Source organism: Mobula birostris, chromosome 6, assembly GCF_030028105.1.
Source record: "Mobula birostris isolate sMobBir1 chromosome 6, sMobBir1.hap1, whole genome shotgun sequence".
Lineage (NCBI taxonomy): Eukaryota > Metazoa > Chordata > Chondrichthyes > Myliobatiformes > Myliobatidae > Mobula > Mobula birostris.
Window position 1 is genome coordinate 175,470,080 of NC_092375.1, and position 288,358 is coordinate 175,758,437.

Sequence of the window (288,358 nt, forward strand, 5' to 3'; positions counted from 1 at the left end):
GTATGGTGGATACTTTGCTCCAATTAAAAGGTATGTGTACAAATTATTGCTGCTGAGGGAATGAATTGGGTCCTAAACGTTGTTTTCCATTGCAATTTAGTATATGATTTGGCATTTTTTTTCAGATTAGAGTACGCAAGTAATGTTTAAACAGAACCAAGTCAAATATATGCATAATCACAATACAGCCAACTTTAATTGAAGCATCTACAAAATTTCTGAGGGAAAAGAAGAGCAGAAAAATAGATCACCCTTAATTAAACCATTCCAATACAGTTCATGGAAAAGAAAGACAACTAATTACAAACTAGAATCCAGCCAGTTAGCAAGCCAACAAAAAAATATCCAGAGTGTTATTTTTAAAATGTCCCAATATAGTAGTTTATAGTCAGGAAAATAGATTAGCTACCTTTTCCAAGAATATTATGTTAAAGGATCAGTCAATTAAAACCCAGTTGCACATAATGCTGAGATACATCCTAGAATGCGCTAAGTCATATCAACAGTGATGCAACCTGTGGTCATTGGGTGTTTTGTGTCTTTCAACATCAAACAATCTCACCAAGACCAACCCCCGCTGCTTGCCCAGGGTTGCTCAGGCCCTGGCTTGTGTCCCAGCAGTTTTGGTCCATGGGTCATACCTCGAGATCCATAGCCATCTGGAGGCTCGTTCAGCAGCCACCGTGATGGTCCTGATGGCTCTTTTCTTAGCAGCTCCCATAATGCCAAAGAGAGAGTAGGTTCTACACAGTCAGCCGCCAGTGAAACCTCTACACCCCACCTCTATAGGCTCATATCGTGCCCTGCACCCCATCTCTGGCACTGGTCTACCAGCTCCTTGTATTTGGCTTTCTTACATTCAAATAACTCTTCCATCCGGTCTTCCCAATGAGCTGTCAGTTCTACCATCACAACCTGCTTCGAGGTTTCTGACAGAAGGACCATATTAGGCCTCAGGGAACTTTAACTGCTGGCCAAGATCGACTTTCAGTTTCCAGTCAGGTACCGTGGCGAGTGAGCCTACTGGTGACCTGGGCTGAGGCTGTGGTTGGCCTCCAGCTTTGACAAAGGCTAGGGGCTTTCTAGGTTGACATACAGAGTGTAAAGGAACTTTTCAGAGAACACAGAGGAAGAGGAAGAGCAAATGGAAATAGTTGCCACTTGTAGTTAATCACAAAATGTAAAGATAGTATCCAAGTTAAAGATAATAACATGAACGCATGAAGATAGACAGTAGATCAAACGATCTGACAGAATACAAAAGCAAATGACAAAAGGATTAATGAAAATTTAGGATAAAAGTTTAATCCAGCCAGAGATATGAAAACAGTTAGCATGAGGTTCTAAAGTAATTAAACTAGAAAAGAATTGACCCAATGACCCTGTGATCTCTGTCTTGGAGGCTGATGTCAGGCTACCTTTCAGCAGTGTGAACCCTTGCAAGGTGGCAGGCCCTGCTGGAGTACCTATAAAGGTCCGGAAAACTTGTGCCAATCAACTGGCGAAGAGTATTCAATGAGATTCTCAACCTCTCACTGCTACGGTTGGAAGTTCTGACCTGTTTCAAAAGGGCAACAATTATATCAGTGCCCAAGAAGAGTAACGTGAGCTGCCTTAATGACTATCATCCAGCAGCACTCATATCCACGGTGATGAAATGCTTTGAGAGGTTGGGCATGGCTAGAATCAACTCTTGCCTCAGCAAGGACCTGGTCCCACTGTATTTTGTCTACCCCCACAGTAGGTATTTGGCAGACGCAGTCTCACTGGCTCTTCACACGGTCTTAGATCACCTGGATAATACAAACACCTATGTCACAATGCTGTTAGCTCAGCGTTTAACACCATCATTCCTACAGTCCTGATTGATAAGCTGTAGAACCTGGGCCTTTGTACCTCCCTCTGCCATTGGATCCTCGACTTCCTAACAGGAAGACCACAATCTGTGTGGTAATACTAGCTCCTCCTCGCTGAAGATCAACACTGGCGCACTGCAGGGATTTGTGCTTAACCCGCAGTTCTGCTCTGTCTATACCCATGTTGTGTGGCTAGATATAGCTCAAATGCCATCTATAAATTTGCTGATACACAACCATTGTTGTCAGAATCTCAGATGGAGATGAGAGGGTGTGCAGGAGCAAGGTATGCCAGCAAGTTGAGTGGTATCACAGCAACAACCTTACACTCAGTGTCAGTACGACCAATGAACTGATTTTGGACTTCAGAAAGGGTAGGACAAGGGAACATGAACCAATCCTCATAGAGGGATCAAAAGTGGAGAGAATGAGCAATTTCAAGTTCCTGAGTGTCAAGGTCTCTGAGATCTAACTTGGTTCCAACATATCGATGCAGCTGTAAAGACAAGACAGTGGCTATATTTCGTTAAGAGTTGGAGGAGATTTGGTTTGTCCCTCTAAAGCTTCTACAGCTATGTTGTGGAGAGCATTTGACAGGCTGCAACACTGTCTGGTATGGGGGTGGGGGTACTACTGCAAAGGACTGAAAGCTACAGAAAGTTGTAAAATTAATCATCTCCATCTTGGGTACTAGTCTTCATGATATCCAAGACATCTCAAAGGAACAGTGCCTCAGAAAGGTGGCGTCTATTTTTAAGGGTCCCCAACACCCAGGTAATGCCCTATTCTCATTGCTACCATCAGGAAAGAAAACCTTGAAGGCACACATCAGCGATTCAGGAACAGTTTCTCTCCATCTGCTATCTGATTCTTAAATGGACATTGAACCCATGAACACTACCTCAGTTTTTAAATTATTTCTGTTTTTGCAGTATTTTTAATTTAACTAATATACATATACACTTACTGTAATTGATTGATTTATTTTTTATATTATCATGTGTTGCATTGTACTGCTGCTGTCAAGTTAACAAATTTCATGACATAAGCTGGTGATAATAAACCTGATTCTGAATTGAAGTGAGCATTGCTCCAGCTCCAAAAGAAAGCAATTCTGGAGAATTAATGATGGAAAATAAGGTACTGGCAAGTAAATTAAACTGATATTTTACAACAGTCTTCACTTTGGAGAACATAAGTAACATCCCAAAACTGGATGCAAATCAGAAACTGGAATGAAGTGAGGAATTCAGAAAAAAATTACAAACACCAGGGAAGTGGTATTGAGCAAATTGCTGTGAAAGTCTCTAGGTCTTTATGCTTGTTATTCTACAGTCTTAAAAAATGTGGCCACTGAAATGACTTGTATGCTAGTTTTAATTAACCAAACTTCACTGCATTTCCCTAGAGTGGAAAATAAGCAAATGTAACAACTCTGTTCAAAGCAGGAAAACTATGTCCCAATTAGCACTTGTCACTGAGAAAATTTTAGAAGCTAACTTAAAAGATGTCATATAATGATAACAACAGGAATTCTGCAGATGCTGGAAATTCAAGCAACACACATCAAAGTTGCTGGTGAACGCAGCAGGCCAGGCAGCATCTCTAGGAAGAGGCACAGTCGACGTTTAAGGCCGAGACCCTTCGTCAGGACTAACTGAAGGCAGAGTTAGTAAGAGATTTGAAAGTGGGAGGGGGAAGGGGAGATGGCCTTCTATATATTGGCGAGACCCAACACAGACTGGGAGACCGCTTTGCTGAACACCTACGCTCTGTCCGCCAGAGAAAGCAGGATCTCCCAGTGGCCACACATTTTAATTCCACATCCCATTCCCATTCTGACATGTCTATCCATGGCCTCCTCTACTGTAAAGATGAAGCCACACTCAGGTTGGAGGAACAACACCTTATATTCCGTCTGGGTAGCCTCCAACCTAATGGCATGAACATCGACTTCTCTAACTTCTGCTAATGCCCCACCTCCCCCTCGTACCTCATCTGTTATTTATTTTTATACACACATTTTTCTCACTCTCCTTTTTCTCCCTCTGTCCCTCTGACTATACACCTTGCCCATCCTCTAGGTTCCCCCCCCCCGCTGTTTTTCTCCCCGGACCTCCTGTCCCATGATCCTCTCATATCCCCTTTGCCTATCACCTGTCCAGCTATTGGCTCTATCCCTCCCCCTCCTGTCTTCTCCTATCATTTTCGATCTCCCCCTTCCCCTCCCACTTACAAATCTTTTACTAGCTCTTCCTTCAGTTAGTCCTGACGAAGGGTCTCGGCCTGAAACGTCGACTGTACCTCTTCCTAGAGATGCTGCCTGGCCTGCTGCATTCACCAGCAACTTTGATGTGTGTTGCTCATATAATGATATTGCAGGACACTAAGAAAATTAAAAGAGACAAAGTCAATATGGCTTCTGTGTAAAGAAAAACATGTTTGACCAAATATTTGGAGATTGACGTGTGTGATGTTTAAAGTACACTGTTGGATATAAATATTCAGAGGGATTTAATAAAGTGCCACTTCAAAGATTATTACAAAACAATAAAAGCATATTAATTAAATAGTGAGAGATATGGCACTGTGAAGCAGAGGGATCAGTACTCCATTGCACAATTGACAAAAATATTCACGTATCAGCATATTATAATTAAAAAAAACTAACAGAGTGTTGTCATTTTCACAAATTGACTTGACTATAACACATAAAACCCCAAAAGGTTTTGACATGGTGGATGTGGAGAGGAAATTTCCCCATGGAAATTGTGTGCCACTGCTTGAAAATAAAGACAAATTATGACAGAGTTGAGATGATTTTTTGTTCTTTCAGTGAGTCAAAAGTCTCAAAACACTGGAGTCAAAGCCTTTCAATATGTTTAAGGCAGTTAGATAGGAAAGGCAGTGAAGGATTACCAGTAGATGGGCAGGAATGAACGAAGTAATATATCAGATCACCCATAATCTTAGTGAATGGCAAAACAAGGCAGAGAGGCTTATTTCTGCTCTTTATCTGGACCTTGTGTCCAAATAAGCAACAAATTGGGGTGATTTTAGGCCCTGCCCCTCAAATGAAACAATATCTTACCTGATCAATTGAAAGAATGGAATTATGAGTGAATTCTAATAAGGAGTGGAATTTCCATTGGAATTAGCAGCCATTCATCCTTAGAATACTGTAGCTACCTAAAATCGGTCTTGACATTCATTCAGGTTTATTAAATAATACACACACTGCAGGCTGCAGAGTGTACCCTGAATGACAAATACAATCTTGCAGTTTTCGACACCTTTAGTCTGAAACCATCTATCATTACGCTTAACAACTTAAGACAAGCATCTGCCATTAATGAGGTCCCACACTGTGGGCAACGCTCACAAAGTACTCTTAAAACAGTTTTGTAATTGGTCAATGATATAACTATGAAAGGTAGTTTTCAGATGTACTCTCAACATTTATCTTTATAAGACTCGGATCGAGTTGTAGTACTACAAAAATAAATGAAGGCTAATTCTACCAATTTGTGCAATGTATTTTGGGAAACAACGCCTCGCTTTTCGAATTGACGAGGTACAGTGGGTTTTTATTCTACTCCTGTGTGGCAACTCCGTTCTCCCTCGGCTTTAAGTGCCGCCCTTCGCCGCTTAAAGCTACCAGGTTCAAACTCCAAGAGTACAGGAGGAGGAAGGGGTTACACACTACCTTACTGCGATGCTTACGAAACTCTTCCCCGGCTTCCGCACTCTGGAGTTCGGCGCACACAAGAGCACCCGTTTCCCCTGACTCACGGCGTTGCGCTGTAGGTAGGGTGACCATCAATGCAACTTCTCTTACAGCTTCGAGGTTAGAGAACCCCCTCCCCTCCCCTCGGTTGGCGCGCGTGCGCGACGCGGGCTGTGGGCGCGCGCTGCCCGGGGCACCCCGGCGCATTCTCTCGTTTCGCCGCGCTCTTACCTGCAGCACGAGGAAGCGGTCAGCTCGGAGCCCGCAGCGGCGTCCTCTCCGCTCTCCTCCCTCCCCCTCGCACAGTCCAGCCGCAACCGAGCACCTGAAGTGCGTTTAACAACCCCGGGGGGGGTGGGTGGGGGGAAGAGGGAGGTGTTGGTGCACTGCTCGCCTTCTGCGGCGGAAAAAAAAAGCACCATTAAATAAATATTCATCTAGAACAAGAACAGGACCAAAACCGGAGGGAGGGAGGAGGGAAGCAAAAATTAAAGAGAGAGTGCGGAGCCTGCAGCCTCTATTAGAGATAGCGAATGCCTGCTTTCAGTCGCTTCAGCGTTGGGCACTTGAAATCTGGGTTCAAGCAGGAAAACAAAAACTGAGAAGTAAGATAGTACGGAAGTGAAAATGCTGGATGTGGGTGAACTTTTCGAGAGACCGGAGGCTGTGTCAGTTTAGCAGACCCCCCGCCTCCTTCCCCTCCAAGGCTGGGACGCCGAAATCCCACGAGGACCTGCAGGTTCGGTTCAGAAGGCGAAACCGCAGAGGAGGGAAATCGAGGACGGTTGCCTGTGGACTGGTTTTGGCTGCGGAGATCGAGAGCTGGAAGCAATGTTCTTTTGCGCATTTTCGAAAGAGCAACAAATTGGGATTTCATTGTTTGGCTCAGAAGGCTAATTCTCTGCTTTCTCCCGTCTCTTGGTCAGGTAGCAGTTGGGAACCGAACCGTTAAAGTACGACGCGAGGAGAGAGAAAGCAAGTTAAAATTGTCAGAATATTAATCTGGCCAGTTACCCATATTATGTCCGCACTTCGAAGAAAATTTGGTGACGATTACCAGGTAGTAACCACCTTGTCCAGTAGTTCTGGGTTCAACCAGCCACCCAAGAAAAAGAGGCAAAGATTTGTGGACAAGAACGGGCGTTGCAACGTACAGCATGGGAACCTTAGTGGCGAGACCAGCCGTTATCTTTCCGATCTATTCACTACTTTAGTTGATTTGAAATGGCGCTGGAATCTGTTTATTTTTATTCTCACATACACTGTGGCTTGGCTTTTTATGGCATCGATGTGGTGGCTAATTGCTTATATCCGCGGCGATCTCAATAAAGCCCACGATGACAATTACACTCCTTGTGTTGCCAACGTCTACAACTTTCCCTCTGCCTTCTTATTCTTTATTGAGACGGAGGCCACCATCGGGTACGGATATAGGTACATCACTGACAAGTGTCCAGAAGGCATCATCCTCTTTCTCCTACAATCCATTCTGGGTTCCATTGTGGATGCATTCTTAATCGGGTGTATGTTTATCAAAATGTCTCAGCCCAAGAAGCGAGCGGAGACGCTAATGTTCAGTGAACACGCCGTTATTTCCATGAGAGATGGCAAACTGACTCTGATGTTCAGAGTGGGAAATCTCCGCAATAGCCACATGGTGTCCGCGCAGATACGCTGCAAATTGCTCAAAGTAAGTGATACTGCAACACAGCAAAGCTGTCCATATATTCATAAGAATGCCATCTTAATGCATTATATGTGCTATGTTCTGCAATTGGGAAATAGGATGAATTATTAGATTGTGCATGCGTGTCTCTGTGTGTTTTAGGTTATTTTGAAATCCTAACACTTAATCTTGTCAGAGCTGTTTTAATCTGGGCGAGACTTTGGTAAAATTTTTCTTAAAATAGAGTGATTGGGTTATGATTAGGGCAGAGACTGACGGTCCAGAAAAGAAATTATAGGACTGTGGAGTGATACCATCTCAAATTTAGATTACCCGCAAGTCATACATCTTTATTTGCCAAAGCTTTTCACTTCCTCCTCACTTCCCCCCCCCCCCCACCATTACTGCTACTTGATTTTTGGGTTATAACGTCCTTCTTCAAAACATTAGTCACTTGCCTGGCGATCCGTTCCTCTCCTTGTGGAGGAATCAAAAATTACGTTTGCCTGCAAAACATCCAGTTAAAATTCCATCCCGTCTTCCATTCCCCCCAACCACACTCAATGAAGCTTGGAATTGCTGGATGATTTGGAACGTGGCTGGCGAATCGGCAACTATAATCCCCAAGATACACCCTGTATCCCATGATTGATATATATATATATATATATATATATATATATATATATATATATATATATATATACACACACACGCACGTGTTCCATGTGATTTGTACACGCACATCAAAATCCACTGACTAGATAACTATACTGACGTACGAACTAGATCCTGATATTCATGTAAAGCAATGAAAATCATGACATTGAAAACCAGTTTACTTGAATAACAACCGGGATTCTACTTGAACGAATATATTTCTGACTTTAGATATTATAGCCACTCTAAATTGTCATTTTGTATTTAATTTGTCGTGAAGCTAATACAGTCGTGACTATTTGGAATCCAGCTTGTTGGGTGTAAAGAGGGGAACCCAAATTTCTAAAACAAAACCTAAACTGAAGCAAGATTCCATTGTTTAAACTGTAAAGTAAGTTAAATTTCGACTGTTAAATTTCACAAATCGTAAAATATAAGAGTATATTTATTAATGCCCCCTTTTTAAATGGAGTGGATTCGCCATCATGCACCACCAGACTTTACTGGTGAAAATATGGAAATTTTGCACCTTAGAGAATGTAATTTACGAAGCTCATAAACTTCTCAGCAACACTACTGAAATGATGCTAAATAGTGTGACCGACTGTTTTCCTCGAGGCAGCAATTTAACAGGGTGGATTTAAGCAATGATTTGGCAAAACGATTAATTGCCCCAACCCATTTCTTCTAATGCACTAAAGTGTTCACAGTTTTAAATGTAAATAACTAGAGAGTGTAACTCAGAGCTCATTTCTTCCCGTTTTGATATACTGTTATCATTTGTTGTTATGTCTGAAAACTTTTACTGAGTGGCCGGGTAAAGTGATGCAGATAACATACAAACATACATTCTACCTTCTGATCCAACCGCACTGATTGATTTAACTGAGAAGTTAGCCAAGAAATACTAGCTTTGTTTGAAATCCGGTAGCATTTCGGAAACAAAAACAATGGATGAATTAAATGATTCCGATAGTAAAGTTTAAGAAATTAATTTTAATAGCTCAGTAAATATGCTACACACTCTAATATGTTATCGTTATTTTTCCCCATGGGAATGTATAAGTGTGATGAACGGTACAAAGGAACTAACTGCGAGTTAACACTGTTAAAATATATTGTAGAACTTGACTGCTATTCAGAACTCTGTGAATCAGACGTGAATGCTATGATTTGCAGTAGAATTCGTTCGTGTTATACACAAGCCCTCTCTTTAATCAGCATCATTGAACTTGAATAAAAAGTATTTTCGCTCAAGTTATTAATTGTGCAGCCGGTTGGCAGTGATGTAAAGCGCTTTCTAGATATCTTGTCGAGTAGCTAGTAGCCGAATGTTGATGTCTTCTCTCCACTTGTCTAGTCTCGGCAGACGCCCGAGGGTGAATTCTTGCCCCTCGATCAACTAGAACTGGACGTGGGATTTAGCACAGGGGCAGATCAGCTTTTCCTCGTCTCCCCACTCACTATCTGCCATGTGATTGATTCCAAGAGCCCTTTCTACGACCTCTCTCAGCGATCAATGCAAACAGAGCAATTCGAGATAGTTGTTATCCTTGAGGGAATCGTCGAAACAACTGGTGAGTGAAACGACCTGCACTTTCGGCAAAGCGTAAGTGCTACCTATTCCCTTTGGGAATAGCACTGTGATCAAGTATCTGTCGAAGGCGGAAATATGTTGTGGTAGAAGCATATTCACCTTAGTTGGCTGTTGTCTAAATATATGAAACTACACACTTGATCATTTGTTTAAAAAGTAACAACTAAACTTTCATCATTGTGAGTAATGGAAAATGTTTGGGGCCGCGTCATAAAATTGAACATTCTGAAAACAACTAATGAATTTTGTTTCTAACCAAAAATCAACTACTATACAACCCCAATGGAGCATAATCTTTCTGCAGTTTCACTAGCAATTATTATACTTTAATATTGCTAAAATATGAAACTAGCGCAACTTCACTCCTGCACATGTCAATTCATTACTTTTACAGAAAATTAGTTTTTGTTTTGTTTCAAGAAGAAATCCTTAGAAATGAACGTAAGTTGTATAAAAATGCTGACAATGGGAGATCAATCTTTTCAAACTTGTGCCATCTAGCTCTGAGTGAACTTTTGAGTTTCACTCATCGATCTAACTTCTTTGAACAAAGGCTCAGCAAAGTTCTATATGGGGTATCGTTTCATTCAGAGAACAGCTGAATTAACCGGATAATATGTAAATTAACCCGCATTAAATATTATTACAAAAACATTTTGTAATTGTATCAGTTTAATTGCTTGCTAGTTAATAAAAAGTGCAAGTTAGCACTACTGCATCTTTTGTAGATATTTTTAAATAAGATACAGTTTTGCAAATGAAGAGCAGAATGATACATTTAAAGAATACAATGAAATATGTACACAACTTCAAGTTTGCTGTAATTCAGCAATTTTATTAACTCTTAACAACTGTAGTGATTAACACAATTATTTCTCAATAGATATCACTCTCCATAATTCAAGTGAAAGATAAATTTCAGACATTCTTGTAAAAAAAATGCACTCATTCATAATATAATCACAAGCTTTTTTTCAGCAATGTTTCATACATGTCATATTATAGTGTAATGTGTTCAAGGACAAGCAATGTAAGACCTAATACAATATTGTGGTCTAAATTATGTCTGATAGAGACATAGCACCTTTAAAGTGATACTGTTATAAAGTATTTCGTGAAATACGTTAACATTTAAACAGAATGTATGATGATGCAACATGATCGATGACACGTTCTGCCATTACCATGTTGCTATTAAACTTTACTTAAATATCTTTACAAAATAGCGCATGCTGCATTCCAAACTTTAGAGCAGGTTGATGTACCTTTAAACTCTAAAAGTGCAGAGGCAATGCTGCTATTATGAATTGTTAAGTTTCAGTTGGTTACCTTTGGAATTAAAAGGGTTGTTAACCTCACATAAATATTAGACTTCTGGAGTCTGTAGTATAGGGTGACCGTTATTGCCTACGGTGTGTCTCCTGTTATGTCTCTTTAATCTTGGATGCTAAGCAACATCCTCCTGTTCAAAGTTCCATTGAGACTGTTTATTTCTGCATATCTGGCATTCATTTCTTCATGTGAAATATTAACTTATGCATTTGATCTTGCAGCTGAAAAAATAATTTTGTAATGCTGCCACATAATTTTTAAGATAAATTTGCATAGTACACATGTGCATACTATTTTTTTGAATTTAAGTACCTTGATACAACTTGTTGAATAATGTGTTCTTTCATGTTAGATGCACTTTTTCCAATAATCCTCCCAATAAGCCCATAAATTTAGTTTGTAAATGAATTCTGAACTGAAAAACAATGTACAGTTTACATATATTTTCATTTTATTTTTTACAATTGAATTCTGGAAAGGGGTGAGAGGTTATATTGGAATATAAATGAAATGTATCAAGAAACTGCAGAACAAGGGATTGTGCTTATCTTCAGTAGATTCAAATGAGTAAGCAAGTTCCTTGTTGATATTGAGCAGATGTATGGATTATCGTACTTTTTTAATGTTGCCCAATAATGATACTTTATTAAATTTAATTAGATGGCAAGTGAGACTGTTCAGTGCCCTGATATTCTAAGGTAATCAAAGTGTACAATTTTCAATATAGAAATTAAATTAATATTAGATATAATGACTATGGCTATTGGCCAAGTGTTAGTTCTGGGTCATGGAATTTATACAAGGGATGAATATTGGAAGAGATCATTTCCAGAAAATAAGAAATAAAATGTATTTTTGGAAACAGTGGTGTCTAGGAATGATTTAACATAGAACCATGCATAAGTATGACAAATAATATACAGGCTAGAGGTGTGTCTATTTCATAAAGATAAATTGTATGTTAGCTTGAAACTCAGTACCCACTCATTGCTAATCAAAAAATAAGAATGCATGATTGTTTGCTTAACTCTTCACCAAATCCATGCATGGATAGTATTGACAGAATGATCATCCTCCTGTGTATATGTGAATCCTGTCAATTTATTTGGATTTAAAGAGATGACAAATGTTTGGTTAGTGTATAAGTGAATCTGCTACATATTGATTGTGATTTTCAAATGTCAGAAGTTATGCCCGTCTCGGTCAGAGATACTCAGTTGGTGTTAAATTGATATTTGCCTTGTCCATACTTTGGCTTGGTTGCACAGCAAAGACTTCTCCGAGAAAATAACATTTGTTTTATTCTTTAAACAGTTATTACAATTATTATCCCTCATCAACCGTTATTATCCCTTACCCTGAACCTTCAAGCTTTTGAACAAGTGGGAATTACTTCATTCAAGGTTATTTACTCCATCACTGAGCTGTTCCCACAACCCATGAACTCAGTTTCAAGGACTCTGCATCTTATGTTGTTGATAGTTATTGCATATGTATGTACGTATCTATTTATTTATTTATCTTATATATTTGCATAGTTTGTTGTCTTTTGCCCATCAGTCATTTGTGCGCCCTGTTGCATACGGTCTCATTGATTCTACTGTGGTTCTTTGAATTACTAAGTATGGCCGCAATAAAATGAATCTGGTAGTTCTATATAGTGACATATATGTACATTGAGAATCAATGTACTTTAAGTTTCTTTTTCACCCATAGTACTTTATTTCTCTCTATATGAATGTATTTTATTTGCAAACCTTCCTGCTGTTGCTTGGCTATAGTTAAGGACGTGGCAATATTGGTATTAAATTTATGTCAATAAGTTCTGTATGCCATGCAGATTGATTCGTTACAAGGAATCAATACATGTTAGCAATTCATCACAATATTGTAAACACCAGTACAAAGCAAGCAATATTACTGTATTAATTACCAATAGCAATAAATTGTTATTTAATAACACAAGTCAGATAACTGCTGGAACCTGCAAGAGTTTTCAGGTGTATGCACCATTGGAACTAGTATCTATAGATGATATTTAAATCATATGATATGGTCAGAGCAGGAGTTGAGGTTGTGTAAAAGGTTTTGGAGCTGTAGTTTTGCTTGTGATTCAAGCCAATAGGAAATTACAATACGTAGTAATGTCAAAATGAGTAGCATTATGTTTGCTGCTTTTCTTTTTATAAGTTTGTGTTTGTAGGAATCCATATTAATTTGAAGGTAATTCAGCTATTCTAGGTGTTTGGTTTAATCAAAATCTCTATGGTAATTTGCAGCGGTGATACATACATACATGTTGTATGAAATAGTAATTTGGGGTATTGCGACCATTACACTCTGCTCGATTAATATGCCTAGCAGCCTCCACTGGTACCACATTTACAGCTATAGGAAACAATCTTGTACAATACCTTCTATTGAATTAGTCAGCAATGGAAAATTATTTCCACCATCGGCTGTGCTTTGAAGGGTGCTTAAATTTGTTCAAGCCAATTGGCACAGTAGAATATCTTTTGCATCATAGGGCGGATCGGCATGACATTATTCTCCAGATCAATTCCTTCATGATTCCCCGTGTCATGTGGGGAATGCTGAGTGAAGCTGAAATGCCTCCTTAATCAGGGAAAAGAATGAATCACTATAAACCACACTTGCACATCTCACAGCAGTTGAATTGAATGTAACATCAAAGCAGCAGCCTAGAAACATTTCCATTCTATTTGAGAATTACATAAAATTTTATGAAGCAGAGGGAGATTAAGAAACAGTTTATAAACTGAATTGGCAAAATAAATATAACACAAAATATTGATAATATAATTGAAACTATCTACATCTGTATTTAATTATTAGTTAATGACCACATCAAATACCTTCAAACAATTAATTTACCTTAGTGGTGTATTAATGACAAAGGAATATCGAATTGATCTAAAAATGCCACTTCCTTGCAATGAAATTATTAATATTGAATGTTTTCTTATTTCTGAAGACGGTTATTACAGTTTCCTCGGAATCATAAAATGAAGTGATCCTTTGCGAATTGGCCATCAATCGGTACTGTTGTAGACATCGTCATATAGACTATACATAGTATAAACTATTGAGGTTTATCTATTCTCTTGCACTATTTGGTCTACTTATTGAGCCCATGTTGGTAAACTGAGCATGTGAATTTTAGTAGAAATAAACATGCATCATTTTAAGGTTTACCATTGGCTAAGAAGATTTTATAATTTTATGGAGAGTTCTTGATTCGAATTTCTTTTTGGTGAACATGGAAAACACAACGTAGGAAATTCTGCAGATGCTGGAAATCAAAAACAACACACACAAAATGCTGGAGGAACTCACAGTTCAGGTAGGATCCATGGAAATGAATAAACAGTCGATATTTCAGGTGTCGGCCTGAAACATCAAATATTTGTTCATTTCCATGGATGCTGCCTGACCTGCTGAGTTCCTCCAGCATTTTGCATATGTTGCATTGAATATTAATGGAAATAGCCTGGAAATCTTCCACAGCTGCATGTTGGAGCCATTGACTTTACAGTGATAATTGTAGTAATGTATTTTTCATTATTTCAAATCTTACAATTGAACGTTCTGTCGACATTGTATATATTTCCCATTCAAAAAGGTTTTATTCTTGTGTATTAAACATGTGATCCGGTTTGCGTATCAAATCAAGTCTAGATTCTTGAGATTATCCTGGGGGACAAAGGCAGTCTCTAGTCGTGATGGAATGATTTCTGTTAACACCACTACATTGTACCTCTTTCGATATTTAATATAAGCAGCATACAAGTTTACCACAAACTGTTTGGTCAGCTTTCTACCTGGACTCCTGATTTGTCTGTCTTTACAAGGATTAAACTTATTATTTTTCCCATCTACTCATTAATACTCATTTTCCCTATACTATCTGTGACTCTTCTCTCAATGTCTCTCCAACTCAGCTTCTCACCAATGTTCCTCAAGCTCACAGGTTTTCCTTTTAAAATGGGTATTATTACGACCATCACCCCTTCAAAGAAAAAACAGCTTCCTGTCAACTTATGTGTGGTCTTGTGTTGGAATTCATTTTTCACTTTCCCATCCTTTTTTTTTAGGCTATCAGTATGTCACTTTGAGAGTTATGATGGGAGTGAATTTTCATAATAGAACCATACACAATTTGCTTTTTGTGAACCACCTGTTGTGTGACAAGCTGCATTTGTCTCTTTTCACTTGACATCGAAATCATGTTTAATATCACTGGCATATGTCATGAAATCCTCCTTCCCCTCCCCTCCCCACCTGCACATTCTAGCATCTTCCCCCTTCCTTTCCAGTCCTGAAGAAGGGCCTCGGCCTGAAATGTCCATTGTCTACTCATTGTTTATTGAGCCTGACCTGCTGAATTCCTCTCGCATCTTGTGTGTGTTGCTCTGGATTTCCAGCATCTGCAGAATTTCTCATGTTTATGTCATGAAATTTGTTGTTTTGTGACAACAGCACATTGTAATCATAAAAACCTATAAATTGCATTAATAAGCATTGCATAAATAAATAAACAAACAGTACAAAAAGAGAGGAGAAAATGTGAGGTGGTGTTCATGAGTTCATTCTTCATTCAGAAATGCGATGGCAGAGGGGAAGAAGCTGTTCCTGATAAGTTGAGTGTGTCTTTTTAAGCTGTGCCTACTCCTTGATAGTAGCAATGAGAAGAGGGCATGTCCTGGGTGATGGGGGCGCTTAATGATGAATGCCTTTTGAAGGTGTCCTCAATGCTGGGTATGGTAGAGCCCATGATGGAGCTTGCTGGGTCTACAACAACCTGCAGGTTTTTCCGATCCTTTGCAGTGGTCCCTCCATACCAGACTGTGATGCAACCAGTTGGAATGCCCACTTTTGGTTAGAATACCAATCCTCCTCAAAGTCCAAATGAAATATAGCCACTGTTTTGTCTCCTTTGTAATTTGTTGGGCCCAAGATAGATCTTCAGAGACATTGTTCCCCTGGAATTTAAAATGGCTCACCCTTACCACTACTGATACCTGGATGAGGACTGGTGTGTGTTTGTTTGACTTCCCCTTCCAGAAGTGCACAATCAATTCCATGGTCTTACTGAGACCATGCTTGTTGCTGCGATACCACCCAGCCAGCTGATCTGTCTCGCTCCTGCTTGCTTCCTTAGCACCATCTGAAATTCTGCCAATAGTTGTGTCATCGTCAAGTGTATTGATGGGTTTGAGCTGTGCTTAGCCACGCAGTTGTGGGTGTAGTGAGAGTAGAGCAGTGGGCTAAGCACGCATTCTTGAGAGTTGATAATCAGCGAGGAGGAGATGTTATTTCCATTCCACACAGATCATGGTGTCCTGGTGAGGAAGTCAAGGATCCAGTTGCAGAGGGAGGTACAGAGGTCCAGGTTTTGCAGCTCATTGATTAGAATTGAGATTAGGATTGTGTTGAACTTTGAGCTCAAATCAACCAACAGCAGCCTGACATGGGTATTGGTATTTTCTAAGAGATCCAAGTCTGAGTGGAGAGACAGTGAGATTGCATCTGCTGTAGACCTATTATGGTGATAGGCAAATTGCAGCAGGTTCCAGCCTTGAGCTCCAGGCCGGGTCTTCACGTGCTGCTATTGTGACTCCCAGCTCCCCTTCCCCCACCACCACTCTGCAACCCCGTCTCCCTCACGTTCCATCATGTACTCCTGGGCCCTCAGAGGCTCCTTCTTCCTCTCACCCCAACCCTCCCCTCTCCACTGACACCCCCAGCCTCCCTCCCCCTCCCCCCCCCGATCACAATTCTCATCCGTGCCAGGTCTTTACCATCCCCTCCGACCTTCAACTGTCAGAGGCAGAGCACTCTGTCCTCAGTAAGGGCCTCACCTTTGTCCCCCTTCGCCCACACCTCAGCGAGTTCCGCGTTCGCCATGATGCTGAGCTCTTCTTCCGCCGGCTCCGTCTCCGAGCCTACTTCTTCAGCAAGGACTCTTCCACCCCCACCGATGACCCCTTCTCCCGTCTTCAACCCTCCTCCTCTTCATGGACACCCCGCTCTGGTCTTCTGCCTGTTCTGGATCTCTTTATTGCTAACTGCCAACGGAACATCAACCGTCTCATCTTCACCACACCTTGTTCCCATTTCAACCTCACTCCTTCCGAATGCTTTGCTCTCCACTCCCTCCGAATGCTTTGCTCTCCACTCCCTCCGCACTAATCCTAAACTTACTATAAAACCCGCCGATAAGGTGGGTGCTCTTGTAGTCTGGCATACTGACCTCTACCTTGCCAAGGCACAGTGACAACTCGTGGATACCTCCTCTTATTTACCCCTCGATCATGACCCCACTAAGGAGCACCAGGCGATTGTCTCCCACACCATTACCAACTTTATCCACTCAGGGGATCTCCAATCCACTACTACCAACCTTATATTTCACACACCCTGCACTTCCCGTTTCTACCTCCTTCCCAAGATCCACAAACCTGCCTGTCCAGGTAGACCCATTGTCTCAGATTGCTTCTGCCCCACCAAACTCATTTCTCCATACCTCGATGCTGTTTTATCCCCCCTTGTTCAATCCCTCCCTACCTATGTTCGTGACACTTCTCACACTCTGAATTTTTTCGATGATTTTAAGTTCCCTGGCCCCCACCGCTTTATTTTCACCATGGATGTCCAGTCCCTATATACTTCCATCCCTCACCAGGAAGGTCTCAAAGCTCTCTGCTTCTTTTTGGATTCCAGACCTAACCAGTTCCCCTCTACCACCACTCTGCTCCATCTAGCGGAATTAGTCCTTACTCTTAATAATTTCTCCTTTAGCTCCTCCCACTTTCTCCAAACTAAAGGTGTAGCCATGGGCACCCATATGAATCCCAGCTATGCCTGCCTTTTTTGTTGGCTTTGTGGAGCAATCCATGTTCCAAGCCTATACTGGTCTCTGTCCCCACTTTTCCTTCGCTACATCGACGACTGCATTGGCGCTGCTTCCTGCACGCATGCTGAGCTCGCTGACTTCATTAACTTTGCCTCCAACTTTCACCCTGCCCTCAAGTTTACCTGGTCCATTTCTGACACCTCCCTCCCCTTTCTAGATCTTTCTGTCTCTATCTCTGGAGACAGCTTATCTACTGATGTCTACTATAAGCCTACGGACTCTCACAGCTACCTAGACTATTCCTCTTCTCACCCTGTCTCTTGCAAAAATGCCATCCCTTTCTCACAATTCCTTCGTCTCTGCCGCATCTGCTCTCAGGATGAGGCTTTTCATTCCAGGATGAAGGCGATGTCCTCCTTTTTTTCAAGAAAGGGGCTTCCCTTCCTCCACCGTCAACTCTGCTCTCAAACGCATCTCTCCCATTTCACGCACATCTGCTCTCACCCCATCCTCCCGCCACCCCACTAGGAATAGGGTTCCCCTTGTCCTCACCTACCACCCCACCAGCCTCTGGGTCCAACATATTATTTTCCGTAACTTCTGCCACCTCCAACAGGATCCCACCACTAAGCACATCTTTCCCTAAGCCCCCGCCTGCTTTCCGCAGGGATCACTCCCTATCCCTTCCCACCAATCTCCCTCCCGGCACTTATCCTTGTAAGTGGAACAAGTGCTACACATGCCCTTACACTTCCTCCCTCACCACCATTCAGGGCCCCAGACAGTCCTTCCAGGTGAGGCGACACTTCACCTGTGAGTCGGCTGGGGTGATATACTGCGTCTGGTGCTCCCAATGCGGCCTTTTATATATTGGCGAGACCTGACGCAGGCTGGGAGACCATTTCGCTGAACACCTACGCTCTGTCCACCAGAGAAAGCAGGATCTCCCAGTGGCCACACATTTTAATTCCACGTCCCATTCCCATTCTGATATGTCTATCCACGGCCTCATCTACTGTCAAGATGAAGCCACACTCAGATTGGAGAAACAACACCTTATATTCCGTCTGGTTAGCCTCCAACCTGATGGCATGAACATGGACCTCTCTAACTTCTGTTAATGCCCCACCTCCCCTTCATACCCCATCCGTTATTTATTTATTTATCTATCTATCTATTTATTAATTATTAATTTTTTTCTCTCTCCTTTTTCTCCCTCTGTCCCTCTCTCTATACTCCTTGCCCATCCTGTGGGTTCCCCCCACCTTTCTTTCTCCTCAGACCTCCTGTCCCATTATCCTCTCATATCCCTTTTGCCAATCACCTGTCCAGCTCTTGGCTCCATCCCTCCCCCTCCTGTCTTCTCCTATCATTTTGGATCTCCCCCTCCCCCTCCCACTTTCAAATCTCTTATTAGCTCTTCCTTCAGTTAGTCCTGACGAAAGGTCTCGGCCCGAAACATCGACTATACCTCTTCCTATAGATGCTGCCTGGCCAGCTGCGTTCACCAGCAATTTTTATGTGTGTTGCTTGCAGTATGTCCAGGTCGTTGCTTGGCAGGGGTTGATTCCATGGTCAACTCCTTGCTTTGGCAGGAATTGATTCTGGCCATGATCAACCTCTCGAAGCACCTCATCGCAGTCAATGTAAGGGCAACTGGGTGATAGTTTTTGAGGTAGCTCACCCTTCTTGGGCACTAATGTGATTGTCACTCTTTTGAAGAAGGTGAAAACCTCCGACTGCAGCAGTGAGAGATTGAAGATGTCCTTGAGGACTTTCACCGGTTGGTTGACGTAGGTTTTCAGTGCACAGCCAGGTACACTACCAGGGCCTAGTGACGATTCACCATCTTGAAAGATGTTCCATCGTCGGTCTCCAAGACAGAGATCACAGGGCCATCAGGTGCTGCAGGGACTCGCAAAGGTGTAGTTTTATACTCCAAAACGATCTTTAAATTTATTCAATATGCTTGTCAAGATATCAAATAGCAGCAATTGTGTCATGAGAATGCATTAATAGCTCCTGTATTTCATATCTGAGTGCTCCTTACAGTGGCATTATGTTGGAATGAATGCTGATGAAACTGCCCTCCCCACCCCACCCCTATACCTTTGATTTCACCATTATTGATATACACAAGTGAGCCAGAAGTTTTAGTTCAGCACTTGTACCCTGTTAAAAATTTCAAACATTGTGTCTGTCACCCTTCTTCCTCATTCAGTGTGAATTCATAAGCACACCCTTTAGGTGGTGTGATATTCAAATTGAGATTATTTCCAGTTCCAGGATGTTGCTAGTTTACAACCCTATGTTCACATTTTGGCTCAACAGTTCATGGACAGAATGCTCCTTCAACATTTGTTATATTGCATTCATTCAGTACTCTTTAGGTCTTACCTTACTTCTACCAAGTCCTAATTATTTATGCCCTCTCCAACTTACAGTAGCTTTTTCTTTACCTTTAACAATTTTTATTAAGATTTTTAATGTTAAGGTCTTCTGCTAAAAATTTTTACATTGTTATATCTCCCCCCGCCTCCAAAATCTTTTTCTTTTAGGCATCTAAAATATTTTGAACCTATGTGAACCACTACATAGTCATTTGGATGGTGGGATGGAGGTGCATCTCTACCAAAGGAAGTGCAAGGTGTTCCTTCCCTCTGCCAGTGTGCAGGTTACCCTTGGGCAAGGTGTAGCACCTGCTTAGTTCCTTGATCAGGGTCACATGAAGCCATGGGAGCTGGTGGTGGATGGTTGTATGGTCAGTTGGTGCACATCACGAGTCCTGGTTATGCAACCACTGATGCTAGGCAGACAATCTCTGAAGAATATTGATAATGGCTGGGGTCACCTGTCTTGTAAAGACACTGTCCAGAAGGCAATGGCAAATCACTTCTGTAGAAAAGTTTGGTAAGAACAATCTTGGTCAAGACCATGATCGTCTACATCATATGACTTGGCACATAATGATGATGACATAGTTATTGGTATCGAACTCATTCACCTGCAAATACCAAAGGGCATGTTATTATTCAGAATGCACTATTTATATACTATTGAGCATGTTTTTGACAGATAATATTTCAAGATATTATAATAATTGTTATTAAAAACACTGTACTTCCACGCATTCACCAGTTGGGGTCACTAGTTCTGAAGAAGATGAAAGATTACCTTGACATATGTTATTCTTTCCAAGGTCTTTAATCTTGCTTGAAGCACCAGATTTCATACTTTAACCTGGCTCTTTATACCATTTTCTAATTTTCATTCCTAATATGAGGAACATCCAGGTATTTTTTATGGAGAAGTTATCCGAATTACAGTAATGCAATTTCTTCACAAGATAGTCATTTTAATTTGTCACGTTTTCTGTTCAATAGATCTTTCATAGATTAACAATAAGCAAATTGCACTTGTCACCATGTAGAACAGGAGTGCATTTAAATAAAAATTTTCAGGTTGCAGTAATCAAAGGGATCTCTTCCTCATGCATTTGATTGGTTTTAAAAACAAAATAGTTACTTATGTAACACACATCAAAGTTGCTGGTGAACGCACCAGCATCTTTGTGTGTTGCTTGAATTTCCAGCATCTGCAGAATTCCTCGTGTTTGCATAGTTACTTATGTATAAGCTTATTCACAAACTTTCCTAAAGCATTTGTTCAAATTTATATACTTGGTTTGTTGTAATTTGTACCGGTCAATAGTATTATTGAATGATAAGATTACATATGAAATATTGTAAGCAATGGTTCAGGATCATGTAAAAAAAATTGACAGCTAGTGTAGTCCTGAAAATATGTCCTCCTAATCTTGCACATGGAATTATTGTGTTAAACTTTCAAATCAACTCTTGTGTCGCCCTCTCACTGAAAGAGCAGATGCATTCTAACAATGACAAGTTTCATAATGATCTAAAAAATGTTAGCGTTCTACTTAGTCATGGAGGCACTCCACACAAGTTTCTTTTTATTCCAATACTTGTCCTTTCCAGCATTGTTTGTGATTAGCTACCAATATATCTCAGTGGTGCATATGCTCAGTTTTCCATTAGTTACTCTTTCAGGACATTTAAGCTAATAAGTATTCTTGGTGGTAAATATTGGAGACATAAAAAAATAAGCTTATCAAATATTTACAGATTTTATATATATTTCGCCTGTTTATATATGAGAGCAGAAAATGCTCAGCAGGTCAGACAAAATTGGAGAAGAGGGAAGTAGTTTTAAGGTTTTTGGCTGATAACCCTTCATTAAATCCTTTTCAGGCTAAGCCTATTAATTTTTTCCTACATCTGTTTATCGAGCTTTATTTTTTGTATGCGCCTGAACTACTCTATTATGTTCACTTAAAACATTTTTATTAATTAGGATAAAGATCTTTCCATTCAACTCCTTGTTGGTGACAACTTGTATTTTAGGACAGAAAATTAAAACAAACAGGAACAGCCTGAAATACTAACAGTTTCTCTCTCCACAGATACTGGCTGATTTTAGTCTTTCCCAGCAATTTCTGTTTTATTTCAGGTTTGCGGGAAAATCAATATTCTGGGGTATTTCAGATAAGCCTAGATATTCTTTAATGGTAGCGATATTCTAAATAAACTCGCAACTTGATGAACAATTAGGAAATCAGAGTAACACACACAAAATGCTGGAGGAAATCAGCAGGTTAGGCAATGTTGTGCTGAATCAATTAAATTAGTAATCAAATGGCTAACTAAACTAATTTCTTCTGCCTACACAATGTCCAGATCCTTCCATTGCCATCACATTCATGTGCCTATCTAAACGTCTCTTGAAAGTCCCTAATTTATTTACCTCTACCACCACACCAGGCAACAAATAATAGGCACCCACCAGATACACCAACCAAGAATAGAGCAATATAGCAAATAAATAGCGTAAATATAACAATCAAACAACAAAATGCAAAACTATGCCAGGATGGAAAATAAAAACCACTATCTGAGTTTAATAAAAAACAAAGTGACCTTCATACCTCCTTTGAAATGACCTCCTCTCACCTTAGATGCATACCCTCTGATATTAGATATTTGCACCTTGGGAAAAAGATATTGTTTGTCTACTCTATCTATGCCACTAATAATCTAATACACCTTTATCGTATCTCCCCTCAGCCTCCCTTTTGAATAATGGAACAACATTAGCTGCTCGTCAGTCCTCCGGGATCTCACCTGTGGCTGGAGGGACCCAAACCTTTCAGTCAAGGCCGCAACAATGTTTTCTCTTACCTCTCTCAGTGATCTGGGATATATTCTATCAGGGCCTGGGGATTTACCCACTTTAATACCCAACCTCAATATGCCCAAGCATATCAATACACTCAGCACTGATCTCCCTAACCTCCATGACCTTCTCTTTGGACAATACAGATGTAAAGTAAGGACCTCACCCACATCCTCTGCATGCAAGCAAATATTCCCCTCTTTAAACTTGAGTGATCCTACCCTCTCCCTAGTTATCCTCTTTCTCTTGATGAATGTATGGAGTGCTTTGAGTTTCTCTTTTAATTCTACTTGTCTGCAACTTTTTATGGCCCCTCCTAGCTTTCCTAATTCCTTTTTTGAGTTCTTTTCTGGCTTCTGCATAACCTTCAAGATCCCTGTCTGATTCTAGCTTCCTAAGCTTTGCATACTTTTTTCTTCTTGACTAAATTCATCTCCCTCAATATCCATCACTCCCTTACCTTGCTATCCTTGTCCTTCCATCTTACTGGAACATACCTGTCCCCAACTCTGCGCAGTTGTTACTTTAACACCCTCCACATGTTAAATCTGGCATTGCTCAAAAACAGCTGTTTGCAATGAACTCTCCCTAGTTCCTGCCCAGTGTTCTCATAATTTACCCTACTCCCATTTACTATTCTCCCACAAGGCTCATACTTATCCTGTCTATATCTATCTTAAAACTTAAGGAGTTCTGGTCATTGTTCCTGAGCTGCTCACCCACTGAAAGCTCAATCAGCCGGCCAGGCTCATTATACCCACCTCCAAATTCAGTATAGCCCTTCTTCTTGTTGGATTATCTACTTAGTCTATCTAGGAAGAGTGTATAAATGAGATTAGGGCTAAATCCATGTTATTAAAGCTAAATAATTCTAATTGCTAAACTAGGTGCGAAATTCACTGTAGCCTTTCCTACATTGAGTGACCTTCAGATACAGTTCTTTCACTGACATTTTGAAAAGGTTGTATATGGTATACATACTTTGTGAATAAATTTACTTTGAGCTTTGAATCTGATAGATTGAAATGAGAACGGAAGGAGGAGGGGCACCAGAGAGAGGTGATGGGCAAGTGAGGAGAAGAGAAGAGGTAAGAGGGAAGCCTGAATGGGGAATGTAAAAAGAGAGGAGGGGCAGGGAGGAAGTTAGGGAAATCGGTGTTCATGCCTTCAGGTTAGAGGGTACCCAATGGAGTATGAGGTACTGATCTTTCAACGCGAGGATAGCCTCATTGTGACTAAAGAAAGCCATGGACCCACATATCAGAATGGATTTTAAATTGTAAGTTTAACTATGTCCACTTGTTTCATGGACTTCACGAACAAGGAAATGACTGCATAAAAGCATTGAAAAGAGCTAATGAATTGCCCGTCATATTTTTCAGAAGGTACTACAAGATTTCATCAGAAGGCTACTGCTTGTTAAAGTGTGCATATAGATGAGAGGGAAGTGCAGCTTGGAAAATGTGATATCTGCCATAGAGAATGTACAGATAAAGAATGACATTCCTTAACATTCCTGAATATCAATATTTCAGAAGACATGGTCATATTTCTCGTCATTGCAGGCATCAGTAGTTTGCCAGAAGAGGACCTGCTGTCTTGTGGATTTGCTAGGTATGCTTTCCCAGTGGCCAATCAAGTGAACATTGTTCTCAGTGTCTTTGCTGCTGTGATATTTCAGGTTCTGACAGATGCATTTGCAAGATCTTACACCTAGGGCACTCTACACAGGGACATTCTGACTGACTTGTTTGTTCTGAGGCATGGCATTTTATCAATTTAATAGAAATGAAACTAGACAATATGATTGGGCACTTGGAGTTTCAGATGATTTTTGTTTGCATGAATATAGCAATTAACATATTGAGAGATGTTCTCAGGGTTTCTACTATCTCAATGTCAGACTCACTCATTATTGAGGTTCTCTTAGACTCTTTCAGTCCACTCATCTGATATCTTAATTCCAAACTCTTTTTTTCATTCTCATCCACCTGCAAGCCACATCCCCACCTCAAAAATCTCTACTCTCCTCACTACAATGGATTGTTTTTAATTTATGTCCAGCATTTCAGACAAGTGAAAATTACACTTTATTAGGCATTAAGCAAAAAGAATGGAACAAAACAAATTTTGTGGAGCCACATTAAAACACTTTTAACGAAAAATATAAATGCACAAATTATTTTGTGACTGCAAGAATAGAATAGATAGAAAATCTTGGTTGCACCGATCCTGATTTTTGACATCTGAGCCACCCAGCTGATGTTCACTGGGTTGTGAAGCCAGACACTTTTCAATGTGTGCAAAGTGATATTTGGCCTTTGGGTAATCGGATAGTGTGGGTACTTGGTAGTGAGAAATCAGAGAGCTTTGACCTAAGCTGAGCTTCCATGTGTACTATCATCATTGCACCGACAATGGTCTACTCTCTCTTCCCAGTTTATAGCATCATTTACTTATTAAGGTGGTTTTTATAATGTGCGAGTGAAAGCTTGCAAATACCTGTACATGTTTGATCATTATATTTAATACTTCATTTGGATGACCACCCTTTATGAAATAATCACAGTAACATCTTCGCAAACACGAGGAGTTCTGCAGATGCTGGAAATTCAAGCAACGCACATCAAAGTTGTTGGTGAACGCAGCAGGCCAGGCAGCATCTCTAGGAAGAGGTACAGTCGACGTTTCGGGCCGAGACCCTTCGTCAGGACTAGTGAACCAGGGACTAGTCCTAACGAAGGGTCTCAGCCCGAAACGTCGACTGTACCTCTTCCTAGAAATGCTGCCTGGCCTGCTGCATTCACCAGCAACTTTGATGTGTGTTACAGTAACATCTTACTATGTTTGATTTGCAATCTGACCAGCAAGCATTATGTGCCTGTGACACACAGTGTCTCTGACATTCTTTGTTACACTTCCGTATGTGCCCTGTTGTGTAAAGTTCACAAGGCACAATATTTGTTGCAGTTCAGCAGAGTTTGGAACTTCCCATGTACTTTAATGTGATCATTTAATCGGTGACACCCACACCCCCATTCAAACATCGCCATCCACTCGTGCTAACCTGTGGCATGCAAATAACCAGGTGAAAACCAGTTTTAGGTCATCCTTATGGACATGATAGGTTAGGGTTTCCCATGTTGCTGACCTCCAGAACAAACCCATGTGATTTAGACAGCATGGATGACATTGAATTCTGTCATCAAATTATTTGGAGGTCCTCACTTTTGTAAGTTGTTGTGTACTCCAACATGACTGTTATTTCTTCTCTATGTGTTGTCTGACAGAAGTATTTCCTGATGAGTAGAGACCTCTGCATCTTCATCTTCCAGTGAATGAAGGAAAAGAAAAGATCAAGGTGCTATGGCATGCACTGGATAAATAGTTGGTGTGCTTTTATTGAGTAGAAGCAGGGTACATGGCATTGCAACTGGTAGTCATTGGTAGCTAGATAGATATATTTGGTCTGATGATGCAACTCAGCTGCAGTCAGCACTGAGTCCTGAAGGGTGGCACCATAGTCCTGCCTTTACTTCTATGGATACCTCTAGCCATGAGTTCTTGGTGCCATTGAAGGGCTGCTTCTCATAAACAATTGGGGTAATCACCGAATGTTCCCTTTACAGTTCTAGCATGATAATGTATGAAAGCAGCACTCTGCAAAATTCTTAGACACATATTTATAGCAAGTGTGCCTAAGACTTTTGTACTGCTGCCACAAAATTAAAAACAAATTTCATTCATGACCTATGTAAGTGATGATAAACCTGATTCTGTATAGGTCTCTATTGTAGACTGTGAGTGGGAAGGGGGCTGGGAGAGGAGAATCATGTTTGGGAAAAGGAAAAAGGTGAATGGAGGGAGATGGAAGCACCAGAGGGACATTCTGTAATGACCAGTAAACCAATTGTTTGGCATCAAATGACCTTGGTGTTTCAGGTCTGGGTGTATCTATACCCATGCCACCCCCACCCCTGGCACTCCTCTGCCACCCCTCCTATGGTGCTTGATCCTCGCCACTCCCAACATCCTTTGCTCCTGCCTGGTTTACAAACTCACTCTCCGCTCCATGTTGACAAATATAGAACTGTACAAGAAGCAAGCAACCTAGATATATGCAGTATATCCAAGACTTCAAGGTACTGTAAGTGGCAAGCTTTAATTGCCTTCATTGTCGGTCTACCCTTTCCAAAAATTGGCATATTTCCCTTTAAAATATACCGTTGAAATTGATTCATGTCCCCTGTCTTACCTGCTGCAATTTGATGAGTATAACTGAATGTAATAGTACTATGATTGGCTTAATAAGGCACTAAAGAGAAATGCTGCAGGATTTAACAGGTTTCCTGTGTATGTCCAGAACTTGCCCCCTCCCGCGCCCCCCTCCCATGCCAAAATCACTACCTGCTGCCAAAATAAATGTTTGCCGTACTTCCTCCCACACTTTCCTTCCTCACTTCTGTATTAATACTGACCTTAGGATGTAGGTAGCAATGTGATTTGAGACTGTTTATGTTTGTGATCGGATCTTAAATTTTTGTATCTCTTCTGGCATTAGGTAGAAGAAAATATGTACCTTTTTTTGGATGGGAGCTGAAATATTAGAAATTGAAATTGAAAGACATCTGTATTCTTAAAAAGTTAGGTCTGTTAACTTGCTTTATGCATCGCAGAGGGTAAGTCATTATTAAAATATTCTTTCTGAATAAGATGCTTCAGCATTTGCAGTATTAAAGTAAGATTTTTGAACACTGCTGCTATTAGCCCAGTGGGTCAGAAATACAAGTCAGAGTCTGAAAGTGTGTAGCTTGGGACGCACTCTTATTTTGAGGACCTAGTGTGAGAAATGAGAAGTGGCGAAGAAAGATGGTAAGTCGTATGATTGCCATTGTTAAAACATCTCCATTTAAGTGGCTGGGATCTGGAGTTCATGTTTCGACTTAAGTTTGGGAGGGAGGGAGAGAGAGAGTGAGAGAGATTAGAGATCAGAACAGGGATGTAGGAGAGGGAGGTTGTAGTGGTTGTTGAGATAAATAGTGATGATTACTTTTATTAATGTTACATTAGGAAGAGTACATTGAAATGGGAGAGTGATTAGATTTAATCTGTGGTGAGGGAAAATGGGAAATTAATAATTGACTACTTATAACATCCAGTTTGTGAGTCAAATGAAATCCAAGAATGCAGAGCGAAGATGCAAGAAAGACTACAGCTGCTCAAAATCGGGAGCAGTAGACAAAATGTTGAAGGAACTCAATGGGTCAGGCAGCATCTGTGGAGAAAAACAGTTCACATTTTGTGTTGAGACTGTTCATTATAGTATAGTCATAGTCATACTTTATTGATCCTGGGGGAAATTGGTTTTCGTTACAGTTGCACCATAAATAATAAATAGTAATAGAACCATAAATAGTTAAATAGTAATATGTAAATTGTGCCAGGAAATGAGTCCAGGACCAGCCTATTGGCTCAGGGTGTCTGACCCTCCAAGGGAGGCGTTGTAAAGTTTGATGGCCACAGGCAGGAATGACTTCCTATGACGCTCTGTGTTGCATCTCGGTGGAATGAGTCTCTGGGTGAATGTACTCCTGTGCCCACCCAGTACATTATGTAGTAGATGGGAGACATTGTCCAAGATGGCATGCAACTTGGACAGCATCCTCTTTTCAGACACCACAAAATCACTGGCCTTACGAATGAGTTTGTTGATTCTGTTGGTGTCTGCTACCCTCAGCCTGCTGCCCCAACACACAACAGCAAACATGATAGCACTGGCCACCACAGACTCGTAGAACATCCTCAGCATCGTCCGGCAGATGTTAAAGGACTTCAGTCTCCTCAGGAAATAGAGACGGCTCTGACCCTTCTTGTAGACAGCCTCAGTGTTCTTTGACCAGTCCAGTTTATTGTCAATTCGTATCCACAGGTATTTGTAATCCTCCACCATGTCCACACTGACCCCCTGGATGGAAACAGGGGTCACCAGTACCTTAGCTCTCCTCAGGTCTACCACCAGCTCCTTAGTCTTTTTCACATTAAGCTGCAGATAATTCTGCTCACACCATGTGACAAAGTTTCCTACCATAGCCCTGTACTCAGCCTCATCTCCCTTGCTGATGCATCCAACTATGGCAGAGTCATCCGAAGACTTCTGAAGATGACAAGACTCTTTGCAGTAGTTGAAGTCCAAGGTGTAAGTGATGAAGAGAAAGGGAGAAAAGACAGTCCCCTGTGGGGCCGCAGTGCTGCTGATGACTCTGTCGGACACACAGCGTTGCAAGCACACGTACTGTGGTCTGCCAGTCAGGTAATCAAAAATCCATGATACCAGGGAAGTATCCACTTGCATCGCTGTCAGCTTCTCCCCCAGCAGAGCAGGGCGGATGGTGTTGAACGCACTGGAGAAGTCAAAAAACATGACCCTCACAGTGCTCGCTGGCTTGTCCAGATGGGCGTAGACACGGTTCAGCAGGTAGATGATGGCATCTTCAAATCCTAGTCGGGGCTGGTAGGCGAACAATCAAGATTTAATTGTGGAGTTCTTCAATTTAATCAAGCTTGATGAGGAATAAAAGTTCTTCTACATAATGCCTGAAAAGATGCAAGCTAAAACAAGTTTAGATTAGTCTCAGGCCATATGATTATCTTGGTCCCAGGTCAGAATTAGCATGCAATAAAGGGTGGAATGGAAGGTATTAGTGGTTAGCACAATTCTTCACAGTACAGACGACCAGGTTTCAATTCCCACAGCTGCCTGTAAGGAGCTTGTATGTTCTCCCCATCAGTGTGTATATTTCCTCTGGGTGCTCTGGTTTCCTCCCACAGTCCAAAGATGTATCAGTTGGTAGGTTATTTAGTCACTGTAAATTATCCTGTGATTATGCTGGTTAAGTCGGGATTGCTGGGTGGCACAGCTCGGAAGGGCCTATGCTGCTCTGTATCTCAATAATTACATAAAAATAATGTTAAAAATGTATTAAATGCAAACAATAATTTTGGCAATAAGCTGGGCAAGCAGAATGGAACAGAAAATGAACAAAAGTCGGCAGAGATTTTCGGCATTGACTACTCTGAAGCCAGGGATGGCATGGTCTTGGCAATCTCTCATCTCACAGCAGCCAAGTCTGTCTCTTTACGGGTTAAAATGTGCAGATTTGCTTCTGCAGCTGCCTTTTGTTCATTCCAACAACGCAAAAGACAAAATTATATTAACGAATGCGAGACACTATATCTGAGTGATGTGGGTGTCGTGTTTAAACTGCATCAAGTGTGTGCAAGCTGTGATTTGTGGGTGTGAGAGTGAGGTGAAGCATACCAATTGAAATGCTGAGTACTGATTGATAAGAGGTTGTAGGTGGGTGGGTGATCTGGGGGTTTTGAATTGAGAAGATGATGAAGCTGTTACGATATGGCATTTGAAGATTACTGTTGCATTGACCACTCATGTCAAATCATTAAACTTCTTCCCACACTACATCCCTGTTCATGGAGCTATACTCCTGGCATTGACCTTTTCAACTATTTCCTCCCACTGCCTCTCCATCAAATTTCTTCTATCTTCTGCCCCCCCTTCCATCAGTACTGCATTGGAGAACCTGCTCCCAGGTTTAGCCATTCTTTGAACTATTAGACTGCAGATCTGCAAAGGACTGGGTCATTCCAGCAGAAATTGAGTATGTCCCATGGTAGAAGTCTTTACTTGGTGCTACTATTCATAATTTTTGGTCTCACTTAACCTGCATTGTTAACAATCAGAAGGAACTATAAAAGTGTTATAAAAAGATACTTTAAAGAGACTTGACTCATGGGTTTACCATGATCCCTTATGTTTGCTTTTGAGAATTACCCCAATTGACCACCAAAGGTCATACCTAGTATATTTTCAACCACTCTTGTTATGATTTATAAAATAACGATTTTTATTTCTATTGATATGTGGCTGATTTGATGCCCGTTCATTTGTTCGTTATGTGCCATGTCATATGATGTGGTGATCATGGTTTTCCCATGACCATGATTGTTTGTGGCAAATTTTTCTACTGAAATGGTTGCCATTGCCATCTTCTGGACAGAGTCTTTACAAGATGGGTGACCCCAGCCATTATCAATACTTGTCAGAGATTGACTGCCTGGTGTCAGTGGTCGTATAACCAGGACTTGCGACGTGTGCACCAGCTGTGCATACGAGCAACCTGCAACTCTTTCCATGGCTTCACGTGACCCTGATTAGAGAGTAGTGGGGGGGTCTAAGCAGGTGCTACACCTTGCCCAAGGGTGACCTGCAGGCTAGCAGGAGGGAGGGAGCACCTTACTCTCCCGTTGGTCGAGTTTCATCTTATTTATATCATGGACTTGCCTCTATTTTTGTGAAGCATCTAAGTTATATAACACTCTAATTTCCTGTGGAAGTTATTCCTACATTCTAAGGAAGCACCAGGCAATTCAAGTAAGTTACTCTGAATAAGTAGGAATATAGTTTGGTTGTGAGTGTGAATAACTTGCATTGCTATTATGTCAAGATGTAATAATTTAATACTCCAGTGATATTAGTCAAGCTGAAATACATGCTGTAATCTATTTGAGAGATTGAGTTTTGTGAACTGAATTTAGTTTTAACTCATCTAAAGGAATGAATGATCAGTAGGAAATGGATTGTAGCATTGACATTGCGATAAAACTATCCCTTGCTGAAAAGATAATGTGAGAAACAAGGTGCACGCACTATATTTATTTGATGGAAGGGAGTATTGCCCACTTAGTCATGTAGTTCAACATTATCTGCCGCTGCATTTGCTGTGTGTGACATTTGCAGGATATTTTAGAATTGTAATATAAAATTTGTGATGACTTTTACTTTTGAAATTATTCATGTACTTCATCTTTCTGGTTAGTAGAATATGTGTTTGTTACATAGGGAAACTATAGCATCCAAAATTTTATGAATTTTCCTGAATATTGTAGAAATTGTTACTAATTGTACAAGAATGTTTTGAAATATGGGGAAATTATATATATATAATTAGGTTGTGAAATAAGTTTTTTTTGGTGCATACTGTAAAATTCTGAACTCAGAACTTGAAGTTAACAAGGAACATTCTGCAACATAATTCATCATTGTGGTTCAATGGTGCAACAGCACAAATGACCAGAAATCAATAAGTATATAGCCATTCAGTTAGTGTAACGTGAGGTACGTGTAACTTATCCTATCCCAATCTATCTACTGTTTGCAATATACAAAGAAAAGAAATTGCATGCTCTGTTTATAATTATAACAATATTTATATAGAAAATCTGGAAACGTTATTTATGTAATGTGGTTTATTTTATAATCTGTTACTGTTACTTCTAGTTTCATAACAATTCTATTTGTTTTGATTTTTTATGCATTATTGAGTTAGTATACTGTAGGAGCTGTAGCTTTATTATGGAAGCATTGATAACTGGCATGATTTTGTTTTGCTGGCTCTGCTGGCATATGTCAGGCTTCCCCTGATTTCCTACATCTTCTTACTTTAACACAGCTACTCAATTCCTGGTGCAATTTACTACCATTTGTTATCAGAAGCATGTTTTATCAGACTGTTATGGGTGTGCAGAGTTGAAGGAAGACAGTGATAGTTTTACACAGTGAGGGCATTCAAATATATTTGATTGAAGAAAAATATTTATTGTAAATTCCTAAGCTGGTTTAAATTTCTCACATTAGGACTTATTCCATAGAGCAGCTTGGTAATAGTGCAAGATTTGAAGGATGGATAGCTATCCATAAAATATACAGCAAAATTGTATAATTTTGATCTACAGAACCATCATTATTACCAGATTCATATGTCCATTTTTCCCAATGGTACTCAAGTGCTTACTGTAATTTTCCATAGACACTGATAATTAAAATAAGTTTAAATTCAAAACAATAATGGTTGTTTACTTCTTATTACACCGTTGGCATTTAGGGCAGCAATGAAGGTCTTCCATCTCTATCTGGTCAGTAAAGCAATTATAAAATATCATAATATGTGGAAGGCATCTATAACTCATATTAAGTATCATTGTATTTTTTAATAAATACTGCTTTGATTATTAACAGAGCATATGAGAATATTTTACTTCTATGTTGCAAGCAGAGCACATATACTGATATATGATAGTGTATGCTCACCTACCATTGCACTAATTGGATGCCTAGAAATTTATCGATTATAGGTAAGTGGTGCTGTTTCACCATAGAATCAACATTTTAATTGCTACAGTTCTCCTAAACGCCCTCAGAAAGTAGCTGTTTTGCAGAAGAGAGCGGATGGCAAAATAAATAAAGTCATGGTTATTTTATACATTTTATTTTTTAAATAGTGCTTTCTCATGAAACTATTAATTTTGCTTAATTTTAATTGTGTATTATATTTTCAGGTACTTTAAAGAAAATATGATTTTTGATTATATATTCCTTAAATTTTTTTGCTCTTGGATAGTTTGAATTAGCTGGAAACAAATAAAGAACAACAAAACTAAAAGGTGCAGCAAACAGATGAAGTTCTGAGAAAGGAGTCTCTGTTTTAAAATGAAACTGTTGAAAGGGAAGAGATTTCATTGGATGCATATGATGTAGAGTTTATATTTAGCACGCCACGCTTTCTCAAGTGACTCATGTACAAATATTTTGACATGTTTGTGCATTTGAGAAAGTATGCACTCGCACCACTCACCCCACGTTACACTGGCGACAGAGCAGTGGAAATCGCAAGCAGTTTCAAACTCCTGGGAGTGCACATCACACACAACCTCTCATGGTCCTAGAACACATCCGATATATTCAAGAAACCTTACCAATACACCTACTTTCTGAGGGCATTGAAGTGAGCTGGTCTTTGTACATCCCTACTTGCGTCATTGTACAGATGGGTGGTAGAGAACATCCTAACGTGCTGCATCACTGCATGGTACAGAAACTGCATTGCGGGGGATACGAAGGCCCTAAAACAGGTAGCCAAAACTGCCCAATGCATCACCAACACCAGCCTGCCTGGCATCAAGGACATATATACAGGCAGGGACAATAGTAACACGAAGGATCCCATACATCCTGTTTATCTCACTCCCATCAGGGAGGAGGCTATGTAACATCCACCTCAGGACCACCGAACTCAGTACAGTTACTTTCCCCAAGCAGTAAGACAATAAGACCTATCAACTCCACCACTACTTTATTGTTTCCTGTCAGTCACTTTATGTACAGCTTGGCATCACATTATGGACATATAATCAATCCATGTATATAAGCTATCTTATATAGTTATATTTATTGTGTATTTTAGTATTATTATTTTGTTCTTTATCTCTTGTGTTTTCCTTGTGCTGCTTTGGATCCAGAATAACAAATATTTTGTTCTCCTTACACTTGAGTACAGGAAGTGACATTAAACAAAGTTAATTTTGTATTCCACATTGTTATCATAAGGGGAATTTTGTACTGTATTTGTACTGTATTGTCCCGTATTTCACCATTTTGGGAGTGTTACCTGGAAATTAAGAGTCTGTACTGAAATTCCTGGAAAGCAGTTTGCTACTTTGGATAAGTTTTAAAGGATAGAAGCCTTTACTTTAACCCATCTTGTTTTCTGATGGATTTCCTAATTTCCTCAGGGAAACCACCGGATGGAATAAGGCAAAGACCATCTCTGGTGGGTTGGGAAGAGCAAGAGTGCTTTCTCAGGCTCTCTTTGTCACCAGGGATTGACAATTTATCACCTTACACTCTGTGACAGGGATCAAGTACTAAGCACCCAATCCCAAGCCATTCCATCCTGAGGAATGGTCTTTATGGGACTGGGAATGGGAGGACATAACCACCCCCACCCCATACCAGAGCTGTTAGATTTTGTACCCTGCTTCCTGCCCAATCAGAAGTGAAATCTGACAATCTGGCCAACTTCTAGTTAGGGAATCTACCAATAACAAAACAAAACTCAGTCGGTTAAGATTACACAGTGAGTGCTGGAATGCCAGCTGCTCTGTTTTCTGCCAGGACACTGTCACTTCCCACACTGCTCAGAGTACACCTTCTCCTGGTGTAGATATTGGTTTCAAAACTTTGAGACAGCTAAATTAGAAAGAAAATTTTCTGGTCAGAATATTACATCATCATATAAGAAGTTGAATTTATATATGCAAAGAAAATAATTCCAGTGTGGAATTAACTAATGTAACAAACAATTTATCCCACTGACAATGTATATTAATATGAAGTGTCAGTTTAATCAAATATTATTGATCCTTTGACTGAGTTTTTGAATACAAAAGTAAGTAAGCTACATAAAACATTTGAAATCACTGGTTGGATTGCAGCTGAAGTTCCATGGCAAATTCTAGATACCAGATGTCAGGAAAGGTGTGAAATTCTTTGAGAAGATGTAAATTTTATTTACTAGGGATTAGAGAGTGTTTCATGGAAAGTTTGATGGCTTCTTTAGAGCAGGGTATTTGATGTGTTCAAAATCCCAAAGGACCTGATAAATATAAAGAAGTTGCTTTGTGCAGAAGAGTTTTACATAAAGAATAGAACCAGGTGTAGTTTGCCTCCTTGCATCTGTTACCATTCCATTAGAGCAAGGCTAATCTTTTCATGGTACCAATTTACCTGCATTAATTCCACTTCTTTCTCCCTAGTATCTGATAATCTTTCAATATCCGTCTTGAATATACATAGTGATGGAGCGTTCACAACCTTCTTTCAAGTTCAAGTTTAATAGTCATTCAAACATCCAAGGCTACCCATGAACACAGCCAAACAAAGCGGTGTTATTCTGGGGCCAAGGAGCAAAACACAGTAACAACAGTCATACACAGCACAAGCCATATATTGCATGTATAAGATATCAGTAAAATACAATCCAAGACCCTGACTCCGTAAATGTTGCAGCAGTCTGCAGTCAAACACAATGCAGCTTGTCTTCTGCTGAGCGAACACTGGGGGGACGGAGGGGTGGGCAGCACTGACTCCAGCTTGGGCACCGTACCATGCTGCACCTGCCACTCCAATGCCTCTCTCCCAGGAGTCAGCGAAGCTTGAGGTCTAGTCCTCACTACCACTGGGGCAAAGCAGCCCCCCTGCATTCTGCCAATAAATTTATTAAACCGATTTGCAGCATTCCATATTAACAATGTCCAAGAGGGTCTTGCGATCACAAGAAAAGTGACTTGCTGTTGGACTGCACACATCCTTCACACACCGACTCCTCCAACACCTATCTGATGCAACCAGCAGCAGGGTCTGCATCAAGTCCTGCTCCTCAAGTTTCTCTGCAAACAGGCAACTCACTGATGGGGTAGACCAGCAGTACTTGAAGTTCTTAATGTACAGCAGGGCTTTGCAATCGTAAAAAAAAAAATGTTTGCAAAAGACAATAACACTTTGGTTGGCCCCGTAGAAGCCACTATGACTGAGCACGCTGCCATCTTACCGGAATTGAATAGTGAATTCCAGAGATTTATTGCCCTCTGAAGGAAGAGATTTCTTTTCACTTCAGTCCTGAATGACTTGCCCTTTGCTTCGAGACTGTAACTGTCAAGCTGCATGAAGTTTCTTTTTGCATAGCAATGAAAATACCTCTCCTATTCTTGTGATAGCATTGGCCCCATCTGCTTAAGCACTCCTCAAAGCAAACTCTCCAACTCAGAATCAACCTGGTAAAATTTTGCTGCACTTCCTCTGTCGAAAAGATATACAGTCAATTCTAGTTCATTGGGCTCTGTATATTTTGGCACAGTTTAGTGGCTGTCCCAGTGAGTTGAAGTTTCATGGAAATAGATAAAAATAATAATAATAATAGTAACTTTATTTATATAACACCTTTCATACATTTAGATGCAGGTTCGAAGTGCTTTGCATAGATTGTAAAGATATATCAATATATTCATAAAATATGAGATAAAATTAAAATTCATATTTAAAGACAAACATAAAGAATAAAATGTACTCAGATATATCAAATTATATAAATGTAATAATTATCAACAGGCATTAAGTAATCCTAGTAGGTTTTTAGTAGTGTTAGAAGTGTTTTTAAATATTCCACAATATTAGCCTAGTGTATCTCAGTCGGTAGAGTATTCCAGATTTTTGGTGCATAAGAGTAGAAGGCCACATCACCAGTGCTGTAGGAATACTAAACAAACCAGTATTTGTGGATCTAAGATTGTGATTAGGCATGTAAGGGGATAAACCCTCCAAAATATACGGAGAAGCTAGATTACTCAGCTCCTTTTATACAATTAAGAGTATTTTAAAATTGATCCTAAAGGACACAGGCAGTGCAATGATACCAGAACGTGTGAAATGTGCTCAGATTTTCTTTTTTTTGGTAAAGGTTCTTGCTTCATCCGGCAGCTGATTTCTATCTTTCTCAGGCAGTCTTGAAAAGAGTGCATTACTGTAGACTAATCTACTAAAAACAAAAGTGTGTATAAATTTTTCTGCATCTTTTGATATTATAAACAATTGACTTCTTGCAATGTTCCTTAAATGCAAGAATGCAGTCTTAGTACCATGATTAATATGTGATTTGAAATTTAGCTTAGAATCAAAAATATCACCTAAATTCTTTACTTCTGTTGGTTTGGAAGGTCAAATTTTCAAACTTATTTCAAGGATTCACACTTTTTTTTTATTGCTACCAATAACCAAAAAATAAATATTTTCCTTATTTAGAAATTTACACTCATCCATGTAATGCTAATAAGATGCCGCACCAGAGGTTTTATACTTTATTGTCGCCAAACAATTGATACTAGAACATACAATCATCACAGCGATATTTGATTCTGCACTTCGCGCTCCCTGGAGTACAAACTGATAGTAAATATTAAAAATTAAAATTTTAAGTTATAGATCATAAATAGAAAATAGAAAAGGGAAAGTAAGGTAGTGCAAAAAAAACAAGAGGCAGGTCCGGATATTTGGAGGGTACGACCCATATCCGGGTCAGGATCCGTTCAGCAGTCTTATCACAGATGGAAAGAAGCTGTTCCCAAATCTGGCCGTACGAGTCTTCAAGCTCCTGAACCTTCTCCCAGAGGGAAGAGGGACGAAAAGTGTGTTGGCTGGGTGGGTTGTGTCCTTGATTATCCTGGCAGCACTGCTCCAACAGCGTGCGGTGTAAAGTGAGTCCAAAGACGGAAGATTGGTTTGTGTGATGTGCTGGGCTGTGTTCACAATCTTCTGCAGCTTCTTCTGGTCTTGGACAGGACAAGACTCAGGGTCTTTAGAGCCTCAGGGCCATCTGCCATGATAGACAAACCCAGTTATGTGTCATCTGCATAGATGTGGTAATTCGCCTTGTGTATTGAAATAATCTGACCTAATGGTAGCAAGTAGAGTGAGAATGACAACAAGCCAATAATTGATCCTTGCGGTACACCAAGCTCAATATCATGGATTTTGGATGCAGCTAACTAAGAACTTTCTTCCTGTTATATAAGATTGAAACCAGCTTAAGGCAGTACCAGGAAAACTGACTTATTGACTAAAGTGGCTTATGAGATTGCTGCAATTTACAGTATCAGATGCAGTACTCTAATCAAAGGGAGCAAGAACTGATATGTTATCTGCATCAGCATTAATTCATAGGTCATTAACTACTTTAAATAACGCAGTATAAAGGTATAATAAAAGATCATCAGAGAAACAACCTATGTATTTAAATGAAATACAGATTGAATTAGAACACTGCCTCTATTATTACAGTCCAGTAAAACTATGTATTTGTTCCTAACAATTATCTATGGAGGAATTCATCCAGTGTACGCAGGAACAAAATCAGCACAGATACCTAGTGTAGATAATGGACTGCCTTCATACAATACTTTTGCAATTGCATCCTCCAAATCTTCATTTTCATTGTAACATTCAAGAAGTTTGTTGATACCTTCAAATTTTGTTAAATGCTGAATTGTAGTCAATGAACAGCAGCCTGGCATAAATATCAATATTGTCCGTGTGACCCAAAGCTGCGTGAAGAGCCAATGAGGTCACATCTGCTGTAGACCTATTGTGAGAGGCAAATTGCAGTGGATCCAGGTCCTTGCTTAGGTAGCATTGATTCTAGTCATAACCAACCTCTCAAAGCATTTCTTCACCTTGGATGTGAGCGCTACTGGATGATAGACCTTAAAGCAGTTCACCCTGCTCTCTTGGGCACTGGTATGACTGTTGCCCATTTGAAGCAGGTGGGAACTTCGACTGTAGGAACAAGAGATTAAAAATAACTGATTGAACTGTAATATTGGTCATGTGTTGGGATTCCTGGTGCTGCAGATGATGTGATATGTTGATAATTGTGCAGAGATTTTATCTAGCAAGCCTGATTGAAGACCCTGGCAATGATTCGAAAGGTGTCAGGATAGGCTGTTTTTGTTTGTTAATCCTAGCACTCAATACATCGCGTGCTGCTTAACATCTGCTTTTGGAGGTATGTCAACAGTGGTCAGGATCATTTCGGTAAGTAATTCTTGGATGTTCCAGGTCTGGAGAGCAAGAGCGTGACAAGATGGCTATGTCCAAGAACCACGAAGAGTTTATCATGATACACAAACCCCACCTCCCCATCTGTTGCCCCCCCCTCAAATCTTCTGAAGATTGATCCATCCAGTAGCTCGAGAACCCCTCAGGTGGAACCAACATATCTGGTGTGTCTTGAGTGAGCCACGTCTCAGTGAAACAGCAAACTCAGCAATCCCTTATTTCTCTCTGATATAGCAATCTTGCCCTTACGTGATCTGTCTTGTTCTCTGTAACTGTATAATAGCTAACAAGATACTGGGTAGAGGAAGTTTTACACCTCAATGTTTTAGTCCGGCTTGAAGTCCTCCCAGCCAACCTCTCTTTCAGACAAACTTCATCCATTTAAAGGTGCCATATTTGCATTCCTGAGAGACAAGTTTACTGAATCCTTCAGGAGATAATAAAATTGCTAGATTGTTTAGATAGTTCAAAAGTGCATTTCTTAAAGGGAAACTTCAGGTTGAAGATTGCAGCAAAGGTTGTTCAGAAGAGGTATGTCTGGAAGTTTTGTCATCTGCCTGCAAAACTTCTACGGGTGCCGCGGTGGAGTAGCTGTTATCACGATGCTATTATAGCTCGGGGTGTTCTGGAGTTTGGTGTTCAATTTCAGCGACGTCTTTAAGGAGTTTGTGTGTTCTTCCCGTAAGCACATGGGTTTCCTCCAGGTGTGCTGGTTCCCTCCCATAGTCTAAATTGAATTGAATTGAATTGACTTTACTTCTTACATCCTTCACATACTGGGTAGTAGATTTATTGTTCATAGTATATTGCTCTGTAATCTGGCGTGTTAAATAGTTGGGTTGCTAGGCAGGCAGTTTGTTGGGCCAGAAGTGCCTGTTTCACACTCTATCTCTAAATAAATAAATACAACATTGCTGTGTATCGTCAGTGCCAACTTGAATTTTGGATGAGTCACTTCTATCAGCGCTGGTCAATTCTCATGTCAGGTTATCAATCTTAATATTCATTCATTTCTTGTCTCCTCATGATCACTGCTGATCCACAAAGTATTTCCAACATTGTGTTTTTGAATTCAGATTTCAGGACCAACCCTGATCTGAATTTTACAGCTTTAATATTCCTCTTTGTTTGTTCTCTCTCTCATGCTCTCTCTAACTACCCCATTAATCTCTCAATACCTGATTAATCTCTCTATAAAGATAGCTGTAAAAACGTTGGGATCACTTTGACAACTGGGCTGCCCTTCTCAGAGCAATTTCCTTTGTCCTATGTAACCCTCTCTCACCCTTTCCGCAACTTAAAACAAACTTGTTTTTTTCACTTTGCTTCTCATCTAGTTCTTGGACCTAAAATTCTGTTTTCCTTTTTGCTCATGCAGTTTACTGAGTGTTTATCGCAGTTTCTGTTTCTAATTCCCGGCAAGTTCCTTGACTTTTAGTTGTTGATAATGATGCAGTTTTGGTGGTCCAAATTACCTGAAAAGATTTTTTCTCCAGTAAACTGAGTGACCGTGCATAACCTAAATGTGAAACCTTTTGTTGGTCAGGCTCAATCATGTATTGTGTCCTAGCTGCCTACATGATACGCAAGTCAGGGCAGTATGAGATGGAGTGCAAGCTGTTGCACATGTAGGAGCTCCCCCACCCCCCGCACACAGTTGATTAATCCAAAGGAGCGGCAGAGACTGATGCTGTTTGGCACCAGAGGCATCGTAGGAGTTGACAGCTGCAGAACCGCCTTAAGCTCTGGATTTTTCCCTCAGTGTTTACTCCTAAGGCCTCCCTTATGAGTGGGTATAGCTTCAAGGTTTCAGATCAGAGCTTTCCTTCTAAATAAGCTGCCATCCATGGCTGTTGAGCCCCATCTGCCTGAAGTGACTGGTTTTAAGGCACCAGTAACCCAACTTTGCTCCCTCTCCTGTCAGTAGAAATGGTTCCGCTGGGCTTCGTAGCTAAGCCATGCAGGAAGGCCAGGAACTGGACTTGGGTGTCAGAGGCTCCTTGAGATTCACGCCGTTGGGAGCATTTAATAGTGGGAGCTTATCCCCATTACCTCCTCCGGCTTCAGACTATTACAAAAAAACGTCTGACTCAGGAAAGAGGTGTGCAATAAATAATCACGCGTGACTGTTGGTATGGGTAAAGATAACTAAGATCAGCTCTGTAATGGGTAGGGATCAGTTCTGCGATGGTGAGGTTTCAAATTCAGCAGAAAGTAAATTAGAAACCATATATACGAATATCCTTTTAGACAGGTGGGCCACTGGTAATATTGTGAACAGCTTTATATGACCTTCCATAATTAATTCCCTAGATGTAATTTTCCTAATATGTATTCTCAGTGAACAAAGCTTCCTATCAATATATTTCTATAGCTACAGTTAATAGAAATTATATTTGGAACTATAGGGACACCTGAAAATGTTACTGTTGATATTATATTTCTACTCCTGACCATTTTACTCAAATAATACTTTAATATAGAAGTGAGTAGAAAAATCATGATTTCCCATTTCTGGCATTTGCTGTACTTTGATTTTCATTTACAGTTGAAGAAAAAAAAAATGTTGCATCCAGATTCAGCATCCTGAATTGCTAGCATCTATTTTTAGTGTGGTGTGAAAGAATATGCTGTTATAATGGCCATGTCAGCATTTATATGTGTGATTGACACTAATAACTGGGGAGCAAGTGTACTTTTGAACCAGACTATCCTGACACAATGTGATATGCATGCCTGTGGGCTTCAGATCTCCAATTGTAATCATTAGGGTTGTATGTAGTCGGAGCATGCTCAACCTGAATACACTGCCCACTACTTTCTGTATACTAATCCCAGCCTCATCATCAAACCCACAGATAAAGTGGTGATGTTGTAGCCTGACAGATGACAACTCACTGACAGCTCCTCCTAGTTACCCTTGAACTAGCATCCCGCTGAGAAGCATCAAGCCACAATCTCGCACCATCACTGACCTAATCACCTCTGGAGATCTTCCATCTATAGCCTCCAACCTCATGTTTCCCCTACCCCCACTGCTTGTTTCTACTTCCTACCCGAGATCAACAAATCTAACTTCCCCAGTAGGCCCACTGTTTCTGCTTGCTCCACTGAACTTGTGATGGTATATCTTGACTCGATTTTGTTCCCCTTGGTTCAATCCCTTTCCACTTAAAATCGTGACACTTAGTATGCTTTCTACCACTTCAAGAAATTTCAGTTCCCCGTTACTGATCGACTCATTTTTGCCATGGAATTCCAGTACATGTCTATCCAATGTCAGGAAGGCCTCAAGGCTCTCCACTTTTTCTTTCTTGACAACAGATCCAACGAGTTCCCCTCTACCACCAACCTCCTCTATCTGGAAGAAATGATACACTTAGCAATTTTTCTTTCGGTTCCACCCAATTTCTCCAGAATAAAAATGTAGCTATGGGCCCCAGCTATGTCTGTCTTTTGTCCCAAGTATGTACTGGAAACACTCCCCATCTCCTCCTCGGCTACATTGACAATCACATTGGGACTGTTTCCTGTACCCTTGTGGAGCTTATCAATTTTATTAACTTTATCTCCAACTTGCACCCTACTCTCAGATTTACTTGGTCCATTTCTGACACCTTTCTTGATCTTTCTATATACATCTCTGGAGATAGATTATCTGCCAATATCTTCTCCAAACCCACTGACTCTCACAGTTACCTTTATTACACCTTTTACCAACCTGTCACTTCCAAGGATATCGCTTTATTCTCTCAATTCGTCCATCTCCACAGCATCTGTTCTCATGGTGAGTCTTTCTATTGTAGGTGCAGCCCTCAACTACATCACTTCGATTTCACACTCATCTGTCTTTATCCCATTTCCATGACATAACAAGGATTGTGTTTCCCTTGTCCTCCAGATCCCACTTCTCAGTGCCCTATCACTCACCGTGTAAGTCCTGCCCAAGTTTGTCCTACTTGTCTGCGTTAAATTCTGTCTGCCATATTTCAGCCCATTTTTCCAGCTGGGCCAGATCCCACAGCAAGCTTTGACAGTCTTCTTCATTGTCCACTGTACCCTCAATCTTGGTGTAAAGAGCAAATTTGTTGATCAAGTTTGAGTTTATCATCCAGATTATTGATATTGATGACAAAGAATGGACTCAGCAGCAAGTCCTACAGCACACCACTAGCCACAGGCCTCCAGTGAGAGAGGCAACCATTTACTACTCTCTGGTTTCTTCCACAAAGTCAATGTCTAATCCAATTTACTACGTCCTCTTGAATGCCAAGAGAATGAACCTTCTTGAGTAACCTCCCATGCGGTTCCTTGTCAAAGGCCTTACTAAAGTCCATGTTACATTCAACCAGAGACTCATTCCACCGAGATGCAACACAGAGCGTCATAGGAAGTCATTCCTGCCTGTGGCCATTAAACTTTACGACTCCTCCCTTGGAGGGTCAGACACCCTGAGCCAATAGGCTGGTCCTGGACTTATTTCCTGGCATAATTTACATATTACTATTTAATTATTTATGGTTTTATTACTACTTAATTATTTATGGTGCAACTGTAATGAAAACCAATTTCCCCCGGGATCGATAAAGTATGACTATGACTATACTATGACTATGTTGACAACATCCAATGCCTTGCCTTCATTCACCTTCCTGGAAACTTACTCAAAAAATTCTATAAGTTCGGTTAGACAAGACCTGTCATGTACAAAGCCGTGTTAACTATTCCTAGTAAGTATCTGTCTATCCAAATACTTCTATATCTAGTTCCTTGGAATAAATTTTAATAATTTACCCACTACTAGTGTCAGGCTTACCAGTCTATAATTTCCTGGCTTATTCTTACAGCCCTTTTTAAACAATGGAACAGCATTAGCTATAAACTTTTCTTGAGTTTCCAGCCAGGTACAAGTATCAATTATAACCGATGTCTCAATGACCAACTCTAACATCTTCGTCAGGGATGATGCCTTGTCATATCTAGTCTGTGCTATTTATACCCCTGTGGTTATAATCGATAGCTGTCTCCGGCTGGAACCCTGAGAAGAGTTTATTCATTATATACTGTACACTGGGAAAGCACTAGATCTTTTTTTAACATTAACTATCTTCTGGCACCTCACCCATGGCACAGGATGTTTTAAATTTCTCTGCAGAGACAAGCTTATCAGTCCCTGGGGATTTATTTGCTTGAATTTTCCTCTAGACAGCAAACATCTTCTCTTCTGTTAATTGTATGTGGTTCAAGACCACACTGCCACTTTGCCTTACTTCCACAGTCTCTATCTCCTGATTAAATGCAGATACAAAAAATCCATTTCTGATCTCCCCCATCTCTGTCAGCTCTACATGTAGATTACCTGATCTTCCAGAGGACTAATTTTGTCCCTTGCTACTGCTTTACTCTTAATATATCTGTAGAAGCCTTTAGGATTTTTTTTCACCTTGTCTGCTAGAGCAACCTCATGTCTTCTTTTAGCCCTCCAGATTTCCTTAAGTGTTCTTTGTAATTCATATACTCCTTCAGTAACTCACTTGCTCCTTCCTAACTACATCTGCTATGAACCTCCTTCTTTTCCTTAACTAGGGCCTCAATAACATTTAGAAACCAAAATTCCCTAAGCTTTGTTTTTTTACTCTAATATGAATATACAAACTCTGTGCTCTCAAAATTTCACTTTTGAAGGCCTCCAACATAGCAACTACACGTTTGCCAGAAAACAACTTACCCAATCCAAACTTGCCTGATTTTTTTTTCTGATTCCATCAAAAAATTTGGCGTTTCTGCAATTTAGAATCTCAACCCGAGGACCAGAGCTATCCTTCTCCATAATTATCTTAAAACTAATGGCATTGTTATCACTAGATGCAAAGTGTTCCCCTATACAAACTTCCATCACCTACCCTGATTCATTCCTGTATAGGAGATCTGGTATCACACTCTCTCTAGATGGGACTTCTATGTACTGATTAAGGAAGTTTTACTGAACACATTTGACAAGCTCTATCCCATGCAGAACTTTTACAGTACGGGAGCCCCAGTCAGTATGTGGAAAGTCACCAACTATCACAACCTTATGTTTTTTGTAACATACACAAAATGCTGGTGGAACATAGCAGGCCAGACAGCATCTATAGGAAGAAGTACAGTGGATGTTTCGGGTCCAGACCCTTCATCAGGACTAACAGAAAAAAGAGATAGTAAGAGATTTGAAAGGGGGAGGGGGAGACCTGAAATGATAGGAGAAGATAGGAGGGGGAGGGACGGAGCCAAGAGCTGGGAAGTTGATTGGCAAAAGGGATACAAGGCTGGAGAAGGGGGAGTATCATGGGACAGAAGGCCTTGGAAGAAAGAAAGGGGGAGGGGAGCACCAGAGGAAGATAGAGAACAGGCAAGGAGTTATTGTAAGAGGGAAAGAGAGAGAATGAATGAATGAATGAATAAATAGGGATGGGGTAAGAAGGGGAGGAGGGGCATTAACAAAAGTTAGAGAAATCGATGTTCATGCCATCAGGTTGGAGGCTGCCTAGACGTCTTTTTGTAATAGTCTGAGAGTTCTCTACAAATTTGCTCCTCTAAATCCTGCACGCTGTTGAGTGGTCTATATGATAATCCCATTAACATTGTCATCCCTTTCTTATTCCTCAGTTCCACCCATATAGCCTCAGTAGATGAGCTGTTGAGTCTGTCCTATCTGAGCATTGCCATAACACTTCCCCTGACTAGTAATGCCACCCCTCCCACTCTATCATGTCTAAAGTAACAGAACCCTGGATCTACCAGTCCTGCCCCTTCTGCAACCATCTCATTAATGGCTACAATGTCATTATTTCATGGGCTGATCCTCCTTTCTATAATACCTTGCACTGAAATACACACAACTCAGAACATTTGCCTCACTATGCTCCACCTTTCGATTCCTGGCTTTGTATGTGGGGTGAATAACAGCTTTCCCCACAACCACCCCACGATCTGCTTTGGTGTTCTGTTTCCCATGCTCCATATACAATCCTGAAATTCATTTTCTTGTGGGCATTCACAAAAAATACAAAGAAACTCAATGGAATCAATGAAAAATCACACCCAACAGGATGGACAAACAACCACCTGTGAAATACAGTAAACTGTGCAAATGCAAAAAAGAAAACAAATAATTATGAGCAAATAGCAATAAATATTTACAACATGAGATGAAGAGTCCTTGAAAATGAGTCCATAGGTTGTGGGAACAGTTCAGTGTTGGGGTGAGTGATGTTATCCCCTCTGGTTTAAGAGCCTGATGGTTGAGTGGCAATACTTGTTTCTGAACCTGGTTGTGTGGGTCCTGAAGCTCCTGTAGCTCCTTCGTGATCAGCAAACGATTTATGAGAGGAGAGCATGGTCTGAATGGTGAGGGTTCTTTATGATGGATGCTCCTTTCCTGTGACATCGCTGTGTGTAGATGTGCTTAATGGTGGGGAGGGCTTTACCTGTGATGGACTGGGCTGTACCTACTACTTTTTTGTAGGCTTTTCCATTCAAAGGCTCTGGTGATTCAACACTAGGCCATGATACAACTAGTATACACTCCACCGCACATCATGAAAGCATGGAAAAAGAACTCATATGTTTTCAAAGCTGGACAATACATTCGTGGCTATTAAATTATTTGCTTCAAAAATATTATTTTAAAATTTATTTTTTAGATAGCTTGGAGGAGGCCTTTGAAAGGAAGCTGTCCAAGTACGCAGGACTGGTCAGCAACTGTCAGCAGGCTGGATGGAGAGCGAGATGTCTCCCAGTGGAGGTTGGTTGTAGGGGATTCATAGCCCGTTCCTTAGTTAGAGGCTTCAGCATTTTGGGCACCGAGGGAGAGAGGAAGAGGAGAACCATCCGCAGTACCACCGATGCGGCAGAGAGGGCCTCAAGATGGCTGTGGCTCAAAAGAGGGGAGCCATGGAGTCATAAGTAGCTAGCCATCTGGACACAAGCTGGGGTCTGATCAGCCCCGGCTGGGTCACCTGGAGGAGGTTGTATGATGTTGAAAGACCCGAAACATCCGATGATTCCAGGAACATCACTGGAGATGTGTCCAGAAGCCTCAATAGATGTATGTACACAGCTTCTCTTTGAATAATTAATGATGATTTGCATTTATAAAGTGATGCTCATGTAGTGGTGTGCCTTGGAACAGGTGAGTATTAAATGAGATAGGTAGTTCAGAGGATGAAAAGTAAGTTGTTCTTAAGTGTTCCTGGGAGGCTTTGCAAGCTGAACAATCAATCGTGAGGCAAATCAGCCAATGATTTTATGTAAATTGATTTGGAGAATAGATTGGAGGAAGAAGGAATAAGTGATATTCTGGATTGCAGAACAGAGGTGGCACCTGTGAGCAACAAGGTCACTCTGGTAGGACTGAATCACAGAACAAGGAAAAATATCTCAAACTGATGAAAATACCCTTGAGAAACAGGTAGTAGAATAGATAATTAATTAGCTTCAATACCGACCCAAATAGAAGGGATAACTTGATTTGAAAATACAGACTGAGTACCCCTTATTTGAAATTCCAAAATCCTATACATCTGAAATCCGAAATTTATTTTTGAACCCTGATATGGCGTCATAAATGGAAAATTCCGCAAGTGTTTGGAAAGGATCCTAGGCAATGTGTAGGTCTCTACACACCACCGACAGTTCTGAGAAGTGACCTCACATACTATGTAATGAACAGATGTTAATGAAAAATAGAAAAACACTGCATAAAGTGAAAAAATAAAGGTCTGGATCATGTATTGAAGGAGTGGATTCATTAGCATTTGGGTGAACATATGCCACTTAACAATATGCTAATCGTGAAACGAAGAAAGATCTATCATGATGAATTGAAAATTGAAGGTAATTGTGAATATTCAGCAGGCTGGTTGCAGAAATTTAAGAAAAGGCACAGCATTCAATTTTTAATGATTTGTGGTGACAAATCGTTTGCTGATCATGAAGCAGCAGAGAAATTCATTGATGTGGTTGCCAAGATAATCACTGATGAAAATCTAACAAGTATAAGAAAATGACTGCTTATTGGTAGTAAATAAATTTCAGTCGGAAATGATGGTGATACCCAACTATCCCATTATATGTTACAAATATAAAAATCTGAAGCACTTTCAGCCCTAAGCATTTTGGATAAGCGGTATTCAACTTGGCAACACTCACAACACGCTGGAGGAATTCAGCAGGTTGGGCAGCATCCATGGAAATGATCAGTCAATGTTTCGGGCCGGAACCCTTCATCAGGATCAGTCCTGACAAAGGGATCTGGCCCGAAACGTTGGCAAATCGTTTCCATGGATGCTGCCCGACCTGCTGAATTCCTCCAGCGTGTTGTGAGTGTTGCTTTGAACCCAGCATCTGCAGAGTATTTTGTGTTTAGTATTCAACTTGGAATGGCTAAAAGCATTGTGCAGGTGTCTCTTTCTTTCTTTTTCAATCTTTTTATTAGTTTCATAAAATGTAAACATAACATAGCAATAATACAAAATTGTTGGGAATAGATTGTTATACTTAAGATGAGTAATTATAAAACCAAGTAGTATAAATTGACAAAACTCCCAATCATGTAGGATACCAATGAATAACACAGGACAAAAAGAAAATAACTAGAGAAAAATCATGAAAAAAGAAAAAAAAACAAACAACCCCCCCAAAAAAACTAATCTAAACAGAATTAATCAACTAAACTAAAAAGACTTGAGCACTTTTAACAACATAAAAATGGAAGAAAAGAAAACCTTAGTGTCAACGACTCCGTCCCTCTCAACCAACACTACAGAGAAGTAAAATAAGTTTGGAAGTGGTTAAACTGCATCATATGAAAATGCTGAATAAACGGTCTCCAAGTTTTTTCAAATTTAATGGAAGGGTCATAAACCACACTTCTAATTTTTTCCAAATTTAAACACAACATAGTTTGTGAAAACCAGTGAAATACAGTAGGAGGGTTAATCTCTTTCCAATTCAGCAAAATGGATCTTCTAGCCACTAAAGTAAGAAATGCAATCATCTGACAAGCTGAAGAGGTTCAATGATTTGAGTCTATCATTGGTAATCCAAAAATAGCAGTAATGGGGTGAGGTTGTAAGTCTGTATTCAAAACCGTTGAAATAATATCAAAAATATCTTCCCAATATTTTTCCAACAAAGGACATGACCAAAACATGTGAGTTAAACAGGCTATCTCGGAATGACATCTATCACATATAGGATTAATATAAGAATAATAATGAGATAGTTTATCTTTGGACATATGAGCCCTGTGCACTACTTTAAACTGTATCAACACATGTTTAGCACATATAGAGGATGAATTAACCAATTGAAGCATTTTTTCCCATTTTTCGATCGGTATAATAATCTTAAGTTCTCTTTCCCAATCAGTTTTAATTTTATTGGAAACATCAGGGCATAAATTCATAATTATGTTATAAATAATTGCTAGAACACTTTTCTGAGAGAGATTTAGATCTAAATTTTTTTCCAAAGTATCCATTGGATATGAGTGTGGAAAATTAGGAGAAGCAGTAATTAAAAAGTTTCTAATCTGTAGGTATCTAAAAAAGTGAGATCTGGGTAAATTATATTTATTAGGAAGTTGATCAAAGGACATGAAACAATTATCCAAAAATAAATCACGAAAACGTACTATACCTTTGATTTTCCAATCAAAGTAAGCTTGATCCATAGTGGAAGGTTGAAAAAGGAAATTAGATATAATAGGACTTGCTAAAATAAATTGATTGAACCCAAAAAATCTTCGGAATTGAAACCATATATGTAAAGTATGCTTAACTATTGGATTATTCATTTGTTTATACAATTTAGAAGAAATAAAAGGAAGCGAAGTTCCTAAAATTGAACCCAAAGAAGACCCTTGTAATGAATTACATTCAAGATTTACCCACTGTGGATTTAAAGATACATCCAAATCTCGTAACCAAAATTTTAAGTATCGAATATTAATTGCCCAATAAAAGAATCTAAAATTCGGGAGGGCAAGCTCCCCCACTTTTTTTAGATTTCTGTAAATACCTTTTATCTAGCCTAGGATTTTTGTTCTGCCATATATGTGAGGAAATTTTTGAACCAAAATTATCGAAAAAAGATTTTGGGATAAAAATTGGAACCAAGTGAAATACATATAGAAATTTAGGCAAAATAATCATCTTAATAGCATTAATCTGACCAATCAAAGACAAAGATATTGGTGACCATTTAGTAAACAAAAGTTTAATCTGATCAATTAAAAGTAAAAAATTAGCTTTAAATAAATCTTTATACTTTTTCGTAATTATAATCCCTAAATATATAAATGAGTCAGTAACCAATTTAAATGGTAAACATCCATAAATAGGTACCTGCTTATTTAGGGGAAATAATTCACTCTTATTAAGATTTAATTTGTAGCCAGAAAAATTACTAAATTGAGCCAACAAAGCTAAAATAGCAGGAATTGACTTTTCCGGATTAGAGATATATAATAACAAATCATCTGCATATAGTGATAATTTATGTATTTTGTTTCCGCGGGTAATACCAAAAATATTGGGTGAGTCATGGATAGCAATTGCTAAAGGTTCAAGGGCGATATTAAATAGTAAAGGACTAAAAGGGCATCCTTGCCTAGTACCACGAAATAGATGAAAAAAGGGAAATCTTTGATTATTAGTACAAACCGAAGCTACCGGGGAATAATATAACAATTTAATCCAAGATATAAATATCAAACTAAAATTAAATTTCTCAAGCACACTAAATAAATTAGGCCATTCAACTCTGTCAAAGGCTTTCTCAGCATCTAATGAGTTAATACATTCCGGGGTAATAAGTGAAGGGGTATAAACAATATTCATTAACCTCCTAATATTAAAGGATGAATAACGATTTTTGATAAATCCAGTTTGGTCCATAGATATAATTTGTGGTAATGCCTTCTCTAACATAGTTGCTAAAATTTTTGAAAAAATTTTTGAGTCTACATTCAAAAGAGATATCGGTGTGTATGATGCACAATCAGTAGGATCTTTATTCTTTTTAAGAATTAAGGAAATAGAGGCTTCATAAAATGATTGTGGTAATTTACCTAAACTGATTGCTTCTTTGAATATTCTAGACAACCACAGAGAGAGAATAGAGGAAAAGGATTAAAAAAATTCCACTGTAAACCCGTCTGGACTGGTGCTTTACCAGAATTCAATGATTGTAATAGAAGTTTCTAATGATAAGCAATCTTAAGGTGATAATTTCGGAAAATTCAGTTTACTTAAAAAATCATGCATGGTATTAAAATCATGAGGAAAATCAGAGTGATATAAAGAGGTATAAAATTCTTGAAAGGTTTTGTTTATCCCGTCATGATCAACTGTCAAAGTATCATCGTGTTTGCGAATCTTAGTAATTTGACGTTTAACTGAAGCAAATTTCAATTGATTAGCCAATAGTTTACCCGATTTATCACTATGAATATAAAAAACACTTTTAGTTCTCATTAATTGATTTTCAATTGAGGATGTTAATAGTAGCTATGTTCCAACTGAAGTTCAACTCCGTGTTTGTACAGCTCCTTAGTAGGAGCAATAGCGTATTTTTTATCAATTTCTTCAATTTTATCAACCAACAAGAGTATTTCATTCTTAGCACATTTTTTCAAACCAGCCGAATAGGAAATAATCTGACCACAGATATAAGCTTTAAAAGCGTCCCAAACTGTTCCATTGGAAACTCTTTCCGTAGTATTAATTGAAAAGAAGAAATCAATATGTCCCTTCATAAGCTTAACAAAGTCCAAGTCTTGAAGCAAAATAGGGTTAAATCACCATTGTCTATTAGTAGAAGAAGTATCCATTAACTTGATAGAAAGTTTCATTGGAGCATGATCTGAAATGGCGATAATGTCATAATTACAATCAATTACAGATGGGATTAATTGAGAGTCAATAAAAAAAAGTCAATTCAAAAATAAGAACGATGAACATGTGAAAAGAATGAGAATTCTTTGTCCTTTGGGTGTAGAAATCTCCAAATTTCTGAAATCCCAAAATCAATCATAAAAGAGTTAATAAGAGTAGCCGACTTATTCGATAAAGCCGGACTACCTATGGATCTGTCCAACATGGGATTCAAACATAAATTAAAGTCACTGCCCATTATCAACATATACTCATTTAAGTTAGGAAAGGAAGTGAATATGTGTTTAAAAAATTCAGTGCAGGTGTCTCAACTGGAACTATGATCGCTGAAGTGACACCAGGTTGATGGGTGATATCAACCTACTAGGTTGATAGGTTAAAACAAATGGAAAACTACAACACAATCCAGGAAGATGTTTGTAAATATAGTTTCAATATAGGCAGGAATTAGACAATTAGATAAGGAAGAAATGTATAACTTGGTGGGAAGTATCAGAAAGCCTTCCACCCATCAGAAAGTAAGTGACATAGTAAACTGAGCTATGGGGGTATGGATGCTACGTCACTAGAAGTAATGCAAATTGGTTTATTCTTGTCACAGTTGGGAGTAGTTGTTATTATTAGGTAGATTTGCATCTGACACTTGGCAATTATTTAAAGACCATTAGATCACAATTAAGGACCAACATGTCCCGATGGTGGAAAAAAAACCATAGTGTCAATGTTTGGAACCTTGGAAGATGAGAATACTGTCAATTTAGTCAAAAGGGAAAAAGAAGCTTATGTGAGGTTTAGCAAACTGAAGACAGACAGGATCCTTGAGGAATATAAAGGAAGCAGGAAAGAACTTAAATGGAAAAGGAGGGGTCAAGAAATGCCCTTTGCAAGTAGGATTAAGGGGAATCCCAAGATATTTTATACATACATTAAAAGAAGTGGTAACAAGGAAGAAAGTAGGATCATTCAAGGACAAAGGAAGGAATTTGTGCCTGACGCCAGAGGAAGTGGAAGAGGTACCGAATGTACACTTTGCATCAGTAATCAATAAGGAGAAGCAGTGGAGAATAGTGAGATCACAGAGGGCTGTGTTGACAGTCTAGGGAGCTTGATATCATGAAGGGACTGCGTTGTGTCTTTTCAAGAACATTAAGATAAGTCCCCAGAGTCAGACGAGATCGATCCCAGGTTATTGAGAGAATCAAAAGAGATTACTGGGGCCTTGGAAGAGATATTTGAATCCACTTTATCCACAAGAAAAATCTCAGAGGATTTGAGAATAGCCAGCGTTGTTCCTTTTCTTAAGAAGGAAAAATGGAAAACTACATTCCTTTTCTTAAGAAGGAAAAATGTGAAAACTGGAAGATGGTACATTTGTAGTAGGGAAATTATTGAAGAAAATCCTTAGGGATGGAATATATTCACATCTGGAAAAGCACAGACTCATTCAGCATGGCTTTGTATGGGTAGGAGGTAACGAACATGATTGATGAGGGAAAGGCAGTGGATGTTGTCTTTAATCAGTGAACTTTAGTAAAGCATCTGTATTTACTCAGGAGATGGACACACAGTCTATGAAAGTGAGGCAAAGTGGCATCAACTTCATGGACTCTTTACAGAGGAGGAGGTGCATGTTGCCCTGAGGCAAATCAGGGTAGATAAATCCCCAGGGCTTGACAAGGTGTTCCCTCGGACCCTATGGGAGGCAAGTGCAGAAATTGGTGGGGCCCTAGCAGAGATACTTAAATCATCCTTAGTGACAAGGGAGGTCCCAGGCGATTGGATGACAGCCAAAGTTATTCTGCTGTTTAAGAAAAGCTCTAAAAATAAGCCAAGAAATTATAGGCTGGTGAGTCTGACATCAGTAGTGGGAAAGTTATTGGAAAGTATTCTAAGGGACTGGATATATAAGTATTTGGATAAACATGGACTGATTAATGATAGTCAGCATGGCTTCATACATGATAGCTCATGTTTAACCAATCTTATGAATTTTTTTGAGGAAGTTACCAGGAAATTTAACGAGAGCGAGTCAGTGGATATTGTCTACATGGAATTTAGCAAGGCATTTGACAAGGTCCTGCATGGGAGGTTGGTCATGAAGTTTCAATACGGAGGCTTTGGAGAGGATGCAAAAGTGATTCACCAGGATACTCATATTTTTGCTCTTGTTAAGTGTCCAGAAGAGCAAAGGAATGTGAGAATACTGATTGTGAACTGTTTTTAGATCGGTGAAGCAAGCTTCGCTTGAGAACTGTAGTCGTGTGTGGTATTTGGTGTTATTGATGACTCTTCCACTTGTTGTTACCAGGGTCTCCTTATTACGGCTCTGTGGTTTAACAGGGGAACTGTTTGCTTCTTGTTACTAATTGCTTAATAAAACTTTTTTCAGACATGTTGATTGCATGATAATCCTGTTGTGATCAACCGGAATTTTACAACATAAATGCTCATTCATTTCTCCAGTGATTCACAGGTGATGCCTTGGTTGTATCCTTTTTGTTTTGGTGTAGGGAATAGCCTCATACCCACTCCCACCTGAAGCGAGGATGCACTTGAAAAACTGTCAAATATCTTTCATGACACAGAATAATATAAAATACTTTATCAACATTAAAAAAAATCAGGGCCAGTTTCATTTAATGCTCTAATATGCCCCTTTGGCTAATGCTTATGGTTAAACCATTGCAAGAGTCAATTGCAAGTGCTCGCTTTATCTTGGTGGAAAACTCCAGAACCAGGGGTGTGGATTCCAGATGTAATTGGCTATTTAGAAGTGAGATTAGGGGAAATTACTTCAGTGGCAAGTTTTGAATCTTTTAAATTTCCTAACTTAAAAGGCAGTCAGAACTCTATGTGGTCTGTACTATAATTTTTAGACTTTTGAATATTTAAGGGGATTAGTGATATGGGGATCAGAGAGAGAAGTGGATTTGTGGTGGAGAATCAGCATATGTTATTGAATGCAGAGCAGACTAAAATGGGATAGGATAATATTTCTTATGTTTCGTCACTTTTAATACTGCTTTTACATTTTGAAACACATGAACTAACAAATGGAAATAAGGAGATCGGCTTTAAGGACAAAGTGTGGAAGTTACTTTAAGTGGTGCTGGTGTTTAAATTTTACCCATTTTGTGATGATTGAAAGCTGAACGATGTGGGGCGCAGGACTTGCTGTGAGCTGGCATGTGTACAGATTATTCCTGTTTCTTTCAGATCAGCCTTCTGGATATCCTGCCGTTTAGCATCTCAAGACTGCATAACCAATTACTGTTTCTTGCCAGGGGTGTGTTGATGCTCTGGAACTGCATCAAGATTTTGTAAACTCTGAGACTACATGGTGCAGCCAAAGAAAACTTGTCACAATTATGTTTGTGACTACAACCATCCAAATGTGCCAACTGCTGAGGGAATTTATGACATCAAAATCATGTTTTGTATCTGGTTGTAATCAGCATCTGCACCTTTTAAATAGATCATTATGTGATTTTAGGCTTCATTGGGGATTAATTTTGGAATGTGCACATTAAACTCTGTTTGAAGGATGCTGCCACGATTATTTAGATTTTGCTGAAGGTTGAGGAGAAGTGGCCTTATTTTAACAAATACATGGATGATGTCCAAATGGACCTTAAAATGACAGAAGTAAAGGTCAAGGCTTTATTTTTGCCAGATAGAATTTAAGGAGGGTCAATAGGACAAAGGCTTCTACAAGTCTTTGGGAAGGTATGTAACTTCTGCCCCTTGGGACTTTCCAAGGGATTTGCTGCATGCTGCGGATAGAGCTCTTCCGATGAAGCCAGGGCTGTATTTGTCCTCTGATGGCAAAAGTGTCCCTGAACTGGAGTGTCCCTGGATTGGAGAGTGGCTCATGTTGTTCCGTTGTTTAAAAAAGGATCGAAAAGTAATCCGGGAAATTATAGGCCGGTGAGTTTAACGTCAGTAGTAGGTAAGTTATTGGAGGGAGTACTAAGAGACAGAATCTACAAGCATTTGGATAGACAGGGGCTTATTAGGGAGAGTCAACATGGCTTTGTGCGTGGTAGGTCATGTTTGACCAATCTGTTAGAGTTTTTCGAGGAGGTTACCAGGAAAGTGGATGAAGGGAAGGTAGTGGATATTGTCTACATGGACTTCAGTAAGGCCTTTGACAAGGTCTCACATGGGAGGTTAGTTAGGAAAATTCAGTCGCTAGGTATACATGGAGAGGTGGTAAATTGGAATAGACATTGGCTCGATGGAAGAAGCGAGAGAGTGGTGGTAGAGAATTGCTTCTCTGAGTGGAGGCCTGTGACTAGTGGTGTGCCACAGGGATCAGTGCTGGGTCCATTGTTATTTGTCATCTATATCAATGATCTGGATGATAATGTGGTAAATTGGATCAGCAAGTTTGCTGATGACACAAAGATCGGAGGTGTAGTAGACAGTGAGGAAGGTTTTCAGAGTCTGTAGAGGGACTTGGACCAGCTGGAAAAATGGGCTGAAAAATGGCAGATGGAGTTTAATACTCTGACAAGTGTGAGGTATTGCACGTTAGAAGGACAAACCAATGTAGAACCTACAGGGTAAATGGTAAGGCACTGAGGAGTGCAGTGGAACAGAGGGATCTGGGAATACAGATACAAAATTCCCTAAAAGTGTCATCATAGGTAGATAGGGTCGTAAAGAGAGCTTTTGGTACATTGGCCTTTATTAATCGAAGTATTGAGTATAAGAGCTGGAATGTTATGATGAGGTTGTATAAGGCATTGGTGAGGCCGAATCTGGAGTATTGTGTTCAGTTTTGGTCACCAAATTACAGGAAGGATATAAATAAGGTTGAAAGAGTGCAGAGAAGGTTTACAAGGATGTTGCCGGGACTTGAGAAACTCAGTTACAGAGAAAGGTTGAATAGGTTAGGACTTTATTCCCTGGAGCATAGAAGAATGAGGGGAGATTTGATAGAGGTATATAAAATTATGATGGGTATAGATAGAGTGAATGCAAGCAGGCTTTTTCCACTGAGGCAAGGGGAGAAAAAAACCAGAGGACATGGGTTAAGGGTGAGGGGGGAAAAGTTTAAAGGGAACATTAGCGGGGGCTTCTTCAGACAGAGAGTGGTGGGAGTATGGAATGAGCTGCCAGATGAGGTGGTAAATACGGGTTCTTTTGTAACATTTAAGAATAAATTGGACAGATACATGGATGGGAGGTGTATGGAGGGATATGGTCCATGTGCAGGTCAGTGGGACTAGGCAGAAAATGGTTCAGCACAGCCAAGAAGGGCCAAAAGGCCTGTTTCTGTGCTGTAGTTTCTATGGTTTCTATGGTTTCTAACTGCTCAGTCACTTGCAGATGCTTGCTGCAAAGCCTATTTTTTTGCATCAAGGACTTTACAATGTGTTTTAAGAGAGGAGTTCCTTTTCTTTTGCTGTAGACGATGAAATGGCAAGTTTCTTCAATGTTCATATTATGAATTGTTACATTGTGTGGTGTTTCTTGCTCCATATAGACTCCCTGTATTGATCATTAACATAAAGAGATATTTCCTGTTGAATGCTGTATTTGAATGTGGCATCATCAAAGGATAATAATCAATATTAATCACCTAGAAAAGTTGCATTACTCCTTCAATCAGAGGTAATCGTGTTTGCCCAACATTATTCAGATATGGTATTGGACCAATAGGTGGCTCTTTGAGGCTATACACTCTATTATTGGTTCTTGTTAGTCCTGGTGAGCATGCATGCAGTATGAGGTTTGAAGTTATAAACATGTAATGAAAATAACTATTGATCATGAGCTGCACTTTCAATGCCTGGGACAGTCTTGATATGCTCTTCAGTACATTGCAGAGAGAAAGGGCCTTCTCCTTTTTGTTTCCTATAATAGGACAACTGTGAAGGTATGGCCCTTACCTGTTGTTTGCCACAAGAGGATGTAGAAGAGGCAAAGTAAGGCAAAAATTAACAAAATCTTTATGTGGTTAATTGTTCTTCAGAAAGCTGAGACAACGGGGAAGCCTATGCTGTTGTATAAAAGACCAACAAAATTTCATAGTGAAATGGAATAGATGAGATGACAAGTTATTTGGGTCTCACAGCTGCTGGGTGATGATAATGTCTAGCAAGCATAGGTTAATGTCTTCTTCGCAATCAATACTTTATTAATAGTTGATTCGTCATCTTCAACATGGCAGAACACATTTTGAAAATGAGTGTGGCTGATATATTGAAAATTTTCGGTTCTACAAGTGATGGAAACTAGCCTTTCCATCACCAGAAAAGTCTGGGTTACGTAAGAATGTTCTCTGCTTGCCTGAATGCATCCAGCTCTAATCACATTAAGAATGCTTATTCCTAGCCTGAATGATTGAAGATGCAAACACATCAAAGAATGCATTAAACTCTCCTTGGGCTTCCAGCTGGTTACAAGTATTGATTCTAACCAATGTTTCAATGAAAAACTCTGCCATCTTCATAAGGGATGACGTCTGAGTATTCATGCCCCCGTCATCCGTTCCTCCTGATTGGTTAGTCCTCATCCAATCAGGTTTCCGCTGTCCCACCTTGTTTACAATCAAATTCCAGTTCTTACTTAAAGCGAGACCTCCATCTTTGTTAAAATTCTTTTTCTCTAGTTTTATTTCAATGGCTTTCTTCACCAGGCGGTCCCAAAAGACTTGGTGTGGCACAATAGTTTTGTGCCATCCTGCTACCGCTGATTTCTCCAGGTAACCCAAAGAGATACATTTCCTGTACTCCTTGTTGCAGGTTTCCATCATGCATCCCATCTGGCTATTATTAACTCATCTGGATGAGTGTAACCCAGTTATTGGGGAGGTTTGACTTCATTATAGAAAAAGACTGCTAATTTACTGCGCAAGTCTCCTTTGTTTTCTTGTTCTTAGCCTTAAATATACTCAACAACCAAGCGAATGAATTGCTTTGGAAGTGCAGTATTTTCTACCTGTAAAGCAATTCTTCCTCGTTTTGGAGACACAAGAGACTACAGATTCTGGAATCAAGAGCAGCAAACAGTTTGTTCGAGGAACACAGCAGCATCTGTGGAGGGGGAGGAATTGTTGCAGATTTGGAACGAGTGGTTTTCCCTATTTCCTCACCAATCACAATTACAAAGGCGGGAGGAGAAGATAGCGCGCGCAGCTCTCTGGTGAAAATAATATCATCTCTGTTAAATAGGGGCTGTGGACAATTCTGATTTGATGAAGACAGATGTGAAAGCACAGAGAAACATCTGGAGAAATTTCTGAAACGCCGGTTCACTGCTGTTGTTACTGCGCGATCGAGAATCTCCGGAGGGTAGGCCCCAAAATCCCTAGCTTTGCCTGCTGCTGGTGACCGAGAATGAGGTCGAATCGTTCGGGTAGAGATGGTGCTCGGTACTCAGTGTCGGAGGGCTGATCAGAGGCTCGAAGTTTTCGGACGACTCAGAGTTGGACTGTGGTCGAGCATGGCAGGGAGAGTTTTCTTCCTTCTCCCGTCTGCGTGAGATGTGGGACATTCGAGAGACTTTGAACTTTTTACTGTACCAGAGTCTGTTCTTCATCAAGTTATGGTACTGTTGTACAGTTGTAACTATTTGTTATAATTATGTGGTTTTGTTAGTTTTTTCAGTCTTGGTCTGTCCTGTGTTTTGTGATATCACACCGGAGGAATAATGTATCATTTCTTAATGCATGCATTACTAAATGACAATAAAAAGAGGACTGCATGTCTTCATAATCTAATCTAATCTAATCTAATCCTCCAGATCAGAGCCAGTTTGGACCTTACAATTCTCGAGTCATCCTTCATATTTGCCCTATTGATAGTCATCATATGCAAATAATACCTTTTATCTGTAAACCACAAATACTTGAGTTTGTGGCTGCAAGAGTCTAGCTGAGTGATGAAATATTGTGTTCTTCAATTTCTGTTCATTAGCCAAAGCCTGCTAATTGTAAGTTCTTGAACAATTCTTTATTATTATCATGGAAAAGGATAGAATCAAAGAGGACAGGAAAATTTTTAATTGGAGAAAGGCAAATTATGAGGCTATAAGGCTAGAACTTGCGGGTGTGAATTGGGATGATGTTTTTGCAGGGAAATGTACTATGGACATGTGGTCGATGTTTAGCGATCTCTTGCGGGATGTAAGGGATAAATTTGTCCCGGTGAGGAAGATAAAGAATGGTAGGGTGAAGGAACCATGGGTGACAAGTGAGGTGGAAAATCTAGTCTGGAGGAAGAAGGCAGCATACATGAGGTTTAGGAAGCAAGGATCAGATGGGTCTATTGAGGAATATAGGGAAGCAAGAAAGGAGCTTAAGAAGGGGCTGAGAAGAGCAAGAAGGGGGCATGAGAAGGCCTTGGCGAGTAGGGTAAAGGAAAACCCCAAAGGCATTCTTCAATTATGTGAAGAAAAAAAGGATGACAGGAATGAAGGTAGGACCGATTAGAGATAAAGGTGGGAAGATGTGCCTGGAGGCTGTGGAAGTGAGCGAGGTCTTCAGTGAATACTTTCCTTCGGTATTCACCAATGAGAGCGAACTTGATGATGGTGAGGACAATATGAGTGAGGTTGATGTTCTGGAGCATGCTGATATTAAGGGAGAGGAGGTGTTGGAGTTGTTAAAATACATTAGGACAGATAAGTCCCCGGGGCCTGACGGAATATTCCCCAGGCTGCTCCACGAAGCGAGAGAAGAGATTGCTGAGCCTCTGGCTAGGATCTTTATGTCCTCGTTGTCCACGGGAATGGTACCGGAGGATTGGAGGGAGGCGAATGTTGTTCCCTTGTTCAAAAAAGGTAGTAGGGATAGTCAGGGTAATTATAGACCAGTGAGCCTTACGTCTGTGGTGGGAAAGCTGTTGGAAAAAATTCTTAGAAATAGGATCTATGGGCATTTAGAGAATCATGGTCTGATCAGGGACAGTCAGCATGGCTTTGTGAAGGGCAGATCGTGTCTAACAAGCCTGATAGAGTTCTTTGAGGAGGTGACCAGGTATATAGATGAGGGTAGTGTAGTGGATGTGATCTATACAGATTTTAGTAAGGCATTTGACAAGGTTCCACACGGTAGGCTTATTCGGAAAGTTAGAAGGCATGGGATCCAGGGAAGTTTGGCCAGGTGGATTCAGAATTGGCTTGCCTGCAGAAGGCAGAGGGTGGTGGTGGAGGGAGTACATTCAGATTGGAGGATTGTGACTAGTGGTGTCCCACAAGGATCTGTTCTGGGACCTCTACTTTTTGTGATTTTTATTAACGACCTGGATGTGGGGGTAGAAGGGTGGGTTGGCAAGTTTGCAGATGACACAAAGGTTGGTGGTGTTGTAGATAGTGTAGAGGATTGTCAAAGATTGCAGAGAGACATTGATAGGATGCAGAAGTGGGCTGAGAAGTGGCAGATGGAGTTCAACCCGGAGAAGTGTGAGGTGGTACACTTTGGAAGGACAAACTCCAAGGCAGAGTACAAAGTAAATGGCAGGATACTTGGTAGTGTGGAGGAGCAGAGGGATCTCAGGGTACATGTCCACAGATCCCTGAAAGTTGCCTCACAGGTGGATAGGGTAGTTAAGAAAGCTTATGAGGTGTTACCTTTCATAAGTCGAGGGATAGAGTTTAAGAGTCGCGATGTAATGATGCAGCTCTATAAAACTCTGGTTAGGCCACACTTGGAGTATTGTGTCCAGTTCTGGTCACCTCACTATAGGAAGGATGTGGAAGCATTGGAAAGGGTACAGAGGAGATTTACCAGGATGCTGCCTGGTTTAGAAAGTATGCAATATTATCAGAGATTAAGGGAGCTAGGGCTTTACTCTTTGGAGAGAAGGAGGATGAAAGGAGACATGATAGAGGTGTACAAGATAATAAGAGGAATAGATAGAGTGGATAGCCAGCGCCTCTTCCCCAGGGCACCACTACTCAATACAAGAGCACATGGCTTTAAGGTAAGGGGTGGGAAGTTCAAGGGGGATATTAGAGGAAGATTTTTTACTCAGAGAGTGGTTGGTGCGTGGAATGCACTGCGTGAGTCAGTGGTGGAGGCAGATACACTAGTGAAGCTTAAGAGACTACTAGACAGGTATATAGAGGAATCTAAGGTGGGAGCTTATATGGGAGGCAGGGTTTGAGGGTCGGCACAATATTGTGGGCCGAAGGGCCTGTACTGTGCTGTACTATTCTATGTTCCTATAACTGAAGAGAAAATACAAATGTATTACCATGATGAAGAAGTGGCTTGACTGTGCTAGCCTAATAGTACCTGCATCCTGTAAATCAAAACAGATTTTGGGATTTGATTGGCGAGATATGAGAAGGGAGAATGTTCAATCCCTTCCTACCCATGTTCGTGACACTTCTCACGCTCTTAAACTTTTCAATGATTTTAAGTTCTCTGGCCCCCACTGCTTTATTTCCACCATGGATGTCCAGTCCCTATATACCTCCATCCTCCATCCCCCATCAGGAATGTCTCAAAGCTCTTTGCTTCTTTTTGGATTCCAGACCTAATCAGTTCCCCTCTACCACCACTCTGCTCCGTCTCGCGGAATTAGTCCTTACTCTTAATAATTTCTCCTTTGGCTCCTCCCACTTCCTCCAGACTAATGGTGTAGCTATGGGCACCCGTATGGGTCCTAGCTATGCCTGCCTTTTTGTTGGCTTTGTGGAACAATCTATGTTCCGTACCTATTCTGGTATCTGTCCCACACTTTTCCTTCGCTACATCGACGACTGCATTGGCGCTGCTTCCTGCACGCATGCTGAGCTCGTTGACTTTATTAACTTTGCCTCCAACTTTCACCCTGCCCTCAAGTTTACCTGGTCCATTTCTGACACCTCCCTCCCCTTTCTAGATCTTTCTGTCCCTATCTCTGGAGACAGCTTATCCACTGATGTCTACTATAAACCTACTGACTCTCACAGCTATCTGGACTTTTCCTCTTCTCACCCTGTCTCTTGCAAAAATGCCATCCCCTTCTCGCAATTCCTCTGTCTCTGCCGCATCTGCTCTCAGGGTGAGGCTTTTCATTCCAGGACGAGGGAGATGTCCTCCTTTTTTAAAGAAAGGGGCTTCCCTTCCTCCACCATCAAATCTGCTCTCAAACGCATCTCCCCCATTTCACGCACATCTGCTCTCACTCCATCCTCCCACCACCCCACTAGGAAGAGGGTTCCCCTGGTCCTTACCTACAACCCCACCAGCCTCCGGGTCCAACATATTATTCTCTGTAACTTCCGCCACCTCCAACGGGATCTCACCACTAAGCACATCTTTCCCTCCCCTCCCCCCCCCTGCGTTCCACAGGGATCGCTCCCTACGTGACTCCCTTGTTCAGTACCCCCCCCCCATCCCTCCCCACTGATCTCCCTCCTGGCACTTATCCTTGTAAGCAGAACAAGTGCTACACATGCCCTTACACTTCCTACCTTACCACCGTTCAGGGCCCCAGACAGTCCTTCCAGGTGAGGTGACACTTCACCTGTGAGTTGGCTGGGGTGATATACTGTGTCCAGTGCTCCCGATGTGGCCTTCTATATATTGGCGAGATCCGACGCAGACTGGGAGACCACTTTGCTGAACACCTACGCTCTGTCCGCCAGAAAAAGCAGGATCTCCCAGTGGCCACACATTTTAATTCCACATCCCATTCCCATTCTGACATGTCTATCCACGGCCTCCTCTACTGTAAAGATGAAGTCACACACACGTTGGAGGAACAACACCTTATATTCCGTCTGGGTAGCCTCCAACCTGATGACATGAACATTGACTTCTCTAACTTCCGCTAATGCCCCACCTCCCCCTCGTAACCCATCTGTTATTTATTTTTATACACACATTCTTTCTCTCATTCTCCTTTTTCTCCCTCTGGCCCTCTGACTAAACCCCTTGCCCATCCTCTGAGTTCCCTCCCCCCCTTGTCTTTCTGCCTGGGCCTCCTGTTCCATGATCCTCTCATATCCCCTTTGCCAATCACCTGTCCAGCTCTTGGCTCCATCCCTCCCCCTCCTGTCTTCTCCTATCATTTTGGATCTCCCCCTCCCCCTCCCACTTTCAAATCTCTTACTAACTCTTCCTTCAGTTAGTCCTGACGAAGCGTCTCAGCCTGAAACATCGACTGTACCTCTTCCTAGAGATGCTGCCTGGCCTGCTGCGTTCACCAGCAACTTTGATGTGTGTTGCTTGAATTTCCAGCATCTACAGAATTCCTGTTGTGTGGGTGTACCCTGATTTATTTTAATTAGCTTAGTATTTATGTTGGTCATAGATTCTGAAGCACTGCCCTAGTACTGCAAACTATTTATTCATCACTGAGCACTATCCCTGTTTGATTGGTGTTGTTAACTTTGGCTATGTTCCATCTTCTCCTCCGAGAGAGAATGGTATTAAGGGTATTGCAAGGTACACTAAACCCTCTGCACTGGATTTTTGATATACTTGCTAACTTTTTACTGCCCTATCTTTCTTTAAGTAGATCCTTGAATTTTTAATTTGAACTGAATTTTAGTTATTTCCTATAACACCAAATGCACATTTTAACTGTGGTAAATGTTATATGAATAACATAAAATGTTTTCACTGCTGTTGAACAGAATCTTTAGTTTAACTCATGGATGTGAAAGAGGCATTGATAAGCTAGTATTGGTTTGGGTAATTTTATAATTCAAATGAATACGTTCCTTGACCTATGGCCTTTTTGATAAGTAAGGAACTTTAGTGTAAATGGTATTAGTTTTTTGATATAAAATGTAAGACTGTATTTGTTAATGACATTTATATATGAGTACGTCTATATTTTTTGCTTTTGTATCTCTGCTTCTAAATGGTTAACTGTCGGATAGTTTAATAGTGTAATAGTTTTGCACTATATGAGCATAAATTTTTAATGTATAGCAAAGAATTTAACTGGTACAAACATACTGTCTATAAAATAACTTCTTGTGTCTATATTTTAAACTGCTAAGTAAAGGGCAGAAAGGAATTCCTATGTTGACATTGGTCCAGAATTTGCACGTAGCAGCAAACAAATTGAGCGGGTTGCTGGGATGGAATCTTGGAAAAAAAGATGTTATCTTGTGTGTTCCACCAGGCAAGAGCCTGCACGCTGTGTTCACACTCTTTGGTAACAGGACTTTCTGAGAGGTAACTAGCACTTGATTAAAAAAATACGCACACTGATCTTACAGAACTGCTTAAAAGTAAATGACAGCCAGTGTAGTGTTTCCTGGCTTAGCTACCTGTCAGGACAGTACGTGTTACCTCTATATTTGATTTACAGGGAGTCTTACGGTGACTTATCACCCAGAGGATGCTGATATACGGGCTAGTGGTTGTTAGTGCAGCTTACTGTAGATTATTATTGTTAGCTTCTCTGACAGAAGGTCTTCTCACTGACAGATTGACTCCAGAAGGGAGGCGAGAAGCATGGTTTGTATATGACAATTACCATACTAGTTAGCTACTACAGGAATAATTTGCACTGGCAGTTTTTTCACCAGTGCAATTAAGGGATGACCCAATATTAAGATCACCATTACACTCATACTAACACTCCTTGCTGGGTGATCATAATCTTAGTAGCTACTTTATTAGGTACCTCTTTTACCTAATAAAGTGGCCACTGAGTGTATTTTCTTGTCTTCTGCAATAGACTATCCAATTCAAGGTTCAATGTGTTGTGCATTCAGAAATGCTCTTCTGCACACCATTGTTGTAATGCTGTAATGCATGGTTATTTAAGTTACTGTTGCCTTCCTGTCAGCCTGAACCAATCTGGCCATTCTCTTCCGACCTCTCATTAACGAGGCATTTTTGTCCACAGAACTGCTACCCAATGGATTTTTTTTTTTGTTTTTTGCAGCATTTGCTGTAAAATCCAGAGCAGCGGGTCCCAACCTGGGCCCCACGGACCTCGTGCTTAATGGTATAAAAAAAGTTTGGAATCCCTGCTCCAGAGACTGCTGTATGTGTAAGTCCCAGGAGACTGGCAGTTTCTGAGAGACTCAAACCCCACCTTCTGGCACCTACAATCATTCCACAATCAAAGTCATTTAGGTCACATTTCTTCTCATACTCTGATGTTTGGTCCGAACAAAAATTGAGGCACTTGACCATGTCTGCATGATTTTATGCAATGAGTTGCTGCCACATGCTTGGCTGATTAGATATTTGATTAATAAGGAGGTTTACAGGTATACCTAATAAAGTGGACATTGAATGTATACATTTTCTCTGATTTTATTGATAAATCATCCTTTAATTAGGGATAAATGTTAGGGATAAATTTGTCCCAGTGAGGAAGATAAAGAATGGTAGGGTGAAGGAACCATGGGTGACGTGGAAAATCTAGTCAGGTGGAAGAAGGCAGCATACATGAGGTTTAGGAAGCAGGGATCAGATGGGTCTATTGAGGAATATAGGGAAGCAAGAAAGGAGCTTAAGAAGGGGCTGAGAAGAGCAAGAAGAAGGCATGAGAAGGCCTTGGTGAGTAGGGTAAAGGAAAACCCCAAGGCATTCTTCAATTATGTGAAGAAAAAAAGGATGACAGGAGTGAAGGTAGGACCGATTAGAGATAAAGGTGGGAAGATGTGCCTGGAGGCTGTGGAAGTGAGCGAGGTCCTCAATGAATACTTCTCTTCGGTATTCACCAATGAGAGGGAACTTGATGACGGTAAGGACAATATGAGTGAGGTTGATGTTCTGGAGCATGTTGACATTAAGGGAGAGGAGGTGTTGGAGTTGTTAAAATACATTAGGACGGATAAGTCCCCGGGGCCTGACAGAATATTCCCCAGGCTGCTCCACGAGGCGAAGGAAGAGATTGCTGAGCCTCTGGCTAGGATCCTTACGTCCTCATTGTCCACGGGAATAGTACCGGAGGATTGGAGGGAGGCAAATGTTGTCCCCTTGTTCAAAAAAGTTAGTAGGGATAGTCCGGGTAATTATAGACCAGTGAGCCTTACGCCTGTGGTGGGAAAGCTGTTGGAAAAGATTCTTAGAAATAGGATCTATGGGCATTTAGAGAATCATGGTCTGATCAGGGACAGTCAGCATGGCTTTGTGAAGGGCAGATCGTGTCTAACAAGCCTGATAGAGTTCTTTGAGGAGGTGACCAGGTATATAGATGAGGGTAGTGTAGTGGATGTGATCTATATGGATTTTAGTAAGGCATTTGACAAGGTTCCACACGGTAGGCTTATTCGGAAAGTTAGAAGGCATGGGATCCAGGGAAGTTTGGCCAGGTGGATTCAGAATTGGCTTGCCTGCAGAAGGCAGAGGGTAGTGGTGGAGGGAGTACATTCAGATTGGAGGATTGTGACTAGTGGTGTCCCACAAGGATCTGTTCTGGGACCTCTACTTCTTGTGATTTGTATTAACAACCTGGATGTTGGGGTAGAAGGGTGGGTTGGCAAGTTTGCAGATGACACAAAGGTTGGTGGTGTTGTAGATAGTGTAGAGGATTGTCAAAGATTGCAGAGAGACATTGATAGGATGCAGAAGTGGGCTGAGAAGTGGCAGATGGAGTTCAACCCGGAGAAGTGTGAGGTGGTACACTTTGGAAGGACAAACTCCAAGGCAGAGTACAAAGTAAATGGCAGGATACTTGGTAGTGTGGAGGAGCAGAGGGATCTCAGGGTACATGTCCACAGATCCCTGAAAGTTACCTCACAGGTGGTAGGGTAGTTAAGAAAGCTTATGGGGTGTTAGCTTTCATAAGTCGAGGGATAGAGTTTAAGAGTCGCGATGTAATGATGCAGCTCTGTAAAACTCTGGTTAGGCCACACTTGGAGTACTGTGTCCTGTTCTGGTCGCCTCACTATAGGAAGGATGTGGAAGCATTGGAAAGGGTACAGAGGAGATTTACCAGGATGCTGCCTGGTTTAGAGAGCATGCATTATGATTAGAGATTAAGGGAGCTAGGGCTTTACTCTCTGGAGAGAAGGAGGATGAGAGGAGACATGATAGAGGTGTACAAGATAATAAGAGGAATAGATAGAGTGGATAGCCAGCGCCTCTTCCCCAGGGCACCACTGCTGAATACAAGAGGACATGGCTTTAAAGTAAGGGGTGGGAAGTTCAAGGGGGATATTAGAGGAAGATTTTTTACTCAGAGAGTGGTTGGTGCGTGGAATGCACTGCCTGAGTCAGTGGTGGAGGCAGATACACTAGTGAAGTTTAAGAGACTACTAGACAGGTATATGGAGGAATTTAAGGTGGGGGCTTATATGGGAGGCAGGGTTTGAGGGTCGGCACAACATTGTGGGCCGAAGGGCCTGTACTGTGCTGTACTGTTCTATGTTCTCTGTTCTTAATTACCTCTTCAAAATGTCAAAATTGACAAAAAATCTAAAACTCCTTGCTTTCCACCAACCAGGGAACCAAACATTCCTTCCAGTGAAGCATATTTTGTACTACAAATTTAGTGTTCCTCTTTTGTTTCTTATGAATTTGTTTCCTATTGACTTGGGAAAGCACTTTGAAGGATGTCTGTAAATTTCTGGATGCCTATGCCTTTTCCATCCCATTTCCAGTTTGTCCTCTCTCGCCTTGATATCCCACCCTGTCCCAGTGAAGTTTATTGTAAGTAGTAGCTCATTTTCTGTTGACAAAAACAGGTTTTCGAGATCCTTGTAGAAATGTAGCAGTTTCAGTTGCTCAGCTAATATTCACTTGTACATTGGAGTGCTAGAGTGTGAGGGGAGAGCTGATAGAGGTTCACAAGATTATGAGAGGCATAGATAGAGTAGACAGAGAATATCTGTTTCTGTCTAATATCAGAGGGCATACATTTAAGGTGAGAGTGGGTGGGTTCAAAGAGGATGTGAGGGTAAGTTTTTTACTCAGAGAGTCGGGGATGCCCGGTATGGTGGTAGAGGCAAATATATTAAAGGCTTTTAAGAGACGTTTGGATAGGTACATGGATGTAAGGAAGATGGAGGGATATGGATGTGGCATTGATAGGAGGGATGAGTATTAAGGTGTTTTTGATTTGCTTTTTAGCTGGTTTGGCACAACAGTGTGAGCGGAAATGCCTGTTCCTGTGATGTACTGTTCTATATTCTATTTTTAGTATTCTGTTGTTTTCCCTCTTCTGTGCTGAAGTTTCAGATTTTAATTTGTTGCTTTCATTTTAAACCTGTTCTGGATATACAGGTATGCTTTCATTTATCAATACTCAATTTATTGAATTTTCAGAATAACACCACTGTTACTTCAGAGTATGTGTCTGATTTCATAGAGTCATAGAGCTACACATCGCAGAAACAGGCCCTTCCGACCAACTTGTCCGTAATGACCAGGTTGCCTAATTGATCAAGTCCCATTCATCTTTGTTTTGCCTTTTAAACTTTCCCGATGCATGTACTGTTTGTATGCTTTTTAAATGAAATTATACCTGCCTCTATCACTTCCTCTGGCAGTGTACTCCATATACTCTCTACACCCCACGTGGAGAAAGTTGCCCCTCAGGTCCTATTTAAGTCTTTGTCCTCTCACTTTAAAATTAAGCTCTCTGTTTATGAATGACTTTACGCTGGGGAAAGGACTTAGCTATGTTCCTCATGACTTTATGAACATCTGTAAGGTCAACCCTTAGCCTGTTATGTCCAGGCAAAAAACAAATTCTAATCTCTCCAGGCTCTTCTTATAAGCCAAAACCTACACAGTTGACAACATCCTTGTAAACTTTTTATGCATCTTTAGTAGTTTAATGACAGCCTTCCTATAGCGGGGTGACCAGTACTCCAAGCATGGCCATATCAATGTCTTGTACAGCTGTAACATGATATCCCAACTCCTGTACTCAATACTGTGATTGATGAAGTCGAGACTGCAAAATACTGCCTTCACTACCTTGTCCACCTGAGTTGCCCTTTCCAAGGAACTGTGTAGCTATTACTCTAGGTTTCTCTGTTCTACAACACTCCCCTCCCACCCCAGAGCTCTACCATTTTACTGTGCAGATCCTGCTCTGGTTTGTGTTACCAAAATACAACACCTTGCATTTGTGTGATTTGTGATTCTATCTCTTGCTATAACAAATAGCATGCCACTCATTGCTTATAGCAATTATTTCAAATGAAATACCCATTATACTCTTCACTTGGCCTTTTCAATTTGCAAAATTTTGCCTTACCAAACATTTTCCGGGAATGCATGCCTATAGTAATTTAGTTAACATTAAAGTCTGTCCCGAGCCTTGTGGCTCATCAGGCCGGTGAAGCGACTGAGAGTATGAGACTCCTCCCCCCTCCCGGATAGGACACCAGTCTATCGCGAGGTTAACCCCCAGCATTTGCCGCTACCCATTTTCAGTTGGGTGGACTGGAACAGTGTGTGGTTAAGTGGCTTGCTCGAAGACACAACACGCTGCCTTGGCCAAGACTCGAACCCACGACCTTCAAATTGTGAGCCCAACACCCTAACCACTTGGCCATCGCCACACCTATAGTAATTTAGGGTGGTAATATCTTTTGTTACTTACAAGCCTTTGCCGCTCTTATTCCACCATCATCACTTGTGTCATTCAGTTTCTCCTGGTCTCTATTCCAACACTATTCCCTCTGTCCAACATTCCAACAACCACCCCACCCTCTCCTCTGTACAACCTAAAACTCATTTCCAACTTTTCTGAGTTTTGATGAAAAGTTATTTATCTGAGACATTAATTCTGTTTCCTTTCCATTGATGCTGCCTGACTGGTAGAGCATTTCCAGTATTTTCTGTTTTTATTTCAGATTTTTAACATCTGTAGTATTTTATCCATGAAATACAATCTCTTTGATTAAAGTACTTAAAATTTGCCGTGAGTTTATAAGGGATGGGTGAATATTGAAATAATTTTTATATTTACCAACACATTAAACAGTCATTTTTAATAATATAGTAATGAAAAGCAAATAATGCTTAGAAAACATTAAGATAGCTGATTAATCTCAAACCATGTTAAATTTATGTCTCTATTTGCATAGTGACTTTGTTTCTAGTGGGAAAAACCTGTAAAATGGAATTCACCAGGATTGGTGAACGTGACTTGATTAAATAAGTTATTTCTATTGGGGTTGTTCTTAAGAGCATAGATCTGCGACAGCAAGCAGCTGGTTCATGCAGCTTTTGTTTGTGCCAGGACTGGAAGATGTAACCACAATGTGCTACAATGCTGTTACTTATTGGCTATAGGAACAAATTAATGCTCCATATCTTTAATCATTGCAACAAAAAATCTGCACCTTTAAATGTATTTTTTTTTAAAACCATAAATAATAATGACCATATAAATTGATAATGGTCAATGTCATAACTAATGCACAGCATATATAGAGGGCTGTTCGGTCCCTGACATGTATCATACTGGATAATGCAATTGTGATGCTAAGAGCTGGTGTGTGTGCTTTATTAAAGCTGTCCAAATAATGAAATTTGAGTGCTGAAAATGGGCCTGGAATTTGTGATGGTAACGTTGCAGAAATTACTCTATAATTCCAACATCATTTTCTGTTGGTTATCTATATCCTGTTAACCAGAGGAATTCAAAAGATCTTGTAATCATATACTGCTTCTATGTGGGCCATAGTTTCTATCAACCCAGAACTAATTTTATATCAACTTCATTTTTAATGCACTGTTGCTGCAAAAGCCTTATTTAATCATGTTACTGAACCATTTTTGAATGTTTTCTTGTAATATTCCTCAAATTAAGTGATCGCTGAGTGCATTGTTAAGCTCATTACTGAACTGGCAATCCTCAGACAAGTTCTTCAATTCAACCACATAAGCTGAAATGGACTCACCTGCCTTTTCATTCCACTTATGACACCTAAAACTTTCTGCAGTCAGTAGTGGTTTTGGTGCTAAGTGTACCTGAACTACATTCATGAAATCACAAAGCTCATTTCGGTTGGTTTGGTTGGAAAGGTTAAACTGCTAAGCTAACTGTATGCCTTTCCACCAATTGCACTCAGCAATATTGGCATTCATTACTTATTGGCTATTCCATTTGCTTTAAAATACTGCTCGATTTGTTCAGTATACAACAGCCAGTTATTTGTTGTGCAGTCAGGTGCTTCTATCTTTCCAATGTAGCCAGCCATTTCTGCTTTTTTATATTTATTATTACTTTGTCTACTACTCACTGTTTTTAATGCATGAATTTCATACATTTTCTGCCTATTTTTTAACTTGAACGTCTCTGCCCCTTCCCAAAGAAACACGAGTTGTGCTTTTTTAAAAAATTTGAACATTTCTCTCCCCTTGCAAAAAGAAAAAAAGGTGTTGCACTTCAAGAGGTAGGTAGATGTCTCAGGTTTGTTTTAAAGCTTCCTTGTCACCAGTGTTATGATTTGTAACTCCAGAAACTAATTCGGTGAGATGTACACATATAATGTGGTGGTGTGATGATGCATGCTATTCATGTACTTTTACATTTAACCTGGAATTAATTATGCAATCAAATAATGCATAATCATAAGACCGTAAGATATAGAGGAAGAGTTAGGCCTTTGGGCCATCGAGTCTGCTCCACCAATTCATTATGGCTGATCCAATTTTCATCTCAGCCCCAATCTCCTGCCTTCTCCCTGTATTCCTTCTTTCTCCGACCAGTCAAGAATGTATCAAGCTCTGCCTTAAATATACATAAATATTTGACCTCCACGGCTGTCTGTGGCAAAGAATTCCACAGATTCTCCACTCTCTGGCTAAAGAAATTCCTCCTCGTCTCTGTTCTAAAAGGACGCCCTTCTATTCTGAGGCTGTGGCCTCTAGTCTTAGACTCCCCCACCATAGAAAACATCCTCTCCACATCCACGCAAAGGTTTTTCACCATTTGATAGGTTTCACTGTGGTCACCCAACATTCTTCTGAATTCCAGTGAATACAGGCCCAGAGCCATCAGACGCTCCTCATATGACAAGCCATTCAATCCTGCAATCATTTCCCTGAACCTCCTTTGAACCCTCTTCAGTTTCAGCACATCCTTCCTAAGATAAAAAGCCTAAAACTGCTCACAATACTCCCAAGTGATGCTTCACCAGTGCTTTGTAAGGTGTCAACATTACATCCTAGCTTTTATATTCTAGTCCTCTTGAAATGTATGTTGATGTTGCATTTGCTTTCCTTACCACAGACTCAACCTGCAAATTAATCTTTAGGGAATCCTGCACAAGGGCTCCCAAGTCCTTTGCACCTAAATTTTTTGCAGTTTCTCTCCAGTTAGAAAATAGTCAACTCTTTCATTTCTTCTACCAAAATGCAACACCATATAATTCTTGACATATACTTAAAACACTTCATGCCCCTTACACCCGGAACTTCCATCATACTGCTAGTGTCTTCCACAGTGAAGACTAATGCAAAATATTTATTCAGTTCGTCCACTGTTTTGTTGTCCCTCATTAGTAGCTCTCCAGCATAGTTTTCCAGTGGACTGATATCCACTCTCGCCTTTCTTTTCGCTTTATGTAGGTGAAGAAACTTTTGGTATCCTCTTTGACAATATACTTATCAAACAATATATCTACAAAATTGTTCAAATATTGCTGAAATGTTAAGTGCTTAACAAACCACATCCCAAATAAAGATGAGTAAGGGGAAGGAAATAGAGAGCCTAGTGACATAGTGTCATGACAACAACCTTACCCTAAGTGTCAGCAAAACAAAAGATCTGGCCATTGACTTCAGGAAGTTGGGTGGGGGGGGTGGGAGTGCACATGCTCCTGTTTGCATCAATGGTGCTGAGGTTGAGAGGGTTAAGACAATGAGACATAAGGCCATAAGACATAGGAGCAGAATTAGGCCATTCAACCCATCAAGTCTGCTCTGCCATTCCATCATAGCTGTTCCCAGATCCCACGCAATCCCATACATCTGCCTTCTCACCATATCCTTTGATGCCCTGACTGATAGGGAAACGTTCAACTTCTGCCGTAAATATACCCATGGACTTGGCCACCATCACAGTCTATGTCAGAGCATTCCATAGATTTGCTACTTTCTGGTTAAAAAAATTGCTTCTTACCTCTGTGCTAAAGGGTCATCCCTCAATTTTGAGGCTGTGTCCTGTAGTTCTGGATACCCCAACCATAGGAAACATCCTCTCCACATTCACCCTATCTAGTCCTTTCAATATTTGGTAGGTTTCAATGAGATCCCCTTGCATTCTTCTAAACTCTATTGAATGCAGGCCCAAGATGCCAAACACTCCTCGTATGTTAATCCCTTCATTCCTGAAATCATCCTTGTGAACCTCCTTGGACTCTCACCAATGAAAACACATCACTTCTGAGACGGGCCCCATATGGGGTTAGGAGCTTCAAGTTCCTAGGTGTGAACATCTCCAGTTGCTTGCCCTGGTCCAACCACATCAAGCTCACCAATGCCTCCACTTCTCAGGAGGCTAAAGAAATTTGATACATCCCCTTTGATTGTCACTAATTTTTATCAGTGCTGCATGGAAAGCTTCCTATCTGAATGCACCGTGGCTTGGTAACTACTCTGCCTGTAACAGCAAGAAACTGCAGAGAGTTGTGGACGCAGTTCATCACATCATGAAAACCAGCTTCCTCCCCATGGACTCTGTCTACACTTCCCACTGCTTCAGAAAAGCAGTCAACATAATCGACAATCCCACCCACCCTAGACCTTTTCTTCCCCCTCCCTGGAGGCAGAAGATGCAAAAGCCCATACCACCTGGATCAAGGGAACTTTTAACCCATTGTTATAAAATTGTACCCTATAACATTGTTATAAGAACGATACTCTAGAACGATAAATTGGACTCTTGACCTCTCACTATACCTCATTGTGACCTTGCATCCTACTGTCCACCTGCAAAGCACTTTCACTTTCAGTGTAACACTTTATTCTGCACTCCTGTTATTGCTTTACCTCATATTACCTCAGTGATCTGTTGTAGTGAATGGATCTGTAAGGATGGTGTGCAGTCCACTGCGCCTTGGTACAAATGACAATGATAAACCAATTTACCAAGAAGCTGGAAATCCTCAACAGGTCAGGCAGCATCTGTGGAAGGAGGACAGCGTTAGTTTCAAATCAATAACCTTTTCTGGGGCTGCCCAGCAAAACCCTCGCTGAGTTGATATGATACAAATGATGCCTATCACTGTATGTTTTGATGTACATGTGACAGAAAAGGCTAATTCCAAAAATATTCTTCTCCCCAAGCTTCCACAACCCTCTCAGGTAGAATGCTGATAGCCCAAGGGGAGAAGAGTCAGAAGGCGGCAGAATGGAGTGTTGTCAGAAGTCTAAGTAGTCCACCCCTTATTTTGAGATGGATCTCCGGTTCAAGCCCAGGAAATATATATACTTCAATGTTACGAATACGAAATAACATAAAAAAAAAATCTGGAATAATATTGAATCTTCTTTTGAACACATCTTAACTAAGATAATGTCTGGCTGTTTCAGGCTTGAGACAAACCATCTTCAGGTTGTGCAAAGAGCACTTGGTGCTCTAATTTCCATTGTGATCATGGAGATGCTTCAGTAATTCCATCAATGGTTAAAGTTAAAAATAAGCTTATTATCAAAGGAAATATCTTCACTAAGTCTTCAGGAGGAACTTTGATTTTCAGTGTTACAGTTAAAAATACCCTGTTGGTTTTGATTCAAAGTCCTCTGAATTGGAAAATAGATAATATTTTATGAGGCAAACCTGTAACCAGTTGACTTTAGCTGAAAACCTGCAGTCTCCAGGGTGGGATATGACCTGAATTTTTCTATCCTGGGCAACTGCCACATTGATCATATGGTATCATTTAGTTACCATGAGGAATCTGATGCTGAAGCATTCTGTGTACCTTTTGCTCAACACACTGATGTGACTAATTTGTATCTTGGATTAAATTGATATATCATATACCTTTGGCTTCTGTACTTACTAATAATTAGAGATCCCCCTTTTTAAAGCTTTTTCGAGGTACTAGACAGGGCTGTCCCTTAAGCCCCTTACTATTTGATATTGCCTTGGAACCCTTGGCAATCGCTCTTCGTGATTCACTCAGTATATTTGGCGTTATTCGTGGGAATGAGATGTATAAGGTATCATTACTGTATATGCAGATGACCTATTACTATATATCTCTAATCCAGAGAAATCCATTCCTGCAGTAATACTACTACTTGGTCAGTTTAGTAGTTTTTCTGGTTATAAATTGAATCTTACTAAGAGTGAGCTTTTTCCATTAAATATGCAAGCTCCAATCTATAGACAGTCACTATTTAGACTGGTTACTGATCATTTTACGTATTTGGATGTTAAAATTACTAAGAAGCATAAGGATCTATTTAAAGTTAACTTTTTACCCTTAATTGATCATGTTAAACAACTGTTTACTAAATGGTCTCCATTGTCCCTGTCATTGATTGGTCGAATTAATGCTATTAAGATGATTATTTTACCTAAATTTTTGTATCTATTTCAGGCGGTACCAATCTTCATCTCCAAATCTTTTTTTGATATTATTGATTCTAAAATCTCTTCATATATATGGCAGAATAAAAATCCTAGATTAAGTAAGCAATTGGGAGAACATGCAAGCTTCATGTAGATATCACTAAAGTTCTTGGATCCCTGACACCAAAGGCAGCAGGTTTTTGAGTTTTGCTGTTATGCCTTTGCCAACCCGATGACTATATATAGCATTATTTTATTTTTATCTATTTATTATTATAGAACAAATAACGTTGGGCAGTATTATGTTGGTGAATATTCTGGGAAAATCACAATGCACCTAGAGAAAACAGGAAGATGGAAAATATTATGTGCTGCTCTGTTAGTCTGAGTTTTCCCTTGAAGTATAATTCATTTATAAACATTAATAAAAAGTAAAATAAAGATCGTTGCTTAATTTAGGTTTGAGATAATTCTTTGAATAGATTTCCCTTTGATGTGGTCACCTTGAAGGGTTTTTGGGTCTTGAAATTACTTAAAATGAGTTTTTCTTCTTTGATGGGAAGAAATAAAAATACAGTGTCACTTCAATGTAAATTTAGTAAATTGTTATTCAAATTATACTTCACGATTTAAAAAGTCAGTGAGAGGATCAAAGCCACTACATCAGAGGATTTGTGCCTCAAACTTTGTCAGATCTAAACTGTTTATATTTATTCATCTGAATTGTAGAGCAATGGTTATTTTAATAACAAGGTGCACAATTAGAATTTTTAAAATAGATTTTCCATTAAAGCATCAAGCTCTTTTGTTCTGTTAATCTGTAGATATTGTAAATTATTATACAGTGTTTACTCATTGCTAAAACATTTGGAGTCATACGGCCTGAACGAATCGAAAGCTGGAAGCAAAATTTAGATTCATAGAGCACATTGTTGTTATGAAAACAGTCTTGTTTGGTCATGGCAATGCACTATAAATGGACATCTGTAACGTGTGTCACGCTGAAAGCTTGATGAAAGCTAAGGAGATAAGTAGTTAATGCCCACTGGACATACACAGATGATATGACAAACTGTAGTATGCTGCCCCTTTTGGAGCTCAACTCTCAAGCTAATCCTTTCCCTTTACACAGCTGGGCATGCATTGAATAACTGGAGAAAAATACTGAAGATGTAGGTCCTAATTGTACAGTGGCAGTAACAGTGGAAATCCATTGTTTGATAATTTTTTTTTCTAGATTTCTGAGAAGTGTATAAAGTTAATAAGAGTAATGAACCAAAAGCTCGGGGTATTGCACCGACAAGGACTTCTGCACAAAGTAATTGCTTTCTGACATTGTTTTATTAGGAAAGAGCACATTTGTGAAAATGAGCAAAGGGATACTGAGCAGCACAGCCTACTGAAGGAGAAAGGCATCTCCCAGAAGGCCCTCCATATCTAGTTAGTATTAAAGAGCACCATCCTAGCTGAACTTGAAGAACAGCCTAAAAAAGAGACCCAGCAGGAGAGCATATCTTGGGACAACATCAAAGGCGCTTGCTTTGGAATAAGGAAATCCTCTCTGCAACCTATCTTTTGCTGCAGCTACAATGGTAACCTCAGGAAACTTACTGCTAGTAGCTATGGTCATGTGTTTTTTGAACTTGGGCTCCTGCTAGGCTCCAGTTTCACAAAGATTGCAATGTTTCTTATAGCTCAGGATGGCATTTATTATGTGATTTGGGACTCCTACTCGTTAGACACTCCACTGCTTCAACATCCAGCGGTATCTGTTCAGGGACCAAGAATCATGAAAGTCAACACCTGATCATTTCCATCTGCATCAGAGGTGCAGCTACAAAGCGAAGAGTGCCTTGTGGATCATGGGTATTATCAACTATGGCTTCAATGTGCGTGCAAGCATAAACAGGTAGTCTGAAAACAAGTCTGCCTATTTAAGTGTTATAGAGCAAGTGATACGAATATACTAAATACAAATAGGTACTAAATAAACCACTTTGCCCAGGAACTTTGCTTTGTCAACATGATCATGGCTATGCTGATAGTAATTATAATCCCTCATTTATAACTGTCCTCTAGTAATCTGTTAGATTGTAAAGAATAAAGAGCTAGAACAGCAAGTTGTTTTAATGTACTGGTCACGGTTTACCAAAACCACGCATGAAGGCCAGGAGCTGAACTTGGTTGTTGGAGGATATTTGAGGCATGGGCCATTGGGAGCACTTAATAGGTAGTGGGAGCTTGTCTCCATTACCACCCACAGCTATAATGACCTTAATGTGTGGCTTAGCTACTTAGCCCAGTGGAACTATTCCTGCTGATAGGAGATGGGGCAAAAGCGGGGGTCACTGGCACCTTAAAAACAGTCACTTCGGGCAAATGGATCTCGTCAGCCATGGTTGGCAGCTTATCTAGGAGGAAGAAAACTCTAATGTCAAGCCTCCACTCCCTTGCAACTATATGCACTCATGGGGAAGGCTTCAGGAGTAAACCCCAAAGGAAAAATCTGGAGCTGGAGTCCCTAAGACAGTCCCACGTTGAGTTCAACGCTGGCCAGCAATTCCTGCGATGCTGCTGGTACCAAATTGTATTGGTCCCTGCTGTTCCTTTGGATTTATCAGATGTGTAGAGATGGGGAGCTCACTATATGAGTAACAGCTTGCTCTCCACGTTGTGCTGCATTGGCTTGTGTATCTAAATGCAATATCCGTGGCCGACCCTGACTGACTCATCATCACTGTTTACGTGTGCTGTACACTACATTTTCAATAATATTTTATTAACTTATTTGTGGTAATAATTTATCTTATGTGCTGTGTGTGATATATGTTTTGTGGGTGCATCGTGGTCTGGAATAACATTTCATTTAATTGTAGATATGTACAGTCAAATGACAATAAACTTGAACTTAAAATAGTGACCCCTGATTCTAGATTCTTCCACCTATGTTTTAGTCAAATTGCTTTTCACTCTTCTAATCTCCAGTGGCCACAGGCCTTGTATGTCAAACCATCGAAGACAAACTGCCTATTCATGATACTAATCTTTTCTCAACTGCTTTCAATATATTTACATCCTTTCTTAATAAAGAGGTTGGAGTTGCATATATTACCTCAGTTGTGGTCTCACCAGTGCTCTTTATACCTCAGACATAATCTCTTGTATTCACATCTCTTATTCTGAGAGTTTTACTCCAGATACGTCTTTTGAAAATAATGTTCACTGCCACAATGGATATTTTCACATATTATTTGCTCTATCTTTGCTCATTGATAAGAGAAATAGATAGAGGAGGAGATGAGTGTTTCTTTTAATCTCTCTGCCACAGAGGTCAGTAAAGCTCTTCAAACGTTAGCAAGAAACATAATGAAGGGAGAGAATAGAATACAAAAAGAAAGGTAAAGCTGTGCATCTTAAAGGAAGAGACTTGATTGTCTTCAGGGGGAAAAAAGAATGTTTGTTCAAACTTTGCTGTTGTGTTGTTTGCCCATCAATAAAGTAAATGTGTTTTGAAGAAGTCAACAATATATACTGTATATAATAACCAAATCTTAGATTCACATGAGCAGGGGGATGTTTGTTCAACTCCTCAAGCCTACTCCACTGACCATTCCCAAACTTTCTTTAGGCCATGGACCCCCTACCGACCACCAAGGGCCTACAGACCACAGGTTATGAACCCCTGATTCACAAGCTGGTAAACAATGCCGAGTTACATCAGTCATCTAACTGTTAAGTCACGACTGATAGACGTATCTCAGTATTGTTTACTGGCTTGTGATCCATATTTCTTGATACTCCTAGCAAAACAATTTGGTTTAATTATTATTGCTGATGCTGTTAATGGGATTAGAAACATAATTAATTTGTTGCAGAAGTGATAATCAAGGAACATAGCAACTGTAATGAGAACAAAAATATGGTAATAAAACTCTAATAATACATATTTATTTGTGTTTAATTAAACCTATTGACAGATTAGTTTATCTAATGCTGTAGACTGGGAGCATCATGGAGCATTCTTTTAAAGGGTTTATCAGTGGATGGAAAATGATTATTATAACTAAAAATAGCAGTCTTAAAACACTGTTGTCAGTGATGCCCTGGTTGACTTTAGAATGTCACACTTGGGTTGATACAAGAATTATGCACTTACCATTTACGAGGAATTTTGATAAATGAAACTGGCAACAAGACTGACACAAGTTAGCTTTTGATCATTGAACAGAACTAAAGATAGCATTGTATGATTAAAATACTGTTTGAATATGGTTATCATTATATTGTAAAACAATCTCTACAGTTACAAAGTGGATTGTAAATTATCTTTAACATGTAGACGCTTTAAATACCCAAGGAAATCTTCCAACTGGGTTGTTTTAAATGCCCACAAAATTATTGGCTTTACAGAGATGGTAAATGGGCAATTGTTTTTTCTCGCTGATGATGGTGGATTTTGTCTGGGGTAACACATTAACATATTCTGCCAAAACACCACTCATAAATATTTTTAGTTTTAAAGTGTACTAAAAGAATTTTAGTACAGTACCCCGGCAATTAACGATTAAAGTCTGTCACGAGCCTTTAGCACCATTAGGTCAGTGCTTACGCCAGTTTCCGTGGCGTAAAGTGACTGAGAGTACGAGGCTCTTCCCCCCACCCCCCCGGATAGGGATAGGATGCCAGTTTATCACAAGGTTAACCCCCAGCATTTTTGCTGGTACCCATTCTCAGGAGCATTGTGTGGTTAAGTGCCTTGCTCAAGGACACACATGCTGAGGCTCGAACCCACGACCTTCAGATCGTTAGTCCAATGCCCTAACCACTTGGCCACATGCCATACACCCCTGGCAATCAAGTGCATCTAATAGGTTTAGGACAGAATGTTTCCACACTTTCTATATACTTTAGTGTACATCTCCCCAAGTGTTCACAAGAATGTTTATCTTTGTTTCCAAGGTACAGCTTACCAGAGCAGAGAGACAAGAGCATCTGAATTTTTTTTTTTCTCTCTGCCTTTTATTTCGTGTAAGATTTGTACTTCAAATCCAGTTATCTGAGTGCACTTAAACAAAAATTAGAAGATGCATCTGAGTATGCAGGACTGCCAAATATTGCACTGATGCATCGATCAAGGCTGCTTTAAGGATCTATTGGAGAGCTCCTCAATTGTAAACATCCCTATTAAGTATATCATTGCGTACTCCATTAATACTGGGAAAAGAATCCTGGTCACCACCAGTTATCTGTAGATTGCACATGAGCCATGTTCCCAGAACCTATGGACTAATTTTCAAAGACTCTTCATCTCATATTCTTAATAATTGTTGCTTATTTATTATTATTATTATTTGTTTTTTCTTCTTTCTTTCTATATTTGCACAGTTTGTTATCTTTTGCAAACTGGTTGGTGTGCTCTTTCATTTATTCTATTATGGTTATTGGATTTAGTGAGTACACCCACAAGAAAATGAATCTCAGGGTTGTATATCATGACACATATGTACTCTGATAATAAATTTACTTTCAAGTTTTGAACCTGATAGATGGAGAGTGAAACACCATTCTCATCCATGGGGTATTTATTTTCATCGCTTGCAATCGCTTGCCCATTTGATATGATTCCCCAGTCTTCATTCAATGATTTAATGACTTGATGAGCTGAAGCAGTCTGTTTCCCTGATGTATTTGTCTGTGGCTGTACTGCAGAGGTACCTAACTTGGGATCCACGGACCCTTTGCTTAATTGTATTGGTCTATGGCATAAAAAAGGTGGGGAACCCCTTCTGTACTGTGAACGCTTCAATGATGGGGCAAGTGAAGTTACTCTCTTTGGTTCAAGAGCCTGATAGCTGAGAGGTCATAACTGTGCCTGAACCTGCTGGTGAGAGTCCTGAGGCTCCTGTATCACCTTCCTGATGGGAGCAAAGAGAAAAGAGCCTAGCCTAGGTGGTAAGGGGGGGGGGTGTCAGAACAACCGTGAAATAATGTTACGAGCAGATATGCTTAATGGTGGGAAGGGCCTAGCCATGCTGGACTGGGCGATATCCACTACTTTTTGTAGGATTTTCTGTTAAAGGGCATTGGTGTGATGCAGCCAGTCAATATTCTCTCCACCACACATCTACAGAAGTTTGTCAAAGCTTTAGATATCATGCAGAATCTTTGCAAACTCCTAAGGCAGTAGAGGCGCAGCTGTGCTTTCTTCATAATTACACTTACATGCTGGGCCCAGGACAGATCCTCCAAAATAATCACACATATGAATCCTTTCCACCTCTAATCCTCCAAAAGGACTAGCTCATGGACCTCTGGTTTTCTCCTCCAGAAATCAATAATCAACTCCTTGGTCTTGCCGACATTGAGTAAGAAGTTGTTGATATCGCAGCACTCAGCTGGAGCTTCAGGCTCCCTGCCTTATGCTGATTCATCACCACCTTTTACTCAGCCTACGACAGTGGTGTTGATTGCAAACTTGAAGATAGCATTGGAGCTCTGCTTAGCCATACAGTCATAAGCGTAAAGCAAGTAATGCAGGGGGCTAAGCACACAGGCCTGTTGTGCACCTGTGCAGATGGAGATGATTGATGTTGTTGCCAATCCGAACTGACACGTATCCGGAGATGAGAAAATAAGGGATCCAAGTGCGCACTGAGATATTGAGGCCAAGGTCTTGAAATGTATCAATGAGTTTTGAGGGGATGATGATATTGAATGCCAAGTTGTGGTTCATAAAGAGCGTCCCGATGTCTGCACCTTTGCTGTCTAGAGGCTCCAGTTCTGACTGAAGAGCCAGTGAGGTGGCATCTGCTGTGCACCTGTTGTGACAGTAGGCAAATTGGAGCGGATCCAAGTCACTACTCAGGCAGGAGTTGATATGTTTCATCACCAACCTCTGAAAACACTTCATCCCTGTGGATATAAGTGTGACTGGGTAATAGTCATTGAGGCAGGTTACCACGTTCTTCTTTGACACCGGTATAATTGAAGCTCATTGAAATATCTGGGTACCTCAGACTGTCAAAGCGGATGCTCACGATCTCAGTGTACACTCCAGCCAGTTGATCAAGCATAGGTCTTTAGTACTTGGTCAGGTACCCCATCTGGGTCGGATCCTTCTCGTGGGTTCACCCTCCTGAAGACTGCATGCATGTCGGCCTCAGACACTGAAATCACAAGATCATCGGGGGCTTTGGGAGTTCTTGATGTTTGCTCTAGGTTTTGTGTGTCAAAAGCTACACAGAAGGCACTGAGCTCCTCTGGAAGCAAAGGCCTGTTGTTGCCTATGTCGCTTGATTTTACTTTATAAGTTAGAATTGAAGCCCTGTCACAATTGTTCAAAATTCTTCATTGTTTCAAGTTTAGTTCAGAATTGTCACTTCAACTGTGAGATGACTTTCCGGAGATCATACTTGGACATCTTGTAACTTTCTTGGTCAGCAAACCTGAATGCCTCTGATCTGGCCCTCAGCAGATTGCTGATCTCATGGTTCATTCAGAGCTTATGGTTGGGAAAGACACTGAATGATTTTGTGGGGACACACTCGTCTATAACTGTTTTTATAGGATCTGTTGCAACCATGGTGTATTCACTTAGATCCACAAATGAGTCATTGAACACGGTCCAGTTCACCAACTCGAAGCAATCCCATAGCTGCTTCTTTGCCTCTTGCGACCACCTCTTTGTTGTCCTAATCTCTGGAGTCTTGCCTTTTAACCTCTGCCTGTATGGACGTAGGTGAAGGACAGCCAATTAATCAGATGTCCTGAAATGCAGTTGGGGAATGCAATGGTAGACATTCCTCATCTTCATATAACAGTGGCCTAGTGTGTTGGAACCTCTGGTGCTACAGGTTATACACTGATGTTAATGATGTTTCTTAAATAAAAATTAGTTAGCAGCGATTCACTGTGAAGCTAGAAGAACTTGCTTTCACTTGCTTCAAATCTTTTAGTATATGTACAGATCTCTTGTACATGATAAAGAATAATCAGTACATCCCATTACCTTGGATAACTCTCTCAAAGTTGTATGGTAAACTTTGTCCATTACCTCTTCAGCCATTGAATGATCTGTAAAGACCCACCTCAATCTGGTGTTCTAATAAATATCTTTATGTATGATGTCCATAAACTTTGTACATCTGTGAGAACAAGAAAATTGACATTTCCTTTCAAATGGAATAATGAAGTTGGACAATTCCATAAGTGTGGTGACATTTTGAGTGGTGGTGTTCCTCATTCATAGTAGATTGTGCATCTGGATACTAATACTTCAATTCTTTATTGATGTTTTGCCAACATCCTAATTTCCTGGCAATGGCTTTCGTGCTGACAATGTACAGTTTACAGAGTGGAGCACCAACACAGAGGATGTGTACAAGAAGGGCCAGAGTCACGTTTACTTCTTGAGGAGACTGAAATCCTTTGGAGTATGCAGGCCTCTCCTTCACATGTTCTACCAGTCTGTTGTTGCCAGTGCAATCTTCTATGTGGTGGTGTGCTGGGGCAGTGGCATCAATTCAGATGATGCCATCCCATCTAGCTTAATAAACTGATTAGAAAGGCTGGCTCCCTGGTTATAGGAGTCAAACTAGACACTCTGGAGGCTATGCTAGAACAAAAGACCCCATGGAAAATCCTGGCAATTCTGGACAATGTTTCTCACCCTCTGCATGCCATCTTGGCTGAACATAGGAGCATGTTTAATGATAGATTAAGACAACTGCGCTGCTCCAAAAAGTGCTGTATGAGGTAATTCTTACCCTCGGCTATTAAGCTCTATAATGAGTCAACCTATAGCTGGGGAAGTGATGACCCCCCTCCTGTTTGAGGTAACTTTTTTTTACTTCTAATATTTGTATATCTGTGCACTTGTAATGCTACTGTGACACTGTCATTTCCTTTGGGATTGATAAAGTATCCATCTATCTACCTATCTATACTAGATCAGTCTTCCGAACACAGCTGAAAGAACAGCTCAATATCCCCATTTCAAGCAGATTTGACCTGCTGACAATCAAACTTTCTAATTCATAAGGATGCAAGTCTTTATTTGCAGACACCCACTCTGCTTCACCCGCTCAGACCGCATTCATGCACTTACTTCGGAACTACATTTGCTGAGTTGAGTAAGTAACCTCTGCTTGTGACTGGGAAATTTTGACTACATGTTGCAGTGTGAAAAGTTTGCACTACCTACTTCAGATTATACCTGCTATAATCTGGATAGAGTGTCAGCAGTTACATTTCTCTATCATATTATCATAATGAGATGGCAAAACAGCCCACCCCTGCATTCTGAAACCTGCTTCAGGATTGTCAGTAACAGTTTGTGATGTGTAATGAGTAGAGTAGGAACTGATGATATTTCTTCACACCAAAGATAATTACTCATGATTCCTTCTCAATTTGTGCAAATGTGAAGTAATTGCTGCCGGCTTTCCTTGGCCATCTTCCATAATGTGGCTGATAATGGTATCCACGCAGTAAAGGTTTTGCAGGTGAGCTTTAATGTTCTTTATGTGTCATTGTGAGCCGATAGAAATTCACAGCTTGAGCCACACTTACATTGATCAAATGTTTTCTGGTGCACATCTATTCTTTTCCTCTGACATTCAAAAAAAATTGGTGCAACTGTATCAGCAGCATCGTAGGTGAGCCAAGCCCTGAATAAATATAAAATAAATGCAGATATGGAGGATATGAAATAACATGAAAACATCTGGAATAATATTTAATTTTCTCTAGAACATATCTTAACAATGGTATTATCTGAGTGAATCAGGTCTGAGACAAACCATCTCGGGTTGTACAAAGGGGCATGTAGTGCTTCTATTCCAGCTGTGATCATAGATACACTAAAGCATTTCCATCAAAGTTCAAAGTAAATTTATTATCAAAGTACATGTATGTCACCTTATACAACCCTGAGATTAATTTTTTGTGGTGTACTCAATAAATCAATAACCATAACAGAATAAATGAAAGACCGTACCAACAGGCCAACAGGGTGGACAAACAGTGTGCAAAAGACAACAAGTTGTCCAAATACAAAAAGAAAGGAAAAAACTAATAATAATGATGACTAAATAAATAAGCAATAAATATTAAGAACATCAGACACAGATTCCCTGAAAGTGAGTCCATAGTTTGTGGGAACAGTTCAGTGATGGGTCAAGTGAAATTGAATGATGTTATCTTCTCCAGTTCAAGGACTTGATGGTTGAGGGGTAATAACTGTTTCTGAACCTGATAGTGAGAGTCCTGAGGCTCCTGCACCTTCTTCCTGATAGCAGCAGCGAGAAGAGAGCGTGACCTGGATGGTGGGAGTCCTCGTTGATTGATGCTGCTTTTCTGTGACAACGCTCCATGTAGATGTGCTTAGTGGTGGGGAAGGTTTTACCCGTGATGAACTGGGCCATATCTACTATATTTTGTAGGATTTTCTATTCAAGTGCGTTGATGTTTCCATACCAGGCTGTGATGCAACCAATCAATATACTCTCCATCACATATCTACAGACGTTTGTCAAAGTTTTAGATGCCATGCCTCATCTTTGTAAACTCCTAAGAAAATAAAGGCACTGCTATGCGTTCTTCATAACTGCACTTATGTGCTGAGCCCAAGACAGATACTCTGTTATGAAGAAATTCAAAGTTGCTAACTCTCTCCACCTCTGACCTTCTGATGAGGACTGGCTCATGGACTTCTGGTTTCCTCTTCCTGGTCAGTAATCAGCTTCTTAGTCTTGCTGACATTGAGTAAATGGTTATTGTTGTGGCACCACTCAGCTAGATTTTCTATTTCCCCACTATATGCTAATTCATCATTAACTTTAACAGTGATTTCAGCCACAAACTTGAATATGGCTTGGGAGATGTGCTTAGCCACACAGTCATAAATGTGTAGTGAACAGAGCAGGGACTAAGCACACAGCCTTGTGGTGCACCTGTGCTAACGGAGATTGTGGAAGAGATATTGTTGCCAATCTGAATTGACTGGGCTCTGCAATTGATGAAATCGAAAATCCAACTGTACACAGAGGTATTGAGGCCAAGGTCTTGAAGCTTATTATAATTAGTTTTAGAGGATGATAGTATTGTATGCTGAGCTGTAGCCCATAAAGAACATCCTGATATATGCATACTTGCTGTCCAATTTTTCCGGTGTTGAGTGAAGAGCCAATGAAATGGCATCTGCTGTGGATCTGTTGTACGGGTAGGCAATTTGGAGTCGATCCAAGTCGCTTCTCAGTCAGGAGTTGATCATTTTCATCACCAACCTCTCAAAACACTTCAGCACTGTGGATGTCATTGCTACTGAATGATAGTCAGTGGGACAGTTACCACGTTCTTTTGGGCACTGGTATAATTGAAGCCTGCTTGAAGACTACCTAAGTGAGAGATTAATGATCTCAGAGAACACTCCAGCCAGTTGATCAGCACAGGTCTTTAGTATTCAGCCAGATACCCCATCTGGGCTGGATGCTTTCCGTGAGTTCACCCTCCCATTCCCTTCCAACATGTCAGTCCATGATCTCCTCTACTGTCATGATGAGGCCACACTCAGGTTGGAGGAGCAATACCTTATATTCTGTCTGGATAGACTCCAACCTGATGGGATGATCATTGATTTCTCAAACTTCCGGTAATGCCCCCCACCCACACCCCCACTTCAAAATTCCCCATTCCCATTTCCCTCTCTCAGCTTATCTCCTTGCCTGCCCATTGTCTCCTTTGGTGCTCCTCCCCCTTTTCTTTCTTCCATGGCCTTCTGTCCACTCCTATTAGATTCCCCTTTCTCCAGCCCTGTATCTCTTTCACCAATCAACTTTCCAGCTTTTTACTTCACCCTCCCCTCTCAGTTTCACCGATCACCTTGTCATTCTTCCTCCCCCCACTTTCTAACTCTGACTCCTCATCTTTCTTTCTCCAGTCCTGATGAAGGGTCTCGGCCTGAAATGTCAACTGTACTCTTTTCCATAGATGCTGCCTGGCCTGCTGAGTTCCTCCAGCATTTGGTGTGTGTTGCTCGGATTTTCAGAATCTGCAGATTTTCTCTTGTTTCCCCTGAAGGCTGCTGCTTTATCAGCCTCGGAGAATGAAATCACAGGATCACTGGGGACTGTATGACTTTGTAATGGTTCCTCCATGTTTTGATGGTCAAAGTGAGCATAGAAGGCATTGAGCTTATCTGGCCCTATTGTCACTTGATTTCACTTTGTTAGAAATGACAGTAATCAAGCCCTGCTGCATCTGTCAAGCATCCTTCACTGATTCAAGTTTAGTCCAGAATTGCCACTTTGCCTGTGAGATGACTTATTGGAGATTGTACCTGGACCTCTTGTAACTGGGTCGCCAAACTTGAATGTCTCACTTGAACATCTCTGATCTGGCCCCATTAGGTTATCCATTGAACTGACCATATATTATGGTATGGTTGCATAGATTGTTAGTTAAGATGTTATCCAGGATTGACTGAGATTTTTGGTGAGACAACTTACTGGCAGGTATGCCTTTAATGGTAGTGTATTTTGAATTGCTGTCAGCTAAGTCCAACTGAGCATATACATGTGAAGAACACACATAAAATGCTGGAGGAACTCAGCAGGCCAGGGAATATCTATGGAAAAGAGCATAGTATTGCTCAGATTTCCAGCATCTGCAGATTTTCTCTTGTTTATGAAATACATGTGAAAAGTTTGCTCAAATTCTTAGCTCTTGGCAATTGTGTGTTCAGGTTTGAAATGTCACCAAATCAATTAATTGTCTCTTGTCTGATTTCAAAGCCATGTAACCAGACTGTCTTATTTGTCGCAAATTCAATTATTATCAGATACCCAGTCACTGAGTCATTTTGACCAAGGCTCGATTTCCTTCGGGATTTATGAGCTTTTCTTCGTCTCAACTTTTCAAGGAGTACTGTACCAGCCTTGATTTTCAATAAACCGATTTGATAGTCAATTTTACCATATCTATGTTTTGTGTTAGAAATAGGCGTCTTTGGAGGTGTCCTCATATTTGGAGAAACAGCATTTTAAAGTATAACCTTAGAGTGTGCAAATGAAAGTTGAATGCATCCTTCCAGATGAATTCCAATCACCCGAGCCAACACTTGCCCTAAACAGTAGAATGCAGAATATAGTCATTTGCAACTGCTGGTAAAGTATTGTGAAGACACAGGAGATAGCAGATGCTGGAATCCTGAGCAATCAAACGACACAATTTGCTGGAGGAAGTCGGAGGATCAGGCAACATATGTGGAGACAAAGGGGTAGTCGACGTTTTGGATTGAGATGCTACATTAGGACTGAGGGTTAAAGGGGAGATGGCCTGCATAAAGAGGTGAGGGGAGGGGTGGGGTGAGGTAAGAGCAGGTGATTAGGTGATTCGAAGCAATGAAGGGCTGATGGGCAAATGGAGCAAGGGATAATGGCTGGGATGTGACAAATGGTGACAAGGGCTACCAATTAATGGTCATTGTGGTAAGGCATGCATTTATCCTCATGAAGGGTCCTCATTGTATCAGTCCTGATGAAGGGACTTGCTCCGAAACATCTGATTATTCCCCTCCATAGATGCAGCCTGCCCTGCAGAGTTTCTCCAGCATTTTGAGTGTGATGAACTCTATTTGTTCCAAAACTTTCAAAACCTGTCCGGAATCAATTTTGAGAGTGACCAGGTTCCTTGCTAAAGGTTAGGTGAGCAAATTTCTTTTGGTGGGTGTCCTTGCCCATAATGGAACAATCTGCTGAGGTATCAAACTTCATTGTCAGTGGGTTGTTATTCACCTGGACTTGTAACCTTAAAATCCTATTGTCTCACACAACAGCTATTTACAGTATAGATTCTCTGCAGATTATGTTCTGCATCACTGGCAGCTGATGTAGTGTGAATTTTGTGTATTTTTGACAAAATTTAACAAAGGGCGTGTTAGAGTAATCACTTTGGCAATTTGACTGGTCTCCCTCTCACTCTTGCTTACTGCTCCCGGAGGAAGCTGCCTGCATTTGACCGGTCTCTCGCTCCCTCTTGCTCGATGCTGTTGGACAGTGGTCCCCAACCACCGGGCCACAAAGCATGTGCTACTGGGCCGCGAGGAAGCGATATGATTTGGCGATATGAAATGATATGCGTCAGCTGCACCTTTCCTCATTCCCTGTCACGCCCACTGTTGAACTTGAACGCACGCGAGGTCATCAGTGACCCAAGATGCAAATGACGCAAGACGTGCAAAGGAATGGGTCCGTGATCCATTCGTGAATGTCCCCAGTGAATCATCCATGTCAGCACAAGAAAAAGATCAACTCCTCAAGCTTGCAAATGACAGTGGGCTGAAAAGTATGTTTGACATAACGTCTCTGCTGGCGTTCTGGATCAAAGTCAAGGCTGAATATCCTGAGATAGCCACAAAAGCACTGAAAACGTTGCTTCCATTTCCAATATCATATCTCTGCAAAGCAGAGTTTTCTGCAATGAATGCAACGAAAACTAAATTGTGGAATAGACTGGACATAAGGAACCCCCTTCGAGTATCGCTGTCTCCCGTCACCCCTCGATAGGACCGTCTTGTTGCAGGGAAACAAGCCCAGGGCTCCCACTGATTCAGCGATATTGGTGTGTTGCAGTGATTTTGTATATTCATACAGGGAAAATAGGTGTTGTGTGTTTAATATCCAAATGTTACTTAAAATGTTATGATGCTATTGACTTATAAGTGACTTATAATTCAGTGGTCCCCAACCTCCGGGCCGCAGACCGATACATTGCCGCGAAGAATGCAGCGGTGCAGTGGTGGCCGGAACACACCCAGCACACCTTTAAGAAAAAAGCTGAAATAAACAAGCTATTTAATTAAGTGACGCCCGGCATGTAAATGTCGTCCCAGATCAGAGACAATGCAATCAGCAATCGCCTCTGATCTGGGCCGACATTTACGTGCCGGGCGTCACCTAATTAATTAGCTTGTTTATTTTGGCTTTTTTCTTAAAGATGTGCTGGGTGTGTTACGGCCACCACTGCATTCTTCGCGGCAATGTATCGGTCCGCAGCCCGGAGGTTGGGGACCACTATTATAATTCACTTATCACTATACTCATGAGAGGAAAATATGCACTGTGTGTTTAATATTAAATTCGTTAGATAAACCCTTTTAGAAATGAAATTGAGCGTATTAGCCACTTATAAGTGACTTATAGTTGACTTATCACCTATATTCCGGTCATCATTAACACCCCCACCCCCGGTCGGCCAGTCGGCAAGAATATTGTCAATTTTAAAGCGGTCCACGGTGCAAGAAAGGTTGGGAACCCCTGCTCCCCTGCTGTTGGAGGATGCTGCTGGAGTCTTGGGCAAGATTTAATTGATGTGGTTTGTGGATTGGATTCTGTCCCTGTGTTATGATCTGTTTCTGCTACCTTTTTTATTGCTATTTTGTGTGATTTTCATCAGGGCAGAGTGGCTCTGCAGTCTACGAATGACACAGTGCTAAATTAAATTGAACTGGACTAAACTGAACTTCAGTTATTGTCGCCTTCCTTTCAGTTTGAACCAGTCTGGCCATTCTTCTTTGAACATTCCAAGAACTTTTCAATAACTTTGTGGTTTGACATTTTATATTCTGTGTTTTTTTTGCCATTCGTGTGATTTTTTTTGCTTGTTGGCTGTTTGATATTTTCTTTAAACGGGTTCCATGGTGTTTCTTTACTTCATGGTTGTATGAGGGGAAGACTAATCTTAGGGTTGTCTATGAAGGTTCTCAGTCATCAGGTCATTGTGTATCAATCAATAGTAAATCAAGGCAACTAGACTTGCTGTGTTGTCTGGAAGACATTTTGCCACTCATCCAAGAGGCTTCTTCAGTTCTAATCCATGCCATCTTTGTCAAACCTGAAAACCTATCCCTGAACAGCAGGGGTGGGGTAGAACACCACCTATCAGGTAAATACAACGTAGTCCTAGCATCTTTATTCGGTACCTCCACAACCGTTTACATCTCGAATCATGCAAAGATAAGGCTAATGACCCTCTTATTACCTCTACGACTCTTAATAACCCTTATGTGATTGCTATACCTTTAAACTACTCAGAGTCTATAAACTGGTAAACTACATACCGTAGATTAGAACTGAGGAAGCCTGTTGGATGAGTGGTGAAACGTCTTCTAGACAACACAGCAAGTTCAGTTGACTTGATTTACTACTGCTTGATATACAACCTTGGGATCGTATACTGTGTACATACTTAATAAACGTACTTTCAATCATTGAATAATCATAGTCAACTCTTGGGTGACATGATGTTATGTTGACATCAAATTGTGTGTAAGGGCACATTGTTTTTATAAATCCTTATTAATATTTGGCCAGTATGTGCAAAGATGTGGACATATTATGCTGTAAATAACATTCCTATCTGTTGCCTTGAGCTTAGATTTGCTGTAATATATCCTTTTTTTCTGGCATTTTGAAGAACTTGGGCTCTTTGAATGAACAATTACATTGTGAATGACTGCCAGTACAGCACGAATACAGATTTCTGCCACAGTGCTACTGTACTGTTGCTGTCTCTGCACTGAAGCTCTAAGTGTCACTTTTTTACTGTGGGCTATTGTTCTGTTTACGGCTTGCAAAGAACAGAATTCCTAACTACCAAATCAAATGCTTGACTCTTTCTTCCCAATGGCTCAGACTGGATTATTTCATATCTCTTTGTTCTCTGAACAGCAGGGGTGGGGTAGAACACCACCTATCTTTTGCTTTTATGAAATCTTGATTGGTTTCTCAGCACAACAATATTATCACGCTGTTTTTTCTCTTCAGATTTTCATAGTGGCTTGTGCTGAATTCATAACCCTAGAGTATCTTAATCTGTGGTTGAAGGATTTTCTAGTTTTTGTAATATTTCATCAAATGGGGTACCTTTAGCTTTCAGTAGACCTAAAAATTGTGGGAATGTGTGATGTAATTTAGTGTTGATTTCTGAGCAATATTGCATCTTTCATTCCCTCGCTGTAGCATCATGATGTGGTTACCAATCTCTAGAATGTTATTTGCAATGAGAAGCATATCCGTCACTTCCATCTAAGGGGCAAAAGATCCACAAACTTTATTGTATGCTCCCACACTGCTTGCACTTGAACTGCTATCTTTTCATTTTTCTCACCAAAATGTGCCACTATGCCACAGTCTTCTCAGTTACTGTTACTTTTAATGGAAACCACTGGTTGCAGTTCAAAGAGAAGTTGCTGCGATATATAATTGCTTGATGATGATAACAGTTATCATCTCTTTGCCTTTTACTAAACTAACTTGCAAGTACTTGGGCAAATCCAATAACTAGAGCACAAGTGCTCCTGACTGGGAGCCATTTCTGCTGGTCTTGCCTCATATTCACAGGGTTTGCTCAGTCCTTCTGATAGCTTCAGAGGAAGGAGATCATTTGGCGGTGCAACATTTCCCGCTGGTGCCAACTCGCATTAGGAACTGGTAAACTCTGTTGTCAGTGGATACACATTTTGAGACTGGACAGCGAACAAAAAAGGAAGTGCTGACAAGTTCTCAAAACTTTTTCTTCTTAGGTAGTCTATAGTATTTAAGATGACTTGCTCTCCTTTTTTCCTTGGTCTCTGAGATGACAGATGAGGTCAATGTGGGAACTGCAGATTCTTCCACAGACAAGGCAGTGGGTACTTGGAGATGATACTTCCCTCCTGTTACATCCACTGTTCTTGATGCATGGAGTCTAGGTTATCACTACCAGTCAGAATGCTTCTTCCCCCATTTTAAGCAGTCATGCATTAGGGATTATTAAGAGCAAAAGGATTGTAAGGGATAAAATTGGTCCTCTTGAAGATCAGAGTGGTCGGCTGTGTGCAGAACCAAAGGAGATGGGGGAGATCTTAAATAGGTTTTTCGCGTCTGTATTTACTAAGGAAACTGGCATGAAGTCCTTGGAGTTAAGGGAAACAAGTAGTGAGATCATGAAAAATGTACAGATTGAAAAGGAGGAGGTGCTTGCTGTCTTGAGGAAAATTAAAGTGGATAAATCCCTGGCACCTGACACGGTGTTCCCTCGGACCTTGAAGGAGACTAGTGTTGAAATTGCGGGGGCCCTGGCAGAAATATTTAAAATGTTGCTGTCTACAGGTGAGGTGCCGGAGGATTGGAGAGTGGCTCATGTTGTTCCGTTGTTTAAAAAAGGATCGAAAAGTAACCCGGGAAATTATAGGCCGGTAAGTTTAACGTCGGTAGTAGGTAAGTTATTGGAGGGAGTACTAAGAGACAGAATCCACAAGCATTTGGATAGACAGGGACTTATTAGGGAGAGTCAACATGGCTTTGTGTGTGGTAGGTCATGTTTGACCAATCTATTGGAGTTTTTCGACGAGGTTACCAGGAAAGTGGATGAAGAGAAGGCAGTGGATATTATCTACATGGACTTCAGTAAAGCCTTTGACAAGGTCCCACATGGGAGGTTAGTTAGGAAAATTCATTCGCTAGGTATACATGGAGAGGTGGTAAATTGAATTAGACATTGGCTCAATGGTAGAAGCCAAAGAGTGGTAGTAGAGAATTGCTTCTCCGAGTGGAGGCCTGTGACTAGTGGTGTGTCACAGGGATCAGTGCTGGGTCCATTGTTATTTGTCATCTATATCAATGATCTGGATGATAATGTGATAAATTGGATCAGAAAATTTGCTGATGATACAAAGATTGGAGGTGTAGTAGACAGTGAGGAAGGTTGTCAGAGCCTGTAGAGAGACTTGGACCAGCTGGAAAAATGGGCTGAAAAATGGCAGATGGAGTTTAATACAGACAAGTGTGAGGTATTGCACGTTGGAAGGACAAACCAAGGTAGAACATACAGGGTAAATGGTAAGGCACTGAGGAGTGCAGTAGAACAGAGGGATCTGGGAATACAGATACAAAATTCCCTAAAAGTGGCGTCACAGGTAGATAGGGTCGTAAAGAGAGCTTTTGGTACATTGGCCTTTATTAGTCAAAGTATTGAGTATAAGAGCTGGAATGTTATGATGAGGTTGTATAAGGCATTGGTGAGGCCGAATCTGGAGTATTGTGTTCAGTTTTGGTCACCAAATTACAGGAAGGATATAAATAAGGTTGAAAGAGTACAGAGAAAGTTTACAAGGATGTTGCCGGGACTTGAGAAACTCAGTTACAGAGGAAGGTTGAATAGGTTAGGACTTAATTCCCTGGAGCGTAGAAGAATGAGGGGAGATTTGATAGAGGTATATAAAATTATGATGGGTATAGATAGAGTGAATGCAAGCAGGCTTCTTCCACTGAGGCAAGGAGAGAAAAAAACAGAGGACATGGGTTAAGGGTGAGGGGGGAAAAGTTTAAAGGGAACATTAGGGGGGGCTTCTTCACACAGAGAGTGGTGGGAGTATGGAATGAGCTGCCAGACGAGGTGGTAAATGCGGGTTCTTTTTTAACATTTAAGAATAAATTGGACAGATACATGGATGGGAGGTATATGGAGGGATATGGTCCGTGTGCAGGTCAGTGGGGCTAGGCAGAAAATGGTTCGGCACAGCCAAGAAGGGCCAAAAGGCCTGTTTCTGTGCTGTAGTTTTTCTATGGTTTCTATGGATTCCCAGAAATACTGGGGAAGTTGGATTTTTCCAAGGAGGTTTTTAGTGCAAAATTTTTATTTTTCATCTTCTATCCTGGTAATTACTTTTCCTGAAGAGCTCAGAACAGAATATCTATTTTGTAAATAAAATGTTAAGCATGTGAGGAATTTCATATACCAGTGAAACTAGCTGATTGTAAGTAAAGTGTCTGTGCTGGGATACTGACCTTGGCTTGCTTCTCCTGCCAGGGCATTTGGAGAATTTTATGGAAACAGCATTGATGATATCTGGAAGCACTTGCTGTAGATATCCCAACTTTCAAAGGTGCATCGGAGATCAGCATAACTGTTATCTGGTAGGTCATAGGTTACTGTATCCTGTGCTCCCAGTGTGGTCTCCTCTACATTAGTAAGGCCAGATGTAGATTGGCGATCACTATGTTGAGCACCTTAGCTCCATCCACAAAAAGCGGAGTTTCCTGGCAGCAAAGCATTTCAATTCCTATCCCCATTCCTGTTCCGACATGTCAGTCTATGGCCACCTCTTCTGCCGTAATGAGGCCACCCTCAGGTTGGAGGAGCAACACCTTATATTCCATCGAGGTAGCTTCCAACCTGGTGGCAAGAAACATCAATTTTCTCAATGTCTGGTAATTTTTTTCCCTTCCTGTGTCTTCCTTTTCATTTCCCCTCTCTGGTTTCTTACTTCTTCTCCTCACCTGCCTATCACCTCCCCACTGGTGCCCCTCTTCCTTTCCTTTCATCCCATGATCCACTCTTCTCTCCTATCAGATTGATTCTTCTCGAGCCCTTTACCTTTCCCACACACATGGTTACACCTACCACCTTCTAGCTTGTCCTCCTTCTCCTTCCCCTTCCCCTATCTTCTTATTCTGGCTTCTTCCCCCTTCCTTTTCAGTTTTGATGAATGGTCTTGTCCCGAAGCATCAACTGTTTATTAATTTTCATAGATGCTGCCTGACCTGCTGACTTCTGCCAGAATTTGCGTGTGTTGCTCTGGATTTCCAGCAACTGCAGGAGCTCTTGTGTTTAAGTCATGAGTTTGCTTGATTTGAATCTTGATCTTTCAACACCCTTTCTCAATTGACAAAGGATCTGTTCCTGAGTTGAACTCAATGGTGAATATCATCATCAATGCCTGTTTTCACTGAGAGTGAGTACCCAAAGATATGAGAATTGGAACACATCTTCCAAGATTTTGCTCTGCATTTCTGGAGGCTGAATTTAACCTTGATTGGACCTTAGAATGTTGAGTTTCAAAAGAAAAGTATGACATTTATTGTGGTATAACATCAATGGAGAGCAAGTGATGCATATTTCATACATACTCACATAATTTTGTTATGATTTATTCACATATTCTAAGTATATAAATCACGGTCTGTGCTCGTATCACCCACAAGTTGCATGCTGTTGGATAATACTACTGAGATCAGAGCTTCTTCATGCTTTTGTATATGAAGCAAATGTTGGACCCAGAAATTAGATCACAGGCTTCATGGGACTCAGATGTGACTTTCCTTAAGGAATAATTCCATTCCTTAAATCGTGTGTACATAAAAGCATTGTGTTGCAAATTTCAGTTTTTGTGCAACGGACATTCCTGTGAAGCCTCTCTGTTCAGTTATTTCAGGAACTTCAAACAGTGCATTGGATGAAACGAAAGGAAAGAAAACATAAGTTGTTGCATGGCACTTTCAAACTTATTAAACAAAAAAAATGTTTAAGTATCCACAATCATTTGTATTTACAAAATAGTACAGGATTAAAAAAACTCTGTACTCCACCTTTGTGTAGATATTTAACAACACAATAAAACAATCAAATACTTTTTTTAGATATATAAACAGTAAAAGAAAGGCAAGAGTGGATATTAGACTGCTGGAAAATAACTCTGGAGAGGTAATAGTGAGGGGCACCAGCAGTATGCCAGAAATTCAAGAACACTAGGAGCAGATGTGAGGGTAGTTGCTATACTAAGGAGAAAGTACTTGGCAAGCTGAAGGGTCTGAAGGTAGATAAGTCACCTGTATCAGATGGACTATACCCCCAGGTTCTGATAGATGTAGCTGAAGAGATCGTGGACATATGTAGTAATGATCTTTTAAAAATCACTGTGTCTTTTAAGTCCACTGAAATGGTTTCAGAGGACTGGAAAATTGCAAATGTGGGGAGGGAGGGAGGGAGAGAACGTCGATTCAGACCATGAAAGGCCTGCATCGGGCATTTTCATGCCTTACAAGGTGCAGATTGGAAGTGTGACTTCACTCTTTAAGCAGAGAGGGAGGCAGAAGAAAGGAAATTATGGCCAGTTAGCCTGACTCCAGCAGTTAAGAAGATGTTATGAGTCCATTAATAAGGATAAGGTTTTAGATATTTGAAAGCATGTGACAAAATAGCCCAAAGTGAGCATGGTTTGCTTAAAGGAGAATCTTGCCTGACAAATCTTTTGGGATTCTTCAAGGAAATAACAGACAAGGTGCACAAAGGAGAGTCAGTGGATATTGTGTACCTGGAATTTAAGAAGGCCTTTGACAAGGTACCACACGTAAGGCTGATAAGCAAGATAAGAGCCCATGGTATTACAGGAAAGATACTGGCATGGATAGAAGATTGGCTGGAGGCAAAGAGTGGGAATAAAGGGGACCTTTTCTGGTTGGCTGCCAGTGACTAGTAGTTGTCTGCAGAGGTAGATATCGGGACTGCTTCTTTTCACATATTATATCAATGATTTGGATGATGGAGTTGGTGGCTTTGTGTCCAAGTTTGCAGACAATATGAAGGTAGGTGAAGGGGCAGGTAGAGTTGAGTACACATCCTCATCAAGGTCTTGTAAGGCCTGAAATTTATCCTTTAGCTGAATTGTGAAGGCAGATCTCACACTGGTGTCCTTAAGCTCTCAACCTCAAAATGCCTTTGCACATGCATTCTGGTCCCAGTGCTTCTCAATTTGAGTCTTATCACTGCCACAACAAGGTGATGATTTCCTATATCCCATCCTCCTTTCACCTTTACGTCCTGCAGGTATTGTCTCCACGTAGAATTGATCATCAAACGACCAATCTGGTACTTGTTGTGTCCATTGCATGAGCACCATTGCAGCTTGTGGACTTTAGCGTGTGGAAAGATGATTCCTTCTGTGACCAGTTTGTCATGGCACAGAATTCCACCAGTCTTTCACCATCGTTTCTTCATCGTTCCACATCCATGCGTGCCCATGACCCTAGTGAAAATTGTGATTTCCCACTTTGATGTTTAGATGTCCCATGTCGATGATTGCATCATGGTGTGGGGTTAACTCTACCTCAGATTGCAGCTGTTCATAGAAGGTATCCTTTTCTTCAATGTCACTGTCGTTAGTTGAAGCACTGGATCACAATCATGTTCACTTGCTTCCCTTTCGGCCTGTCTCTCATCAACACACTGTTGATTGGTTTCTACTCCGGCAAGCACTTCTCAATGCCTTTCTTTGAAATGACAGCTACACCATCATGATGCTGACTATCAAAAGCTCCAGAAAAAAGCTCGAGAACCTGGGCCCCTGTACCTCCCAATGCAACTGGATCCTTGACTTCAAGGATCAGAAGACCACAATCTATGTGTACTGGAAATAACATCTTCTCCTCACTGGTAATCAAAACTGACACACATCAGTTTTACTCTTCACCCATGACTGTGTGGCTAGGCATAACTCAAATGCCATCTATAAATTTGCCATGATACAACCATTGTTGGTAAAATGTCAGATGGTGATGAGAGGGCGTACAGGAGTAAGATGTACCAGCTAGTTGAGTGGTGTCATAGCAACAACCTTGCACTCAATATCAGTGAGACCAAAGAGCTGATTGTGAACTTCAGAAAGGTGAAGACGAGGGAACACACCTCAGTCCTCATAGAGGGATCAGAAGTAGAAAGAATGTAAAATTTCAACTTCCTGGATGTCGATATCTCTGAGGACTAACCTGGTCCAACATATCGATGTAGCTATAAAAGAAGGGAACTCAGCAGCTATAGTTGAACAGGAGTTGGAGGAGGTTTCGTATGTCACCGAAAACACTCACAGTTTTCTACATATGTACTGTGGAGTGCATTCTAAATGGCTGCATCACTGTCTTGAGGTGGCTGCTGCACAGGGTTGAAGTAAGCTGCAGAGCGTTATAAAATTAGTCACCCCACCACCCAGGTCATGCCTTGTTCTCATTGTTGCCATCAGGAAAGAGGTACAGAAGCCTGAAGGAATACACTCAACAATTCAGGAATGGGTTCTTTCCCTCTGCCATCTGATTTCTGAATGGCCATTGAACCCATGAACACTACCTCACTACTTCTTTTCTTTTTCCTTTTTGTTTTTGCCCTACTCATTTGTACTGCTGCTGCAAAGATAACAAATTTCATGGCACACGCCGAGTCTGATTCTGATCCTCCCTTTCTGAGTATAAAACTGTTTCCCCAGTTGCTACCTTTAGTCTGCCACACCCTGTCCATCTGCTTTCTCTGATGCTGTGAATATGTAGGTTGTAACAGCACATAATTCTCCATAACTTCTGCCACCTCCATCAGGATCCCGCCACCAAGCACATCTTTCCTTCCCCACCAATTTCTGCTTTCCACGCGGATCGCTCCCTACACGGTTCCTTGTCCGTTTATCCCTCCCCACTGATCTCCCTCCTGGCGCTTATCCTTGCAAGCGGAACAAGTGCTAGACCTCCTCCCTCACTAACATTCAGGGCCCTGAACAGTGCTCCCAGGTGAGGCAACACTTCACCTGTGTGACCTTTGGGGTCATCCTGTGCTCCTGGTGTGGCCTCCTGTATACCGATGAGACCCAATGTAGATTGGGAGGCTGCTTTGCGGAGCACACATGCTCCATCTGCCAGAAAAAGCAGGATCTCCCAGTGGACACCCATTTTAATTCCACTTCCCATTCCCATTCTGATATGTCAGTCCATGGCATCATCTACTGCCGCGCTGGGGCCACATTCAGGTTGGTAGAGCAAAACTCTGTATTCTGTGTAGGTAGCCTCCAAACTGATGGCATGAACATCGATCTCTTGATCTTCCAGTCATGCCCCCCCCCTTCACCATTCCCATTCCCATCTCTCATCTTATCTCCTTACTTGTCCATCACCTCCCTCTGGTGCTCCTCCCACTTCCCTTTTTTCCTGTGTCCTTCTGTACTCTCCTATCAGATTCCCCCTTCTCCAGCCCTTTATCTCTTTCACCAATCGACTTCCCAGCTCTTGACTTCACCCCCACTCCCAGTTTCACCTATCAACTACCACCTTGTACTTCTTCCTCCCCTTCCCCCACCTTCTTACTCTGATCTTTCATCTTTTTTTCTCTCTAATCCCAATGAAGGAATTTGGCCCAAAATGTGGACTGTTTACTCTTTTCCATAGATTCTGTCTGGCCCGCTAAGTTCCTCCAGCATTGTGTGTGTGTTGCTTGGACTTCTGGCATCTGTTTCTGTAGCAGTTTTGTTTGAGCAAACAGGGTTGTTACCCCTGAACTGAACCTCCAAACCTGGAGGAGCAGTGGACCACTCTTAGTCTGGCCTCTACCCTTTGATCTGTTTGGCATGGGAGATCCTACCTACAGCCAATGCATAAGGCCCTGACTCCAGCCAGTGTATCCCTCTGGGTCACTGAGGCACGCAACCGTCTGAATCATGACACGGTTGTGGTCCTCCTGGAGGACTATTTTGTAAGTGGGAGGAAAATTCAGAAATCCCAGATATACAAAGGGACTTGGGAGTCCTCATGCAGAGTTCCCTAAAGGTTAATGTGCAGGTTAAGTTGGTGTTAGGGAAGATAAATGCAATGGTAGCATTCATTTTGAGAGGTTCAGAGTATCAAGGCAAGGGTATAATGCTAGGCTTTATGAGACACTGTTCAGATCGGACTTGGAGTAATGTGAGTAGTTTTTGGGCCTCTTACAAGAAATGATGTGCTGGCATTGGTGAGGGTCCAGAATAGGTTCATAAGAATGATCCTGGGAATGAAAGAGTTAATGTATGAAGAGCATTTGATCACTCTGGCCTGTACTCACTGGAGTTTAGAAGAATGATGGGGGATATGTTTAAAACCTATCGATTATTGAAAGGCCTAAATAGAGTGAATGCGGGAGAGGATGTTTCCTGCAGAGGAGGAGTCTAGGACCAAAAGGCACAGCCTCAGAACAGAAGTACACCCCTTTAGAACTGAGATGAGGAGGAATTTCTTTAGACAGAAGGTGGTGAATCTGTGGAATTCATTGCCACAAACAGCTGTGGAGGCCAAATTTAAAATGGAGGTTGATATCTTCTTAGTAAAGGGCATCAAGGGTTATGGGGAGAAGGCAGGAGAATGGAGTTGAGGGGAATAACAAATTGGCCATGATTGAATAGCAGAGTAGACTCAGTGGGATGAATGGCCTAGTTCTGCTGTTATGTCTTGTGGTCTCAAATATCAGGAAATGTTCTGCAAGTTCTATTTGTAAAGAGCGTTTAGTGCTCCCAGAATACTTAAATCTTCAAAGTGTGGATTCCAATGAAGGTTAAGTTCACGGCAGAAATAGCTCTCAAATGCATTGCATCTGAATTAATGGCATATCAGAATGATGCTAATTCAGATATAATAGCTATGATGCCTGTTACTACTGTGAACTTAACCTTTATTGGAATCCACACTTTGAAGGTGTAAGTATCCTGGAAGCACTAAACTCTCTTTACAAATAGAACTTGCAGACTATTCACTGATATTTTAGACCACAAGGCCATATACATAATTTGGTAACTTATTAAAGCAATTTATCAAAATAAAGCCTATTCAGAAATGAAAGTGCCCTCGGTTGCTTGAAGCTAAAAGCTGGCAAAAAAAAGAAACATTGCAGTTATCTTTTTCTGTTATAATGGGATACGTATTTTTATACTTTCTTCAAAGCATAATTAAATATCAAACATTTAGAGTAATTAAGAGCAGTTAGAAATTTTAAAAGAATTCCTCAAAGTCTGTAATACTTTTATTAACAATTATGATCTACAGATAACTTTTTTATAATTCAGGATGTGATGCATTTAGTAATGTATAATGCTTTTAGCTATTTGAACATCAATCAGTTATAAAAATAGTGTATCTTCTGTGTAACAATAATGATAATTTCTAACCAAACATTTGAACATAAATTCTGCAAAGAGGGTTAAGGGTATTATAATTATCTGCAGTGTCTCTTGCTGGAATGAATAATATAGATTACCATGCCAATCAGGAGGTGATAGGATAGTGTTTGGCAGTATTATTCCGATATTTACACAAGGCCAATGGTTGACTTACTGATAAGTAACCAGTTCATGGGAGGTATGGTAAAGCAAGTCTCTTCTTCATAACGGATGGGAGAAATTTGGAAAGAAAGTGTTTGGAGAAACAAAACATTTGAAAATATTTTCAGTAGCTTTTTTTAATCAAAAGCTGTGGTGTAATCTTAGGTGGATAAGTGATTTGGTACAGCTTGATATTGCACAGCAAATGCTGTGAATTTCAAAGAGTGAACATATGCTGCGGTATTTGTTGCCCAAGTCCTGTAGGCTTTGCATGAAAGGTGCTGGAGGCAATGAAAATATCAGTTTCCTAATGGATTCGATTGGTATCAAATCACCAAAGCTACTGATGCAATGCAGAAAAGATTTAACTCTGATTCCCTTTCTAAATGGTCCGTTTTAAATTTGAGCATTGTAGCTCCTTTCCTGATTTGTTTTTGTTTCTGGATACTGGTTTTGATGAAATGACTGCTCTTCAATATTTATTTTCCTAGAATTCTCCAAAGTCCTGAAGAAAATTAAACATTCTGTCTGTCTTGGGTCCACACTGTTTCATATTGAAATATAATCCACCCCTCTGTGCTGCCACCTTCTCCCACAGGTTGTTAGTCGTGGGGGAATTTTAATTTTTCTAGTATTGACTGGGATCAGTTGGGGAAGGGCTGATTTCAATAACACAAGACAGGACCTGGCAAACATAGATTGGGAACAGTTTTTAGAGGGAAAAATAACATCAGATAACCAAGAAGCATTTGAAAGTCAGATATAAGAGCTCAGAGTAAGTGTGATGGTCAAAGAGTGGGAAACAAAGATGGTAAGGTTATGGGAGTTGAGGTTAACAACAGGAAACAGGAAAACAGAGGATCCAGATGTTTGTTTAAACAATTGGTATTAAATGAGGCCTTTGACGGTTGTGGGAGAAAACTTAAGAAAACAGAGCAAAAAAAAAGGAAAATGAACAGGCCTCAGCAAGCAGGATTAAAGAGAATTGTAAAACTTATTGGAAGTATATTAGAAGTAAGCACTAGCTAGGCTACTTTGAGGCTGTGCACTCTGGTCCGAGACTCTCCTAATGTTGGAAACATCCTCTGTGCTAGGGAGGTTGGAGGAGCATGCTGATATTCTGGAACAGGTTTCTATTGGGAAGGAAGTGTTTTAAGATTTTGGTATATATTAAAATGGATAAATCCCCATGCCTGATGCGGTCTGTTCCAAGAGAAACAAGGGAAAAGTTGCTCAGGCTCCAATGGAGATGTGTGCATCTTTGTTAGTCTTAGGTGATGTACTCGAAGACTGAAAGATAGTAAATGATGCTTTGCTATTCAAAAAGAGCAGGAGGGATATGCCAAGAACTTACAAAATCAGTAAACCATACATTAATGGTAGGAAAGTTATTAGAAACAAAATCTGATGGGATTTGTGTTCAATTGGAACAGAAGTGCCTGATTACAGTGTCAGCATGATTTTTTGTAAGGGAAATCTTTTCTCACAATGTTCATTAAATTTGAGGAGGTAACAAATAAAGTTGTTAAAGTAAAGGCCATGAAATATAGGAATCGAATTAGGCCATTTGGCCCATCGGGTATGGCCTCCATAGTCGCCTGTGGCAACAAATTGCCCAGATTCACCAGTCTCTGACGAAAGAAATTCCTCCTCTTTCTCCATTTTTGAAAGGATTCTCCTTCATTCTTAGGCTATGTCCTCTGGTCTTGACTCTATCACCATAGGACACATCCTTTCCACATCCATCCTATTGATGCCTTTCAACATTCAATAGATTTCAATAAAGTCACCCCTCATTCTTTTGAGTTCTAATGAGCAGGGACCCAGTGCCATCAAACTCTCCTCATATGACACTCCTCATATGACAAGCTTTTCAATCAGGGATTTTTTTTTTGAACCTCCTTCAAATCCTCTCCAATGTTAGCAAATACTTTCTTAGATAAGGGGCCCAAAACTGCTCAAAGTATTCTGTGATGTCTCACCAGTGCTTTATAAAGCCTCAACAGTACAACCTTGCTTTTATATTCTGGTTCTTTCAAACTGAATGCGAACATCACATACATCACATTTGCCTTCTTTACCACCCACTCAAGCTGCAAACCAATCTTTAGGGAATCCTGCACAAGGACTCCCAAGACCCTTTGTAACTCTGCTTTCTGAATTTTCTCCCTGTTTATAAAATAGTCGAAACTTTTATTCCTTCTACCAAAGTGCATGATCATACACTTCCTGACACTTTATTCCATCTGCCGCTTCTTTGCCCATTCTCCTAATCTGTTGAGGTCCTTCTGTAGCCTCTCTACTTCCTCAAAACTACCTGCCCCTCCACGTATCATTGTATCATCTGCAAACCTGGCCACAAAGTTCTCAATTTTGTTATGCAAGTCATTGATATATAACAAAAAGAAGCAGTCCCAACACAGACCCCTGTGGAATACCACTAGTCACCGCAGCCAACCAGAAGATGCTCCCTTTACCCCCACTCTTTGCCTCCTGCCATTCAGCCACTGCTTTATCCTTGCAAGTATCTTTCCTGTCATACCACAGGCACCTGTGTGGCACCTTATAAAAGGTCTTCTGAAAATCCAAGTACACAACATCCCCCAATTCTTTTTTGTCTAAAATGATTATTTCTTTAAACAATTCCAACAGATTTGTAAGGCAAGGTTTTCCTTTAAGGAAACCATGTTCACTCAAGAAGTTTAAAATACATGGGATCCGAAGTTTTGGTGAAGTGAATTTAGAATGGTTTCGTTATAGGAGGCTAGAAGATATAAGTGGATGGTTGTTTTGCTGATTGGAAGTGAACATACAAAAGTTTTTCAAGTTGAGAGTTTGAAAAAATGAAGAAGTACTCAAGTAGCAAAATAGTACATGGCTGACAAGGGAAGTCAAAGCTAATATAAAAGCAAAAGAGAGTGTATACAACAAAGCAAAAATTAGCAGGAAGATAGAGGATTAAGAAGCTTTTAAAAACCTACAGAGAGCAACTAATAGAATCATTAGGAGGGAAAGGATGAAATATGAAGGCAAGTTAGCAAACAATATCGAAGTGGATTGCAAAAGCTTTTTCAAGTATGTAAAAAAATAAGAGAGATAAGATAGGATAAAAGACAGCTAGAAAATAAGGCAGGAGAAATAATAACAGGGGACAAGGAGATGGCAGGTGAACTAAATGGAACGAGCTTCCAGCAGAAGTGGTTGAGGCAGGTTCGATGTTGTCATTTAAAGTTAAATTGGATAGCTATATGGACAGGAAAGGGATGGAGGGTTATGGGCTGAGTGCAGGTTGGTGGGGTTAGGTGAGAGTAAGAGTTCGGCACGAACTAGAAGGGCCGAGATGGCCTGTTTCCGTGCTGTAATTGTTATATGGTTATATGTTATATGGTTATAAATGAGTATCTTGCATCAGTCTTTAACGTGTAAAACAGTAGCAGTGTGCCAGTTGTTGAAGGTTGTGTGGGAAGAAAAGTGAGTGCAGTTACTATTACAAGAGAAATGGTGCTCAAAAAGCTGGAAGACCTAAGTGTCAATCACCTGGACCAGATGAACTGCACCCCAGGATTCTGAAAGAGGTAGCGGTAGACATTCTGGAAGTATTAGTAATGATTTTCCAAAAATAATTGGACTCTGGCATGGTGCCAGAGGACTAGAAAATTGCAAATGTCACTCTAAGAAAGGGGGAAGGCAGCAGAAAGGAAATTATAGACCAATTAGCCTGACCTTAGTGGTTGGGAAGATGTTGAAGTCAATTGATAAGGATGAGGTCATGGAGTACTTGATGACACAGAGAAAGATAGGACAAAGTCAGCATGGTTTCCTTCAGGGAAAAACTTGCCTGATGAATCTGTTGGGACTCTTTGAGGGGATTACAACTAGGATAGATAAAAGGAATGCAGTAGATCAGAAGGCCTTTGAAAAGTTGCCACACATGAGGCTGCTTACATGATATTATAGAAAAGTTACTAACATGGTTAGAGCATTGGCTGATTGTTAGGAGGCAGTGGGTCGGGATAAAAGGATCCTTCTCTGGTTGGCTGCCAGTGACTAGTGGTGTTTCGCAGGGGTCAGTGTTGGAATCACTGACTAGTTTCTAAATGGGAAGAATATCCAAAAATCTGAGATGCAAATTGACTTGGGAGTCCTAGAGCAGAACACGCTAAATTTTAACCTGCAGGTAGTATCGGTGGTGAGAAAGGTAAATGCAATATTAGCATTCATTTCGAGAGGCCTAGAATATAAGAGCAAGGATGTGATGCTGAGGCTTTATAAGGCACTGGTGAGACCTCACCTTGAGTATTGTGAACTGTTTTGGGCTCCTCATCTAAGAAAAGATGTGCTGTCATTGGAGAGGGTCCAGAGGAGGTTCACAAAGATGATTCCAGGAATGAAAGGGTTGTATGAGGAACATCTGATTGCTCTGAGTCTGTGCTCACTGGAATTTAGAAGGATGACGGGGGATCTCATTGAAACATTTCGAATATTGAAAGGCCTAGACAATGTAAATGTGGAAAGGATGTTTCCTATGGATGTTTCTAGGGCAAGAGGGCACAGCCTCAAGATACAGCGGCCCCTATCTAAAACAGAGGAGGGGAATAAAGGATCGGCCATGATTGAATGATGGAGCAGATGGGTTAAATGGCCTAAATCTATTCCTATGTCTTATGGTATTATGGTGTCTGACCTTATGGTATTATGGCGTATGGTCTTATGCTATTATGGTGTGTGGTCTTATGGTGTTTTAAGAGGCAGAGTTAGGGTAGATAGAGTCTTTTTCCCAGGATAGGAGAATTTAAAACTTGAGGGCTTAGGTTTAAGATGAGAGGGGGAGAAATTTAAAGGAGATCTGAGGAGCATGTCCTTCACACACATGGAGGTAGTTATATGAAATGAGCTGCCAGAAGAGGTAACAGCAGTAGATCCAATTACAATCTTTAAAAACATTTGGATATGTATGTAGATAGGAATAGAAGGATATATGTCAAGGCAGGCAAGTGAGATTAGCATAGTTAGGCACCATGGTCAGTATGAGTAAGTTCCACCAAAAGTCAAGCAACACACACAGAATGCTGGTCCTGATGAAGGGTCTCGGTCTGAAACATTGACTGTTTACTTTTTTGCATAGATGCTGCCTGGCCTGCTGAGTTCCTCCAGCATTTTGTGTGTGTTGCTTGGATTTCCAACGTCTGCAGATTTTCGCTTATTTGCACCAAAAGTCCTGTTTTATTTGTGCTTAACATGGAGGCTTAAAGAGTGATGTAGATTAAATAGTTAATAGGACTATGAAAAAAAAACTCATGTTTAATGTCAACATGACCAGGGAATTGATTGTGCACTTCCGGGAGGGGAAGTTGGGAGAACATACATCAGTCCTCAATGAGGGATCAACTATGGAAAGGGTGAAAAGCTTGAAGTTGCTGGGTACAATATCTCAGAGTATCTATCCTGATGCTGTCATAAAGAAAACACACCAATGGCTCTATTTCATCAGGAGTTTGAGGAGATTTGGTATGTCATCAAAGTCTCTTGCAGATTTCTCTTGATGTACAGCAGAAGGTATTCTGACTGGTTGTATCACTGCCTGGTATCAAGACTCCAATGTAAAGGATCAAAAGAGGCTGCAGATGATTGTGAACTCTACCATCTTTATCATAGACATAATCCTTCCCACCGTCAAAGACATATTCAAGAGCTCAATAGAACTTAATTCTTAAGTCATTGATATTAGCAGTATACTATCTTGCTAATGACCCTTGGGTTGAGATTCTAACTTGGAAAAAGGCCAGTTTTCATAGCATCAGAAGGGATCTGGCAGGCATGAATTGTCCAAAGTACATAATACAACCCTGAGAGTCATTGTCTTGTGGGCATTCACAGTCAGTTAGAGGAACTCATTGCAACCATTGAAAGACTGTAGACAAGACAAACAACCGATGTGCAAAAGACATTAAACTGTGCAAATACAAAAATAAATAATAATAATAATAATAAATAAACAATAAAGATCAAGATCAAGAACATGAGATGACGAGTACTTGGAAGTGAGGTAATAGGTTATGGGAACAGTTCAGTTGGGTTGAGTGAAGTTATCCCCTCTGGTTCATGAGCCGGATTGGCAAAGGGTAATAACTTCCTGAAACTGGTCATGTGGGTCCTGTTGCTCTTGTGCCCCCTTCCTGATGACAACAGTGAGAAGGGAGCATGGCATGGATGGGAGGGGTCCTTAATGATGAATGCTGCTTGCCTCTGATAGCACTCCATGTAGATATGAATGTTGGCTTTACCTGTAATGTACTGGACTCTATCCACCACATTTTATAGGTTTTTCCACGCAAGAGCATTGGTGTTTCACTACTAGGACTTACTGCAAATGGTTTCTGCCTACTGAAACAAGAAGCTGCCATAGTGAAAACTATCCACTGCTGGTCCAACCAATCAGACTCAATGTTACAAGACTGCTTTGGTAGTGTCACCTGGGAGGTATTTCGAGCTGAGAACATCGCTGAATACACGGAGGTGGTCACAAGCTTCAATCAGAAGTGCATTGAAGACATTGTTCGCCAAAAATCAGTTCTGGTCTATGCAAACCAGAAGCCTTGGATAGATAGCTCAGTGCGCATTGCTGTCAGTATGAGGGATAAAGCCTTCTCCTCCAGGGACCAACAGGAGCTCAAAAGATGCCACTATGATTTATGTAGCGCCATCAAGGTGGCAAAACGGCAACCTGGGGACAAAATCTAGTCACAACTATGCAACAATGACACTTGCAACGTATGGCAAGGACTGCACACCGTTGCAGACATTAAGGGGAAATACAGTAGTACAGCCAATATTGCTGCCTCGCTCCCGGACGAACTCAATGTTTCTTATGCTTGATATGAGATCGATAAGACTGAACCCTTGAGGAGAGCCGCTGACAAAACCTGAACCTTGGTCATCTGACTTTGTACTACCTTGTCCTGTGTCACCAAGTAATCCTTAACAATTGACTATAACATCTTCCTGACCATTGAGGTCAGGCTCACTAGTCTATAATTTCCTTTCTGCTGCGTTCCTCCTTTCTTAAAGAGTGGAGTAACATTTGCAATCTTCCAGTCCTCTCGCACCATGCCAGAGTCCAATGATTTTTGAAAGATCATTTCTAATGCCACCACAATTTCTAACACTACCTCTTTCAGAACCCTAGAGTGCAGTTCATCTGGTCCGGGTGACTCATGTACCTTTAGGCCTTTCAGCTTTTTGAGCACCTTCTCTGTTGTAACGGTAACTGCACCCACTTCTCTTCCTTCACACATTACAACATCAGGCACACTGCTGGGACTTAAGGACCTGAGTTGTAGGGAAAGATTGAATAGGTTAGGATTGTAATTTCTGGAGTGCAGGAGAATGAGGGGAGATTTGGTAGATGTATGAAAAATTATGAGAGGTGTAAATGGTCTGAATGCACTGAATCCTCTCAGAGACTGGAACTAATTGTTACAGGTTTAGGATGAAAGGCGAGCTATTTAAAGGGATTCTAAGGGGGTACTCTTCACTCTGAGGGAGGTGTGAGTGTGGAACAAACTGCCAGCCAAAATGGTGGATGCAGGTTCAATTGTAACATTAAATAGACGTTTGAATTGGTACATGGATGAGACGGGTGGAGGGCTATGGTCTGGGTGCAGGTAGAAAACCAGGTTGGCATGGACTCAGTGGTTCAAAGATTAGAGTAGATTAGATTATGAGGACACTTAGTCCTCATTTATTGTCATTTAGAAATGCATACATCCATTAAGAAATGATACAATGTTCCTCCAGAGTGATATCACAGGACAAACCAACGACTAACACTGACAAGAACACATAATTATAACATATAGTTACAGTAGTACAAAGCAATATCATAAGTTGATAAAGAGCAGACCATGGGAATGGTTAAAAAAAGTCTCAAAGTTCCGATCGACTCCTGATAGTCCCCGATAGCAGGCAGCAGAAGGGAGAAACTCTCTCTGCCATAAACCTCCAGGTACCAACAACTGCCGATGCGTTGGAAGCACCCGACCACAGCCGACTCTGAGTCTGTCCGAAAACTTCGAGCCTCCAACCAGCCCTTCAGCACCGAGCACCATCTCTGCCGAGCGCTTCGACCCCATCCTGGCTGTTGAGCAACAAGCAAAGCCGAGGATTTGGGGCCTTCCCCTCCGGAGATTCTGGATCACAAAGTAACAGCGGCAGCGAAAAAGGCATTTCAGAAGTTTCTCCAGATGTTCCTCCGTTCTCTCACGTCTGTCTCCATCAAATCAGGATTGTGCACGGCACCCTACTTGACAAATTACAGATATCATTCACCGGAGTGGCCGTGCAAGCTGCGTCGCGCTGCCATCTTCTCCTCTTCCTTCATCAAAGAGCTTGTTTCTGTGCAGTAACACTCTAGTATTCTATGACTCTGTCACCATTGATTTATGTGGTTCATTCTGAGTCCTGGGCTGTAGTACTAACTTGCCGCCTTAGTTGCTGGGACAAGTATAAGCCCAGGTAAATCTCACTGGCTCTAGGGCAGGTGAATTTATCAGAGATGTAAAGGCAAACCTGACTGATATCTGAACAAGTTAAAGGGAGCAGTACAATTCTGGAAATAAACAGCCCAGGACTACTGCTCTTAGACCCAGAAAATTAATTATGTGGGTACGCTGTTGGTTACCTTCTTCTTTGGATTGTGTAATAATGTGAAGCAATCCATGCAGCTGTTTATTAAAGAGGCAACTAGTATAAGAGTTGTAAAACTCTAATGTTAAAGTGTGTCTATTAAGAAGATGCCTTGTATCACCAAGCTACAGGCTGCATTCAGAAAACCAGATTGCCCATCAGAATATGATGGTAGGTTTTCCTCTCTGGTGCTTAGGTGATTTATCCCTCTTTTGATGAGCCTGCTGTCCAATTCATATGGACATTGTTGATTCTCCATCTCCCCATACCTCCCAATGCCTTTTATTGTTTAGAAATCTCTCTCATTCTTAAATATATTCGGACATTTTGATTTTCACAGTCTACTGAGGTAGAGAATTTCTCAGATTCACCACCCCTTGCAGAAGTTCTCCTCACCTCAGTCCAAGATGACTTTCTCCTAAACTCTGACTGTGATTGTGACTCTGGTTTTAGACATCACCTCTCCCGGCCCTTGTTGCACCAGCCCACCAGCCACTGCTCCTCACCACCCCCAACCCAGACAAGGAAAACTTCCTCCATACAGCAAGCCTGTTCAGGCTGCTCAGAATTTTGAATGTTTTATTGATCTGTTTTATTTTTCTAAACAATGGTGTTTCATTTATGTTCTTTATTAAATATATTCTTGTCTTCATTTTTGAAACCATGGGCACTAGCCTTCCTATCATCTAGAACATCTTCAAGGAGCAATGCCTCAAAAAGGCAGTATTCATCATTCTGGACCTCCATTACACAGGACATGCCCTCTTCTCAATGCTGCTGTCAGGAAGGAGGTACAAGAGCCTGAAGGCACACACTCAGTGATTCAAGAACAGCCTCTTCCCCACTGCAATCAGATTTCTGAGTGGACATGAATGCTACCTCACTACCTTTTTTTTCTCTTTTTGTACTACTTATAATATATTATTAATATAGTATTTTCTGTAATTTACAGATTTATTATTATGTATTGCATTTTATAGCTGCCTAATAACAACAGATTCCACAGCATATGCCAGTGATATTAAACCTAATTCTGATTCAGATTCTGAAATACCAAGTACCAAAAAAAATCACATAAAGCAGCATATATGAGAATATTTGAGTTTTATGTTACTTTTCATAAATCTGAAACTTCAGCATCACCTTCCTGAAAAGCTATATGCTTCTGGCATTTCCTAGATATAATTTGGACATTATAAATTCTCACTTTTTATGGCAGTTGGGCAATTGGTTAGAAAGATCCAGGTCCAAATGATACTGGTAATTTTTTGTATATATTCTATCACTGACACTACTTCAAATTATTGTTTAGAGCAGGTATTCCCAGACTGGGGCCACCAAACCACTGGCTTAATGGTATTGGTCCATGGAATTAAAATTGTTGGGAATCCCGGTCAAGAGCCTAAGTAAACACAACAGACCAATCTGATTTCAGTAAATTGGCAAAGTGACCACGATTGATAACAGGAACAGATGGATACTTGAGAATTATTTCAGAAAAATAATGAATTCATTAAAAAAAACTGATATATTCAAATGCCAAGGAAATACAGGTACTGTGTGCACTTTCTAACAGACCTATTTATGAAATAAAATTTACTTGATGTGCAGTGAGAAAGTTTTATAAAGAACTCAAAATCAATAGAGTCTAAAAGAATTTTGAATCCGGATCACATTCAATCGTTTTTCTTGTTGATGGGAACAGTGTGCTTCATTTCAAAATGAGTTATGATATTGAACTGGAACTACAAAATTAGGAATTAGTCCTTGATAAGCAGTAGCTTTGGACTTTGTGGTAGTGTAAAGGCTGTTAACTTACACACAAATAATATTGCCGTGTCTTAGGTGTGAATTTTGCTCCTTCTGTCCAGAGAGCTTTGCTATTGATGATATGTGATGAAATGCCAGGTGTACTGGCTAGTCTGCCAGAAAGTCAACAGACAATGTCAAGGAACATGGAGAGTCCAACTACTGCAGGTAAGTAGCAGAAGAATCTAGAAGGGATGCAGAAAAGATCCATGAGGATATTATCAGGACTGGAGAGCTTGTGTTATAAGGAGAGGCTTGATAGGTTGTGACAATTTTCCCTGGAACGAAGGGGAGGCATAGGTAAACTGAATGGTTATAGGCTTTTTACCACAGTAGAGGAGTAAAAGTGGAGGACATGTACTCAGTGGTCACTTAATTAGGTACAACTGAACACCTGCTCATTAATGTAAGTGTCTAATCAGCTGAGCAAATGATAGCAACTCAGTGCATAAAAGCATGCTGACGTGGTCAGGAGATAGAGTTGCTGTTCATATCAAAAATCAGAATGGGGAAGAAATGTGATCTAAGTGACCTTGACAGTGGAATGTTTGTTGGTGCCAGATGGGGTGGTTTGAGTATCTCAGACACTGCTGATCTTCTGCGATTTTCATGCACAAAAGGTTCTATAGTTTACAAAAAAATATGCAAAATACAAAGATATCTAAGGAGCAGCAAAAACGCCTTGTCTATGAGGGAAGTCAGAGGAGAATTGCCAGACTGGTTCAAGCTGACAGAAAGGTGATATAACTCAAATAACATGCACTCAGTAAACACTTTATTAGGTACTGGAGAAACCTAAATAAAGTGGCCACTAAGGCTAAATTTAATGTAGAAGGAAATGATTTTAAAGAGATCTGTCAGGCAACTTTATCACGCACATGGCTGCTGGTATCTGTAATGAGCTACTGCAGCAAGTGATGAAGGCAGATATAATTATAACACTTGGTGTGATAGAACACTACAACACAGAGACAGGCCCTTCAGCTCATCCAGGTGGTGTTGAACTTTGCCTAATCCCAGTGACCTGCACCCAGACCATAGCCCTGCATTCTTCTCCCATCCATGTACTTGGCCACGTTTTCTGTTAAATGTCGAAAGCAAACCCACGTCAGCCACTTCCGCTGGCAGCTCATTCCACTCTCACCACCCTCCGAATGAAAAGGTGTCTCTTATGTACTGCTGCTGCAAAATAACAAATTTCACGATGTATACAGGTGTCCCCTGCTTTACAAATGTTCGCTTTACGCCACTTGGCTTTTACAAAAGACCTACGCGTTTCCGCATTACAAAGAGGATTTTCGCTTTTACGAAAATTTTTCCCATATAAATTAATGGTTCTTCGCTTTACGCCATTTCGGCTTAAGAAAGGTTTCATAGGAACGCTCTACCTTTGTAAAGGGGGGGGGAACACCTGTACAAGTGACAGACGAACCTATCTACCTGTCAGCGGTATGAAACTAGCTAAGTTATCTTGGTCAGTGTGGATGATATGAGTAAAATGGCCTCTTGGCATTCTCTGAATCTATAAGTGAATTCGTTCTTCTGCTGAACCAGCTTGTATTGCACCCAAAACAAAGCAACCTTGCATCTGAGGGCTGCACTAAGAATTCTGACTGTTGATGTTATTTCAATATGTACATGAGTTTTTTTAAGTGCCCTGCAGAAGGTGAAAATATGAAACAAAAACAGAAGATATTGAAAAATCATAGCTGGTCAGCTAGCATCTGTGGCAAGGGAAACAGTCAACATTTGTGTCTATGGCTCCACATTAAATTCTGCCTGATGTGCTGAGCTTTCCAGCAAATCCTGATTTTATCATGGCTTTAGGTACCATTGTTCAGTGAGGTAGTGAACCGATTGCAACAGGTAAACGATCTGCCTTGGATCACAACCTTTTCTCAAATTCTTCCCCGGTCCCTGCAAATGCATCAACTGTTCAGAAACCATGTTCCTACTCATGGTCAGGTGGTTTTAACACAAGCTGGACCTTCTAGGCTTAGAACTCCTTGAGCTCATCCTGCATACTTGCATCCTGCCACCTTCACTGCAAGAATATACGTAGATTATGAAGTGAATTTGTACTGATGTGGATTACATTTCTCTGCCATCTAAATGGTAGGAAAAAGCAAGGTTAACAGCCATAAGGAACACTTCTTCCTCTGAATTGTGCATTAGCACTGCAGTGGCTCTAGAAGGTATCTCAGTTTCGCTATCAAAATTTAAAAAAAAACAAAATTAGATTGCATGATTTTATTTATTCTGCCTTGTTGATTTCTGTGCACCTTGTGATATGGTAATAATGAACCCTGTACTAAGTCTGTCACATTTGAATATTTTATTGAAATGTTACTGCAGATGGTACACATCAAAGGAAATGAATTGTTTTTTTTACATCATTATTTATAACAATGGATGGAGAAACTGCTTCATTGGAGAGTGAGTGGGAGGTTCACTGTGCTCAACATCACATGCTGTTATATCTGCTCCATTAGTTCAATAAAAGGGGAAAAATTTGTGTCAGCTATAATGTATGTTTCTCAATAATACCATAATGTGGATTGGTGCCATGGAAACATTTTTTTTTGTTTTCCTGAGATTCATTGGTTGTAATTGTTTGACATAAGAGGGCATGTTTTCTGTTTTAATTATAGCCAAGCATATGTTACTAAAATATTGATGTGTATTGTATTAAATCCTAGCAGCTACCTATTTTGATTTTTTAAAAAATACGGCAATGACAATAAGACTATCATTTCATAAAATTATTGCTTGTAAGAAGAAAATACAATCTTAAAGTTGGCTATCAAAGAAGATCAGTCGATTGCAAAGAATCAAACATCATGATCATCCTCGCATATGACAAGCACGTTGCAGATCTCAGTGGCGGGGGGGTGGGGGGAACATGTTGTCATGGAAACGAATGCATTAAGAGGTCCCTCCTGCAACAATTTTAACATGAGATAACTTCAGTTGGTAAAATGTGTACCACTCTATATTAGCAGAGCCAGAAATAGGATCTTTTAATTTAGCCTTTGTCACTTCACATTTTTCAAAATGGAATAATGAAGCATCTTGACTTCACAGGGGTTAATGTGATGTAGAAAGTGGAATCTTGATCTTTTAATAAAAGTAGTTTTAATAATTAAACAATATATATGCCAAATGATCCCTGAAAAATGTACAAGTGTAAACTGTATTTCTCTCTTTCTAGACAGAAGTGATACTGTTTTCTCTTTATATTGTTGGGCATTCAAAGAAATTTGTGGAATATTTGAAAATAAAATGTTGGTACTGGAAATCTTAACTAAAATGCAGTATAGTGAAAATATCCAGCTAGTCAAATGGCATCATAGAGAAACAAACAGTTAATATTTCAGGTTGGTGACCATTTTCCAGAATGAAAATGTTATAAATCCAAAATAATTAAGGATCTAGTGCCTTCCCGCCAGATACGACAAATAAACACTTCTCGGGCTTCCAGCTGGGTACAGGTGTCAATTATAACCGATGCTTCAATGACAAACTCTGCCATCTTCATCAGATATAATGCCTGGGCATGTCCATCTTCAGCCCTGACGAAGATGGCAGAGTTTGTCATCGGAACGTTGGTTATAATTGATACCTGTACCACCCGGCTGGAAGCCCAAGAAGAGTTTATTCGTCAGAAATGATTCAGGTGCAGAGAGGGTAAAGGGAGTATCTCTGATGGAGTAGAGATCCCAAGAAAAAAAAATGAATGACACAAATTGTGGTTCTGGCTGGGAAAGATGGGGAAGACTTATTAATCACAACTGATGTGTCAGGTAGAGGAATAACTAGGAGATGAATTGGAACAGGAAACAGAATAAAAAGTGTTGGAATAGTGATGTGCAAGAAATCTGATAAAAATACTTTGGAAATATTCAGGCTAGGCAATATTAGTGGAGAGTAAAGTTAATACTACAAATGACATTTCATCAGAACTGACTACTTCTGATCCACACTGAAAATTCTGGTTATCTGAAATTGTTGAATGCAATATCTTGGCTATTTGGAAGAAGGAATCACTGATTATTAAACTTGCACTAGTGTAAGAGACTAAAGATAGAGAGATCAGAGTGAAGTTGAATGGAGAATTAAAGTGGCAGGCAACATCAGAGTCAACCATGCAAACTGAATGGAAATGCTACATAAAGACATCACCCACTCTGATATCTCTGTTTCAGGCCACTTATATTATTCCAGTAAAGCCCAATTTAACTTTGAAACTTATTGAATTTTCCAGTTTGCATCAGAGCTAGTCAATTCCAAAGAAAGGCTGTTAACCTATAAATTTAACTCATCACAGATTCTACCTGCCCTGCAAGCAGTTATAGCATTCTTGTTTCTAGATTTGTAGCGATTGCAATGTTTTGTATCTCAGAGATCTCAGTGTTTCTCAAGTTTGTCTTTCCTCTGATTTATGTCTTTCTGATATCTTCTTCACACAGATTGGCTGTGATGGCCGAGCCTTCTACCATGTTTTCCCAGCTAGGTTCCTACCCAATCACAATATCCTCTTTGTTTTCTCCACCTCTCCTCCTTTGCAATATAGCAGATTCTGGTTAATTGGGACACATCAGGACTAGTACATTTTGGCCCAATTAAGTGACTCCCCAATTAGTTAAAGTTTTTTGGAAATAGTTAAAAGGTATATAAAAAAAGACAAACTACTGTTTAATTGAGTAACAAATTAGAACACCACTAGTACTACTATGGTACTATAAAACTGTGCTCCTAATAGTTACCGTCAGAGGAATTCATCCAGTTTGCATTGCCATGTTTTTTTTGATTGACTAAATGAGTACAAACAGCGAAGACACCTAGTGCAGATAATCGACTTTCATTGCCTTCCTGCATAAAGTCAAAATGAAAAACAAAAGCATCAAAAATCACTTCTTTTTGAATTGTCATCCGACAGCCCAAATGGATAATGTAATGCATGCACACGCAACTGATGTTAACTAAAAACTGTTCACTACATTACTTGTCCGACAGCCACACAGGTGGAAACTGTTCACAATAGCAGCCTGTCCTAATTAAGCAGTAGTGTTCAAGACAATCGAAGAGAATCCCAGCTATTTTCTCAATTAGCTTTTGTTCTTTAAGAGTTGTCCCAAATAAGCTGCTGCTCCGGTGAACTGTTGGCCCAGTTAACCAGAATCTACTATATTTGATTTCTGTGTAGAACAAAGAGCGCTCATGAATTTGTGAAGTTGAGGAGGTTCAAGGATGCATGCACAAGTGAGAACCTTTGGCATAACAAAGTCTTTCAAATCGATAAGTGAGAGATGATTTTCTAGACACAAAGCCATGCTGACTTTCCCTAATCAGTCCTTGCCTTTTCATTTGCAAATAAAATCTGTCCTTTAAATCCCCTCCAGTAACTTTCCTGCCACTGTTTTAAGGCTCACTGACCTTTAGTCCCTTGCCTTATCCCTGCTGCTCTTAAATAAAAACAGTTTAAGTCTCAGAAACATATGAGCATGCAGTGTTCACTGTGCCTGGAAGACCGCGAGGTACTGTACGTGCAAGATCTGAGATTTTGATCTTTAGTTAACCTTGTTCTCAATTAGGTTTAGTAGGTCCAATGGGAGAGCTCTACCAAAGCATTGCACAGGCATTGTTGTATAAATTTTTGCCTGTGACCTTCAATGTTAGGAAAAATTTTGCCTCATCTTTTATTCCCAGAAATTGAAGAGAAAATTGCCCTACAATAAGAAAAATAAAACAAACAAAAGAAATTCTGTTGCAGGAAATCTGAACTGAAAACAGGAAGTGCTGGAAATAATATAAGTGTTTCCAACATTTTCTGTCTTTATCTAACCACTCAAGGTTTTTGACAATATCCCACGTGGTAGGCTGCCCTGGAGATGAGAACACAGGGAATCCAAGAAGAGCTGGCAATTTATATATATCTCTGAGAAGCTAAGCCAATTTGAACAGACATGTTGTGTACTGTGTTTGGTTGTCAATTTTATCTTCTGAGCCCTGTTCCAGGATATAATCCAACAAACACTGCTAATGCTTGCTGTCTTTAAAGTTATGATTCACTCATGGCCACACTTTCTGCTCGCCTAAAAGGCAAATCAAGTTCGAGTTTACTGTCATTCAGCCAGACACGTGTACAGCTTATCAAAGCTTCAATCCTCTGGGACAAAGGTGAAAATCTCAGTACATACAGTCACACACAGCACATATAATTGAAAGTTGAAAGTAAGTTTACTATCGAAGTATGTATATGTCATCATTTACTACCCTGGTTTCCTTTCCTTGTGAACATTGACAGTAGGTACAAAGAAACATAATGGAATCAATGAAAAACCACACACAACTAAGACGGCAAACAACTAGTATGCAAAGAACAAACTCTGCAAATACAAAAAGAGAAAAGAAAACAAAATAATAATAAATAAAGAAGCCATAAATATTGAGAACATGATTTGTAGATTGCTTGAAAGTGAGTCTATTGGTTGAGGAAACAATTCAGTGTGGGCTGAGTGAAGTTATCCCCTCTGGTTCAAGAGCCTGATGGTTGAGGGGTAATAATTTTTCCTGAACCTGATGGCATGGGTCCTGAGGGTCCTATAACTTCCTGATGGCAGCAGTGAGAGGAGAGCATAGCATTGACAGTGGCGGTCCTTGATGATGGATCCCACCTTTCTGCAACTGCACTCCTTTAGATATGCTCAATGGTGGGGAGGGCTTTACCCATGATGGATTGAGCTGCATCCACTACATTCTGTAAGGCATGGGTGTTTCCATACCAGGCTGTGATGCAACCAGTCAGTGTACTTTCTACCGCACACATCGAAACAAGTTTGTCAAATTTTTAGAGTCGTACTGAATATTTTCTTTTCAAATCTTTTTATTATTATATTATTCAAAAAAACATGAGTACATTGAAGTGACAACACTTACAATGTCTCAAGGAAAAAAAAGCATTGTCTTAAAGATTGAAAAATTTTGTGATAATAAAAAAACCCTACAAAGCAGAAAAAGTGGGAAAAAAAAACCCATTAGGTGTACAACCCCGGAGCCATGCGTCATACAAAAAGCTTCTAAAAATAAACATCAAACCGCCAGTAAGAAGGAAAAATATACCAAAAATTTACAATTGAATCGTGGAGAAAATCTATCAATTAGCTCAAATGATAATAACGAGTAAATGAGCCCCATCTTTTCTCAAAATCAAATAAAGGTTCAAAGGTTCGACTTCTAATTTTCTCCAAACTAAGACATAGCATCACTTGAGGGAACCATTGTGACAAAGTAGGAGCTGATGTGTCCTTCCACTTCACCAAAATGGCCCTCCTAGCTATCAGTGTAATAAATGCAATAACATGTTGGTCAGACATAGAAATACCATGGATATTTTGAGGAATTATTCCGAAAAGCACAGTTAATTTGTTAGGTTGTAAATTAATTTTAAGTGCTTTAGAAATTGTTGAAACAACTGACTTCCAGAACTGTTCCAGTATAGAACAAGACCAAAACATATATGTCAGTGTAGCTATCTCAGTTTTACCTCTATCACAATAACTATCAACATTAGGAAATATTTTAGAGAGTCTCTCCTTTGTCAAATGGTAACGATGTACAGATCGAAGAAGAGTTAATTAGTTTCAGAATCCATGTCCAATCCTCTGTAATAAAAGTCAAATTGAGTTCCTTTAACCAATCCTGTTTAATCTTAAATAAGGGACGCTTATCCCATTGTAATAATAAATTATAAATTCTTCCAATAGAACCCTTCGTCGAAGGGTTCATACTCATAATAGTATCTAACAGGTCAGCCTCCAATATGTAAGGAAAATTACTTAAATACTTTTGTAAGAAATGTCTAACTTGAAGGTATTGTAAAAAGTGTGAGTATGAAAGAAAATATTTATCAACTAATTATTCAAAATCAACTAATTGTTCAAAAGACGTACTGAATCTTTGCAATCTCCTAAGAAAGTAGAGATGCTGGCTTGGTGACATTATATTTACCATTACAAAGTAGACCCAGGACAAATCCTCTGAAATGATAATAGCGAGGAATTTAAAGTTGCTGATCCTATCCACCTTTGATCCCCTTGTGTTACGATAAGGCAATATCGTCAAAAAATATTATTAGCACAAGTCTCTGGGTGGCATGGACTGAAGACTGATGAAGGATGTTGTCTTGGGGCCACATTTCTGTAAGAATAGCACACACTAATTCCTAATCAAACACTGGGTAAATTGCAGACGAAGGTAATCCAGTTTGTTTTCAAGGTGGCATATATTGGAGAGCAGTATCGATGGGAGAGACGGCCTGCGGGGGTTAGCCTGTTACCTAGCACAGATTCCAGTGTGTTTTCTCACTCTGCTTCTGGTACCTCCTCCCTGGGTGACTGTAACTGGTGTTGCCCTACTCTGAGGGCCTGGAGGGCCTAGTCTGTACAATAACTCAAGGCTACCCAGTTCCCCTGCTGTTGGTCTCGCTCATGAACTGGACTTACAGCATTTTATATTATTAATGTTCAACAAGGTCTTGCAAAAACAAGAAAAACATGTAAGCAAACATTTGCACCATTGCTGGACATATGCTGGGCCCAGAGAGGCTGCTGCATTATGTTACTGGTATTAAATGTCATCGGAATAAATGTCAACAACCTGCAGTTTTAGCAGGAAATTTTACCTCTATTTACTTGCTTTCTGATGAAAGATATTTGATCTGAAATGTCTCACCCCCCCACTGATGCTGCCTGACCTTCTGAGTATTTCCAGTACTTCTGCTTGTTTCTATGAAATGAATATTTTACAATATATGGCCTTCTATTTATAATAACATTACAGTACTAACTTTGTAAATGGCATTTTAATTGTAAATAAGCAGAATTACAGTATTTCTTTTCAATGTGTGGAGTAGGCTGCTATACATCTCTGTGTAATGTTAGAAACGTAGAAAACCTACAGCATAATACAGGCCCTTTGGCCCACAAAGCCGTGCCAAACATGTCCTTACCTTAGAACTACCTAAGCTTACCCATAGCCCTCTATTTTTTTCAAGCTCCATTGTTATTGTTATAATTGTGACATTATTGCTCTACTTTATAGCTTGTCCTTAAAAATGTGCCAGGCCAGATTCAATATTGCTCACATAAGCACAAAATACTCTGCAGATGCTGGGGTCAAAGCAACACTCACAACACGCTGGAGGAACTCAGCAGGTCGGGCAGCATCAGTGAAAACGATCAGTCGACGTTTCGGGCCGGAACCTGACGAAGGGTTCCGGCCCAAAACGTCGACTGATCGTTTCCACGGATGCTGCCCAACCTGCTGAGTTCCTCCAGCGTGTTGTGAATATTGCTCACATAGTTGGAAAACCTAATTGGCTGGCAAGGTGACAGGCTGGGAAATTTGGATCCAATAACTACATTCTGTTTTATTATGTAGGTATCTAATTATTATACAAAGGGGATAAGCTTCGTAGGATTCCGTGTTGGTTACATTATGAATGTGTTGTTGCAGTGCTGATGTGATGCCATTTTGGAGCTCAGAGATCCAGTCAAATCTCATACAAATAAGCAATAAAAAGTACTTCCCAAAATTTAAAGGGGGTTATTAGTTAGTTGTAGTTTAACTTCTGACTGGTTTCTACTGGGTGCTTGTACATGTGCTGGAGTTTTTCCAGAGTTTATTATGTCATGTCTTTGGTGCAAAGCAATTATTACTAACTTTGCTAACTTTTCATGTACTAATTATTTCCAGATTGTCTGTTCTTTTGTTATGTGCTGTAAGCGATCACGGTCTTTCCATGACCTTGATTACTCTTGGCAAACATTTCAACAGAAATTGTTTGCCATTGCCTTCTTCTGGGCAGTGTCTTTGTAAAGTGGGCGACCCCAGCCATTATCAATACTCTTCAGAGATTGTCTGCCTGGTGTCAGTGGTCACATAACCAGGACTTGTGATATGTACCAGCTGCTCAGATGACCATCCACCACCTGCTTCCATGGCTTCACGTGACTCTAATCAGGGAGGCTAAGCAGGTGCTACTCCTTGCCCAAGGGTGATCTGCAGGCTAGTGGAGGGAAGGAGTACCTTATATTTCCCTTGGTAGAGATGTATTGCCACCTCACTACCCTACTGCCAGACATGCTCTCTTTAGCCTTGAAATCCACAGCTGAGGCAATGGGCAGAGCGTATGCATAGCAGGCAAACTCTTAGGAAAAAAGACAGTAAGAGTGGGGCTTGCATCTAAAGGTTATGTTGATACATGCATGGAGTTCAAAGTACAATCCCAGTAATCTCTTGGAGGGGTTGATATGAGACTTCGCATGCCCCTATGAATTGTGGGTTTCAAAGTTGCTGTAGCAACACTTTTGAACTTGCAGCAAGTTAAACATGAACGCATGAGGCGTGAATGAATAGGAAAGAAACAGCACCCGAGGTAATGTTGACTTATGTTGCAGTTGTTGCTGAGAGATCAGCCACCACAGGGTGAATTTTTGTTGAGTCTGCACTACGACAACAGCGTTGGCCATTGGTTCCTTGCTGGAAAGAATGAACTCCAATTCTGCAAGAAAACTGGCAGTGTTAGTTCTGGGTTCTTCCATATTCCTTAGCACTGTGAGCTGGCTCTCTGCCATGTCTACCACTGTACTAAACCTTCTCTTTTAGCTTCATACCTAGAGTAACTGATTAAATCCTCTGAGTCTACTCCTGCAGAAATTATGTGCAATATTGCCCTCTGTGGAAACTTTACCTGTCAAACACTTCCCTCGCCCTGGCTCTGATATGCAGCCTTAGACCATAGGAGCAGAATTGGGCCATTTGGCCATCGAGTTTTCTCCGCCATTTCATCATGGCTGATCTATTTACCCTCAGTCACCTTCTCCCTGTATCCCTTTGTGCCCTGACTAATCAAGAATTTATCAATGCCTTGGCCTCCGCAGCTGCCTGTGGCAACACATTATACAGATTTACCACTCTCTGGCTAAAGAAATCCCTCCTCATCTCCATTCTAAAAGAATGTCCCACTATTCTGAGGCCACATTCACTCTATCAAGACTTTTCAACAGTCGATAGCTTTCAATGAGGTCTCCCCTCATTCTTCCAAATTCCAGTGAGTGGCTGCCCAGAGCCATCAGACGCTCCTAATAAGACAAGCCAATTTAATTAAAATTATGCTCAGTGTCATTACATGAAAGTTCAAGGAATATTAAAACAGATGACAGTAACTGCCTTTATTCATTCAGTTCTTGCCTTTTACTACTCCCAGGCTGTACACGGCATTTGGGTATGTGAAAGGAAAAATGGCACAAAGTAAGGTTATAGAGCATAGAACATAGAAAACCTACAGCACAACACAGGCCCTTCAACCCACAATACTGTACCGAACATGTAATTACTTTAGAAATTACCTATGGTTACCCATAGTCCTCTATTTTTCTAAGCTCCATGTACCCATCCAAGAGTCTCTTAAAAGACCCTATCATAATGAAGAGAAGAAATACAAAAAGTGAATTTATAGTTGCACCTTATCAGTCAAAAGAAATTTTTGAGATGATGGGTAGGTGGGATGTGAGAAGAAAGATTTTGTATTGCATTACCATCACGATTGACCTTATCACTGCCTATGAGTTGGAGAAAACTCTCAAACTCCATGTCCCTATTGTCATGCAGCCACTGCCAAGCTAGTTAGCTGCTATTGCTGCAATTACACAACACCGTCTAATATAAGATAAAGAAAGTCGAGATGTGTGTCTCACATTATGCAGAAATGTGTATAATGTTCAACAAGATAATTCCATTAAAAAGAAGCAATGTCCTCTTCCATTATAACATTTACAGAACAATTACACCACTGCAGTGAGTAATCACTGCAGATGCAGTAAATCTCCCAACCAGAGATGCCATCAGAAAGCTGCAGAGAAAGTTGTACAATACTAATCTTAGTCTTGCACTCTAATGAATCATTTAGATGAGTTCATTGTAATTTAGAGGATTAGCTCAGTTTGCACAATATAAGCAGAATTAGGCCATTTGGCCCATTGAGTCTGTTCCGTAATTCGATCAGGGCTGATTTATTTTCCTTTTCAATTGCATTCTCCTGCCTTCTCCCATAACCTTTGATTCCCTTACAAATCACGGAACCATCAATTTCATCTTTAAATATACCCAAATACTTGGCTTGTGGCAATGAATTCTAAAGATTCACCACAGTCAGTCTAAAGAAGTTCCTCCTCATCTCTGTTCTATGAGGATGTCCTTCTATTCTGAGGCTATGCCCTCGGTCTGAGATACTCCCACAAAAGAAGACATCCTCTCCACATCCACTCTATCAAGGTCTTTAATATTTGATAGGCTTCAGTGAGATCCACCCCTCTTCTAAATTCCATTGAGTACAGGCCCAGAACCATCAAACACTCTTCATATATTAACTCTTTCATTCCCAGGATCATTCTTGTGAATCTCCTGTGGACCCTCTCCCATGTCAGTAGAACTACAGCTATTCTTGTACAATTTAAACACTGGCACAGATAGTCTGGAAGTCTGAATATCAGGAACGGAGGTGAGGATTGGGCTGATTTCGCTCACTGTCCCGTAACTTTTCATTCCTTTTCCGTGGCACGGAGGCTGTGAACTGATCCCGCTGCTCTGTGTTTTTGTCCCGCTAATGACATGAGTTGGGACCAAGGATTGGGCCTACTCCAGCTGTCTGGTTTGGAATGTTATTGGCTTGCTTCTGTTGTTTGCATGACTTGTGTTCTTTTTTCTCTCTTTCCCTGTGCAATGGTTTTTGTTTTTTTTTAATTGTGTTATTCAGGTTTCTTGCTCTGTGGCTGCCTGTAAGCAGAAAATTTTCAAGGTGTATAATTTGTACATTCTTTAATAATATGCTTTGAATCTTTGAATATTTAAGACTGCTCACAATACTCCAAATGCAGTTCAACTAGTGTTTTTATAAACCCTCAGTATTAGATTCTAGTCCTCTCAAAATAAATGCTAATATTGCAACTGCCTTCCTTACTACCAACTCAACCTACAAATTAACCTTTAGGGAATCATGCAATAGGACACTCAAGTCCTTTTCTACCTCCGATTTCTGAATTCACTCCTGATTTAGAAATTAATTTCTGCCTTTATTCCTTCTACCAGCATACATAACCATACACTTCCTTGCGTTGCATTCTGTCTGCCACATCTTTGCCCATTTTCCTGATCTGTCCAAGTCCTTCTGCATCTCCTTGTTTTCTCAATACTACCTGCCCTTCCTTCTATCTTTGTATCGTCTACAAAGCTGTCAGTTCCATCATCCAGAGCATAAACATGTGATGAGAAAAGTAGTGGGCCCAGTACCGGACCCTGCAGAACAGTGGGTTTATTTCCACTCTTTTCCTTCTGCCAGTCTGCTAATCTTTTGCTATGGTTTACTGAGACCAAAAATATGTTTAAAGGCAACACTATTATCTTTATTAAAGACTCAGAAAGCAATGAGGAAGATAGCTGACTCAGGAAAGGAAAAAATAAATACATAATGCAGACTTATATTTTAATGCATCACAGTGTGAACAGATGCGCTTCGATAAATGGAATGAAAAAGCAAAATAAATTATCCAATTTCAAAAGAGTAATGCAAAAGAATGGGATGGCACGATAACTTTAGAAGCTATTTACGGAAGGGTAATGAGATCTTAACCTTATTAATATATGCATTCATATATTTATACAGCATAGAAACAGGCATTTTGGCTCACCACCATAATACCCATCTATATTTATCCCACTTGCTTGCTTTAATTCCATATCTCTATACCTTCGTCATTCACGTTCTTCTTCAGATGTCTCTTAAACATTCATCTTCCTACTTCCAGTGCATTCTCTGGCTGCTCATTTCTGAATAACAACCACTATTTGTGTAGAATATTTATCCCTCAGCTCCCTTTTAAATCTCCTCTTATTCACCTTAAACCTATGGCCTCTAGTTTTACCCCTGCAATGGGAGAAATCATTAGCCATCTGCCCTATCTATGCCCCTCATAATTTGATGTATCACTACCATGTCAGTATTTTGTATTGTTGCTTCATATCAAATCTCCTTATGCTTTAACAATGGTAAAATGTGATTGTTATGTTTTGCAATGTCAAAACATTAAACTAATTCAAAGGAAAACACATGAGTCCGAGAATGCAGATTTAACTTTGAGTTTACTTTTAACAAGTGTGCCTGTATCACATGATAGTGGGTGACATAGACAATTAACATATTTTTACATATAACCTGCAATTAATTATTTAAATGAGCAAGAATGCTTAATCAGCCAACATATATTCAAGAATACTCAAATATCTTTGAAGTATTAAGTATAAAACGGTGATCACCAATAAAAATTGTCATTCTCTCATCAGGAATTTAAGAATAAGTAGTGTTGGCTTGGGTTATCTTGAATGACTGCTTTCTTGAGTGGTCTGAAACTAAGGGATACCCTTTCAGAACAAGATGTTGGCTATTTGGTGCTATGAGATAAGGTGTTCTTTCTTACTGCAAATGGCTGTATGTCTGTTGAATTCTGTACCTCAAAAATGAATGCTCAGTAACTGAATATATTCAATGATCAGCTTGGTAGATTTCTCAATACCTATGGAATCAGAAGATGTAGGGAATGTGATAGGAAAATGGGATTTCCAGTGGTTTTATTGAATGGAAGTTTGGGCTGTATGGCTGACTCCTTGTTCTATTTCCTTTTTCTTCTGCTCTTAAAATGGGATAGGTCTGCGTCAGTTCTTTAATATTTAGAGTTAAATGATCTCATTATATGCTCCACTTAAGTAATCGTTTATATTAATTCTGTATATTTAGGCACATTACAAAACAAGTGAAATTATTATGTCAACACTTATTCATTAAATTATGAAGCAAACATTGTATTTAATATTGCATATTGTCACTCCCACACCTTTAATATGAAAATCATTAAATGGTTCATTTTTTCACATCCTGGCATGCTAGTATGCTAGTTGGATCAACTTTCTTTATTTTATTCTTTTATATCATCAAGACTGAATATTAACATTAGTGAACCCTGCAATATTCTCTCTGTAGATGTAGTTCTGGTGTATAGAACCCAGATTTTGGCCAAGTGATCCAGCTTTGGCCAAGCCAGAGATTTGTTATGATTTATTGTCATTAATTGTAATCTGTGCCAGTTTATAAAGCTTAAGTTTCAATATCAACAAAAAAAAACCTTACTAAATGCAGTAAGTAATTCAGGAGTTGCAACAGGAACTGAAGAGCAGTTGGAATGTGGAACTTGCTATTTGATAAAGTCTCAAAGGAGAATAGAATAAATGAATTTAAGTGAGAGTTGCTTAAAAAGACTTGGGAGGAAAAGTGCTGATAAGATCAGATAAATTATGATAAGAGGAAGTTAATAAGACTCAAATCACACTAACTAGCTGGGCTGATTGGCCTGCTTGTGTACTGAAAAACTTCCAGATCACAAGAACTAAGATTGTGTATTTTCTCTGCACTATAATCAATGTGTCCTACATTATAAATATCCGATTGTTTTTTAAAAATATACTTCAGTTCTTTTAATTGTTTCCATAGGAGCAGAATTAGGCCACCTGGACCATTGAGCCGCTGCACTATTTAATCATGGCCGATCCCTTTCTTCCCCTTTTCAGCCCCACTCCCCAGACTCCTCCCCGTAACCTTTGATGCTGTGTCCAATCAAGAACCTATCAAGCTTTGCCTTAAATAAACCCAAAGACGTGGCCTCCAAAGCTGCCCATGGTAACAAATTCATCACCCTCTGGCTAAAGAAATTTCTCCGCATCTCTGTTTTAAAAAGGACACCCCGCTCTTCCAAGGCTGTGCTCTCTTGTCCTAGACTCCCCCACCATGGGAAACATCCTTTCCACATCTACTCTGTCTAGGCCTTTAAATATTCAAAAGGTTTCAATGAGATCCCCCCCTCATCCTTCTAAATTCCAGTGAGTACAGACCCAGAGCAATCAAACGTTCCTCGTATGATAACCCTTTCATTCCTGGGATCATCCTTGTGAACCTCCTCTGGACCCTCTCCAATGCCAGCACATCCTTTCTCAGATGAGGAGCCCAAAACTGTTCACAATACTCAAGGTGAGGCCTCAATAGTGTGTTATAAAGCCTTAGCATTACATTCCTGCTCTTGTATTCTAGTACTCTTGAAATGAATGCTAATATTACATTTGTCTTCCTCACCACCGACTTAACTTGCAATTTAACCTTTAGGGTGTTCTGCACAAGAACTCTCAAGTCCCTTTGCATTTCAGATTTTTTGGATTTTCTCCCCAATTAGGAAATAGCCTGCACATTTATTTCTACTAACAAAGTGCATGACCATGCATTTTCCAGCATTGTATTTCATTTGCCACTTTCATGCCCAGTCTCCTAATCTCTCTAAGTCCTTCTGCAGCCTATCTGTTTCCTCAACACTACCTGCCCCTCCACCAATCTTTGTATCAACTGCAAATTTGGCAAGAAATCCATCTATTCCGTCATCTAAATCATTGATATACAGCGTAAGAAAGTGGTTCTAACACCGACTGCTGTGGAACACCACTGGTTACTGGCAGCCAACCAGAAAAGGATTCTTTTATTCCCACTCACTACCTCCTACCACTCAGCCAATGCTCTAGCCATGCCAGCAACTTTCCTGTAAAAACATGGGCTCTTATCCTGGTAAGCAGCCTCAGGTGTGGCACCTTGTCAAAGGCCTTCTGAAAGTCCAATTACACAACATTCACTGCATCTCCTTATCTATCCTATTGTAATCTTAATTTGCAATTTTCCAGTCCTCTGGCACCATGCCAGAGAATAAGGATTTTTGAAAGATCATTGCTAATGCCTCCACAATCTCTACTGCTACCTCTTTCAGAACCCTGGAGTGTATTTCATCTGGTCCAGGTGTCTTATGTACCTTTAGGTCTTTCAGCTTTTTGAGCACCTTCTCCTTTGAAATAGTAACTGCACTCACAACATCTGGCACACTGCTAGTGTCTTCCACAGTGAAGACTGATGCAAAATACTTATTAGGTTTATCTGCCATCTACTTGTCCCATGTTATTATTTCTCCAGCCTCATTTTCTAGTGGTCCTATATCCACTCTCAACACTCTTTTATTTTTTACATACTTCAAGAAGCTTTTACTGTCCACTTTGATATTGTTTGCTAGCTTATTTTCATATTTCATCTTTTCCCTCCTAGTGATTTTTTTCAGTTGCTTTCTGTAGATTTTTAAAAGCTTCCTAATCCTCTACCTCCTCGCTAATTTTTGCTTTGTTGCATGACTTCTCTTTTGCTTTTACATTAGCTTTGAATTCCCTTGTCAGCCACGGTTGTACTATTTTGCTATTTGAATATTTATTCGTTTTTGGAATACATCTATCCTGCACCTTCCTCACTTGTCCCAGAAACTCACACAATTGTTGCTCTGATGTCATCCCTGCCAGCATCTCCTTCTAATTTACTTTGGCCAACTCGACCACTGTAATTTCCTTTACTCCACCGAAATATTGCTACATTATACTTTACTTTCTCCCTATCAAATTAAACTCGAACTAAATCATATTGTGTTCACTGTCTGCTAAGGGTTCTTTTACCTTAAGCTCCCTAATCACATCCGGTTCACTATATAACACCCATTCCAGTATAGGTAATCGCCTATTAGCTCAAAGACAAACTGCTCTAAAAAGCCATCTTGAAGGCATTCAACAAACTCTCTCTCTTGAGATTCATTACCAACGTTACTTTCCCAATCGAACTGCATGTTAAAATCTCCTATGACTACCATAACATTGCCCTTTTGACTCGTCTTTTCTATTTCCTGTTGTAATCTATGGTCCACATGCCAGTGCTGTTGGGAGGCCTGTACATAACTGCCATCAGGGTCCTTTTATTCTTGCAATTTCTTAATACAACATCGTCTAATTCTATGTCACGTCTTTCTACTTATTTGATGCCATTCTTTACCTGCAGAACCACCCAACCCCCTTTGACTACCTTCCTATCACTCTGATACAACATGTAACCTGAGAGATCCAGCCTCCAACTACAACCATCCTTCAGCCACGATTCAGTGATGGCCACAACATCACAGCTGACAATCTGTAATAGTGCAACAAGATCATCCACCTTATTTCTTATACTCCATGAATTGAGATAGAACACTTTGAGTGCTGCATTTGCTACCGTTTTTGATTCTGCAGCCCATTATTTTTGTACAGGTCATGCCTCCCCCAGATGAGATCTTAATGATGGCTTGCACCAACTTCTCAGCCACACATTTATGTGCCAAAACATCCTATTTCTGCCTTGCTCTCTAAATTCCCTTTTCATGACCTCTTTGCTTTTCCTTCCTATGTCATAGCTACCAATGCGTACCAAGACATTTGGCTGCTATGCCTCCTTCTCCAAAATGCTGCGGACGCAGTCCGAGATGTCCTTGATCCTGGCACCTGGGAGGCAACATACCATTCAAGTGCCCCATTCATGTCCACAGAACTTCCCGTTTGTTCCCCTTGTCTTTAGTTGAGACAACTAAAAAAGCTCTAAGAAGGGAAAAGATGAACTTTGAAGGTAAACTAGCTGCTAATATAAAGCAAATACTGAAAGTTTTTTAGTTATATAAAGCCTACAAGGGAGGTGAGAGTTGATATTGGATTGTTGGAAAATGATGCTGGTGAGGTAGTAATGGGGGACAAAGAAATGGCAGATGAACTTAATAAGTACCTTGCTTCAGTCTTTACTGTTGAAGACACTAGCTGTATGACAGAGGTCCGTGGGTGTCAGGGAACAGGAGTGAATGCCATTGCTATTACAAATGAAAAAGTGCTGGGCAAACTGAAAGGTCTTAAGATGGATAAGTCGTCTGGACAAGATGGACTGCATCCCAGAGTCCTGAAAGAGGTTGTTGAAGAGATAACGGTTGCATTGGTCATTATCTTTCAAGAATCACTTGATTCTGGCACGGTCCCGGAGGACTAGAAATTTGTAAATGTCACTCCACTCTTTTAAGAAGGGAAGAAGACAGAAGAGCGGATATTATAGGCCAGTTAGCCTAACCTCAGTGGTTGGGAAAGTGTTAGAGTCCATTATTAAGGATGAGGTTTTGGTGTATTTGGAGACTAATGATAAAATGATTCAAAGTCAGCATGGTTTCTGTGAAGGGAAATCTTGCCTGATAAATCTGTCAGAATGATTCGAGGAACTAACAAGCAGGGTGGACAAAGGAGAGGCAGTGAATGCCATTTACTTAGATTTTCAGAGGGCATTTGATAAAGTGCCTCTCATGAGGCTGCTTAATGAGATAAAGTCCTATGGTGTTACAGGAAATATACTGGCATGGATAGAGGAATGGCTGACAGGCAGGAGGCAGTGAGTGGGAACAAAGAGGGCCTTCTCTGGTTAGCTTCCAGTGACTAGTGGTGTTCCACAGGGGTCAGTATTGTGACTGCCACTTTTAACATCGTTTGTCAATGATTTGGATAGTAGAATTGATGGGTGTCTGGCAAGTTTGTGGATGATACAAAGCTAGGTGGAGAGGTAGGTAGTGCTAAGGAAGCAATGTGATTGCAGCAAAATTTAGACAATTTGGAAGAAAAGCCAAAAACATGGCAGATAGAATACAGTGTTGGGAAATGTATGATAATGAATTTTGGTAAAAGGAACAATAGTGCAGAATATTATCTAAATGTGGAGAAAATTCAAACATCAGAAGTACAAAGGGACTTGGGAGTCCTCATGCAGGACTCCCAGATGATTTATTCATAGGTTGATTCTGTGGTAAAGAAGGCAAATGCAATGTTGGCATTTATTTCAAGGGGAATAAAACATAAAAACAAGGAGATAATGCTCAAGCTTTATAAGACACCAGTCAGGCCGCACTTGGGAGTATCATCAACGGTTTTGGGCCCCTTATCTCAGAAAGGATGTATTGTCATTGGAGAGAGTCCATAGGACGTTAAGTAGGATGATTCCAGGAATGAAGGGGTTAACATATGAGGAGCGTTTGGCAGCTTTGGGCCTGTACTCACTGGAATTTAGAAGAATACGTGGGGATCTCCTTGAAACCTACCGAAGGTTGAAAGGACTAGATAGGGTGGATGTGGTAAGGATGTGTCCTCTTCTGGGGGTATCCAGAACTAGAGGGCACAGCGTCAAAATTGAGGGGCAACCTTTTGGAACACAAGTAAGGAGGAATGTTTTTAGCCAAAGAGTGCTGAATCTATGGAGTGCTATGCCACAAACTGCGGTGGAGGCCGGGTCCGTGGCTATAGTTAAAGCGGAATTTGACAGATTCCTGATTTGTCGACCTATCAAGGGATATGGTGAGAGGGTAGGTGTATAGGGTTGGATGAGATCCAGGATCATCCATGATGTACTGGCAAAGCGGACTCGATGGGCTGAATGGCCTAATCCTGCTCTTATGTTTTATGGTCTTATGGACTATTGAGTCCCCTATCACTACTGCTCCCTTCCTCTCACTCTTTCCCTTTTGCACCACGAACCTATGCTCAGTGCCAGTAACCTGGTTTACAAGCATTCCACTAGGAGGTCATTCCCCCCCCCCCCCCCCAACAGTATCCAAAACAGTCTACTTATTATTGAGGAGACTGGCCGGGGGGGGGGGGGGGGGTGCTCAGCACTAACTGCCTATTCACATTTCCATTTCTCCTGACAGTCCCCCAGCTACTCGCCTCCTGCAGCTCAGGGCTGGCTACTTCCCTGTAACTCTGATCAATTATCTACTCCCTCTCCCGTCCATGTCAATGTTTCATTCTGTGGTATAGTCATTGGCATTGCCATAAGCAGGTAGGCTAACGGAACCTGCAGTCTCAGTTGTGAGAGGAGATTAAGATTTTTCTTCCTGTCTGTAATTTTTCTACAGATTCAATGTATTAATAAAACCCATGATGGTACAGCAGAAGGTCTGTGATTAGAAAAATAAGAGCATAAGACATAGGAGCAGAATTAGGCTATTTGGCCTATCAACTCTGTTCTGTCATTCATTCGTGGCTGATCTTTTTTTCCCCTCCTCAGCCTCACTCCCCGACTTTCTCCTTATAACCTTTGACCCATAGCCAAAAAAGAACCTCCACCTTAAATACGTCTGATGACCCGGCTCGACAGTTGCCTGTGGTAACAAATTCCACAAATTATCCACCTTCTGGCTAATAAAACTTTCTCAGCATCTGTTTTAAATGATCACCCCTTTATCTGCTTGTCCCAGACACCCCCACCATGAGAAACATCCTTTCCACATTACTCTGTCTAGGCCTTACAACATCAAAAAGTTTCAATGAAATCTCCCCTCATTCTTCTAAATTTCTGCAAGTACAGACCCAGAGCCATCAAACTTTCCTTGTATGATAACCCTTTCATTCCCGGAATCATTCTTGTGTATTCCCTCTGAACCCATTGGAGACAATGCCAGCACATATTTTCTTAGATAAGGAGTCCAAAACTGTTTACAATACTCAAGGTGAGGCATCACTGGTGCCTTATAAAACCTCAGCATTACATCTCTGCTCTTATATTCTAGACCTCTTGAAATGAATGCTAGCATTGCATTTGCCTTCTTCACCACTGACTCAACCTAGAAGTTAACCATTAGGGTGTTCTGCACAAGGACTTCCAAGTCCCTTTGCATGTCAGATTTTTGGACTTTATCCCCCTTTAGAAAATAGTTTGCATATTTATTTCTACTACCAAAGTGCATGACCATGCATTTTCCAACATTGTATTTCATTTGCCACTTTCTTGCCCATCCTCCTAATCTGTCTAAGTCCTTCTTCCTCCACCATCTTCATATCAACTGCAAACTTGGCAACAAAGCCATCTTCTTCCTTCATCTAATTCATTGATGTACAGCATAAAAAGAGGTGTTCTCCATGCCAGCCCCTGCAGAACTCCACTAGTCACTGGCTGCCAAGCAGAAAAGGATCCTTTTATTTCCTACCAATCAGCCAATGTTCTGACGATGCTAGTAACTTCCCCGGATGAGATCCCAATGATCCAAGAACTTCAAGCACTTCCCCTTGCACCAGCTTCTCAGCTGCATACTTATCTGCCAAATCATCCTTTTTCTACTCTCACGAGGTCGTGGCACAGGTAGCAATCCAGAAATTACTATGCTGGATGTCCTGCTTTTCAGCTTTCTGCCTGGCTCTCTAAATTCTCTCTTTAGGACCTCTTTGCTTTTCCTTCCTACGTCTTTGTACCAATGTGTACCAAGACATCTGGCTGCTCCCCCTCCTCCAAACTGCTGTGGACGGGATCCAAGATGTCCCTGATCCTGGCACCCAAGAGGCAACATAATGTCCGGGTGTCCTGTTCACATCCGCAGAATCTCCTGTCTGTTCCTCTGACTAATGAGTCCCCTACCTCTTCTTATCCTCTCTTCTCCCTCTTTCCCTTATGCACCACAGACCAAGCTCAGTGCCAGTAACCTTGTCTCTGTGGTAATCCCCCACAACAGTATCCAAAACGGTATATTCATTATTGAAGGGAACGGCCATAGTGGTGCTCTGTGGTAACTGCCTATTCACTGTCCCATTCCTTCTGACAGTCACCCAGCTACCTGCCTCCTGTAACTCCGATCGATGACCTCCTCACTCTCCCATACAAGCTGAAGGTCATCCAGCTGCTGCTCCAGATTCCTAACACAGTCTTCAAGAAGCTGCAGCTGAATGCACTTCACGCAGATGTGGTTCCCTGGGAGACTCTTGAGTCTGTCAGGACTCCAACATCTGACATGAAGGACACACAATGACCATTTAAACTACATTAAGTACCCCTGACACAATAACGCATTGCATGCTTTATGCTAGCCACAAAGCAGAAAAAAATGTTATTTCCTGGAAATAACATTGGTTGTGTTATTGCTTTTAACATTGAATTGGCACTGCATTTTTCTTAGGAGATGTGTTACTATGACAACAATTCTAAATTGCTGTATGATTGCAGTATCTAACATTTTAGAGGAATTGAAGTTATGGTCAAATAACTGGATATCAGAAAATTCGCATGTTTTGAAATTATGCAGATCACACGATGCCTCAAAAGATTACCTAACTCAGCTTTTTAAGTATTTCCTTGCTATCCCAATCAATATGTTGAGATTCTATTCTCTGCTGAAAATGTTTGACAGTTGAGTCTCCTATTGAAGCCAGTTTGAACTCTTGTTTCAAATCCCAGATCTAAATAAGTTATGATTTTTAAATTGAAATATAATGCAATAAATAATTTCACACTATTTGTTCTCAACCACAAGAGTGCAATTTTGCTATGAACAGAAATCTGTGGAAATCACTTCCATAATTCAATTGCTGTGTCATCTGCTATTTAATAATGTTTTCTTAAATAGCATTTTCCCATTTGAGAATTTTAGCTCAGACCTCAAAGGACAAGGAAACATGTTGAATGTGCTGGTATTTTTTAAATATTGCATAATAAATGATTTATTATATTGCTAATATAACTTACCATTTAGGAATTGTTTTGTCATGCTCAATATGTTGTGAAGATTTATTAGATTCAGAATCAGGTTTAATATCATTGGCATAAGTTGTGAAATATGTTCAAAGAGAGAGGAAAAATAGTGAGGTAGTGTTGATGGGTTCACTGTTCATTCAGAGATCTGATGACAGAAGGGAAGAAGTTGTTTCAAAGACTCAAAGTACATATGTAGTATATAATCCTGAGAATTATCTTCCTGCAGACAGCCATGAAACAAAGAAATAGCGTGAAACTCATTCAAAAAATCATCACTCAATGCACAAAAAAGGAACATTGTGCAAATGAAATAAAAAATCAGCAACTAGAACACAGAATAAACATGAAACAGCAGAATCCTTGAAGCAGTCTAGGTACGCTCAGTTTCATTTAGTTCATTTCAATTTAGCACTCTGTTGTTTGTTGACTGCAGGCCGCAGAGTCAATCGCCCCCGATCAAAATCGTGCAAAATAGCAATTTTAAATAAAGGAGTAACCAGAAACACAGATAACGTGAACTGCAGAGTCCTCTAAAAATCGGTTCAATCCACAAAACATGGCACTCAAACCTTGTCCAGGACCCAGGACTCCTGTATCTCCCTCCAGCCGCAGTGCGTCAGAGGGAGAGGGCGACCGGTCAAATGCAGGCAGAAGGCGCTGAGCACCCACTCACCTTCAGCTCTCATCCTCCTTGATTTCAATCTTGTTTGACGCTTTAATCGGCGAGTTGGTGGAGAACTGGATCCAATCATGTGTTTGTGCTCCACCATTAAGCTGCACGCTCCATTCCCAATCTCACTCTCAACCGTGCCGAGCTATTGGTGAAATGTTGAGTGTGTCTCCTTCTTGATTGTAGCAATAAGAAGGAGGCATGTCCTGGGGATTGGGTCCTTAATGATGGATGCTGCCTTTTTGAGGCTTTGCCTTTGGAAGGTGTCCTCAATGCTGGGGAAGCTAGTGTCCATGATGGAGATGGGAGTTTACAACTTTATGCAGCTCTTTCCAATCCTGTGCTCTGCCTCCCCCCATACCAGATGTTGCTGCAACCAGTTAGAATGCTCTCCACAGTACATCTGTAAAAAATTGCTTGTATCATTGGAGACATACCAAGTTTCCCGAAACTGCTAATGAAATATAACTGCTGTCACACCACCTTTGTAATTACATCAATATATTGGGCTCAGGATAGATCTTCAGAGATGTTTTCACCCAGGAACTTGAAACTGCTCACCCTTTCCACTGCTGATCCATCGGTGAGGACTGTGTGTATTTCCTCGACTACTGCTTCCTGAAGTCCACAATCAATTCCGTGGTTTTACTGACAATGACTGCTAGGTTGTTGTTGTGACATCACTCAACCAGCTGATCTATCTCACTCCTGTACGCTTCTTTGTCACCATCGTGTGTTGTGCTATTTGTTTTACTTAATAAATTGCTGCAATCAGCGTTGTGTGGAAAATATTCCTGATAAAATTATGTTAATAACATGAATGATTTATAACAAAAAGAGTCCTCAATACTTGAGACATTAGAATATGGAATATTCCACTTGTAGCAAATGTTCATTAACTGGAAATTGCAAAATATATGTTTGGCATGTTATATGTGGGGGAGCTGGAGTGGGGATTAACAAGAACATCTAAAAACTGTGAAATAGAAACAGAAATATTTTTAACAAAATCTTCCATTATTGAAGAGGAACAAAAAAATCAAATGTCCCGGTGGCCAAACATTTTAATTCCGCTTCCCACTCCCATTCCAACATGCCAGCCCATGGCTTCCTCTTGTGCCAAGATGTGGCCACCTCAGGGTGGAAGAGCAACACCTTATATTCCATCTTGGTATCCTTCAACCAGATGGCATGAGTATCGATTTCTCCTTCTGGTAAACAAATTCCAGCCCCTCTCCCTTCTTTATTTCCCACTCACCTGCCTCTTACTTCCCCCTGGGTCTCCGACTCCTTCTTCCCTTTCTCCTATGGTTCACTCTTACCTACAATCAGATTCCTTCTTCTCCAGCCCTTGAGTTTACCTACCCACCTGGCTTCACCTGTCATCTTCCAGCTAGCCTCTTTCCCCTCCCCCACACTTTCATTGAGGCGTATTCCCCCTTCCTTCTTAGACCTGAGGAAGGGTCTTGGCCCAAAACGTCGACTGTTTATTCATTTCCATAGATGCTGTCTGACCTGCTGAGTTCCTCCAGCATTTTGTGTATGTTGCATCAAGTGTCAACTATCACAAAAGCAACCAACCAATGTTTGGATAAAAGAGTGAGAGCACATATTATATCTTACAATATGCTAGAATATATAATGACACAGCAAGTGTGTCCATTTCCTCCATATGGCTAATACTCAGTAATCCAGCAAACATCCTAAAGATCCTATTCTGCACTGTCTCCAAAGCCTCCACATTTACTGTGTACTGTGGTGACCAGACAAAACTCCACATGTGACCAATTAAAATTTTACACAGCTATAATATGACGGCCTATCTGTTCCCTGACCAACGAAGACATGCTGAACATCTCCTTTACCTCCTTATCCAATTGTGTTGCCACTTTCAGGGAGCCAGGAGCTTGCACCCAAGGTTATTTCATAACATACAGTAATTACAAATAATGCAATTAAATGGACTTTAAGATTTACACATGATAAATTTCATGATTTTTTCCATTCACTACATTCTCAAACTGTCACTTTTTAATTTCTGTTCTTCCTATTTCAATAGGCATTATTTCCACAAACTGGCCATAGTAGGGCTCCTTGATGTTTAACTTTGAGCAGTTGTACTTTGGAACAGAAGTTTGTGCACGGTTGAGCATTGTGTCTTGCTGTTCTTTTGGTTCCCTCAAAAATGGCAAAACAATAATTCTTGACATTGTTCTAATTTTGAAAGCTATGGTTTTTGAGTTTTATGTAGCAAGTAGTTCTGGTCTCAAATATCATTCTAACGATTTGAGCACCAAAAATCTGGACTGACAATCCAGTGTAGCACTATGGGTGTGAGCAGAAAAGCAGATAATATTAAATCTGAGGCACTGTTTCAAAGGAAGGGCAAATTACCTACCTGTTAAAGCTTCTTGTATGGTACTATCTGAAACAGAGCATAATGATTCATAATGGTCCATATGTTAATTTTGTTACCAAGAATATTCCACACAAATCCAGGCTAACCAATATTCCAAACATATTGAATGTCCATTGGGCTTCGTTTCTACACTTCCCCTTTAATAACCTGAGTCCTCAAAGGAAATAGGATCTGGCCTCCTCTCTTGTCCTGGCTAAAGATTAGTAACTTACTGTTTGGGACTGCCAGAGCTAAGCTGCTCACCATTGTACATTATGTGCTGGTATCTGAGCTGGTGATTGCAAGTGTTGGATGAAATGACAGAATGCCTTCTTGTTCGGCTGCTGCTCAAAGTCTGTGTGGTGACTGAGTCAGTAATTTCAGGTACACTCGTCTCCTAAGCTGCTCTGTCAATGAACATCATCTTGTCCCCCACCAGGTTGCTCTTGCTGCCATGAATTGCATGGAAGAAGGTCAGGCACCTCACATCAAGGAGATGGTACAGGAGCTGGATACCCACCAACAATGTTTTAAGAACAGCTTCTTCCTCTCTGCCATCAGATTTCTGAACGGTCCATGAAAACTACTACATTATTCGTCTTTTGAACTATTTATTTATTTTTTGATATTTTTGTGCCTTGCACTCTGCTGTTGCCATAAAACACTGAATTTCACAACATATGCCAATAATAATAAACTTGTTTCTGATTCTTAGTCCATTCAGCCAAACATTTCTTTTAGTGGCATATGTACAAGATGATGATACCTCAGTCAGAGTATTATGTACAGGTTTGGTCATCCTGATACAGGAACAACATAATTAAACTGAACAGAGTGCAGAAAAGATTTTTAAGGATGTTGCCAGGGTTCAAGGGTCTGGGTTATAAGGAAAGGTAGGGCAGATTACAACGTTATTCCTTGGAAGACAGGAATTAAGGAATGACTTTGAAAGTGTATAAAATCATGACAGCTATAGATAAATTGAGTGCAGAACTAAAAACTAGAGGACATAGGTTTAAGGTCAACGATGTAGGATCTAAAAAGGAACTGAGATGTAATTTCTTCATGAAGAGGTGGCAAATAATTGGAGTAAGTTGTGAGACAGTGATTGATGCAGGTACAATAAAGTAAAGAATTTATTATTGAAGTAGCTATATGTCATGATATACAACCCTAAGATTCATTTTCCTGTGGCATACTGAGCAAATGTATAGAATAGTAACTGTAACAAGATCAAAGAAAGATCAGCTAGAGTGTAGAAGACAACAAACTCTGCAAATGCAAATATAAATAAATAGCAATAAATAACAAGACCATGAGCTAATAAGATAGAGTCCTTGAAAGTGAGGTAACTGGTTGTGGGAACATCTCAATGATGGGGCAAGTGAAGCGGAGTGTAGTTACCCTCTTTAGTTCAAGAGCCTGATGCTTGAGGGGTAATAACTGTTCTTGAACTTGGTAGTGCAAGTCCTGAAACTCTTGTACCCTCTACCAATGGTAGCAGAAAGAAGCGAGAGGAGAGGTATGATAACAACCTTTAAAAGACATTGGATAACCACATGAATAGAAGGAGTTTAGAGCGTTATAGGCCAAACACAGGCTACTGGGAGCAACTTGGTGGCCCCCATGGTCAGCTTGGGGGAGTTGAGTTGAAGGGCCTATTTCTCGGCCGGATTACCCAATGACTATAATTCCATGTGACCTGTCAAGACCTTCCGCCCCTCCTTTCCTTTAAAAGTGTAGGTTTGGCTTCAGTCAACACCAACTATCTTCAACTGGTGCTTGTCATGCAAGAAAAAAGGAAAGCAGATAATTTACTCCATGTGTTCTGTAGAATGTCCAGTCTTTAATTAAAAGTGCTGAAATAGATGATTTGCCTATTATGACAATGCTGTTTGTGAAGTAGTGCTCTGTGCAAATTTTGTTCTAAGGTTTAAAGCTGATTTTTTTTCAGCATCATTCTAGCCCCACAAGATAATGAAAGATGTCACCTGTGACATAAACAAGTGTAAATCATACTTTCCACTGGGTTAATTTCACAGCTGACAGATTGTATCATTGTTTAAATATTGCATGTACTTACACATTTCTTGGTGTGTTGTAAAATATATGGCATGATGATCAAGTTTCAAACTCATTCTTTCCACTTTCAATGGATACTTCAGGAAGACAGCTGAACAGCATAGTTCATAATTATAGTTAATGAAGATTATAGTGTGAATGAGGAGCAAAAAGGATTTCACAAGTATTTCTACGTTGACTTCAACAGATGTGAAATAACAGTTGAGCAGCAACTGTGAAAAACACAACACGTTTAGCATTGGCACTATTTTTCATTACTAAAGAAACACTGGGGAGATGTTTTGAAGCTTGATATTTCTAAGAATATTTTATATAGATAGCATGAGTATAAAATTAACATTCCATTGGAAAGGATTTGTATACAGAGTAGGAACTGTGCACACAGACTATATTATTTCGATCAAAGTTATATAGCATTATAAAAATAGATATAAAGTTCAAAGAAAAATTTATTATCAGAGTACATACATGTCACCACATACAACCGTGAGATTCTTTTTTCTGCGGGCATACTTAGCGACTCTATAGACGAGTAACTGTAAACAATGGGCAACAAACTGTGAAAATGCAGATATAAATAAATAGCAATAAATAAGGAGCATGAAATAACAAGATAAAGAGTCCTTAAATTAGTGTAATTATCCCGTCTTGTTCAAGAGCCTGATGTTTGAGGGGTAGTAATGTTTGATTTTTGGTGGTGTGAGTCCTGAGGCTCTTGTACCTTCTACCTGATGACAGCAGCAAGAAAAGGGCATGGTCTGGGTGGTGAAGATCTTTGATGATGGATGCTGCTTTTCTACAGCAATGTTTCAAGTAGATATGCTCAATAGTTGGGAAGGTTTTACCCGTGATGTATCTGGACCGAATCCACTACCTTTTGTAGGATTTTCTACTCAAAGGCATTGGCTTTCCCATACCAGGCCGTAATGCAGCCAGTCAGCACACTTTTCACAAACATCTATAGACGTTTGCCAAGGTTTTCGATGACATGCTGAACCTCCACAGACTCCTAAGTGAGTAGAGGCGCTGTCATGCTTTCTTTGCAATTATGTTTATACGATGGGTCCACGACAGGGTCCTCTGAGTTAGTGACACCCAGGAATTTAGATTTACTGATCCTCTGATGATTACTAGCTCATGGACCTCTGGTTTCCCTCTCCTGAAGTCTACAGTCAGTTTCCTAGTCTTATTGCTATTGAGTGAGAGGTTGTTGTTATTATACCTCTCAACATATAAACAATGGCCCTGGATTTCCTTGGAACAGTGTGATAAATGGACTGCTCTTAAACTGGTGTCCCCTTCCAAATTCGATAGGAAGGGGACACTAGCAGGGATGATGGTAAAGCATCAATAGTTGGAGTTTCTGGGAGTGATTTGGGAGACGCAGGATTGGTTCATCCCAATGTAGTAGTTGTTCAAAGTAAATTCATTAGCAAAGTACAGATATGTCACCATATACTATCTTGAGTTTTATTTTCATGAACTCATTTACAGGAAAATAAAATAGAATAGAATTTTTGAAAACCTATAAACAAACAAAAATTGACAAACAACCAATGTGCAAAAGAAGATAGGTAGAGGTGCTGTCATGTCTTCTTTGAAATGGCACTTACATGCTGGTCTGAGGATAGATCTTCCAAGGAAATTAAAATTATTGAATCCTTCCACCTCTGAACCATAATGAGGACTGGTTCATGGACCACCAGCTTCTTCCTTTTGTAGTCAATAATCAGCGCGTTGGTTTTGCTGACATTGAGTGAGAGGTTGGTGTTGTGGTACCATTCAGCCAGACTTTCAATCTCCCCCCTATATGCCAATTTGTTACCTTTGATTTGACCAATAACAGCAGTGTCATCAGCAAATGTAAATATCCTCCGTGATTCTGACAACAGGTTCCATGCGCCAAAAGTCGATGTATTCAGTGCCATGATTAACAAACAAGAAACAACCTAACCGAAACGTCGACTGTACCTCTTCCTAGAGATGCTGCCTGGCCTGCTGTGTTTCCCAGCAACTATTACGTGTGTTGCCTTTCACATCCTTGCTGGGGACTTCAGTCAGGCTAACATGAAGAAATCTCTGCCCAGTTACCATCAGCACATCACCTGCAGCACCAACAACCAATACACTTGACAACTGCTCTACAACCATTAAGAATACCTACCTTTCCATCCCTCAACTTCATTTCAGGAAATCTGATCATCTGGCAGTCCTCCTCCTATCTGCATGTAGGCAGAGGCTAAAGTACCAGAGGTAAGGACAACAAGAGAGGTTGCCACAAAAGGCAGAGCAGAAGCTACGGGACTGATTGAGTCATGGACTGGGTTATGTTCAAGGACTTGTCAGAGGATCAGAATGAATATACCATGGTAAGAAGCATCCTAAAGGCAGGATGAGACAACAGTGGTTGACAAGGGAAATCAAAGACAGCATAAAAGCAAAACAGAATATATCAAACATAGCAAGAATTAGCGGGAAGCTAGAGGACTGGCAAGCTTTTGAAAACCCACAGTTATATAAAATGATTCAAATGTGTTCATTGGACCGCTGGAAAATGATGATGGAACAAAGAGATTTTGCACGAACTGAATAAGTATTTTTGTACCAGTCTCCACTGTGGAAGATGCCAGCAACATGCCAGAAATTCAAAGGTGTCAGGGGAAGAATTGAGAATAATCTCTATTACTAAGGAGAAGGTGTTTGGGAAACTGAAAAGTGTGAAGATAGATAAGTCACCTGGACTAGATGAACTATCCCCAGAGTACTAAAGGAGGTAGCTAAAGAGATTGTGGAGGCATTAGTAGTGACCTTTTAAAAATTGCTAGATTCTAGAATAGTTCTGGAGGACTGGAAAATCACAAATGTCAATCCATTCTTCAGGAATGAAAAACATTATCAGCTGCATTTGTTACAAGAACATAGCAACATCAAGACATCAAGTATGTCATTTGCATAAAATCAATCTAGGCATGGTGTTCAGGAAAGATACGAGCATGGACAGAAAATTGGCTGACTGGCAGAAGGCAAAGAGTGGGAATGAAAAGGGCATTTTCTGTAGTTGCCTATTAGTGTTCCATAGGAGTTGGTGTTGGGTCCGCTACTTTTTTACGTTGTTACTTTGTTAATGATCTGGATGATGGAATTGATGACTTTATGACTAAGTTTGTAGATGATACAAAGATAGGTGAAGGAACGGGTAGTGTTCAGGAAGCAGGGAGTCTGCAGAAAGACTTGGACAGATTAGGAGACTGGGAAAGTAAGTGGCAGTTGGAATACAATGTAAGGAAGTATATGGTCATGCACTCTGGTAGAAGGAATAAAGACGTAGCCTATTTTCTAAATGAGGAGTGAATTCAGAAATTGGAGGTGCAAAAGGACTTGAGAATCCTACTGCAGGATTTCCTAAAGGTTAACTTGCAGACTGAGTTGGTGGTAAGGAAGGCAAATGCAATAATAGCATTAATTTCGAGATGATTAGAATCTAAAAGCAAGGATGTTAATGCTGCAGCTATCTAAGGCATTGGCCAGATTGCATTTGGAGTATTGTGAGCTGTTTTAGGCCCCATATCTAAGAAAGAATGTGCTAACAAAGGAGAGGACGCAGAGGAGGTTCACAAGAATAATCCTGGGAGTGAAAGGGTTAACATATGAGGAGTGTTTGAAGATCCTGGGCCTGCACTCCTGGAAGTTTAGAAGAATGAGGTGAGATCTCATTAAAATCTATTGAATATTGGAAGTCCTTAATAGAGTGGACGTGGAGAGGATGTTCTCTATAGTGGGTGACTCTAGAACCACAGGGAACAACATCAGAATTGAGGGGCATCCGTTTAGAACAGAGATGAGAAGGAATTTCTTTATCCAGAGGGTAGTGAATTTGTGGAATTCATTACCACAGATTGCAATGGAGGCCAAGTCATTGGGTATATTTAACACAGAGGTTGATAGGTTTTTGATTTTGAAGATTGTCAAAGATTATGGGGAAAGGCAAGAGAATAGGATAATGAAGGAAAATAAATCAGCCATGATTGACTGGTAGACTCAACTGGCCAAATGGCCTATGTCTGCTGTTATGTCTAAGCCCTTATGGTCAATAACCATCAAAACTTACAAATGATCTTGAATCTCATAAAATTGGAAAATTAAGTAACACGCACACCAAAAATCTGTTAAAAAGACAACATAATTCAATAAAAATATGATTAACCTGTAATTTGTTTCTCTCCTTCTTTGCTTACTGTAAAATTAATGTTCATCCTGTGGCATAGGTTCAGTGGGCAGATTTCTCAGTGGCATTCATGGAAAATTGCAAGAAGATAATGTTCTCTCAGTATTGGACTCTTGTCATACTGTACTGCAGTGGACAATTCACCAAGAAGCGACTTCCTGAGAATGTCACCTTCATCTGGATAAAGAACACTAAAGCATGAGAAATTCTCACTTCCCCACCCCAACCTTTGTGGCAAATATATCCTTTTGTAGGTAAGAAAACCAAAAACTACACACAACAATCTAAATCTTGCCTATACCAAAGCCCAATATGCAATAAGTTCAACAAGACTTATCAATGAATTCAAATCCCCGTCAGTTTTCCTAACCACCTATTACATCTGCATGTTCAGTTTTGTTAACATGTTTAAGCATTTCTAGGTCCCTTTGAATATCAATAAAAGACAATCATTTGTATTTAAAAAGAAAACATCTTTTCTCTTTTGTGAACCAGAATGGATGACCTCATACTTCTCCACATTGTATTCCACACGTCAGTATCTCATCCATTTGATCAGCTAGCTATATTCCCTTTCAAGTACACTTGCATCTTCTCTGTCCAACCAATCACAGACTTTGAAGTTTGATACTTGGTCTTCTTGACCGAGTTATTGAAATAGATTGGGTATAGATGGGACTCATCATCAATCCATATGCTATCTCACTAGCCGTCAACCTAAAAAGAATCTGTTGTTCACACTCTTTGCTTTCTATCCAATATTAATTTGCAATCCATGTCAATATATTTAAACCTCAAGTACATATGCTCTAACCTTCTTGAATAACCTCCCGTATGATATTCTGTCACAAGTCTTCTGAAAATCCAGATACACCATAACCATTGGTTCCACCTTATTTATTCTGATAGTCACACTGTCAAAGGACTCCAGCATTTTAGCCGGTCATGATTTTCCGTCCATTCCATAAATCTGATTCTGCCCAATTCCATTATTTTTCGTTATTACATCTTCCCTGCATTTTCCTAGTTCTGACAGTTAATGGTATTTCCCTCTCTTCTTTCTTCTAAAGTGGAATTACATTTCCAATCATTAAATTCACACGAAGTCCATAATCACTAGAATGTTGGAAAATGATAAGCGGCGATTAATGGTTTTGTTTGAACATTCAGGACAGAATTAGAAAATAGACTTTTCCTAACTGTAGTGAAAATTCACCAATCAGAGGTGCACTTGCAAGTTAAGTTGGCAGTAAAGAAGGCAAGTGAAAAGTTAGTGTTTGTTTCATGAGGAGTAGAATATAAGAGCAAGGATGTACCGCTGAGGTGTTAAAAAGCATTGGTCAGACCACGTTTGGAATTTTGCGAGCAAATTTTTGTCTCGTATTTAAGGAAGGTGTGCTGTCCCAGGAGAGGGCCCGGAAGAGGAACGATACCCGGATTTAAAGGTGTTAACAAATGTGGAGTGTTTGATTTCTCTGTGCCTATAGTCGATGGGAGTTCAGAAGGATGAGGAGGGATGTCACTGAAAGCTATCAGATATTGAAAGGCCTGAATAGAGTGGATATGGTGAGGAGGTTTTCATCAACAGGAGAGTTAGGATCCAAGAGCACAGGCTAAGAATAAAGGAACACCCCTTTAAAACTGAGATGAAGAGGAATTTCTTCAGCCAGACGGTTGTGAAACTGGAACTTATTGCCATTGAGTGATATGAAGGCCAAGTCATTGGGTGTACTTAAGGTAGAGAGTGATAATGGAGTTAAGGGTTATGGGAAGAAGGTGAGAGAATGGGGACTGTAGGAGCCATGCATCTGGTATCTATCTGCATTGTATTTTGTGTGCACTATTATGGTGGTAACTAGTCACGTAAGTGAGGGGCATGGTAAAAGCAAAGGGAATAGTTCCTTGCATCCCTTTTACCAATCAACTTTCCAGCTCTTAGCTCCATCCTTCCCCCTCCTGTCTTCTCCTATCTTCTCCTATCATTTCGAATCTCCCACTCCCCCTCCACTTTCAAATCTCTTACTATCTGTTCTTTCAGTTAGTCCTGACGAAGGGTCTCGGCCTGAAACGCCGACTGTACCTCTTCCTATAGATGCTGCCTGACCTACTGCATGCCACCAGCATTTTGTGTGTGTTGCTTGAATTTCCAGCATCTGCAGATTTCCTTGTGTTTTTCGGGAATAATTCAAATCTTTATGTTTTGCTAATTGCAGTTAGTGGCTGATGACCAGTGGATGTCATATCTTTTGCTGACCATTCAATAATGCTCAATTACACTTAGCTTACACTTGGGTATGCTTAAGTTTTATAACTTCAAGATTGTATGTTTGCGAATTGCTAATAAAGGATCAAATACATATCCTCGACTTTTAGAGCAATCATTATTGGAGTGAGGTGCACCATGCAAGTATAACAAATCTTTAGGGTTGTCAGCGGCAGCAGTAGTTATGGCTTCAGTTTGGTTTGGCTGTTAGAGGGTTGAAAAAAGAATCAGCCATGATTGAATAGTGGGGCAGACTCGATGTCTACTTCTGCTCCTATAATCTTATAATCCTATCGACATGATTTCAAAACAGATCGTTGGAGTTCTCCTAGCATTCTGGCTAATATTTATCCTGAAGCCAAAAACATAAGCACAGGTCGTTTGTTAATTATTACAAGGTTATTGGTGAGAGCTCTCCATTCCTTCTAAAGTATTTCAATGACCTCAGCAAGTGTCAAAATTTCTTTTGCTTATGAATGGTGCTATATAAAAACAATCTTACATCTGTAGCTTCCTAATTCCACATTTAGTAGATAACAAAGCTGTAATGCTTCTGCCTTTTACTGCTCAATTGCCCATTGTATGAGTCATTTTAAAATATAGTAACATACTGTCAGGGTAAAAGTGTAACTCATACTATATAATCATGACAATTTTTAAATTCTCAAATGTGGAAACTGAATTTAACATTTAAATGTTATGCTTGTGTGGGCATAAATTTATTTAATTCAAGAGATTATATTCCATATGCAAATTTAAAGAGGAGTTCAAACTGAAAAGTATAAAATGTAACAATTTGCATTTTCTTTGAAAATGGATTGGGATATTCAGAAAAATAGAAAAAGTGCATTAACTTTGTCAAAGACGACTGAATTAAAATAACAATTTGCCATATCAAGTTAAAATCTAAACATTATGAACTGTGTAAAAGTAATTTAAATACTTATCCAGCATAAAAATATGCTATTTTTATACTGTTGATTATTTGAATAAATTTTGACTAATTCTTTAGAAATAATCTTTAGTAATAGCAATATGAAACCTCAGAATCAGAATCAGGTTTAATATCACCAGCATATGTCATGAAATTTGTTATCCTAAAAAAGTAGTGAGCTAGTGTCCATGGGTTCAATGTCCATTTAGGAATCAGATGGCAGGGGGAAGAAGCAGTTCCTGAATCATTGAGTGTGTGCCTTCAGGCTTCTGTACCTCCTTCCTGATAGTAACAATCAGAACAAGGCATGACCTGGGTGATGGCAGTCCTTAATGATGGCTGTTGCCTTTTTGGGGCATCACTCCCTGAGGGTGTCCTGGATATTATGAAGGCTAGTGCCCATGATGTAGCTGACAAAGTTTTCGACTCTCTGAAGCTTATTTCAATCCTGAGCAGCAGCCCCACCCTCATACCAGATGATGATGCAGCCAGTTTGAATGCTGTCCATGGTACATCTGTAGAAATTTGCAAGCATCTTTGGTGACATTTCAAATCTTCTCATGAGATACCTTGTTCCTTAAACTAATTAGCAGTGAGTAATTAGATATTTTATGATAATTTTTGGTATCCATTTATAATTAAAGATCTGAAAAAGTCATATTTTTCACAACCTTCTAATGACATAATACTAAACAGTTTTCCTTAATCATGTTTTGTTTAAGATCTTTTCTGAAAAGTTACGTTTTTGCTGCTATTTATCATAATATTTTTCATTCACCTTTAAAAGGGTGGAAAATCTCAAGTTATTCCAGGAATGAGCATGTGGGCCTAGAAATTCAGTCACATGAGGTACTCAAGTGGTTTACATCCAAAAACTTTTATCGTAAAAATGGAGCCTAATTTTGACTGCATCATTATCAAATTCTACCACTCTATTTTATTTGTAGACTTTCAATAACATACCTTTAACCTTCAGCACTAATGAGACAGAATGTTAGTTTCTCCAAGCTTAAAACTTTACAGCCAGCCTCTAAGTTATGTTGTGAAGATAAACATTTAGTCAGGTGTAGTCTTTATGTACAAATATGAACTTTTTGTATTATTGAATTTAGCTGAGGGCCAATGGTTTTACACTACACCTGTTTTTTTTTCTTTCCATTGACAAACCACCTACTTCATTTTTCCACTATACATGCAGGTTTGCTCTGTTCCCTTCATGTCATAAGGTGAATAGAGTTAAATTATACATGAACCAAAGCTGTGTTGCACTCCTAATAGGAGAATGGACCGATTGATCATGGTACTTAATGCGCCATACTTCAACTAATTCAAATCAATTTTCATAAATAGATTCAATTTAAATATAGTTCTGCAATTATTAGGAGTACAATACAGCTTTGATTCATGTATAATTTAACTCTGTTCACCTTAGTGGCATGAAGGACTGAACAGGATCTGTTGCTGCATTGTCATTCTCTTTTACCAGTCATGGGAATGTCATTGGCAAAACTACCATTCTAATTCTAATTGGCTTATTCTAATTGCCACTGAGATTACCGTTTAGCTCCCTCCTTGAACCGAAGCACTCCATGTGAAGTTCCAATTCTATTGCATGAGAATTCCCAAAATGTTGATTTACATTTGCATTTACAAATGTTGATGATCAACACTAAAGGGAGGGCAGTATATTTCAAAGGCCAAGTCTGCAGGATAGGTAAAGAGCAATGACCCTGCTGCCATTTCATCTTCTGACAGCAGAGATCCTGGGTTGGGAGTTGTTGATCTGGTGATAATTGGAATTCTAATCAAGCTGATTGCTTTGCCTTGAGTGCTGTTGAACCTTTATTAGAACTGTACTCATCCAGGTGTACCTCATGATACTTGGACATTGTAGATGGTGGAAAGCCTTTGGGGAGTTAGGAAATGAGGCACATGCTACTGAATACCTGGGCATAGAGATCTTATCCATTGTACTGCAAAGTGCTCAAAGTGTTGCTATACTGAGGTAGTATTTAGGGTTTAGCAGGGTGATTGAACAACGAGGTGGTTGAAATAGCTGATTTAAACCTATGTGTCTTCAGACTTCTCTGCAGCAGGTGTCATGCCACTGATCCTGGCTATTTCATAGGTTATTCTTGTCACTGGAATGTCTTTGTCTAGTCTGAGCTAGTTTTTAGTGTTAAATAACCAAGAATTTTTTTGTGGTCTTTTTTGTTGTTCTTTATTCTTATAACACTATAATAAATAGCTGTAACCACCAATTTTAATGCTTCATTCGTGACTTATGAAGAACCTTTGGATCACAATATCACCAGGATTCAACAGTTAGGCAGGGACTTCTTCAAGCAAGCTTAATTAAAGTCTCCTGCCACAATGTGGCAGGCTTTGGGATATACTGCTTTGCTCTTGTTGATTACAGCATTTAGTTTCTCTAGGATGATGCCTGCGTGGGGTAAGATGTAGATTACAAATGTGATGCTGGTGGGGAACTCCTGTGTAGGAAGAATGGTTGGCACTTCACTGCTAGATGATGCAGCAATGGGATAAATCTGTCACATTTGTGCACCACAACGTGCTTGTCATAAAGCAGATGCTGCCTTTTTCCTTTCCCGACACTACAGCTCGATCCATGTGGTGGATTGAAGAACTTGGGCTGGAATGCCGTGCAAGGAGAATTGGGGGTGGGCCATGTATCTGTGAAACAGAGCACACAGCAGTCCCTCATATCATTCCAATAAAAATAATTTTGCTCTGAGGTGCTCAATCTTTTCTAAAGACTGCACATTAGCCAGGAGACTGGTAGGGCGCGGCTATCTTTAGACCCTGTCCTTATCTAAAGTCCTCCCCAGTGACCATGTTTTCTGTGACAACAGAGGCCTCCCTGATTGTTTTCAGCTGCTGTACTTACCTTCTGGGTGGTCTGTTCTGTGGAGTTTGTTGATTCTGTCTGAGGTTGGTAAGATCACTAATTAATTTAAATCACTTTTAAAAGCACGCTATTTACTGCAGAAGTTTCTACTGCAATTTTCAGATTGAAAAGGTCAGATCTTGAGTATGTTAAGTATTTTGCTGTTAGCTGTCAGCAAAATGTTGCTTCTCCTGGGCAACATCATTTAAGTCGTCTGTAATACCTTTTACATAGGAGTCCAACAGTGAGGCACGTTCATTCCCTGCATAACGTTACTTATGTTTTACTTCTGCTTTCTGCGTGAGCTCAAAACTCCACAATACCTGCCCTAAGTTTACCTCTGACAGGTTCTATTATTATCTTATCAGAGAATTCAACAGTTATTATCACTTTTAAGTTTTAAAGATATGGATTATGTTGGCCTTTAACTTTCTTGGTGTTAATTTCTCGTTTTATATGCTGCAGGTGGTGATGGAAGAAGACATTTAAGAGGCATTTTGATAGTCACATGAAATGCAGGGAATGAAAGGATATGGATGATGTGCAGGTGGATAGACTTAGTTTAAGTTGTTATCATGATTAACACAGACATCCATGACTGAAGGACCTTATCTAAGAAAGGATGTGCTAGCATTAGAGAGGGTCCAAAGGAGGTTCATGAGAATGATCCCAGGAATGAAATGGTTAATGTATGAGGAGTGCTTGATGATTCTGGGCCTGTACTCTCTGGAGTTTAGAAGAATGAGGAGGGATCTCATTGAAACCTATCGAATATTGAAGGGCCTAAATAGAACTGACATCGAAAGGATGTTTCCTGTAGCAGGGGAGTTGAGGACCAGAGGGAACAGTCTCAGAATCCCTTTAGAACAGAGATGAGGAGGAATTTCTTTGGGTAGAATTTACTGAAGCTCAGAAATTCATTGCCACAGATGGATGTGGAGGCCAAGATATTGAGTATATTTAATGTGCAGATTGACAGATTCTTGATTAGTTAAAATGTCAAAGGTTATGGGGTGAAGACAGGAGAATGGGGTTGAGAGGGATAATAAATACCCCATGATGGAATGGCAGAGCAGACTTGATGGGCTGGATGGCCTGATTCTGCTCCTATGTTTTATGGTCTTATGGTTTTTTGAATGCTCCACCTTCTGGTAATGCATTTTAAATGCACAAGAGAAATATATGGTGAAACCTGTGACTGTAGATTATTATGTCATTAATGCATTATGACAATCAGATATAAAATTTAAAAATAACTATATTAAGGTTGTAGCTGAAAAAAAATGTCTATTAATTACTTTGGTATTAATACAGCTAAACACTTGCAAAATTTAATGTTGTTTCCGGGAATTTGCCTTCTCTGTGGAGTGTTTGTTAATACTATGTCTGATCACTGTGGCCACAGTTGTATGATTTTGTTTATGGATAGTACTCATTAGTGATTGTGAGGTAAATTAAAATGTAGGCTTTATATATTCACTCTCAACAGCCTATATCCAGAACTTGCAGATAAATGTTGACTATTCCTCCAGCATACTCCTCCAGCCCACACAAATCCTAGCAAATTGATGACACCTATACAAATGTCCTTTCCTTGGTGCTTAAGCTCTGCTGGCAATCTCCACACAGCTTGCTTCTGCTGAACTCCCCATGCAGCTTAATGGCAGAGCACAAACTTGCTCGGCTCCTCAGCTCTTACACTGGAGAATCTGTCTGTAGAAACTGATCTTGCACACAAGCAATTAGCTGGAATGGAAATTTTATGACTGTGCAGGTATAAATTGGCTAAGTTGCTTGTTTTGTTAGTTGCATTCCTTTAATATAATTATTTAAGACTGTTTAAATGTTTTGGATGATTTAGTTTTCTGTATTTTAATGTATCTTTATGAATTTTAAATAGTTTACTTGATCTTTAGTAGTTTGTGATGCTTCTAAGTGTAAGACTATTGAGAACGATTAAATAAATTGATGATATTCGGACATAGCTTTGTTATGTCAGACTGTATTACGGAACCATCTTGCTCATTTCACTGGATTAAGTTATGCAAGACCCTGACACTTCAGCAAAAGATCATGAATACTGTAAAATACAGGTAGTTTATGTTTTTTATATTTTGCCTTGGATAATTAGTGCAACCAATATTCTAGATGATATCATGTTGCAGTAAGTGTACATCTTACCTGTTCATTGAAAGCTGCTCCCCCATGCTCACCAGGGATTGGCTCATTATAGGAGCATTGCAGCCCCTCCACTGGTTTCCGTTTGGCGACATTGCCGACTGATGACAGCACCGTTGCAATGGAGAATAAATCTAGCACACTGAAAGCACCTGGTCTTGTTTGCTTCAGGGGCTCACCATAGACCAGGTCGCGATTTGTGCCACAAGAACACTGGAAGTGTACTGCAGTGAGACAGGGCCCAAGTGCACACTCTGGGCAAGTATTTGTATTTGGGTGTAACTTGAATGGTTTACTGAATGTTTAATGTTTGTCTTGTCCCGTAAACTTAACTTTTCAGTAGTGAGTGTCTTCTGTTCCTACTCATCGAACCAGCAAACCTGATTTCACACAATATATCATGAACTTGGCTGAAGTAGTTCAAATCCGATTTCACGTTTCCATGGCTGCCTTCTATTCACAATTCACATTGTCCTTTCTAGTTCCTGGCCATGATCCACATTAGCATGCCTGGCATTTTGTTGTTACGTATGCTGACTTTTCATTGGCTACATGGAACAGTCCATTTCCGAGCATTACCTGGTCATGTTCCCCAATTCTTTCTGTGCTACGTTGACGACTGCATTGGTGCTGCTTTATGCACCCATGCTGAGCTCATTAATTTTATAAATTTTGCCTCCATCTTCTATACTGCCCTTAAATTCACAGTCCATTTCTAACACCTCTCTCTCTTTCCTTGATCTCTCTGTCTCCCTCTGTGGAGACAAACTGTCTACCAACATCACTTACAAACCCACAGCTATCTTGACTATACCTCGTCCCACCTTTGTCTTCATTGCATCTTTTCCAAGGATGAAGCTTTCCTTTCCAGGAAATCAGAGATGTCCTCCTCCTTCAGGGAATGGCATTTCTCTTCTTCCACCGTTGATGCTGCCTTCACCTGCATCTGCTCTATTTCCCAGATGTCCGCGCTCACCGTGTCTTCCTGCCAGCTGTACAGTGATAGAGTTTCTTTTGTCCTCACCAACCACACCCACGAGCCTCCTCATTCTATAGATCATCTCTGCAACTTCTGCCAACTTCAACTGCATCTTACTACAAAACACATCCTTACCCCATCCCCAAATATCTGCCTTCCAGAACGAATGCTCCCTCCGTGATTCCCTTGTCCATTCGTCTCTCCCCACTAATCTCCCTTCTGGCACATATCCCTGCATGGGATAGGAATGCTACACTTTCAGTGATGGCCACAACATCATACCTGACCATCTGTAATAGTGCAACAAGATCATCAGCCTCATTTCTTATTACTCCGTGCATTGAGGTATAAACACTTTGAGTACTGTATTTGCTACCCTTTTGGATTCTGCATCCCTAATGCAGAATCAAAAATTCCATGGTCTTACAGAATCAGAATATGCACCCTGCTGGCTGCTATTTTGTCCTACCATCTGTCTGCCCTTCCTAACAGCTTGACTGCATGCTATCTTTGCTTTTTTACCATCCATCCTATCCCGAGTCCCTTCACTCCGGTTTCTACCCCACTGCCAAATTAGCTTAAACCCACCCAACAGCTCTAACAAACCTGGCTGCAAGAATATTGGTCCCCCTCGGGTTCAGGTGCAACCAGACACTGTTGTACAGGTTGTACCTCCCCCAGAAAAGATTCCAATGATCCAAGAACCTAAAGACCTTCCCCCTGCACCAGCTTCTCAGCCACGCATTTATCTGCCAAATCTTCCTGTTTCTACTCTCACTGACGTGTGGCACAGGCAACAATCCAGAAATTACCACCTTGAAGGTCCTGATTCTCAACTTTCTGCCTAGCTTTCTAAGTTTTCTCATCAGGACCTCTTTGCTTTTCCTTCCTATGTCATTGGTACCAATATGCACCAAGACATCTGGCTGCTGTCCCTCCTCCTCCAAAACGCTGTGGACATGATCCGAGTCATCCCTGACTCTGTCAACTTGGAGGCAACATACCATCCGGGTGTCCCGTTCACATCCACAGAATCACCTGTCTGTTCCTCTGACTACTGACGAGCTGACGAGGATGTATACAGGAGCGAGATAGATCAGCTGGTTGAGTGGTGTCACAACAATAACCTTGCACTCAACGTTACTAAGACCAAGGAATAGATTGTGGACTTAAGGAAGGATAAGTCAAGAGAACACATACCTGTCCTCATCGATGGATTGAAACTGGAAAAGGTGAGCAGTTTCAAGTTCCTGGGTGTGAACATCTCTGAGGATTTATCCTGGGCCCAACATATTGATACAATTACAAAGAAGGCATGACTGTGACTATATTTCATTAGGAGCTTGAGGAGAACTAGCATGTTAACAAAGGCACTTGCAAATTTCTACAGATGTACCATAAAGAGCATTCTAACTGGGGCCACTGCACAGGAGTGAAAAAAGTTGCAGAAAGTTGTAAACTTAGCCAGGTTCATCATAAGACCATAAGACATAGCAGCAGAATTAGGGCTTCTAGCCCATTGAGTCTGCTCCGCCATTCAATCATAGCTGATCCTTTTTTGTCCTCTCCTCAACCCCACTTACCGGACTTCTCCCCATAACCTTTGATGCCATGTCCAATCAAGAACCTATCAATCTAAAATACACCCAATGACCTGGCCTCCACATGTGGCAACAAATTCCACAAATTCACCACCCTTTGGCTAAAGAAATTTCTCCGCTTCATGGCACTAGTCTCCCAGCATCCGGGATGCCTTCAAAAGGCGATGCCTCAGAAAGGTGGCATCCATCATTAAGGACCTCCGTCACCCATGATATGCCCTCTTCTTGTTACTACCGTCAAGGAGTCTGAAGACACATACTCAACATTTCAGGAACAGCTTTTTTCCCCTCCATATCAGATTTCTGAACGGACAATGAACCCATGAACAATTCTTCAGTATTTTTTACTCTCTTTTTTACTATTTATTTATTTTTTTTCATATATACTTTTCTAATTTATTTTTTTTTACTATGTTTTGTACTGCTGCTGGAAAACAACAAATCTCACCATATATGCCAATGGTATTAAATCTGATTCTGATTCCGATTTCCTTTCTCCCATGGTTCACTCTTCTCTCCTCTTCTTCAGCCCATTATCTTTCCCACCCATCTGGCTTCACCTATCACTTTCCAGCTTGTCCTCCTTTCCTTCCCCCATCTTTGTTCTGGTGTCTTCCCCATCCCCTTTCCTTTCTAGTCCCGATGAAGGGTCAAGGCCTGAAATGTCAACTGTTTATTTATTTGCATAGATACAGCAGGCCTGGCTTACAGTTACAATTAATGTTAGTGCTTCATGCCAACAGTGAGAATACCTATCAGGATACCTAACTACCAATCACAATCCAGGCTGGTACAGCTGGCTTCCAGTGTACCTAATGATGTCACTATTCACGCAATGTTTTTGTTACCTTGGGAACACTGATGTAGAACTGACTCCATTATGCACAAGCTTCCACCTTCCACATAGCTTCCGCTAAAATACTGTTTGGAGCATTTAGTATGCATGATGTTCATTCCACCTCAGAATCTTAATAGAGAGACAGCCAGCCATATTCCATTTTCAGAAATGTTATTATGGTGTGAAGGTCAACTTATGGAGGGTCAGGAAACTCAGGGAGGAGGCAATAATGTGTCCACCTTCTCCCACAGTGTCCTTAGAGACATTGCAATTTGCCTGGACTTTTTCAATGGACAATGTACTCACAGACCCAGGTTTTCCAAATCTGTTATGACTTTGACACATGGGAGTCTGTGGGAAGACCTTTAGTCACGGTGTGGCAGTGGCACTGGCAGCATCTGTCATCATTTCACAGCCTGCTATGTAGAGATTGTTAATGTTACACTTGTCATCTCACCCAGGAGAAACCTCAATTGCAACTAATTATTAATGATTCCTTCCCTTTTAAAAGTTCTGCCATCAAAGCAACATACCACATTGACAGATATTTAGAACTAGGCTATAGTTTTTCCAGCAATGTTTGCATTTCATATTCCTCCCCCCACCCCACCCAAACCCATTCTTGCAAAGTTGATTTATCTATTCTATTACATATGGATAATAATGATCTACCCTCAATATCTCTATTCCAGCCAACATCCTGGTGAATCTCTTCCGCATAATCTCTATTGCTATCACATTGTTCGTGTAGTGTTGGATCAGAACCGTACACAATACTCCAAGTCTGCTTTAACTAATGTTCTGTAAAGCTGCAATATGACGCACAACGTATACACACAATAATCCAGCCTATGCAGGTACTAAATGCCTTCTCACTACCCTATCCACTTCTCTTGTCACTTTCGGGTAGCAGTAGATTTCCACTGAATGTCTCTTTGTACGTCAATATTCCTAAAATCCCTGCCATGTGTTTTACCAGAATTTTATTTCCCAAAATGCATTACCTCAGCGGTCACCAACCACCGGGCCGCAAAGCATGTGCTTCTGGGCCGTGAGGAAACGATATGAGTCAGCTGCACCTTTTCCTCATTCCCTGTCACGCTCTGTTGACCTTCAAATGTAGGTGATTGTTGTGACTGTGAACAGGGTCAGCAGAAAGACACTGAAGCTAGTGGATATAGAAGTATTTATTCAGCAAAATGAGCAGCGATTCAAGACACCCTTAGAAGAAGAGGCCTGCCGGACCCAATGTTACATGATATTTTTATATGCTAAAGATCACAGGTAACAGCGGGATAATTCCATAGTTACAATGTATCTACAATGCTTCCTTAGAATTACATATAATTTTCAAACACCTCCTTCTTCACGCCCACAATCCAGACGCCTAAAATGAATGTTAATCTGCATTGTCTCTCTCTCTCTCTCTCTGGATTCATGCATATGCCAACATCCAGTGAATAGATGTTTCCTAGTTTGCAATCAACCCCAATATGCAGCACCAGGAAGACTCCTGTTCGGACATGCATTTTAAATTCAGTCTACAATCCACATTCTTTGAAGATTGGTTGCTGTTGAAATTAATATTTTCTATATTCCCTAACTCCAGAATATGCCCTAACAATGATATTGAAAGGAAAATCCATTTTAATCTCTGGATAACGTGAAAGGTTAGAGATTTGAAATCATGGCTTTTAACTTGAACCTGATTTGCATCTACAAACTAAATGCTCCCAAATGCAAAGTGCCCAAAAGTCTGGCTATCATGCGAGTGAGTCTCCTAATACTTTAGCGTTAGCTGATTGTGTAATTCAACCATGTCAGTTTATGCTATGCCAATAAACTTGCCGTGGGAACATTGTGAATGTTTTAACAGTGCACTTCAGGTTCCAGAGTACCTGTGAATAATACTACAGGGGATTCACTAATAAATTATAAAATAAAACTGTCTGTGTTTCTCCAAAATTATGCAAAGCATGCCACCATGGATTTGCATTCAAATTAGTTTAAGCATGGAGTGATTTGTTTCCCTTATATTTACAATTCTATTCGGGATTATTATTTCCAACTAACAACTTAATATTTTGGATTATAATTCTGTAAATAAGTAGATCTATAAAGCATTTTTTGGATGGAATAATTGAGTGAAAAAAGAAACATAAGACCATCTTGGTAATTTAGGCAACAGAAAAGGTGGTTTGAACACAACAGCCTGAATTAAATCCTTGCAGAAACCCCATGATGTGAGCTCTATCTCTGTGGAACCCACCATTTCTATGGTATTCTGAAAGCTATAATTAGCATGTCTTTATGTAGCCTTGGTAGCAATGTCACAGCATTACAACCCACTATGCAAAATTTCACAGAAGCCTTCAAATAAAAAAAATACATTCTCAAATCGACAGTATGCTTCATAAAGCAAAATTAAAATTTATGGTAAAATGGGATTCTGTTAAGTGGGAATAAAATTATCTTATATACTAAACTCCTTGAGGTTATTCATTGCAGTTAACAATGAATTAATGCAAAGAGAAACTAATGGCCAGATGGTCCACCAGCCTACTGCTACATGCTACAGAAATTAATTGCAAATGCCCAAATTTGGCATAGTTTTGATGCTGTTTTGCCTACTTCATACTGACATTCCACGTATAAAAGCTACTTTTAGGCAGCCAATTATTTTCATTATCACTATGTTTGGCTAGTTGAGTATTCTCTAAATAGAAACTTTTTTTTGAGCTTGCACTGGTAGCCTCTACCTTTGTATTGCTCATGTAGAACTAGTTGATGTTGGTTTGTATAGGATGATGACATACAAGTTATAAGGTAGCATGTACTACTATATGACTGAAATATAGCTATGTTTAATGTGCTCTTGTAAGTATTTAATTTCTTGTACTATATTGTAAAAGTTGTTGATAACTAATTGCTGCTGAATCATGAAATTTGCAAATTAGGAGGATTGGTTCAAAACCAGAAGAAATTAAAGACAGGAAGAAGTGGACTTACAGTAGGTCATTCCTTTCTTGCCAACTAAGCTTTTAAGCCAGTGAAGTACTTTTGAAGTTTTGTGATTGGTGTACTATAAGAAACAAAGGGTAACCATCCTGCTTGGAAACCAAAAGGACAAAAAAAAAGCCTGCATTTGCTGGAAATTTGAAATAAATACAAAAATGATGGAGAAGAGCTCAGCAGGTTTAGCAGCAACCACAGAACAAACCATAGGTTCGCTTTCCATAGATGCAGCATGACCTGCTGAGCTGAAACCCTATGTAACCATATCAGGTCGACACTCAGCGGACTGGGGCATGGCTCTATGTTAGAGTGATCCGAACAGTCACGTGATCTACACTAATGCAATAAGGGGAGTCAATAAGATGATCGATTGATGCGGACCTTACTCTATGTTTCTCTTCCAGTTCATTCCTCCAGAAGAAGGTTCCCTCAGCCTTAATCTTAGGGCTGGTTCTCCCTTTTCAATTGTTTCTCACTCATGGGTTCAATGTCAAAGTCCTGAGTGATTTTTCTATGACATCAAAGTGGCATTTAGGTCTCTGGCTGTTGATTTTGAACATGAATGTCCTAGTATTCCAGATGTCAAACTTTTGCAGTATGGAGTGCAAGTTGTCTGTGTGTAATTTCACAAGGGGTAGTAGGCATTTCACACTTTTAAAAGCGTGATCGGATGACGAGCCCTATCTGCCCAGAGCAACTGGTTTTAAGGTGCCAGTAGCGACTGGTTTTAAGGCACCAGTAGCCAGCCTTTGCCCCTTCTCCTCTCAGTAGAAACAGTTCCTTCGGGCTTTGTAGCTGAGCCATGTGTGAAGGCCAGGAGCTAGACTTGCTTGTTAAATGCTATTTGAGTCACACACCACTGGGAGCATTTAATAGGTAGTGGGTGCTTGTCCCATTACCAGACCTGACTCTAACAAATTTAAGGAGAATAGGAATAAAGGAGGGCCTTTCTGGTGAGGTGACAAGTGGTGTTCCACAGGGGTTGGTATTGGGTCTGCTTGTTTTCACATTGTATGTGAAAGGGGATTTCATCTCTTATGTTACTACGTAGGCTAATTAAAATGTCTTCTTTGTTATGTTATACTTGGGAATGCTTCTTTGATATGTTAAACGCTGAGAAAGGTTTTGAGCTAGCAGCTTGTTTTGGGTTAGGTGGTGATAAGATGATGTTATGAACCAATTGGGATAGTTGTTATGATTTTGGTGTACCTGGAAGATTTGTATGCGTGGGGTTTTGGAGGGAGAAGGCAGGAGAGAGAGAGAGAGACAGAGGATGGACCAGGTTCTGTGATGTCCGCTAACGGGGTCGGACCCTGAGGAGGGCGTTCGGCGAGGAGACGGAAACAGACTCGTGTGGAGCGTCTGGTCGACCACCCTTGTTGGTCCCAGGCGGCCGGTTGAGGTGGTCCGAGGGGTCGCAGGGTGAAGAAGAAGGGTCCTGAGCTCCAACTGTTTGTGCACGAAGAGATTGAACTTTGATAAGTGTGGCACCTTTTATTTTCCTTTTATATTTTATTCTTTATTAATTATATAGTTCCAGTAATATCTATAAACTGTAAGACATTTAATTGTATCTGGTGTATTGTCTGTTATTTGGGTGGGGTGGGGTACATCAGACAGCATCCACACAAACTAATTACCCAGTTTGGCAGGGCCAAGGGCTGTTTCCCTAGATGACAGCGAGCCGAGCGACCATGAGGTTGGCCGGGGGGCTACATATGTCAACAATATAGATGATGGAATTAATGGCATTGTGGCCATGTTTGCAGATGAGCCAGGTAGGTAGTGTTGAGGAAACAAAGAAGGGCAGGTAGTGTTGAGGAAACAAAGAAGGACCTAGATAGATTGGGTGTTACATGAGCGTGGCAGTAACAAACCCAAGTGCAGAACACAGGGACAGAGTCGGGAGGCACTGTTGCCGTAGCAAGCATGGAATCGGTATCCAGGAGAGTCTTTACCCAGAGTCTTGGGTTTGGAGAGAATCCAGGAGTGATGCTAGACTTAGAACTATCAGTCCTAAGAGCCATAAAACGAGGTTACTCACACCAGAGTCAACCAACAAACTGGCAGCTCCTTGTTGTGATCACAGGGTCTTTATCCTGTATTTTCTGATGGAAAGCAGGTGTGTATAGTTAGTGGAATCTGGGAATGACTGGAATTTAAGCAAGGTGATTGAGGCCCAAATCCTGAGGTAAATAGCACGGTGGGGGATTGCAGAAGGGCCGTGACATTGGGAGAATGGGCAAAGAAGTAGTGGATGGAATATAGAGTAGGAAAATGTATGGTCATGCAATTTTGGTAGAAAGAATAAAGGCATAGACTATTTTCTAAATGAATGGAAATTCAAAAATCAGACCTGCATAGGGACCTGGGTGTCCCTAAATGTTAACTTACAGGTTAGGTTAGTGGTAAGGAAGGTAAATGCAGTGTTAGCATTCATTTTGAGAGGAATATAATATAAAAGCAAAGATGTAATGCTAAGGCTTTATAAGGCATAGGTCAAACCACACTTGGAGTATTGTGAGCAGTTTTGTTGGCCCTTTATCTAAGAAAAAATGTGCTAGCATTGGAGAGAGTGCAGAGGAAGTTCATAAGAACGATCCCAAGAATGAAAGGGTTAACAAATAAGGAGCATTTGATGGTTCTTGGCCTGTACTTACTGGAGTTTAGAAGAAGGAGAGGGGATCTCATCGAAACTCATCAAGATACTTAGATAGAGTGCATCTTGAGACAAAATTTCCTATAGTGGATGAGTTTAAAACCAGAGGGATGTCGCTTTAGAACAGAGATGAGGATGATCTTCTTTAGCCAGAGGGTAGTGAATCTGTGGAATTCATTGCCACAGATGACTGTAGAGGACAAGCCATTGAGTATATTTAAAGCAGAGTTTGATAGCTTCTTGATTAATCAACACATCGAAGGTTACATGGAGAAAGGGGTTGAGAGGGTTAATAAATCAGCCATGATGCAATGCAGACTCAATGGGCCTAATGCCTAACTTTTCTCCAATGTCTTATGGTCCTACGAACTGTGACAACACACCTATCAATATTCTTGGCCATGCTCCTGCCCCACATCTTATCTGCCTCTAACCAAGCACCATCCACATATCTGTTTATGATTCTGGTTACACATCTTGCTGCTCTTCCTGGCCACACTATGGATGCACACCTAAACCATATTTCTGAGTTGCACCTTCAACTCCTTTCCTGGCAATACACTGAGCTGTAGTTCTCAGCTATGCTCCAGCCACACACAGCCCCATTCCCCAACAATCTTTTGATCCCATTCCATCTGTGCGCTGGTTGTATGTCAGGCCTTGCTTCGACTGGGACGACTCTCAGCCTCATTCTGCCCATGGTCTCTGCTGAGCTCTCAGCCTTGCCCCTGTCCACCCTCATCCCCTTGTTCCTGTTGCCAGAAGTACGCAGGTGTGCCCAAGCATTTTCAGCAGGTGAATGGCCAAAGCAGGAGCAGGTGAGTATGGCTAAGCAATGGCAGCTAATTTTCACTAGATTGGTTGGCTGGAAATGACCAGCAAGAATTTCAGGAAAAATTAACTGCAAATACAAGGCATTCCTCAAAAGGAAGCAAAAATCCAAAGAGAAAAGAAATGGGAGTAGAAGGCCAAAATCCAGAAAAAAAGCCTTGACCTAAAGAAGAAATGTTGGGTGGAAAGAGCTCATATATTTAATCTGCACTAGCTGTGTTCATTATTCTCTTTTGTGGGACCTTTTTGAAATCCTTCATAATGTCAAAGTATACTACATCCACTGGATATCTCTCATTAGCCTACTAGATATATACTGAAAGTACTCCAACTGATTAGTCAAATATGCTTTCACTTGCATAGAATTATTATTATTTTATGTCCATTTCAATTAGATGCCTTAAACCGTGGTCCTCTGGTATTTTTCTATACTCTAATCCTGATTGCCATTGTCTTTGTTTCCATTGCCCATCCATTTTGTTTGCTATAATTCTAACTTCTGTATCCATTTGTATTTATTTCCCCCATGACTTGGAAGTTTGTTTGATCGCTGAGCTTGGCAAAACGTATGCAGACATTTTGGCTCCAATCGAGAGGCCATCATCTGTATGCAGTTGAGGGTGTTGTCGCCTCAGTATGTTGGCTTATATACTCCTCTGGGGTCCGAATGGATATTGATCAGAATTCCTGATCTGTGGTTCGATACACTGTGAACAGTTTAGCAATAAAAGATTCTGATTAGCTCACTTCGAGAGAAATTGGCTGGAAGTGTTTGCTTTGCTGTCTAGATCCCAGGATTACTGACAATTCTCTCAGTCCCCATTACCTTGTCAAGCTAATATAAAGCATCCCTAGGAACAGTAGCAACCTCCCACTGTCACCAACTTTGCTCAGATTGTCATGAGTGTAATCCATCCTGTTTTACAGTTTTCTCTTGTCCCAAGAATGGCCCTGAATAAATAATTAATGCCATTGTTACTGTACCATCTCTTCAACTGCACAGTCATTTATTCTGCCCTCCTATTTCTGTACTGGTTAGCACAAGAAAATCCCACCCCACCACTGAGCACATCGCAGGAAAGCAGCATGCTTCATCGAGGACCACCACCACCCATGTCATGCTCTCTTCTTGCTGTTACCATCAGGAAGATTGTACAAGAGCCTCAGGACCCAAACTGCCAGGTTCAGGAACTGTTATTATGCCTCAGCCATTAGGCTCTTGAATCTGTGGGGAAAATTCACTCAACCTTACATGCTGTATCACTAAGATGTTCCCACAATCTATGGACTCACTTTCATGGATTTATTGACTATGCCCAGAAGAAAATGAATCTCAGGGTTATATATGGTGAAATATATGTACTTTGATAATAATTTTACATTGAACTTTGAACATGGCAATATTTATCCGAAGATTATGCCATCTAATTCTAAACTCCCAAAGTGTCAGGAAGCCGTCTTTTAGAATTCACTCTTTTGGTTCCCTTAAGATAGAAGACGATGGCTTTACTGAGGCAATTGTAGAATAATTGGATGTATCTGATGTCACTGAAAACAATCTTTCTACAAACAATTGGTAAAAATATGCTGTTGTCACAATGTAATTTTTCAGCACATTCTTTAACTCCAGCATATGAAGAGTTAAAATCTGAGGTATTTCAAAGATTTTTCTCAAGGGAAAGCAGTTTAAATAAGCTCATGACTAGCTGACTACTGTATTCTTCATGTGGGAATTGATAAGGTTGAGGACAATAGTTAGTTCACAATACCAATTAGCTGGAGCCTTCACATTCAGCGACAAGCATCTTAGCAAGTGTCAAGAATTGCCTACATTCTTATTAGAGCTCAAGAAATTATGAGGAAAATGTGGCTATTGCGTTAGCTTCAGCCACAAGGCATTCAAAGATATTCGAATGGTAATCAGATAAGTAGAGCCTGAAGTAAAGGCTTGGCAGCTGGTGGACACTGGTTGAAAAATGGGCAAAACCGTTAATGGGATAGAATCTCTACATCTTGGGATTTCATGACCTCATTATAGATCTACTCTGCAATATTGACAATTGCAGAATATTTTAGACTTTCACTCAAAAGTTACTAAAACTGTGTGTGTGTGTGTGTGTGTGTGTGTGTGTGTGTGTGTTGAGGGATATGTTTAGGAAAAGGCATTTCAAAAAAAAAGCTTGATGAGGAAACGTTGTTGTAGGAAATCAGTATCCACATCACCTAGGTCATGCTCTGTTCTCACTGCTGCCATTGCAAAAAGGTACAAATGCCTCAGGACTCACACCACCAGGTTCAAGAACAGTTACTACCCCTCAATTATCAGGCTCTTGAACAAAGGGGATAACTACACTCACTTGCCCCATCATTGAAATGTTCCCACAACCAGTGTTCTCACTTTAAGGATTATTTATCTCATTAACTCCTGTTCTAGTCATATATTGCTATTTATTTATATTTGTATTTACACAGTTTGTTGTCTTCTGCACTTTGGTTGATCCCTTGATCCTGTTATAGTTACTATTCTATAGATTTGCTGATTATACCTACAGGAAAATGCATCTCAGGATTGTATATGGTGACGCATACCTATTTTGACAATAAAATTTACTTTGAACTTTGAACTTCTGTAATACTTCTTGTATCTTCAGTTCATCCCTAAATAATCCACATCCATTTACTGTCTTTTAAAGTATGATCAGTCCTGAAGAAGGGCCTCGGCTCGAAACATTCATTCCACAGATGCTGCCTGACCTGCTGAATTCCTCCAGCATTTTGTGTGTGTTGTTTTCTATTGGTCTTTTCTCTTTTGAAAATTTGTCTTGGTGTTATTTAGCTGAACCAGAAAGATGGATGATATTTAACTCAGTAGATGCTGGAAATCTTGATCTGATGAAGTGTTTTGTCTGAGACCTGGACTGTTTATTCCCCTTCATAGATGCTGCCTGACTTAATGTGTTCCCCCAGCATTTTGTGTGTGTTGCTCAAGATTTCCAGCATCTGCAGAATCTCATAGAAACATAGAAAACCTACAGCACAACACAGGCCCTTCTGCCCACAGAGTTGTGCCGAACATGCCCCTACCTTAGAAATTACTAGGGTTACCCATAGCCCTCTATTTTACTAAGCACCAAGTACCTATCTAAAAGTCTCTTAAAAGACCCTGTCGTATCCGCCTCCACCACCGTTGCCGGCAGCCCATTCCACACTGTCATCACTCTCTGAATAAAAACTTACCCCTCACATCTCCTCTGTACCTACTCCCCAGCACCATAAACCTGTGTCCTCTTGTGGCAACCATTTCAGCCCTGGGAAAAAGCTTCTGACTATCCACACGGTCAATGCCTCTCATCATCTTATACACCTCTATCAGTTTACCTCTCATCCTCCATTGCTCCAAGGAGAAAAGGCCGAGTTCACTCAACCTATTCTCATAAGGCATGCCCCCCAATCCAGGCAACATCCTTGTAAATCTCCTCTGCACCCTTTCTATGGCTTCCATATCCTTCCTGTAGTGAGGCGACCAGAACTGAGCACAGTATTCCGTGTGGTCTGACCAAGGTCCGATATAGCTGCAACATTACCTCTTGTCTCCTAAATTCAATTCCATGATTGATGAAGGCCAATACACCGTACGCCTTCTTAACTACAGAGTCAACCTGTGCAGCTGCTTTGAGTGTCATATGTACTCAGACCCAAAGATCCCTCTGATCCTCTACACTGCAAGAGTCTTACCATTAATACTACATTCTGCCATCATATTTGACCTACCAAAATGAACCACTTCACACTTATCTGGGTTGAACTCTATCTGTGACTTCTCAGCCCAGTTTTACATCCTATCATGTCCTGCTGTAACCTCTGACAGCCCTCCACAATATCCACAACACCTCCAACCTTTGTCCATCAGCGAACTTACTAACCCATCCCTCCACTTCCTCATCCAGGTCACTTATAACAATCACGAAGAGTAAGGGTCCCAGAACAGATCCCTGAGGCACTCCACTGGTGACCGACCTCCATGCAGAATACCCCCCCATGCCTCCTTACTTTCTCAATAAGCCTTGCATGGGGTACCTTATCAAACGCCTTGCTGAAATCCATATACACTATATCTACTGCTCTTCCTTCATCAATGTGTTTAGTCACATCCTCAAAAAATTCAATCAGGTTCGTGAGGCATGATCTGCCCTTGACAAAGCCATGCTGACTACTCCTAATCATATTATACCTCTCCAAATGTTCATAAGTCCTGCCTCTCAGGATCTTCTCCACATACTTTCCCACTGTCACACTTGATAGGTCCTATTTTTTCATGTCTTATCCTCTTGCTCTTCACATTCTTGTAGAATGCCTTGGGGTTTTCCTTAATCCTGCCCGCCAAAGCCTTCTCATGGCCCCTTCTGGCTCTCCTAATTTCCTTCTTAAGCTCCTTCCTATTAGCCTTATAATCTTCTAGATCCCTAACATTACCTACCTCTCTGAACTTTTTGTAAGCTTTTCTTTTCTTCTTGACTAGATTTATTACAGCCTTTGTACACCACAGTTCCTGTACGCTACCATAACTTCCCTGTCTCATTGGAACGTACCTATGCAGAACTCCACACAGATATCCCCTAAATATTTGCCACATTTCTTCCGTACTTTTCCCTGAGAACATCTGTTTCCAATTTAAGTCTCCAATTTCCTTAATGATGGCCTCATAATTCCCCTTACTCCAAATAAACACTTTTCTAACTTGTTTGTTCCTATCTCTCTCCAAAAGTATTGTAAAGGAGATAGAATTTTGATCACTATCTCCAAAATGCTCTCCCACCTGACCAGGTTCATTTCCCAATACCAAATCAAGTACTGTTTCTCCTCTAGTAGGCTTATCTACGTATTGCGTCAAGAAACCTTCCTGAACGCACCTAACAAACTCCACCCCATCTAAACCCCTTGCTCTAGGGAGATGCCAATCAGTATTTGGGAAATTAAAATCTCCCATCACGACAACTCTGTTATTATTACACCTTTCCAGGATCTGTTTCCCTATCTGCTCCTCGATATCCCTGTTACTATTGGGCGGCCTATAAAAAACACCCAGTAAATTAATTGACCCCTTCTTGTTCCTATCCTCCACCCACAGAGACTTCGTAGACAATCCCTCCATGGCGTCCACCTTTCCTGCAGCCGTGACAGTACCTCTGATCAAAAGTGCCAGGCCCCTACCTCTCTTGCCTCCCTCCCTGTCCTTTCTGAAACATCTAAAACCCAGCACTTGAAGTAACCATTCCTGTCCCTGAGCCATCCAAGTCTCTGTAATAGCCACCACATCATATCTCCCAAGTACTGATCCATACTCCAATGTTTATAATTTCATGTTTATAAGGTTTAAATCTGGTTCCAGTTTAAGACACTTATGCCGGAATCCTGTATATTGATTTCAGTTCAGCATTCAATACCATCATCCCACAGAGACTAGTGGAGAAACTGTCGCTGCTTGGCCTTAGCACTGCCATGTGTTGCTGGATTCTGGATTTCTTGACAGAGAGACCACAGTCAGTCCGTGTTGGCAGGAACATCTCTGACTCCATCACACTGAGCACTGGATCCCCACAAGGCTGTGTGCTTAGCCCATTGCTGTTTACACTGCTAACACATGACTGTGCAGCCAGATTCAAGGAGAACCTGATCATTAAATTTGCAGATGATACCACAGTTGTGGGGCTCATCAGCAAAAGTGATGAAACCATGTACAGGGAGGATGTCAAACACCTAGAGAGCTGGTGCAGTGCTAACAACTTGATGCTTAATGTCACCAAAACCAAGGAGATGATCGTCGATTTCAGACGGTCTCAGCCTGAGCACACACCCCTCAGCATCAGCGGCTCCACAGTGGAGAGAGTGGAAAACATCAAGTTCCTTGGGGTGCAGATCTCGGACAATCTCACCTGGACCAGGAACACCACTGGGATTGTGAAACGGGCCCAGCAGAGATTGCACTTTCTGAGGAAGTTTAAACAAGCATCACTCCTCACTAACATCTTAACTACATTCTACAGAAGCGTGGTTGAGAGTGTGCTGACCTTTTGCATCACAACCTGGTACTCCAGCTGCAGTGCTGTCGACAAAAAAGCCTTGCAGAGGGTGGTTAGGGGAGCAGAGAAGGTTATTGGGGTCTTCTTACCTTCTGTCCAAGACCTCTTCCAGAGTGGATGCCTCCAGAAGACACGGTACATCGTTAAAGACCCCTCACACCCCCTCTATGAACTGTTTGTTCTTCTGCCATCAGGCAAACGTTACAGGAGCATCAAAACTAAAACCACAAGGCTACTAAACAGCTTCCTTCCACAGGCAGTCAGACTGCTAAATAGCTGCTCCACCTGACTCCAATTTGGACACTTTTAACTTGCACTGGACACTTATAACTGATTTTACCTGACATGTGGCTGTTGTGTTTTACTATTTATTGTTATGTTTATTATTTAGTGTTGCGTTTGTTATGTTATGATTGCACTGCTCCTGAGAAACGCTATCTCATTCTGCCCTGCAGAGCTGATGTACGGTTAGAATGACAATAAAGATTTTTGAATCTTGAATCTTGAAAGATTGCACTACTGAAGATATGCAACAGATTACTAGTAAATCATAAGACCATAAGATATAGCAGCAGAATTAGGCCACTTGGTCCATTAAGTCTGTTTCCTCTCAGTCCCCATCTCCTGTATTCCCCCCATATCCCTTCATGCCCTGACCAACCAGGCAGCTATGAACCTCTTCCTTAAATAAACATAAAGACTTGACCTCCACAGCTGCTTATGGCAACAATTTCCACAAATTCACCACTCTCTGGCTACAAAAGTTTCTCCTCATCTTCTTTCTAAAAGGAGATCCCTCTATTCTGAGACTGTGCCCTCTGGTCTTAACCACTCCCACCATAGGATCGTGGTGTTATATTTGAATGCAGGCAGTCTACGGAATAAAGTCGATAAACTTGTAGCTTGTTGCATACGGAGGCACGGGTCGGGATAATTTCGCACACTCTCCCGCGGATGTTTATTCCTTTCTCCATGGTGCTGAGGCTGTAAATTGATCCGACTGCTGTGCGTTTCTGCCTCACTGGTGTAATGAACTGGGGATTGAGGCTTTGGGCCTGCTCCAGCCACTCGAGGAACAGATCTCAAACTCAGTCTGGTTTGAGTTGCGCTTGCCTCACTTCTATTGTTTGTATGATCTGTGTTTTTTTATCCTCTCTCTCTTTCTCTGCACAGTGGTTTGTAATCTTTTTTTTTAAATTGGGTTATTTGGGCCTTTTGCTTTGTGGCTGCCTGTAAGCTGATAAATTTCAAGGTGTATAATTAATGCATACTTTGATAATAAATGCACTTTGAAGTTGAATTTGAGCTGTTTCCTGAAAGGCAGTGGAGTAATAACAGCTAGCTTTGTTAATCTTTTTAAAAAGCCAGTAATTTGAAGCACTATTGGGATATGATGTTAATTTTAGTTTCCACGAATTGCTATTAACTTCATTAAAGCTAGTGAAAGGACATTCCTGCCATAGGGTTGCTCATGGAACTTACTGGAGATTCCGAATTTATTAGATTTTCATGCTAAGTATCATTCCTGCCAGAGCTATTCTGAGTGGGTAATTAATGATGCAGATGACTTATGAAGGAGATTACCACTGAGACTTCACAGTGTTCAGTACTTGTTCCTTTACTTTTTTGTGGTGTATATTAATTAGTTAATTAGAAATATTGGGTAAGTTTGCAGATGATACAGAATTTGGCTATGGGGTTAACAACAGAAAAATTTTAACTCGCAGGAAGATATAGATGGTCTAATCAATTAGACAGAAAATTTACAATTATAATATGCATCTGACAGAAAAGTGTGAGTAGAGGTCGTAGGTCGAAAGATAAAGCATTTAGGGGGAACCTAGGGGGATTCTTCACTCAGAGGGTATTGTCAGTGTGGAAAGAGCTGCCAAAGTAAGTAATGAATGTGGGTTTGATTTCAACATTTAAGAGAAGTTTTGGATCAGTACATGAACGGGAGGTGTATGGAGAGCTATGGTCCAGGTTCTAGTCAATGAGACCAGGCAGAGTAACAGTTTAGCACGGGTTGGATGGGTTAAAAGTGCTGTGCTGGAGTGCTCTATCAGTTTAAAAGTGCACGGACAGCTGTATGGAGAAGTGCAGGCAAGGAATTCAGCTGTTTATTTATGTAACAGTTTTTCCCCCAAGCCATCGGACTACCAACCTAATGCCCTCCACTGTCTATTGTCTTGTTTATTATTTATTGTAATGCCTGCACTGTTCTGTGTAGTTTATGCAGACCCGGGTAGATCTGTAGACTAGTGTAGTTTTTGGGTTGTTTTACGTAGTTCAGTGTAGTTTTTGTACTGTTTCATGTAGCACCATGGTCCTGAAAAATGTTGTCTCGTTTTTACTGTGTACTGTACCAGCAGTTATGGTCGAAATGCCAATAAAAAGTGACTTGACTTGACTTGACTTGATAAGAGTCAGACATTTTGAGGAATATTGGACCATACAGTATGTGTCAAGTAATCCCTGAAAAAACATTGGTAAGTTAATGAGGTGGTCAAAAAGCTTAGGCAATTCTGTCCTTACTCATTAGCAGTGACAGAATGTAAGAGAAGGAAGTTTATGCTGTAATTGTACACACTAGTTTGACACTAGCTTAGTACCTTGTTCTGTTCAGGTCACTGCATCACAGAAAAAAATGTAACTGAAGTGAAGAGAGATCAGAGGAGATTAACAATGATGGTGACAGAGTTGGGACTGTGGGTCAAGTCAAAGTTTATTGTCATTTAACTATGTACGAGTATATAACATATATAACTGTATGATGTTGTAACTGTGTAAGAAGCGAGACAACGTTCTCTGAACCTGGGTGTAAAGCACAGTAGTACACATAACACACGATAACTTATGAAGGTAAGGATAAAATCTACTTATGAATCACACAAAAATAACAAACTAAAGTGCATTAATATTAAATATTGTAAGGTCCAGAACTGATTAACCACTGACATTTTGAACATGATGCATGCAGCAGAGAGTTCAGAAGCCTAATGGCCTGGGGGAAGAAACTGTTTCTCATCCTAACCGTTCTTGTTTTTATGTAGTCGCCTGTCTGATGGTAGAAAGTCAAGAGAATTTTGGATGGATGGGTGGAATCCTTAATAATACTAAGGGCCCTGTGTACACAGCGCTCCTAATGAATGTTCCCACTGAATGGTAGGGAGACCCCCCATGATCCACACAGCTGTTCTCACAGTCCTTTGTAGGGACTTAGCAGAAATTGTAAATGTTCTCTTTGGAAAGAAGGATGCTGAAGGAAAAATTAACTGAGCTGAATTAAATTGAAGGGCTAAGAGCGGGTAAACAAAAAGAACTTTTATTTCTTTTACAAAAAAGTAAAACACCATTGTACTTTAATTTAGTGTCATTGGTAAGAGGATTGGAAGGAATAGAAGAAAAGATATGGTTCTAGAACTCAGATTGTAAGAGTGAGAAAGGCAGAAACTCTCATGACATTTAACGTGTACTTGGATGTGTACTAAAAGAACCCCAACATGAAGGGCAACTGATCTAGTTCTAGGAAGTGAAATTAGATTTGGAGCTCTTTACTGATCAGCATAAACACAATGAGGTATTTAGTATTCCGTACATATCTTTCATTTTGTGTAAATTATGGTCTTTGCATGGCATTTGAACTTGTTAGTCCATAAAGGAAATAAACTTAACTTTTGAATCTCACACTGGCAGTGTATATTATTCAAAAGATGTTTAAGTTTTGGCTGTATGATGATTTTTGTTCTGCTCTTGACACATACGATTTTGAAAGTATCAGGCATCTGTCATTTTCTGAATGGGAATCTGTTTTGACATTCAGAAATGAAACCAGATGGAATTGTTTTTGAAAATAACTTTGAAATACAGTAAATGAATAATGTGAGGTACAGACCAGTAGATCACAAAGCACATTTCTTTCAAAATGATAAGTAGTGTAAGATCCTAAGACATAGGAGCAGAATGGCCATTCAGTCCATCGAGTCTGCTCCACCATTCAATCATGGTGATTTATTTTTCTCTCAACTGCATTCTTCTGCTTTCTCTCCATAACTTTTGATGCCATTACTAATCAAGAACCAATCAACCTCCACAATATATATGTGTGTCCAATGACTTGGCCTCCACAGCCATTTCGTTGTGGTTGATCTATTTTCCCTCTCAGCCCCAATCTGTCTTCTCCCCATATCCCTTCATACCCTGAGTAATCAAGAATCTATCAACTTCTGCCTTAAGTATACCCAGTGACTTGGCCTCCACAGCCTCCTGTGGCAACGAATTCCACAGACTCATCACTCTCCGGTTAAAAAAATTCCTCCTCATCTCTGTTCTAAAGGAACATCCCTGTATTCCTAGGCTGTGCCGTCTAATCCTAGGCTCCCTATACTGGAAACATTTTCTCCACATCCACCCTATCTATTTGGTAAATTTCAATGAGATTCTCCCCTCCCCCTAACCACCCACAATTCTTCTAAACTCCAGTGGGTACAGGTGCAATCAGCCAGTCTTCTGTCCATGCTGTTATCTTTTTTGTAATACTACGGGCTGTTATCTTGTTTAACAACCTCATGTGCATCATCTTGTCAAAGACTTTTTGAAAATCTAAATAAACAACATCAACTGACTCTCCTTGTCTATCCTGCCTGTTATTTGCCAGGCAAGATTTCCCTTTGAGGAAACCATGTTGACTTCAACCTATTTATCGTATGCCTCCAAATGCTCCAAACCTCATTTTTAATAATGGACACTAACATTTTGCCAACACTGAAATAAGGCTAAGTCACCTATAATTTCCTGTCTCGTTGCTTCCTCTCCCCCGCCCCTACTTTTTAAAGAGTGGAGTGACAAGAGTAGTATGCTAGGGAAGAAAAAGGTGACTTGTAAATATGGCCCCAAAGCACTCCATATCTGAAATATAACTTGCTTCATCGCTGGTTTTCTTTAATTGATTGATTGATATTAATCCCTTTTCTTAGGTAATGTCATTTTATTGGGTAATTTCACTTCAAGGTCAGTAAATATAATGAATAATTAGTTCAATGCTTAAGAAGGGAAAGATGTTTGTTTGTTTTATACACGTTGTCTGTAATTCATTCATTAACCTTTCGAGAATGAATATTTCCCATGTATAACTAGCTTTCAGCTGATCTATTTGCATTTTTTCCACTTTGCTTTGTTCTCCAGTCATTTTTTGATCCTTGTGATTTCATTCTTAATTTAGCTTCTTCTCCATTCCTAATTAAATTAGTTTCCTTCCACGTTTTATTCATTGCGTTTTTTCTACATACTTTACTTCCATTGTTTAAAGAATTAGAAGATTGGGCACATTGTTTGTGAGGTTCTGGATGTAATATTGACTTCCACAAAGTACATAGTAAGTGTAGTGCAATCTCAATGGTGAGCATAGCAGAAAAATCAATAATCTTATTTGAGTTAAGATCTGCCAGGATACGATTCTGTGACTTAATGGATCTATTGTCTTGAAGTGCGACTTAAACTCCTGCCCTTGGCGTATCTTAATGAAGAAAGAGTATTTGTTTACAGACTCTTTATACATTGCCTGTCATCAATTTAGTGTGATATAGTTATTACAGGCTCTTTGCATATTTGTGTGGGTGATTCAAGCAAAAAAAATTATATTCACTTTTTCATCTTGCATGTAATTTTGTTTAGTGTCAGTGCTTCACTTCATTACCCCGTCACTTTGAGACAACAGAGTCATGGAGAAGTACAACACAGAAACAGGCCCTTTGGCCCATCTAGAAAACACGGAAGTATTATTCTGTCCAGTTCAATTGCCCTGTACCTGGACCATCGCCCTTTACACCCCTCCATCCATGTACTGATTCAAATTTCGCTCAAAAGTTGAAATCAAACCTGCATCCACCACTTCCACTGTCAGCTTGTTCCACACTCTCACCATCTTTTGAGTGAAGACATGCCCCTTCATATTCCTCTTAAACATTTCACTCCTCACCCTTAACCCCTGACCACTAGTTGTAATCTCAGCCAGCTTCAGAGGAAAAAGCTTGCTTGTATTTACCCTATTTATACTCCTCAAAATTTTGTATCCCTCTATGAAATCCCTTGGGTGGGCTTCAGTCATTGCCAGCCCACAGTGCGAAATTTAAATAGAGAGTGGGGCCTTTCAGGACATTTTAGTGGGCTTCCGTCATTGCGAGCAATCACTTGTTTTGGTGAGGCAGCCCACTCTTATGGAGCAAGGGTTCCTAAACTGGGGGTCAAGGACCCCTGGGTTAATGGTAGGGGCCCGTGGCATAAAACAGGTCTGGAACACCTGGTATAGACTGCTTTAAGACGGTTAGCAATAAGGTTGACGAATGGAAATCGTTGAACATTGCCTACATTGACTTTAGTAAGGCTTTGGACAAAGTCCTGCATAGAGACAGGTCTAGAGAGTTAAATTGCTTGCTATTCAGGATTAAGTAGTAGATTGGATTCAATGGTGGCTTAGCAGCTGAAGCGAGACAGTGGAAATAGATGACTGTCCTTCTCCGATTGGAGCTCTGTAACTAGTGGTGTGCCACAGGGATTCTGCTGCCTTCATTGTTGTTATTAATGATTTAGAAAATGTGGTTAATTGGATGAGTAAATTTGCAGACGGCACCAAGATTGGAGGTGTAGTCAGTGAGGAGGGCTATCAAAGCTTGCAAAATGATCTGGGAAAAAGGGCTGAAAAATGGCAGATGGAACTTAATGCTGACAAGTGTGAGGTGTTGCACTTTGGGAGGATGAACCAGAGTAAGATTTACACAGAAAATGGTAGGGCACTCAGATGTGCAGTAGAACAAAGCAACCGAGGAGGTAGAATGATAATTCCTTGAAAGTGGCAACACAGGTGAATTGGGTCATTACAAGAGCTTTCGTCATATTGGCCTTCTTAATTAGGACATTGAGTACAAAACTTAGGATGCTGTGTTGTAGTCGTATGAGATGTTGGTGAGGCCATCAATGGAGTATTGCGTTCAGTTCTGGTTATCTATCTGCAGAAAAGATATCAATAAGCGTAAAAGAGTGCAGAGAAAATGTATTCACATGCTGCCAGGACCTTTGATTTACAGGGGAAGTTTGAATAGGTTAGGGCTTGATTATCTGGAGTGCAGGAACATGAGGGGAGATCTTATAGAGATATTAAAAATTATGAAGGGTATAGATAGGCTGAAGGCATGCAGGCCTTTTCTCTTCAGTATGGGTGAGACTAGAACTAGAGGTCATAGGTTTAGGATGAAAAGTGAAATATTTAAGGGGAAATCAGAGGGGTATCTTCTTCAGTCAGAAGCTGGTATGGGTGTGGAATGAGCTGACAATGGAAATGGTGGATACAGGTTTAGTTGTAACAATTCAGAGGAGTTTGGATAGCACAAAGAAAAGTGAGGCATGGAAAGCTCTGGTCCAAGTTCAGGCAGAAAACCAGGCCATGTGGACTAGATGGGCTGGAAAGCCTGATTCTGTGTTGTCGTGCTCTTTAATTCTCTTTGTGAGTACAGCTATTAAGAATGGAGAATTGAAAGATTTCCATCCACCTGACTGACATCCTAAGGGGTGATGCAACAAGGTACAGGTCTTTGTGGAGAGTGGGACACATCAATAAAATGATTACAAACCAATTGAGCTGCTTTCTTTTATTAGTTGAAGTATAAAATATAAGTGCAAGGATAATGCTAGAAATGTATACAACATTGGTTAACTCTCTATGTGAATATTGCATCTAGTTCTGGAGGTCACATATGAACAACCCATGTGAAAGGGCCAAATACACTATGACTATACTTGCTGATGTTACAGAGATTAGTGGTTAGCAAATTGTTTAGAAGACACAAAAAGCCTGTGAAGACACTTAGTTAGGCTGAGTGAGTGGGCAAGAGTTGACAGTTGGAACACCATACAGGAAAATGAGACATTTTCGAAGAAAGAATGAAAAAGCAATTTATTGTTTAAATGGATTAGGAACACAAAAATGCTGCAGTACAAAGAAATCTAGAAATCTAGGTTTATGAACCATAAAATATTAGCATGCTGTTATAGCTACAACTAATGCAAAAACATAGTGTCTGCTGTTCCCTCTTCTTGTAACTTTGCTCAAATGATAGTACATTTACTTTTATATTTGCTATTTTTCATTCGACTGTTCTATATCACACTCATCAATTTGAGCATCTTTAGCTGCAGCTCATAGACTGGTTGACTTTTAGCCTCCTTAATTTCTCTAGGACTTTCTCTACTCTAGTATCAAATACTTTCAGTTTCCTGTATTTTCCTTACTGATATTGATTTACCTTAATTTTATCATTTTATTAGTCCCTAATTGCCTAATATTTCCACAGTATTTTTGTACCTTTCATATTAAATTCAGACTGCTGTGAAGTATTAGTTTAATACAATGACTCATTATCATTTTCATTGCTTCTGCCTCTGCCCAAGGTTTATCTTTGCTATTCTTTATATCTCGGTGTGTGAAAGTGTGAGCTCTTGAAATTTTTAATATACTCATTCATTTATTCTAATTTCTTTTCTTCTGTTGTTTTAATCAATATTTTTGCCCTCATAGAAACAATAATGAACTTGCAACCAGTGGATAGGCTGTTGCTGTTCTGCACACGTTTAGCTATCCCCTTTCAGAAGGATGACACCATGAAGATTCGCCAAAATATTAAAGAGATTGAAATTTTATTGTTTTGAATCTGGTTTTAGAGACTGTGGCCTTTTCAAGGAGCTATTATTGATATAGGAGCAATTAAGTCCTTTTAACGGCAAGTGGTGAAAAATTATCTCTACAAATACACATATTGATAAAGGGTCATAGTATCATCATTAGAATAATGGAGATCAATAATTTTTCATGCAGTGGATTACTAGAATGTGGGATGCTTTATTGTGTGACCAATTTAGCATGGCCTATATTACAATGATTAAGAAAATACATCATTATTTCTAGAGAACATTAGGAAAGGTCATGTAAGAGTGATTCAATATACACCTCCAGTTGGAGACAAGCATTGATGTGGACTATGAATTTAAGATGAAATTCTGAATTTTAAGATGTGCCCACAATGACCGATTCAAAAAGTATCACCCACTTATAACTATGCCCATTATCTGAAAGTCTTAAACAATTGTGAGTTTTTTTTCTTTCTTTCATTCAACTAGATTTGTTAAAAACTTAAATGTGTATTTTTTCCTCAAAGTTTTACATTTAAACATATAAACCTTTCCATATCCCTCCTCAGTTAGGACAGATTTATGTCAGGAACCAAATACTTTATTAATATAAATGCATTAAAAACTAATTGCATCACAAGGCTAATTATGCCAATATATACATAATTTGTCATATACAATACTAAAAACCCAAGTACTGGCTTTTTTGAACTTGTTAATAGTCTATAAGGAAAAGGGAGAGAGAGCAGAGAGGAAGATTTAAACCCCTCCCATTACCTCACATTGACACTAATATTTCTCCCATTAGGTCATTAAAGGAAAAAAATGCCACCTTTCCTGATGACATGGGAGCCAATAACATAGATATACGGAAAAACAACCAAGTAGCTTCTGAGAGCCATCTGTACCTCGATGATACAAGGACAAGATCTTATCAAGGTATGGTTGAGCTACTTTCTTTAGCTACCCATCCTACAAAAAAAAAAGAACCATTCCATGAAACATACATTTCCTCAAACAGGATTTCCACAAATACTTAGCTGAGCAGTTGCATTTTAGTCAAACTTTCCATGAGCTTTATAATTGTAAGCTAGCTTTGGATTGTTAGAGATATTGAAGTCTTAACTCCCATGTGATTCATTACATTCAGAAGAAAATTCTAAAGTGCCAACCATCTTCCTACTTTGTGGCCCAAAACAGGCTTTACATTAATTGTCTGTCATAATAAAAAGATTTGAAAAGTTATCCCTTTTGTAAATTTACAATTAAAACCTATTATGACATGAAAGCATTTTTTCTTTCATGAGAGATAGCTCATTTCGATCCATTAGTGTAGCACAATTGCTAATCATAATGAGATAAGGTTATTTACATTTTCAACTACCTCCTGGACAGAATTTAATAATCATCTTCATCTATTACTGCACTTGGACTATTTTTTGCCTACAATATAAAACCAATTTAACTATTGCATATCATTTAACTTTCTCTTGGCTTCTTATGAGGTTAATGATGCACAATAAATCTGATTTTTGTCAATAATTTTCTTTGGGTAATGCACCTGCTTATTGAATTATGTTTCTTTTTCTCAATGGAAGAGTAAACTACTGCAAAACAGATGGTAGGGATTAAATATATTTTATGCAGATTGTCAAAATTGTGGGAAAGCAGGTTCCACAAAAACACTGGTAGGAACATTTTTGTTCCTATCTGCAGAAAACAAACTGGGCTAGGGAAATGGAAGTAGAATGTCAAAATTTGTGAATGAGACTTAATTTGTTAATTGGTTGGGATGCCCATTACACCACTGACATTTAGGGCAGCAATGAAGGTCCTCCATCTCTTGTGGTGTTCAGGGCTTCCTTCATCATGTAAGTAGCTTCTTTTTGATTTTCACTACTGGCAGTCGTGCAAGTCCTGAGTAGAGACCCAGAATTATGCCACACTCAGATGTAGAAGGGTTCTTCATTGCGGTTTCTGTAACAATGTTGTTTTACCAGTCAAGGTTGTTATCCATGAGCTGAACCCCTAAACCTGGAGGACCAGTGGACCTCTTAATCCACCTCTACCCTTTGATCTGTTTGGCTTGGGTGACCCTACCAAGAGCCAAAGCATAAATCGCTGACTCCAGCCAACATAGTTCTCCGGGTCTTTGAGGCACACAAGCCTCCAAGTCATGAGAAGGTTGTGGTCCTCCTGGAGGGAGACCTAACTGGAGGAGGTTAAAATTACAAGCCAACCACCTGGGTTTGTTTACAGAAGATAGAATTGAAAACAATTGCAATTGGTTTATTGTTGTCACATTTACCAAGATAAAAGTGAAAAGCTTGTCACGCATGTTGTTTATACAGATCAGATCATTGCACAGTACATTGAGGTAGAACAGGGGTTCCCAACCTGGGGTTCACAGACCCCTCTGCTCAATGGTGTTGGTCCATGAAATAAATAAGGTTGAGAGTCCCAGAGGTGGAACAAGGTCATGGAGAGGGGGGGTGAGAGAATGTCCAGAGTGCATAAGGTCTTTGATTGCATTGGCTGCTTTAGGGATGCTGTGAGAAGTATAGACAGAGTCCATAGTGGGGAGGATAGTTTCTGTGATTTACTGAATCGTGTACACAACTCTCTACAGTTTCTTGTGGTTATATGCAGAGCAGTTGCCATATCAAGCCATGATGCATCCAGATAGAATGTTTTCTGAGGTGCGTTGTTGAAAATTGGTAAGGGTCTCATGAACATGCCAAATGTCTTTCGCCACCCAAGAAAATAGAGTGTTAGTGATCTTTCTTTGTTATGACTTCTACGTGTTTGGACCAAGACAGGCTATTGGTGATGTCCAGTCCTCAGAACTTAAACACTTGACCTGCCCAACCTCAACACCGTTGATGTAGACTGGAATATGTGCACTACACCCCTTCCTGAAGTCAATTATCAGTTCTTTTGTTTTGCTGACATTGAGGGAAATGTTGTCATGTCACCATGTTAGTAAGCTCTCTAACCTCTTCCTGTACTCCAACTCATCTTTATTTGCAATGTGGCTCCCTATACTGGTATAATCTACAAACTTGTAGATAGACTTAGAGTAGAATCTGAGCATGCAATCTTGAGTGTATATATGGAGCAGAGCAGGGGCTGAGGACATAACCTGGTGGAGCACCAATGTTTAGAATAATCATGGTGGAGGTGTTGCTGCCTAATCTTTAAGATCAATTCTCAAAGATACAGGAACCAATGCAGCGTATCTGGGACAGGAGTGATATGCTCCTTCATCATGGTTTTAGTTATATGGTGTTCTAAATGAGTTGACGTTTGTCAATAGATTACTTTGTAAGGCCAAAAGTGCTTTGCAATGATATGGTCTGTTTGATATAAAGATGTGAACTAGCTTTTCAGCATCATTATGTGATAGAAACAGATGTACCTTTGCAATATTTCTTAAGGGTAGAAATGCTGCTGTAGTCACTTCTTTAGGTGGGTTTAAAATTCAAATCTGAATCAAAGATAGCACCCAGGCTTATTGCTTCTGATTTTAGAAGGGGAGCTACGTTCCCAAGTTTATCAGTAAGTTTATCTCTTTTGGCTTTGGCACCAACCAAAAGTATTTCAGTTTTATCTACATTTAGTTTTAGGAAATTATTGCTCATCCATTTGTTTATTGCTGCCAAATCAAAAGTCAGAGAAGATATGAGTCCAGATCACTGTATGGCAAGCATCTCCACCAACTCTACTCAAATTTACAAAGGGTAGGAAAGGAACTAATCCTGTGATTGAATGTGAGGGTTTTAATAAATAATGATAAACTGGATTTTCATAATTCCAAATATCTTATCTTCACTTGAGCTGAGATATTACAATAATGTAATAGGTGACACTATAACATCTAATATTGCCTCTCTCTAGATTATGAGCTTAACCATGTATAGTCCTAAGTGTCCTGCTGGAAAATCTATCAATAGGTAGGTGATAGGTAATTTCTGGTGCCTAACTGGCAGGATACTTGGTAGTGTGGAGGAGCAGAGGGATCTCGGGGTATATATCCGCAGATCCCTGAAAGTTGCCTCACAGTTAAATAGGATAGTTAAGAAAGCTTATGGGGTGTTAGCTTTCATAAGTCGAGGGATAGAGTTTAAGAGTCACGATGTAATGTTGCAGCTCTATAAAACTCTGGTTAGGCCACACTTGGAGTACTGTGTCCAGTTCTGGTCGCCTCACTATAGGAGAGATGTGGAAGCATTGGAAAGGGTACAGAGGAGATTTACCAGGATGCTGCCTGGTTTAGAGAGTATGGATTATGATCAGAGATTAAGGGAGCTAGGGCTTTACTCTTTGGAGAGAAGGAGGATGAGAGGAGACATGATAGAGGTGTACAAGATATTAAGAGGAATAGATAGAGTGGATAGCCAGTGCCTCTTCCCCAGCGCACAACTGCTCAATACAAGACGACATGGCTTTAAGGTAGGAGGTGGGAAGTTCAAGGGGGATATTAGAGGAAGGTTTTTTACTCAGAGAGTGGTTGGTGCGTGGAATGCACTGCCTGGGTCAGTGGTGGAGGCAGATACACTAGTGAAGTTTAAGAGACTACTAGACAGGTACATGGAGGAATTTAAGGTGGGGAATTATATGGGAGGCAGGGTTTGAGGGTCGGCACAACATTGTGGACTGAAGGGCCTGTAATGTGCTGTACTATTCAATGTTCTATGTTCTAACTGGATCATCCCTTTCTGATTGAAGTCCTTTTTAGTTGAGAGCTAGTTCTTTAAGACCAAGTTTTGGCTTGGAGCCAGCCTATCTCTGCTGGTCTTCATCAGCTGTTTTTACACATTGTAATGGAAGTTCATGCCCTCATCCATACCACAGCTCATCACACCACCTGCCCTCCACTCTGCAAGACTTCAGTCAAGCTGTTGTGATGTCCACCTGCCAGTCTTGCATTTTATCAAATGACCTTGTAATTGCAGATCTAAAATTTTAATTGAGTTGCATTTAATAGGATAAATACTTTTGGTTACTCTATATTCTAACACAGAATTGATTTAATTTATTGCCTTTCTGCATCTTGCATCTCTTTCTAAGCAGTTTGTCTGCCCCGAAATGGTGAAATGAGGTCTGTGTACAGTGGCAACTATGAACTGAAAAAAATAGTTAGTTTCCACAGTACAACTGTTATCCCAGAGTTCATTTAAATGCAAACAGGAATTCTGCAGATGCTGGAAATTCAAGCAACACACATCAAAGTTGCTGGTGAACGCAGCAGGCCAGGCAGCATCTCTAGGAAGAGGTACAGTCGACGTTTCAGGCCGAGACCCTTCGTCAGGACTAACTGAAGGAAGAGTGAGTAAGGGATTTGAAAGTTGGAGGGGGAGGGGGAGATCCAAAATGATAGGAGAAGACAGGAGGGGGAGGGATAGAGCCAAGAGCTGGACAGCTAATTGGCAAAAGGGATACGAGAGGATCATGGGACAGGAGGTCCGGGGAGAAAGACAAGGAGGTGGGGGGGGGGGGGACCCAGAGGATGGGCAAGAGGTATATTCAGAGGGACAGAGGGAGAAAAAGGAGAGTGAGAGAAAGAATGTGTGCATAAAAATAAGTAACAGATGGGGTACGACGGGGAGGTGGGGCCTTAGCGGAAGTTAGAGAAGTCGATGTTCATACCATCAGGTTGGAGGCTACCCAGACGGAATATAAGGTGTTGTTCCTCCAACCCGAGTGTGGCTTCATCTTTACAGTAGAGGAGGCCGTGGATAGACATGTCAGAATGGGAATGGGATGTGGAATTAAAATGTGTGGCCACTGGGAGATCCTGCTTTCTCTGGCGGACAGAGCGTAGATGTTCAGCAAAGCGGTCTCTCAGTCTGCGTCGGGTCTCGCCAATATATAAAAGGCCACATCGGGAGCACCGGACGCAGTATATCACCCCAGTCGACTCACTGGAAGGACTGTTTGGGGCCCTGAATGGTGGTAAGGGAGGAAGTGTAAGGGCATGTGTAGCACTTGTTCCGCTTACACGGATAAGTGCCAGGAGGGAGATCAGTGGGGAGGGATGGGGGGGACGAATGGACAAGGGAGTTGCGTAGGGAGCAATCCCTGCGGAATGCAGAAAGAGGCGGGGAGGGAAAGATGTGCTTAGTGGTGGGATCCCGTTGGAGGTGGCGGAAGTTACGGAGAATAATATGTTGGACCCGGAGGCTGGTGGGGTGGTAGGTGAGGACCAGGGGAACCCTATTCCTAGTAGGGTGGCGGGAGGATGGAGTGAGAGCAGATGTACGTGAAATGGGGGAGATGCGTTTAAGAGCAGAGTTGATAGTGGAGGAAGGGAAGCCTCTTTTTTTAAAAAAGGAAGACATCTCCCTCGTCCTAGAATGAAAAGCCTCATCCTGAGAGCAGATGCGGCGGAGACGGAGGAATTGCGAGAAGGGGGTGGCGTTTTTGCAAGAGACAGGGTGCAAACCCGCCGATAAAGGGGGTGCTGTTGTAGTCTGGCAAACCCGCCGATAAGGGGGGTGCTGTTGTCGTCTGGCAAACCCGCCGATAAGGGGGGTGCTGTTGTCGTCTGGCAAACCCGCCGATAAGGGGGGTGCTGTTGTAGTCTGGCAAACCTGCTGATAAGGGGGGTGCTGTTGTAGTCTGGCGTACTGACCTCTACCTTGCCGAGGCACAGTGACAACTCGCGGATACCTCCTCTTATTTACCCCTCGATTCTGACCCCACTAAGGAGCACCAGGCCATTGTCTCCCACACCATCACCAACTTTATCCGCTCAGGGGAGCTCCCATCCACTGCTACCAACCTTATAGTTCCCACACCCCGCACTTCCCATTTCTACCTCCTACCCAAGATCCACAAACCTGCCTGTCCTGGCCGACCTATTGTCTCAGCTTGCTCCTGCCCCACCGAACTCGTTTCTGCATACCTCGACACAGTTTTATCACCCCTTGTTCAATCCCTTCCTACCTATGTTTGTGACACTTCTCACACTCTTAAACTTTCCGATGATTTTAAGTTCCCTGGCCCCCACCGCTTTATTTTCACCATGGATGTCCAGTCCTTATATACTTTCATCCCCCATCAGGAAGGTCTCAAAGCTCTACGCTTCTTTTTGGATTCCAGACCTAATCAGTTCCCCTCTACCACCACTCTGCTCCGTCTAGCGGAATTAGTCCTTACTCTTAATAATTTCTCCTTCGGCTCCTCCCACTTCCTCCAAACTAAAGGTGTAGCTATGGGCACCCGTATGGGTCCTAGCTATGCCTGCCTTTTTGTTGGGTTTGTGGAACAATCTATGTTCCATGCCTATTCTGTTATCTGTCCCCCACTTTTCCTTCGCTACATCGACGACTGCATTGGCGCTGCTTCCTGCATGCATGCAGAACTCATTGACTTTATTAACTTTGCCTCCAACTTTCACCCTGCCCTCAAGTTTACCTGGTCCATTTCCGACACCTCCCTCCCCTTTCTAGATCTTTCCGTCTCTGTCTCTAGAGACAGCTTATCCACTGATGTCTACTATAAGCCTACTGACTCTCACAGCTATCTGGACTATTCCTCTTCTCACCCTGTCTCTTGCAAAAACGCCATCCCCTTCTCGCAATTCCTCTGTCTCCGCCGCATCTGCTCTCAGGATGAGGCTTTTCATTCTAGGACGAGGGAGATGTCTTCCTTTTTTAAAGAAAGGGGCTTCCCTTCCTCCACTATCAACTCTGCTCTTAAACGCATCTCCCCCATTTCACGTACATCTGCTCTCACTCCATCCTCCCGCCACCCCACTAGGAATAGGGTTCCCCTGGTCCTCACCTACCACCCCACCAGCCTCCGGGTCCAACATATTACTCTCCGTAACTTCCGCCACCTCCAACGGGATCCCACAATTAAGCACATCTTTCCCTCCCCGCCTCTCTCTGCATTCCACAGGGATCGCTCCCTACGCAACTCCCTTGTCTATTCGTCCCCCGCATCCCTCCCCACTGATCTCCCTCCTGGCACTTATCCGTGTAAGCGGAACAAGTGCTACACATGCCCTTACACTTCCTCCCTTACCACCATTCAGGGCCCCAAACAGTCCTTCCAGGTGAGGCAACACTTCACCTGTGAGTCGACTGGGGTGATATACTGCGTCCGGTGCTCCCGATGTGGCCTTTTATATATTGGCGAGACCCGACGCAGACTGGGAGACCGCTTTGCTGAACATCTACGCTCTGTCCGCCAGAGAAAGCAGGATCTCCCAGTGGCCACACATTTTAATTCCACATCCCATTCCCATTCTGACATGTCTATCCACGGCCTCCTCTACTGTAAAGATGAAGCCACACTCAGGTTGGAGGAACAACACCTTATATTCCATCTGGGTAGCCTCCAACCTGATGGTATGAACATCGACTTCTCTAACTTCCGCTAAGGCCCCACCTCCCCTCGTACCCCATCTGTTATTTATTTTTATGCACACATTCTTTCTCTCACTCTCCTTTTTCTCCCTCTGTCCCTCTGAATATACCTCTTGCCCATCCTCTGGGTCCCCCCCCCCACCTTGTCTTTCTCCCCGGACCTCCTGTCGCATGATCCTCTCGTATCCCTTTTGCCAATCAGCTGTCCAGCTCTTGGCTCTATCCCTCCCCCTCCTGTCTTCTCCTATCATTTTGGATCTCCCCCTCCCCCTCCAACTTTCAAATTCCTTACTAGCTCTTCCTTCAGTTAGTCCTGACGAAGGGTCTCGGCCTGAAACGTCGACTGTACCTCTTCCTAGAGATGCTGCCTGGCCTGCTGCGTTCACCAGTAACTTTGATGTGTGTTGTTCCCAGAGTTCATGTATGTTTAAAATATTTGTCCATATTCTTTCATGAATTCTTTCTACTCTAGTAACTACATTTATCATCTCAACCTCAGCATTGTGCACATCATCAGACGTTCTGCATCACTGAACTCTCAGTACTTTATCCTTCTTTTGTGTTGTCTGCTCTCTGTATTCCTCTGTCTGAGGGGGTCTAGATCTGGTTTTCCCTCCTTTTCTTGTGTGTTTCATTGCTTTAAGCCTTTAAGGTATCTGCAGTACGTTCTTATCCCTATTGAGAACACATCTGTCCCCATTTTCTGTGCCCAATCAAACTGAATTATGATCCCAGAGTTACTATTAAATGCTACCAAAGCCACGCAAGCAATTACCAACCATTATTTTAAAAAAACCCTGTAAATCGCAAAGGTAGTAATGTTGGGTCAGTTAGCTGTGGCACCAGACAGAGCTTGTGTCTGTTTTTAACGTGCGATTCTCAGGGAATGATTAATACAGAGGTGTTCACTGGAAAGTCAATGCCCAATCTGTCAGTAGGGGTGTTAAATCAATGTCGCTGGAGTGTGATTCCACAACATGATCTGCCCCTTTCTCAAACTCTGTCTTGGAGTACTGTGATTCACGTTACTAATAGCATCTTGTACAACATTAATTACCAGCCTAAACAGGTGCAGCAGGAATACTAATTATTATTGCTAAGTTTCCTGGGCAACCTTTTAAAAGGAAGGTACCCTTACACAAAACTAAAAGCAGATTTTGGAGAACTGTATCTTGTGCTACTTCAAAAATTCAAATTACTTATTTTTGTGATGAATCAACAATTGCTGTCTGTTAATATTCTAGCCTTTTTTAGCTTTGTACCATTCAAATGAGAGATTAAACTGAGGGTTGTCAGTCATAGGTCAGATAAACAACATAAAAAATATTTTATGGTTAAAAAATGTAAAAGAAATAGCTATCACCAGATTAAAATGTTCACATATCATTGGTTGTTGTGGGACCAATTTAAATTCAAGTAAATGATTAGGATTTCCATCAATGATTGGCTATAGTATAGGTGATGGGAAATGCTATGGTAAGCATTAGAGATGCTTCTGCTTTTTTCATAAATGCTCTCACTCATCTTACCTATTACAGTCACTTTCATTCTTTTTATTGTGTTTGGCCATGCCTGAAATTTTCTGCATTTGCATGCAGACTGCAAAATAATCCAGTAAAGAGAACTGATAAAAGTCCAAACAATCCATCTTAGGATCTCTAACTAATCAATGGCTCAGCCAACTTCTTGAAAAGAGAATCTAATCAAAGACAGGATGCTGCACTTAGTTTATCTTTTTGATCTATATCCAGGTGCTATTGATTACTCCACTGCTGATAATAAAGTAGGGAACATCCATTCTTTTAATAGTTTCATTAGAACTAATAAGAAGCTTGTCACCAAATGTCGAGCCTTTAGATAAATGATTTAATGAACTTACTATTATCCTCAGCATTATCAATACTCACTTGAAATATACACTAGTCAGCTCATCGGGAGCCAAGCTACACTATTTTGCTTTGAGGCAGTAATTCCTTGCAGTCTGGAATTGTGAGTAGGAAGAAGGCTTTAATGGGGCTTTAGCAAGATGAGTGAATAGGTTAAAGGATGGAAGATGCATTACTAATGTAGAGAACTGTGAGGTTATCCACTTTGGTACAAAAAAACAGGAAAGGATGTTTATTTTAATGGTCAGCAAATGGATTTTGTTAATGTTCAAAAGGATTTGGGCATCTTCTTGCACAAGTCACCACAAACCAATGTGCAGGTGCAGTAAATATTTAGGAATGGAGAATACTTTGTCCTTTATTGAAAGAAGAATTATCCTATACACATAAGGATATATAGCCTTGGAGAAACTATACCTGAATAATAGTGTGCAGTTTGCTCTCCTCAACTCTGAAGAATATAATTGTTATTGATAGAGTGGAGTGGAGTTTATCTGGTTCCAGGGATTTCAAGTATGCCATAATGAAAATGGATTGAGTAGACCTGGTCTATTTAGAAGAATGAGAGAAAATCTCTGCAAAACTTAAAAAGTTGTTGGAGGTCTCTAGGTGGCAGTGAAGGAAGATGCTTACCCTGGCTTAAGGATCTAGGGGGTAGGCCATATATGCTTGAGATGAAATTTCTTCCATGCAGAGGGTGGCAAATCTTCTAAATTCTAGTTAAGCTGTGGAAATTTAGTCATTGAGTACATTCTGAAATGAGGAGATTAGAGACTTGCCATGATTTGGGAAAAGGTAGATGGTTTCCTTCTGCTCTTGATAGGGATATGGTGAAAGCTAAAGTATTGGCAGAAATGGATGTTTCTCGGCATTGTATATGGAAAATATCTCTCAGTGGGAAGGTCAAATTCATCTATTTATTTGCAGTTTGCTTCCCTGTTGGAACCTGAAACCCACTGGAAGGTGAATTTAAGATATTGTTCATCAATAATACATCCGTGAAGAAATTAAACAGGCTATTCTGAAGTAACTCCTTTCTCACACAGAGCTGTGAGAATGTGGAACCTACTTTCAGTCTGCATTGAACTAAAAGCATTATTTTGAATCTAACTTAAAAAAAATTGTCATTAAATGTAATAATTGCTTCCAAGATCCAAATCTAATAACTATTCTTAATTTCTCTTTGATACATGATGGTGCACAAAGTTGAATCGATGATGAAGATATTTCTATAGTACTATTTTATCTCATATTCCATAAATTTCACACAGTAACAATTCAAAAATCATAATATATTTCCAGGTTAGGAATGTGACTCAGAGGGAAACCCACAACTGTTGTCTCTGCCCCTATAGGTAGCAGATATGTTATCAGGGTAGACAGCAACCATGAGTGAGTAAAGGGATTGAATGTTCCATGTTCTGGAGGCAGTGACAATCCTGGCTGTTGCTTTGCTTTGCTTGTCATTGAATTTCTTGAGTATGGCTGGAGCAACATTCAACAAAAGAAATGGAAAATATTCCATTAGACTTATGATTCGTGCCATCCAGATACTGAGAAAGTTGCAAATCATAAACATGAGATGCTGGAAATCTAAAGCAATGCACACAAAATGCTGGAAAAGCACGCCACCTGAAGAAGGGTCTCAGCCCGAAACATCAACCATCGATTCATTTCCATAGATGCTGCCTGAACTGCTGAGTTCCTCCAGCATTTTGTGTGTGTTGCTTAATAAGAGCTGGGCCACTTAGAACAGCTGTGATTCTGAATATGTCCAGCCCTGAACAGGCTCATAACTCAGAGTATTTATGTGGCTGGTCCAGTGAGCTTTCAAATGATTTCCAGAATGTTCATGGTGATGGCTTTGATGTTGGTAATGTTGCTCAATGTAAAGGGAAGATGATTTCTCCCTACAATTGAAGGTAGAGTTAGTTCAATTGAATGGATTTTTTTATGTGTAGTTAATTCCAGGGAATAACCAGTTTCAAATTGTTATTCAAAGGACCAAAGCATCCTGGAATAAAAATGATGGTTGCTCTGTTTGGCCATAAAATCTTCCCTCTTCCAGCATTTCCTTCTCAACTTCCCTGTGTTGTGAAAACTCTCTCATTCAAATCATCATTTAATGTGTATGATCCAGCTTAGATTTTTTTTTTCTTAAACCATTTCTTTCCAGCCATGTTCTTTTGCTCGAAAGCAGCAGCCCATTGATTCCATTGAGTGAAAAATAGTTTATGTAAAGATGTTGATGCATCTAATTTCAAAAATGCCAACTAGTTAATAAGCATTGCAGCAGTGGTCATGGGCAGCTCTCCTGTGCATTTAACTCTCTCACAGCTCCAGCAAAAAGGAAGCCAAAGTCAGCATAAAAGCAAAAGATATGGCATATAATATAGCAAAATTTAGTGGAAAGTTAGAGGATTTGGAAGCTTTTAAAAGCTAACAGAAGGCAATTAAGATAACCATAAGGAGAGAACAGATGAAATATGAAGGTCATCTAGCCAACAATATAAAAGAGAATTCCAAAAGATTTTTTCAGATATATAAAAAGTAAGGGAGAGCTGAGAGTTGATATTGGAATGCTGGAAAGGTAGTAATGGGGGGTAAAGAAATGATAGTTGAACTTAATTATTTTGCGTCAGTTTTCAATGTGAAAGGCACTAGCAGTATGCCATAAATTCAAGGGTGTCAGAGCAGATTTGAGTATTGTTGCTATTACTAAAGAGAAGGTGCTTGGGAGGTTGAAAAGCCTGAAACCTGATAAGTCACCTGGACCAGATGGACTACACCTCAGGGTTCTGAAAGAATTAGCTGAAGAGATTGTGGAGAAATTAAGAATCACAAGATTCTGGAATGCTTCCTGAGCACTGGAAAATTGCAAATGCCTTTCTACTCTTTAAGAAAGAAGAGAGGTAAAAGAAAAGAAATATCAGCCAGTTAACCTGACTTAAGTGGCTGGAAATATGTTGGAGTCTATTATTAAGCATGAGGTTCCCGAGGACTTTGATGCACATGATAAAATAGGCATGGTTTCCTTAAGGGCGAATCACACCTGACAAATCTGTTGTAGTTCTTTGAGGAAATAGCAGACAGGATTGCCAAAGCAGTCAGTGGACATTGTTTACTCAGATTTTCAGAAGTCCTTTGACAAGGTGCCATAGATGATGCTGCTTAACAAGCTAAGATCCCATAATGTTACAGGAGATGTACTAGCATGGATAGAAAATTGGCGGACTGGCAGGAGGCAAACAGTTGGAATGAAGATGTCCATTTCTAGTTGGCTGGCAGTGACTAGTGGTGTTCCACAGAGGTCAGTCTTTTCACTCTATATGGCAAAGAGTTGGATGAAGAAATTGACAGCTTTGTGGCCAAATTTGTGGATGATATGAAGATAGGTGGAGAGGCAGGCAGTGTCGAGAAAGCAGGGAGGCTGCAGAAGGGCCCAGACAGATTGGGAGAATGGACAAAGAAGTGACAGATGGAATATAATGTAGGGAAGTGCATGGTCATGTATTTTGGCAGGGGAATAAAAGCATGTTTTCGAAATCAGAGGTGCAAAGCAACTTGGGAGTCTTCATGCAGGATTCCCTGAAGGTTAACTTGCAGGTTAACTTGAGCCAGTGGTAAAGAAGGTTAATGCCATGTTAGCATTCATTTCAAGAAGATTAGAATACAGAAGCAAGGATGTAATACTTAGGCTTTGTAAGTGTAACCCACAGGTTCGGCTGGCAGCGTTAGTCAAGGGAAGACGGTCTCTGGCCTCGCCAAACATGTGGAATCTGAGATGCAAAACCTCTTGTTTGTGTGGATGCTGTGTGATCGGTTCCGCCGTTGCAAATCAGTGCCACGAAATAACGAACAGTACACCATATGCAATTAAACGATTTAGCTTTATAAATTAACTAAGGGGTTAGTAAAGAAAACAAAAAGAAAAGGGCCCATTTTAATGAAACAGTCTAATGCACACATGTTGGAGCTCACGGTTTCCCTTCTGTTGGCCCTTCATCGATTTCCCCAAGCTTCGTCGACTCCCAGCATCACTCCAAGTCCACTATGTCCTGCTGGCTATGACCTCTCCTTTCAGGTGTCTTTTCTCTTCATCTCTCACCGAACCGAAGACTGAGATCACCTCGTTCTGAGGCACACAACAAGAAAAAACACTCCCTTCATTGGACAGCGTACATTCCAAAGCCCCCGTTATCTCTAGCCATGACCCAAACACTGCCGCTACAGAAAAAAACATTACATTAGCAGTGAAACCTTTCCCAGGGCGTTACATAAGGTATCGGTCAGATCACACTTGGAATATTGTGAGTAGTATTGGGTCCCTTCTCTAAGAAAGGGGAGGGTCCAGAGGAGGTTCACTAGAATGATCCCAGGAATGAAAGGTTTAACATATGAGGAGTGTTTGATGGCTCTGAACCTGTACTCTCTGGAGTTTAGAAGAATGAGAGGGGATATCATCGAAACCTACCAAATTTTGAAAGATTTTGAAAGATCCTGTCCTGACGAAGGGTCTCGGCCTGAAACGTCGACTGTACCTCTTCCTATAGATGCTGTCTGGCCTGCTGCGTTCCACCAGCATTTTGTGTGTGTTGCTTGAATCCCCAGCATCTGCAGATTTCCTCATGTTTGAAATTTTGAAAGGTCTGGTTGGAGTGGATGTGGGGAGGATGTATCCTATAGTGGGGGAGTCTAGGACCAGAGGGCACAACCTTAAAATAGAGAGATGTTCACTTATAGCAGAGATAAGGAAAATTTTCTTTAGTCAGAGAGTGTTGAATGTGTGAAATTCATTGCCACAGACAGCTGTGTAGGCCAAGTCATTGGGTAAATTTAAGGCTGAGGCTGATAAGTTCTTGATTAATTGGTTGTCAAAAGTGATGGAGAGAAGATAGGAGAATGGACTTGAGAGGGATAATGGATTAACCATGATGGAATGGCAGAGCAGCTTCAATGGGCCGAATGGCCTAACTTACGGACAATGTCTCTAATTGAGAGCATGGGACTTCATTTTATTTACTGCTGTGATAATAGTACTTAATGATTTCCACAGCCTATCACTTAGGATTTTTTTGTGACAAGATGTTGTTTTTGAATTACACTTACTTACTACGCATTTTGTTATTGGGTTTAAGGCAGCAATAAATGTAGACTTATACGCTACCAAGCAACCTGCAGCAACCAATATCTGTTGTGTGAAAACATTTTCCAAATGAGGCAATGAAACGGTCCAGGTTCCTTGAACATTTGAAGAGAATACCGTGACAAAAGCAAACAAGAACAGGATTTACGAGGGGTGATTGATAAGTTTGTGGCCTAAGATAGAAGGAAGATAGAAGGAGTCAATTTTAGAAAACCTAGCACATTTATTTTTCCTACATTTACACACTTAGTTCAGCGGTCGTGGAGCATACGGATCCCTTCTTTGTAGAAGTCGGCATCTTGGACGTCCAGAAGTAGTCCACAGCAGGGGTGATTGATAAGTTTGTGGCCTAAAGTAGAAGATGAGGAGAAACTTCAAACTTTCTGCATTTTCACTCAAAGAGTTGAACTGCACATGCATGTAACAAGAGCTGTATAACTCATCTCCTTCTGCCTTAGGCCACAAACTTATCAATCACCCCTGCTGTGGACCACCTGGAGGGCCAAGACCCTCTCGTCACAGGCACGTGCAGTTCAACTCTTTGAGTGAAAATGCAGAAAGTTTGAAGTTAATAACTCATCTTCTACCCAAGGCCATGAACTTATCAATCACCCCTGCTGCGGACCACTTCTACAAAGAAGGAATCCGTGTGCTCCGCGACCGCTGGACTAAGTGTGTACATGTAGGAGGGGACTATGTTGAAAAATAAATGTGCTAGGTTTTCTAAAATTGACTCCGTCTACCTTAGGCCACAAACTTATCAGTCACCCCCCCCCACACCATATTTTCAATCACTTCATAAAATCTTTTAGAAAACTTCAAAACGTGCTCGCTGGCACTTCACAACAAAACAGTGATGGCTTGTGTGCATCATACAACATTTCCTTGCTCATTGCTAAATCTGGAAAGCCCCATACAACTGGTGAAGAGCTGAATCTGTCAGCATTATTGGAGATTCTGAGCATGGTGTTGCATAGCCACAAGATTTGGGGGAGTAGATTTAGGATGGAGATGAGGAGGAACTGCTTTTCTCAGAGAGTGGTAAATCTGGGGAATTCTCTGACCAATAAAAGTGGAGGCTACCTCAATAAATATAATAAGGACACAAGAAATAGGAGCAGGAGTAGGCCATCTGGAACGTTGAGCCTGCTCCACCATTCAATACGATCATGGCTGATCTGGCATGGACTCATCTCCACCTACCTGCCTTTTTTAATTCCCCTACTGTGCAAAAATCTATCCAACCGTGTTTTAGATATGTTCACTGAGATACCCTCCACTGCTTCTTTGGGCAGAGAATTCCACAGATTCACCACTCTCTGGGACCATGGTGCCGGAGGATCATTGTTTTGTTTTTACTGCGTACTGTCCCAGCAGTTATGGTTGAAATGGCAATAAAAGCAACTTGACTTGACTTGAAGCAGTTCTTCCTCATGTCTGTCCTAAATCTACTCCCCCGAATCTTGAGGCTATGTCCTGTAGTTCTAGTCTCACTCAGCAGGGGAAACAACTTTCCTGCCTCTAGCTTATCTATTGCTCTCATAATTTTACATGTCCCTATAAGATCTCCTCTCATTCTTCTGAATTGCAGTGAGAACAGTCCCAGACAATGCAATCTCTCCTCATAGTCTAACCCCCTCATCTCTGAAATCAACCTGGTGAACCTCCTCTACATCGCCTCCAAAGCCAGTATATTCTTCTTCAAGTAAGGAGACTAGGACTGCATGCAGTACTCCAGGTGCAGTCTCACCAGTACCGTGTACAGTTGCAGCATAACCTCCCTGCTTTTAAATATATTTAAGACAAGGTTGGATAGATTTTTGCGTAGTAGGGGAATTAAAGGTTATGGGGAAAAGGTAGGTAGGTGGAGATGAGTCCATGGCCAGATCAGTCATGATCTTATTGAATAGCAAAGCAAGCTCGACGGGCCAGATGGCCTACTCCCGCTCCTATTTCTTATGTTCTTATGTTCTTATAACTCACCAGAAAAAATAATTCAAGCAATTCTGCTCAGCGACAGCACTGTTTAAAGCTGAATAGATGAAGTGTTTCAGAATGTGGAAGAAACTTTGTGCAGCATATTAGGATAACAGAACGACAATAGTGTGTGGACCAGATCCAGAAATAACACGACAATTTTTTCAGACCAGATTTTTCATGATATGACAAATACACAGGTATCCCATTGCTTTTCAACAACTATAACCACTTCAAGCAAAGTCTAAGAAAATGATGGGTTAGCAAGAGATGAGGTGATTACATGATCATTGTAATTATTATGAGACACTGAGGAATCAAATGCTTACTTTGGGATCCACTGGTCTAAATGAACTAATGATTTCACAGTCTTCTGAAGGGCTTGCAGACTTAACCCTCAGGAATGCAGATATGGCAGCTTTAAGTGGACGAAAGTCCATTGTTATGGTTGGAAAAGAGGTTGGTGGGGTGGACTTCAAGCCACAATAAAATGCTGGGGTGTAAAACTTCCCCTACCTGGTATCTTGTTGGCAAATATACAGTCACTGGAGAACAAAATAGAGGACCTAACGGCAAGGTTACTGGCTTGGAGGGAAATGAGAGATTGCTACGTTCTCAGTTTCACTGAGACATGGCTTATGCAAGACATGCCAGATACTGTGGTTCTCATCCCATCACATGGTTTGTTCTGGAGAATATTCAGGGAAGGCAAAAGGTAGTGGTTTGTACTTCATGGTAAACTCTTTGTGGTCCAGAAATGGTACTGGTTCACTGATATTTTTAACCCCTTGCTTCTCAGTCTGTGGTACCCACCTGCTTCAAGCTCGCTTCAATTATACTGGTACCCAAGAATAGTGTGGTAACCTACCTCAATGATTATCGTACAGTAGCACTCACATCCACTGAGATTGAGTGCATTGAGAGGCTGGTGATGAAACATATCAACTCCTGCCTATGGACTGACTTGGATCTGCTCCAATTTGCCTACCATCTTTGAGAGCAATTGCCATTTCATTGGCTCTTCACTCAGCCTTGTAACATCTGGGCAGTGAAGATGCATACATCAGGATGCTCCTCATTAACTTCAGCTCTGCATTCAACACTATCATCCCTCCAAAACTAATCACTAATCTCGAAGGTGTAAGCCTCAATACATCCTTGTGCAACTGGATCCTCGATTTCCTCATCTACTGACCCCAGTCAGCACCACCTCCTCCGCAATCACCATCCTCACAGGTGCACCTCCAGTCTCTGTGCTGAGCCCCTGCTCTGTTCACTTTATCCTGATGATTCTGAGGCTAAGTACAGCTCCAATGCCCTATTTAAGTTTGCTGGCGACACCACTGTTGAATCAAAGGTGGCAACAAATTAGCATATCATAAGGAGATTGAAAACCTGGCTGAATGGTGACACAACTTCTTGCTCAATGTCAATGTATCAGCGATCTCTATTTGCTTTGTGCATTTATTATGTTTATTATGGTAACTAGTCATATTAGTGGGCACAAGATAATTAAGAGAAGGAAGTAAGTTACGTATTCTTGCTTAAGTCATGGCAGTTTGCAGCTTGGGACTGACAGAGGTCATGTCTTTGCTGACCACTTAATATCACTGAATAATGCTTAGCTTATATTTGGGTATGCTTTAAGTTTATCACTTCAGGATTGTATGTTTGCTAATTGCTAATAAAGAATGTGAATCTTTGGAACAATCATTTTATTGGAACTGAGGTTGCATCATGCAAGATTAGCAACCCCACAGTGATCGCAGGATAGCGGCAATTCTTCCATTTTGATTTTGGATTGGTAGTGCCGCCAATGAGCTGATTATTGACTACAGGAGGAGGAAACTGCAGATGCATGAGCCAGTCCTCATCATGAGATCAGAGGTGGAGAGGATCAGCAGTTTTAAATTCCTCCACGTTATCATTTCAAAGGATCTGTCCGTGGTTCAGCACATAAGTTCCATTACAAAGAAGGCTAGGTAGCACCTCTACTTTCTTAGAAGTTTGCCAAGATTTGACACGTTATCTGAAATACTAACGAACTGCAATAGATGTGTGGTGGAGAGTCTACTGACTGGTTGCATCATGGTCTGGTATGGAAACACCAATGCCCTAGAACAGAAAAGTATACAACAGTGAAGACAGCCCAGTCCATCACTACCACTGAGCACATCTAGGAGGAGTGCTGTCACAGGAAAACAGCATCCATCATCAAGGACCCCCATTATTGAGGCCATGCGCTCTTCTCGCTGCTGCCATTAGGAAGGAGATACAGGAGCCTCAGGTCCAAACAGTTTCATTTATTTCAACAGGCAAACAGGCCTGTTTCAAACAGGCATCCCAAACAGTTTCTTTATTTTCACTCACACTGTTACATCGGTTTGTAGACAGCAGAACTGCCCCAAAAGACCCGGAGGACAGTTTGGGGCACTCTAAAATAATGCTTGTGTTAGTGGGAGCAGGTGCAGGACACCCTACGCAGACAACACCAGGCGTGGGGAGGCATTATTCTTTTATGTTCCTCTGAGCATTTGGACACTGATCTATGGGTTTAACTGAAGCATTTGTTGTGGAATAAAAAAAAGATGGTAGGATGTTAGAATCTCTGTTTAAAATGTTCCAATTCTGCATCTGAAATAATTATTATGGTCTGGTCACATGATTATTCCCCCCCCCCCCCACCTCACCCCCAAACCAACAGTCCTTTTAGGTCCTTTTAGGCCAGGCAGAATTAGATTTAAACCCTCAGTCTTGACTTTGCAAGGGAGGTGTTGGAGTTGATGGTTGGTGAATAGTTATATTGGAAAAATGTAAAGACAAAGTGTGTTAAGGAGAAAGCCTCTATATATTTGTGACTTTTGTACATATATATTTGTTTTTCATTTGTGTACTTGTAAATATTTTCTTTTCTTCACAATTTTTGAGCTGCTTTTGCACTTTTACCCCCGGTACTAAATAAAGCCCTTGGCACTAACGTGTTGTTGTGGCTTACTACCTGCGTTTTTTCCAACTGCTGACCCTCGTCAGGCGCACTTACATGCACCTGATAGTCCAGGTGTAATATACCACCTTGGTGCTGACGGAATAATAGGACAGAATTTATTAAATGTATCCAGGAAATGTTCTGAAGCAATTTGTAGATAGCCTGAGATGAGATGGGGCTACACTGAATCTCCTCTCAGGAAAGGGGTCAGGGTAAGTACTGTACATTGGCACATGTGATCGTAATTCTATGTTTCAAGATATTTAAGGGAAAAAATGCAACTGGTCCTCAGGTTGAAGTTGAACTTGTTATGAGAAACAAGAGCCAAGATTCCTGGCCCATGGTAAAAAGCTGTGTATCTTCATTAACCACAGGTGAGGTACCAGAAGATAGCACAATGGCTAATTTGTACCATTATTTAAGAATTCAAGGGACCCCGTCCATGTGGATTTTAGAATTTAGCCAGGTCCTGTATGGTAGGTTGGCACATGGGATCCAGGGTGAGGTAGGAAATTGGCTTGGTGACAGGAGGCAGAGGATAGCAGTGGAGGATTGTTTTTTTCAGATTGAAGGCTTGTGACTAGCCTGTGCTGCAGGGATCAGTGCTGGGTCCTTTGTTGTTTGTCATACTGTTTGTATTAGTAATTTGTGTGAGAATGCCCATGGCATGATTAGTAAATTTACAGATTACACCAAAATCCGTGGAAAAGTTGACAACAAAGAAGGTTGTCAAAGATTGCAACAAGCTATAGATCAGCTGGGAAAGTGAGCAGAGCAAGGGAGAAGCAGATGGAACCAGTGTGGGACTTACATTGTGAATGGCAGGGCCCGTGTAGTGTATTTTAACATACATCTGGAAAATAGAAACATGGGTAGATATAACGATGAAGGAGTACAACATGCTTATTTCCATCTGCCAAGGCATTGGTTATATAATTTACTTTTGTACGTAACGTTGCTAAGGTAGCACTTAGATTATTGTTTGCAATTCTGGTCACCACATTACAGGGAGGACATGGTTAAACTACAGAGGACCCAGAAACGATTCTCAGAGATCTTGCCTGGATTGGAGGACTTAATTTATCAGAAGAGATTAGACGGGCTAGGTTTGTCTGGGCAAGGGAGACTGGAACATGACATAATATAGGTTCAGGCAGTCCTGAATGGCATAGACAGGGTAGGCAGCAGTACCTGTTTCCCATGGTAGGGACAACTAGAACAGAATAGACGCAGAGGCAGAACAGGGCAGAGGTTTAACATGAGATGAAGGAAGTTGAAAGCAGATTCGAGAGGTAAATATTTCACACCATGTAGTTGGTATCTGGAGATGAGCTGTCAGAGGAGGTGGTGGAGGTAGGAGCAATAACAATATTTGAGAGGCTTCCAAATAGTTACTTGATTGAGCATGGCAAAGGGGGAAGCGGAATCATAAGAGATGGTACGGTAATCAGTATAGACACAGTGGCCCGAAGGGTCTGCTACAATGTTGTACAACTTTATAATTCTGTGTTTCTAATACTTTATTTCTGCCTCACCCTCACAAAGATTTTCATTACGAGGAGGTGGGTGTACAGCTTGATCAAAACTTTTAAGAGAAAGCTTGTGTCTTTAACATAGTAAAATGTTCCGAGATCCTTCAATATCCTTGTAAAAATTAGCACACAATTAGAATCAGAATAATTTTAATTGCCAGTATGTAAAACATACTAGAATTAATTGTGGTTCAATGCCGAGCATAAAACACAGGACAATATCTTAATTGACAACACAATTACAACCAACAATTTACAAGACAATAATTATGCAAAAATATTGATTCAAAGAACAAGATAGTCATTATAAAGGAAGCTGAAGACATAAGCTAGGCCTTTACTCTTTGGAGAGAAGGAGGATGAGAGGAGACATGATAGAGGTGTACAAGATAATAAGAGGAATAGATAGAGTGGATAGCCAGCGCCTCTTCCCCAGGGCACCACTGCTCAATACAAGAGGACATGGCTTTAAGGTAAAGGGGGGGAATTTCAAGGGGGATATTAGAGGAAGGATTTTTACTCAGAGAATGGTTGGTGCGTGGAATGCACTGCCTGAGTCAGTGGTGGAGGCAGCTACACTAGTGAGGTTTAAGAGACTACTAGACAGGTATATGGAGGAATCTAAGGTGGGGGCTTATATGGGAGGCAGGGTTTGAGGTTGGCACAACATTGTGGGCCGAAGGGCCTGTACTGTGCTGTACTATTCTATGTTCTATGTTCTATAACTGAATGAGAATCTGGCAAAAATATAAGAGTTCTGCTCTCAATTCTTGGGAATACAATCAGATTAAAATGTTTCCCAAAGAACAGAGAGATCATAGTCATAGTCATACTTTATTGATCCTGGGGGAAATTGGTTTTTGTTACAGTTGCAGCATAAATAATAAATAGTAATAAAACCATAAATAGATAAATAGTAATATGTAAATTATGCCAGTAAGTTATGAAATAAATCCAGGACCAGCCTATTGCCTCAGGGTGTCTGACCCTCCAAGGGTGGAGTTGTAAAGTTTGATGGCCACAGGCAGGAATGACTTCCTATGACGCTCTGTGCTGCATCTCGGTAGAATGAGTCTCTGGCTGAATGTACTCCTGTGCCCACCCAGTACATTATGTAGTGTATGGGAGACATTGACCAAGATGGCATGCAACTTAGACAGCATCCTCTTTTCAGACACCACAGTAAGAGAGTCCAGTTCCATCCCCACAACATCACTGGCCTTACGAATGAGTTTGTTGATTCTGTTGGTGTCTGCTACCCTCAGCCTGCTGCCCCAGCACAAAACAGCAAACATGATAGCACTGGCCACCACAGACTCGTAAAACATCCTCAGCATCGTCCGGCAGATGTTAAAGGACCTCAGTCTCCTCAGGAAATAGAGATGGCTCTGACCCTTCTTGTAGACAGCCTCAGTGTTCTTTGACCAGTCCAGTTTATTGTCAATTCGTATCCCCAGGTATTTGTAATCCTCCACCATGTCCACACTGACCCCCTGGATGGAAACAGGGGTCACCGGTACCTTAGCTCTCCTCAGGTCTACCACCAGCTCCTTGGTCTTTTTCACATTAAGCTGCAGATAATTCTGCTCACATCATGTGACAAAGTTTCCTACCGTAGCCCTGCACTCAGCCTCATCTCCCTTGCTGATGCATCCAACTATGGCAGAGTCATCGGAAAACTTCTGAAGATGACAGGACTCTGTGCAGTAGTTGAAGTCCGAGGTGTAAATGGTGAAGAGAAAGGGAGACAAGACAGTCCCCTGTGGAGCCCCAGTGCTGCTGATCACTCTGTCAGACACACAGTGTTGCAAGCACACGTACTGTGGTCTGCCAGTCAGGTAATCAAGAATCCATGATACCAGGGAAGCATCCACCTGCATCGCTGTCAGCTTCTCCCCCAGCAGAGCAGGGCGTATGGTGTTGAACGCACTTGAGAAGTCAAAAAACATGACCCTCACAGTGCTCGCTGGCTTGTCCAGGTGGGTGTAGACACGGTTCAGCAGGTAGACGATGGCATCCTCAACTCCTAGTCGGGGCTGGTAGGCGAACTGGAGGGGATCTAAGTGTGGCCTGACCATAGGCCGGAGCAGCTCCAGAACGAGTCTTTCCAGGGTCTCCATGATGTGGGAGGTCAATGCCACTGGTCTGTAGTCATTGAGTCCGCTGGGGCACAGTGTCTTCGGCACAGGGACAAGGCAGAACATCTTCCACAGTACAGGAACCCTCCGGAGCCTCAGGCTCAGGTTGAATACATGGCAAAGTACGCCACATAGCTGAGGGGCACAGGCTTTGAGCACTCTGGTACTGACTGCATCCGGTCCTGCAGCCTTGCTTGGGTTGAGACGTTTCAGCTGTCTTTTCACCTGTTCAGCTGTGAAGCCCACCGTGGTGGTTTCGTGTGGGGAAGGGGTATAGTCATGAGAGCAGGGTGGGGGACTGTGAGGAGGGGTAGGAGGGGAGAGTGGAACATGTGTTGATTGGGGGCCGACAACAGATGGCTCATGCGGGGGATGGGCAGGGGCCACAATGTCAAATCTGTTAAAGAATGGGTTAAGTTCATTGGCCCTGTCCACACTGCCTTCAGCTCCTCTGTTGCTAGTTTGCCGGAACCCAGTGATGGTCCTCATCCCCCTCCAGACCTCTCTCATGTTGTTCTGCTGGAGTTTCCACTCAAGCTTCCTCCTGTACCTGTCTTTAGCCTCCCTGATCCTGGCTTTCAGGTCCCTCTGTATTGCCCTCAGCTCCTCCCTAATTCAATCTCTAAACACCCTCTTTTTAGTGTTCAAGATGTCCTTTAGACGTTGCATCTAAATCAAGAAAGAGCAAAAATAAAATAGTGAAAGTAATGTTCTGTCAGGAATCTGTTCCCGAAAATGGATAATTCCTTGAGCTAAGCTCCAAGACTTTGGCCTCAGTACCTCTTTGTGCAATTGGATCCTAGATTTCCTCACTTGCAGAATCTAGTCAGTTCAGATTGGCAACATTTCCTTCACAATCAGCAGCGGCGCAGGTGCACCACAAGATTGTGTGTTACCTCCCTGCTCTACTCACTTTATATTTATGACTGTGTGGCTAAGCATAGCTTTAATGCTGTATTCAAATTTTCTGTTGACACCACTAGCGTAGGCTGAATCAAAGGTGGTGATGAATCAGCATTTAGGAGGGAGATTGAAAATCTGGTTGAGTGGTGCCATAACAACAACCTCTTACTCAATGTCAGCAAGACCAAGGAGCTGATTAGTGACTAGGAGAGGGAAACTAAAGGTCCATGAGCCAGTCCTCACCAGAGGGTCAGAGGTGGGGAGGGTCAGTAACTTACAATTCCTCAGTGTTATCATTTTAAAGGACATGTCCTGGGCCTAGAATTTAAGTGCAACTATGAAGAAAGCATGGCAACACCACCATTTCCTTAGGAGTTTGCAAAGATTTGGCATGACATTTGAATCTTTGACATGCTGCCATAGATGTGTAGTGGAGAGCATATTGACTGGCTGTATCATAGCCTGATATGGAAACACCAATGCCCTTGAATGGAAGATCCTACAAAGAGTAGTGGATATGGACCTGTCCATCACGCATAAAGCCCTCCCCACCATTGAGTACATTTATATGAAACACTACCACAGGAAAGCAGCATCAATCATCATGAGCCCCCAACACACGGGACAAGCTCCCTTCTCACTGCTGGCATCAGGAACAAGGTACAGGAGCCTCAGGACTCACTCCACCAGGTTCAGCAGCAGTTATTACTGCTCAACCATGAGGCTCTTGAACAAAAGGGAATAACTTCACTCAACTTCACCTGCTGCATCATTGAAATGCTCCCACAACCTATGGACTCACTCATGCTCTTGATATTTACTGCTTATTTATTAAATATTATTTCTTTCTTTTTGTATTTTTACATTTTGTTGTCTTTTGCATACTGGTTGAATGCCCAAGTTGGCGTGTTCTTTCATTGATTCTGTTATAGTTATTATTCTATTATGAATTTATTGAGTATGACCACAAGAAAATGTATGATGACATACATCTATGATAATAAATTTACTTTGAACTTTAATTGCAAGGTTTAAGATAGTTTTGTGCTAAATGTACAAATTTAATCCCATAAATCTGTGATATTGCCTCATTGCTACAACTTCAACTGGGTAGATTTTTTAAACATTTCTTAAGAGTTTCTCTTGCTGCCCAAATTCCTATGGTCTTGGACATACACATACAGGTAGCAATGTAAAGCTACTGATGAGTGGAGGAAATAAGAAGTCAGTGGCAGAAGCAGGTCATGTAGATTCAAACGAGAAAAGGATTAACTTGAAAACAAATATTATTTAATTTAAAGACTTCAGCATGGCTAAATTCTTAACTATTGGCGACCATAATAACCTTAGCTTTTATAAATTTGGTAGCTGCCACTATTCCCCCCCTCCAGCTTACAAATTTCTGAAAATACAGAAGATGAGCTGCTTGTATCATTAACAACAGGAATTCTGCAGATTCTGGAAATTCAAGCAACACACATCAAAGTTGCTGGTGAACGCAGCAGGCCAGGCAGCATCTGTAGGAAGAGGTGCAGTCGATGTTTCAGGCCGAGACCTTTCGTCAGGATGAAACGTCTCAGCCTGAAACGTCGACTGCACCTCTTCCTACAGATGCTGCCTGGCCTGCTGCGTTCACCAGCAACTTTGATGTGTGTTGCTTGTATCATTAACCCAGTTTTGCTACTTTCTATGAGTCAATTTAAAGAACTCCTCAGCTTTTTTTTCTCCAATCCTGCCGAAGAGTTTTGGCCTGAAATGTTGACTGTACCTTTTTTCCATAGATGCTGCCTGGCCTGCTGAGTTCCTCCAGCAATTGAAAGAACTAACCTTGTTTCTAACCCATGTGCAAGAACCAGAACATTAAAAAAACCCATGTGAGCTGTCATTGGTTCCCACATACTTTCTGCTACTACCACCACGATAACACTCGCAGTCCACACAAAGTATTTCATGGTCAAAAACAGAGACCACCATAAATATACAACAAATGGCTGCAGATATCCAAAGACATAATGGGAAGTATATCACATCAAAATTGGTTATCAGAAACATTGATGTGATGTTTGTGCCAGAAACTTGTTGACATCAAGGAATGTTGACGAATTTATCATTGTGGATATAGAGAGCCCTCAAAAGAAAGTGGATAGAGAAAACAGTAGTTATTTTCCTATGTCTTGTAAGACCAGAGAGTTCTAAAGACACCTGACACTCGGTTGCAGGAAAGAAACTCCTCATTCTTTTTTTCTTTAAACAAATGATCTTTTATTTCTAAAGAGTGAAGCCAAGTTCTAGATTCTTCCACAAGACTAAATATATTTTCACATAGACTTTATCAAAGCTTCTCAGCGTCTTATATAGGGTCATACTGCACACCATATCCACACCAATCTCTTTGCATATCTACACTAATCACATCTGATCATATTAGGATCATACATTGTCTTTCCTCAGCTGTCCTATTTATGTAGCTGCTAAATACCTCTGAAACATATAAATTTATTTATCTAACTTTTCCTCATAAGACAACCTGATCAATCAGTTTCAAGATTTTTAATATCATTTCCAGTGGATTCCAGTTAATTGGACCATCAGTTAATTAGGGCAGATGCTTATTTGGGATGACTCTTAAAGAACAAAAACCTATAAGAAAACAGCTGGGATTATCTTAGTTTCTTTGGGACTCTATGCCGATTACTTGGGGCAGAAGAGTCAGTCATGTGCAGTTGTGCGGCCATTAGAGACTACAGTGTGTTTAGAGTGAACAGTTGTGTCAGTTGCCCATTTAGACTGATGGACAACAATTCAAAAGTCAGTGATTTTTGATTTTTTTTTAAATATTGGCCAAGATGCCACTAAAAGATTTGACACTAGCCGAAAAAATGACCCTACTGAACAAAATTAAAAGCAATTTGCCTAAACCACTCGTCGTCAGATGGCAGAGATAAACTAGAGTGCAGAAATCTACAATTTCACACCTGATGCGTCGGCCAGATAAAGTGCGAGAAGAATGGGCATTACGCGAGGGGTAACAGGGAACATCATGAAAACAAAAACGTGAAGGTAAGCATCCAGATGTTGAAGAGCCCTCAACAATGGTTTTCCATTCTAACTGGACGAGGTGTGCATGTCAATGGACCAATGTTAAAAAAAACACAATTCAGAGGAACTAGCTAAGAAGCTAAGTCATGAAGATTTTAAAGCATTTTAATTGCAAGCTGGAGGTGGGGGGGGGAAATAGTGGCAGCTACCAAATTTATAAAAGCTAAGGTCATTATGGTAGCCAACAGTTAAGAATTTAGCCATGCTGAGGTCTTTAAATTAAATAATATTTGTTTTCAAGTTAATCCTTTTAAGATTTTGATTGTCTCATTGGAAATGTAGGCACCACATTAAATTCAAGAGAGAAGACAGCGAGAAAGGTATGTAAGTACAGGAGCTTGGAACTCTACAAAACTCCCTGAGTTGCTTCAAAAATATTGTGCAGATGATCAGAATCAGGTTTAATATCACCCGCATCTGTTGTGAAATTAATTACCTTAGTGGCATTAGTACAATGCAATACATGATAATATAGTAAAAAAAATGTCAATTACAGTAATTATGTATGTATATTAAATAGTTAAAAATAGTGCAAAAACAGAAATGGTATTTAGAGAGAGGAGGTAATGTCCACTTTGGGAATTATAATTCAGGAATTGGATAGCAGAGGGGAAGAAGCTGTTCAGGAATTGCTGAGTGTGTGCCTTCAGACTTCTGTACCGCCTTACTATCGGTAACAATGAGCAGAGGGCATGTTCTGGGTAATGGGGGTCCTTAATAATGGACACCACTTTTCTGAGTAACCGCTCCTTCAAGATGTCTTGGATACTACTGAAGCTAATTCCCATGATGGAGCTGATTAATTTTACAACTTCCTGTAGCTTCCTTCGATCCTGTGTAGTAGCTGCCTCCCCACCGACCCCCACGCAGCCTGTCAGAATGCTCTCCACTGTACATCTGTAGAAGTTTTATCTACAACACTGATAAAACAGTTCTTTTTTTATTATTCCATGTCCGACGGTTCCGTTTGCTACAAACACGCAACACTATCAGGTTCAAAGAAAGCAATGGATTGCATAACTGTGTTATGTTGTGCAAATACCCTTTACGCCAGGAACTGATAAAAATAAATTGTTGGTTATTGGGAAAAGCATTAAGGGGCTAAGAATGGATAGCTTACCAATCGAGTACTATGCTAATCAGAAAGTGTGGATGATTTTGAAAAGTTTTAAGAAATGGCTGAGGAGTTGGATGTGAAACTACAGTGGAAATCAAGCAAAATTCTTCTGCTTGTTGACTATTGTGCAGCACTCCCTAACGTAGAATGTTTGAGAAACATCCAGCTGGAACTTCTGTCTGCCGATATGGGAATCATAAAAAATTTAAAGACGTTGTATCATGGAAAGTTGGTGAACCATATTCTCAAAGCAATTGACATCTTTTCAACAGCCAAGGAAGTGAGTACAAAAATTAACCTTTTATAGGCAGTGCAATTTGTGAGTGATTGAGGGTGAGAAATAAGCACAGGGGTGCAGTGCTAGCTAGAGCACACCTGGCACATCTTCAAGAAAAAAGCCGAACTAAACAGGCTAATTAATTAGGTACCACTCAGGCTGATATGAGTATCTCAGAAACTGCTGATCTCCCGGGATTTTTAAGCACAACAGGCTCTGGAGTTTACAAAGAATGGTGCCAAAAACAAAAAAAAACATTCAGCGAGTGGATTTAACAAGATGTTTTCGCTCACAGAACAGACACTCGCTGGATGTTTTTTTGTTTTTGGCACCATTCTTTGTAAACTCCAGAGTCTGTTGTGCATAAAAATCCCTGGAGATCAACAGTTTCTGAGATACTCAAATCAGGCTGGGCGGCACCTAATTAATGAGCTTGGTTAGTTCGGCTTTTTTCTTAAAGATGTTCTGGGTGCGCTCTGGCTGGCACTGCACCCCTGAATAAGCAGAAAGACAATTCAGGATGGGGGATGAAATCATCTAAAGCATTGTATCAAAGCATCAAGGCGGAGAACATGAAGGCAAGGAATGTGATGAGGATGACACAACTGAACATGAACTAGTGACTACACAGGATGCCAGGAGAACTATTGTTGGATTAAGACATTACTTCATGCAGGAAGGCAATGAAGGCAGTCCAGTATCTGCACCAGGAGTTCGCACTGATTTTGTTAATTTACAATCAAAAGAGCATGTAGTGTATCTTTGAAGAATTCCTCTGTCGGTAACCAGTAAAAACTAATACACAGTTTTGTAATACTGTAGTAATATTGATAGTGTTCTAAGTATTTAAGTTATAATTTATCACTCTGTTAAATGGTATTTTATCTTTTTATACCTTTTTAACTATTTCCATGAAACTTCAGCTAATTGGGGCAGTCACTTAACTGGGCAAAAAAATATTGGTTCCAATGTGTCCGAATTAACTGGAATCCACTGCAATTGTTATTTTAATAAATATTCTCTGAACGACTTCCAATTTATTAACATCCTTTCATAACAAAGAAAGCTAATATTGCAGACAGTACTCCATATATGATCTCAGCAACGTTCTAAGTAATCAAAAAATACCTTGCTCAATTTCTATATTCAAATACCCTCACAATATGTTTCTTTACCAATCCCATTTACAGGGTGTACCTGCATAATAGCCATGTTGTGAATCATGCTCTATATTCCTCTTCATGTGAGCTCTGCAATTTCTTATAATTTTAGATTTTTAAACATATTTCCTGAAAATCTGTGTAATTTCCTTTCTTTTTCACATTCCATCGTATTGTTCCTAGCTTGTTGCCTACTCACTTAACCTATCTATATACAACTATAACCTCTGTCTGTCCTCTTCATAACTTACAATTGATCCATGCGTCATTGATAAACTTAGCAACTGCACTGATGATTCATTCATTCAGATCAATTGCATACATGGTGGAAAGAATGAGGCCCCCAGCATTGACCGATATGCTACACCACTCAATACATCTCACCAGCTATAAAAAGACCCACTTATGCCCACTCTGTTATCTGTCAGCCTGCCAGTCTTCCGTCCATGCAGTTACATTTTATCCATAGCCTTTTGTTTTCCACATAATCCTTGATGCAATAGCTTAACAAATAGCTTCTGCGACTCTAAATAGCAGATATTCACCAGTTCTCCTTTATCCACACTGCATTATGTCTTAAAGGAACTCCAATATACAGTTTACACCTTTTCAGTCATACACTTCTCTTATGTCACATCCATATCCATGGCCCATCAGAAAGCTTTAGCCAGAACTATCTTGATTTCTGCTTCTACATTTCCAATAACCTTGGATAGTCTCATTAAAACGAAATGACTTTCTGCTTTTTAAACTTGGAAACAGGGACACTTAGCTTATAAGTCACTTACTGCTTGGTTTAAAATAAAAGGCAAGATACTCTTAACAAGATGATAAGAGGAATAGATAGAGTGGCTAGCCAGTGCCTCTTCTCCAGGGCACCACTGCTCAATACAAGAGGACATGGCTTTAAGGTAAGGGGTGAGAAGTTCAAGCGGGATATTAGAGGAAGGTTTTTTTACTCAAGAGAGTGGTTGGTGTGTGGAATGCACTGCCTGAGTCAGTGGTGGAGGCAGATACACTAGTGAAGTTTAAGAGACTACTAGACAGGTATATGGAGGAATTTAAGGTGGGGGGGGTTATATGGGAGGCAGGGTTTGAGGGTTGGCACAACATTGTGGGCTGAAGGGCCTGTACTGTGCTGTACTGTTCTATGTTCTATCCTTCATATTGATATGAGGGAGTTTGAACAACAGTGGTATATTCAGTAGAGCTGCTTTTGTGAGAGAAACTTCGTTAACAGTATTCAACTTCCCATTGTACATAAATATGGTGGGGTAGACACACGTCTCTATCAAAGGAGGTTTAAGGCGCTCCTTTCCACTACTAGCCTGCAGGTCACCCTTGGGTAAGATGTAGCACGTGCTTAGCTTCCCAATCAGGATCATGAGAACCATGGAAGCAGGCGGTGGATGGTGATGCCTATTACAAGTCCTGGTTATGTGACCACTGACACCAGGCAGACTATCTCTGAAGGGTACTGATAATGGCTGGGGTCACACCATCTCGTAAAGATACTGCCCAGAAGGAAGCAATGACAAGCCAGTTTGCAGAAAAATTTGCTAAGAGCAATCATAGTCATGGAAACACCATGATTGCCTATATCTATGACATGGCTCTTAACGGGCGAATGAATTGAAAATAGTTGCTTGTTTTCCCTTACTTTTAAAATTTGTTAGCAAATATTCATTTTAAAATCAGTTGATAATGTCATTGCTGCAAGTCTATAATTATAATATCTATTTCCTTCCAGGATTAAATTCTAACAGGATTATTTATTTGTACATTTTTTTTTCTTTCTAGGCATGACATGCCAAGCTAGAACATCATATACAGAGGATGAAGTTCTTTGGGGTAATCGATTTTTCCCAGTTATTTCTCTGGAAGAAGGATTCTTTAAAGTAGACTACTCACAATTTCATGCAACATTTGAAATTCCAACACCACCATATAGCGTAAAAGAACAAGAGGAAATGCTATTTATATCCTCTCCTTTGATGGCCCCAGCTAATAACAACAGCAGAGGCACCTTACCAGAAAGAAATGATTCGATGGAGTGCTTTGATAGTATAGATGATCTATGTACCAAGATCCCACTGAAACTGCAGAAGATCACAGGGAGAGAAGACCTACCAAAAAAACTACTAAGAATGAGTTCCACCACCTCAGAAAAAGCCTACAGCATGAGTGATCTGCCAATGAAGCTCCAACGAATCGGCTCAGTTCCTGGAAATTCTGAGGAAAAACTGGTGCCAAAGACCAGTAAGGTGACCTGTGACCCAATAAGCCAGCCTGTGACTGACCTGCCACCAAAGCTTCAGAAATTAGCTGGTGGTTCAAGGATTGAGGGAAACCTTCCACCCAAACTGAGGAAAATGAATTCTGAACGTTTTACGTAACTTCAGGAATCTTTTGATGACTCTAAAATCTAATTTTTGATCAAAGAGAATACTGTAATTTTCAAAGTTTAATGGGATACGTATACTGCATTTATTTACAAAACAGGGCAAAGTATCATTAGCACTACATGTATTATGAAATGTTCATTTAACAGCTGGAGTGAAAATGTATGATTATTGCTTTGATACAAGACCTCAGCCATTTTAAATTCATTGTAATATTAGCATCAATTAGCATGTAGTATCAAAAATAGCATGCAATACTGATGTGCAACTTTTGCATATAGTTTTATGGCATGATTCATAATAAATTTATATTTATTCAGTAGTAGCAAAATGTATAAAATTGAGGCTTTGCAATGTCTCAACATGTATTACAGAATAGGATCTTAAAGTTCAGCAAGGTGTATTTCTAAGTGAGAGTGGATAATTTTTGAAGATTGATTTCATGCTTTAAATTAAAATTAAGATTATTATCTTAAATACATATATAACATTGTAATATGTTCTCTTTAAACTACTCCTTTCAATGCATGTTTTACTTACAAAATTAGAGAAGGCTACAGGCAATAGGGAGCATAGAAGGCTCTTGACAAAGTTTCAGCCTTAAATAATCTGGTATCTTCCTGTTTTGTGTTTTATTAGCCTCACTTTTTTTTTTGCTTTGTTTTCAAATATTGCTTTTATGGAGTGTATGTAAGCAAAGGATGTGGTGGTGCTGGAAGAAGTGAGAAAGAAGAAAATGGAAACGTTAAATTATGGTAACAAGACTGCACAGCAGGTCTGTGTTTCATCATCTCAAACAACACTCTTTTACTTCAGCCTGCGTCATACTCTGAAATGTATAAAGTCAAATATGTTACCAAACTAGGAGCATCTTCAGGCATGCTGACTTTCTGTATAAACAGTTTATTCAAACTACTAAAGGAATATGGAATACTTGTATTTATTCCTATTGCAGCCTCAGTTTTTAGCTGAAAACTATATTAAACTTTTCAACTGTTTATGCTGTTTCATTTCAAAGACTACAGTGTTTTTTGTTAATGATAGTTTTTGCACCAGACCTTTGTTAAAATCTTTAGCAACTATTAAAACTAATTTCAACAATATTAATTTATATGAATGTTGTCGTTCAAACATTTCTCTAATTATTTTTATCCTGAGAAGGAAAGACAATTGTTGGCAATTGTCTAACGATAGTGCGTTTCATAAACAAAATGAGTTTTCAGCCTTCAGTAATAATATCATTACAAATTCTTACAGATATTGTTCATAGAATGTAAGCAATTCTGTTTAGATGGTACAGCTTTTGTGGATTATGTGATTTGGTCAGCCGTGGAAAGCAAATACAAGTTTAAAGATGTAGACACAAATTAATTGTTTATCTTATTGCAACGCCTTATGTGCATTAAGTGATAGAATTTTATAGGGAAGCCTGTCATTCAGATTGAGATTAGATAGTTACAGCATCCATAACTATGTTCAATTTGTTTCTATCAAGTATTTGTGTGCATTTGACACGTTAATGTACCTAAGGAATACAATACATCTGGATGCAGCTTCCACAAAACCCAATTACACATGTAGTCTTCGCAGGCAAAAGCACACTTCATGACAACGTAGACAAATGCTGCTTCAGTGACAGTTAAAAGGCTGGAGCAGGTTAGAAACAGTGAAATTAAGGCCAAGCAGGTAAGTGCCACATAATTGTAATAACCTGCCTCTGTTCCCAAATGCTAGACCACCCCTCCCGATCCAATTGTGATCTTACATGACTTCTCTACAACCCCACCATTTCCCAACTTTGCATCCATCCCCCTTTATTGACCAGTTTATTGAAGCAGTTCATCAAGACGTTCAGCTCCCTTTAATACCGAGCCCAACCCAAAAAGTCTCTCAAGTTTCCCCTAACCTAGGCCTCACATCACCACCACTCTAACTGGGGAATGCATGCTCAAAGTGAATGTTCAAAGCCTATTTATTGGTCCACATATACTGGGCCTCATATATCAGTGCTTTACAACATCTGATTCTTGCATGGAATGTATTGGCCCACTGCACATTAACCCAAAGACTACTTCTGAAATGAAAGAATTTCTTGGCCTCTCTACAGTGACCTGGGTACTTTACATGGGATACTTATCAGTGGGAGTTGAAACTACAATTTGCTTATAAAGAAGATAAGGTTTCATTTACAAATAATGTTTGATCTCTACTGGATTTATTGTACTGAATTCTATTGTTTTACAACGAGAAGAAAGGCAGGTGCTGCAAAAAGTAGAAATCACTTTTGCTATACATGCACATGAGTAAGCATAACATACAAATGAAAAGAGTGGACAACTGAGAGAGACAGACGAATTGAACAAAATAATAATCTACATATCATATTCAGTTGTGAAATTAAAATAAATATTGGAGCGTATTATTCCATCCTAGGTCTCTTGACAAACTATGTGATATGGTCACGTTTTTTTAATGCTGTATGCAGATTGCAAATTTGGTACATAAAACTAAGGGTAGTTTCAACTCCCTTTTGAATGTCCTCCCTGTCAAATTCCGAGTTAAATCCCTAACTTCCTAAAAAAGTGAATCTGTAAAGCATTTATTTTCATTTGCAAGACAAAGACATTTTTACTTATATTATTTGCATAAGTTATGGCCATGCAATAATGCTATTCAAATGCAGATTGTAATTTTTTTCTCCTTTCAAGAATAAATCAGCATTCATACATCTCATTAAACCAAATATCACTGCTTTATAGAATTATGCTTTATTTTGATTTTTCCATAGGGTTTTTCTCCCTGACCTCCCTTCTGATGTCAGTGGCCCATGATCCCAAAATGACAGTTCTTTTACAATAACTAGCTCTAACTGAAAGCAACTACCGAGTGATAAATAGTGTATGTCCTCAAATTACAGACATCTTTTAGTTTATGTTTCCATTGGTATCAGTGAAAATCAGGAGAAATCTTTCATAGGTATTTTAGCTAATATAAACAATTCTAAAGGATTATCTAATCTCAAAATCAGCCACTTTGTGCTTGAACATGAATGGTACGTAAGTGTAGCAGCATATTCAGACACCAATCTTTGCAACTGCAGCCAACTCCCTGACCAAACAATGCATCATGTTGGACTTCCTCTATACTCCTAAATGCACAATTTACTTACTAGTGGTGTTTTGTGAGTGCTGGATCATGCTACCAATCAATCCCTGTTTGATTAACAATCTGGTAAATTGGCTTAGGAACTTTAAGGCCAAACAATCCACCCCAGTGTGTGGTTGATAGTGGCAGTCAAAGTAAATTTGTTAATCAAAGTATTATATATCACTATCTGCTACACTGAGATTCATTTTCTTGCAGGCATTTACAACAGGTACAAAGAAACACCGAAATCCATGACAACTACACACAAAGACCAATGTGCAAAATAGAAGACAAACTGAGTAAATACAAAAAGGTAATAATAATAAATAAGTAATAAATAATATTGATAACATGAATTGGCGAGTCCTTGAAAGTGAATCCATAGGTACTGGAATCAGTTTATTGTTGAGTTTGGTGAAGTTATCCATGCTGGTTCAGGAGTTTAATGGTTGAAAGGTTAAAAACTATTCCTGAACCTGGTGGCGTGGGACTTGATGTTCTTGTATTTCCTTCCTGAAGCAGCAGTGAGCAGAGAGCATAGATGGTAGAGGTCCTTGAAGATGTGTCCTGCTTTCTTGTGGTAGCGATCCTTGCAGATGTTCTCAATGGGAAGGAAAGTTTTTTCCTGTAATGGAATGGGCCGCCTCCACTATCTTTTACTACTGAGTATCCAGTGACATCATCCTGCTCCCAGTTCCAAACATACTGTAGCTGCTGTAAAGACTGATAGGTGAGTTATAGCTGGCAAATATCACTCAATTAGAATGCCTAAACAAGCTCTGCAGCCTGTGAATAAAGAGAAGACAGTAGAAAATTCCCTACAGATTTATTGATGATGTGAGATCTTGCAGTAGGTATCAGCAGCAAGGAGGTGTCCAGACACACAGGACAGCACTTTTGTTCACAATTATGAAAAGTCTCAGGACTCTCAATATTCTAATTTTTTCATTTATATTGCATTCTCTGCATGTTCAAGTTCTGCTTCCTTAATCCTCAATCATTCCTGGGTCACAGCGGTCACTACAAAACTTGTTAAGCTTCTAAGACTGCAATCTCATGCTTTCCAAAGCTGAGTTTGGTCTCTCACTAGCACTCTAAACCTCTGCTGTTTGTTACAGGCTCCAGGCTCCAACTTCAAACTTGTATGATTTCAAGCATTTTCAGCTTCACATGTCCATAACAGTGAGTTTCTCCAGGAACACTCAGAACATGAAAAAAAAAGAGAAAATGCTACACATTTCTTATTTTAATCAGCATCATATCAACTGCAGAGATCCTGCAAGCATATTATTTTACATGTGCTCTCTTTTCACATCATCTGAATTAATAGTACATCCCAAGAAAGCTGGTCCTTTAAATTTCAAACAAAAATAATAAAAAAATTCTACAAAAATTAAAAGAAATAATTTTTTAAAGTAATCTTAAAAGGAACTACCCCTTTACTACTACAATTGAAATACACACCTTTTTTGCAAAATGTTTAATGATGCTGTAAACGAGATTCGATATTGGCTTTGGTGTCGAAGCCAGAGAATAATAGTAGACATTTACCTCTCTGACTGGAGGCCTGTGACGAGTGGTGCATTGCAGGGATCGGTGCTGGGTCCACTGTCGTTTGTCATCTAGATTAGTGATCTGGATGATAATGGAGTAAACTGAATTCGCAAATTTAAAGATGACACCAACTTTGGTGCATAGTGGACAGTGAGGCAAGCTATCAAAGCTAGCAGTGGGACCCGAACCAGCTGGAAAAATTGAGCTGAAAAATGGCAGGTGGAATTTAATGCCGATGACTGTGAGGTGTTGCACTTTGGGAAGACCAAATAGGATAGGTGAGTAGTACAGCACTGAGGTGTGTGGTAGAACAGAGGAATCTGGGAATACAGATCCATAATTCCTTGGAAGTGTGTTTACAGTCAACTAGGATCATGGAGAGCTTTTGGCACATTGGCCTTCATAAATCAAAGTTTTGAGTACAGAGCTGGAACGTTATGTTGAAGTTGTATAAGAAATTGTTGAGGCCAGTTTTGGCATATTTTCTCCAGTTCTGATCACCTACCTACAGGAACGATGTCAATAAGATTGAAAGAGTGCCGAAATAATTTATGAGGATGTTGCCAGGATTTGAGGATCTGGGTTATAGAGAAAGGTTTAATAGATTAGGACTTTATTCTCTAGAGCAGGGGGTCCCAACCTGGGGTTGACTGACTCCCTGATTTGTGGTATTGGTCCATGACATAAAGAAGGTTGGAAACCCCTGCTCTGGAGTGTAGGGGAATGAAAGGAGATTTGATAGAGGTATATAAAATTCTGAGGGGCATATATAGGGTAAATGCAAGCGGGCTTTTTCCTTTGAGGTTGGGTGAAAAAAGAACTAGAGGCCATGGTTGAGGGTGAAAGGTGAAATGTTTAAGGGGAACACGAGGGGGAACATCTTCACTCAGAGGGTAGTGACAGTATGGAACAAGCTGCCAACGGAAGTTGTAGATGTGGGATCATTTTCAATATTTAAGAGAAATTTGGATAGGTATATGGATAGGAGGTGCATGGAGGGGTATAGACCATAAGACCATAAGATATAGGAACAGAAGTAGGCCATTCAGCCCACTGAGTCTGCTCTGCCATTCAATGATGGGCTGATCAAATTCTTCCAGTCATCCCTACTTCCCTGCCTTCTCCCCATACCCTTTGATGCCCAAGATAATCAAGAACCTATCTATCTCTGTGTTAAATGCACCCAATGACTTGGCCTCCACAACCGCTCATGGCAACAAATTCCACAGATTTACCACCCTCTGACTAAAGTAATTTCTCTGCATCTCTGTTCTAAATGGACATCCTTCAGTCCTGAAGTTGTGCCCTCTTGTCCTAGACTCTCCTACAATGGGAAATAACTTTGCCCTATCTAATCTGTTCAGGCCTTTTAACATTTGGAATGTTTCTATGAGATCCCCCCTCATAGTCCTGGTGCCGGTTGATGGGACAAGACAGCGTAATAATTCAGTAACAATTAGATGGGCCAAAAGGCCTTTTTCTGTGGTGAAGTCCTCTATGACCATGATTAATAAATTCCACCAGCATTTTAAATGTAAACACAAAAGATTCTGGAGAGGCTGGAGATCCAGAGCAACAATATCAGGAAGTGTATGGTCATGCATTTGGTAAAAGGAATAAAAGCATAGACTGTTTTCTAAACAGGAAAAAATTCAGAAACCGGAGGGACAAAGGGATCTCACAGTCCTTGTGCAGGATTCCCTAGATGTTAATTTGCAGGTTGAGTCAATGGCGAGAAAGGCATCAGGGGCAGTTGATAGGCAGGTGAGGAGAAAGGTAAGAGGGGTCCAGGGTGGGGAAATGTAGAAGGGGGAAGGGGTGAGAGAAAAATTACCATAAGTTAACATTTAGTTCGAGGGGAATAGAATATAAAAGCAGGTATGTAACATGAGTCTAGGACCAGAGCACACAGCCTCAGAATAGAGGGATGTCCATTTAGAACGGAGGTGAGAAGGAATTTCTTTAGCCAGATGGTGGCGAATCTGTGGAATTCAGGGGACACAGGGGGCTGTGGAGGCCAGGTCACTGGGTGTATTTAAGGTGCAGTTTGGTAGGTTTTTGATTAGTCAGGCATGAAAGGTTATGGGATATGGCAGGAGAATAGGGTTGAGAGGGAAATAGATCAGGAGAATGAGCAAGAAGAGGCGAAGTGGGTGGAGGAAGGTGGATGGAGGGTGATAGGTGGAAAAGGTGAATGACTACAGAAGAAGAATAGGAGAGGAGAGTGGACAATGGGAGAAAGGGCACTAGGGTGAGGAGAAGAGGTAAGGGGTTCCAGTGTGGGGAAATGGAGAAGGTAGAAGGAGAAGGGAGAAAAATGATCAAAAGTTGATGTTTATGCCATCAGATTGGAGACTGCCTAGGTGGAATATGAGGTGCTTCTCCTCCAACCTGAAGATGGCTCATCACGGTGGAAAAGGAGGCTATAGACCAACATGTCAGAATGGGACTGAAGATTGGAACTAAAATGGTTGGCCGTCGGCAAATCCTGCTTTGTTTGTGGATAGAGTAAAGGTGCATGAAAAAGCAGCCCCCCCAATCTATGTTGGGACTCACCAATGTAGAAGCGGCTGCATCAGGAGCACCAGATACAGTAGATGACCCCAACAGATCCACAGGTGAAGTTTTACCTCAGCTGGCAGGACTGTTCGGGGTCCTGAATAGAGATGAAGGAGGAGGTGAATTTTTAAAGTTTAAATGTTAAATCACATTTGAAATGTGATTTTTCCATTGTGTTTAAAATATGTAGCAACCAATCTTATGATTTCCATATAAAATATTTTTTATAATTTATTGCATTCACACTATACAGAAGCTAGCCCTTCAGCCAGAGTCATCGATACTGACCACGTTACTTATTGGAACTAATCCTGTTTCGTTCACATTCTTCCAAACCTTTCCTATCCATAGCAAGGTGAAAGGAAATGCTCACAATACTCCAAGTGTGGTATGAATGTGATGTATATTCCTAATCGCCTCGACCCTTATTAGGTTCCTAGTGGACAGCTATAAATTTCCAATTAGGATAGAAGATTAGGAAAAATTGTTGCTTTAGGTATATACAAAATGGTAATACGTTTTCATCTGACAACAGGAAATTAATTGACCACAATAAAATATTGTCTGACCTGATTTAAACTATGCATGCTTAGTGTTGCTGCAAACAAATGAACAAGTAAATATGGGTGAGTTCACCATACTCTAATATTAGAAGAGTCAGCTTTCTCATCAGCTAGGTAAAATATAACATCAGCGGTCAGTCCTTCTGAGCTAGGTGAAATGTACAACATTTCACAGAAGCCAAATGGATAAATACATTGTAAATTATATTCAATTTTTAACCTTTGTTGTGTGACAATATGTTCTATGATCGGACACTTTGAAAATTACCATCGTGGCACAACTGGTAGAGCTACTGTCTCGCAAGGCCAGCATCACAGGTACAATCCTAACCTCTGGTTCATATTTGTGGAGTTCACCCTTTCATTTTGGTGCCAATTTTACTTTTCCTTTTTCATCCCAAAGACATAACTGGGCACTCTAAGTTACTTCCTGGTGTGCAGATGGGCAGTCGAACATGGGGAAACCAATGAGAGCATAAAATGGGTTAGGGTAGGATCATGTAAATGGGTATTGAATGCTTAGTTCACAGAAGGTAGGCTAAAGAGCCAATTTCCATGCATTATCAGTTAATGCATCTATAATATTCCTATGCTGGACAAAGCAGAAGAGTCAAAGCTATCATTGACATATTATTGATGTACCAAGAAGTACAGGTGGTAATTTCATTCCTGCTGAATATGCTGATTAATGCTGTTCATTAGGGTAATGGAGGAGGAGAGGGTCAGTGGCTTTAAATTCCTTGATGTTAACATACTCCTGGGACTAGCACATACTGTAGGTATTATCACAACAAAGGCATGACAGCACCTCTACTTAGAAACTTATGTAGATTTGGCATGTCACCGAAAACTTTGCCAAACTTCTATAGATGCACAGTAGAAAGAATCCTAACTGGATGCATCACAGCTTGGTATGGAACTACCAACGCCCAGCAATGGAAAAGACAAATGAAAGTGCGGGGTGCCCACCCCAGTCCATCACAGGCAAAATCCTCCCCACCATTAAGTATATTTACATGGAGTGTTCCCAAAAGAAAGTAGCTTCTATCGTCAAAGGCTTCCACCACCCAGGCTGTGCCCTTTTCTCACTACAACCATCAGGCAGGAGGCACCACACCACCAGGTTCAGGAACAGTTATTGCATTACAACCACCAGGTTCTGGAACACGCATAGATAAATTCATTCACCACTACTCTGAACTGATTCTATGATCTACAGACTGATTTTCAAGAATTCTTTACAACTCATATTCTCAATATTATTTTATTTGCTCAATTTGTCTTCTTTAACATGTTGGTTGTTTGTCAGTCTTCATCTACTTTTCTATGTTTTTTTGTTGTGTTTGCTTGCCTGTAACTACTGATGAGACCTGAAGCTAGGCGATAGAACAAAGCAGGGACACGAAATAAACCTTTACTAGTAAACCCATGTAGCCACTAAAACCCTCAAAGAGTGCATCCCCAAATTACGACTACTTATTAGTTTACCCAAGAACATTTCACATTGTTAGGAACAATGACCAGTCAGTGAAGGTCAGCCAGGGATTGGTTGTCAGCTGACCAATAGGCGTTGGTGTTTCGACTCGCTGCAACACCCCCCTCTTGCAGATTACCTGTAGGATTTGAGCCGAGGATCATTTTACATTGGAACAACCGGCTTGATTAGTCCTTCTTTATGGTAACAGGCTGAAACTTTCTAGTCGCAAAGTTGCTCGCAGGTGCACTGGTGCTGGTGGTTGGTTCGGTTGGGTTAAATGGAACATTTCCAGGAGGAGATTAAAGTCCAGCAAATGGTTGATGTGGCGATGCCAATAATGCTTATCTATGGTAACTTCATGGAGCATTTTCCCCATATATTTGACAATCTGACCTGGTACCCAGCGATCATGCCCATTGCACTACTGTCTGGCCCACACTGCAGCTCTGGGCTTGAAAAACTTCACATTGATCAAAGCTTATAGCTGCCTTATGCACCTGACCATCTGCTGTAAACACAAAATACTCCGCACATGCTGGGGTCAAAGCAACACTCACAACACGCAGGAGGAACTCAGCAGGTCGGGCAGCATCCGTGGAAACGATCAGTCAACCTTTCGGGCCGGAACCCTTCGTCAGGACTGAAGAGGGAAGGGGCAGAGGCCCTATAAAGAAGGTGGGGGGAGGGTGGGAAGGAGAAGGCTGGTAGGTTCCAGGTGAAAAACCAGTGAGGGGAAAGATGAAGGGTTGGGGGAGGGGAGGCAGGGAGGTGATATGCAGGAAAGGTGAAGAAAGAATAGGGGAAAATACAATGGGTAGTAGAAGGAGGCGGAACCATGAGGGAGATGATAGGCAGCTGGGGGAGGGGGCAGAGTGACATAGCGATAGGGGAAGGGAGGGGGAGGGAATTACCGGAAGCTGGAGAATTCAATGTTCATACCAAGGGGCTGGAGACTACCGAGACGGTATATGAGATGTTGCTCCTCCAACCTGAGTTTAGCCTCATCATGGTAGTAGAGGAGGTTATGTATGGACATATCCAAATGGGAACGGGAAGCAGAGTTGAAGTGGGTGGCAACCGGGAGATCCTGTCTGTTGTGGCGGACGGAGCGGAGGTGCTCGACGAAGTGGTCCCCCAATCTGCGTCGGGTTTCACCGATGTAGAGGAGGCCGCACCGGGAGCACCGGATGCAATAGATGACCCCAACAGACTCACAAGCGAAGTGTTGCCTCACCTGGAAGGACTGTTTGGGGCCCTGAATGGTGGCAAGAGAGGAGGTGTAGGGACAGGTGTAGCACTCGCGCTTACAGGGATAAGTGCCAGGTGGGAGATCCTTGGGGAGGGACGTGTGGATAAGGGAGTCGCAGCGGGACCGATCCCTGCGGAAAGCGGAGAAGTGTGGAGAGGGAAAGATGTGTTTAGTGGTGGGGTCCTATTGAAGGAGGCGGAAGCTGCAGAGGATAATGTGCTGGATCTGGAGGCTGGTGGGGTGGTAAGTGAGGACAAGGGGAACTCTGTCCCTGTTGTGGTGGCGGGAGGATGGGGTGAGGGCTGAAGTGCGGGAAATGGAGGAGATACATAGTGCTATACCTGTCCCTACTCCTCCTCTCTTGCCACCAATCAGGGCCCCAAACAGTCCTTCCAGGTGAGGCAACACTTCACTTGTGAGTCTGTTGGGGTCATCGATTGCATCCGGTGCTCCCGGTGCGGCCTCTTCTACATCGGTGAAACCCGACGCAGATTGGGGGACCACTTCGTCGAGTATCTCCGTTCCGTCTACCACAACAGACAGGATCTCTCCGGTTGCCACCCACTTCAACTCTGCTTCTCACCCCCATTCAGATATGTCCATACATGGCCTCCTCTACTGCCATGATGAGGCTAAACTCAGGTTGGAGGAGCAACACCTCATATACCGTCTAGGTAGCCTCCAGCCCCTTGGTAGGAACATAGAATTCTCCAACTTCCGGTAATTCCCTCCCCCTCTCTTCCCCTATCCCTATTTCACTCTGCCCCCTCTCCCAGCTGCCTATCACCTCCCTCATGGTTCCGCCTCCTTCTACTACCCATTGTGTTTTCCCCTATTCCTTCTTCACCTTTCCTGCCTATCCCCTCCCCCACCCCTTTATCTTTCCCCTCACTGGTTTTTCACCTGGAACCTACCAGCCTTCTCCTTCCCACCCTCCCCCCACCTTCTTTATAGGGCCTCTGTCCCTTTCCACTTCAGTCCTGACGAAGGGTCTCGGCCTGAAATGTTGACTGATCGTTTCCACGGATGCTGCCCGACCTGCTGAGTTCCTCCAGCGTGTTGTGAGTGTTGCTTTGACCATCTGCTGTCTTGGGTGTTGGATACTGTAGCAGCATTGCATCCAACACCGTGCACAGTTTTCTTCCCAAAAGCACTTCAGCTGGAGACTTCTCCTCAAGGCCTGGATGTGGGATAATTCGATATGTCAGCATAAATCTGTTGAGATCCTCAGTCGATGCTCCTTTCCTTTCTGATTTCCGAAGTGACCATTTGAAGGAACCGCAAACAAGTTTGCTTGGCCTTTGGACAGTGAATAATATGGGTGTGAGCGGATGTGGATAATTCTACTATTCTGGAAGAATGAAGTGAACTGCTGTGAACAGAATTGAATGCCTTTGTCAGAAAGTGACTGAAGACCTGCAGCAGCTGTTGAATGGTAGCCTGTCATTGTCGACTTCATAGGTAATACTTCTGGTCAGGGTGAATGGGCGCCTACCAGGACAAGGTAGGTAACCCGTTGAGTGGGCCAGCAAAATCAATATGTACCTGACTCCAAGGTCTGGGAGCCTTTGGCCATGGTTATGGATTAGCTCCACTTGGCCAGCCACACAAAGATTGTGCTAAGGCTTTCATTCGAATGATGCCTGGGTAATCACAGTGGAATTGTTTCAGTACTTTTGGTCAAAGTGTCAACGGGAGCAATGGGTCAATCACAGACACAACCTCAATGTCTCTCCACATGGCCTTAGACCACCTGGACAACACAAACACCTATGACAGGATGCTGTTCATTGACTATAGCTCAGCATTTAACACCATCATTCCCACAATCCTGATTGAGAAGTTGCAGAACCTGGGCCTCTGTACTTCTCTCTGCAATTGGATCCTCGACTTCCTAACCGGAAGACCACAATCTGTGCGGATTGGTGATAAAATATCCTCTTTGCTGACAATCAACACCGATGCACCTCAGGGTTGTGTGCTTAGCCTACTGCTCTACTCTCTATATTCACATGACTGTGTTGGTAGGCATAGCTCAAATCCCATCTACAAATTTGCTGATGGTACAACCATTGTTGGTAGAATCTCAGGTGGTGACGAGAGGATGTACAGGAGTGAGATATGCCAACTAGTGGAGTGGTACCGCAGCAACAAACTGGCATTCAACGTCAGGAAGACGAAAGAGCTGTTTGTGGACTTCAGGAAGGGTAAGACGAAGGAACACATACCAATCCTCATAGAGGGATCAGAAGTGGAGAGAGTGAGCAGTTTCAAGTTCCTGGGTGTCAAGATCTCTGAGGATCTAACCTGGTCCCAACATATTGATGTAGTTATAAAGAAGGCAAGACAGCGGCTATGCTTTATTAGGTGTTTGAAGAGATTTGGCATGTCAACAAATACACTCAAAAACTTCTATAGTTGTACCATGGAAAGCGTTCTGACAGGCTGCATCACTGTCTGGTATGGAGGGGATACAGCACAGGACCGAAAGAAGCTGCAGAAGGTTGTAAATCTAGTCAGCTCCATCTTGGGCACTAGCCTACAAAGTACCCAGGACATCTTTAGGAAGTGGTGTCTCGGAAAGACAGCATCCATTATTAAGGACCTCCAGCACCCAGGGCATGCACTTTTCTCACTGTTATCATCAGGTGGGAGGTACAGAAGCCTGAAGGCACACACTCAAGTGATTCAGAAACAGCTTCTTCCCCTCTGCCATCCGATTCCTAAATGGACATTGAATCTTTGGACACTACCTCACTTTTTTTTTAATATCCAGTATTTCTGATTTTGCATGTTTTTTAAAATCCATTTAATATATGTAACTGATTTACTTGTTTATTTATTATTATTATTATTTTAAATTTTCTCTCTGCTAGATTATGTATTGCATTGAACTGCTGCTGCTAAATTAACAAATTTCACGTCACATGCCGGTGATAATAAACCTGATTCTGATTCTGTATCCAACCCTTAAGCCAGAGTCCATGGTTGAGTGTGATGTATGATGTCAGTAGAAAGGTACAGTATCTTCCTCCACCTTAACTAGCCATCATCAGCAAGGTATCTGGAGATACACTGACAAAGAGGAACAGCAGCAGTTTCTGCTCTGATCTTGTCGACCATGACTGGAAGACCTTCAGCAATATCTGGTACAACCTGGTGGTCTTCAGATTCCACTGAAATTGCAGCCATGGCTGCATCTTCATTTTCAGTAACCTGCTAATCCATAAGTCTGGAGAGGGCATCTGCTTGACCACGTTCCTGGGTTGACGTTTTCAGATCTGGCTGGTCTGTTAGGTTACACACAGCTTCACCATGCAATGCAGTTCGTTAATTAGCTGGGGGGCACCACATGATACACTGCAAGCAGAAGCAAGAGTTGTTTTGAGTGTTGGGGATACAAGTGCCCACCATGTGTGTTTGGAGGTAATGGTGATGTCTGATGCTGTATCAAGTTGTACCTTGACTAACTGATTGTTGCTAAATATGTTAACATAATACCTGCTGGTGGTGAACTCAACTTTGAACACTATCATTAAACCTTGGTAGATTTTGATGGCTTTTGAAACTTCTTGCCCTTGTGTTTCACTAACCTAGAAGATGGTGAAGAATGGCAAAAGCCCTCTTTGGGACAATGGCATTGCCATTTGCTGCAGATGTGCTTCTTGTATCAGCAATTTCTTGTGTAATGCCATGCACTACAGTTCCAACAAGCTGTTTTTGCCCCCTTGGAGACATGCTGAGTGAAGACGTCTGGGGCATTGGACAGTGCTGTGCCACGGTTCTGTTCAAGTCGGAAGCATGTTTCAGGCTGATCAACTGTTGACACCTTGCAGAGTCCTATCAGTGTCTTGTTCCAATCTGGCCAGGAGCTGTCTGCAAATAAAAATAAGACATTCAGTCATGATACCCAGCTTGAACTTTTCACATTTACAATTGATGACTCCAGCATATGTGATGAAATCATTGGCATCATGTTTAACAAGTTTTAGGCAATAATAGCCAGCACTGAAGAGAGATCACTGCTCTCCAAAAATGCTTGTTATCGGTTGGACAACTTTGTCATTGATAGGTCACGCAGGATGCAGCTGAACTAACACTCATGTTTCAACAGCACAGTCCTCGAGTTGTCTTGACTGGAAGATATCTTTGTAACGTTTGAACCAGGAATCGAATGTAACTCCTGAAGTGACATCAAACTGGAAGTTGGTAATGGACGCAACAACTGAATTACATGAGTTTTGTTCAGTGTTTGACAATGAGATTGTTGGACTCACTGATAACTTGGTCGTTGAGGTTTTGACTAACTTCATCAGGGCCGCCTCAAATTGAGCTTGCTGATACTGTAGAGTTATATGAAAGTCTTCTGCTGAAATTGCCATGTGGATAATATACAGCACCTCATTGCCAATTTGTTGGGCTCACTTGCCTATAACTACTGGTGAGAACCAAAGCCAAGATATAGAATATAACAGGAACACATAAAAACATTTTATTCAGTAAACCCACACAGCTATAAAAACCATCGATAGTGCATCCCCAAAGCACAACAATTTTAAGTAGTTCACCCAAGAACATTCGAGGCGTTGTTAGGAACAACAATCAACCAGTGAAAGTCATCCTGGGATTTGTTGTCAACTAACATATAGGGACATTGATTCTTTTGGCTCGCCATAATGGTTTTTCATAAAATTCAACTGTATTTCTTTTTTCCTGTAAATGTCTGCAAGAAAATTAAGCTCAAGGCAGCATATTGTAACATATATGTACTTCGATAATAAATTTACTTTGAACTTTGAAAACCATGTGCTATTGCCATACCAGAAGTCCAATTTTTCAGATCATTTTCAGAGTCATTTGAAGAAGATGAAGGAATCAGACATATTTGAGTAGGAGCAAATAGCAGAATAGAATTTCTGTCACAGACATGAAATGCAGCTGATGGTATGCTGAGTAACACCATCAGCCAAACGTATAAGTACTCCCATAAACACAAGAAAATCAGCAGATGCTGGAAATTCAAAGCAACACGTACAAAATGCTGGAGAACTCAGTGGGCCAGGCAGTATCTATAGAAAAGAGTAAACAGTCAACGTTTCGATTTTGGACTCTTCATCAGTCCTGATGAAGGGTCTCAGCCCAAAAAGTCAACTGTTTACTCTTTTCTAAAGATGCTGCCTGGCCTACTGAGTTCTCCAGCATTTTGTAGAACTCCTCCAATAATTATGGGAAAGTTTGCTCGGCTCCTAACCAAAAGTCAGAGGTGGAGGAACAGGAGTTTCCAAAAGGAGACAGGAAGTGTATACCTGGCCCACAGTGCTCTAAGGACTGTCCTAAATTCTCCTGAGCTAACATAGTCCAGTAAAAGTTAACTAAAGTTACATGTGTGCTTTGATGACTGCTTTAATTTCTAAATAGCTAGACTGCCTTATGGGTGCATAATTCCTGGCTGCCACCATTCTACTTTTCTTAAACCTTGAAACAAGTGGCCTGGGTTACATTTAATACTATATTGACCTGGACCCAAGCCGAGCATCAGAATCAGGTCCAATATCACTGGCATACATATATTCTGAAATACTCATGTTGTTTTGTGACAGCAGTACATTGCAATACATAATAATAAACCATAAATTAAATTCCCATATATGAATTTATAGTTTTATATAAAATTAAATGACTAATGCAAAAAGAGAGCAAAAAAAAAGAAAAAGAAAATGATGAGGAAGTGTACTTGGACCAGAGCCCACGATGGAGCTGGCACCCATTCCTGCTGAGGTTTGTAAGGGTAAGACTGAAAGGAAAGGCTTCAGACAAGGAGAAAAGGCATTTCAAAATCTAATAAACCAAAATTGACAGTGCATTGCTAAGTCCAGCTGCAACATTGTGATTAGTGCTTGTGTGTTTTGGTGATTGTTTAATTAATAACTTCCACCTTCATTGAGGCTCCTTATAAAGTTAATTTCCTAACTGTGTGCACAAAATCCACATTTGGTGGGAAGCTGGGACGAGATCTAAATAAAAACCAAAGAACACATGAAGGGGGAAAAAAAAAGCCTCAGAATTAAAATGCCATTTAGCTGCAGGATTCCATGAATTCCATGAACAAAACAATCAGTTTCCGCATATTCTGAAAAGCTAGCTTGTTTTAATTTTAAGCTGTCTCGGGGTTAATGCAACTTCCATCTTTCACACAGCAGTCTGAGTATTTTACTTTAAAATGACTTGAGCCACAGCATTCCATAACTATGCATTCAATAGCACCATCCACAAAAGTAATAATGATCAGCACTTGCTTCTTCAGCATTGAAACTTGTTCAATTTTCCAAAGATGCATTGTGTGAACATTTAGTGAACTGAACTTTGTAACTAATTATGAATTTGTTTCAATTTCCGTCAGCATAACATACAGATTTAATAAATCAGTGCAAATTATCTTCACAGAGAGTTGGTAAACTTCTCTTTAAAGAAATAGTTGTCATGATATTTCGTATTTTATAATCTCTACACCTCCAGAAGGAATAGAGAGCTTGCAGTTTAGAAGAGTTATGAAAATACAAATCCTTGTTAACATTATATTAACAGAATTCTTTTTTCTTTTTCAATCTTTTTATTAGTTTCACAAAATATAAACATGACATAGTAGTAATACAAAGTTATTGGGAATACATTGTTATAATTAACATGAGTAGTTATAGAACTAAAAAATTGATTGACAAAACTCCCAATCATAAAGGATATCAATAATACACAACAAAGAGAAATAACTAGAGAAAAATCATGAAAAAGGAAAAAAAAACCCTCCCTCCCAAAAAAAACTAATCTAAACAGAATTAATCAACTGAACTAAGAAAAAAAAGACCTGGGCTGTTTCAACATCATAAAAAATGGGAGAAATGAAAAACATTAGTGTCGGTGACTCCGTTCCTCTCAACCAATATTACAGAGAAGTAAAATAAGTTTGGAAACAGAATTCTAAATCCAATCTACGACTGTTATCCCTTTCATTTGAAAAGAGCTTCATGCAAAGCTCAACAAGATAACAAATTCTGTCCATGAAGCTATGTGATTGCTCCCCCATCTAAAACATGCTTGCTCCAAGTAATATAACAAGATCAATGGTGGCTGTTTTGCTGGATACCACAATAAAAACAATAATGTGCAGACACATCCTGAAGAAGATCAGGATGTGGTGAGGACGTTAGTACACACATTGTGTGCCAGGGCTGAAGGAAAAATAAGACAAGGTCAAGGCAAGGATAAGACCTAGTGTCAATGTCAGACCCAGACAGGACCAGGGTGAGAACTTGTACCAGATTAGGGCTAAACCCAGGGTTAGAATGAAGAGCAGAAGAGATTCAGAAATGTAAATTCCTAATTATTTCAAATAGTTACTGTGGGCTAATAGAAATAGGAGCCCATAGGAAGCCTGGGGTTCATATTATAATTGTTACGTTAGTTTGCCTGCAAGCATACCTCAGTGAACTGCCGTGTTCATATCATCATCACTATGTGCCGTGTGGCATTGACGTGGGCGATCATGGTCTTTTCTCTGACCTTGATTGTTCTTGAAAAATTTTTCTACTGAAGCAGTTTGCCATTGTCTTTCCCTGGGCAGTTTCTTTACAAGATGGATGACCACAGCCGTTCTCAATACTCTTCAGAGATTGTCTGCCTGGTGTCTGTGTTCACATAAACAGGACCTGTGATATACACCAGCTGCTCATACGACCACCCACCACCTGCTCCCATGGCTTCACGTGACCCTTATCAGGGGCTAAGCAGGAGCTACACCTTGCCCAAGGCTGACCTGTAGGCCAGTGGAGGGAAGGAATGCCTTATACCTCCTCTGGAGGAGACGTATATCCATATCTCCACCCCTCCACTCATAGACATGTTTGTCGCACTGGACAAATTTATGGCTCAGAATGAAGTCAGCACATCCTTGTGTCAATGTTAACCAAAAACAAATGTGCATTCTGAATTCTGGTTCTATTGTCATTGATGGTCTGTTGTGTCCTAGTTATTATATTGTGTGTGAGGATGAATTAATATCCCACTGAGCAAATATAAAGTTTGTGATAATATTATTGATATCTTGGAACACTTATCTCAACAGTATTCATCAGGGACTAAGCTATAACAGGTCAGATGACGCTAGACTCAGCTGCCCACAGCCAGTCAGCATCTGCCTGGTTCTGGAGAAAAAGCCTCAAAAGAGCTGACTCTCGTATCCAAGAAGTGCCCTGTGAGGCAGAGCAGAGATCGAGGGTGCCATCAAAGGCCTTTTAATGATAGACTAACTCACTTAAACATTATTCAAAGGGATTTAAGAAATTAAAAATAGCTTAACTAAAACACATTAAAACTCTATCACAGGAGTTGGCAACCTTTTTGCCTCTGTGGGCCGGGACTGTGGGCCAGATAAAAGCCATAAAAAACTTGAAATGTGGGAATTATCCATTGAAATACATCTCGTTATGTTTTGCTGCAAATTAATGAATAACGCATGCTAGAAAATCATTCATGCTTAACCAAGGATGACTATTAGTAATCAAAGAATTCAGTTTAGTTGCAATTTATTTCAATCAAGGCATCTTTTGAATCTATTAAAAGGACACAAAGAATCTTTAAACGTAAAATGTATGAACGTGATGCACTGAATGGCAGTAAATTAAGTATAATAAAAAAGAAAATTTTAATGCAAACAGTCGATAAATCAATGTGAACCTTGATGCTGTTTGTTGCTTGAAAGCTTCTCAATATTGGGTGTCAGACTTGTTGATGCTAAGAGCAAGACATTATCCAGATGGGCATCAGGCAATCTTGTTCTCAAATGGTTCTTGGTGTGCTTCATTTTTGAAAATAATTGCTCACACAGTTATTCAAGTATCGTAGCACATGTAAATATCTGGATATTTAGCGTGGATTTCTTGTTAAAACACAGTGACGCTGTTTCTGTTTACAAATTTGAACCACCCCATCTGAAAACCTGGCGTGTGCACAGGGAGTATCTAATACATATTAATAAGGTAGTTTGCCTGCCTGTCATTCGTATACACCAGTGTTAGGTTTGTAACAAAATGGAACCTGGGGCCAGTGTAACAAGACACCATGCCTGTCCATCAGTATGGTCGCGTGAAACACTCAGAATAAGGAAAAAATCGCTCGCGGGCCGGATAAGCATAGTATCCCAATATTTGCTCGAGGGCCGGTCAAAATACCTTCACGGGCCGGATCTGGCCCGCAGGCCATAGGTTGCCTACCCCTGCTCTATCACAATTAAAATGCAAAAATTAAAGCAGAATCACTCAAGTGCCTATTCTTTTCCAACGAATCCGAGATCCCATTGCAGCCATGGTTTGAATGCAGATCCCAAGGATGGTAAGCTGAAGGGATGATGCGGGTTTCATCCAAACTTTTCCTTCAGTCTTTTGAAGGTCCATTTGTGGACGGAATTACGTCTCCAGCACCAACGTCTGACCAATAGCTCTGATTTCATTCCTGCAGTTCATCATGATTTCACATACAGCAACGTGTTCAGGATGACCACAAACACTCTTTCCAACAAGGTGGTATGATCATTGCCAAGCGTCCCTACCCCCAGAATTTACCATTGGCCAAAAACATACCTGGTAACCTATCCACCATCCAGAACTCATATTCCTCAACTGCTGCACAGAGGCTGCAGAATGAACTATTAATAAAGCACTCTGCAGTTACTCACCCAAGTTACTCTGTCCTTAACCCCCAAGCCTATTGCATCATCAATTCAAGAGCAGTAGGTGACTGGAAGAACCCCTACTTGCAGATTCCTTCCCAGTTACACACTTGGTAAAATATCCCCTTCCTTCTATGTGAAATCCTCTCTGAAGGCATTGAGAAAGTACATTCACAGGGACGACAGAGGTTCAAAGGCGGTATACTGTAAGTGTAGGTCTATCCATGGTGTTCTTCTGTCCGGGAGTGCACAGAATCATAATCAGATTTATTATCATTTATTATGGATATATCAGACTTACATGGTGTGAAGTTAATTGTTTAATGGCAGCAATATAGTGAAAAGTCATAACATTACTATAAATTCCAAAAATAAATTAATAGTGCAAGGAAACAGTTTCACAATCCACAGTCCTGATGAAGGGTCTTGGCCCAAAATGTCGACTGTTTACTCTTTTCCATAGGTGCTGCCTGGCCTGCTGAGATCCTCCAGTATTTTGTGTGCATAACTTTGATTTCTAGCATTTGCAGACTTTCTCTTGTTTGTGGTTCACGACCTATGTACATACATTTAGGTACTGGCATTGAAGTCTGTACCTCAAATTCCATCATCTGCTGCTTCACTTATAGCAGCAGATCCCTATCTATTACGAAACAACATGTGGCTAATGGACTTAAAAAAATTCTACAGAATGTCAGGAAAGATGTAGCAGTGGACAGGAAAAGGATAATACCAAAGAGGTCATAGTGTAATAGGTCCATTCAGACACTCCATTTACAGTAACTGATCTGGAAACCTGAAAAGAATATTCTGGGTCAGAGTACTTTCATTAGTTTCTCGGGAAAATTGCAGAAACATGTACGTTTATAATACTGCTCTTAGAATCCATAATTAAGATTAGTTAGCAAATGACTTGGACTTATAATACAAAGGTGATTGAATTATTTACTGCTAGCTACTTTAACGTTACATAAAAACTGACTTTTATTTGCAGGCGTATCATTTTGAAGGCTATTGATCCTGTAAATCAATAAAATATTTGTGAGAATAACCAACATCAAGGGACCTAAAAATGAAAATACAGTTTTAATAAAAGGAGATTGCTTTCATCATTTACAATTAGTGACCCAGTAGCAAAGCAATTTTCTCAAAAGCCACAGTATGGTAAACTGAATATTTTCTTTCTTTCTTCAGCAGCTCATCAATTACGAAAAGAAAACATTTATTGTCACATTTTTCTTTATTGAGCTCTATTCCTTTTTCCTTATTGTGCTGTCATAATGAACATTTCAATCATCTTTACTCCATCACTTTCCACTGAGCAAATATAAATAACAGGTGTCATAGCAAATGAAAGTGAAGGGGCTTACTTAGATTTTCTCCTCAAAATACTAATGCAAATTTCTTTGCCAACAATGCTGTTGACAGTATTCGATACCGTTATCCCAGTAAGAAAATCTATTTGTGCTAGTTTCAGACAATAACATGTCGCCTTTTGTACATCCTGACATCTCAACATCAGACCACTCGACTGACATCCTTTGTAGACAAAGAGACTGCAGCTGCAGTCTGGAGCAAAATATAAACTGCTGAAAGAACTCATCAAGTCAGGCAGCAACTGGGTAGGGTGGGGGGGGGGTGAGTGGGGGACTGAATACTTGACAATTTGTTTACACCCTTCATCTGAATTGCTTCGTCCAGACCTCATCCAGATGAAGGGTCTTGACCCAAAATGTCAGCTGTTCATTTCCCTTCACAGATGGTGCCTCCAGATTTCTCTAGCAGTTCAACATCCTTTGTGTTTTTTCTACATGAAAATGACATATTAACGTGCAGGAATGTGCCATGATGCTAATCATCCAAATTATTCAACTTCTCGGCATAGCCTTCTTCTTACACAGATTCTCGAGGTCAAGGACAGAGTCACAGAGTTATAGAAAAGTACAATCTCACCAATTTCTGAGTGAAGGTTTGCTTCCACTGCAGTCGTGGGTTCTGAGGTGAATGGTCAGTCCTACCGTGGGCCAGTTCAATCTGCTATGGTTGGGTCAGGTATTTTCTGACAGGGCAGGTGGGTGGGTCATCTGGCATGTGCATTCATTCTGGTGTTTGTATTTGGCTTTCGTGTACTCAGTACTTTCCCAGGTGCTCCTCCATTATCTTCAATGATCACAGGACAGAAGTGAGCAGTAATCAGTAAAGAAGCTATATTTTTACAGCAAAGTTTGAGGATATGATTAAAGCATTTGCCCTGTCCTCCTGCAAATGTATTGTTGAGAATGTTGCTTAAGTGGTCTAATGTCAGGAATGCAAATAATGTTGCCCAACCATCGATATGGGTCGAGTACGATCAGGACATTTTGAAGATAGGCGTGTTGGCCTGGGACAGAACAAATGACCTTGGTTCACCTATTCTGCCAATGGATTCAGGGTGTTTCACAGAGAGCACAAAATTGACATCTGTCCTATGCTTTATGATGCCTACTATAGGACTTCCATCTCTCTGAGGTTTATCAAAAGGTGAGTACACTGTGAACTTGGAGCCAACTTTGGGGCATTTTCCTTCTTTTTCTGAGGTATCTGAAGATTGTGCTTTGGTGTCACTGGTGAGTTGCATCATCTACACTTGTATACATTGAAGCTCCAAGATAATGTAATTGACCCAAGTTTTCAGATTTTTGTAATGAATCTTAATGTTCAGCAACCAGTGTTGTGCTTGCTGGATGGGGTACGTAAAGGATCTTCATCTTCCTGGTGTTTAGAGTGAAGTCCAATCTCTCAAGTGCTTTCATAAAGGAATCAAGGATGACTCAAAGCTCAACCTCTGAACGTGCCTGAGGTTTAAGTATGAGTGTGTATGCCTCCACCACTGGACTCCACTAGATACAGTATTGTGCACAGTATTAGACATACATATATACCTATGGTGCCTAAGGCTTTTCCACAGTACCGCAGTAATTTCATGTATCACACTGTGACTATTCTACTGCCGCAAAAGAAAAAAGCAAATTTCATGACAAATGAGAAAATCTGCAGATTTGGAAATCCAAGCAACACACACAAAAAGTGGAGGAACTCAGCAGGCCAAGCATATGCGAGTGATGATAAACCTGATTCTGATATGGGTTTCTATTGTGGACTGAGAGTGGGAAGGAGGCAGGTTGAGGGGATTCATGGTTAGGAAAAGGGGAAGGGAGAGGGGAGTGAGCAGGAAGCACCAGAGAGACATTCTGTAATGAAAACGAGAAAGTCTGCAGAAGCTGGAAATCCAAATTAACACACTCAGAACACTGATGGAACTCAGCAGGTCCTGGCAGCATCTATAGAGAAGAATAAACAGTCGACGTTTTGGGCCAAGACCTTGCTTCAGGATTTTGTAATAATCAATAAACCAATAGTTAAGAATCAAATGACCTTGCCTGGTGTCTCAGGACTTGGTGTGTGTCTGCAATTGTGTCACACCCTGCCACCTGGCGCACACCCCTAACCTGATGCTCCATCCTTTGCCCTCTCCAGATTTAAAAACTTGCTCTCCGCTCTATGTTAACAAATACACTATTGTGCAAAAGTCTTAGGCACCCTGGCTATATAATTGTGCCTAAGACTTTTGCACAGCATTGTGCACTCCAATATTCAGTAGGGTCTTGGCCGATCTGATTACAATTCCAATTGCCCATTCCTACCTACAAGTAATAACCATTTTCTTATCAACAGTTTAGCTACTTCTGCCTTAAACTTTTTCTGCATCCCTGCCCTTTCAGAAAGAGTACCAAAAACCCTGAATGGGAGAAATAACTTCATTTATTTCTCTATTCCCATTGGGCGACTTGCTATTTTCCTTGCTTTCCAATGGTGAGCCAAGTTTTATATTCTCCTGCTAATGAAACCATTCTCTCCACATTCAGTCTATCAATATCCATGCATGTTTCAATCGTCTCATTTCCTTCTTTAAAATTCCAGATATGTTTTGATAGGCAGGGTTTGTATCCTCTGGAGACCTATCTCGCGATCCTTTCTTCATAAGGCATCCTGCTCATTCCCTCTAAACTGTAAGGAAAAACCGGAACTCCGTTCCTACCTGAGGTAAGAAAGTCACACTAACTAAATGTCAGTATTTATCAACATTTATACCTGAGAAACCAATTAGATGCCACAATAATAGTCCCAAAAGTTTTAATATACTGTACATAGTAAATTCAGATACATCTGAATTACCGTATATACAGTTCATCAGCAGTAATCTATACTAATTTCAGAAAATTACCTTCAGAAAAGCATTTGCAGCATTGTACATCATTGTTACTGCACTGACAAGATTATTTTTAACCATTTTTCCTGTGTTTATAATATAGAAGAGTTAATGAATACTGACTGCAAACCTGGAATTTCTTCCTCTGCTCAGTGCAGTTGAAGTTCAATTCCAACAGCATACACTTCATTATTCATCTTCGCAATTTTTACTCGTTCATTTTCATTTTGAAAGATTTTTTCTAAGCCTTGAAATGAACTCAAGTTGTACAAGCGAAGCTCCTCTAAAAATAGAAAGCAATGTTACCATAACCTTGGCACAGTGTTTTCTTCAAATATGTGCATTTCTCAGTTAATAGAACAAGAAATGATATAAAAGTTTTCAATTTAGCCATAGGGACAAATAATTAATAGATAGAATTATATAGATATCGCATTACCATTTGGTATGGGGGAGGCACCGCACAGGATCGAAATAAGCTGCAGAAAGTTGTGAAGTCTCTGCTCCATTATGGACACTAGCATCCAGGACATCTTCAAGGAGCGATGCCTCAAAAAGGACCCTTATCACCATGACGTACCATCTTCTCATTGCTAACATCAGGGAGAAGGTACAAGAGCCTGAAGGCACACACTCAATGATTCAGAAATAGCTTCTTCCCCTCTATCAGATTTCTGAATGGACACTGAACCCATGAACACTACCTCACTATTTTTCATTTTTTCTGTTTTTGTACTACTTATTTAATTTAACTTTTTTAATATATATATTATGCACACACACTTACTTACTGTAATTTACAGTTTTTATTATATATTGCAATGTACTGCCGCCACATAAAATATTTCACGACATACATGGGAATATTAAACATGATTCTGATTCTGAGAATGTGTAGCCCTGAAGTGGACCATCTGGATAACTATGCTGGTATTTATGGTCTGCTAGAGTCTCTTCCCAATCCTATTTAACTCTAGCAACATAACGCTGTGATCTCTCTTCCCTCATATGCTTATCCAGTCACCTCTTAAATTAATCTATACTGCTTGTCTTGACTATATGTGAGATACTGACTTCTACATTCTCACCATCATCTCAGAAAAGAGGTGTCTTCACAATGCCTAGTATGATCTATGACTACTTTATACAGATGTACTTTAAGACCATAAGACCATAAGGTGTAGAAGCAGAAGTAGGCCATTTGGCCTATTGAGTCTGCTCTGCCATTGAATCATGGGCTGATCCAATTCTTCTATTCATCCCCACTCTCCTGCCTTCTCCCCATACCCTTTGATGCCCTGGCTAATCAAGAACCTGTCTATCTTTGCCTTAAATGCACCAAAGGACTTGACCTCCACAGTCGCTCATGGCAACAAATTCCACAGATTAATCACCCTCTGACTAAAGTAATTTCTCCGCATCTCTGTTCTAAATGAATGTTTTTTAATCCTGAAGTCAATAGACAATAGACAATAGGTGCAGGAGTAGGCCATTCGGCCCTTCGAGCCAGCACCGCCATTCACTGTGATCATGGCTGATCATCCACAATCAGTACCCTGTTCCTGCCTTCTCCCCATAATCCTTTGACTCCCTTATCTTTAAGAGCTTTATCTAACTCTTTCTTGAAAGAATTCAGAGAATTGGCTTCCACTGCCTTCTGAGGCAGAGCATTCCAAAGATCCATAACCCTCTGTGTGAAAAAGTTTTTCCTCAACTCTGTTCTAAATGGTCTACCCCTTATTCTTAAACTGTGGCCTCTGGTTCTGGACTCCCTCAACATCGGGAATATGTTTCCTGCCTCTAGCATGTCCAATCCCTTAATAATCTTATATGTTTCAATCAGATCCCCTCTTATCCTTCTAAATTCCAGTGTATACAAGCCCAGTCGCTCCAATCTTTCAACATATGACATTTTCGCCATCCCTGGAATTAACCCAGTGAACCTACGCTGCACTTCCTCCATAGCAAGAATGTCCTTCCTCAAGTTTGGAGACCAAAACTGCACACCATACTCCAGGTAGGGTCTCACCAGGGCCCAGTACAACTGCAGAAGGACCTCTTTGCTCCTATACTCAACTCCCCTTTTTATGAAGGCCAACATGCCATTAGCTTTCTTCACTGCCTGCTGTACCTGTATGCTTACTTTTAGTGACTGATGAACAAGGACACCCAGATCTCATTGTACTTCCCCTTTTCCTAACTTGACACCATTCAGATAGTAATCTGCCTTCCTGTTCTTGCCTCCAAAGTGGATAACCTCACATTTATCCATATTTAACTGCATCTGCCATGCATCTGCCATGCATCTGCCCACTCACCCAAACTGTCCAAGTCACCCTGAATTCTCATAGTATCCTCCTCACATTTCACAGTCACCCAGCTTTGTGTCATCTGCAAATTTGCTAATGTTACTTTTAATCCCTTCATCTAAATCATTAATGTATATTGTAAATAGCTGCGGTCCCAGCACCGAGCCTTGTGGTACCCCACTAGTCACTGCCTGCCATTCTGAATAGGACCCGTTAATCCCTACTCTTTGTTTCCTATCTGCCAACCAATTTTCTATCCATGTCAGTACCCTACCCCCAATACCATGTGCTCTAATTTTGCCCACTAACCTCCTATGTGGGACCTTATCAAAGGCTTTCTGAAAGTTCAGGTACACTACATCCACTAGCTTTCCCATGTCCATTTTCATAGTTACATCCTCAAAAAATTCCAGAAGATTAGTCAAGCATGATTTCCCCTTTGTAAGTCCATGCTGACTCTGACCTGTCCAGCTACTGTTATCCAAATATGCCACTATTTCATCTTTTATAATTGACTCCAGCATCTTCCCCACCACTGATGTCAGACTAACTGGTCTATAATTGCCTGTTTTCTCTCTCCCTCCTTTCTTAAAAAGTAGGGTAACTTTAACTACCCTTCAATCCGCAGGAACTGATCCTGAATCTGTAGAACATTGGAAAATGATTACCAATGCGTTCACGATTTCTAGAGCCACCTTCTTAAGTACCCTAGGATACAGACCATCAGGCTCTGGGGATTTATTAGCCTTCAGTCCCATCAGTTTACCCAACACCATTTTCTGCCTAATGTGAATTTCCTTCAGTTCTTCCGTTACCCTAGGTCCTCTGGCCACTATTACATCTGGGAGAATGTTTGTGTCTTCCCTAGTGAAGACAGATCCAAAGTACCTGTTCAGCTCATCTGCCATTTCCTTGTTCCCCATAATAATTTCACCCACTTCTGTCTTCAAGGGCCCAACTTTGGTCTTAAATATTTTTTTCCTCTTCACATACCTAAAGTAGCTTTTACTATCCTCCTTTATATTCTTGGCTAGCTTACCTTCGCACCTCATCTTTTCCCCCCGTATTGCCTTTTTAGTTATCTTCTGTTGCTCCTTAAAAGTCTCCCAATCCTCTGGCTTCCCGCTCATCCTTGCTATGTTATACTTCTCTTTTATTTTTATACTGTCCTTGACCTCCCTTGTCATCAATGGTCACCCCTTACTCCCCTTAGAATCTTTCTTCCTCTTTGGAATGAACTGATCCTGCACCTTCTGTATTATTCCCAGAAATACCTGCCATTGTTGTTCCACTGTCATCCCCTGCTAGGGTATCTTTCCAGTCAACTTTGGCCAGCTCCTCCCTCATGGGTCCATAGTCCCCTTTGTTCAACTGTAATACTGACACTTCCGATTTTCCCTTCTCTCTCTCAAATTGTAGATTAAAACATCATATTATGGTCACTACCTCCTAATAGCTCCTTTACCTCCAGTTCCCTTATCAAATCTGGCTCATTACACAACACTAAATCCAGAATTGCCTTCTCCCTGGTAGGCTCTAATACAAGCTGCTCTAAGAATCCATCTCTGAGGTACTCCACAAACTCCCTTTCTTGGGGTCCAGTACCAACCTGATTTTCCCAGTCTACCTGCATGTTGAAATCCCCCATAACAACCGTAGTATTACCTTTGCGACATGCCAATTTTAACTCTTGATTTAACTTGCACCCTATATCCAGGCTCCTGTTTAGGGGCCTGTGGATAACTCCCATTAGTGTCTTTGCCCTTACAATTTCTCAGTTCTATCCATACTGACTCTACATCTCCTGATTCTATGTCCCCATTCGCAAGTGACTGAATTTCATTCTTCACCAGCAGAGCCACCCCACCCTCTCTGCCAACCTATCTGTCCTTTCGATAGAATGTATATCCCTGAATATTCATGCCCTCTTGTGCCCTCTTGTCTTAGAATCCCCTACCATGGGAAATAACTTTGCAATATCTAATCTGTTCAGGCCTTTTATCATTCAGAATGTTTCTTTGAGAACCCCCTTATTCTTCTGAACTCCAGGGAATACAGCCCAAGAGCTGCCAGCCGTTCCTCACACGGCAACCCTTTCATTCTTGGAATCATTCTCGTGAATCTTCTCCGAACCCTCTCCAATGCCAGTATATCCTTTCTAAAATAAGGAGCCCAAAACTGCAAACAATACTCCAAATGTGGTCTCATGAGTGTCTTATAGACCCTCAACATCACATTCTTGCTCTTATATTCTATACCTATAGAAATGAATGCCAACATTGCATTCGTCTTCTTCACCACCGACTCCACCTGGAGGATATCCTGCACAAGGACTCAGAAGTCCCCTTGCATCTCTGCATTTTGAATTGTCTCCCCCATCTAAATAATAGTCTGCTCATTTATTTCTTCCACCAAAGTGCATGACCCTACATTTTCCAACATTGTATTTCATTTGCCACTTCTTTGCCCATTCCCCTAAACTATCTAAGTCTCTCTGCAGGCTCCCTGTTTCCTCAACACCACTCGCTCCTGCACCTATCTTTGTATCACCAGCAAATTTAGCCACAGATCCATTAATCCCATAGTCCAAATCACTGATATACTTCTTAAAGAGCAGTGGTCCCCACACCAACTCCAGAGGAACTCCATTGGTAACCGGCAGCCAGCCAAAATAGGATCCCTTTATTCCCAATCACTGTTTTCTGCCGATCAGCCAATGTTCCACTCACACTAGTAACTCCCCTGTAATTCCATGGGCTCTTATCTTGCTAAGCAGCTTCAAGTATAGCACCTTGTCAAGGGCCTTCTGAAAATCCAAGAACACCACATCTACTACATCTCCTTTGTCTATCCTGCTTGTAATTTCTTCAAAAAATTGCAGTCGGTTAGTCAGGCAGGATTTTCCTTTCAGGAAACCATGCTGACTTTGGCTTATCTTGTCATGTGCCTCCAGGTACCCCGTAATCTCATCCCTAACAATAGATTCCAACAACTTCCCAGCCACTGATGTCAGGCTAACAGGTCTATAGTTCCCTTTCTGCTGCCTCCCACCCTTTTAAAATAGCAGAGTAACTTTTGCAATTTTCCAATTATCCAGTACAATGCCAGAATCTATCAATTCTTGGAAGATCATTGTTAATGCCTAAACAATCTCTCCAGCTACTTCCTTCAGAACCCGAGGGTGCATTCCATCAGGTTCAGGACATTTATCCACCCTCAGACCATTAAGCTTCCTGAGCACCTTCTCAGTCGTAATTTTCACTGCACATACTTCACTTTCCTGACACTCTTGAATGTCCAATATACTGCAGCTGTCTTCCACTGTGAAGACTGATGCAAAATACACATTCAGCTCCTTTGCTATCGCTACACCTCTCAGTACAATATCTCTGGCGTCATTTTCTTTTGATCCCCTATCTACTCTCAACCCTCTTTTACCTTTTATAGACTTAAAAAGACTTTTAGTATCTTCTTTGATATTTGTCGTCAGCTTCCTTTCATAATTCATCTTTTCCTTCCTAATGACCTTCTTAGTTTCCTTCTGCAAGTTTTTAAAAGCTTCCCAATCCTGTATCTTCCCATTAGCTCTGGCTTCCTTGTATGCCCTCTCTTTTGCTTTTACTTTGGCTCTGACTTCACTTGTTAACCATGGCAGTGTCCCTCTTCCATTCGAAAATTTCTTTTTATTTGGAATATATCTGTCTTGCACTTGCCTCACTTTTCGCAGAAACTCCAACCATTGCTGTTCTGCTGTCCTTCCTGCTAGTGTCCCTTTCCAGTCAACCTTGGCCAGTTCCCCTCTCATGCCATTGTAATTTCCTTTATTCCACTGAAATACCAAGACATTGAAATTTAATTTCCTCTTCTCCAGTTTCAAAGTGAACTTGATCATATTGTGATCACTGTTCCCCAAGGGCTCCTTAACCTTAAGCTCGCTTATCACTTCTAGATCATTGCACCACACCCAGTCCAGCACAGCCAATCCCCTAGTGGGCTCAACAACAAGATGTTCTAAAAAGCCATCCCTTAGACATTCTACAAGTTCTTTCCCTTGCGGTCCAGTACCGGCCTGGTTTTCCCACTCTGTTTTTTGTTAAAATCTCCAATGATTATCATGATATTGCCCTTCTGCCATGCCTTTTCTATCTCCTACTTTAGTCTTACCTTTCCCTACAGATGTTTTTGTTTCTGTTTGAAATGAATTTGAATGCAACTCTGAAGACATTTGTAATTAGACATACTTTATGCCTGCTGTTTGCAGGCTGTTAGTTATTTATTCTGAAGAGCCTGTACAGACACACAGAGAAGTTATGCCACTTGGCCCTTAAAGCCTGATCTGCTATTTACTAAAATCTGATTGTAATATCAACCCTGCATTTCAATCCACCTACTGCAACATCTCAATACTTTGCTTCTCAAGGCAGAGCTACCTCCACCTTAAAGAATATTCAAGGACTCTGCTCGCACCATCTTTTAAGGCATGGAATTCCAAAGACTTGTGATCCTTTGAAAACAAAAAGATCTCATCTATTTTACATGGATGTTCCCTTATTTTTAACAATGACTCACTAGTTATTAACCAGAGAAAGCATCCTCTCCATGTTCATCCTGTTAGGAACTCTCTTATCACTCTTCTGAACTTGAGCAGTTACAAACCTCACCAGCAATTCCAAATATAAGACCAGCAAGCCTAGTCCGCATAACATTCCTAAAATAGAGAGGGAAAAAGGGTGGGGTGAAAATGGATAATATGAAGGTCATAACTTTAAGGTGATTGGAGGAATGTATAGGGGAGATATTGCAGGTAGGTTTTGTTTACACAAAGAATAGTGCATGCATGGTACACGCTGCCAGGGTGGTGGTGAACGCAGATACATTAGGGACATTTAAGAGCCTCTTAGGTGTGTACATGGATGAAAGAAAAATGGAGGGCTCTGTAGGAGGAAATGGTTAGACTGATCTTGAAATAGGTTAAAAGGTCAGCACAACATCCAGGTCAAAAGGGCCTAGAGTGTTCTGTAATGTTTAATGTTCTAAAACTGTACATGGTTTTCCAGAATTAATCCAAAGTTATGCAAATTATAGTGATGGCACAGCAACCCAGGGTTACCTAGTCTCAATGGTTGAAGAAGATGTAACTGAAGCATAACCCCTTTACTTCCGTGTTCAGCTCCCCTAACAATGAAGAGTAATTTGTAGCAAGTCTTCTAAGTGTTGTATCTGCATATCAGAATTTTGTGAATCATGCGCAGAACACTTAAATGTTTCAGAATTTTTGATAGGATTTTTTCAAAAAATTCCTGCCATGATATGGAATCCCACCTTTTTGCAAATTTACCAGATTTTTGATACAAAACAGATAACATGTGCATATGCCTTTATAGTTTCCTTATGTCCTCTTCACCACTTAATTTTCCACATAACCTTGTGTTGTCAGCAATACTAATATCCATGCCTTTGGCACCTTTATCCAGGTCACATATATAAATTATAAAAGTAGTTAATTTCCTCTTGTAGGACCTCTTACATATTGAGTTACAATTAAAATCTGTAAATATTGTGAAAAATCCATTTCTTTAAACCTTTACCTTATTTATTCTGATCGTTAATTTCAGAATAACTGAACTCCTCAGTAATGATCATGCTTTGCTTTTATAAATTCCCTTCATTTATTCGCATCTGTGGATTTATTGAATCTCAGGGTTGTATATGGTGACATGTACATACTTTTACCTTGAACTTTGATGTTTCTCCCTCTTCTTCCTTCCTTCTCATGCTATATGCTTCATGGACTATTTTTATGACTGATCTTGCATTTTATTTTACCTCCATTCAGTTGGTTCTGCTTCTTATTTACGAACAGCTACATTATTTTTTCCTCTTGTTGTTTTGTTCCTTAAGTATTGCAATCCTACCTCTTCTTTTCCCAGTATTTGTTTTCCAGAAATATTTTTATAGTGTTTGGTTCCCAACTTCTCTGATTTTCGTTTCTCATTTTCATGTCTGAGAAATACAGTCTGATTCCCTGCAATGTACTACACCCTCTAGTTCCCTTGTTTTATCTGGGACATTGTGTACATTGCTGTGTCTCTCACTTTATTTTTAACTATTCTACTTAACACTCCTGTTCTATAACTCTGGCTATTTATGTTGTTTGTCACATTAGTTTGTCATATGCTCTCTTTCATTTTTACTTTTATTTATACTTACGTTTAATAGCCTGCAAGTTTCTTTCATCTTATTAATTTAAAGTCTTCACCACCTCACTACTTCCCCCTTTTGTTAGGTTGCTGGTCTCGGGCCAACTCAAGTTCAAAGTTCAAAGTAAATTTATTATTGAAGTACATATGTGTCACCATGTACAACCCCGAGATGCATTTTCTTGTGGGCATACTCTGTAAACCTAAGATCATTAATAGAATCAAGACACCATTTTGTAAATAAAATTTTAAAAAAAAATAATAATAAATAAATAAGCAATAAATATTGAGAATATGAATTGTAGAACCCTTGTAAGTATGTCCTTAGAATGTGGGAACAGTTCAGTGATGGGATGAATGAAGTTATCCCCACTGGTTCAAGAGCCAGGTAACTGAGGGGCAATAACTATATAAGAACATGGTACTGTGGGTCCTGAGGCTCCTGTACCTTCTTTCTGATGGCATCAGCTATATGAAAGCATCGCCAGGATGGTAGGGTCATTGATGATGGATGTTGGTTTCCTGCAAAAGGTCTCCGTGTAGATGTGCTAAAAGGTGGGGAGGGCTTTGCCTGTGATGGATGGGGCCATCTTCACTACTTCTTGTAGGATTTTCCATTCAAGGGCATTGGTGTTTTCATACTAGGCTGTGATACAAACAATGAATACATCTATCGGAGTTTATCAAAGTTTTAGATGTCATGCCGAATCTTTGCGAACTTCTGAGGAAATAGAGGTGCAACCGTGCTTTCTTTATAATTGCACCTGTGTGCTGGGCCCAGGACAGATCCTCTGAACTGATAACAAAAAGGAATTTAAAGTTGCTGACCTGCTCCATCTCTGATCCTCCGATGAGGACTGGCTCGTGGACCTCCTGATTCTTCCTCCTGAAGTCAATATTCAGTTCCTTGGACTTGCCGACATTGAGTGAGAGATTGATGTTGTGGCAGCACACTGCCAGATTTTCAATTTCCTTCTCATATGCTGATCTGTCACCACCTTCGATTTGACCAATGACAGTGGTGTCATTAGCAAACTTAAATATGGCATTGGAGATGTACTTAACCTCACAGTCATAAGCGTAAAGCAAGTAGAGCAGGGGGTTCCGTACACAGCGCTGTGGTGCATCTGTGTTAATGGAGATTGTGGAGGAGATGCTCTTGCCTATCCGAACTGACTGGGTTCCGCAGTTGAGGAAATCGAGGATCCCATTGCACAAGAAGATATTGAGCTCAAGTGGAGCTCATCATATCAGTGCAACTACTGCCTGCCCCAGCATTAATACACGATGCACGGAAAGGAGCACTATATCCCTACACCTTTCCTTTAACCACTCCTGGACCACCTGCTCATGCCAAATTGCGTAGTTTTTAATGTAAGGGGTTTCTTCTTTTACGTTACTACTGTTTGTGCACGAAGAGATTGAACTTTGATAAGTGTGGTGCCTTTTATCTTCCTTTTATATTTTATCTCTATTAATTATATAGTTCCAGTAAGATCTATAAACTGTAATTCATTTAATTGTATCTGGTGTATTGTCTGTTATTTGGCGGGGTGGGGTACATCGCACAGCATCCATGCAAACTAATTACCCAGTCTGGTGGGGCGAGGGCGGTTTCCCTAGATGACAGCGAGCTGAGCGACCCTGAGGCTTGCTGGGGAGCTTACGTTTGGAGGCTTTTGTCTGGGATTGGATTCAGTGGTGTGCTGTGTGGTTGCCCTGTTTAAATCAGTAACGTGTGTCTCTGTGGGTTATTTGCTGGTTATTGCTGCATGCATGTTGGGTGAGGTCTTTGTTCGAGTTCAGACTAGTATTGTCGAGTTGGTGGCGGGATTCGGGGCTGTCCATACTGTTGGGAGAGAGAGGAAAGGGTGGTCTGATTCGGAGGTGGTGTCTGCGAATAAATGTTCCAGCTATGGCAGGTTCCGCCTTGCGTTTGGAATATTGTCCACCCCAAGAGGGGCGGAGGCGGGCGAAACGTGGGCAGAGTGGATCTCTCAGTTGTTAGATGAGTGGCAATACTCGGTGGAGGGAGAGCGACAGGGATTGGTTGAATGTTTGAGTAGGCGGGCTGGTGACGGTGTTAGAACTGTCAGGTTCACTTACACCGTAGTGACAGTTGTCAGTTATTTGAAAGAGGGGGGAAAGTTTTCAGTGTGTCTTCTCTGGCTAGGAGGGCGGCTAAATTGCTTGCAGTGCCGGGAGATCATTTCAGGGAAACAGCCCCTCCCTCAGTTGTTCAGTTGATCAGAAAGGGGTCGGGAAACTTAGTGGAGGCCCATTGGGGGAACGGCTTGGGGTCTCTGGGGGAGCACGTTCCCAGCAAGGTACCAAGGAACTTCCGAAAGGAAAAGACCCTATTCCTGAAGGCTAAGAGGGACAACACCCCAGAGTGTCGTTATGGATAGAGGGAAGCAATGCTAAAGCCATCCTTGACCCCGGGGCACAGGCCAAGTTGTTGTACAGTTCGTTTTACAAGCGGGGTCTGAAACAGTTAACCTTGACAACCGCAAGGGCGCCGGAGATCTAGGGTACCAGTGCCAGTAATTATCCAGAAGACGATGATTGGTTAGTGACCCTGGGGTTCATGGGGGCATTGACTGGGCACCCAGCGTGTCGAGTTGCTTCTGAGGACGTGTGTAGCAGCCTTGAGCCGGTACTGAATTTAAACAAGACCCAGCGGTGGGACGGCCTGGGGAAAGTAGCTGAGGGTGAGACCCTCTTAGTAGACGCTCCGAACTACCACGAGGGAGGGGAGTTGACCGTTGAAGACACCTCAGTGAGAGAGAGGTCGCGGCGACTGTACCCTGGCACCATGGAAGACGTAGGCAGCGTGTGTGTGGATTATGCGACGTGGTTTAATGTGCTGGATCTGAGGAGTGGATGTTGCCAGATCCCAAGCAGTGCGGCTGATGAGGAGAAGATGGCCATTATTAGTTCCCTAGGATTCTTCATACCTGAAAAGATGCCGAAGGGCATATCCGGAGCCCCTGCAACCTTCCCGCGGGGCATGAGGAAGACCATGGGGGAAGTGAAGGTGTGTGGAGTTTTGGCATATGTGGATGACCGCCTGGAGCTTGGATTCGCCTGGGGGGACTATGAGGCGAGGCGAGTGGCTGAGCCCGGGCGACAGAAGCGAAGAGTCAAATGTGGAGGAGTTTTTGACTGGCAGAGTTTGGTGCAATGTGATGAAAATGACCCGACATACCAGTTGAACTTCCTGGTGTTGGACCTGGGGATGGCAACCCAGGTCGTCAATCAGAATGAGACACAGGGGAGAGAAGGGATTTGCACCGCTGAACTGAGTGCTCAGAAATGCTGGCCGGAGACTGAGTGCCGCTCTTGTGGGACGACCATTGCAGACTTAGAATTCACGCTCGTCAACGTGGAGAAGGAGCAACGGAATTCCGAGCCAACACTGCGGTCATGTACTGATGAATTAATCCAGCCAGAAGAAACAATGACCCACCTTCGAAGGGATCAGCAGAAACTCAATGAATCGATCCAGAAAAGATTGGAAGACTTACAAGTTGGGGGAGATCAAGGAAGTGGTCTGACTAAGGCCAACCAAAAACCAAGAGCCCAGAGAGGGGAGTTTGACTACACTTCCGAGGAGGTGTAGCAATGGAGGACAGATCTTGGAAAAGGGAGGCGGACGCTCGAAAGGAACCTGAAGGTGACTATTGACAGTTTAAATGAAGTGGAAAAACTGAAAGTTGACCTGGAAGAAGTCATCAGGAAGAAAAAACTGGAGGCTGAACATTCTTTAGCTGCTGCTTTTCAGGTCAAGCTGGTGAGGTAACTGCGTCCCAGATTGAGATGGCCAGGAACCCTGAGCCAGAACTGCTGAGGCTGCGGTGAGAGTTGAAGGAGTCCCCGAGGAAGCTGATGTCTGGACTGCAGGAGGCTGAAGGGGTAGCCCCGGTTAAGTGCTTCAGTTTGGAGAAACTTAAACAGCAGCTACCCATCGAGGGAATGAGGAAGGATATGGGTTCAAAGGATGATGTGCTGGACATGTGGTACATGCTGCCTTTCGCTAACTTCCCCGTGATTGAGGAAGAGACCTTTGGCCCTTCTCCCACTGAGTCAGGTGTAGTGGGGAGGGCTAGCTGTGGGCTGTCTGGGTTACAGCAGGACCAGGAAGGAAAAGAAAAGGGGCCCCGGACATGTGACAGGGGGCTCCGAGTTGTAATGGAGGCATGAGTGAGAGAGGAGTTGGCAAACAGACCTGAGGTATTTCCTGTTCGGTCCGAGTCTTAAGGGTTTGGGTGAGGGGGAACGGAGGTCTCGGAGGATTAGGAAACTCCCAGATAGGTTGGCCTATGTAGTGCCCGTGGGACCGGGCGTAAGGTCTACAGTTTGGGGAGGAAAGTCACTGTTTGTACATGGATTGGGTTTTTGTGTCTGCAGGACTGGTTGGTGAGTTATTTAGAGGACATGACTTTATTTGGTGGAGAGAAGACTGTAAGGGGTTTCTTCTTTTATGTTACTGCATTGGCTAATTAAAATGGCTTCTTTGTTATGTTAACTGCTGAAAAAGTCCTCCTGCTAGCAGTTTGTTTGGATTATTTTATTGATAAGAGGATGAACGAACCAATGGGGATAGATGTTATCCTTTCTGTGTGTCTGTAAGTTATTGTGATGCGCGTGTTTCTGAGCAGAAGGCGCGAGAGAAAGAGAGAGGATGGACAAGGTGCTATGAGTCGGCTAACGGGGTCGGACCCTAAGCAGGAGTTCGAGGTCCAGGGTGTTCGGCGAGGAGAGGAGATGGAGACGGACTTGTGTGAAGCATCTTTGGTGGCAAGAACAGGAAATCGGATTATTATCTGAATGGTGGCCGATTAGGAAAAGGGGAGGTGCAACGAGACCTGGGTGTCATTGTACATCAGTCATTGAAAGTGGGCATGCAGGTACAGCAGGCAGTGAAAAAGGCGAATGGTATGCTGGCATTCATAGCAAGAGGATTTGAGTACAGGAGCAGGGAGGTACTACTGCAGTTGTACAAAGCCTTGGTGAGACCACACCTGGAGTATTGTGTGCAGTTTTGGTCCCCTAATCTGAGGAAAGACATCCTTGCCATGGAGGGAGTACAAAGAAGGTTCACCAGATTGATTCCTGGGATGGCAGGACTTTCATATGATGAAAGACTGGATGAACTGGGCTTGTACTCGTTGGAATTTAGAAGATTGAGGGGGGATCCTGATTGAAACGTATAAAATCCTAAAGGGATTGGACAGGCTAGATGCAGGAAGATTGTTCCCGATGTTGGGGAAGTCCAGAACAAGGGGTCACAGTTTGAGGATAAAGGGGAAGCCTTTTAGGACCGAGATTAGGACAAACTTCTTCACACAGAGAGTGGTGAATCTGTGGAATTCTCTGCCACAGGAAACAGTTGAGGCCAGTTCATTGGCTATATTTAAGAGGGAGTTAGATATGGCCCTTGTGGCTAAAGGGATCGGGGGTATGGAGAGAAGGCAGGTACAGGGTTCTGAGTTGGATGATCAGCCATGATCATAATAAATGGTGGTGCAGGCTCAAAGGTCCGAATGGCCTACTCCTGCACCTATTTTCTATGTTTCTATCTGATCGACCACTGTTGTTGATCCCATGTAGCAGGTCGAGGTGGTCCGAGGGGATCGCAGGGTGAAGAAGGAGGGTCCCGAGCTCCAACTGTTTGTGCACGAAGAGATTGAACTTTGATAAGTGTGGTGCCTTTTATCTTCCTTTATATTTTATCTCTATTAATTATATAGTTTCAGTAATATCGATAAACTGTAATCCATTTAATCGTATCTGGTGTATTGTCTGTTATTTGGGCGGGGTGGGGTACATCACACAGCATCCACACAAACAAATTACCCAGTTTGGCGGGGCTGAGAGCGGTTTCCCTAGATGACAGCGAGTTGAGCGACCCTGAGGCTTGCCAGGGAGCTACATTAATATAGTGCATAGATCATCTCCCTTGAAATTTGATTTTTAAAAATCTAGTTGTTAATCCCTGGTATTCCCGTAAGACATGAGACATAGACCATAAGACATAAGAGCAGAATTAGGCCATTCAGCCCGCCAAGACCCTTAAGACAATTGTTCAAGCATGGACGACAGCAATGTATTTTATCATTTGAATTTTAAAATTAATCATTTTGAGATTATCTTTATCTGGTATAGGATAGATGCAAAAGATTCAATCTATTCCCATATCTTTAGAATTAAACGTAATGTGCACATTCCTTTTGTCTTTTATTCCTTACACAATTTTCTGAGCCATGGTTCTTTGGTCAGCATTGTAGTTGGACCTCTGTGGTCTTTCAGATTTTAGGATCAATGTGTTCCAGTGAGGAAGAAATACAAGGATCGCAAGGTTGAAGAACACTGGATGATAAGAAATCTTGCAAATTTTAATTAAAAAGTAAAAGGAAGCCTATGTACAAATTCAGAAAGCTGATTTCAGACCGGGCTTTTGAAGAGTGCGAAGGAAAGTGAAGAGAACTTAAAAAAGGGACTCAGGACCCATATCATCAAGTTTGCATATGACAGAAGAATGGCTGGCCTCATCAACAATGATGATGAGTTGGAGTACAGAGAGGAAGTGGAGTGGCTGGTAGATTGATGTGAGAGCAACAAGCTAAGTATGAACATAGAGAACACCAAGGAAATGATTGTTGACTTCAAGAAGGTGCTGATGAACCATTCCTCTCTGTGCATGCATGGCTCATCTGTAGAGTCAGTGAAGTGCACTAAATTCCTGTGTGTTCACATCATAGTCAATTTCACCCGGTCACTCAATATCACCTCCCTGAATAAGAAAGCACAGCAATGCCTCCACATCCTGAGGAGATTGAGGCAAGAAAGGCTCCTCCCCTCCTCCTACTATCTTAACTGAGTTTTACTGGAGCACCATTGAAAGCATCCCAACAAAGTGATGCTACATTTGGGATATTCGATTATTATCAATAACCAAAACTAAAATTAGTGCAATAACTTTTGCTCTGGAAACAACTAACCTTCTGGTCACACCTGATTTACTCATCCTTCCTGGTGTGTATGTGTTGCTCAGTGTTCCTTCCCTTTCTCAGGTTTTCTTTTGTAAAAGACAGCAAGAGGCAAAGTTGGTTCACTTCAAGATCAAAGTCATTGATGCATGGAGCTGAAAGAGATGGGAAAGGTTTTAAATGGATTTTGTTTTGCATCTGTATCTACTCAGAAGACTGACACTGGATCTGTAGAAATGAGACAAAACAGCAAAAATGTCATGGACTGTATACAGATTACAGAGGAGGAGGTGTTTACTGCGTTGAGGCAAATGAGAGTGGATGAATCCCCAGGGTATGACAAGGCGGCCCCTTGGACCTTGTGGGAAACTAACACAGAAATTGCAGGGGTCCTAGCAGAGATAAACATCCTTAGCCACAGGTGAGTAGAGGATAGCTAAAGTTGTTCTGTTGTTTAAGAAAGGAACTAAGAATAAGCTGGAAAATTATAGGCCAGATAGCCTGATATTAGTACTGGGTAAGCTATTAAAAGTAATTCTATGTGACTGGATATATGAATATTTAGACAGACAGGGACTGATTAGGGATAGTCAAAATGGCTTTGAACATGGTAGGCAAAGCGGTAAATGTTGTCTACATAGATATTAACAAGGTCTTTGACAAAGTCCCCACATGGGAGGTTGGTCAAGAAGGTTCAATTGCTCGGCATTCATGAGAAACGAGAGAGTGGTAGTAGATGGTTGCCTCCCTGACTGGAGGCCTGTGACTAGTGGGGTGCCGCAGGGTTTGGTGATGAGTCTGTTGTTGTTTGAAATCAATAGCAATGATCTGGATGATAACGTGGTAGACTGGGTCATCAAGTTTGTGGATGACACCAAGATTGGGGGCATAGTGGACAGCAAAGAGCCCGTCAAAGCTTGCAGAGGGACCTGGACTAGCTGGAAAAATGGGCGGAAAAATAGCAGATGGAACTTAATGCAGATAAGTGTTGGATATTGCATTTTGGGAGGACAAACCAAGGCAGAACTTAAACAGTGAGCAGTGAAAGATATCAATAAGATTGAAAGAGTGACGAGAAAATTTACGAGGATTTTGCCAGAACTTTATGACCTGAGTTATAGGGGCTAGGTTGAGTAGATTAGGACTTTATTCTCTAGAGAATAAGGGGAGATTTGATAGAGCTATACAAAGTTATGAGCGGTATAGATAGGGTAAGTGCAAGCAGGCTTTTTTTTCTAGGTTGGGTGTGACTGGAACTGAAGGTCATGGGTTAAGGGTGAAAGGTGAAATGTTTAAGGGGAACATCAGGGGAAATTCTTCAGTCAGATGTTGGTGAGAGTGTGGAACAAGTTGCCAGCAGAAGTGGTGGATGTGGATTCAATTTCAACATTTAACAGAAATTTGGATAGGTATATGAATCGGAGGGATATAGAGGGTTATAGTCCAGGTGCAGGTCGATAGGACTAGGCAGATTAATAGTTTGGTTTCGACTCGACGGACTGAAGGGCCTGTTTCTGTGCTATGACCCTATGACTATTGTTTACTGCATTTTTTCTCTGAATTGTTTTTATTAGCGCTTAATAATTCTGATTACAAATATTCCTGCTAATTATTTTTAACAGCTGTGCGGATCAACCATTGCTCTGAGCAATAAATTTTTACCTGGTCTGAAAATGATTTTATTTGTAATATGTATACAATGAATACAGAATGAAAACTGAAAAATAACATATTTTTGATTTTATTTGTGAATTGAATGGTATGATGAAATGCAATGCAACAAAGAACATCTTTCACGTATCGTAAACCTTTTCTCCAGCTGCAGGGTACAAAGGCTAGGTGCGTGGGAGCCTTTCAATTACTGCGCGGCCACGTACCCACGCAGATTAGAGAAAGCAGTGATGGTTACTTATGCAGCTCATTATGTTTAGTTGAAAGAGTGTGTGCAGTGAATTGAAATCTAGGAACAGTTTCTTTTAGACCTACGACTGCTCTCTTGTATTGATCATGACATCACAATGTTTTCATTCCTCACCAGGTTTAACTGCTGGATGTAGAGGTAATGACTCTGATTCAAAGATTTGCTCCTCTGGCAGTGCAGCACCAAACATCATTTGAGTCAGTTTGTGCTCTGAAACAAGGACCTATAACTTTCTAACTCTGTTGGCAACTAACTAGCCCACGGCTTATATGTATGAAAAAAAGTTTTATATTCTGAAATCCTTAGGATCGTTGGGTTTTGATTATCAGGGAACCCACTAAAATTGTATTAGGCTTTCTTGCGTAACATTAAAAAAATGGCTTTAAAAATGTAGTATTATTTGGATATTACTAGGTTTAGCTTCAGTATGGCAGAACTATCGCCCAAGTTGGTGCAGTGTTTTACTGATTCTGTTATGGTCGTTATTCTATGGATTTATTAAGTATGCCCACAAGAAAATGAATCTCAGGTGGCATATATGTATTTGATAATAAATTTATTCTGAACTTTAAAAAAAGTGATAACATTGTAAAGTTCATCGATCAAGGTCAGAATTAATCCACAAATAGGATTGACTGACTGTCGGAAATCTGTTGTGAACTATGGTGCAGGCAGAATTCCATAATTTACAATGTACACTTGAAAAATGTATCACAAAAATGAAATACCCATATTTCATTTTTGCTGCCTTCAACCCCATGGTCATGTTCGTCCAGTGCATATTTTTATAAAAGTGTTCAGGTTTGGTGCCTCTACATTTTAATGGACAAGCTAGTTTCTGGGAACTGACGTAGTGGCCTTCTGAATGCTGCCATTACTTCATCACATCATTTATTTCTACAAGTGAAAAGGTTTGCTACACTGCTAAAAAATTAATAATGTAGTACTAGATGAAGGACCAGTTGGGGTGTGGGTGGGAGGAATCAATCACTCGGTTTCCTCTCATGCTAGAATTTCCAAGACCTTGACATGCTTTCTTTCTCCTGACAAGAAACTTCAATAATAGCATGGGGTTGTGGAATCTTCCTCCTCGTGTGATTAGTCCATCCCAATGCATTATTAAGCAAGGGCTACATTAAATCTTGAGGAAGGCTTAGACATTTGCAACCGCAACAGTTTTCTCTTTACTCTCATGAATTATGGTTCATTCCATAATAAACCATAAGGCATAAGAGCAGAAATAGGTCATTTCAATATTTGATTTTGTGTGAGATCTTTATTGTTACATAAATGAAAGAACTCAGGTACCTAATGTTAAAGGAGCCTTCGTACAAATTCTATCCAAATTTTAAGCTGTTAATATTCCATTTCCCAAACCCCTTCCCTGTTCATAGAGTTGTAGAAAAGTACGGCACAGAAACAGGCCTTTCGGCCCATCTAGTCCATGCTGAAGCATTTAAACTGACTACTCCCATTGACCATACATCAGATTTTCCAAAACAATACACACAAAATACTAGTGGAACTCAGTAAGTCAAGCAGTGTTTATGGAGCCAACATCTTGGTCAGAGACCCTTTGTTAGCTCTGGAAAGGAAACCGGCAGAATCCAGAATAATGAGGGGGAAGGGGAAAGAGTACAAGCAGGCATGTGAAATCAGGGGAGGGAAAGGTGGATGGGTGAATGAAAGAGCTGTAGTAAGATGCTTGGAGGTGATAGGTGGAAGAAATAAAGGGCTGAAGAAGAAGTAATCTGATAGGAGACGACAGTGCACTGTGAAAGAAAGGGAAAGAGATGGAAGAGAGAGGAGGACAGAAAGAGAAATGATCAGGAGTTAGAGAAATTAATGTTCATACCTACAGGCTGGAGTCTTCACAGTCAGAATATGAGGTGGATGGAGGCCATATTGCTTGTTATTAAGCAAAAAGTAGGACTGCGTACTAGAAATATAAATTGGGAGAAGGTTCTCCACAATATGACTTATTTGCCAAGGATGCATAGTTACGGCATACCGCCTCCACTTTCTTAGTGACTCCCGGAAGAGATTTCTGTTTGTTATAATACAGTAAAGAAATCTAAAAAAACATGCTGTGGTGTATGAATAGATCTTCAGAACTATTCACTGCAGCAGAATATCACTGTCTCTCAACTACACTTCAGGTAAAGATTGATGATGGGGTAGTAGTGGAGGTTGTATGGACTTTCGCAAGGACTTTTATCAAAACTACCTCACTCCCTCTGAACGCACTGCCCTCCACTCTCTCCGCACTAATTCCAACCTCAACATCAAACCCACAGACAAAGGTGGTGCCGTAGTAGTCTGGTGGACAGACCTCTACCTCGTTGAGGCCAAACAGCAGCTCTCTGACACCTCCTCTTACTTACCTCTGGAACAGGACCCCACCAAAAAACATCAAACCATTGTCTCCCGTACCATCACCACCCTTATCAACTCCGGAGACCTTCCATTCCTCAGCCACAAAGCTCATAATTCCCACACCCCGCACTGCTCGGTTTTACCTCCTCCCCAAGAACCACAAGCCTGACTGTCCTGGTAGACCCATAGCTTCTGCCTGCTCCTGCCCTACCAAACTTGTATCTGCCTACCTGGACTCCATTTTGGCACACATAGTTCAGTCCCTCCCCACCTACATCCGGGATACATTCCATGCCCTACACCTCTTCAATAACTTCCAGTTCCCTGGTCCCGACCGCTTCATTTTCACTATGGATGTCCAATCCTTATACACTTCCATTCCCCATCAAGAAGGCCTCAAAGCCCTCCACTACTTTCTGGACAATAGACCTCACCAGTTCCCCACCACCACCACCCTCCTACGGTTGGCGGAACTGGTACTCACACCTAATAACTTCTATTTTGGTCTTTCCCACTTTCTTCAGATTAAGGGTGTAGCTATGGGCACTCGGATGGGGCCCAGCTATGCCTGCCTCTCCATTGGTTATGTGGAACAGTCTATGCTCCAAACCTGTACTGGTATTGCTCCCCAACTTTTCCTTCGCTACATTGATGACTACATTGGTGCTGCTTCCTGCACCCATGCTGAGCTCAGTAATTTCATCGACTTTGCTTCTAACTTCCACCCAGTCCTCAAATTCACTTGGTCCATTTCAGACACTTCTCTCCCCTTTCTCGATCTCTGGATTCAGACTGTCCACTGACATCTTCTATAAGCCCACTGACTCTCATAACTACCTCGACCAGACCTCTTCCCACCCTGCCACATGCAAAAATGCTATTCCCTATTCCCAGTTCCTCCATCTCCGCCGCATCTGCTCCCAGGATGAGGCTTTCCGTTCCAGGACATCTCAAATGTCCTCTTTCTTTAAGGATCGTGGTTTCTCTTCTGCTGTCATCAGTGATGCCCTCACCTGCATCTCCTCCATTTCCCGCACTTTGGCCCTCAAACCATCCTCCCACCACCACAACAGGGACAGAGTTCCCCTTGTCCTCACCTACCACTCCACCAGCCTTTGGATCCAGCACATTATCCTCCGTAACTTTCGCCATCTTCAACAGGACCCCACCACTAAGCACATCTTTCCCTCTCTACCTCTCTTTGCTTTCCGCAGGGATCGTTCCCTCCGCGACTCCCTGGCACTCACGTCCCTCCGCACGGATCTCCCACCCAGCACTTATCCCTGTAAGCGTAAGTGCTACACCTGTCCCTACACCTCCTCTCTTGCCACCATTCAGGGCCCCAGACAGTCCTTCCAGGTGAGGCAACACTTCACCCATGAGTCTGTTGGGGTCCTCTATTGCATCCGGTGCTCCCAGTGCGGTCTCCTCTACATTGGTGAGACCCGATGCAGATTGGGGGACCGCTTCGTCGAGCATCTCCGCTCCGTCCACCACAACAGACATGATCTCCCGGTTGCCACCCACTTCAACTCTGCTTCCCCTTCCCATTTGGATATGTTCATATGTGGCCTCTTCTACTGCCATAATAAGGCCAAACTCAGGTTGGAGGAGCAACACTTCATATACCGTCTGAGTAGTCTCCAGCCCCTTGGCATGAACATTGAATTCTCCAACGTTTGGTAGTTCCCTACCCCTTCCTTCCTACATCCCAGTTTCACTCTGCCTCCTCCTCCAGCTGCCTATCACCTCCCTCATGGTTCCGCCTCCTTCTACTACCCATTGTGTTTTCCCCTATTCCTTCTTCAACTTTCATGCCTATCCCCTCCCTGCTTCCCCTCCCCCACCCCTTTATCTTTCCCCTTACTGGAACCTACCAGCCTTCTCCTTCCCTCCCTCCCCCCGCCTTCTTTATAGGGCCCCTGCCCCCTCCCTCTTCAGTCCTGATGAAGGGTCTTGGCCGGAAACGTTGACCGTTCATTTCCATGGATGCTGCCTGACCTGCTGAGTTTCTCCAGCATGTTGTGCGTGTTGCTTTGACCCCAGCATCTGCACAGTATTTTGTGTCTGTCAAACTCCTCCATGTTGGATTGATCCGGAAGATGAAGGCACCCAGAATCCAGGCTGAGCTGATTAATTGGATTCAAAATTTGCTCAGTGATAGGAAGCAGAAAGGGGATGACAGAAGATTGCTTTTCCGATTACAAGTTTGTGACCAGTCGTGTGTCATGGGCTCAATGCCAGGATCTTGGACATTTATGATAATGCAGCGGATTTCAGTTAATTGGGACACATTTGCACCAGTACATTTTGGCCCAATTAGGTAGCTTCCCCAATTAGCCGAAGTTTCATGGAAATAGTTGAAAAAGGTACATTAAAAAAAACGAACTACTAGCTGATGCTAGTTAGAAATAGTTTGGCAGAAGTCTCCTGACACAATTAAATGGCACAGTGTCCCAAATAAACAAAGGGAATCTCAGCTATTTTCTCTATTTGGCTTTTGTTCCTTAAGAGCTGTACCAAATAAATGGCAGCCCCGATTAACCAATGGTCCAATTAACCGGGATCCACTGTATTGTCAACCTGAAAGTGAATGTAGGAGAAATGACGAGTGGTTGAATGGCAGAGCCTATTTCTGCACTGTTTACTCTATGACTCTTTGATGGTGTTAAATATAGTGATCTATCTCCTCAACAAGATATAGATCAGGTGAAAAGTTGGGTCGAGCATTAGCAGATGTCGCTAATGGATTTTGGGAAGACAAATAGAGGAATGCTGAATACGGAAAACCATAGGACACAAGAAACATTAATGAAGTGAGGGAGTTAAGGGATCAAACTCATAAATTTCTGCAAGCAGCAAAGAAGGTAGATAGTAGGGTGTTGAAGAAGGCCTATGGCATGCTTGCCTTCATAGATTTGGGCAAAATATAAAAATTGGGATGTTAGGTTGCAACATTACAAAATACTTTTTAAGCCACACTTGTGGTATTGTGTGCAGTTATAGTCATTATATGGAGGATGTGATTTGGCTGGAGAGAACACGGAGTTCAGAGCAGGATGTTGCCGGAGTTGCAGGACTTTTGTTCTGGGGGGAGATTGGAAAGGTTGGGCTTTCTTTTCTTGGAGTGAAGGGGGATTAAGAGTGAACTGATGAAGATGTATAAGATTATAAAACTGGTAGTCAGAATTTTTCCCTCAAGGAAGGGGTGTCAAAAACAAGATGGAATGGGTTAATGATGAGAGCAAGGAAATTTAAAGGATCTGAGGTGATTTTTGTTTTACACTAAGAGGCTTGTTCATACCTGGAAAAAAAAAACGTGATGGAGACTTTTAGAATGGCACTGGAATAGGCAAGGCATGGAAAGATATGAACTTAATGCAGGAAGTAGGCTTAGGGTGAAAAGGTTGACATAGACATGGTTGGCTAACGGACCTGTTTTTGTGCTGTACAACAACTATATGACTAAATGCAAATTTTTTCTGAGGTAGTCGGTCATTAATAGAACATAGTCATAGTAGAAACATGATACAAGATAAACAGGTGATTGTCTGTTAAGGTAGGACACTCTTTTGTATATATCATCATGATCATTATCATTATGTGCTGGGTTGTATGATGTGGGCTATCATGTTCTCCATGACCATGATTGTTCCTAGCAAATTTTTCTACAGCTGTGGTTTGCTATTGTCTTTTTCTGGGCAGTGTCTTTACAAGATGGGTAACCTCAGCCATTATCAATACTCTTCAGAGATTTTCTGCCTGGAGTTAGTGATTGCATAACCAGAACTTGCGATATGCACCAGCTGCTGATATGACCATCCACCACCTGCTGCCATGGTTTCATGTGACCCTGATCGGGGGGCTTGCCCAAGGGTGACATACAGACTAGCGGAGGAAGGGAACACCTTACACCTCCTTGGTAGAGACATATCTCCACCCCAACACCTATTGTATAAATACCATATCTACTTTTCAGGTTCTTCAAAATTCTAATCTCTGAATTGCTTCCAAACTGTGATGGTGGTAATTGCTGAGACAAAGTGGGGCTGGGATTTTGGGCTTGTATGAAATTACAGCTATTTCTTGACTCACACTACATACAAATTGATAGGGGCCTGGTGAAACATTAGTAATGGGAAATCCTATTGGCTTTTGGGGTGATCAGACTAAACTTGCAGATAGATGAAGTCTCGCAGTTTTAGGAATGTAAATAAATTGGTACATTCTATTATGTAGCTACTGGTTTCTGCCAAGAATAGATAGCTTAAAGGGCTAAAAGTCTGAGTGCATTTGGGGAAATGTATGCTGATGCGATAAGGATTACTTCTCACATGGAGAAGAATCACCGACATGCAGTGGTTAGGCTGAACAGCTTGATTTCTTTGTCTAATTTATATATAATTCCCTGGTAAATTCAGATACTCAGCATAAGGCAGAGCTTTGTGCAGAGCTGATGAAAACGATCAGCGGGAATCCTAAGTGAACCCTGAAGCACTAAAGAGATTAATGTGAAGGGATCGCAATGCCACACTTCTGTTCCGCCTCTGAGTGAAATATCCAGCTAGGATAATTTACCCACCATTCTCGACACACTTAAAAAATTGGCCATGATAATGTGGATGAGGTTGGGGGAAAAAGTTGAAGCAAGTGGACATAGGGAGGCAGCCATAGTCCTTCAACTCCATTTAAACGAGTCTGATCTGACATTCACTCCACTGATCAAAAGCAACACACGCAAAATGCTGGAGGAACTCAGCAGGCCAGGCAGCATCTATGGAAAAGAGTAAGCAGTCAGTGTTTTAGGCTGAGTCACTTCTTCAGAAAGGAAGAGGAGAATTCGGAGTAAGAAGGTTGGGGTAGGGGTGGAAGAAGTACAGGGCAGTAGGTGGTGGGTGAAACTGGGAGAGAGGGAGGGATGAAGTAAAGAGCTGGGAAGTCAAATGGTGAAAGGGATAAAGGGGTGGAGAAGGGGGAACCTGATAGGATAGGACTGAAGGCCATGCAATAGAGGGAAGGTAAAGGCACTCCAGAGGGAGGTGATGGACGAGTAAGGACATCGGGCGAGAGAGGGAAACAAGAATGGGAATGGTGAAGGACATGGTGAAGGGCAACTGCCGGAAGTTCAAGAAATCAATATTCATGCCATCAGGTTGGAGGCTACCCTGATGGAATATAAGGTGTTGATCCTCCAACCTGAGTGTGGCCTCATCTCAGCAGTAGAGAAGGCCACGGACTGACGTGTCAGAATGGGAATGGGAAGTAGTTCACTCCTTAACTGGTCCACAACAAATAGTAATTCAATGGAAAATATAAGACCATGAGACACGGGAACACACACAAAATGCTGGAGGTCAGGCAGCATCTATGGAAAAGAGTAAACAGCCAATGTTTCGTGCTGAGACCCTGGTTTATTAAAGTTTAGGGTTTATTACAGAACTACAAAATATTTAGCTATTCTGAAGTCATTTTGAGATTACTTTGTTAAAACAACAATAATTAACAGGACACAAAATGGATTTGTATATAAAGAAATCAGGATAGTGAAAGACTACAATTGTGTAAAAAGTGAAAATTTCACCTGTAGAAATTACCTAGGATGGGAGATTCATTAAAATATTTCACTTACAATTCAATAGAAAAGTCAGAGCTATCTACTAACTTCATTAAGTGCTACTACTAATTAAATTCCTGCTATTACCAAAAACAAATGAAACTATTTAAAGTTAGCAACAATTTGATATAAGGGTCACTATGATACAATAAATGTTATTTTCAATGCTACTACCATAGCTAAGAACATAACACACTTTAAAACAGGTGCACTATTGTACAAGGATCCCCTTAAGGATCACCACTTTCAACATCCCCCTGAAGCAAACACCAAGGACTCACTGAGAGAGTCTTAAAATACCATCAGCTCTCTATAAAACAAGTATCTGGACAGTCTCTTCATAAAGGAAGGAGACTTCAATCTTTGGAAGGACCTTTTACTCAAATACCAAATATCACCAACACGTTGCCATGGTCACTAGTGTAACAAACAGACTGGACCATGTTCATACAAACAGGCACAATATTTACAAAGCCATGTCATACCCTCATCTTGGCCTCGCTGATCACATCTCCATAACATTAATCCCAGCATACCGACCACTGCTGAAAATGGAGAACCAGTCAAGAGGGCCATCACTATTTGGCCTAATGATTTAGGACTGCTTTCAAAGGATTAACTGGCAGATATTCTAAGAGGCCGCCACAAATGGAGAAGACACAGACCTTGAAGAATATTCCTCATCTGTCATTGGCCACATCTGTAGGTGCATAGATGACATCTGTACCTCAAGAACATTCATCTCACAGCCCAACCAGAAGACTTATCTGAATGCAGAGGTGTGCTCCCTACTAAATGCCTGGAGCACAGCCTTCAAGTCTGAAAACAGAACATCTCTCACAGCAGTCAGCAGAAACCTCAACAGTAAAGACTGTACCCGAGATGCCTCCCTTCCTGCACACTTTGAGGCAGTATGCTTCATAGTCAACAATGCTTGGTGCAACCCCCAGAATGTGCATGCACTCAAATCCTTTAGTTCTCCATACATAGAATACCTGGTGCTGCTGTGCAGGCCCTACTGGCTGCCTATTCACGGCTGTTACCATCACAGCGGTAAACATTCCGCCGCAGGCTGATACTGACCTGGAACTGTACGAGACCATCAACACGCTGGAGACTGCACACGCAGAGACTGCAGTCATTGTTGCCGGTAACTTTAATCGAGCGTCGCTGATGAAAGTCTCTCCTAAGTTTTGTCAGCACATCCAGGTGAGCACTTGTGGAGATAACACATTGGCCACTGCTACACTCCCTTCTGCAATGCTTACAAAGCTCTCCTTCACCCAGCTTTTGGAAAGTCAGATCACTCTTCGATCCTGCTTTTGCCGACATACAGGCAAACCCTGAAACAAGAGGCAGCCATAGTTAAAACCGTGCACTGTTGGTCCGACTAATCGGCCTCCATGCTGCAGGACTGTTTCGATGACGTCGACTGGAATATCTTCCGTGATGAGGATGTCTCCGAGTTCACGGATGGAGTCACGAGCTTCACCTGGAAGTGCATCGATGATGTTTTCCCCCAGAAGTCAGTCAGGGTCTTCCCAAACCAGAAACCATGGGTTGATAGTTCAGTGCGAGCTTACATCGCTGGTGATCAACTAGAGCTCAAGAAAAGCAGCAATGATCTGCGCAGAGCTATCAAGGCTGCAAAACAACAATATAGGGACAAGACTGAGTCAAGATTCACAACAAATAACACACATGACTTGAGGCGAGGGCTGCATACCGTCGCAGACTTCAAAGCGAAACGTCGTGGCGCCGCCAACACCGCAGCTCTCTCCCAGATGAGCTCAATTGCTTTTACGCTCGGTTTAATGTCGCTAACTCTGAGCCTCTGAGGAAAGCCACCACTACAACCTGCAACCTGGTCATCTCTGAGGCTGAGGTACGCAGATGTTTCCAACGAGTGTAAGGCTGTGGGACCGGACGGCATCCCAGGGCGAGTACTCAGGATGTGCACAGCACAACTGGCGGGTGTGTTTACTGACATTTTTAATCTCTCCCTCTCCCAGTGCAGAATGCCCTCCTGTTTCAAATTATCCATCATTGTCCCTGTATCAAAAAAGACCAAGGTAACATGCCTGAACGACTGGCGTCCTGTCGCACTCACCTCGATAATAAGCAAATGCTTTGAGAGGCTGGTCAAGGATCACATCTGCAGCTTGCTACCACCCATACTGGACCCCCTACAATTCGCCTACTGACACAACCAATCGACAGACAATGCAATAGCCACTGCTCTACATATTGTCCTTACACATCTAGAGAAAAAGGATGCTTATGTGAGAATGCTGTTCTTGGACTCCAGTTCAGCATCCAACACCAGAGTTTCATCCAGGCTTGACAAGAAGCTCAGAGACCTCAGCCTTGTCCCTGCCCTGGGCAGAAGGATCCTGGACTTCCTGTCAGATCACCAGCAGGTTGTAAGAGTGGGCTCCCTCACCTCCAACCCTTTGACTCTCAATACAGGTGCTCCTCAGGACTGTGTACTGAGTCTCCTCGTTTACTCCCTGTATACCCATGACTGTGTCACCACCCACAGCTCCAATCTGCTAATTAAATTTGTTGATGACACTACATTGATTGGCCTTATCTCAAACAATAACGAGGCGGCCTACAGGGAAGAAGTCATCTCTCTGACAGAGTGGTGTCAAGAAAACGACCTCTCCCTCAATGTCACAAAAGCAAAGGAGCTGTTCGTGGATTACGGGAGGAATAGAGACAGGCTAACCCTATTGACATCGATGGATCTGAAGTTGAGAGGGTGAACAGTTTTAAGTTCCTCGGCATCCACATCACTGAGGACCTCATGTGGTCTGTACACACCAGCTGTATGGTGAAAAAGGCACAACAGCGCCTCTTTCACTGCAGATGGTTGAGGAAGTTTGGTATGGGCCCCCAAATCCTAAGAGCTTTCTATAGGAGCACAATTGAGAGCATCCTGACTGGCTGCATCACTGCTTGGTGTGGGAACTGTACCTCCCTTAATCACAGGATTCTGCAGAGCGTGATGTGGATAGCCCAGCACATCTGTAGTTGTGAACTTCCCACTATTCAGGAAACTTACAAAGACAGGTGTGAGAAAAGGGCCTGTAGGATCATTGGGGACCCAAGTCACCCCAACAACAATCTATTCCAGTCGCTACCATCCAGGAAGCAGTACCGCAGCATAAAAGCCAGGACCAACAGGACACCTTTTTCCACCAGGCCATCAGACTGATCAACTCACAATGATTTGAGTGTACTCTATATTACATTGACTGTTCTATTTATTATAAATTGTTATAAATTACTATGATTGCACATTTAGATGGAGACATAATGTGAAGATTTTTACTCCTCATGTACGTGAAGGATGTAAGAAATAAAGTCAATTCAATTTAATGCTGAGGCTTTATAAGGCACTGGTGAGACCTCACCTTGAGTACTGTGAACAGTTTTGGGCTCCTCATCTAAGAAAAGATGTGCTGACATTGGAGAAGGTTCAGAGGAGGTTCACAAATATGATGCCGGGAATGCACGGGTTATCATATAAGGAATGTTTGATAGCTTTGGGTCTGTACTCACTAGAATTCAGAAGGATAAGGGGGATCTCATTGAAACCTTTTGAATGTTGAAGGGCTTAGACATAGTAGATGTGAAAAGTATGTTTCCCATGATGGGAATCTACAACAAGAGGGCACAGCCTCAGGATAGAGGGGCGTCCATTTAAAACAGAGATGTGGAGAAATTTCTTCAGCCAGAGGGTGGTGAATTTGTGGAAATTGTTCCCACAAGCAGGTGTGGAGGCCAAGTCATTGGGTGTATTTAAGGCAGAGCTTGGCAGATTCTTGATTGGACATGGCATCAAAGGTTATGGGGAGAAGGCCAGGTAGTGGGGGTGAGGAGGGTCAAAAAAGGATCAGCCATGATTGAATGTTGGAGGAGGCTTGATGGGCCAAATGGCCCAATTCTACTCCTATGTCTTATGGTCTAATCACATTGTTAAGTTCGCCGATGACACGGCAGCTCATCACCAACAACAATGAGACAGCCAACAGAGAGGAGGTGGAAAGCTCGAGGTCTGGTTTCAGTTAAATAACCTCTTCGTCAATGTCAATAAAACAAAAGGGCTGGTTATCGGCTTCTGGAGAACTTGCACCACACACAGACCACTCTATATATCGATGGCTCAGCATTTCAATCTCCTGGAAGTGCACGTCTCACACAACCTCTCATGGTCCCAGAACGCATTCCACACAATCAGGAAAGCTCACCAATGCCTCTACTTTCAAGGAGGCTGAAGAGAGCTGCACTATGAACATCCATACTCATAGCATTCTGCAGATATGCAGTACAAAGCATCCTAACAATTTACATCACTGCTTGGTATGGCAACTGGTAGTCAAAACTGCCCAATACATTACCAACACCAGCCTTCCTGCCATCAAGTACATATATATAGAAAGAGGCCATTGAAGGGTTGGTAACACCATGAAGGATCCCACCCACGATGTTCATGGATTTTTGTCCCATGCCCATCGGAGTGGAGGCTACGTAGCATCTACGCCAGCACCACCAGTACAAAAACAGGTGTAATTCCAAGCAGTAAGGTTGATCAACAACTCCACACACTAACTCACCACTCCACACCCGCCACCACCAATAATTTATTCTTTCCCATTAGAGTCACCTTACGAACAGACACTTTTGGGCCTTGCGTCACCTTATGGACATACAATCAATTGATGTATACAAGCTAGGAATACAAGTATTAATATTTATTGTGTTCATTATTTTATTGTGTTTTTTTGTGCTGCATTGGGTCCAGGGTACCAACTATTTTGTTCTCCTTTACACTTGTCTGCTGAAAACTACATTAAACAATCTTGAATCAAATAACCAGATCTGATGTTTAGCCACCCTGATGGATTTGCTGAAATAGTAGGCTGACAACTTTGAAATGAAGTAGGCATTTTTGCTATATTTTAATCCACATGTCCAAAGGAAATGGAAGAATTTACAGGGTCTTATCATGAGGCAGTGTCTATTTTAAGCAATATTATGCTGAGATTTTGAGCTTTAGCCTCCCTCCTTAGGTCTGAAAGAGTTTTGACCGTAGTGTTTTGAAGTAGATTGACGTCAATTCATTTTCCCATAGTGTTATCTCAGAACTCCTGGGAGAAGCAGAAAATATAATGATCACAAATTAGTGCCAGTAGCAGGTCAGATCAGATCCACAAAGATTACTGTGCTAAAATGACCTCATTTACGAAATATTTGTAGTTATAATAAAAAACTTACTGTAATGAGTGAAGTGCGGCATTTAGTGACATAGACATGGTGAAGCATAATCCAATCGTCCAAACTGAAATGACTTTTGGTTGATAACCTCCTCAAGCCTGCAGGAGCCTTTTGATTAATTTATGCAAGAATGGGTCATGGTGATAATTGAACGAAACTCTTGAATTTTTTTAACAGAAGACAAAGTTAACCAACTGGAGAATGTAACTGAAACACTGCTCTCTGAATGAGGCCATGGAGTTCTTCATGTTGCTGGAACAAGGTAACAAAATGTCACTGCAACTTCTCATCCGAGAAGTGCTCTGTTGTTTTTAATAAAGACGGACTTGGCGTGAGCTTACATTAGAACATTTAATTACTGAACTTCTGCTCGACCCAGTGCGCGTGCAACCCAGTCACTATTGTAGCTTTCTTTTCTGGGTGAATCCCTCTCATTGCCCATTGGGAATTGAAGTTCTTTATACACAATAACCCAAGTATCATCAACAATGCAGTCCACCTTCAGTATAACAATCCTTCATCCTGTATTGTATGCTCCTCTGTGTAAATATAAAAATCTAATATCGATTATCAAGAACATGATGTAGGCTATAACTATCAGAGGTAAGAGGAAACCATGCCAATGAAATTCATTACCTTTTCTAGATGCTGGTGTAATCATTGGAGGATATGTAAATTTCACATGACACTTTCTCCAGTAATCCCAGTCAAGCACAGTGTCACAGCTGGTAGAGTTGCAGCCTCATGGCTCCAGTGACCTCAGTTGAATCCAGACCATAAGCAACATCCATGTGAAGTTTGCACATTATCTCAGGGGCCTCATGGGTTTCCTATGAGAGCTGTGGTTACATCCCTTACTCCAGAAACAGACTGATTGCTGGGTTAAGTGGACACTGCAAATTGCCCCATGTATGCAAATTGGTAGCTTTTGTTGGGGGAATTGATTGAGATATGGGGAGAATGAAATATAATTAGTGCAGATGTGTGTTGTTTGTTCAGCCTAGTCTTGAATGGCCAGAGTGTTTGTTTTTGTAACAAAACACAAAGGAGCTGGATAAACTCAATGGGTCAGGCTGCATATATGGAGCAAAATGGATAGTCAATATTTCAGCTCGAGATCCTCTTTCTGGAATGGAAACAAAGAGCAGAGATAGAGAGTATAAAACGGAGGTGTGGGGAAGGGTGCAGCAAGAGCTGGTGTATAATAGGTGGATCCAGTTGATGGGGGATTGATAGGCAGGAGGAAGGGTGGAGACAAGTGGGAGTGGCAAAGGACTGAAGAAGGTGAAATCTGATAGGAGAGGACAGTGGACTATGGAGTAAATGGAAAGAGCTGGGGAGGGGAAGTAGTGGGAGAAATGTGTGGGTGATGGGGAGGTAGATGTGGCAGGGGAGGGGAACAGAGTAAAGATGATGGGTCCAGTAGGATCATGAAACAAAAGGAAGACACAATGAAGAGTGGTTACCAGAAGTGAAGAGAAATCGATGTTCATGCTCTCACCATTTACAGCTGCCCAGGACAGAGGTGTTGGAGTTGGTACTTTCCACTGGAGTGTGCAGTATTGCCTGCTTACAGCTGCCCAGAAGAGAGGTGTTGGAGTTGGTGCTTTCCACAGGGGCTGTGTGATACAGAATCCAAGATGGAGTCAGCACTGCTCCACCCCACCCCCATAGTTTGCTAGGTAGAAGACAACTGTATTGTATTCAACTGCAGACTGCTGCAACATTCGTGAACTTGGGGTCTTGGACTATATTTTTTGTGTGACTGTGTATTACTGATATATTCTATGAGTTATATGTGCCTGGTGCTGTGCATGACTGTTGGTACTGTGTTTTGTACCTTGGCCCCGGAGTAACACTGTTTCATTTGGCTGTATTTATGAGTATTCATGCATAGTTGAATGATAATTAAGCTTGAACTTGAAGCTAGAGACTACAAATGTGGAATATGATGTGCTCTTCCTCTAATCCACATCTGACTTCAACCTGGCCATTGACAGATATATCGGTGAGGAAATCAGAAGTGGACATAAAATGGCTGGCCACTGGGAGAACGCATTTGGTACAGCAGATGAAGCGAAGGTCCTGATAACATGATCCCCCAATCTATGTTGGGTCCCAACAGGTAGAGGAGGCTACACTGAGAGTTCCAGATGCAACAAGTAACATGATCAATTCAGATGTGAAGGACATCAATTCATGTGGAAGGGCTTGAATAGTGGTGAGGGAGGAGGTGCAGGTAAAACTCTTTGTGAGGTTGCAGGGATAAGTGCCTGGAGCAGTACTGGTGGAGAAGGTCAAACGTACAAAGGAGTCACATAATAATACAACTTTGGTCAGTTAGAAACAAAAAATAAAGCTTCTAGGTTTGGTCCCCATTGGGTTCAGGACATACTATTCCCAGAGGAGTCCCGCTGATCCAGATATCTGAAACCCTGCCCACTGCACCATTTTCTCAGCCATGCATTGATCTGCCAAATCACCCTATTCTTATATTCACTGGGATGTGGCACAAGCAGCAACTCAGAGATTACTACCCTGGAGGACCTGTTTGTCAGTTTTCTAATTAACTTCCTATGTTCCCTCATTTCTCACCTATGTTGTTGGTTCCAATATGTATCAGGACGTCTAGCTGCTCACCCTCCCCTTTTGAATGCTGTGGACCCAGGGATTCAACATTGGTGCAGGGAGCAGGGTTTCAGATTTTTGGATCGTTGAGATCTATTCTGGAGACTATATGATCTGTACAAAATGGATGAGTTACACATAAACCAGATAATGAGAAATATCCCTGTGGGCAGGTTTGCTAGAGCTGTTGGGGAGGGTTTAAGCTAATTTGGCAGGGGTATAGGAAACAGAGTTATGGGTCAACTGGTATACAAGTAGATGCAGTGTGTAGTGAGACTGTGAGGAAGGACAGGCAGATGCTAGGGCAAAATTGCAATCAGTGAGATGCGTTGAATAGTATCAGGAGGCCAACATACAGGACTGGAAGTATGATATTTGAGCGCACATGGAGTAAGATAGGTGATCTTGTAGTGTAATTAGAGATTGGCTGGAATCATGTAGTGGGCATTACTGGGTTGTGGCTGAAAGAAGTTCATAGATGGAACCTTAATATCCAAGGAAACACCTTGTATCAAAAGGACAGACAGATAAGCAGAGGGGGTGAGGTGGCTCTGTTTGTAAAAAATTGCAAAAAACATCTTTAGAAAGAGGAGACATAGGATTGGAAAATGTAGAAACCTTGTGGGTAGAGTTAAGAAATTATAAGGGTAAAAAGACCCTGAAAGGTGTAATATATAGGCTTCCAAACAGTAGCCAGGATGTGGGGATTCGTATTACTTTAGAATTTTTTTTATAGATTATGAGGACACTCAGTCCTAGTTTATTGTCATTTAGAAATGCATGCATTAAAAATGATACAATGTTCCTCCAGAATGATATCACAAGAAAACACAGGACAAACCAAGACTAAAACTGACAAAACCACATAATTATAACATATAGTTACAACAATGCAAAGCAATAGCATAATTTGATAAAGAGCAGATCATGGGCATGGTAAAAAAAGAAGTCTCAAAGTCTCGATAGACTCATCATCTCAAGCAGGCAGCAGAAGGGAGAAACTCTCCCTGCCATGAACCTCCAAGCGCCGCCAACTTGCTGATGCAGCACCATTGGAAGCACCTGACCGCAGCGAACTCTAAGTTTGTCTGAAAACTTCGAGCCTCCTACCAGTCCCTTCGACACAGCCTCTCCGAGCACCATCCTCTGCCAAGCACTTCGACCCTGCCCCGGCCGCTGAGCAACAAACAAAGCCAAGGACTCGGAGCCTTCTCCTCCGGAGATTCTGGACCACACAGTAGCAGCAGCAGCGAAACAGGCATTTCAGAAGTTTCACCAGATGTTCCTCTGTACTCTCACGTCCGTCTCCATCAAATCAGGATTGTGCATGGCACCCTACTTGACAAATAACAGACATTACTACTGGAGTGGCTGCTGTGAGCTGCGTCGCACTGCCACCTTCTCCTCTTCAGGATACTTACTTGTGTCCTTAAGAATTTTGTATTTGTATTCATGCAATTTAAATAATATTAGTAAAAATATTGAAAGAGGATGTGGGGAACAAATTACAAAAGGAGATAGAAAATGAATGTAAAAGGGGAAATGTTACGCAAGTCATTGGGGATTTTAGTAAGCAAGTAAGTTGGGAAAATCAGCTTGGTGTTGGATCCAAGGGAGGGACTTTCCTAGAATGCCTGTGAGATGGCTTTTTAAAGCAGATCATGGTTGATCCCTCTAGGGAAAGTGCAGTCTGGATTGGATATTGTGTAATGAACCAGGTTTGGTTAGGAAGCTTAAGTTAAAAGACCCCTTAAGAAGCAGTGATCACAAAATGATAGAATTCATCTGCAGTCTGAGAGGGAGAAGATGAAGTCAGATGCATCAATATTACAGTGGAGTAAAGGGAATTACAGAGGTATGAGAGAGGAGCTGTCCAAAATTGATTGGAAGGGGACACCAGCAGGGATGAAAGCAGAACAACAATAGCTGGAGTTTCTGGGAGCAATTCAGAAGGCGCAGAATAGATACATCCCAAAATGAAGTAGTATTCTAAAGGGAGGGTGAGACAACCATGGCTGATGAGGGAAGTCAAGACAGCACAAAAGCAAAAGAGAAGATAGATAATATAGCAAATATTAGTGGGAAGTTGAAGGACTGGGAAGCTTTTAAAAGTGCACAGAAGACGATTACAAAAGCCATAAGGAGAGAAAAGATGAAATATGAAGGTAAATTGAAGCCAACTATATAGAAGAGGATAAAAATTTTTTCAAATATATAATGAGTAAAAAAGAGGTGAGAATGGATATTGGAAAAGGGTGCTGGAGATGTAGCAGCTAAATAAGTATCTTTGCCATGAAGACACGAACAGTATTCCAGAAATTCAAGAATGTCAGCGGGCTAAGTGAGTGTAGTTGCTATTGCTAAGAGGAATATGCTTGGGAAGCTAAAAGGTCTGAAGATAGATAAGCCACCTTCATTAAAACGACTACAGCCCGAGGTTCTAAAAGAAATTGTGGAGGCACTAGTAATGAGTCACTAGATTCTGGAAAGCTTCCAAAGGTCTGAAAAATTGGAAATGTCACTCCATCCTTTAAGAAGGTAGAGAGGCAGAAGAAATGAAATTATAGGCCAGTTAATTTGACTTCAGTGGTTGGGAAGATTTTGGAGTCCATTAAAAAGGATGAGATATTGGGGTACTTGGAGGCATGTGATAAAATAGGCCAAAGTAAACATAGGAAAATCTTGCCTGACAAATCTGTTGGATTTCTTTGAGGAATTATCAGGCAAGATAAGCAATAGAGATGTGGTTATTAGATGTTGTTTTCATGGATTTTCAGAAGGCTTTCGAACAAGCTGACACACATGAGGCTGCATAACCACACAAGAGCCCATGGTATTACAGGAAAGGCACTAGAATGGATAGGAGACTGGCTCACTGACAGGAGACAAAGAGTAGAAATAAAGGTGGCCTTTCTGGTTGGTTGCTGGTGAATAGTGGCATTCCATAGGGGTCATTGTTGGGACCGCTTCTTGTCATGGTATGTTAATGACTTGGATGATGGAATCGATGGTGTCCAAGTTTGCAGGTGATACAAAGATAGATACAAAGATGGTGTCCAAGTTTGCAGGTGATACAAAGATAGATAAACGAGCAAGGAATGCTGAGGAAACAATGCCTGCAAGAGGACTTAGGCAGATTGGGAAAAGGGGCAAAGAAGTAGCAGATGGATTATAGTTCAGGAAAGTGCATGACCATGCACTTTGGTAGAAGGAATAAAAGTGTAGACTATTTTCTAAATGGGGAGAAAATTCAAAAATCAGATGTGCAAAGGACGACCCTAAAGGTTAACTTGCAGGTTGAGTTGATGGTAAGGAAGGCAAGTATAATGTTAGCATTCATTTTGAGAGGACTAGACTATAAGCGTAAGGATGTGATGCTGAGGATTTATAAGGCATTGTTCAAACTGCATTTGGATTATTGTGAGCAGTTTTGGGTCCCTGATCTAAGAAAAAAATGTGCTGGCTTTGGAGAGGGTCCTGAGGAACTTCACGAGAATGATTTTGGGAATGAAGGGGTTAATATATGAGGAGAGTTTGATTGCTCTGTGTCTGTACTTGCTGGAGTTGAGAAGAATGAGGGGAGATCTCATTGTAACATATCAAGTATTAAAAGTTCTGGATAGAATGGATGTGGGGAGAATATTTCCTATAGTGTGGGACCAGAGGGCATAGCCTCAAAATAGAGTGATGTCCACATTGATCAGAGCTGAGGAGGGATTCCTTTAGCCAGAGATAGTGAATCTGTGGAATTCATTGTCGCAGTTGGCTGTGGAGTCTATGTCATTGAGTAAACTTGATCTGGAAGTTGAAAGGTTCTTGATTAGTCAGGGCATCAACTATTACCTGGAGAAGGGGTTGAGAAAGATAATAAATCAGCCATGATGGAATGGCCAGAGCAGACTCGATGGGACAAATGGCCTAATTCTGCTCTTATGTCTTATGTTCTTCGGGATTGAAATGCCTAATTAATAACAACCATGAACTTACTTTTTTACCTATTTCTACCTTATGCCAACAGAGCTATCAGCACTGGTTGATCCTGGCCCTTTTTTGCAAGTTAATATATTACACAAATGCTGCATTAATGATATCAATACAGCAATTTTAATCTGGCTTAATTGTTTAATATTAATTTAAATTTGCATCCAGGAAGCAATGTGTCAATGGCTGTAACACATAAATTGACTGAATCTTCTCTTCATCTTGTAAATTGGGAGGGCTGAAATCACAGATTGAATCAGAGCTAACAGTTGGCATCTTTACTTTCAAAAGTGCATTTGCTGAGAGACAAATAGTTCACATTAATGATTATTTGTAATACCTTCTGTATCCAAGTAATAAGTTTCTCTCTTATTTTAATTGATTTTAAACTTAATTGCTTATTGTGCTGCGTTTACTTGCAGAACTTTCTTCAGGCAGTGTTGTGCTGAAGGCACTAATCATTCGACTACTGTGTGATTCCTCTTCGTTCATGACAGCAGTATATGAGTAATCGTTTCATGTTATTATTTTCCCTTTTCAGCATTCCAGAAGAACTGATGTAATACCTTCCCTTGTACCTCACAACTTCCTAATATTCCAGGTCCCAGTTATTATTTCTAGGTATGAGAGCCATTTATTGGGACTTCTGTCAATTGAGCACGTGGTAATTGTTGTCAGTGCTATGGCCTCCTTTAAATGAATGGTTACCTATTTGCATCCAAAATATTAGATTGACAGGATGGATATCATGTACATGTTTCCCTTGTGGGAGTTAGCTAGAACTAGGATGCAGAATTCCAGAATAAAGAATAAGGAATTATCCATTAATTTTTTCTCTCGGTGTAATATCTCCTTGGAATTCTCTATTCCAGAGAGCTGTGAGGAAGAATTATAGAATATATTGAAGGTGGAGAATGACTGACATTTGAACTACAAATGAATGAATTAGAATCAGAATCAGGTTTATAAATGTTGAGAACGTGACATTAAGAGTCCTTGAAAGTGAGCCCGTAGGATGACAGTTTAGTCATGGGGTGAGTAAAGTTATCACCTCTGGTTCAAGAGCCTGGGGTTGAGGAGCAATAACTGTTCTTGAACCTGGAGGTGTGAGATCTGAGGCACTTGTTCCTTCTTCCTGATGGCAGCAGTGAGAACAGAACATGGCATGGATGGTGGGGTTTCTTGATGTTGGATGCTGCTTTCTTGTGACAGCACTCCATGTAGATGTGCTCAATGGTGGGGGATAGCTTTACCCAAGATGGTCTGGGCTGCATCCACTACTTATTGTAGGATTTTCTATTCAAGGGCATTGGTGCTTCCTTACTAGGCCGTGATGCAACCAGTCAATACACTCTCCACCACTATCTATAGAAGTTTGTCAAAACTTTAAAAGATACAAAGGTTCATTTATTATCAAAGTATGTATGCAGTATACACCCCTGAGATTTGTCTTCTCCAGATAGCCACAGGACAAAGAAAAAATGGAAGTATTTCAAAGAAAAACATCAATTCCCCACACCAAAAAATCAAATCTTACAAACGTCAAAACCCCCTCTCTCGCACAAAAAAACCCAACAGATCACTCCACATGGAAAACAGCAACTAAAACATCAAACTCCAAACCTTCACCTCTCCCTTGCACAGAAAAACTATCAGAAGGCTCCAAGAAAGAATGAGAAAAAACACAGAATGCAAGAAACCCACAGAACTGAAAGAGGTCAATTTGAACTACAGTTAGTTTAAACTCCATCCCATAGTCCAATTCATAATGGCATTTATGTGCTCGACCCAGGACAAATCCTTTGAAATGATAACACTGAGTTAGTTGTGCATGTTTGTGTTCAAAAAGCAGTGATTTTTTTGTCACAGATGGTCAGTGAGAAATAAGCAATAAGACAATTCAGAACCGTTTTGCTCACTACAGTTTCAAGCACTTTGGTTTGCAGATGCCAAGAGTGAAAATTAAATGATTCCACTATTTCACCAGGTTAGGAATTATGAACAATTTGAAGCCATCAACAATCATCTTGAATGTTACAATGAAAATGAAGATTTAGAAGATGCAAATCATTGAAAACATTCTATGAAGGCAGTCCATTATCTGCACTGATTTTAGACCATAAGACCATAAGACATAGGAGCAGAATTAAGCCATCTGGCCCATCAAGTCTGCTCCACCATTCAATTACGGCTGATCCCTTTTCCTTTTCCACCTCAACCCCAGTTGGCAGCTTTTTCCCCATAACCTTTGATGTCACATCCAATCAAGAACCCATCCATCTCTGTCTTAAGTACATCCAGTGACCTGGCCTCCACAGCTGCATGTGGCAACAAATTCCACAAATTCACCACCCTTTGGCTAAAGAATCTCTGTTTTGAAAGGGTGCCCTTCTATCCTGAGGCTGTGTCCTCTTGTGCTGGACTCTCCCACCATAGGAAACATCCTCTCCAGATCTACACTGTCAAGGCTTTTCAACATTCAAAAGATTTCAATGAGATCCCCCTCATCCATCTGAATTCCAACAAGTACAGGCCCAGAGCTATCAAATGTTCCTCATATGATAACCCTTTCGTTCCTGGAATCATCCTTGTGATCCTCCTCTGGACGCTCTCCAATGCCAGCACAACTTTTCTAAGATGAAGGGCCCAGAACTGTTCACAATATTCAAGGTGAGGCCTCACCAGTGCCTTATAAAGCCTCAGCATCACATCCTTGCTCTTATATTCTAGACCTCTTGAAATGAATGCAAACATGGCATTTGCTTTCCCCACCACCAACTCAATCTTCAAGTTAACCTTCAGGGTGTCCTGCAGAAGAACTCCCAAATCCCTCTCCATCACAGATTCCTGTATTTTCTCCTCATTTAGAAAATAGTCCACACATTTATTTCTACTACCAAACTGCATGATCATGCATTTTCCAACATTGTATTACAGTTGTCACTTTCTTGCCCATTCGCCTAATCTTCTGCATCCTACCTGTTTCCTCAACACTACCTGCCCCTCCACCAATCTTTGAATCATCTGCAAACTTGGCAACAAAGCCATCTACTGTGTTCTATCATTTAAATCATTTATATATAGCATAAATAGAAGTGGTCCCAACACTGACCCCTGCAGAACACCACTAGTCACTGGCAGCCAACCAGGAAAGGATTCTTTTATTCCCGCTCGCTGCTTCCTACCAATCAGCCAATGCTCTACCCATGTTAGTAACTTTCCTGTAATACCATGGGCTCTTAACTTAGTAAGCAGTCTCATATGTGGCACCTTGTCAAAGGCTTTCTGAAAATCCAAATATACAACATACACTGCATCCCCTTTCTCTATTCTGCTTGTAACCACCTCTAAGAATTCCAACAGGTTCGTCAGGCAGGATTTTCCCTGAAGGAAACCATGCTAACTTTGTACAATCTTGTCCTGTGTCACCAAATACTCCATCACTTCATCCTTAACAATTGACTCTAACATCTTCCCAACCACTGAGGTCAGGCTAACTGGTCTATAATTTCCTTTCTGCTGCCTTCCTCCTTTATTAAAGAGTGGAGTGACATTTGCAATTTTCCAGTCCTCTGGCATCATGCTAGAATCCAATGATTTTTGAAAGATCATTTCCAATGCCACCACAATCTCTGATGCTACCGCTTTCAGAACCCTAGGGTGCAGTTCATCTGGTCCGGGTCATTTATGTACCTTTAGGTTTTTCAACTTTTTGAGCACCTTCTTTCTTGTAATAGTAACTACACCCACTTCTCTTCCTTCACGCAATACAATATCAGGCATACTGCTAGTGTCTTCCGCAGTGAAGACTGATGCAAAATACTCAATGAGTTCATTAGCCATCTCCTTGTCTCCCTTTATTATTTCTCCTGGCTCATTTTCAAGTCGTCCTATATCCTCCTCATTCCTCTTTTTATTTTTAACATACTTGTAAAAGCTTTTACTATCCACTTTGATATTATTTGCTAGCTTGCTTTCATATTTCATCTTTTCCCTGGTAATAATTTTTTTAGTTGCTCTCTATAGGTTTTTAATAACCGCCCAATCCTCGATCTTCCCACTTTGTTATATGCCCTTTCTTTAGCTCTTACAATAGCTTTGACTTCCCTTGTCAGCCATGGTTGTACTGTTTTACCGTTTGAGTATTTCTTCATTTTTGGAATACATAAATCCTGCATCTTCCTTATTTTTCCCAGAAACGCACACTATTGCTGCTCTGCTGGCAACCCTGCCAGCAGCTTCTTCCAGCTTACTTTAGCCAACTCCTCTCTCGTACCACTGCAATTTCCCTTACTCCGCTGAAATAATTCTACACCAGACTACTTTCTCCCTCTCAAATTTCAAGTTGAACTCAATCATATTGTGATCACTGGTTCCTAAGTTTTCTTTTACCTTAAGCTCCCTAATCGCCTCTGGTTCATTACGTAACACCTAATCCAGTATAGCTGATCCCCTAGTAGGGTCAATGACAAAGTGCTCTAAAATGCCATCTCTTAGTCATTCAACAAACTCACTCTCTTAAGATCCATTACCAACCTGATTTTCCCAATAACTTGCAAGTTAAAATCTCCCATGACTACCATAACATTGCCCTTTTCTATTTCCTGTTGTAATCTGTGGTCCACTTCCCAGCCACCGTTGGGAGGTCTGTATATAACTGCCATCAACGTCCTTTTACCCTTTGCAGTTTCTTAACTCAACCCACAAGGATTCAGCATCTTCCAATCCTATGTCACATCTTTCTACTGATTTGATGCCATTCTTTAATAGCAGAGCCACACCTCCCCCTCTGCTTACCTTCCTATCCCTCCCATATAACGTGTAACGCTGGACATTCAGCTCCCAACTACAACCATCCCTCAGCCACAATTCAGTGATGGCCACAACATCATACCTGGCAATCTGTAATAGTGCAACAAGATCATCCATCTTATTTCTTATACTATGAGCATTTAGATACAACACCTTGAGTACTGTATTTGCTATCCTTTCTGATTCTGCATCCCTAATGCTTTGATACTCAACCTGTTGGCTGCAATTAAGTCCCATCAACTGCCTGCCCTTCCTGATAGTCTGACTGCATGCTATCTTTACTTTTTACTATCGGTCCTATCCTGAGTCCCTTCATTACGGTTCCTATCCCCCTGTCAGATTAGTTCAAACCCTCCCCAACAGCTCTAACAACCCTGGTCCCCCTCGGGTTCAGGTGCAACCTGTCACTTTTAAGCAGGTCATACCTCCCCGAGAAAAGATCCTAATGCTCCAAGAACCTGAAGCCCTGCCCCCTGCACCAGCTTCTCAGTCACGTACTTATCTGCCAAATCATCCTGTTTCTACCCTCACTGGCGCGTGGCACAGGCAGCAATCCAGAAATTACTACCGAGGATGTCCTGCTTCTCAGCTTTCTACCTAGCTCTCTAAATTCTCTTTTCAGGACCTCTTTGCTTTTCCTTCCTTTCGTTTATTTATTTATTTTGTTTATTTACCGTCTTTTAAAAGAACACGACAGGTGAACTCATCCATCAATAAATGTTAGGAACTGATACATTGTTTTATAGTACTGTAGAAGTATTGGTAGTGTTCTAATTTGCTCTGCATTCATCTTCATACATAAATTGTTAATCAGTTGTAAGGTAGTTTGTCTTTTTTACACTTTCTAACTATTTCCATGAAACTTTGGCTATTTGGGGCAGCTGCTTAACTGGGCCAAATTGTACTGGTCCTGATGTGGTCCAATATATATTTATTAATTGGTAGTGGAAAAGAGAGCAAAAATCGTGAGGTAGTGTTCATGGGTTGGTTCATTTTCCATTCATTAATCTGATAGCAGAGGGTTAGGAGTTGAGAGTATGTCTTCAGGCTCCTCCTCCCTGATATTAGTAATAAGAAGTGAGCACATCCTAAGTGATGGGAGTCCTTAAAGGTGGATGCCACCTTTCTGAGGCATCACCTTTTGAAGGTGACCTCAAAGTTAATATGCCTAGTGCCCATGGTGGAGCTGGCTAAGTCTGCAACTCTCTGCAGTTTTCCCAAATCCTGTGCAGTGGCCCCCTCCATACCAGATGGCGATGCAATCAGTTACAATGTTCTCCACGGTCCATCTGTAGGAGTCTTCTCTGATGTAACAAATGTCCTCAAAACTCCTAATGAAATATAGCCAATGGAGTGTCTTCATTGTAATTACATCAATATGATGGGCCCAGAATAGATCTTGAGAGATATTGATGCTCAGGATCTTGAAATTGTTCACCTTTTCCACTGCTGACCCCTCAATGAGGAATGGTGTGTATTCCCTTGACTTCCCCTTTCTGCAATCCACAATCCATTCCTCAAAGTTGTACTACTTGTACTTTATACTTTATTGTTGCCAAACAATTGGTACTAGAATGTACAATCATCAGAGCGATACTTGATTCTGCGCTTCACACTCCCTGGATTACAAATATTAAATATTAAAAATATTAAAAATAGTTAAAATTAGTAAATATTAAAAATTTAAATTATAAATCATAAATAGAAAATAGAAAAATGGGAAGTAAGGTAGTGCAAAAAAAACTGAGAGGCAGGTCTGGATATTTGGAGGGTATGGCCCAGATCTGGGTCAGGATCCATTCAGCAGCCTTATCACAGTTGGAAAGAAGCTGTTCCCAAATCTGGCCGTACGAGTCTTCAAGCTCCTGAACCTTCTCCCGGAGGGAAGAGGGATGAAAAGTGTGTTGGCTGGGTGGATCGTGTCCTTGATTATCCTGGCAGCACTGTTCTGACAGTGTGCGGTGTAAAGTGAGTCCATGGACAGAAGATTGGTTTGTATGATGTGCTGCGCCCTGTTCACGAACTTCTGCAGCTACTTTCAGTCTTGGAAAGGACAACTTCCATACCAGGTTGTGATGCACCCTAGAAGAATGCTTTCTACAGTGCATCTATGAAAATTAGTGAGGGTTTTAGGGGACAGGCCAAATTTCTTTAGTTTTCTCAGGAAGTAAAGGCGCTCATGGGCCTTCTTGGCAGTGGACTCTGCTTGGTTGGACCAAGTCAGATCATTTGTGATATTGACCCCGAGGAACTTAAAGCTTTTGACCTGTTCCTCTTGTGCACCACCGATGTAAATTGGGTCGTGCGGTCCGCTACTCCTTCTGAAGTCAACAACCAATTCCTTCGTCTTGCTGACGTTGAGGGATAAGTTATTGTCTTCGCACCATGCCACCAGGTTCTTAATTTCCTCTCCGTACTCAAACCCATCATTACCCAAGATATGGCCTACAATTGTTGTGTCATCAGCAAACTTATATATTGAGTTTGATGGAAACTTGGCTACACAATCATGGGTGTATAGTGAGCACAGCAGGGGGCTGAGTACACAGCCCTGTGGGGCACCGGTGCTCAGAGTGATTGTAGAGGAGAGCTTGTCCCCTATTTTTACAGCCTGGGTCCTGTCTGTGAGGAAATTGAAGATCCAGCTGCAGATCTGAGTGCTAAGGCCCAGGTTCCAAAGCTTAGGAATCAGTTTATTTGGAATGATGGTATTAAAGGCAGAGCTGTAGTCAGTGAAAAGGAGCCTTACATATGCGTCTTTATTCTCCAGGTGTTCTAAGGAGGAACATAGGGCCAGCGAGATGGCATCTGCCATTGACCTGTTGCTCCGGTAGGCGAATTACAAAGCGATTGCACTGCTCAACCAGTTAGTCTGTCTCACTCCTGTACGCCTCTAAATCACAATCTGAGAATTTGCCAACAACAGCAGATTTATAGATGGTGTTTGAGCTGTGCCTAGCCACACGATCGTGGGTGTGGAGAGAGTAGAGCAGCAGTCTAAGTACGCATCTTGAAGGCACATAGATGTTGAATGTCACCCAGGGGAGATGTTATTTCCAATCTGCACTGACTGTGGCCTCCTGAAGAGGAAGTCAAAAATCCAGTTGCAGAGGGTGATACATAGGCCCAGGTTTTGGAGCTTGTTCATTAATGCTATTGTCCAGGTAATCCAAGTTCGAGTGCAAAGCTAGTGAGATTGTGGTAGTAGGTAAATTACAGCAGGTCCAGGTACTTACTTAGCCATGAACAACCTTTTGAAGCACGTCATCATAGCAGATGTGAGTGCTACTGGGCAATATTCCATTTTGTCCCTTAGCTTCTAATATAGCTATAGAAGTCCTTGGGATCCTCTTTCACCTTGACTGCCAGTGGAAACTCGTGTCCCCTTTTAGCTCTCCTGATATCGCTGTCTTGCATTAATTATACTCCCTAAGAGTCTAATTTGATCGTAAATGATTACACCCGATATGCACCTCCTTCTTTTTCTTTACTAGGCTTAGTACTAAAAAAAATATGTAATTTTTATATCATGTGTCAGGACATATTCTGGAGTTATGACGCATAGAAAATACCCATTTTAACAGCAGCCACTCTTCAGACCAGAAGAATGATTGTACGTTGAAATTAAACAGCAGCTCTGAACAATGATCTGTGGAGCTGCATTTGGGGGCTGATTGCAAACAAAGAAACATTTATTTGATCACAGAAGCCTGCATATGCATGAATGCAGCCCAGAAACAGAAGGAATTACATTCATTTTGTAATTCAAAGGAAGCATTGTATTTACATTGTAACTATAGAATTGTCCTGCTGTTACCTTTGATCTTTAGCATATAAAAATGTCATGTAATATTGGGTCAGGCAGACCTCTCCTTCTAAGAGCGTCTTGAATCGTTGCTCATTGGGTCAGACAGGCCTAGTCTTCCAAGAGTGTCTTGAACATGATGCCTGTTTCTTCTTTATGTTAGAATGAAGGCTTCTATATCCACTAGTTATAGTGTCTCTCTGGTTTTGTTCATGTCATAACATTATATACATCCAGTATTAAGAAATTAAGCATTCTTACTGCAAAATTTTACCTCAAATTGGGAGCACTAAACCTGCAAAGTAATTAATGTTGTTGCTGTGCATTGTACTCTATTTTCAAAATGTGGTTCCATTGATGCAACTGAATTTGGGAAATGCATGCAATGTGCAGATAGAATCATGTTGATCACTGCTGATCTGAACTTTAAACATTCCATACACTGAGCTTAGATGAAGACTGCAAGCACCTTTTACAATTTGTATGAGCAGCTTGACCCAGTTTTAAATCAAATAAATAGGAACTAAGATAAAGATAACAAATAATTAATATCAAAAGACTTTAAAGCTACTCATAATATTGATCATACATCTATCTTGCAATGTTCTGTGGCAGATGGAACCACTCCGCGTTTCTTTTCTATGCAGAGCAGCATACGACCTGCTCCCAACACCTGCCAACCTCAGCACCTGGTATGAAGATAAGACAGACAGGTGTGCTGCTTGTGGCAAGAAGGAAACACTTCAACATATTTTGAGTGAATGCAGAGTCAATCTTTCCAGCAGCATGTACACTTGGAGACATAACGTTCTCAAAGTTGTGACAGAAGCAGTTGAGCAGAGAGTACTGAAGCACAACTTATCTCATGCCCCATCCTGCACAGAACATTGCATATCATTTGTGAAAGAAGGCTCCAAGTCAAGGGTGTACAGTGCAAGCCCATGATCAAGCATACTTTCTTCAGCCAATGATTGGTGTGTCAAGGCCCGGATGGGAAAGGCAGTTTCCCGGAGCAAATAGCTTTCACCACATTGCGTCCACATGTAATCATATGGTCTGACACCAGTAGAGAAGTAGTTATTGGTGAACTCACAGTCTCCTGGGAAGAAAACATTGATGAAGCCCATGAGCGCAAGTTAACCGAGTATGCAGAATTAAGATCAGAGTGCAGAGACAGAGGGTGGAAGGTCTCATGTTATCCATTCGAAGTAGGTTGCCGTGGCTTTATTGTGTTCACTTTCCAGAAGTGGCTGTGTGACCTTGGCTTCACTAGAAGAGAGATCAAGTCAACCAGCAGAGCTGTAGCTGAGGCAGCAGAGACAGGATCATCATGGGTGTGGACCAAGTATGTCCAGAGGGGCAGATAGTCAGACAGTGTATACATATCTTGCAAATCCTTCAGTAGTTGCATAGACACCTGAAGAGTAGACTATCTGTTGGATGGAAGTGACCAACAACTCTGATAGAGGCAGATGCCAAGTTTTAAGCTCACCAGCGGGAGGTGGTGCTTTAGCACTGCTGGTCCACCACCTCGAGGGAGTCTTGATCATAAGCGGGCCGAAACTCCTGAAGAGAGATGGCAGATCAACTGATGATCTCACTGGTGATAGCACAGGACAGTTAACATCTTAGTCCAACTGTATTTTCAATTCAATACTGAGCACAAATTAGAATTGATTTCTTTTCACATAGGTCTTTCCCTCCATCTGCATTTGCTTTTATTTGTCTCCTTGTGTCTGATCTCAAAATTGGTTGAAATATCAGAGCCTGTGCTGGAAGCCACTGAACACAAATGCTTTAACCAGCCCGCAAGCTGCATGAAGACATTCAGAACATCTGTGTTTATGTGTGTTCTCAGTGAGAAATGCTTATACCTTAGCTCTGTTACATTTCAGTTTCATCAGCTTGTACTTGTTTCTAGTTCCTGGAATAAATAAATTAACTGGACTGAATTTAGGACCAGCTTTCCCCTGGAAGACGAATACTCAGTTTTATTCAGAAAGGGATATTCAGAAAGCAGATGTAGCTAAATTAAGGGGAAAAACATGAATGTTTGGAATTTTCAATCAGAAGTGAAGCATTTAAAGATTATACAGTATACAACATTCTTGAATGTGACCATTCAACAGAAATTTTAATGTTCCACACACAACTGGAGGAAGTCAGCAGGATCAGGCAGCATCTATGGAAATGAATAAACAGTTGACTAACGGGGCTGAAACCCTTCTTCAGGACTGAAAGGGAAGGGGGAAAATGCCAGAAATAAAATGTATTCCATTATTTCCAAATGCTACTCAACTTGTGCATTGGGGACAGTTTCAAAGCAGAATGTGCACCTGTATGTGCAAAATTAATGTCTAATGACTTAACCTGTCATAATGCATACAAGTTGCCCTATAATTTAAACATAACCAACACACACTAACCAGAAGGTTCAGAATATTAAATGAATATGACACTTTGGAGAAAATACAAGATGTGATGGTACATAATAAGTATTCATATCATAATTACCGAATATAATGTGAAATTACACACACTAATACTGGGATAAAATCACATTGCCAACCAAAGTGCCATTTATGACTAAAGTGTTTGATTCAGTTGCAGATGCAATATTACACAAACATCCATCAGTAAAGGAAAGGTATCAATTCCATTACCTTTGCAATTTGCATTTTGGAACCCTCAGCAAAGGTGGAAGACTACCATTGTCCTTATTGGAATATGGTTTCTGAGAGCATCAGACTTCAATGGCCTGGCTCCTGACTACTATCTGGCAATCTTGTCAGTTGATTTTAACACCATCATTGGAAAGTGTTAGAGTGTTGGATCAGGCAGTGAAACCTGTATTGTTTTCTAGTGGAGCTATCGCTATGGGAATGGGGCCTGAGGAACTTCTCATCCAATGACCTGAAGGGACCAGACCATGGAGGACAAGTGAATTTTTTAAAACTCCTATCTCCTGGCCCCAACAATCTACCCCAGGTGGAGCACAGCATTCATAATGCTGTTGGAACTTCCACCAAAGATGAAAAATGAGAAGCCATTAACTCAGTTTGTCAGCACCCAGCTGTGTCCCTGATGAAAGAAGTAATGGCTTCTGAACTGAAGAATGTTTGGCAGTCAAGATAATACCACACAAGCCTCTACACTGATGCAAACACAATGGGGCAAACCCTCACTGCCTATAATACCTATGAGATAAAATCTTTCTATTTAAATTTTCTTTTCACAGCTGGAGACCTGAAGTCCACAGACAGGGTTACACTAGGTTTTTTATATATCACATGACATTTTTAACCAGGAAACTGTTCATTACATGTATTCAGCCACTCAGTATAGACATGGGAAATAGTGACGTGATTGTTCATGTATAAGAAGTGCTTGTACAAGGTAGTGATGACCTCTCTAGGGCGCATCTCACAATCACGCACAGCAAGAATGATATTGCAGTGGCAATAATCTTGCTCAAGTAGCCACTACAAAAATGGTGAAGCCTTAAATATGGGAGTATGCCTTCACAAAGAAGTGAAGATTGGTTCCTAATCAGTTAAAGGGCTGATGCCTGCCTGAGTAAAACACGCACAAAATACTGGAGGAACTTGGCAAGCCAGGCAGCATTTGTGGAGACGTATAAAGAGCCGGTTTCTGGCAGAGACCCTTCATAAGGTGTCATGTTACATGGGATTTCCAGCATCTGTAGAATCTCTTGTATTCAGGCCTGCCTGAGCCGCTGTCATAGAGTCTGACAGCGGGCTGATGCATGGATGTCCATGATGTTGCACATCTTCCCATTTCAATTTCAGGAAAAGGCACTGACCATCCATGCCCAACTTCGAGAGTACATATCATGGAGTCATAGAGAAGTACAGCACAAAAACAGATTGTTTGGTCCACCTAGGTTGTGCTGAAACCATTTAGACTGCTTACTCCCATTGACGGGCACTACCACCATAGCCCTCCATAAATCTACTATGTTCTTATCCAAGCTGTTCTTAAATGTTGAAATAGAGCTCGCATGCACCACTTATGCTGGCAGACCATTCCACACTCTCACAACCCTCTGAGTAAAGAGGTTTCCCCTCATATTCCCTTTAAACTTTTCACCTTTCACCGTGACCTCTGTTTGTAGACCTACCCAACCTCAGTGGAAAAAGGTTGCTTGCATTTACCATAATTTGGTATACCTCTACTAAATCTCCCCACAATCTTCTACATTCTAAAAAATCCAGTCGTAACTTATTCAAACTTCCCTTATAACTCAGATCCTCCAGACCCAGCAACATCCTTGTAAATTTTCTCTGTACTCTTTCAACATTGTTTATATCTTTCCTGTGGGTAGGTGACCAAAATTGCACACAATACTCCAAATTAGACTTCACCAACGTCCCATAGAATTTTAACATAACATCCCATCAATGTACTCAATACATTGATCTATGAAAACACATGTGCCAAAAGCTTTCTTTACAACCCTATCTACTTGTAATACCACTTATGTTACTGCGTAGGCTAATTAAAATGGCTTGGTTATACTTGGGAATGCTTCTTTGTTATGTTAAATATTGAGAAAGTTCTTGCGCTAGCAGCTTGTTTTGGGTTAGACTGTCATAGGAAGATATTACGAACCAATTGGGATAGTTGTTATGTTTTTGGTGTATCTGAAGATATTGTATGCACGGGGTTTTGGGGCAGAGGGTGGGAGAGAGAGAGACAGAGGATGGACCAGGTGCTGTGAGTCTGCTAACGGGGTCGGACCCCGAGCGGGGCGTTCGGCGAGGAGAGGAGACGGAGATGGCCTCGT

General features: G+C 41.0%; 1 protein-coding gene and 1 long non-coding RNA gene across 2 annotated transcripts; one reads left to right on the forward strand and one right to left on the reverse strand.

Moving 5' to 3' along the window:
* Nucleotides 1–5,977: 5,977 nt before the first annotated feature.
* Nucleotides 5,978–214,158, forward strand: kcnj3a (potassium inwardly rectifying channel subfamily J member 3a). The gene is made up of 3 exons (XM_072261956.1): nucleotides 5,978–7,273; nucleotides 9,270–9,486; nucleotides 212,510–214,158. The coding sequence occupies exons 1-3, from the start codon at nucleotides 6,605–6,607 to the stop codon at nucleotides 213,103–213,105; spliced, it is 1,482 nt and encodes a 493-aa protein (XP_072118057.1). The 5' UTR covers nucleotides 5,978–6,604; the 3' UTR covers nucleotides 213,106–214,158.
* Nucleotides 214,159–224,747: 10,589 nt separating this feature from the next.
* On the reverse strand, nucleotides 224,748–264,460 carry LOC140199607 (uncharacterized). The gene is made up of 3 exons (XR_011886451.1): nucleotides 264,126–264,460; nucleotides 253,144–253,286; nucleotides 224,748–227,536 (listed from the first exon to the last, which is right to left on the reverse strand). It is a non-coding gene; the product is annotated as an uncharacterized lncRNA (long non-coding RNA).
* Between the last annotated feature and the right edge of the window lie 23,898 nt (nucleotides 264,461–288,358).

Coding starts and splice junctions, on each gene's coding strand:
- kcnj3a (XM_072261956.1), top strand. CDS start 6,605: ATGTCCGCACTTCGAAGAAAATTTGGTGACGATTACCAGGTAGTAACC. Junction 7,274..9,269: donor TACGCTGCAAATTGCTCAAA/GTAAGTGATACT, acceptor CCACTTGTCTAG/TCTCGGCAGACGCCCGAGGG. Junction 9,487..212,509: donor GGGAATCGTCGAAACAACTG/GTGAGTGAAACG, acceptor TTTTCTTTCTAG/GCATGACATGCCAAGCTAGA.